The sequence below is a fragment of the Capra hircus genome, chromosome 3 (assembly GCF_001704415.2).
Source record: "Capra hircus breed San Clemente chromosome 3, ASM170441v1, whole genome shotgun sequence".
Taxonomy (NCBI): Eukaryota; Metazoa; Chordata; class Mammalia; order Artiodactyla; family Bovidae; genus Capra; species Capra hircus.
Genome location: NC_030810.1, coordinates 37,765,125 through 38,053,347, shown reverse-complemented (window position 1 = coordinate 38,053,347; position 288,223 = coordinate 37,765,125). Strand labels below are relative to the sequence as shown.

Below are 288,223 nucleotides of genomic sequence, written 5' to 3'. Positions count from 1 at the left end.
ATAATCCACAGTTGTAAATTAGTTTGCAGAGGTCCTTCTTCAGTGGGTACTTCTGAGGGTTCTTTTTCCTTTATTTTTTAAGAAAATCATTTTGGAAATATTTTTTGGCCTAGAATTTTGATTATTTTTTAAATGTCATGATAGATGGATGAACATAATTTATGTCTTAAATTTTTTGTGGAGAATGAATTTCCCATTTTTCTTGATATCTCATTTCTTTATAATATATTTAGATCCGGTTATTTCTAAAGTTAACTCTTCCCTTAGTTTTTCTCTGTATTGTAAAACTAAATAATGATGTTCAAAATTTGTCTTTACTATATCAGTTAGCTACTCGGGACCTTTCTATTTCCATAGCATTTTATCTTTATTTTATTATATTGTCATTTATTGACATTTATTAGTTTTACTATTAGTTCCTGCACAAATGTTTGGAGAATAAAGTTATACTCTATTATCCAACGTATTTATTGCTGTAGCAGATATATCCAGATATTCACTAGTTAAACCTTATAACCTATAGTGTTCATAGCCCTACCCACTGTTTCTGCAAAGTTGTAGAACTTACTTCCTCAGATTATGTCTGTAAACTCACAAATATACCTGTATTCCATCCTATCCTAGGCCAGTCCCAGGAGGATGCCCAGTCTCTTCACTGCTTTCACACACACACACACACACACACACAAACATTTGCACTCAAATACTTGATGGAGATCTGTAAAGTCCTAAAGAGGAGTCAGAGGCAAAGTGCATGGTCTTGTCTTAGCTGAAATAATCTTTGATTTCACTTTGTATTTGCTCCTCTTCTCTTCTCTCCACTACTACCCTATTATCTAGAATTTTACAAAATAAACTCAGTATCTCTTCTTTATAGAACAGATCTGCCAGAAGTCAGATCTCAGTTCCTCAAACTTCTCAGCCTCCCACATGGATAGTTCTAAAGCTTTAATGGGTCTTCAGATATATCTTCAGTAAAGGAAAGAGGCCAGGCTTTGGTGTTTCTCATTGGTCAGTTTTTGGATGCAAGCCACTCCCAGGGAGGAAGCATAGCCCTGGCTCTGAGTGAGGTTCCTCCTTTGTGCAAGGGTAATTCCCAGAGAGAGACAATCAGCCTTAAGCCATCAACACCAACACTCCCCATAGTTGGGGAAAACCAGTACTTCCATCCTAAAAGTGGCTTCTGAATGGTACACCACAGAATCCACTTCAGAATCCATCTTCAGAAGAAGAAGATGAGGGCCAAACAGCAAGAAATGAATCCAGACAGAAATGGCAAGACCCAACCCTAATATTATTTGAGTTCCTCAGTTCAGTTCCAAACCTGGAGTTCTTAGTTACATGAGCCAGTAGATTGCATTTTTCTGCTTAGGCTATTTGAAGTTGGGATTCTGTCACTTCTAACTGAAAGACCTCTGATGAATAACACCTCATGTTTAAAGCAAGTCATAATCACTATTCTCTTCTTTCAGCAATTACAATGTGATATTATAGTTTGTTTACACATCTACCTTTCTAATTAAACTGTAAATTTCTTATGGGACCTTATTTTATTTATCCTCTCTCTAGCATCTATAGCAGGTGTAAGTAGGGGAGATAATGAATACAAGCTTGTTGAATTAGTGAATAAGAAAATTCCAAAACGATGACAACGCACAGGCATAGACACAGATGAGTTCACAGAGCACATTAGATAAGGAATGTATAGTCAAAAGTTGACTTGAAAGGCATGATAAGATTTCACATTTCTTCTCTTAGCCCAATCTAAGTTGGAATTTAAACCAAGATACTCAGATTCATGAATATTAGTTTGACATTTAAGCTAGATTTGGTAGATTGCTCATTCCTTCTTAAAATACATTTTTTACCTTCTGTATAGGTTCTGAGCTCCGTGTTCATTCCTGGTCTGTTGATTTGTTCACTGTGTATATGGTCTCAGGTCTTGTGTTGGACTCTGAGAATATTTCAGTGATAGGAAGATCCGCACCCAGGGAGAGCATATTCTTTAAAAAGAGATAGACTTTAAATAAGTAATTACAAATGTAATATTTATCATAAAAAATAATTATAGGAGTGTACAGCATGGGAGGACAACCTAAATCGTGAGATTAGGGAAATTTTCCTGAGAAAGTGACATTTTCATACAGAAACAAAGGAAAAATAGAAGTTAGCTCCCAGAAGCCCCCAACAAGCATGTCACTGTGTCTCATTTGGCCTAAAATAATCAGTATAGTCAGAGAAATAGGTGAATTAGTGAATTCACTACATCATTAGGAATTCACTGAGTAGCTAAAGTAACCAAAATCCACTTCTAGAACTGAAGGTGAGGTTAATCCCACCCAAATTACATGATTGAGAATGAGATAGGGATTTTTTTTTTCCCCCAAAGGAAATTTTTGAGTCCAGCTACCAAGAAAAACCAGAAATTGATGCTGGGCAGCAAGCGCAAGCCTCCTTTATAAGGAGGCTAGAAGACCTTTCCATGGACTGCAGCCTACCGGGCTCCTCCATCCATGGGATTTTCCAGGCAAGAGTACTGGAGTGGGGTGCCATTGCCTGCAGTCCATGGGGTCGCTAAGAGTTGGACACGACTGAGCGACTTCACTTTCATTTTTCACTTTCATGCATTGGAGAAGGAAATGGCAACCCACTCCAGTGTTCTTGCCTAGAGAATCCCAGGGATAGGGGAGCCTCGTAGGCTGCCGTCTATGGGGTCGCACAGAGTCGGACACGACTGAAGTGACTTAGCAGCAGCGGCAGCAGCAGCAGCAGAACTTTCCAGCATCCAAGTGAGAGATGAGAGTGACTTGGATAAGGAGAGACCCATGAAGGTTGACAGGACTGGATAAATAATTGACTGAAAATGTAAAGAGTGGGGAGACAAATCAAAAATCACTCCAAGATTAAAGTTTTTTCTTGCCCAGACTGCAACACAGCTACCCTTGATATTTTAGAATTTCTTGACCATGGCTCAATGAATGAGAAAACATTTCCCAAACTTATTATTAAGTTCCTTTTTGGTAGTTTCTAATTGTCTCCTTTGCCTTTTAATGTTCTCTCTTGTTCTCTGGATCCTCATATGCTTTTTTAAATAACGTACTTCTAGTCTGAACCAAATTCATTAATTAAATGTTAAGGCTACTTCTACCTTAGGGCTTTCCCAGTGGCTCTCAGCTCCAGGGAATTCGGACCAATGCATGATATGCAAGAGATGGGAGCTGTATGCCTGTGGTTGGGAAGATCCCCTGGAGGAGGCATAGCAGCCCATTCCCGTATTCTTGCTGGGAAAGTCCTACAGACAGAGGAGACTGGTGGGCTACGGTATATGGGGTCACAAAGAGTCAGACAGGACTGAAGCGACCGAGAATGCACTTCTACTTTAGCTTCTTTACACAACATATTAGGCAAGCATCTGAGCCTTAATACTAACCAGTGGCAAATGTCATGAAAACTATTTCAAAGTAGTTCTTTAAGTATCAAAAATAGTATGCCCAGAACTTTAGATGCAAATTGGAGTGGCTGCTCACTTGATTCCTCTGTGATTGTATATGATTCAAAAATTCCAGATCTCTGGGCACAAAGGTAGACACGTGATACAGACTGGGTCAGTTTAAATTACTGATTCCCCAGCCCTGCTGATTCATTCAAGGAATGGGTTCGTCATTCCTTCCTAGAGATTTTTGAAACTGAAGTTGAGAAAAAGATTCATTTTCTTCTAAAATAGACAAGCTTGAAAGAATGAAATTGCAGGTTGCTTTGTCTGTGTACTCTTCATGAATTCACTTCATCTATAGAAGCAAAGATTGACATTACTGTGCAAAAAAATACAGAGACAAAAGAATGGAAAAAGAGACAGAGAAACAGAGATCTTAAAATCTGGTAGCATTTATATGCTTGTGTCTTGAGGTCCCTGGAGCTATCCCAACTTCTGATTTTCCTGTAGTTTGATCACTGCTCTATAAAAGGAAGGATTGCAAATGACTGGCACATGACAGGCATGCCAAAAATCATTGCTGAGACAGATACTTCACTTCAGACCAAGATGAAGTGACAGGGACCACATTTACCTTCCTTCCGAAACTGGAGAAGGAAATGGCAACCCACTCCAGTACTATTGCCTGGAAAATCCCGTGGACAGAGAAGCCTGCTAGGCTACAGTCTATGGGGTTGCAAAGAGTCGGACACGACTGAGCGACTTCACTTTCAGTGAAACAATTTAAAAGACAGAGAAAATACATGAGGAAAAAAACCAGTTTTTAGATATTGGACATCAGTACAGAACGATGTGATTTCTGAGAAAGGTAACAAACAAAATTAGCTCTATGATTACCCCATTTTAACATTGGGAGAGTTTTCATACCACATCGCAAAGAGGGGGAACCCGAGTGGAGCCTCACCATCTCTCTGACTTGAGAAGATGGGGTTAGGGTCCTGGGAGGACAAGGCAGCTAGAGTTCTCAGCACCAACACACTGAAGAGGAGATTGCTGCCCTGAGAGAGTGCACTGCAGATCGGCAGAGTTCCTCTTTATTGCTTAGCTGACTACTCATCAGAGAATAGAAATGAGGAACAGTCTGAAGTGGGAACTGTAAAAACACAAAAGCATTTCCTACAGCTTTCTTTGAGTAGATCTGTTTTCCAACTTGGAAAATAAATAACATATCCTCATAGGTTCCAATGAACAAAAACTCTGCTACTTCAAAAAGATTCTGGAATGAATGTGAGCCAATGCATTATTCCTTTTTCCTTAAGTTAGTTCTATCTGGGTTTCTGTTGCTTGCAACCAAAGAATCTTCACCAATAGAACTTACAATTCCATTTCTGAGGTTATCTTCAGAAACTAACAAGGAATTCCAAAGACTTTGGTTATAAGAATGTCCATCATTTTAATGTTTATATACATCGAAACTCAGATTTTCTGATATTCCCAAATAAAGACCTTTCTATGGAAATTTGATAATTTAATAACACACTATGTAATAACTCCAGAGTAGGCAATGGCAACCCACTCCAGTACTCTTGCCTGGCAAATCCCATGGACGGAGGAGCCCTGATAACTAACAGGACATTTTAGTTTCTCACTTGACATAGAAATATGCTTATGATTTATTGATTAATTTTTTAAAAAATTTAAAATTTCCATTCCAAGTTATAAAACAGAATATATAGTTTTTATTGTACAGATGGATATATACATATAAAGTATGGAAGGATGTTTCTTAAAATTTTAATAATCCTTCTCTCTGATTGGTGGGATTTCAGGTAGCTTTTAATTCTTAAAAAAAAAAGTATCTGTGTTTTCTCATTTTCCACCCTACAACAAATTTGCTTCAATGTCTTTTTTAATGCCTGTCTTCTTAGTTACTGGGCTTTCCCAGTGGCTCAGATGGTAAAGAATCTGCCTGCATGTAGGAGATCCAAGTTTGATCCCTGGGTTGGGAAGATCCCCTGGAGAAGGGAATGGCTACGCACCCTAGTATTCTTGCCTAGAGATCTCTGAGGTTTTGTTCTTGATCTAAGTTTACCCCTGATTTCTAGTTTATTTGCAGAGAAGAGAAGACTGACATACTTTTAGTCAGTTGAATAATTAAGGTTTTTCTATTCAGATTACAAATTCCTCCTCTTTCCCCAAACCCTCTTACAGAGCTCTAATCATTGCAATTTTGCAACAAAACAACCTTATACATGGTACACTTACTAGAAGCAGAATTATTGTTGTTTAGTCTCTGAGTCGTGTCTGACCCTTGAGACCCCTAGACTGTAGCCTGCCAGGCTCCTCTGTCCATGGGATTTCTCAGGCAAGAATGCTGGAGTGGGTTGCCATTTCCTTCTCTAGAGGAATTGACCCTGTGTCTGCTGCATTAGCAAGCAGTTTATTTACCACTGAGCCACCAGGGAAGCCTCTAGATACTTAATAAAAATTGTTAAATAGATGGTTATTCTCTCACAAATATAGTTAGGGAGAAATGTCACATACCAAAGATATATGTTCTATAAAATGGGGCCAGAGACGTTTTAAACTTTTACCAAAAGACATCGAAGCAGCTCGGTTACTAAGCTTAGAAATGTTTTCTAGTGCCTGGCTGATCTAACACTTTGGCAAATATTGAAAGTGACCTATATCCCTAGGGGGGAAGCATATTGCTAATGATTCAGTGTCCCAGATTTTTCGGAAAAGACCTGATTTTTCTTCTGTTTTTCCATAGCAAAGGTCATTCCTTTGTCTGATTTTAACTTTTATGTTTCTTGAAGATTTTTTCCTATAAATAAATTCATGCATTCTAGTAAAACATCTTTTGCTAGATTACAAACCTCGATTTTTAATTCAGAAATAAAACTTACCAAAGTATTAGGGTTGGAACAATTAATCCTCCAGTAGGGTCATGTGGCGTTGGTGACCCCAACAGGTTCAGGTGAGATACGAATGCTGTAGATATTAAAAATCTAATTTGGGGGCTCACCCTTCAGTAACTATAAGAAACTACCACCTTGAATTCCCAGACAATTTTCATCTGACCTTGAATTCTCATCTCAGATATAAAGCTAACTAGCTGTATAAAAGAGGCTCAGTCAGTATCTGGTTTCTTTTATATCTTTATTTCTCAAGTAGCATTTTGAAAAATGATCTGTCAGCCATACTGAGTTGTTTTGAGGATTAAATGAAATATTAAATGTACAGTGATTTGAAAAAAGCACTGTTTGTCTTTGTTGAGTTCTTTGTTAAAACATTACCATGGAAGTTAAAAAAATAAAACACAAAAAGAGCTGAGTTGCTCAGGTTGACTATTGTTTTATAGCCTTAATTACCCTCCTGCATATCTTTAGTCATTCTTCACTGTAGCAAGTTTTTACTGACCTATCTAGACTGGGCTATATCCCCTCCTCTGTGCTCTAAACCCATCTATGTGTGCTTCTATCCTTTCTACTTCTGTCTTGTGTTGAAATTATCTGTTCATAATATGTCTCCTTGGCAGATTATGTAGAAGCTGCCATGTAGCTTCTTCTTTCCATGTAGAAGCTGAACTGTAAGCTTCTACATGGAAACCTTCCACAAACTCCAGATGGGATTGAGTTCCCCTATTATGTGTCCTCAATTCCCTATATTTTTCTTTCTAAAAGTTATGGGTGTGATTATTTTAGGCTTCCCGGGTGGCTCAGTGGTAAAGAATCCACTTTACCACTGAGGAGAATCCAATGCAGGAGCCGCAGGATACACAGGTACAATCCCTGGGTTGGAAAGATACCCTGGAGAAGGAAATAGCAACCCACTCTAGTATTCTTGCAGAGATAATTCCGTGGACATAGGAGCCTGGTGGGCTACAGTCCATGGGTTGACAAAGAGTCAGACACAATTGAGCAACTGAGCATGCACGTGATTATTTTTGATGCTAATTACCACTGTCCAGAACTATATAACCATTAGGGCTGAAGTTTTCCCTCATATACCACTATCACTTTCCTCACTTCATTCACTTTGTTTTTCAAAGGACTATTTGGAAAAAATAAAGTAGGTATTTGTTGTTCTTTTATTTAAAACACTAGTTTATCTTTGAACAGAGTTCTAAAAGTTAAATAATACTGTAAGACTCATAATGGGAAAAAGTGGTATACTGTTCCTCTTTTTCTACCCTGAGTACCACTTCTCAAATACATTTTTTTCCATTATATTAGCTGAACATTCTTCTAGTATTTGCTTCTGTCTTGCTCAGTGACATCCCTGTATTGCTGCTATTTTGAGATTGCTCAGTTTCATATCTTTTAGCTTCCTACTATGGAGGGTGAAGATTAGGCTCTCTTATAACACTGTCTACCCTTGCCCTACTTCACTCCTTCACACGCATTCTTTTCCTCCTTCATTTCTACCTATATGATTATACTATACGTAACTTTTGATTAACTCAACATGACCAAGCAGTGCAAAACAATTACACTTCCTTTCTTGTACAATTTTTTAATTTTTCCTGCAATTAAAAACTACCTTTATTATTGGCTTAGTTTTCTATATTCCTATAACTGACTCATCCTCTAAAAGTCCTCCAGAATTATACATTTCCTTTCATGATGTTCAAGCACATCAGGTTATTTTTATTTTTATTCATTAGACAGCAACATCCCTGGTGGATCCCTCTGCTTTCCTGCTCCCTCCAAATGAACAGTTGTTCTCTAGAAATGCTATGCAGCTATTGCTCTTGGATCTCCCTCATGCTTATTCTGAGGATTCCCTTCTTCTTCCTGTGCTGGATCCTCTGTTTTCTGGATGCCACATTTTTCTTCCTGGTTTTGCTCCCTTGCTTTGTGAACTACATTCTCCAATAATTTCTAACAATAGGCACATACTAAGTACAATCTTTATGAGCACAAATATCTGTAACTTCCCTGGTGGTCCAGTAGTCAAGATTCTGCACTTTCTCTGCAGAGGGTGTGGATTTGATCCCTGATCAGGTAAGTTGGCCGAGATGCGGCCAAAAAAAAGAACACGAACATCTGCAAATGTCTTTATCCTCACACTTGACTTTATCCTCACACTTGGATGAAACTTTGTGAAAGAGTCAATTCCTTCCTAATTCTAGCTCTTTATGGCCTCTCTTTCCCTCTGGAAATGTTTAGGAACTTCTTTTTGTCCCTAGTAGATAAAACTTCTCATGAGATGCCTCAATATGGTCTTCCTAAAGCTATTGTGCTCAGCACTTAGTGAGTTCTCTAACTCTTGAAAGTCATGTCTTTTTAGTTGTGGAAAACCTGCTTGAATTATGACTTTGATAATCTCCTCCCTTCTGTTTTCTCTGTGTTTTTCTTTCTGAAATTCTTGATTTTCATCTATTTTCAATCTTCTATCTTTTTAAACTTTTATTTTTTGATCCTGCTTTCTCAGGGTTTCCTTCCAAGTTTATTTTCCGATTCTTGAGCTTTTTGAGAGTTCACAGCTTGAATCAGCTTGTGAGTACCTTCCCTTCTGCAAGTTTAGATTTGAGCTTTCCCTTGACTAGGATATTAGCTATGAGTTATTCATCTGCTTCTATGCTGCAAATTTTGTTATATTGTCTCCTCCCCCATTCTTTTGGTCCTTCATGGTTTATGCCTTTATGGGGATTTCAGGAGAAATCTGTGGTGAATACATGTGTTCAATCTAACATATACAGCCAAAACCTTTGTCTCCTTTGCACTGTGATTGTCATGCTTCCTCTCAAGGCAGCACGGCTACCTCTGAGTTACAGGGAAATAATCAACTACAAGAAAGTATAGGAAAAAAAGCACAAGTGTTAATATTTCAAGATATTATAACATCTCCAACAGTACTGGAGCTAGTTCATACTGAATCACAAGAATAGATGTTTTATGTTCAGGAATTTGTCAGTCCACTGCTAACCATTACTAAAAATTAAATAAACTTACAATGTTTCTTGTAGTTTACAACTTACAATGAAATAATTTATACTAAAAACATATAATGCTCAAAATTTATCCGTTCCTCATGATTTTAGTGAATTTTTATTATCTGTGTTCTTGACATTATTTACATCTATTTTAATGATGTGCTTCTCATGTGGCTCAGTGGTTAAGAATCTGCCGGCCAATGCAGGAGATTCAGGAGATGTGGGTTCAATCCCTGGGTCAGGAAGATCCCCTAGAGGAGGAAGCGGCAACCCATTCCAGTATCCTTACCTGAAAAATTCCATGGACAGAAGAGCCTGGCAGACTACAGTCCGTGGGGTCGCAAAGAGCCAGACACAACTGTGTACACACACATGCAGTGATGCTTCCCAACTCCATATTCAGTGAAGTTACACTAGCAGCTTTAAAGTGGTCATAGGGGGAGTATTTAGAGCATAGAAATCAGAAAATGATACAAATAAGGAATTTATGTTGCTATTTTCATTGTCTAGACTTAAGTGATAGAGAAAATATTAATAATTAATTCAGTTCAGTTCAGTTCAGTCGCTCAGTCATGTCCGACTCTTTGCGACCCCATGAATCGCAGCACGCCAGGCCTCCCTGTCCATCACCAACTCCCAGAGTTCACTCAAACACACATCCATCGAGTCGGTGATGCCATCCAGCCATCTCATCCTCTGTCGTCCCCTTCTCCTCCTGCCCCCAATCCCTCCCAGCATCAGGGTCTTTTCCAATGAGTCAACTTTTTACATGAGGTGGCTAAAATATTGGAGTTTCAGCTTCAGCATCAGTCCCTCCAGTGAACACCCAGGGCTGATCTTTAGAATGGACTGGTTGGATCTCCTTGCAGTCCAAGGGACTCTCAAGAGTCTTCAACACCACAGTTCAAAAGCATCAATTCTTCAGCGCTCAGCTTTCTTCACAGTCCAACTCTCACATCCATACATGACCACTGGAAAAACCATAGCCTTGACTAGATGGACCTTTGTTGGCAAAGTAATATCTCTGCTTTTCAATATGCTATCTAGGTTGGTCATAACTTTCCTTCCAAGGAGTAAGCATCTTTTAATTTCATGGCTGCAATCGCATAAATAAATTAAAAATGTGCTGTAATAAAATTAAACTTAAAAGTGTGTTGTAGTGGTTAGATTGTCTATAGTGTCTGCAATGCTTAGATTGTGTCTCTAATGTGTCTGTAATGGTTAGATTGTGAATAGTACAAAATAATTGAGGATATAGTTTTCCAAAAATATTCAAAAACTATTATCTCATTGATCAAGGCAATCAGTTTTGACAAATGAAGTTTTGACCTTTCTCTTTCTTGTTTCACTTTTATCTTGTTAACTTAAATGAAAATATTAACCAACATTCAGGTGGAACCACACTCATTTGCCGATTGCAATCATAGGTTGGTCCTGCATAAAAGAATTTTGCAAAAATCTACAAAATCACTCTGTGAGAATCAATTTGCTATAATGACTCTACAAAAAGTATATGTCTTATTTAAACATTGTGTGCCACGCATTCTTTGTCTTAACAAAAGTTAATACACACATGCACATACCTTTTTAAAATATTTATTGATTTGGCTGCACTAGACGTGTGATCTCTTGTTGAGGCATGCATACTCTTAGTTGTGGCATAAGGGATCTAGTTCCCTGACCAGGGATCAAACCTGCACCCCCTGCACAGGGAGCACAAAATCTTAACCACCGGACCACCAGGGAAGGCCCTTTACCTACCTTTTAAATTTCTTTATTATATAGCTAATTCTTAAACAGTTAGTAAGACATCACTCTATAATTGTCCCTATAATTTCCATGAGGGCAGTAACTGGTTTTCTTTGACTTCCCAACCCTTGCAAGGTTTTTATTACCTCCTAGGTACTCCATAAACATTTACTGAATGAGTGAATGAAAGCTCAGGGAGTTAGCCCTGTTTATTATTATATCTGAGAACTCACAGTGCCTGCCACAGACTGCGTGCTAAGAAAAAAAAAATGCTTGCTGACCTGAACTGAACTTGAGTCAGAGTCTCCTAATTCTGAAAACAACCTCATGACAATCAAACACATCAAGGAAAAGAGTTGAGATGGTTTATTTATTCAGGCATAAGGTTTGTTTTCATGGTCTCTTTGTAAGTTAAGTCACTTGCTGCAGTAAGTCCAGGGTGAAAGCCAGATCTCCTGATTCTCTAAACAGTGCCCTATTCATTAGATTCCCTGTTTCTCAAGGGCGCCAGTATTTTCTGACACTAATGTTGAACAGGAATGCTGATTACTTGCTTTGTGGCTACAAGATTTTTACTTAAGATAAACAACAATAAACAGAGTGGAGAGGAACCAGATACAATGTCTACCATTTAATAAGCACACACTCTGCTTATTATAAAAATACACCTAAATCCAGTAGCTTGGTTCCTCTCAACAACTCTGTAAGGTAGAAATCATCCTTACATTACAAAATGAAGACACTGAGGTTCAGCAAAATTGGCAAACTTACCAAGCTCACAGCTACAGAGTAACAGTGCTAGGATTCAAAGCAGTTTTGTCTTAAGACTATTTTGAGTATATTTTAATTGGACGATGTTCTTAAACATCAGCTGTTCATATCCCATTTTTCACGTTCCACCTTCAAGATATGCATGCCGATCATATGATTATTTACTTCATATTTTCACTGAACCTTCTTTCATTATTAGTTAGCCTAATGGGAAATAATAATATCCATGAAATGATGGATTAATGTTGTTATACTTTTCTAACACACCCTAAAAAGAATACATAATTATTAAACTAAAAAATTTGCCTGCTTACCACCTAAAATGACCTTGAGTATTATCAGAGATACATATACTTCCCTTAGGTAAACACTGCTTCTTGCAATGCTGCAGATTTAACTTGTACTGGCGTAGGAGCAAGGGTGATGGTCATACTTTTTGGTTTGTCTTCAGTTCTTAGCCTGAAAAAAAAAGGGGAATCAATTCTATTCTGCTGCGAGGGAGGGAGCGGGGCCTGACTCACACTTCCTGAGCAAATTTCTATTGCACAAAATAAGGAGCTTTACAAAACCTTCTTCCAGGGTCACTGAAAGATTCCAAGTGACAGAATTGGAATTAAGCTTGGCAAAGCTTACTAAATGCCACTAGTGTTAGACAATTGAGGGTTTCTGTAGCAAGAACAGAATTCAAGAAAAAGAAAACTGAATTGTTGGAAAGCACCTACAGTGACAGTCACGAAGGACTAAAAAAAAAAATCTAAGAAAAGCTTTCTGGCATTTGTGTTGCCCCAGCTGGAGTTGATAGAATTGTTTCTATTCTTTCCTGTAAGTATGCTGGAGGAAGAAGTAGTTGGATTGTCTTTCTTGGCTTTTGAGTGGGAAGAATAGTACAGCAATATCAGAGATAGTGGAAAAAGAGAAAGAAAAAAAATATTTTGAACTGCTGAAAAACTAAATTCATATCTCTTTGGAAGAACCCAGATCTGGTTATATAAATAGTTTAGAATGTTGTCCAGTGAATTTCAAAGTAAAAAAATTTAAAAAGCATCAGAAGCCATAGCAGTCAAGACTATGGTGGTAAAATAATATAGCTTTTTTTTTTAAAGCTTGTGTATATTTGATCCAGTTTTAATCTATCTCCTTTATGGTGCCTACATGTCCCTCTGCAACATGGTTTCTTCCACACATTCAATCCTCTCATTACCTCAGATGTAATGGAATTCTATACCCTATACCCTAACTGAGCCCAACCCAGAGTCACTGCATAAGGGTTTCACCAACATCCAGACATTAAGTTGATGAGAATCTGCAAATTTTAGTACTGCTATCCTCTTATTTCTTAAAGGGAAAAGTCCCCTGTAGAACTTGAAGCTTGGAGGGGTACTGTTTTGATTGAGGAAATACACTTATCTACAATATTGAGAACTTAACAATTGAGTGTGTGTTTTTATCTTGCCCAATAGACTGAGTGGTTAACAACTTAAATGACAAATTAGACGACTTCTAGTTTCTGTAGAATCATCACAAAGGAATGAGACATTATTTTCTCTCCTTTCCTGGAAGGACTGTGGGGGTGGGAGAGGGGGGAGTAGCTAGGACTTTGTGTTCTATCTGGTAAGATCTAGGCTTCCTTCACCCAGTTAAGAGAATGATGTTTGTTTTTGAAATCTAGATTCTTGGAGGCTTGTTAGATTGGCATAAAGAGAAAGAGCTTCCAGCGTTCAGAGAAGAGATGAATTATCCAGAGTAGGCAGATGCAGAGTGCTTGGCCCTTTGGCTGGGTGGTTTTGCACTCTGCTTCCTCACAGTGGTCTGGAAGTTGCGGGAATTTTGATGGCACGGCTTTATGCATACCTGGGGACTGAATAGTAAGGTATAAGCATTTCTCTGTAGCGAAGTTCAGTTCAGTTCAGACCATCAGTAGTATCCGACTCTTTGTGACCCTGTGGACTGCAGCATGCCAGGCTTCCCTGTTCAGCACGCCAGGCTTCCCTGTTCAGCACCAGTTCCCAGAGCTTGCTCAAACTCATGTCCATCAAGTTGGTGATGCCATCCAACCATCTCATCCTCTGTCGTCCCCTTCTCCTCCTGTCTTCAATCTTTCCCAGCATCAGGGTCTTTTCAAATGAGTCAGTTCTTCGCATCAGGTGGCCACAGTATTGGAGTTTCAGCTTCAGCATCAGTCCTTCCAACGAATATTCAGGATTGATTTCCCCTAAGATTGACTGGTTAGATCTCCCTGCAGTCCAAGAGACTCTCAAAAGTCTTCTCCAACTCCACAGTTCAAAAGCATCAGTTCTTCGGAGTCAGCTTTCTTTATGGTCCAACTCTCACGTCCATACATGACTACTAGAAAAAAAATAGCTTTGACTAGTCAGACCTTTGTTGGCAAACTAATGTCTCTGCTTTTTAGTATGCTATCTAGGTTTGTCATGACTTTTCTTCCAAGGAGCGAGAGTCTTTTAATTTCATGGCTGCGTTCACCATCTGCAATGATTTTAGAACACAAGAAAATAAAGTCTATCACTGTTTCCATTGTTTCCTCTTTTATTTGCCATGAAGTGATGGGACTGGATACCATGATCTTCGTTTTTTGAATGTTCAGTTTTAAATCAACTTTTGCACTCTCATCTTTCATTTTCATCAAGAGGTTATTTTGTTCCTCTTCACTTTCTGTCATAAGGATGCTGTCATCTGCATATCTGAGGTTATTAATATTTCTCCCGGCAATCTTGATTCCAATTTGTGCTTTATCCAGCCCAGCATTTCGCACAATGTACTCTGCATATAAGTTAAATAAGTGGGGCAACAATATACAGCCTTGATGTACTCCTTTCCCAATTTGGAACCAGTCCGCTGTCCCACGTCCAGTTCTAACTGTTGCTTCTTGAGCTGCATACAGACTTCTCAGGAGGCAGGTCAGATGGTATTCCCATCTCTTTAAGAATTTTCCAGTTTGTTGTGATCCACACAGTCAAAGGCTTTTGTGTACTCAATAAAGCAGAAGTAGATATTTTTCTGTAGTAGTGAAGTTATCAGTTGCCAAATTTGACACAGAGTAGATGTTATTTTCAGCAGAAGTAGCCACCTTAAGATAGATGATAGATAGGTAAATAGATGGATAGATTTAGACAATGTGCATTTCAACATAAAATAAATGGATTGAGAATTCTCTATACACCTCCTCTCCATATCAGTTTCCCTGAATTAGATAAGGCTTAGGGTCCTTGGAAAGAAATGCAAAAGAGCAGCATGGCTGTCTGAGGAGGCCTTACAAAAGCTGTGAAAAGAAGAGAAGTGAAAAGCAAAGGAGAAAAGAAAAAATATAAGCATCTGAATGCAGAGTTCCAAAGAATAGCAAGGAGAGATAAGAAAGCCTTCCTCAGAGATCAGTGCAAAGAAATAGAGGAAAACAATAGAATGGGAAAGACTAGAGATCTCTTCAAGAAAATTAGAGATATCAAGGGAACATTTCATGCAAAGATGAGCTCGATAAAGGACAAAAATTGTATAGACCTAACAGAAGCAGAAGATATTAAGAAGAGGTGGTAAGAATACACAGAACTGTACAAAAAAGATCTTCACGACCCAGATAATCATGATGGTGTGATCATTCATCTAGAGCCAGACATCCTGGAATGTGAAGTCAAGTGGGCCTTAGAAAGCATCCCTATGAACAAAGTTAGTGGAGGTGATGGAATTCCAGTTGAGCTATTTCAAATCCTGAAAGATGATGCTGTGAAAGTGCTGCACTCAATATGCCAGCAAATTTGGAAAACTCAGCAGTGGCCACAAGACTGGAAAAGGTCTGTTTTCATTCCAATCCCAAAGAGAGGCAATGCCAAAGAGTGCTCAAACTACCACACAATTGCACTCATCTCACAAACTAGTAAAGTAATGCTCAAAATTCTCCAAGCCAGGCTTCAGCAATACGTGAACAGTGAACTTCCAGATATTCAAGCTGGTTTTAGAAAAGGCAGAGGAACCAGAGATCAAATTGCCGACATCCGCTGGATCATGGAAAAAGCAAGAGAGTTCCAGAAAAACATCTATTTCTGCTTTATTGACTATGCCAAAGCCTTTGACTGTGTGGATCACAATAAAATGTGTAAAATTCTGAAAGAGATGGGAATACCAGACCACCTGACCTGCCTCTTGAGACACCTATATGCAGGTCAGGAAGCAGCAGTTAGAAGTGGACATGGAACAACAGACTAGTTCCAAATGGAAAAGGAGTACGTCAAGGCTGTATATTGTCACCCTGCTTATTTAACTTCTATGCAGAGTACATCATGAGAAACGCTGGGCTGAAAGAAGCACAAGTTGGAATCAAGATTGCCAGGAGAAATATCAATAACCTCAGATATGCAGATGACAACCACCCTTATGGCAGAAAGTGAAGAGGAACTAAAAAGGCTCTTGATGAAAGTAAAAGTGGAGAGTGAAAAAGTTGGCCTAAAGCTCAACATTCAGAAAACGAAGATCATGGCATCCGGTCCCATCACTTCACGGGAAATAGATGGAGAAACACTGGAAACAGTGTCAGACTTTATTTTGGGGGGCTCCAAAATCACTGCAGATGGTGACTGCAGCCATGAAATTGAAAGACGCTTACTAATTGGAAAGAAATTTATGACCACCCAGATAGTATATTGAAAAGTAGAGACATTACTTTGCCAACTAAGGTCCGTCTAGTCAAGGCTATGGTTTTTCCAGTGGTCATGTATGGATGTGAGAGTTGGACTGTGAAGAAGGCTGAGTGCCAAAGAATTGATGCGTTTGAACTGTGGTGTTGGAGAAGACTCTTGAGAGTCCCTTGGACTGCAAGGAGATCCAATCAGTCCATTCTGAAGGAGATCAGCCCTGGGATTTCTTTGGAAAGAATGATGCTAAAGCTGAAGCTCCAGTACTTTGGCCACCTCATGTGAAGAGCTGACTCATTGGAAAAGACTCTGATGCTGGGAGGGATTGGGGGCAGTAGGAGAAGGGGACGACCCAGGATGAGATGGTTGGATGGCATCACGGACTCGATGGACATGAGTTTGAGTAAACTCCGGGTGTTGGTGATGGACAGGGAGGCCTGGTGTGCTGCGATTGATGGAGTCACAGAGTCGGACACGACTGAGTGACTGAACTGAACTGAACTGAACTGAACTGAACTAGGGTCCTTTTATGAAGAATGAGCCAGCGCCCTCTAAAAGTAACTTTGATTGAACTAGCAACCCTGATAGGTGAGAAATAAAGGACCTAAATGAGAAAAGTTTCAAAATATGATATTCCTAACACCTTAGTTTTATTAGTTATTGCCCAGAGTCAAACACAACTGAAGCGACTTAGCAGCAGCAGCAGCAGCATTACTGTGAAGCAATATTACCACAGACTGAGTGACATAAAATATCACTCATTCATTAAGGGCTTAAAATATTATTTTATGGACTCCCCTAGTGGCTCAGATGGTAGAGCGTCTGCCTACAATGCAGAAGACCCGGGTTCAATCCCTAGGTAGGGAAGATCTGGAGAAGGAAATGGCAACGCATTCCAGTATTCTTGCCTGGAAAATCCTATGGACAGAAGAGCCTGGTAGGCTACAGTCTATGGGGTCACAAAGAGTTGGACACAACTAAGTGACTTCACTTTCACTTTTCTTTTTCTTTAAAATATTATTTATGCATTAGCTCTTATTCTCTCTGCATCATGAACCTGGACACAGTTTAGCTCAGTCCTCTGTTTTGGAGTCTCTGACAAGATAATTCTTCTAACAATTTTCTTTTCTTAGTCTTCATTTTCTCCCTTTTTCTTCCTTTATTTATAATTTACTAAGGTCGGGAAAATCTGCTGGAGAAGGAACTGGCTACTCACTCCAATATTCATGAGCTTCCCTGATGGCTCAGCTGGTAGTCTGCCTATAATGCAGGAGACCTGGCTTCCATCCCCAGGTTGAAAAGATCCTCTGAAGAAGGGAACAGCTACCCACTCCAGTGTTCTGGCCTGGTGAATTCCATGGACTGTGTAATCCATGCAGTCACAAAGGTCAGACACGACAGAGAGACTTTCACTTTTTCACTTTATTATATCGCTTCCCAGGTGGCACTAATGGTAAAGAATTCACTGTCAAAGCAATAAGAGATGCAGATTGGATCCCTGGGTCAGGAAAATCCCCTGCAGGAGGCCTTGGCAATTCATTCCAGTATTCTTGCCTGGAGAATCCTATGGACAGAGGAGCCTGGCGGGCTACAATCTATGAAGTTGCAAAGAGTTAGACACTACTGAGACAACTTGGCAAGCAATGGCACCCCACTCCAGTACTCTTGCCTGGAAAATCCCATGGATGGAGGGTCCTGGAAGGCTGCAGTCCATGGGGTCGCTGAGGGCCCACACGACTGAGTGACTTCACTTTCACTTTTCACTTTGACACATTGGAGAAGGAAATGGCAACCCACTCCAGTGTTCTTGCCTGGAGAATCCCAGGGACGGGGGAGCCTGGTGGGCTGCCATCTATGGGGTCGCACAGGGTCGGACACTTTATTATATGTGCCTTTAAAAACTTTCTCAAATATTTTGTAGAAAATGGTGTGTAAATAAATATACTTCACATACTGTTAAGAACTCAGTCTTTGTCAGAAGCCTGTCTAGTGCTCCTCAATTGTCTCTGCCTACCCAGAAGGCTGGCCTTGTGTGAAACACACACCAGCTTCTCTGCCTGCAAGGGATGGGTCTTTCCGTACCAAGAATATAATAACTATTTTCCTTTGCCTTGCTTCCCACACTAGCTTCTCTCTGGTCTGTATAATTGGCCCTTCCCACCTCTGAATATCCAAACTACAATGTATTTTGAGAAAACTCTGCCCCTCTGGGCAGAGAAACTTCGCTTCTCTGTGGCAGACCTCTGACCGCTAGGTTAACATTTTTCTATAGATAGTTATAACTGTTTGAGGTCTCACAGCTGACTCCATTGACTCAAAACAACACCCTGAAGCCAAGATTCTTGCCTGTAAAATGTTTCCTCAATAGCCTGACAAGAAACAAAGACAATCACACTGAGGCATTTGGCCCAGGCTGCACAAGTCCCTGGAAGTTAATTGTTTGGTGATTTCCTGTACTTGAGGCACAAATGCTTCCTTTTCCAACAATAGACTCACTAAAGCCACAGTCAGTGTAAAGAAACTAGGGACTTGAGGGACAGTCTGCTTTCAGATAACACTCAGAGGTAATTCAGGCCATGAGGTTGGCAGGATTGAAAGGCAGTTCACAAAAAAGCTATAAGTCCTCCCAGTGTGAGGGTTCTTGATTAGGGTTCTGAGTATTTCTGGAGGGGTTGTGGCCCTCCTGTTAATGACTCCTTGATTTTATTGCACCTTATTAAGTTCAGAGCCTCTTTCTTACAAAGAAGTAAAAGGTAGGTGTGGATAATACACAAGCATAAGCTGCCAAGGAAACCAAACTCCTCAGCATGACATAGAATTGGATTTTGATTCTATGCTTTGTCAAACAGCTTTGTCAGCCTCAGCCTGACAAAGACTCTCTCCTTGACCAAACTTCAGTTAGGCTCCTCTAAGCCCTCTTCTAAACTAGGTCTTGACCTTGGGCTTCAGGGTCCAATTTTGTTGGATTCACACCACCTTTTTTATCAAGAATATTGCTACCTCTGGCAATTTCCTGGCAGTCCAGTGGTTAGAACTTGGTGCTTTCACTGCTGGGGCCTGGGTTTGGGGCCTGAGTTTGATGCCTAGTCAGGGAACTGAGATCCCACAAGCCATGTGGCACAGCCAAAAAAAATAAAAAAAAAGGAATCTGCTATATCAGTTTAGAGAGAATCCCCCACCCTTGATAGCTGATCACCCTTAAAATCTAGTCAAATTTGTCATCCTCCACCATCTACCAGGTGATAGCTAATCACTCTGTCCTACTTTCAGCAAGAATACTATTAGGTCAGTTTAGCAAGTTATCCTACCCCCTCAGTAATTTTCTATCCACGGATTGACACCCTCCCCCTCATATCATCAAGCCCATTCTTTAGCTGTAAATCCCCACTTTCCCTCATATTCCAAATGGAGCCCAGTTCTATCCTGAGGTTCCTTTTCCCCTAGTAGTTCCTGAATAAAATCTACTTTTGAAACAGAGCAGGACCCTGCAACGCCCTCACAGTTTACAAAAGTCCTTCTGTTTCCTCTGTTTCTTATTTTTACAAGAAAAAGAAAACTTTATTCTCCTAGGGCTTCCCCAAGTTTCAAAGAGCAAGCTCAACTAGTTCACAGGACAACAGAGTCACAGGACTCCTATTTCCCTGATAGGAAACAGATAACAATCTCATACATATCTTTGAGTTGTTCTAATGAAACTAAGGGCCCCCCAGGTGGAGGATAGTGACTTCATGCTGACCACAAGCACATAGACCCCAGACTGGCTGGAACCAGAAGACTGACATTCCTGCAATGTCAACCTGTTACCTCACCACCAACCAAGCAGAAGAAAGTCACATACCTTGAAGCCCTCACCCCAAATCTTACCTTTGCAGACTTCCCCCCAAGCTATTGGGGAATTTGGGTTTTGGCAGTCTGTAGCAAGCCTTTCTCTGCTCCAGACCCTGGCATTTTTGTTTGGACTCAGCATGTGTTCATCAGGCACATGAACTTGGATTAGACAACAATTTTAACTTTAACTACCATCCAGCACTGTTTTCACTTTGACAGCTCCCTGTAGTGATCCTGTGCTCTAGTCACATTAAATTATTTTCCACTTCTCAGAGCAGTTCTTCCTTCTCCATACCTCCCTGCCTCTACACCTCGCTAAGAATGTTCTTTCACTTCTCTGCCTGGTTGATGCCTAGTCATTCTTTAAGACCAAGTTTACATCATTTTTTAGCCAAGTCCCCTCCTTTCTATTTTTAAAATCACTAGCTCAGGCCCTTGAAATTTCTTGACTAGATGGCTGTCAACAATCTACATTCTCCAGGTTTTCAGTGTTGACCCCTTTCAAATCCATCTTCCATCCAGCAACCAGAGCAATTTATTTAAAACACAAATTTGATCATCTTATCCCTTATTTGAATTATTTATCTAATTAAAACTTTTATTGAGATATAGTTAATAAATATATGACATTGTATTTGTTTAGGGTATTCAACATAATGATTTGATATTGCAAAATAATTTCTGCAATAAGTTTAGTTACCATACATCACCACACATAGTTACAATTTTTCTTTTCTTGTAATGAAAACTTTTAAGATCTACTCTCTTAGCAACTTTCAAATATAATTTTCAATATAACTTTCAATATAATTTTGCTAACTATAGTCATCATGTCATATATCCCCAGTACTTACTATTTAATAACTAAATATTTGTACCTTTGACCACCTTTATCCAATTTGCACCCCCTTACTTGAATTTTCCCATCAATTTCCAGGAAGAGGTTAAGCTTATTCACATAAAATAGGAAGGTGTATCTTCATCTTTCTCCTACCTATGTCTCTGCCATTTCATCTTTCACCTCTTTTTTTCCTGCTAGTTTCTCCTCTAGCAAAGTCAAATTGCAAAAGTCTTCCTCAAATACATATACCCTGCCCATCTTTACTATGAAATTATTTCATTTTTATGTCTGATTAAGTTGCCCTCCAAGGAACTTTCCCAGAATGCCTTAAAATATATGGGAATACTACATAGTATATGCATCTGCACATGCACACAGACATACATATATATACACAATATAGAAATACAATGCGTGTGTATATGTGTGCTCAGTCCCCTCAGTTGCGTCCAACTCTGTGTGACTCTATGGGCTGTAGCCTGCCAGACTCCTCTGTCCATGGGATTTTTCAAGGCAAGAATACTGGATTGGGTTGCCATTTCCTCCTCCAGGGGATCTTCCTGACTCAGGGGTGGAACCCCCAGTGTCTTCTGCATGTTCTGCAGCACTGGTGGATTCTTTACTGCTGAGCCACCCAGAAAGCCCATATGTGTATTTATACATATATGAATACTAACATGTGTATGAAGGAGAAGAGGGTGACAGAGGATGTGATGGTTGGATGGCATCACCGCTTCAATGGACATGAACTTGGGCAAACTCCAGGAAACAGTGAAGGACAGGGAGGCCTGGCATGCCGCAGTCCATGGGGTCGCAAAAAGTCGGACATGACTTAGTGACTGAACAACGCATACACACTTCTACATATACACACTTATAGGGAATATACATTTTATATATATGCATGCTTTATATATGCATATATATGTAATAAAATAGTTATTAAATCATACTTCTTCATTTACTGCATTGTTTTCTATGTATTAGATTTTCTCTATCCCCAATGACATTATCAAATTCTACAGGCATGGACCAGGTCTCCTCAACTTAGCCTACCATATGGTGCATTGTAAGCTCAGTAAAATGTGAATTGAATGAAGAAATAAAAGGAACTCTGGAAGTTTTCTTTTTTTAAAGTATTTTTTCATACAGGTAGTTTAACAACTGAGGGTTTATATGAGTTAGTAAGGTAAGTTTTAAATTGCCAACTCTTAAAGTTGGAAACCAACAGTTATCCATACTTTTGTGTGAATAACTTCAAGCTGCTGAATACTGTACCTGGCTCAGATTGGTAAGGGTTGAGAAGTTAACTGGAGCAGAGTACTGCATGTTTATCATTTTTATTGGAGGCCCAGAACCTCTGAATACTCTTGTATTTGGCGATTTCTCTACCCTATTAAATGGAAGTTAAATCTCACTTCCTCAGCCTTCCTTGAAGTTAGGCTCCTCCAATCAGATACATTTGTGCCAGAGTTCTTTGGGTTTCCCTTTTGGCTCAGATGGTAAAGAATCCTCCTGCAGTGCCAGAGACTGAGGTTCGACCCCTGGGTCGGGAAGATCCCCTAGAGAAGGGAATGGCTACCCACTCCAGTAGTCTTGCCTGGAGAATTCCATAGATAGAGCAGACTGGCTGAGCAACTAACACACTTGAAAGGGAAGCTAGAGAGGTAAGAAAGCAGGTAGTATCCAGTCTAGCAAGAGTGAGGCAGGAGTGATAAGATTCCCATGGAACGGTAGCAGAGATTCTACTAGAAAAGTCCTTGTCCCAGATTAGAGTCAGTGGTAGTGGCTGTCAGGTTTCTCTGGGTAGGGTTCTGCCATATGAGTTGAATGCTATTCTTCCAGGCCTGGTTCTCCCATCTTTCATGAGATTCTGTGAGTTACTTAATGTCCTTTAATAAATTTCTTTTCTGCTGAAACTAGCTAGAATACACTCCTACAATTCTATCTAATGCCATGGAGTAATAGAAGTAGGAAGGAAGATAGATGTATGCTTAACATGGTTCTATAGAGAAGACAAACCAGAAAAAGGATGGGGGGCTTCGGTCAGAGGAATAGCATAGATTCTTGAAGGAGGAGAGATGAAGAAGCAGATATGAAAGTAAATGAGAATCAGCAAACTATACTTACTTTGAGTTTGGCCTGTAGTCTTGATCAGAGACGTTCAGTTCAGTTCAGTCGCTCAGTCGTGTCTGACTCTTTGCGACCCCATGAATCACAGCACGCCAGGCTTTCCTGTCCATCACCAACTCCCAGAGTTTACCCAAACTCATGTCCATTGAGTCCATGATGCCATCCAGCCATCTCATCCTCTGCCGTCCCCTTCTCCTCCTGCCCCCAACCCCTCCCAGCATCAGGGACTTTTCCAATGAGTCAACTCTTCTCGTGAGGTGGCCAAAGTATTGGAGTTTCAGCTTCAACAGCAGTCCTTCCAAAGAACACCCAGGACTGATCTCCTTTAGAATGGACTGGTTGGATCTCCTTGCAGTCCAAGGGACTCTCAAGAGTCTTCTCCAACACCACAGTTCAAAAGCATCAATTCTTCGGCACTCAGCTTTCTTCACAGTCCAACTCTCACATCCATACATGACCACTGGAAAAACCATAGCCTTGACTGGACAGACCTTTGTTGGCAAAGTAATGTCTCTGCTTTTGAATATGCTCTCTAGGTTGGTTATAACTTTCCTTCCAAGGAGTAAGCGTCTTTTAATTTCATGGCTGCAACCACCATCTGCAGTGATTTCAGAGCCCCCAAAATAAAGTCTGACCCTGTTTCCGCTGTTTCTCCATCTATTTCCCATGAAGTGATGGGACCAGGTGCCATGATCTTTGTTTTCTGAATGTTGAGCGTTAAGCCTACTTTTTTACTATCCTCTTTCACTTTCATCAAGAGGCTTTTTAGTTCCTCTTCAGTTTCTGCCTTAAGGGTGGTGTCATCTGCATATCTGAGGTTATTGATATTTCTCCCAGCAATCTTGATTCCAGCTTGTGCTCCTTCCAGCCCAGTGTTTCTCATGATGTACTCTGCATAAAAGTTAAATAAGCCATTATGGACCTAAAAATTCCTTATCTATACTGAGCAAGAGATACTGGTATCATGATTGATTTAGAAAGCTGCAGACTTCAGTCTTCTCCAATTTGCTCAAGTTCCCCATTCCAGAGAAATCCCTGATTCCTCTAAGGCAGATAAGGCTCTCATTGATATGCCTCTTTTCTGCATAAAACCTGCCCCTCTTTTTGTGAAGAAGAGGAAGAGAAAGGTAGGAAGGAGAAGAGTATAAAGAAACGAAACAGCAAGGGAGAGTCAGAGTGAGGAGTGGAAAAAATGCTGGGGAGAGAAGAATATGTGCGAATATCCATTTGGAAAAGGAGCATTGCACTTTTTCTTTTAACTGTCTCTTCTATTCTTGTCTTTCCTCTCTCGCTTATATGTTCATACAGTACTGAGGATTTTCCCATATGAAAAGTCTCCCAGAACATATTTCTTTGCAAATATTAAAGCTCTCCTGTAAATGCATTGGGCCCCCCTGGTGGCTCAGTGGTAAAGAGTCCACTTGCCAAAGCAGGAGACGCGGGCTCGCTCCCTGGGTCAGAAAGATTCCTTGGAGCAGGAAATGCAGATCATTCCAGTATTATTGCCTGGGAAATCCCAAGGACAGAGGAGCCTGGCGGGCTACAGTTTATGAAGTAGCAAAAGTGTCAGACATGACTTCCAGCAACTAAACAACAACAATAAATACTAAGTTGAATATGGATCGTCTAAATAAATGTAGGATTTTTTAGAAAGTATGTTCATATACTCAATAAATATTTATTGAGACCCTTTATGTGCCATGCACTAAGCTTGGGAGCAGTGCTGAGTAAGATAGATAAAGGCCTTTGGGAGCTTTCATTAGCATTGAGCTCATCTATACTCTCATGTTTCATAATCTATTAAAATAAATGTCCTCTGTTGAAATCATAGCAGTGGTAAATTGGCAGATTAAAGTATCTATCCCAAGGTTACATACAGGTAGGTGCTTAGAATAATTGCTTTGTAATGATAAAGTGATGATACTATTAAAACTCTGAGTATAGGCAAGGTAATTTCTTGTACTTTATAAGGCAATGGTAAAAATAAATTTTTATCAAGATTATTAGAAAGAGCTATAAATCAATCAATTGGGACCTTCTAGGTAGACAAATAGATGTATTTAACCTGTGAGTATGCTATTAGTGTTATTGAAGATACATTTCCCTGCTTCTGATGTTTTTATCCATTTGACAGGATCCCATTAGCATGTATATGAGTAGAGCTTGTGATCTTCTGCGAACCCTGCACTCACTCCACCTTGGGGGTGTTATTTGAAAAGAGAAGTGGAGCATGAACAGCTCAGCTTCTTCTTGGGACACAGTTAAAGAGAGAGAGAGAGAGTACCTGTTTATCTCTCTGCTCCTTTTCTGGGAATAGGCACCGCCCATGCTGGGGCTAATGGAGGGGTCTGCCCAGTTTCAGCACTGCCTGCAACTGAGGACATATGTCTGAATAATGCTAGACTCAATATTAGGAGGATGATTTGGTTAAATAGTATCACCGACTCAATGGACATGCATTTGAGCAAACTCCCAGAGATAGTGAAAGACAGAGGAGCCTGGCATGCTGCAGTCCACGGGGTCACAAAGATCAGACATGACTTAGCAATTGGACAGCAACAGTATTAAGAAGCCCACTTGCTCAGACATCAACCCTCCAATGTAACCTTCATTCGTAACGAAGGTGATTTCTTTTGGCTCCCACACGAATTACTCATGACTTATTTTCCCATTGATTCAGAAATCAAGTGAGGAAAAAGGGCCAGTTATTAGCCCTTTAAATTCAATAAAGTTTGTCCCAACAATTAAGTAAAGAAAAACTTAAAACAGTGGAAAGAGCCCAAAGTCTGACATTAGATCTGGGTTTTGAGTCCTGGCTATGGGATCTTGGTTATGCCACCTAGCCTCAGAGAATCACATTTCTTTTTTAGTGCTAAACATGATAATATGGTGATAATGTGGCCTGTAATGTTGCAAAGATGAAAGATAACTTATATAGGGAGTTCCCTGGTGGCCTATTGGTTAAGATTCCCAGTTTTCAGTGCTTTGGCCCAGATTCAAACTCTGGTCAGGGAACTGAGATCCTGCAAGCTTTATGGTGCAGCAAAAATAAAAAATCAGCACAATAAACAGACAAACAAACCTTATGTAAAATACCAAGTACAATCCCTGGGATTTAATAACAGTAACTGATAACAGCAGCAGCAGTAGCTAGTGATTTGGGGTATCAAGCATTGGGAGAGTTAAAAAAGTATTTCTGCTTTCATGAAAATGACTCTCTGTAAAGTGATAACATTAAACTTAATTTTAAAATATTTTAAACTTTTAATTTAAAACATCTTTATCACTTAGATAAAAAATACACTTCTCACATGAAACACTGCATATTTTAAAATAATTTGTTCACTCAATAAGTTCCTTGAAATTCAGGGATATAATAACGAGGACAATTGGTGTGAAAGTGATTACTTTCAGTTTATTAATCTCTTTTGGTTATCATAGAGGAAAACTTGACTTAGCCCTAAGGTCTTCTTTGAAGTCAGGCATGATGAGAGATATGCTGGCAAAAAACAAATAAAAAATCCTACTTTTGTAGACACTTTGTATCCCCTCATTCTTAAAGTTAATGTTCCTTGTATGGGATTGTCTGTGAGTCAACATAAGATATCTGTTTTTTCCCCCTCATAGGCATCTTCCTGAACACAATTTTATCATCTTAGTCCATCTCTGCTGATTTCAATTCATCACTGGCAAAGGTGTGGAATGTTTTGTGGCTGGATAACAGATTTATGAAAAGAACCCAGCTATGTTTCTATTATAGTTCTGATGCATGTTTTCCAAGGTTCACTGGGTTTAGAGATTTTCTTGTTTAGCTCAAATAAATTAAAAACTACATGAATTTGTGACCTATAACTCTACTGGAAAATAATGTAAATTGATTTAATTTAGATTATGCTATTTGTTATGAGGATACTCTTTGTACTTTCTTTGCTGTCTAGAAGTTTATGTCTAGAATATTTTCTCTACAAACATTTTTTTTTATCTGTAAAGCAGGTAAAACTCTTCATTGTGTCTGTTAGTGCTTTTGTAGTTTATATCATTCTAAAACAAAAATCTACCCATCAGCAACAACACAGGTAAAACTAGAAATAAAGAATGAAAACTAAAACAATTCTTTTTTGCTAATGACGTTTTCGTAGATTGTAAGAGCTCCATACATAAGCCTTTGTCTATAGAGGGTTCATATGAAGAACCAACCTAAGCAGAGAGAGAGTTCTTTCGGACTGGAATGCTCACCCACAATGTAAGCCTTAAAAATACATTAAATATAAATGACTAAAAATTTGTATCTGGTCAACCTAAACAACCAGGGATACTTTAATAACTAGATTGATTCTTGGCATAATGAAATTAGGTGATTTTCCCCCCTACTTTTAAGCAATACTGCCTGAACAAAATGCTCTCTTATTGAATTCCCAGGAAATCAGGTTTTTAGACTGCTATGTCTCTAGCATCTTCTCCAGTTTCCCAGTATGGTAAACAACTTATTTGATGAACTTTTTTTTTTTAGAAAATATACTAATTAGAATCATTTAGTGGCAAGGGTCAGAAACTCAACTCAAAACGGCTTAAGCAAAAATAAGTATGTACTGACGTGTTAATCCAGAATTAATGTAATTTATGCATGGCTGGATCGTACTGCTCAAACCAATGCTGTTCAGTACAAACACAGTGAAAGCCACAAATGTGAACCACATATGTAATTTAAAATAAAATATTCTATTAGCTATATAAATAAGAAAAAATAGACACCTGAAATTAATTTTCTTAATATATATTATTTGACGTCTATGCTTGGCTGGCCGCAGAGTCCGCCGAAGCTCTCGCCAGCGGCTGAGGCGACTGAGTGGAAAACTACTTGGATTATTGCGGCTGCGGCGCCTTCAGTTGTGGTGGAGGCAGAGGTTCAGGCAGCGTAAGTATTATAAGATTATTTTATAAGAGCAGCCACCGTGAGACGATACCCCACGTCCAAGGTCAGGAGCAGCTCCCGCGCTTCGCTGGACCGGCTGTGTGGAGATACCCCAAGTCCAAGGTCAGAGAAACCCCAGTAAGATGGTAGGCACTGGAGCGGCTGTGAGGAGATACCCCACTTCCAGGGACAAAGGAGAAGCCCCAGTAAGAAGGTAGGAGGCGTGAATTCACCTTTAGAATCAAACCCCATTCCCGCCAGAGACGCTTAGAGGGCTTAAAGAAACCTTGTGCACACCAGGACCCAGGGACCCCACAGATATTCAGACAGAACTGTGTTTGAGCATCTCCTGTGGAGATACAGGTCCGCAGTGGTCTGCTGCAGGGACAGGGGCTCTGGGTGTGAGTATGGCATAAGTCCTCTTGGAGAAGGTTGCCATTAACCCCACCACAGAGCTGCCAGAACTTACAAAGGACTGGGAAATAGACTCTTGGGGGGCGCAACAGAACCTTGTGCACCAGGACCCAGGAGAAAGGAACCGTGACCCCACAGGAGACTGTCCCGGACTTGCCTGTGGGTGTCCGGGAGTCTCCCGCGAAGGCATGGGTCGGTAGTGGCCTGCTGCAAGGTTGGGGGCACAGACTGTAGTAGTACGTACATGGGATTTTTTTCAACAGACTGGTTCCAAATAGGAAAAGGAGTACGTCAAGGCTGTATATTGTCACCCTGCTTATTTAACTTATATGCAGGGTACATCATGAGAAACGCTGGGCTGGAAGAAGCACAAGCTGGAGTCAAGATTGCTGGGAGAAATATCAATAACCTCAGATATGCAGATGACACCACCCTCATGGCAGAAAGTGAAGAACTAAAGAGCCTCTTGATGAAAGTGAAAGAGGAGAGTGAAAAAGTTGGCTTGAAACTCAACATTCAGAAAACAAAGATCATGGCATCAGGTCCCATCATCTCATGGCAAGTAGGTGGAGAAACAGTGGAAAAAGTGTCAGACTTTATTTCTGGGGGCTCCAAAATCACTGCAGATGATGACTGCAGCCATGAAATAAAAAGACACTTACTCCTTGGAAGAAAAGTTACGACCAACCTAGACAGCATATTAAAAAGTAGAGATGTTACTTTGCCAGCAAAGGTTCATCTAGTCAAAGCTATGCTTTTCCAGTAGTCAAGTATGGATGTGAGAGTTGGACTATAAAGAAAGCTGAGTGCTGAAGAATTGATGCTTTTGAACTGAGGTGTTGGAAAAGACTCTTGAGAGTCCCTTGGACTGCAAGGGAATCCAACCAGTCCATCATGAACAAAATCATTCCTGAATATTCATTGGAAGGACTGATGTTGAAGCCAAAACTCCAATACTTTGGCCATCTGATGTGAAGAGCTGAAAAGACCTGGATGCTGGGAAAGATTGAAGGCAAGGGGAGAAGGGGACAACAGAGGATGAGACGGTTGGATGGCATCACTGACTCAATGGACATGAGTTTGAGTAAACTCTGGGAATTGGTGATGGACAAGGAGGCCTGGTATGCTGCAGTCCATGGGGTCACAAAGAGTCAGACAGGACTGAGCAACTGAACTAGACTGAACCATTATTTTCTTTGCCTCCACCATAGTTTGGGCCCAGGTAAACAAAAGGGAGGGAACACAGCTCCATCCATCAACAGAAAATGGATTAAAGATTTATTGAGCATGGCCCCGCCCATCAGAACAAGACCCAGTTTCCTCCTCAGTCAGTCTATCCCATCAGGAAGCTTTCATAAGCCTCTTATCCTTCTCCATCAGAGGGCAGAGAGACTGAAAACCACCATCACAGAAAACTAGCCAACCTAATCACATGACCACAGCCTTGTCTAACTCAATGAACTATGAGCAATGCCATGTATGGCCACCCAAGACAGACAGGTCATGGTGGAGAATTCTGACAAAATGTGGTCCACTGGGGAAGAGAATGGCAAACCACTTCAGTATGCTTGCCTTGAGAACCCCATGAACAGTATGAAAAGGCAAAGAGATAGGACACTGAAAGATGAACTCCCCAGGTCAGTAGGTGCCCCATATGCTACTGGAGATCAGTGGAGAAATAACTCCAGAAAGAATGAAGAGATGGAGCCAAAGCAAAAACAATACCCAGCTGTGGATGTGACTGGTCCAATGCTGTAAAGAGCAATATTGTATAGGATCCTGGAATGTCAGGTCCATGAATCAAGGCAAATTGGAAGTGATCAAACAGGAAATGGCAAGAGTGAAGGTCGACATTTTAGGAATCAGAGAACTAAAATGGACTCGAATGGGTGAATTTAATGCAGACCATTAGATCTACTACTGTGGGCAAGAATCCCTTAGAAGAAATGGAGTAGCCATCATAGTCAGCAAAAGAGTCTGAAATGCAGTACTTGGATGCAATCTCAAAAACAACAGAATGATCTCAGTTTGTTTCCAAGGCAAACCATCCAATATCACAGTAATCCAAGTCTATGCCCCTACCAGTAATGCTGAAGAAGCTGAAGTTGAATGGTTCTATGAAGACCTACAAGACCTTCTAGAATTAACACCCAAAAAAGATATCCTTTTCATTATAGGGGACTAGAATGCAAAAATAGGAAGTCAAGAAACACCTCGAGTAACAGGCAAATTTGGCCTTGGAGTACAGAATGAAGCAGGGCAAAAGCTAATAGAATTCTGCCAAGAGAACACACTGATCATAGCAAACACCCTCTTCCAACAACACAAGAGAAGATTCTACACATGGACATCACTGGTCAACACCAAAATCAGATTGATTATATTCTTTGCAGCCAAAGATGGAGAAACTCTATACAATCAACAAAAACAAGACCGGGAGCTGACTATGGCTCAGATCATGAACTCCTTATTGGCAAATTCAGACTCAAATAGAAGAAAGTAGGGAAAACCAACTAGACATTTCAGCTATGACCTAAATCAAATCCCTAACAATTATACAGTAGAAGTGAAAAATAGATTTAAGGGATTAGATCTGATAGAGTCCCTGATGAACTATGGATGGAGGTTCGTGACGTTGTACAGGAGACAGGGAGCAAGACTGTCCCCAAGAAAAAGAAATGCAAAAAAGGAAAATGGCTGTCTAAGGAGGGCTTAGAAATAGCTGTGAAAAGAAGAGAAGTGAAAAGCAAAGTAGAAAAGGAAAGATACACCCATCTGAATGCAGAGTTCCAAAGAATAGCAAGGAGAGATAAGAAAGCCTTACTCAGTGATCAGTGCAAAGAAATAGAGGAAAACAACAGAATGGGAAAGACTAGAGATCTCTTCAAGGAAATTAGAGATACCAAGGGAATATTTCATGCAAAGATGGGCTCAATAAAGGGCAGAAATGGTATAGACATAACAGAAGCAGAAGATATTAAGAAGAGGTGGCAAGAATACACAGAACTATACTTAAAAGATCTTCACGGCCCGGATAATCACGATGGCATGATCAGTCACCCAGAGCCAGACTTCCTGGAATGTGAAGTCAAGCGGGCCTTAGGAAGTATCACTACGAACAAAGCTAGTGGACTGTTGGAATTCCAGTTGAGCTATTTCAAATCCTAAAAGATGATGCTGTGAAAGTGCTGCACTCAATATGCCAGCAAATGTGGAAAACTCAGCAGTGGCCACAGGACTGGAAAAGGTCTGTTTTCATTCCGATCCCAAAGAAAGGCAATGCCAAAGAATACTCAAACTACCACACAATTCACTCATCTCACACGCTAGTAAAGTAATTCTCAAAATTCTCCAAACCAGGCTTCAACAGTACATGAACCATGACCTTCCAGATGTTCAAGTTAGATTTAGAAAAAGCAGAATAACCAGAGATCAAATTGCCAACATTCGCTGGATCATGGAAAAAGCAAGAGAGTTCCAGAAAACATCTATTTCTGCTTTATTGACTATGCCAAAGCCTTTGACTCTGTGGATCACAAGAAACTGTGGAAAATTCTGAAAGAGATGGGAATACCAGACCACCTGACCTGCCTCTTGAGAAACCTGTATGCAGGTCAGGAAGCAACAGTGAGAACTGGACATGGAACTACAGACTGGTTCCAAATGTAAAAGGAGTACGTCAAGGCTGTATATTGTCACCCTGCTTATTTAACATATATGCAGAGTACATCATAAGAAATGCTGGGCTGGAAGAAGCACAAGCTGGAATCAAGATTGCCGGGAGAAATGTCAATCACCTCAGATATGCAGATGACACCACCCTTATGGCAGAAAGTGAAGAAAAACTAAAGAGGCTCTTGATGAAAGTGAAAGAGGAAAGTGAAAAAGTTGGCTTAAAGCTCAACAGTCAGAAAACAAAGATTATGGCATCGGGTCCCATACTTAATGGCAAGTAGATGGAGAAACAGTGGGAACAGTGGCAGACTTTATATTTGGGGGCTCCAAAATCACTACAGATGATGACTACAGCCATGAAATAAAAGACGCTTACTCCTTGGAAGAAAAGTTATGACCAACCTAGACAACATATTAAAAAGCAAAGACATTACTTTGACAACAAAGGTCCGTCTAGTTAAGGCTATGGTTTTTCCAGTAGTCGTGTATGGATGTGAGGGTTGGACTGTGAAGAAAGCTGAGTGCCAAGGAATTGATGCTTTTGAACTGTGATGTTGGAGAAAACTCTTGAAAGTCCCTTGGACTGCAAGGAGATCCAACTCCTTTAGGAGTTCATCCTAAAGGAAATCAGTCCTGAATATTCATTGGAAGGACTGCTGTTGAAGCTGAAACTCCAATACTTTGGCCACCTGATGTGAAGAGCTGACTCATTTGAAAAGACCCTGATGCTGGGAAAGATTTAAGGTTAGAGGAGAAGGGGATGACAGAGGATGAGATGGTTGGATAGCATCACCAACTCAATGAACATGAGTTTGAGTAAACTCTGGGAGTGATGGACAGGGAGGCCTGGCATGCTGCAGTCCATGGGGTCGCTAAGAGTCGGACACTACTCAGCAACTGAACTCAATATATATTATTTAGTCCCATATATTGAACATATCATTTCAACATGTAATCTACATAAAAATTACTAATGACAAAATTTAAAATCTTTTATTCATACTAAACCTTTGAAATCCAGTGTAATTTTACATGTATGCTGCCGCTGCTAAGTCACTTCAGTCGTTTCAACTCTGTGCGACCCCATAGATGGCAGCCCACCAGGCTCCCCCATCCCTGGGATTCTCCAGACAAGAACACTGGAGTGGGTTGCCATTTCCTTCTCCAATGCATGAAAGCGAAAAGTGAAAGTAAAGTCAAGAGTACTAGAGTGGGTTGCCATATAGCGCATCTCCATTTAGACTAGTCACATTTCACATGCTCAATGTCATTTAGGACTGGTGGCTACTATACTGGACAATGCAGGTTAAAACAGTGTATCAGGAAGCTATCTCTAGCTATTGCTCTACTCAGCCTCTTTTCTATTAGCCTCATCATCTAATCTCTTTAGGCTGAATTAATGATAGTCACTCAGTCTTGTCTGACTCTTTGCAACCCCATGGACTATACAGGTCATGGAATTCTCCAAGCCAGAATACTGGAGTGGGTAGCCTTTTCCATCTCCAGGGTATTTTCCCAACCCAAGGATCAAACCGAGGTCTCCCACGTTGCCCAGCTAAGCCACAAAGGAATCCCAAGAATACTGGAGTGAGCAGCCTATCCCTTATCCAGCGGGTTTTCCTGACCCAGGAATCGAACCAGGGTCTCCTGCATTGCAGGCAGATTCTTTACCAACTGAGCTATCAGGGAAGCCCATCTCTTCTGGCTAACTCTATTTAGTCTCAGTTTTCAGTTTTACCCATCCCTGCCTATGGTGATCTTCTCTCTAACTCATCCTATTCACTAGAGACATTCTGTTCTTTATCACAAAAGTTCTAACAGAGAAATTGCATTGGTACAAATTATTTTTTTAATAAAGAAAAAACTTGGGTACTGAGCCATTCAGAAGCTAAGATATCACAAGCCCCTCCACCCTGACTCCTATCCATCCCCTTCCAGATATAGAAAGAACATAGAGGATTAGTTGCACCATTTTCACAATGAAATATAACATTACTTATGGAATGTTAAGAGTTATGTCTACATTTGGGAAAAGAGAATTGTTATTCTTTATACTTGTTCTACCTCAAGAGAATTTGTGATTTTTTTTTTCCTTTAGAAGTTTGAAACATTTCAAATGGAACAGTGAATTCCAAAAGGCAAAAACACTCATAAAATGCTTTGATGTTACTATCTCTTGTGTTATCATAATTCCAATTTTACAAATAAGGAAACTGAACTTTAATGAAATTTTTAAAAAATTCTAAGGTGGTAGCATAAGAATGTCTCATCATTACTCATGCCCTTTACTGTGCTATGAAGTCTTCTGGTAAATGTGATGTCTTTTAAAACATGTAAAGAGACACACAATAAGGCTATGTCTAACTGCAGAAAGAACAAAAATACAGCAAAGAAAAGCTCTAAAAATAGGTGGACTCTGCTTAGTCAGTCTTTATAGGTAGTAGTTGATTTCATTATATGTGAATTTTTGTGATCCACTGACTTGACCATACCAAAAGCATTGCTAATAGAGTTCAAGTTTTTCACAGTGTTCTTATCATGCTGGGCATTATTCGCTGTGGTAAGGACAGGGTGAGAAATGGAGAGGGGGAGGAGGAGGAAAGGACATGAAACAGGAGGTAGAAAACCCATAGTTATTAAGTGGATTTCAAAATAATGCTTCTAATAATTATAAAAACAGCAAGGATAGCTAATACTTATTGAATACTTACTATGTGCAAAGTTTCTGAATTAGTTAATTTTATCCTCCCCCAAATCTTTAAAATTGGTGCCATTATTGCTTTTACTTAGATTCCCTGCCTCAAATAAGTAATGGCTCAATCATCTTCTTGGAAATCTCCAGCTTGTTCATTATTTTCCTTGGGAACTCTTCCAATAATGCTCCTGAATAACGTTTATTTTAAAATTTTATTATTTTTTATTGAAATATAGTTGACTTACAATATTATATTAATTGTTGGTGTACAACATTATGATTTAATATTTTCATAGATTATATCTATTTGAAGATAGTATAAAATATTGTCTATATTCCCTGTGCTGCACATTGCAACTATGTAGCTTATTTATTTTATACACAGTAGTTTGTACCTCCTAATCTACCCCTATCTTGTCCCTCCCTGCTTCCTTCTCCCCACTGGTACCCACTAGTTCGGCCTCTATATCTGTGAGTATTTTTCTGTGTTGTTAAACTTAACCATTTATTTTATTTTTAGATCCCACATGGGCTTCCCTTGTGGCTCAGCTGGTAAAGAATCCACCTGCAATGTGGGAGATCTGGGTTCGATCCCTGGGTTGGGAAGATTCCCGGGAGAAGGGAATGACTACTCACTCTGGTATTTTGGCCTGGAGAATTCCATGGACTGTATATAGTCCATGGGGTTGCAAAGAGTCGGACACGACTGAGTGACTTTCACTTTTACTTTTCATAAGTGAAAAAATACAGCGTTTATCTAACTTATTTCACCAAGCACAATGCCCTCTAGGTTGGTTCATCCATGTTGTTGCAAATGGCAAATTTTCGTTCTTTTTTATGGCTGAGTATGAGTAATTTTTATTGTGCCTTTTGAAAAGCTCTCCATATTTGGCTTTTAAGATGCCACATCTCATTTTCCTCTTGTTTTCTTTGTCCTTTCTTCCTATCCTCCTCTTTAGTATCCCTTTACCACTTTTCTCTTTAAAAATTTGGTTACTGCTCTCAGCCTTGTCTTCTTTCCCTTGGGTGATATATTTTTCCTGCTCTCAGATCACAAATAACATCTTCTTTCCTATACCAAATTTCCACATAAATACTTTGATTCCAAAATTGACCACTGAATATTTTTGCCTAAATCCTGTATACACTTCAAACTCCCTTTGTGCAAAACTGGGAGTTTCTTTACTTCTTCCTTAATTTTTTATAGTAAACATCATTCACCCAGGTTCCCAAGTCAGAAACCTGAGTATCATTTCCGGCACTATCGTGTCCCTTTCCTTCTATAGCCAATCTACAGCTGAGTCAACTGTGCCCCCTAATTAGCTCTCAAATTTGTCCACTTCCCTTCACTGTCACTGCTACTGCCTTACTTCAGCTTCTTTTCTAATTTTTTTCTTTTTCTAACTGAAATATATTTGACTTATTACATCATGTGAATTTCAGGTGTGTGTACGTGCTTGCTCAATCGATTCAGTTGCGTCTCTCTCTTTGCAACCCTATGGACTGTAGCCCATCAGGCTGTTCTGTTCATGGGTAAAGCAAGCTAATTTGATACATTTCTGTATTGTAATATGATTGCTATTGTAGTGACATTTAGAGCCTTTATCACATTACATAATTATCTTTTCTTTTTAGTAGTTGGAATACTTAAATTCTAGTATCTTAACAAGTTTGATGATTATAATATTGCTATCTATATTCACTGTACTGGAGTTATAACTCGAGGGCTTATGTACTACTCGTAGTAAGTTAGTACCCTTTAAACAGCATCTATCCTGTCTTCCTGGTCATGGTGGCCACCTTTTTATTCTGTTTTCACAAGTTTAGCTCGTTAAAATTCCATGTATAAGTGATATCACAGAGTACCTGTCTTTCTCTCTCTGAGTTATTTCACTTACATAATGTGCTCGTTTCATTCATGTTGTTGCAAATGGCAGGATGTTCTTCTTATGGTTGAATAATATTCCATTATATTTATGTAGGGCATTTTATTTATCCGTTCACTTACCAATGGCCATTTGGGTTGCTTCAATATCTTTTAGAATCCATTTTTTGGTTTTCTTCAGATAAATATCCAGAAGTGGAATTGTCAGTTATATGGAAGTTCTTTTTCTAATTTTTTTGAGGAACCGCCACAGTTTTTTCCACAGTGGCTGCGCCATATTACATTTCCACTAACTGCATAAAATTCCCTTTTTTCTACAACCTTGCCAGAATTTGTTACCTCTTGTCTTCTTGATAACTATTCAAATGAGTGTGAGGCAATAACTAATTGTGGTTTTAATCTGCACTTTCCTGATGATTAGTGATCTTGAGCAACTTTTCATTTAGCTGTTGACTATTTGGATGACTTGGGGAAAATGTCTAATTAGTTCTTCTGCCCATTTCTTAATTTGACTATCTTTTTGTTATTGAGTTGTATGAGTTCTTTATATATTTTGTATATTAACTTCCTGTCTGATAGTTTGTAAAATTTTTCTCCCATTCTATAGATTTCCTTTTAATCTTAACTGTTTTTTGTTTTTTTGCTGTGATAAAAGCTTTTAAGTTTGATGTAGTCCAACTTGTTGACTTTAGTTTTTGTTTGTACTTTTGGTATCATAACCAAAAGAATTATTTCCAAGACAAGGAACTTCTCTAGGTTTTATTCTAGGAGTTTCATAGCATCAGATCTTATGTTTAAGACTTTGATCCATTTGAAGTTAATTTTTGTAGTGGTGCAAGATATGGGTCCAATTTCCTTGTTCTGCCTGTGTTTATCTAATATCCAATTTTCCCAAACCCATTTATTGAAGAGACTTTTCTTTCCTCATTGGGCGTTAGTGGACCATTAAGCAAGGGTTTAATCCTGGTCTCTTCACTCTTTTCCACTGGCCTATACGTTTATTTTTGTGTCACTGCCATACTGTTTTTATTACAGTAGATTTCCAGTACAGATTAAAGTCAAGAACTGTGATATTTCTACTTTGTTCTTTTTTTCTCATGATTGCTCTGGTTATTTGGGGTCTTCTGTGGTTTCATACAAATTTAGGATTGTTTTTTTCCATTTCTGTGAAGAATACCACTGGTATTTTGACTGGAATTGCATTGGATCTACAGAAGGATTTAGGGATAAGGTCCTTTTGTTCTTATGTTCTATGATAGAAAGCTTCTACTTGTCCCCCAGGAAATTCCTTCTTCCCTTAGTTTATGATAATAAACCTTTGTTTTTTAACGTGCAGATAGGCAGGTGCTATGTGTCTACATTCTGGCTAATGGGATATAAACTGAGGTGATGTGAAAGTTCTAGGTCATAAACTTAAAGGGAAACATAACCTTTTCTCCATTTTACTATGTCTTAGACTATAAGACATATATGGGATTTGTGAATTGTCCTAGAATGTGCAAATAAGGACAGCATCTGACAGTCCATGTCCTGGAACTGTTCTACTAGCCCTGGATTGCTTATGCCCTAAGAGTGGAAAAAAGTTTTATCTTTTAAAATCCTGTATTATTTGGGTTTCTGTTATAGTAATCAGATCTATAGAGTGAAGCCCTTGGATTAAAGCAACAATGCTTTGATTGGTCTACCTGTCTCCACTTTTAACTTCTCTTTAATCTGTTTTCTTCACCAGAGTTGGAGTATTCATTGTAGAATTCAAATTTTCCCAGATTGTTCCCTGTCATTTTTAACTGCCCATGCAATTTCTTTTCATACTATTCATGGGGTTCTCAAGGCAATAATACTAAAGTGGTTTGCCATTGCCTTCTTCAGCGGACCACATTTTGTCAGAACTCATCACCATGACCTGTCCATCTTGGTGGCCCTGCATGGCATGGCTCACAGTTTCACTGAGTTAGACAATGCTGGGATCCACATGATCAGGTTGAACTGACTCATTGGAAAAGACCCTCGTTCTGGGAGATTGAAGGCAGGAGGAAAAGGGGACAACAGAGGGTGAGATGGTTGGATAGCATCACCAGCTCAATGGACATGAGTTTGAGCAAGCTTCGGGAGTTGGTGATGGACAGGGAAGCCTGGCATGCTGCAGTCCATGGGGTGGCAAAGAGTCGCACATGACTGAGGGACTGAACTGAACTGCCATTTCTTTTAGTGTGTGCTTTACATTCCTTAGCCTGGCACACCAAATCCTTCATAATCCAGCCTCTGCTTTATCTCTCCAGTCTTACCTCTTACCATTTCCTACTTTATATACTGAGCTCAGATCACATAGAATCATTTTCAGCTTTACAGAATAGCTAAGCTCTCATACCTCAGTGCACCTCTGCATGCTGTTTTCTCTGCCACAGACACTAGTTTCTCTGCCTGACTAGTTTATATTTGTCCTTTAGAGCTCAGGTCTCTTCCTCTTGGAAGGTTTTTTGTTTTTTGTTTTTTTTTGGCCCACTCAAGAACTGGTCCCCTTTTACATTTTCCCAAAATATTTTGTACATACTTTTTATCAAAGAATTGCTTGTTTATTTATTTCCCCTGCACCTTCCTCCCCTACCAATTTCCTGGAAAGCAAGGATTATTTTCTCATTAATTGTGTATCATCACGGCTTAGGACAAACCCTGTCACATAGCAGCACTCAGAAGATATTTATTCAGTTAGTGAATAAGTCAGTGAATGAATGGATACCATGGAGTCAAGAAAATAGCATTTGAGTTTTATGCCTGGTTCTGTCACTTCCTCAATAGTTTTAGTTGGAAATCATTTCATCCCACTTCACTTAAGCTAGATAAGGTCTCAAGTTTCTTCCAGGTTTATGATTTACAAATACATCTTATAGAAGAATGTAAAAGTACATAAATGTTTAGAGCTGACAACCTTAAAGGGGCTGGCAAGGTGATCCTGAAATTAAATGATGGTTGCTCCTTGGAAAGAAATCTATGACAAACCTAGACAGTTTATTAAAAAGCAGAGACATCACTTTGCCTACAAAGGTCTGGTTTTTCTAGTAGTCATGTATGAATGTGAGAGTTGGACCATAACAAACACTGAGTGCCAAAGAATGGATCCTTTCGAATTGTGGTCCTGGAGAAGACTCTCGAGAGTCCCTTGGACTGCAGGGAGATCAAACCAGTCACTCATAGGGGAAATCAGTCTTGAGTATTCATTGGAAGGACTGGTGCTGAAGCTGAAGCTCCAGTAGTTTGGCCACCTGATGCAAAGAACTGACTTGTTGGAAGACCCTGATACTGGAAAGATTGAAGGCAGGAGGAGAAGGGGACGACAGAGGATGAGATGGTTGGATGGCATCACTGACTCGATGGAAATGAGTTTGAGGAAACTCTGGGAGTTGATGATGGACAGGTTAGGCTGGGGTGCTGCAGGCCATGGGGTCACAAGGAGTCGGACTCAACTGACTGACTAAACAACAACATAGTTTTTCCTGAGAATCCCTTGAACAGCAAGGAGATCAAACCAGTCAATCCTAAAAGAAATCAACCCTGAATATTCAATGGAAGGACTGATGCTGAAGCTGAAGTTCTGATACTTTGGCCACCTGATGTGAAGAGCCAACTTATTGGAAAAGACCCTGATGCTGGGAAAGATTGAAGGCAAAAGGGAGAAGGGGGTTGCAGAGAATGAAATGGTTGGTAGCATCACTGACTTAATAGACATGAATTTGAGCAAACTCTGGGAGATAGTGGAGGACAGAGGAAGCTGGTGTGCTGCAATCCATGTGGTCAGAAAAAATTAGACATAACTTAGCAACTGAAGAGCAACAACAGAGGTAATTCTTGTTTTAAAAAATGTACTTTGAAAAAGCATGCCAAATAAAAGTGAGCTTTTATAGTAATATTTAAGCTTTTTCTACTTACAGCTTTTAAGCTATTTTTGTAGCATCAGTTATTTTCACACAATCTTTCAGAAATATCTGTTATAATCTTTGTTTGAGAAGTAGAGAATGTGAGATTCAGTGATATTAGGTAATGTATTTGAGCCATCAGCAGAGACAGGAGCAGTCAGAATCTAATTCAGAAATATCTTGATATAATATCCCACCTATTATAAAACAATTGTGTAATATTATAGAGCTAAACTAGGAAAGAAAACAATGAACTTTAAAGCAAATTATACATAGATTAAAATAGAAAAAACCAAAATGAAGGTGCTAGATGACATTCTATTTCAGAATCACATAATTATGGGGTTAGGCAGCATTCTTAAGAGGTAATCATCTATCTTTAAGCAAGGCCACACCCAGTAATCCCTAAACAGAAGCTAAGCAATTCTTTGAAATATTTAGAAAAAGAATATTCTACAACTCTTTTTCATACTGGTTCCAGTGCTGTATGATACTGATAACAGAAAATTTGCTACCTTAACAATTATCCAGAACTGATGGTTTTTTCCAGTGGTCATGTATGGATGTGAGAGTTGGACTGTGAATAAAGCTTAGTGCCGAAGAATTGATGCTTTTGAACTGTGTTGTTAGAGAAGACTCTTGAGAGTCCCTTGGACTGCAAGGAGATCTAACCAGCCCATTCTAAAGGAGATCAGCCCTGGGTACTCTTTGGAAGGAATGATGCTAAAGCTGAAACTCCTGTACTTTGGCCACCTCATGCGAAGAGTTGACTCACTGGAAAAGACTCTGATGCTGGGAGGGATTGGGGGCAGAAGGAGAAGGGGACGACAGAGGATGAGATGGCTGGATGGCACCACCGACTCGATGGACATGAGTTTGAGTAAACTCCAGGGCATGGTGATGGACAGGGAGGCCTGGAGTGCTGCAATTCATGGGGTCACAAAGAGTCGGACACGACTGAGCGACTGAACTGAACTGAACCAGTTTTAGCAATGACCCCACATATCCAAGATTCCCTTTCTTTCCTAGTTGTGGTAGGCAGATTTCCAAGACATCTGCCAAAATTCCTGCCCCTGGTGTACATGTTCTGTATAAGCCTTTCCCAAGCTTGTGGGTGGGACCTGTAGATATGAGATAGGTACTCACTTGATAGGTTATATTTTGTGATGACTGTATGGTGGTGGTCACCTTTGGTTATATAGAGATTGAAAATAAACGTACCAGGATTACATGGTTATATTTAGTGAGAAAATGAAATGCTATCTGAAGGCAGCACCTCACTTTCCTTATCTCTACCTCTAAAATGCTATGTCATTTTTCCATCCTTTTCTTCCCTCCTCAGGTACCAGAGGAAAGCTACTTCTTTATCTCAAGGGTATCAAGTATCTCTTTCAGGTGTTCAGTTGTTCATTCTACTCTTAGTCATTTCCCACAACATCCAACACACAGGGTCTTGTACCTGACAGAGCCTTGGCATGACTCTTAACCCTTTTGAACTTTGGAGCTTCTGCTTCCTTTCTATGTCAGATCTGCTTGATATAGATCTGCCCTACTCTTCCTAAGAACATCGGCCTCAGCTGGACCCAGATCCAGAGTGATAATCACAAGCAGATTTCAGATTCTCACCCAGTGATATGAAAAATGAATGGCACATAGGGTACCACTGACAATGGTTTCAAGCTGGCCCTGTGACCCAATGATTCCTCTACTTGCTTTATTTCCTTAACCCCTAGCTACACAGGCCTTTTAGTCTGGCTACATGATAAATTCACTCTCATGAATTTAATCTCATGGCTACATGACAAATAGATTCAAGGAATTAGATCTCATAGACAGAGTGCCTGAAGAAATATGGACAGAGGTTCGTGACATTGTACAGGTGGCAGTGATCAAGACCATCCCCAAGGAAAACAAATGCAAAAAGGCAAAATGGTTGTCTGAGGAGGCCTAACAAATAGCTGAGAAAAGAGGAGAAGCTAAAGCAAAGGAGAAAAGGAAAGATATACCCATCTAAATGCAGAATTCCAAAGAAGCGAGGAGAGATAAGAAAGCCTTCCTCAGTGATCAATGCAAAGAAATAGAGGAAAACAATAGAATGGGAAAGACTAGAGATCTCTTCAAGAAAGTTAGAGATACTAAGGGAACATTTCATGCAAAGATGGGCACAATAAAGGCGAGAAACGGTATGGACCTAACAGAAGCAGAAGATATTAAGAAGAGGAGGTGGCAAGAATACACAGAAGAACTATACAAAAAAGATCTTAATGACCCAGATAACCACGATGGTGTGATCACTCACCTAGAGCCAGACACCCTGGAGTGTGAAGTAAAGTGGGCCTTAGGAAGTATCACTACGAACAAAGGTAGTGGAGGTGATTGAATTCCAGCTGAGCTATTTCAAATCCTAAAAGATGATGCTGTTAAAGTACTGCATTCAATATGCCAGTGAATTTGGAAAACTCAGCAGTGGCCACAGAATGAGAAAATGTCAGTTTTCATTCCAATCCCAAAGAAAGGCAATGCCAAAGAATGTTTAAACTACTGCACAATTGCACTCATCTCACATGCGAGCAAAGTAATGCTTAAAATTCTCCAAGCCAAGCTTCAACAGTACGTGAACTGTGAACTTCCAGATGTTCTAGCTGGTTTTAGGAAAGGCAGAGGAACCAGAGATCAAGTTGCCAACATCCACTGGATCATTGAAAAAGCAAGAGAGTTCCAGAAAACATCTATTTCTGCTTTATTGACTATGCCAAAGACTTTGACTATGTGGATCACAACAAATGGTGGAAAATTCTTCAAGAGATGGAAATACCAGACCACCTGATCTACCTCCTAAGAAATCTGTATGCAGGTCAAGAAGCAACAGTTAGAACCATAAATGGAACAACGGACTGGTTCCAAATTGGGCAAAGAGTACGTCAAGGTGTATATTGTCACCCTGTTCATTTAATTTATATGCAGATTTTGTCATGCGAAATGCCGGGCTTGATGAAGCACAAGCCAGAATCAAGATTACCAGGGGAAATATCAATAACCTCAGATATGCAGATGAACAATATCCTTATGGCAGAAAGCAAAGAGGAACTAAAGAGCCTCTTGATGAAAGTGAAAGAGCTGGCTTAAAACTCAATATTCAAAAAACTAAAATCATGGCATCTAGCCCCATCATAGCAAAAAGATGGGGAAACAATGGAAACAGTGAGAGACTTTATTTTCTTGGGCTCCAAAATCACTGCAGATGGTGACTGCAGCCATGAAATTAAAAGACACTTGCTCCTTGGAAGAAAAGTTATGACAAACTTAGATATCATATTAAAAAGCAGAGCCATTACTTTGCCGACAAAGGTCAGTCTAGTGAAAGGTATCGCTTTTCCAGTAGTCAAGCATGGATGTGAGAGTTGTACCATAAAGAAAGCTGAGCACTAAAGAACTGATGCTTTTGAATTGTGGTGTTGGAGAAGACTCTTGAGAGTCCCTTGGACTGCAAGGAGATCCAACCAGTCCATCCTAAAGGAAATCAGTCCTGAATATTCATTGGAAGGACTGATGCTCAAGCTGAAACTCCAATACTTTGGCCACCTGATGCAAATAACTGACTCCTTAGAAAATACCCTGATGCTGGGAAAGTTTGAAGGCAGGAGGAGAAGTGGACGACAGAGGATAAGATGGTTGGAGGGCATCACCGACTTTATGGACATGAGTTTGAGCAAGCTGTGGGAGTTGGTGATGGACTGGGAAGCCTGGTGTGCTGCAGTCCATGGGGCTGCAAAGAGTCAGACACACCTGAATGGAACTGAACATGATAAATTCATTCTCTGAGCTTTCAAGTCTCTGTCTGTCTTCTCTGATCAGCAGGTCGTCTTCTTCTTTCTGATATCATACTCTTCGGGGCTTTTTTTCTTTTTTTCAACTTGGGAAGAACGAGGTAATGAGTCCCCATGCTTCCATCACTCAGATTCAACAATTATCAACATAAGCCCGTGTTGGATTTTCATTTTTGTGTGTGTGGTAGAAACTATATAACATTACATTTACCATCTTAGTAATTTTTAAGTGTTAAAGTTCAGTAGTATTCATATTGTTGTACAAGTCTCTGCAACTTTTGACTTATTAAATCTGAAACTCTTGTCCTATTAATTCTGAAACACTAATCATGTTGGATTATGTTCAAGGCAAATTTCAGACTTTATATCAGTTCATCAATTAACATATCAGATGGTATCATAAGAGAATACAAGACTCCCCTGCCACACTTTTTTTTTATACAACCACAATACTCTTTTCACACTTAAATCAAGGTTTCCACAGGAAACCGATGACATACTCAAATAAGATAACTTTAGGAATGTTTATTTAAGGGTTGTGGGTACAGAGAAACCACAAGGTATAGTGCACTAACCTAGGGTAAGTGACTATGTTGGCATCACCTCCAGACCCATAAGAATATGGGGAGGGAATGGTTACCAGAACCCAGCAGGAGAAAGAATCTATAGGGTGGAGTACTCCGAAAAAAGCAATGACCTTTGGTGAGGAGACACAACAGTGTCTTTCAGGGAGAAAGACAAGGGAGTGATACCTTGACATTACTCCCTCTCTGTGTTCTCTTGCAGGATTTCTCACTGGCCAAGTCCATCTAATAGATAAAGAGCGTGGGAGCCTACTGATATGTTATGTGTGTGTGTGTGTGTGTGTGTGTGTGCGCGCGCGTGTGTGTGTTCCAGAGGCCAGCCTTCTGGAGAAGAGAGGAAGGTAGAGAGTGACTCTGAAGAAACAAATGGAAGATATCCGGAAAACAATAACTCTTAATATCACTTAATACTCAGTCAGTGATCAAAAACGGCTGAGTGTTTCACAAAAGTGTATTATTTTACAGCCTTCCTCTTTGGACCCCAAAACCATACACATTGTATTTGGGTTAGAATGTGTGATGGATAATGTTACGTGCCAGTTTGACTAAGGTCATCAGGTGCCCAGATATTTGACCAAACATTAATCTGGGTATTCCTGTGGCAGTGTTTTTGGATGAGTTTAATATTTAAATAGACTGAGAGCTTCCCTGGTGACTCAGTGGTTAAGAATCTGCCTGCCAATGTAGGAGGCCCGCGTTTGCTCTCTGGTCTGGGAAGATGCCACATGCTGTGAAATAGCTTGGACCATGCACCACAGCTACTGAGCCTGTGCTCTAGAGCCTGAGTGCCTCAGCCAAAACCGCTGAAGTCCACACACCCTACTGCCCACGCTCCACAGCAAGAGAAGCCACCGCAGTGAGCAGCCTGTGCACGATAACCGAGGAGCAGCTTCTGCTTGACACAACTAGGGGCTGCAACGAAGACTGAGAGCAGCCAAAACCTAAATTATTTAAAAGATAAATAGACTGAGCACACTCTTCTCCTTAATATCCGTAGGCCTCTTTCAAACTGTTGAAGGCCTGAACAGAACGAAAACACAACTTCTGCGGGGTACTAGGGATTATAGCTTTCCAGCTAGGCCTTGTGTTTTTTTCTACCTTAAAATGAAATATCGTTTCTTCCTGAATCTTGAGCCTCCTGGTTTTTGAATGGGAATGACACCAGCCAATTCTTTATAGCAACTCTCTTTCCCTTCTCTTCTTTTTTTCTCTCACTCTTTCTCCAATTTGTTCTATTTCTCTGGAGAAGCCTAATACAGTATTCTACTTACATTTATTTTATTCTGTGTTTTAATGATAGATTTATTGAGATATTTGATGCAATAAGATATACGTATATCTGGTCTTTGTCCTTGGTATCTGACACAGAGCTTCTAAAATCCTTGAAATTTCCTGGGTGATAGAGGTGTTAGGAGCATCTTTTGTTATTCGTAACAATCTCCTTTCAATTGTATCAGCTCAGTTCAGTTCAGTCGCAGTTGAGTCCGACTATTAGCGACCCCATGGACTGCAGCATACCAGGCCTCCCTGTCCATCACCAAGTCACGGAGTTCACTCAAACCCATGTCAATTGAGTCAGTGATGCCATCCAAACCTCTCATCCTCTGTCGCCCCCTTCTCCTCTCACCTTCAATCTTTCCCAGCATCAGGGTCTTTTCAAATGAGTCAGTTCTTTGCATCAGGTGGCCAAAGTATTGGAGTTTCAGCTTGAGCATCAGTCCTTCCAATGAATATTCAGGACTGATTTCCTTTAGGATTGACTGATTGGATCTCCTTGCAGTCCAAGGGACTCTCAAGAGTCTTCTCCAACACCACAGTTCAAAAGCATCAATTCTTTGGTGCTCAGCTTTCTTTATAGTCCAACTCTCACATCCATACATGACTACTGGAAAAACCATAGCTTTGACTAGATGAACCTTTGTTGGCAAAGTAACATCTCTACTTTTTAATATGCTGTCTAGGTTGGTCATAACTTTTCTTCCAAGGAGTAAGCATCTTTTTATTTCATATCTGCAGTTATCATCTGTAGTGATTTTGGAGCCTCAAAAAATAAAGTCTGCCACTGTTTCCACTGTTTCTCCATCTACTTGCCATGAAGTGATGGGACCGGATGCCATGATCTTTGTTTAGTGAATGCTGAGTCTCAAGCCAACTTTTTCACTCTCCTCTTTCACTTTCATCAAGAGGCTCTTTAGTTCTTCACTTTCTGCCATAAGGGTGGTGTCATCTGCATATCTGAGGTTATTGATATTTCTCCCTGCAATCTTGATTCCAGCTTGTGCTTCAGCCCAGCATTTCTCATAATATGCCCTGCATATAAGTTAAATAAGCAGGGTGACAATATACAGCCTTGACGTACTCCTTCCCCCTTTGTAACCAGTCTGTTGTTCCATGTCCAGTTCTAACTGTTGCTTCTTGACCTGCATACAGATTTCTCAAGAGGCAGGTCAAGTGGTCTGGTACTCCCATCTCTTGAAGAATTTTCAACCGTTTGTTTGTGATCAACACAGTCAAAGACTTTGGCATAGTCAATAAAGCAGAACTAGATGGTTTTCTGGAACTCTCTTGCTTTTTCGATGATCCAACGGATGTTGGCAGTTTGATCTCTGGTTCCTCTGCCTTTTCTAAAACCAGCTTGAACATCTGAAAGTTCACGGTTCACGTACTGTCGAAGCCTGGCTTGGAGAATTTTGAGCATTACTTTACTAGCGTGTGAGATGAGTGCAATTGTGCCTTTACTAGCGTGTGAGATGAGTGCAATTGTGTGGTAGTTTGAGCATTCTTTGGCATTGCCTTTCTTTGGGATTGGAAAATTCAATTGTATGGGTTTATGCTAATGAGGTGACTCCTGGTGGGTCTCTCGATTGCATTAGGATGGGAGCTGGTTGCCGGAAAAACCAACTAGATTACAGATTGGGAACTTTCATCTCTATCCATAGACTTCTGTGCAGAGTTGGATCTGGAGATTGAGGTCAGTTACCAGTAGCAGATGATTTAATCAGTTGTATCTACATAATAAAACCTCCATAAAAACCCTAGATGACATTGTTTGGAGAGTTTCTTAGTTGATAGACACTTTACCTGCCAAGTACACCCCAACTTCACAGGGACAGAAGGGCCTGTGCTGGGCCTCTTCTGGATCTTTCCCTAAGTTGCTCTATCTGGACATTCATTTTGTAGTGTTTATGTAAGCTGGTCATAGTAAGTAAAGAATCTACTTGAGTTCTGTGAGCCATTCTAGCAAATTAGTGAAACTGGAAATGGAACTGTAGTAACCTACTGAACTTATAGCTGGTTGGTCTGAAGTCAAGTAGTGACCTCTGACTTGAAACTGTCATCTGAGTTGGGGGTAATCTTACAGGATTGAGCAGGATTAACTTGTGGGGTCAATCAAACCCCAGGTAGGTAGTGTCAGAACTGAAATGAACTACAGGCACCCAATTGATGTTCAGAGAGTTGGAGAATTGGTTTGTGTGGGGAAAAAATAAAACTCCTCATATTTGGTGTTGGAGTGTTGTGAATAAAGTCAGTTCAAGATATAATTCACATTTCATACAATCCATTTAAAGTGTGAAATTTAAGTAGATTTTAGGGGAGTAGTGGGAGGAAATGGAAGGTTGGGACTGACATATGTACACTATTGATGCTATGTATGAAACAGACAAGTAATGAGAATGGGAAGGAAATACAAAAAAAGAGGGGATATGTGTATACATGTAGCTGATTCACTTGGCTGTACAGTAGAAATTAACACAACATTGTAAAGCAACAATGCTCCAATAAAAATTAATTAGAAAATAAACACACACACACATTTATATAGATTTTGGTACATTCACAGAGTTGTACAGCTATCACAATTAATTATAGAACATTTTAACTGCCTCCCAAAGAAACGTTACACCCATAAGGAATCATTGTCCATTCTCCCTTTGTCTCAGCCCCTGGGAAGCACTAATCTACTTTCTGTCTCTGTGGATTTGTCTATTTCACACTTCATATAAATTGTGACCCATTGTGTCTAGTTTCTCTCACTTAGCATGTTTTCAAGATCCATTGTAGCATGTATCAGTACTCTATTTTTATTGTCAAGTAATATTCGATTATATGGATATACAACATTTTATCCATCCATTAGTTGATTGGCATTTGGGCTGTCTCCACTTTTTGGCTATTATGAAGAATGCTGCTATAAACATTTCATGGGCAAATTTTTATGTGGACATATGTCTTCATTTCTTCTGTGTACATACTGAAGAATGGAATTTCTGGGTTACATGGTGACTCTGTATATAAACATGTAGTGGACCTGCCAGACTGTTTTCCAAAAAATGGCAGGACCATTTTACATTTGTATTAGTGATATAAGGGGATTCTATTTCTTCACATCCTCATCAACACTTACTAATATCTGTCCTTTAGATTCTAGTCATCCTAATGGGTGTGAAGTGATATTTCTCGGTGGTTTTGATTTGCATTTCTCTCATGGCTAATGATGTTGAACACATTATTCATACGTGTATTGGCTATTTGCATATCTTCTTTGGAGAAACATCTATTCAAATTGTTTGCCTATTTTAAAATTAGGTTATTTCTCTTTTTACTATTGACATATAAGAATTGTTTATATATATTTGAAACATAAGCCTCTAATGAAATAAAAGATTTGCAAAAGTTTTCTCCCATTCTTTGGTTTGTTTTTACACTTTCTTGATGGTGGTGTCTTTTGAAATACAAACATTGTTAATTTTGATGATGTCCAATTCACTTTTTGTTGCTTGTGCTTTTATTCTGTTTTCAATCTTTTAAAAATTCCTTGCCATTTATTTCTTGAAGGAACCAGGTCATTATGTCCTGTAGTATTTGTCATATCCTCAGTTTTGCTAATTGCAACCCTGCATGCGTATGTGCTGTTGCTTCAGTCAGGTCCAACTGTTTGCAACCCCATGGGCTGTAGTCTGCCAGGCTCCTCTGTCCATGGATTTATCCCGGCAAGAACACTGGAATGGGTTGCCATTTCCTTCTCCAGGTGATCTTCCCCACCCAGGGATCGAACCCATGTCTCCTGCAGGTCCTTCATTGGCAGGTGTATTCTTTACCATTGAGCCACCTAGGAAGCAAATTGCAACCCTAGGATATTACTTAACATGTTCCCCAAGCCCCTATATTTTTATAGGCTCATAATTAGATCCAGAGGCTTGATCAGATTTGGGTTTAAAGTTCTGATAGAAATATTTCATCGGTGGTACTGCATACATTGTAAACATCTTATCTTTATATCATATGAGGAGGAATATAGTCACTGATTAAGTTTTTTGATATTAAGATTAATCAGTGGGTTCTGTTCTTACTGGCCTGACCCAACCATTTAAAATTCCCCAACAGTCTCTTATTTAATGTTTTATCAGCTATAATGTTTGGGTCAGTACTGTCCAATAGAAATTTCTATGATGATGGAAATGTTCTATCTATAAACTGTCCTATGCCTCAAATTACATGTGGTTATTGCATACTTGAAAAATGCCTAATACTACTGAAAAGTGATTTTTAAACTTTAACTAATTAACATGTAAATGGTCACATATGGCAAGTGGTTAATGGATAGTGCAGGTCTTGATTCACTGTTTTACCAGAATCGGTACTATCTCTGCAGCTGTTAGCTCCAATTCTTCTAAAAGAAGAACTTTCCCTCAACAAGTATGACTACCTTTAAATACAGCTCATTCAGAAAAGACATAACATGGGGTTGTTTTAAAAAGGGGCACTGAGCCTACATTTCAGGCCATGTTGATTGGGATAGTCTAGCCTTTTGGCCATTTCCAGCTAAAGAACCATGAAGAGCAAATATATTCTATTCTGGGAGGATTGTTACTGTAGTCTCTGTGTCATTGTCAGGGTTCTGTAATATAAACTACTGGTGCTTCATACTTCTTCCCCACAGCTCATCTCTGATTTTAGTGGCAGCCCTGGTGGACAGTTACTGCTCACAGATGGCTTCCCATCTGAAGCACCTACTGTATCTCTCAACTGTTTGCAGCACAGAGTGTGGGAATGTTAATGTCCCTAGGGTTAGCCTTCAACCAATGGTAGCTAAATACTCAACCTCAGAGGGCCAGTTCTGAAGTGCATACTAAACAATTCTCCTGACAATGGATTGAGCTTTGATGCTCACAGAGCTACAAATGCCCTCTTTACTGACTTTCCTCTGGTCCACTCTCTCTACTCCTTCTTTCCAGCTTCTTAGGATCTCTTCTCTAATAAACTGCCTGCTTCCAAGTTGTGTTTCAAGCTCTGCTTTAGGAAAATGTAAATTAGGGATCTCATAATTATGATCTTGAAATACTGTAGTCCATGGCATCCATTCACTTAGAAATATTTACTGAGTGATTGTAATGGATCAGGTAGTGTTTTAAATACTGACAATATGATAGTGAACAGGAGACTAAGTCTGATGGAATATGTGGATAAATAGGCAACAACTGAGTAATGCATCAAGCATTATAACAGGGTAGACATGAGTGCTACTACCCGTGAAGTGTGGTCAGGTTAGGATCCCTGAATCACATTTGCTAGGTATTAAGAGAGCGAAGGACAGAGGGGCTTGCCAGGTGGCACAGTGGTAAAGAATTCGCCTGCCAATGAAGGAGTCTCAGGAGGTGCAGTTTCGACCCCTGGGTCGGGAAAGTCCCCTGGAGGAAGAAATGGTAACCCACTCCAGTATTCTTACCTGGGAAATACACTGGACTGAGGGGATACAGTCCATGGGGTCGCAGAGAGTTGGACACGATTTAGCAGCTGAGCACACACGCACAAGTGACTGAGGACAAGCCAAAGCATCTCCACCTTGGACTTTGTGTCCAACTCCCAGGCTTCAGTTTGGGACTGAGGCAAGCCCAAGTGGCATGGCACAGTCCTCCCTTCCCCCCAGGCCACACCCTTTAGCCTTCTTAGAGCCTTCAGTAGACAGAACACCATGTCACTCTTACTGCATGAATCCAGTGGTGCTTAATTAAAGCATAAGCCTGAAAAAGAGGAACCAGTCCCCACCCTCCCCCAAATCCCCAAAGAGAACACATTCTACCTGCAAAACAAAACTTCATTTCTTTGTGGGTGCTCAGTCGGTCAGTCGTGTCTGACTCTTTGCGAACCCATGGACTGTAGTCTGCCAGGCTCCTCTGTCCATAGGATTTTCCACGCAAGAATACTGGTGTGGGTTGCCATTTCCTCCTCCAGGGGATCTTCCCAAACTAGGGATCAAACCTGTGTCTTCTTCATCTCTGGCATTGGCAGATGGATTCTTTACCACTCTGCCACTTGGGATTCCCCCTTTATTCCTCATGACACAAAAACTGCCTGTTTGTGCTGTGGCCTTACAACCTTGACCTTGCCACAACTGCTGTCCTCCTTAGTACTTTTTAATAGGGGAAACTTGAGCTTGATAAAAGTTAGAATGTGAAACCAATATGACCTTCCTTTCTTCTCTTTTTTTCCTTCTCTATCCCTAAGCCTTCTGCTTGAAAGACTTTAGAAAGCTGTTTATCTAGTGAGAAAACTGTACCGAGGCTTTCTTACCTAAAATTAATGACTTGGGGGCTATGCTGACACATTGGTCCTGGTCCCCGATAAGTACTTCCTTTGCTAGGATCTTTCTACCAGGGAGGCACTTGGGTTTTGAACTCTAGTCAATGGCTAGGCCATTGATGTTCCCAGAGTTCCAATGAGCCTTTCCACAAAGTTTTAACTGGGTTAAACATGAAGTAAACTCCACCCAGTTTCACCAGCTCATATGAAATGAACATCTTGGGACCTCCCTGATGGTCCTGTGGCTAAGACTCTGTGCTCCCAATACAGGGGCCCAGATGCCATCCCTGTCAGGGAACTAGATCCTACAGGACGCCAACTAAGAGTTTGCATGCCACAACTAAAGACCTAGTACAGCCAAAGTAAATAACTATTAAAAAAAAAAAAGAAATGAATATCTTGTCTTTACTAGATGCTGAGAACTGATACTGTCTAGAACTTATATGTACTATCCTGAATTTTTCCTGTTGTAGTACTAATTTTTCCCATTTGCTAATGACAGAAAACAAAACTCAAATTAGCTTAAGCAAAAACTAAAAAAACAAAACCAACACTTCTCCCCCAGCACATTATTAGTTCATGTAACTGCAAAGTCCAAGGCTCAAGTAATGCATAAGGATCCTCCTTCCATCTTTTGCTTTCTTCTCTGCTGTGACTGAGTTCACTCTTAGGAAGGCCTTCTTTGAGTGGAGGCCAGTGGTATAACACATGCAATTTTTAGTTCTGATTGGGCCCAACCATCTTGGCTTGACTCATTTGGTTATCCCAAAACCAGACACAGAAACCAGGGGAATGGGCTGGTTGGCTTGGCCAGGCCTAGACCAAGGCTTATCTTTGAAACTGGGGTGGGGAATCAGCTGTATAGAAGTATGGCGATTGATACCGGTGTATGTGTCTGCACACACATGCACACGTGTGCATGCTGGGGGTAGTGTGGGGAGCTTGGATGCTTATCAACGAAAAATATTCCCGTCTCAGTTCTTCTGTTGAGCTCCAGACATTTCCCACAGGAGATTGGACTCCTGTGGGACATGAATTCTGACCACACTGGGCTTGTCTGTGATACTAGCTCTTCTCCAGAGGTAGGGACCACCATTCTCACTTGAAGTATTCCCCAGACTCTGTCTAGCCTGCTTACAGCTTGTCCTCTTCCTGCTCTAAATGTTCCCAGCAAGCTGCACAGTGCATGTAATGTCCTTTCAGACACTTTGGCAACTAGCGAGTCATGTACACAAAGAACCATTCAAAGCAGAATGTGGTTAGTTCTCTGAGAGAGTAGTGAAAAGATGTTTGGAGAGCAGAGATAAAGGCATATAACATCTGGCTGGCAGCATGAGAGCAGACAAACGATTCAGTGACTATCAAGCACCCAGGACAAGCTTAAGGGTAGGATGAATAATGATAATAAGAGTGATAATATTAACAGCAGCTAATATAGTACTTAACCATATGCCAGGCCCTGTCCTAAGAATTGTATGTGAATTAACGAATCCTCATGATACTCTTTCAAGTAGGTACAGTTATTACCCAATTTTAGAGCTGAGATCAAATAACTTGCCCAAGGTCACATAGTAAGGAGGTGGCAGCATATGATTAGGTTCCTATCATGGGTGGAGGGTCTTAAAGGCTAAGATACAGTGTTAGTCTTGACTAATGTTTCTTTGAGAGGCTGTTTCATGTTTGCCAACAAACTCAGACTTCCTGAGAGCAGCAGTTTGGACTACACTTGGACTACACTTGGGGAGAGGCTACATATGTACATTTTTGAGTAGACTCTCTTTACAGGAATGAGCATTGTTATACAAATGAATGAAGTCTTTCACAGCGATTAGAACAAGAAGATAAGACGGGAAGTTATGGATCTGACTAACTGAGGCTTTTATCTCTGACTCAGTGTGTGACTCTACAGATGACCTAACTCCATGTTGATAATTTGCCAGCTGTAAAAGAGAGGGAAGGCTTCCCAGGTTGCACAATGGTGAAGAAATCTGTCTGCCAATGCAAGAGACGCAAGAGACATGGGGATGATCCCGGGGTCAGGAAGATCCCCTGGAGTAGGAACTGGCATCCCACTCTGGTATTCTGGAAAGTACCATGGATTGAGGAATCTGTCGGGCTACAATCTGTGGGACTGCAAAGAGACACAACTGAGCACATCATGCCTGTGCATGCACACAAATATACATATTAAAGTCTTGCAACAGTTAAGAGGAAGCTACTAAAATTAAGGTATTTTTTCTTAGTTTCACTGTAACATTAGTAAGCAGCAAATATGCATTAGGAGCCAAATATACTAGACACTATGGGATTACAACAGAATAATGAAACAAGATTTCTACCAGTCCCTATTTTATAGACTTGACAGGCAAGATCAGTTTGATTGGTAAGCATTCAGATTACTTAGCAGAATGTCAAACTGGCAAAGCACATTAGAACTCATCTGGTTCAACACATACAAATGGAAAATGAGATTCAAAAGGGGAAAGAAATAGATTCAGGAAGAGTCTTATTACCGCAGAAACACTTGTCCTCAAAGCAAAGGCTTGGGCTCTGGGTTTGAGTTTGGGTTGAAGAGGTTACCATCTGTGTGACCTTCGGCCACTCGCTTAGTTTCTTTGAACCAAATTCCTTTTCTCTAAAATGGGGATAATAACAACTTATTTCCAAGAGCTGTTGTGAAGATTAAGTAAAATCGTGTGTGTAAAACTCTAACCCGGGGCCTGGCTTAGGACCACAAGCAACTATTATTATCGTGACCTCTGCAGGAGAAAGCTCTTTTCTGGCTTTTTTTCTATAAGAAAACCCATTCTTTCTCCAGTGAGACCCCATTCACAAGGTCGCAGCAGAACAGAAAGTGCTTTCAACTGCTGGGAGATGGGCGCTGCAAGAACATGGACCCAGCCATCCCGGGCGGCAGAGCACAGCCCCCTCGGCCAAGCCTAACTTCCATTTCCTTCCCTTCCTTTTTGGGAGAGCTAGGCTACCCCCACGCGCTCGGTTATCTTATTTTCCTGAGCCTCGCCAGGTCGCTGGCCTCTCTCTGCGTCCTTCTGATCATGTGGCCCCCGCGGCAGCCGTGCAGTCACGGCCGGCGGCTGGATCCCTCCACGCCCCATTCTTTCTCTTGGCTCCCGCGGGCCGGAGCTGCGTTCTGAAGACCCGGCTCCCGCCGGGATTGACGCGCTGGGGGGAGGAGCGGTTTCTAGCTGCGCGCCTCTCAGGAGCATTACGGCTGGGCTCGTTCCCGGCTCCGGCCGCCAGCCCCAGCCTCCCGGGTCCGGAGCGGGGACTGGAGGAGGCGGCGAGGGAGGGAGCGCGAGCGAGGAGGCACGCGCCCGCCTGCCCGTCCGCGCCCAGACCGCTGCCGCCGCCTTAGCAGCCATGGCCGAGCGTCGCGCCTTCGCCCAGAAGATCAGCAGGTAAATCTGGGGCATGTGGCGCGCCGCGGCAGTCGGAGGGAGAGCCGGAGAGTCCTCCCGGGCCCGGCCTAGGAGGCGGGTGGGTGTGGCGACGGGGGCGCCGGGATCCCGCGGCCTGGTCGGCTGCTGGGCTGAGGGGCCATGGGGACTCGCCGGGGCTGCCGAGGCCTCGCGCGGCGCTCCTGCCTCGGCCCTCAGCCCTCGCCTACCCCGGGGGCGCAGAGAGCCCCACGCGCACGCCTCCGCCGGCTCCTCGGCCGCCCGGGCCTGGAGTTTGGCGGTGGCTTATTGAAAGGCAGGCGGGGTAAGCTCGGCGGCTGGCCGCTCCGCGCTTCCCAAATTCTTTGTGTCCCCACCCCCGGGCTGGCCGGGGCCCTTTCCCTCTCTCCGCCCACCCTCGGCTCTCCCCAGGAGGGTGCGGGGGGTCCGCCCTCGTCTCCACCCCAACAAAAGGTTCGGTGCGCGGCGGACTCCCGGTGGAGGAGGGAGGCCGCCCCTCCTTAACGCCCCTTCACCCTTCCCAGAAATCTGACGCGAATCCTCTTTGCACCCGGGGGTCTTGTTCAGAGTGGGCGCGTGCACCCAGAATGGAAAACGTACGGCCAGAATAAAAAGTTGAGAACCTGTGCTTTGCACCTTCGGTGTGCAGCTGCAGGATCTGCCGAATTGTACGCTGGAGCTTGATCCTGCTAGCGTGTGAATGTAAATTACCCTGTGTTTCTCGTAGCTCCGGAGAAAGATGGATGATAGGCAGTGTTCTTTATACGCCGGCCCTTTGACTCGTGTTTTAGGAGTCTAGACGTAAAAAGGAAACGATCAAGGCTGAGTTTTCTTTTACCTACTTGTGGTGAGAATGTTGCCGCTTTTCTCCCCTCTAAAACTAAAAATTGAATTACGGTGGAGGATTCTAGTATTTGTAGACTTTGTGAAATATACGAATGTATACGACACTAGACATTCTGTTAATTATGAAGTCGCAAGAAAAGAAACATTCGAATATATTACTTTTTTGACAATTCTATTTCCTTGACTCTGGGTCTTTTTAGTTTACTGTTATTTCTTAAAGATTTTTTTTTGCCTGCCAAACAGGTCTTTTCTTAACTATCTGAACTTCCATAGTATTACTCTATTTTGGTTACGTTTTTCATTTAAAACTAACATCTCTTTAAGCTTTGTGCTTATTTTTTTTTCTTTCGAACTTTAGAACATATTTCATTTCCTCAGGAGGCAAAATAGCAAATGCTTAAGAGCATGGAGGCTCAGTCTATGACATGGGCTGAAATCCTGATTGTTACTTTCTAAGTTAACACCTTGGCCAAATTGATTAAGTTCTCTTAAGCTTTAGTTTTAAGCTGGTCTGGATAATGGGTAAAAACAAATCAAAAAAGTGTACCCAGCTCATAGACTTGTTGTAAACATTGTGGCATAATTTGTGTAAAGGTTTTAGTATGGTGTATGGCTCCTGCTAGCTATCACTGAACCCTTAAAATAAGTAGTATAATCTAGGGAGCTGTGATAGACTTAATAGGAATTTATTACTTAATAGGAAATTATTACTTTTATTCTTTTTTTGTAAGATAATTTGATCTTGTCTCTGAAGGTAGTGCCACTTAAAAATAGATATATTACTTGACATGCATGCTAAGTATTAATTTCTCTTAGAGCCAAAAGGTTATCTCTGAGAACACTGTGCTGATCAAGAAAGTGCACATTAGGGAGTTAGGTATGAAATGTATACAATGTCTGTTCTCCAATCATGGGATTTGTCCTTAGAGAGACATGACAAAATACAAGAAAAAAAGATAACCAGTTTTGCAAAATAACAAAAAATTCAAATTGACATTACCTTGTAAAGTTATAAAAGTACATGAGGCAATAGAAATGAAGATACATGAATTGATTGGAGAGATATTCAGACGTAGGTGTGCAGTGATTGATGATTGTTTGGATGTGGAAGGTGAGGAAGACTGAAGAGTCTGGGAGGACATCCAAGTTTCTGATTGGAGCATCTGGGTTAGAGGCAATTGTTGAGGTAAGGGAGTGCAGGAGGGGGAAGGGGCCTGGGAGTGGGAAGTGTGGTGTACTGGAGATGTTAATTCAGTTTTGTACTTGTTAGTTTTGAAGTGCTGTGGAGCACTCAAAGAGAAATGTCTATGAGGTTGTCGGTACAGGTTTAAGGTGCAGAAGAGAGATTGAGTTGGAGGTCTAGATTTCAGAGCAATCAGCAAGTAGACCGTAGTTAAAGAGGAGTAGGTGAGATAGTTCAGGAGGAATGCTTGGACTTAATTTGGAGGAAAGACCAAGGACAGAACAGTTTATCTGGTCATTGTGAATGAAAGGTACTTTCCTCCTAGGAAAACACGGCTGAATAAATTCCTGTTCTGCTGCTTAATTTCCTACCATGGGAAGTATAGTACAGTTTGAAAACAAACTGCCTGGTTTGACATCCTAGCGCTGCCCCTCATAGAGTAAACTTGGGCAAGTTATTCCCCTGCAGTTTTACCTCATTTTCCCTATCTGTAGAATGGAGTTGATGGTGTATGGGCTCACCTTATAGGATGGTTGTAAGAGTCGAACAAGTTCGTACCTGTGAAGTGCTTATAAGTGCTTTTTTGATAATGACTGCCCAGTAAGTATCACTTTTTAAAAATTATGGGATTTATGGAATGGCCTAGGACCATTTCTTGGAAGTAATCATCCTTTTTATGATGTACCTGCATGAACTTTGTTGCTCTGTGAAAAGCCTGTTGCTATCTGAAAACTTACTTTTCTTTTTCAAAGGTTTCTGGTTTTTTAAAAACCTTTACTTTAAAAAGAATTATATTGGTCTCTTTCCTGGCTCAGTTATTTCCTGGCCCTTTGCTTTTAGTGCTTTTGTTTTTTGAGGCTGTGATTGGTGATTTCTTGAAGCTCTCTATTCTGTATCACTGATTGCACTGCTAACCTCAGCTCATCATAGAAAAGCAGACTTCATGTCAAGTACTGCCTCTTGTCTGTTCTCCCTGCTTTTGGAGAACAAGACAAACGCTTTGTTAACCTTTGTAATCACTCCCTCATATATAATGGGCTTCCCAGGTGGCTCAGTTGGGAAAAATCCACCTGCCAGTGCATGAGATGTGCATTCAACCCCTGGTCCAGGAAGATTTCATGGAGAAAGAAATGGCGACTCCACTCCAGTACTCGTGCCTGGAGAACCCCTTGGACAGAGGAGCCCGGCGGGCTACAGTTGATAGGGTCGCAAAGGGTCGGGCATGACTTAGTGACTGAACAACAGCAACGTATAATGGGTGCAATTTATGGAATGCTGTTTGTAGATAAATGATCTAGGATTTTGTTTGGATTATTTTGTCCTGTCACTTGATATTCAGCTGTAATGATGAACGTTTGTGTATACTTAAAACACTTTTTACCACGTTCTCATCTTCATAACCCAGAAGGCAGAAGAACACAGAACAGAATGTAGGCTCTAGGTCACATCCTCAGGTTGAAATTCTGCTTTTACGAATAATAGCTGTGTAATTCTGGGCAGTTGATCTAACCTTTGTCTTGGTTTGCTTATCAGTAAAGTGGAGCTAGAAATCTCTATAGGGTTAATTTGAGGATTAATTGAGATAATACATGTGTTTCCTGTGCCTGAAACATAGCGTTCAAAAAATATTAGCTGCTGCTATTATTCCTATATTATTTACCATTCCTATAATCTAGATGCAGAACTGAGGCCTACTAAGATAATGAGATTATTTGTCTTATTTGAGGCTAAAATCCTAGTTCTATGATTTCAGATGTTCAGTTCAGTTCAGTCACTCAGTCATGTCCGACTCCTTGTGACCCCATGAATTGCAGCACTTCAGGCCTCCCTGTCCATCACCAACTCCCGGAGTTCACTCAGACTCACGTCCATTGAGTCAGTGATGCCATCCAGCCATCTCATCCTCTGTCGTCCCCTTCTCCTCCTGCCCCCAATCCCTCCAAACATCAGAGTCTTTTCCAATGAGTCAACTCTTCGCATGAGGTGGCCAAAGTACTGGAGTTTCAGCTTTAGCATCATTCCTTCCAAAGAAATGCCAGGGTTGATCTCCTTTAGAATGGACTGGTTGGATCTCCTTGCAGTCCAAGGGACTCTCAAGAGTCTTCTCCAACACCACAGTTCAAAAGCATCAATTCTTCAGTGCTCAGCTTTCTTCACAGTCCAACTCTCACATCCACACATGACTACTGGAAAAACCATAGCCTTGACTAGATGGACCTTAGTCGACAAAGTAATGTTTCTGCTTTTGAATATGCTATCTAGGTTGGTCATAACTTTTCTTCCAAGGAGTAAGCGTCTTTTAATTTCATGGCTGCAGTCACCATCTGCAGTGATTTTGGAGCCCAGAAAAATAAAGTCGGACACTGTTTCCACTGTTTCCCCATCTATTTCCCATGAAGTGATGGGACCGGATGCCATGATCTTTGTTTTCTGAATGCTGAGCTTTAAGCCAACTTTTTCACTCTCCTCTTTCACTTTCATCAAGAGGCTTTTTAGTTCCTCTTCACTTTCTGCCATAAGGATAGTGTCATCTGCATATCTGAGCTTATTGATATTTCTCCCGGCAGTCTTGATTCCAGCTTGTGTTTCTTCCAGTCCAGCGTTTCTCATGTTGTACTCTGCATATAAGTTAAATAAGGAGGGTGACAATATACAGCCTTGACAGACTCCTTTTCCTATTTGGAACCAGTCTGTTGTTCCGTGTCCAGTTCTTACTGTTGCTTCCTGATCTGCATACAGATTTCTCAAGAGGCAGGTCAGGTGGTCTGGTATTCCCATCTCTCTCAGAATTCTCCACAGTTTATTGTGATCCACACAGTCAAAGGCTTTGGCATAGTCAATAAAGCAGAAATAGATGTTTTTCTGGAACTCTCTTGCTTTTTCGATGATCCAGTGGATGTTGACAATTTGATCTCTGGTTCCTCTGCCTTTTCTAAAACCAGCTTGAACATCAGGGAGTTCACGGGTCACGTATTGCGAAGCTTGGCTTGGAAAATTTTCAACATTACTTTACTAGCATGTGAGATGAGTTCAATTGTGCGATAGTTTGAGCATTCTTTGGCATTGCCTTTCTTTGGGATTGGAATGAAAACGGACCTTTTCCAGTCCTGTGGTTAAACCCTTACAATTTGTGTTTTCTTTCTGCAAGGTATTTTCTGTGGTAGTTCTAGATTTTCTAACAGTGCTGCTATTAGTATCCCCAGAGTTACCCTTGCTTTCTTTTTTTTTTTTTTTTAATTTTTTATTTTTTTTAAATTTTAAAATCTTTAATTCTTACATGCGTTCCCAAACATGAACCCCCCTCCCACCTCCCTCCCCACAACATCTCTCTGGGTCATCCCCATGCACCAGCCCCAAGCAAGCTGCACCCTACGTCAGACATGGACTGGCGATTCAATTCTTACATGACAGTATACATGTTAGAATTCCCATTCTCCCAAATCATCCCACCCTCTCCCTCTGAGTCCAAAAGTCTGGTATACACATCTGTGTCTTTTTTCCTGTCTTGGATACAGGGTCGTCATTGCCATCTTCCTAAATTCCATATATATGTGTTAGTATACTGTATTGGTGTTTTTCTTTCTGGCTTACTTCACTTTGTATAATTGGCTCCAGTTTCACCCATCTCATCAGAACTGATTCATATGAATTCTTTTTAATGGCTGAGTAATACTCCATTGTGTATATGTACCACAGCTTTCTTATCCATTCATCTGCTGATGGACATCTAGGTTGTTTCCATACCCTTGCTTTCTTAATCTTTGTTTATTTGGTATCATTTTGCTGCCCAAGAAACAGAATTTAATGAAAGACTTCATCAGATCTTTATTTCTGAGGAAAATCTTACATGAGTAGGATTTTCTGGATATAGGCTTATTTATAACCTCAGTTTTATTTTAGTCTTGAATCTGTTCATAACCCTGGCTGGATAGCCCCAATCTTTTAATCTACTTGGTTCAATTCATTTTGTCACTCCTGATCAAAGTAGATCATTTCTACATAGTATCACCTATTTCAGTGCTGCCTGTTTCATCACTTTAGACACATATACCACCTCCCTGACCGTCTGTTGTGCTCATCTCCCTAGTACTGAATATGTAACCTGTTTCTTGCTCCTGAGCTGCAGAGTAGTGTTAGAAGGAGACTAGAGTAGTCCAGAGTTGATCTTTTATTAATTAATGTCTTCTCATTTGAAATGAGGTTTATTCCAAATAATTTCTCTTATTTACTATCTTTGTTTACCTACTCCATCTTTTACTGAAAATTTTGGGACCATATCACATGGTGCTGTGCTGTGCTAAGTCGCTTCAGTTGTGTGACCCCATGGACTGTAGCCCTCTAGGCTCCTCTGTCCATGGAATTCTCCAGGCAAGAATACTGGAGTGGGTTGCCATGCCCTCCTCAGGGGAACTTCCTGACCTAGGAATTGAACCTGCGTCTTTTATATCTCCTACGTTGGCAGGCAGATTATTTACCGTTAGCATATGGGAAGCCGCCATACCACGTGAGTCCTTCATTTTAACCTTGACATATGACTGTCCCAGTATGTCATTCAACTGTCCTTCTCTTGAACCCGAAAGGTGTCTTGTCCCTAAAACTTACCTATTTTATTGTATTTTGAACCCTGTATGTTGGCACCTACTCCCAACTTTGATCTCACAATTTTCCCTTTCTTTTGTAGCATCTTCAGTTTGTTCTTTTTCATGGGTGTGTCCCTTAAGCCGTAAGACTTATCATGCCTTTCTCATCATAAAACAAGAACTGTCGCGTCTTCTGGCATTTCTAGCTGCCAACGCATCATTCCTTTTTCTTTTATAGTCACCTTTCTCACACGTGTGTGGTATAGTCACGACTGCTTCCTGCTTGTTCTCCTTCCCATCAATCTTGTAGCAATACGGCAGTGCTCACCATGCTGCCTTATGTGTGCTTGAATTGTAGACCTCTTGAGAATCAGGAATGGTTGACTTCTTTCTTTTGTTCATCGCTGATTTCAAGTGCTGCGGTTTTTTAGTTATTTATGTTTAAATTTCTAATGCTTGCTCTCCTTTTTCCGTTCCCCTTCTTTTCTACTGCTTTCAGAACTCTTTGAGGACTGGTCTAGGTCTTTTTGGGCTTCCCAGGTGGCACAGTGGTAAATAATCTGCCTGGCAGTGCAGGAGACGCCAGTTTGATCCCAGGGTTGGGAAAATCCCCTGGAGTAGGAATTGGCAACCTATTCCAGTATTTTTGCCTGGAAAATCCCATGGATAGAGGAGCCTGGAGGCTCCATGGTGTCTGTACTCCTGTACAGTCCATGGGGTTGCAAAAGCGTTGAGCACAACTTAGCAACCATACATCAATAATCCCTCCTTATCCTCAACTCACCCACACTGATGGATCTTCAATAGTATAAGTGAGGAACTCCTTTCTTACTTCACCATCTAATTTTTTTTTTTTTTAACCATCTAATCTTTATAATTCCATGGACAGAGGAACCTGGCAAGCCACAGTCCAGGGGGTTGCAAAGAGTCAGACACAACTGAGCACACACACACTAGGTCTTTTTATCCCCAGTGCTTAGCACATAATCTTGTGTAAACTGGACATCTAAAGAGTGTATGAGTGAATACCACCTGGCACCTGAATCATCTTTCATAACTTCACTTACAGATAACCACAATAAGTTTGTAGCTTATCTAGTCCCTCCCTCCTCTAATTCAAATGTGTTTCAAATGAATTCTCCTTAAAACACAGCTTTTATCATGGCATGCTGCTGCTGCTGCTAAGTCACTTCAGTCGTGTCCAACTCTGCGCGACCCCATAGACGGCCTCCTACCAGGCTCTTCTGTCCCTGGGTTTCTCCAGGCAAGAACACTGGAGTGGGTTGCCATTTCCTTCTCCAATGCATGAAAATGAAAAGTGAAAGTGAAGTTGCTCAGTCGTATCCGACTCCTAGTGACCCCATGGACTGCAGCCTACCAGGCTCCTCTGTCCATGGGATTTTCCAGGCAATAGTAATGGAGTGGGGTGCCATTGCCTTCTCCTTATCATGGCATACTTATGTTCAAAAATGTATACGTAGTGACTTCTTATGGGGTTAAATCCAAACCCCTGCTTGCATTTTAAAAGTCATCTATAATCTGGTCTTTCTCTTGTTGCTTATTCTTGAGCTTACATTTTGGACTAGTCAATCTGGTTTTTTCACTTTACCCCCACAATGCTCTGCTCATTTCCGTCTCTATAACAGTTCTGTTGTTTTTGATATATGCTGCCTTTTCTCTTTTAAATCTTACCCTTTGGTTCAGAGTACTCCAAGCTGCTGTCCTGACATTTGGGATAACCATTTCCTTGCTTTTCTTCATTTTTACCGCCTACGAATGCATCCATAGGAGAAGGGAATGGCATCCATAAGTAATTTTATTTAGAAAAATTTTTAATTCATTTAAATAGAATCATACTGTATGTTTGTATGCTGTTCTATCTTCTTTTGCTCAAAATTGTATCTGTGAGATTCAGCCATGATGTTACAAGCAGTTGAAGTTCATTCATTTTCATTGCTTAATATTTTTCATTCTATAAACATAACCACAGTTTTCCATTCTACAGTAGATGGACATTTGGGTTCTTTCCCTTTTTTTTTTTAAAATTATTTTATAAATACACCAAAATCATGCAATGCTGCCAGCAGTGGATGCAATTCTGGGCCACAAGTCTGCACATTCCTTTGCAACTGGTCCTGTGATGGCAGAACCTTTCATCTCGCCTTCGTTGTTTCCTGTGACCCCTGCATTATCTTCAAAATAAAGAAACACACCATCTTTTATCCGGTATGAGTTTCATTGTCGAATTACCACTGCTGGATGTTCCTTCTTTCTGAGCTCTGGTTTGCCTTTCTTGACTGTGGCCATCACCATGTCACCCACACCAGCAGTAGGAAGTCTATTCAATCGTCCCTTGATCCCCTTCACAGAGATGATATACAGATTTTGGCTCCAGCACAGTTGATCATGGCTCTAACTGGGAGACCCAAGAAATCGGAATTTTGTACCAGAGGACCCACCACGTCCTTGCTTCAACATCCTCAGGCCCGGGAAGGGACAAAAAGGACTGTTGCCAGTTTTTGACTATTAGAAACAATGCTGCTATGAGCATTCCTACACATATATTCTGGTACATACGTTCCTGAGTTTTTCTAGGGTATACTCAGGTGTGGAGTTGCTGGGTCTTGGTTGCTTGTTGTAGCAATTTTATTTATCGTCAAATTTGTTAGGCAATGCCAAACTTTTCTAAGATAGATGTACAAATTTACACTCCCACATGTTGCTTTACATAGTTACCATCACTTGGTTTTGCTAACTTTCTCATTTTTGCCAGTCTGATGGATGCATGCTGCTATCTTATTGTAAAAGTTTTAACATATTTATTTGATTACTAATGAGATTGAGCCCTGTTTTTGTATGTTTATTGACCATTTGCATTTACTCTTTTGTAAATTACCTAATTAAATAGTTTGCCATTTTCTTTCTTTGTTTCTTCCCTTTGGGTTCTTTTTCTTATTGATTTTTGTGAGTACCTTACTTATATTCAGTAGATTAGTTATTTATTGATTTTACATTTTGCAAATATCTTCATACACTATGGTTTGTTTTTAATCCTTTTACTGGAACGTTTTGAAAACTAAGCTTTAATGCAGTATAACAGGGCTTTTCTTTTAATGTATAGTACTTTTGGGGTCTTATTTAAGAAATATTTTATTACCCTGAGGTCATTCATATATCATATATTTATCATAAACTTTGTAATTACCTCCTTTGTATTTAGGTTTATATTCCACCTGGACTTGATATGTGTATGGAGTGAAATTTTATTTTTTTCAGAATGGATTCTCCTTTTGCTATTTATCTGTCCTGCCATCTCTATAAATATGTGTGTGTCCTTATTTGTGGGTCTTTTTTATGGGCTCTATTTTGTTCCATTGATTTGGTTATACATCTTTTCATTAATTATAAACAGTTTTCATTATAATAAGCTTTGGAATTTGGTAGAATAACTCTTTCCATCTTAAAAAAGGTGTCCTAGCTGCTCTTCAGTTCAGTTCAGTTCAGTCGCTCAGTCGTGTCCGACTCTTTGCAACCCCATGAATCGCAGGACGCCAGGCCTCCCTGTCTATCACCAACTCCCGGAGTTCACTCAGACTCACGTCCATCAAGTCAGTGATGCCATCCAGCAGTCTCATCCTCTGTCGTCCCCTTCTCCTCCTGCCCCCAATCCCTCCCAGCATCAGAGTCTTTTCCAATGAGTCAACTCTTTGCATGAGGTGGCCAAAGTACTGGAGTTTTAGCTTTAGCATCAGTCCTTCCAAAGAACACCCAGGGCTGATCTCCTTCAGAATGGACTGGTTGGATCTCCTTGCAGTCCAAGGGACTCTCAAGAGTCTTCTCTAACACCACAGTTCAAAAGCATCAATTCTTCAGCACTCTGCCTTCTTCACAGTCCAACTCTCACATCCACACATGACCACAGGAAAAACCATAGCCTTGACAAGACGGACATTTGTTGGCAAAGTAATGTCTCTGCTTTTCAATAGCTGCTCTTAGCTTTTTGAATTTCTGTATATATTTTAGAATCTACCAAAAACAAACAAAACCTCCCAAATCTTTGGTGACCTAAATGGGAAGGAAATCCAAGGAAGAAGGGTTATAGGTGTATGTGTGGCTGATTCACTTTGCTATACAACAGAAACTGAGATAAATTGTAAAGCAGCTATACTTTATACCATCTACAAAGTGGCAGCCCACTTTGTATTTTCTTTTTTTAAAAAAATTATTTTTTTACCGATATTTAAAAATGATCCTTGATTCTTTGAAATGGGCATAGGCTTTTCAACTCTGGATGGTCCTCAGGTCCTCCAAAAAACAAAACAAAACACCACCCCCCCAAATGAAAAACTGCCAAGTCCTTTTAGAATTTGATTGGGATTGCTTTGAATTTATGTATCAATTTGTGGAAGAAATCATATTTTTATGTTACTGACTTTCCAATTTATGATCGTGGTGCCTGTCTCCATTTATTTAGCTCTTTATATCACACAATGAGGGCTTCCCTAGTGACTCAGACGGTAAAGCATCTGTTTGCAGTGCAGGAGACCTGGGTTCGATCCCTGGGTTGGGAAGATCCCCTGGAGAAGGAAATGGCAGCCCCCTCCAGTATTCTTGCCTGGAAAATCCCATGGACCATGGAGCCTGGTAGGCTACTGTCCATGGGGTTGCAAACAGTCGGACTGATCGACTTTCACTTTCACTTTTCATCACACAATGAAATTTTGTAGTTCTCTCTGCAAGGCTTTGCATATCTTTTGTTAGATTTATTTTTAGGTATGTATCAGTGATACACCTTGCTGGGCTTCCCAGGTGACTCAGTGGTAAAGAATCCGCCTACCAGTGCAGAAGACATGGGTTCAATCCCTGGGTTGAGAAGATACCCTGGAGAAAGAAATGACAACCCACTCCAATATTCTTGCCTAGAAAATCCCATGGACAGAGGAGCTTAGGGGGCTATAGTCCATGGGGTCACAAAAGAGTCAGGCATGACTCAGTGACTAATAAATGATAATATATCTTGCTAAACTCTTGTTAAATCTAAAAATGTATATTCCTTTGTATTTTCTTTTTCTTTTATGAGACAGGATGCTCAGGGCTGGTGCATTGGGATGACCCTGAGGGATGGGATGGGGAGGGAGGTGGGAGGGAGGGATGGGGAACACATGTACACCCATGGCTGATTCATGTGAATGTATGGCAGAAACCACCACAATATTGAAAAGTAATTAGCCTCCAATTAAAATAAATTAAAAAAGAAGAAAAAATATAGACCTAGGTACAGTGATGGGTAGCCTTGCCCTCCAGATTTGTTATATCAAATTAATTTTGCACAAAGGAATTGGTTTTAAGGGGCAGAATGTACTGACAATTTGTAGTTTTACTTAGTTATAGACATTGGTTGCTATTTTACACTGATAATGTCTGCTCCAGTTTTTTACTTTTAGTCTTTATCTTTTTTTTTGCTTCTTATTTATACTTTTTCTTTACAATTAAAAAATGAAAGCATACCTTGAAGAAAATAATAAAATAATAATGAAAATAATTATACTCTTTACTCAGGAAAAAAATTGTTTTAATAGAAATTTAATAATAATCCTTGATTCTTTAAAATGGGCACAGGCTCTTCAACTCTGGATCGTCCTCAAGCTGTTATACAACAGCATTGTGGGACTGATTCAACCAGAACTGTTATACTTTCTCAGGAAAACACAGGGTCAGTCTTTTTCAGGAGGCTTAATATTCCAACTTCGTACTTGATAAACCTCTGTTACAGGACAGACTAAAGCTGAAGGGGAAGATTAGGCTGCAGTCAACCTACTTACTGCCCTGTGGCCTTGTTTATTCTGTGTACATAGCTGTATCATATGAAAATCAAGGATTTTGTTGTATCTTTTGAAACTTGTAGCTGGTTTATTTTTTTGTGTTGATCTGCATATTATTACCTTGTATTACTGTATAGATTTTTAATATCATTTCTATTCAACATTGTATTAATATTGAGTGTCTTTGCTGACAAACTTTGCCGACAAAGGTCCATATAGTCAAAGCTATGGTTTTTCCAGTTGTCATGTACAGATGTGAGAGTTGGACCATACAGAAAGCTGAGCACTGAAGAATTGATGCTTTTGAATTGTGGTGCTAGAGAAGACTCTTAAGAGTCCCCTGTACTTCAGGGAGATCAAACTAATCAATTGTAAAGGGGATCAGTCCTGAATATTCATTGGAAGGACTGATGCTGAAGCTGAAGCTCCAATACTTTGGCCACCTGATGTGAAGAGCTGACTCATTGGAAAAGACCCTGATGCTGAAGGCAAAAGGAAAAGGGGGCAGCAGAGGATAAGATGGTTAGATAGCATCACCAACTCAATGGAATGAATCTGAACAAACTCTGGAAGATGGTAAAGAACAGGGGAGCCTGGTATGTTGCAGTCTATGGGGTTGCAAAGAATTGGATACAACTTAGCAACTGAACAACAACATCCTCAGTTTGTTTACAATCTCAAAATGTTTTCACTTAGTATTAAGCCTTATGGTTATTGTAGGTTTTTGTAGATCTCTTTCGGTTTGTGTTCCCTAGAAAACAGATACTGAGACAAAGATAAAGAGTTGAGACTTTTTCTGGGAGGCATAATCCTAGAGCATTAGAAGAGAAAAGGGAAGTGAAGCAGAGAAAGATGGGAAACAATGTAAGGTAATATCTTATCTCGTTGGCCACTGCTTCACAAAGAGCTAGGAGGAGATTGTTTGGCACATGTGCTTGCTAGGCCATACAGGATATCATTGGACAGCAGAATAGTTCCTCAGATCTGCAGATGGGACTCTGAAAGAAGAGGAAATTCATCTGCCTGCTTTTCTCCTGAATCTTCCTAACTCAGAGTTAGTTCCCTTTCCTTTCTGGGTTGCATCTTTTGGACCTCTTTGTCAACCACTCGAGATGTCCCACTACTTTTTCAGTGGCCTTTTATAGAAGAGACTTCTTGGTTTCAAGTGACAGAACCTCAAAGCAGATTAATTTGCACATACAAAAAGTTGCTGACTAGTGTAACTGAGTACATTCGGTCCAGTGATGTTCATATAGGCTTCTTATCTTCTTGTCTTGGCTAGATTTTCCCACAGAGTTGTAACAAAAGGGTTACAGTGGGAATTGACAGTCCCAGGCTCTAATCCTGCAAGTTCAGTTGTGGCAGAAAAGGTTTAGGAACTCAGTTATTGGTCTGGCTTGGACCACATTACTATAATCCTTCCTTGAACCAATTATTATATTTAGGGATGCAGGGGACTCTGACCAGTCCTGGGTAGTATGTCCTCAATGGCTTGGGGGAGAGATATGGTGGTGTCAGCAACACTCAACCTCAAAGAATGAGTTACTTATCAAAAAGGGGTTTATAACCAAAAGAAGGAGGATCAGAGAGCTGGTCCCCAAAACAACTGATATTCTTTGAAATTAGTCGTTTGAAGCTGTGTAGCATCACTATAATCATTTAAATATATAGCTGTATAGTCAGCTTGACTACCTGCTAAAATTTAAATGTAACTGGTGAAGTACGAAAACAAAACCAGGGTAACCTGATGCCATCTGTGGATCCCATCTCTAACTTTAAGTGTAGCTCTCACCTTAATGCCAGCTCTGGGCTTTCCTGGTGGCTCAGCTGGTAGAGAATCTTCCTGCAATGCTGAAGACCTGGGTTTGATCCCTGGGTTGGGAAGATCCTCTGGAGAAGGGAACAGCTACCCACTTCAGTATTCTGGCCTGGAGAATTCCATGGATTAGTCCATGGGGTCGCAAAGAGTCAGACACGACTGAATGACTTTCACTTAATGCCAGCTCAGCACCTCCCAAGGAGGTCTGCTTGGTTCTTGTTTTCTGGCTTTCCCATGCTTCTTTCTGCACCTGCGCTCATGCATCATCCTTAGGTGTTCCGTATTTGTCCTGTGACACCAGAAAACTGAACTCCTCTGCGCGTGTCAGCCTATTATTGATTTTCAGAAACTTTGCTGAAGATACAGGGATGGCGGTAAGGGGCCTCAGGGTCCAAACTTTCTTAGTGACTTCACCCCAACTCTTCTCTTTTTCCCATCATCAACATTCTTTTTCTCACTGTAAGCAGTTTCTTCCTCTTATCTACACAGAGTAGTTCCAATCATATCTAAACTCTTAAAAAAACTGTTTTTACATTTATTTTAATTTTTATAGTTATTCTTATATTTTATTTATTTGTTTTTGGCTGCACTGGGTCTTCGTTGCTGCACATGGGCTTTCTCTAGTTGCAGAGAGTGGGGTCCACTCTGTAGTTGTGGTTCACGGGCTTCTCACTGCAGTAGCTCCTCTTGTGGTGGCACACAGATTCTGGAGTGCAGGCACAGCCGTTGTGGCGCACAGGCTTAGCTGTCCCATGGTGTGTGGGATCCTCCTGGATCAAATCTGTGTCCCCTGCATTGGTAGGCGGACTCTTAACCACTGAACCACCAGGGAAGTCCTCTTTTTTAATTTTCTTTAAACAAAACAGGACAGCTTTATTGAGTTATGCTTTACATACCATATACTCAATTCATTTTATCATTCAGTGATTTTTAGTAAATTTGCAAAGTTGTGAAACCATCACTCAGAATCCTGTTTTAGACCTTTTTCATTCCCACCTAGGATCACTTGTGCCAGTTTACAGTCACTCCCTAGTCCCACCCCGAGCTGCGGCAACCCCTAATATGCTTTTAAGTCTGTCACTTTCTCTCTAAATTTGCCTTTTCTGAAAGTATCATATAAGTGGAACCATACAATCCATGGCCTTTTGTGTCTGGCTTCTTTCACTTAATATAACTTTTCAAAGCTTGTCATGTATTGGTACTGACATTGTGGTTTTGATTTGCATTTCCTTAATGATTAGTGATATTTTTCCTGTGCTTATGAACCATTTACATATGTTATTGGTGAAATATCTATTAAAATCTTTTGCTCATTTTTGAATTGGATTATGTATCTTGTTTTTGAGTTGCAAGAGTTCTTTATACATTTTAGATACAGGTCCTTTATTAGATATATGATTTGCACATATTTTTTCCTGTCTGGTTTGTGTTTTCATTTTCTTGCTGGTGAATTTTGAAGCACAAAAATTTTATTTTATTTATTTATTTATTTATTTATTGTTGGCAAAGCAATGTCTCTGCTTTTTAGTTTTTTATTTTTTAAATTTTAAAATCTTTAATTCTTACATGCGTTACCAAACATGAACCCCCCTCCTACCTCCCTCCCCATAACATCTCTCTGGGTCATCCCCATGCACCAGCCCCAAGCATGCTGTATCCTGCGTCAGACATAGACTGGTGATTCAATTCTTACATGATAGTATACATGTTAGAATGCCATTCTCCCAAATCATCCCACCCTCTCCCTCTCCCTCTGAGTCCAAAAGTCCGTTATACACATCTGTGTCTTTTTTCCTGTCTTGCATACAGGGTTGTCATTGCCATCTTCCTAAATTCCATATATATGTGTTAGTATACTGTATTGGTGTTTTTCTTTCTGGCTTACTTCACTCTGTATAATCGGCTCCAGTTTCATCCATCTCATCAGAACTGATTCAAATGAATTCTTTTTAACGGCTGAGTAATACTCCATTGTGTATATGTACCACAGCTTTCTTATCCATTCATCTGCTGATGGACATCTAGGTTGTTTCCATGTCCTGGCTATTATAAACAGTGAAGCACAAAAATTTTAAATTTTGATGAAGTCTAATTCAGTAATTTTCTTTTTGTGGATTATGCTTTTGGTGTTGTTATCTAAGACTGCATAATTCATGCTTAGGGTTTCCTTCTCTGTTTTCTTCTAGAAGTTTTAAATTTTACTTTTGGTTTATGATCCATTTTGCATTAATTTTTGTGCATGGTGTGAGATGAGGGTCTAAATTCATCTTTTGCATGTGAATGTTCAGTTGTTGCAGTAGTCTTTGTTGGAAAGACCATCTTCTCATTGAATTGCCTTCATACCTTGTCAGAAATCATGGATCTGTATATCTGTCCTTGAAATATCAAACTGTTCTGATTGCTGTTACTTTACAGTAAAATTTGATAGCCAGAAGTGCCTTTCAGCTTTTTTTTTTTCTTTTTTAAAATTGTTTTTTACATTTCTGTAAGCATTTTAGGATCAGTATCAACATGAATTTTGCCAATTCTGATAAGGATTTTAGGATTCTGATAAGGATTACATTGAATCAGAAAACTAAGATCATAGCATCTGGTCCTACCACTTCATGGGAAATAGATGGGGAAACAGTGGAAACAGTGTCAGACTTTATTTTTTTGGGCTAAAAATCACTGCAGATGGTGATTGCAGCCATGAAATTAAAAGACGCTCAGTCCTTGGAAGGAAAGTTACAACCAACCTAGACAGCATACTCAAAAGCAGAGACATTACTTTGCCAACAAAGGTCTGTCTAGTCAAGGCTATGGTTTTTCCAGTGGTCATGTATGGATGTGAGAGTTGGACTGTGAAGAAAGCTGAGCACCGGAGAATTGATGCTTTTGAAGTGTGGTGTTGAAGAAGACTCTTGAGAGTCCCTTGGACTGCAAGGAGATCCAACCAGTCCATTCTGAAGGAGATCAGCCCTGGGATTTCTTTGGAAAGACTGATGCTAAATCTGAAACTCTAGTACTTTGGCCACCTCATGTGATGAGTTGACTCATTGGAAAAGACTCTGATGCTGGGAGGGATTGGGGGCAGGAGGAGAAGGGGATGACAGAGGATGAGATGGCTGGATGGCATCACCAACTCGATGGACGTGAGTTTGGGTGGTGGGGTCGCAAAGAGTTGGACACGACTGAGCAACTAGACTGACTGACTGACATTGAATCTGTAGATTAGCTTGGAGAGAGTTGATATCAGCAATATTAAGTCTTTAGATCCATGAAAACAGGCTGTGTCTTCATTTATTGAGAGCTTTATTGATTTCTCTTACTAATATTTTAAAGTTTTCAGTGTGTAAGTCTTACACTTTTGTTAAATCTATCTTTAAGTATTTTATTGTTTTTGATGTTACCATGAATGGAATTAAAGAATTATTTTTGGTGAGGTTGTTGCTAGTATATAGAAATGCAATTGAATCTTGAATGTTAAATTTGTATCTTCTGACCTTGCTGAACTCATTTATTAATTCTAGAAATATTTGGTGGATTCCTTAAACTTTTCTGCTTATAGGATGTATTGTCTGTGAGTGAAGAGTTTATTTCTTCCTTTCCAATCTTAATGCCTTTAATTTCTTCCCTTTCCTTCCCTCTTTCTCTCTCTCCCTCTTTCCCTTTCCTCCTTCTTTCCTTCGTTTCTCCTTTTCTCCTTTCCCGAATTCCACTGCCTGGATCCTTCGGTATAGTGTTGAATAGAAATGGTGAGAATGCACATCCTGGCTTTCATTCCAGTCTTAGGAGGAAAGCATTTCACTATTAAGTTTAACTATTTAAGTTAACTATAAAAGTTTAAGTTAAACATTTAACTATTACCTGCTTACAGATAATGTTATGTAACAGATAATGTTACAGATAATCTTCATGACTCAGGTAATCACGATGGTGTGATCACTCACCTAGAGCCAGACATCCTGGACTGTGAAGTCAAGTGGGCTTTAGGAAGCATCACTACAAACAAAGCTAGTAGAGGTGATGGAATTCCGGTTGAGCTATTTCAAATCCTAAAAGATGATGCTGTGAAAGTGCTGTGCTCAATATGCCAGCAAATTTGGAAAACTCAGCAGTGGCCACAGGGCAGGAAAAGGTCAGTTTTCATTCCAATCCCAAAGAAAGGCAATGCCAAAGAATGCTCAAACTACTGCACAATTGCAGTCATCCCACATGCTAGCAAAGTAATGCTCAAAATTCTCTAAGCCAGGCTTCAACAGTATGTGAACCATGAACTTCCAGATGTTCAAGCTCGATTTAGAAAAGGCAGAGGAACCAGAGATCAAATTGCCAGCATCTATTGGATCATCGAAAAAACAATAGAGTTCTAGAAAAATATCTACTTTTGCTTTATTGACTCCGGCAAAGCCTTTGACTGTGTGGATCACAACAAACTGTGGAAAATTCTTCAAGAGATGGGAATACCAGACCACCTGACCTGCTTCTTGAGAAATCTGTATGCAGGTCAGGAAGCAACAGTTAGACTGGACATGGAACAACAGACTGGTTCCAAATCAGGAAAGGAGTACGTCAAGGCTGTGTATTGTCCCCCTGCTTATTTTACTTATATGTAGAGTACATCATGTGAAATGCCACGCTGGATGAAGCACAAGCTGGAATCAAGATTCCCGGGAGAAATATCAATAACTTCAGATATGCAGATGACACCACCCTTACGGCAGAAAGGGAAGGAGAACTAGAGCCTTTTGATGAAAGTGAAAGGGGAGAGTGAAAAACTTGGCTTAAAACTCAACATTCAGAAAGCTAAGATCATGGTATCCAGTCCCATCACTGCATGGCAAATAGATGGAGAAACAGTGAAAACAGTGAGAGCCTTTATTTTCTTGGGTTCTAAAGTCACTGCACATGGTGACTGCCGCCATGAAATTAAAAGACGCTTGCTCCTTGGAAGAAAAGCTATGACCAATCTAGCCAGCATATTAAAAAGCAGATACATTACTTTGACAACAAATGTCCATCTAGTGAAAGCTGTGGTTTTTCCAGTATTCATGTATGGATGTGAGATTTGAACTATTGAACAAAAGCACTGAAGAATTGATGCTTTTGAACTGTGTATTGGAGAAGACTTTTGAGAGTCCCTTGGACTGTAGGGAGATCCAACCAGTCCATCCTAAGGGAGATCAGTCCTGAATATTCATTGGAAGGACTGATGCTGAAGCTGAATCTCCAATACTTTGGTCACTTGATGTGAAGAACTGACTAATTATAAAAGAGCCTGATGCTGGGAAAGATTGAAGGCAGGAGAAGGAGGGGACGACAGAGAATGAGATGGTTGGATGGCAACACCGACTCTATGGACATGAGCTTGAGTAAGCTCCAGGAGTTGGTAATGGACAGGGAGACCTGGCATGCTGCATTCCATTGGGTTACAAAGAGTTGGACATGACTAAGCAACTGAACTGAAATGAGGCAGGTAGTGTAGGAAAGGGAAGCAGGGGACAAAGATCTGAGAAGTCTGTAAGATGAACAGAGTTTAGCAACTAATTGTATACAGTTTACACCAGAATATAATTTCTGTGTTATCTTATCTTGGTATAAATTGTATACAGTGTTACAGTTTATGGGTAAGGAGATTCTGGCTTTATTTTCCTGAGTAGAATTAAGGTATATTTATCTTCTTTTGGGAGGATTGACTTTTTACAGTACACGTTTTCCCCCTTCAGTTTTCTTTTTAGCTGCTGATTTAAGGTCAGTGATAATTTTTACAAATACTGAGATTTAAAATTTTTTTTCTGTAGTTTATTTAATATGTTCCATGAAGTAGGGAGCATTGTTACCACCATGTTTTAGGTGAGGAAATAGAGATAATAGTGAAATGCTGTAGATCAGAATGATGGAGACCTCTAAGTCTTTTAATACAGTGCTTTCTGAATCTTTAACTTAAATATTATCCCCAGATAGTGTCAGATGGGATACATGAGTCATCTGACATCCTTTTTTTTTTTTTTTCATTCTGCCCCAAAAGGAAGTGAAGTGAAGTGAAGTCGCTAAGTCGTGCCCGACTCTGTGCGACCCCATGGACAGTAGCTTGCACCAAGCTCCTCCATCCATGGGGTTTTCAAGGCAAGAGGACTGGAGTGGGTTGCCATTTCCTTCTCCAGGGAATCTTCCCAACCCAGGGATCGAACCCAGGTCTCTCACATTGTAGACAGACACTTTACCGTCTGAGCCACCAGGGAAGAGTCAAACTCTGTCTTAAATGTCAGGTGTATTATAGAGAAGGATTATTTCTGTTCTTTGGTTTCACAAATCAACCTGTATGTGTTTTTGTTTTCTTGGACTTTTAGTCATTACTGGTCCACTCTGGACCTAGATTCTTAAAGAATTTAATGCAGGATAACTTACAAATGACAGCGCCTCAGGTGGGAGTTTCATTTAACTATTCATGAAAGATAGGAAACAGATCATACCAGTGGTAGTAATTATTATAGTGTTCCTATTAATGTGTTAATATGTATCAGACATTGTCGCTGGGTATCTTTAACTGACCTCATAGGCTAGATTTTGGAGAATAGAGAAATCATTAATATGAAATATTTGTTGTTGTTCAGTCTCTAAGTTGTGTCCAACTCTTTCGTGACCCCAAGGATTGTAGCCAGCCAGGCTCCTCTGTCCATGGGACTGTCCTAGGCAAGAATACTGGAGTGGGCTGCCATTTTTTTTTCCGGGGGATCTTCTTGACCCAGGCATCGAACTTATGTCTCCTGCATTGGCAGGTGGATTCTTTACCACTGAGCCACCAGAGAAGCCCAGTATGAACTATAATTAGAATTATTTACCTTTGGAAACTTTCTTCCATGGAAACAGGCCTTCAGAGTTTTATGGATCTGAATTCGAACCCAGCATCTACCTTTCATAAGCTTGGGAAAGTTGCTCTATTTTTGAAATTTATCTAAAAATGTCTATTTTTTCTTGCTGTAGATTAGTATATAGTACCGCAGGAAATTTGGAAATACAAAAGGCCCCAAAGAGAAAGTAAAAATCACCGTAATTCTTGATTTAGCTTACATTCTTGATGAAGCTTGCATTCTAGTGATGATCTTTGCAGACCAGAAATCGCTTAAATGTCTATCAGTAGAGAGTGGTTAAATAAGTTGCAGCGTATCCATTTCATGGACTCAATGTTAGATAAGAGGAGAACAGTGGTTAAGAGTAAGCGCTCTAAGTTCAGATCTTAGGGCTATTCCTTATTGGTTAATATGACCTGAATTTCTTGAAATTTCAGTATCCTCTTATAGTGCCCACTTCATAGAGTTTTTCTGAAGATTAAATGAGGTATAAGAAATTTAACACTGTAAACAATATCTGGCACATTGTAAGTGCTTGGTAAACATTGATAGAATATTATGATTAATTTTATGTGCTGATACGGAAAGATTCTCAAGATATATTAAGTGTATACCAAGAAAAGGTTGTATTAAAAAGTAAGAATTTCTTATATACACACATCTTTTTCTTGAAGGATCCCTAATAAAACATTAAGTGGTCACGTGGGGAATGGGATTGGGGATTGGAAAGGGTAGAGAAATAGACCTTTTGTTTTTACTTCTTTGTGAAGTTTGAGTTTTATTTAATTAATTTAATTTAGTTTTGGCTGCACCACATGGCATGTGGGATCTTCCCAGACCAGGGAAAATCAAACCCATGCTCCTTGCGTTGGGAGCACAAAGTCTTAACCACCAGACCCCCAGGGGAAGTGCAAGTTTGAGTTTTTAATACCATGTATGTGTGTGCATGCTAAGTCACTCCAGTTGTGTGCAGACTCTCCAGCCCCCATGCACTGCCAGGCTTCTCCTCCAGGGGACCTTCCCCAGCCAGGGATCCAACCTGCATGTCTTACAGCTCATCTCTTAAGTCTCCTGCAGTGGCAGGTGGGTTCTTTACCACTACAGCCACCTGGGATGCCCCAGTACCATATATATTTTCCTTTTTTTTTTTTTTTTAAGATGTCGTCTTCTTTTATCAGGTTGTTTTGTCTTTTCTCCATAGTGGGAAATCTTATTTTCTCTATTTCTCATAGTAACTGTATTCATATAATGGTAAAGAGTTTTCAGTGTAGTTCTGGAACCAGCCCTTTGCAGGTTTGCTAAAGACCTATTAGAGACTACTTTGAGATAAGTAAACATGTTGTCTTATTAAAACATTGTTAAAAAGAAGAGTTTCACATAGAATAGGAGAGCATTACGATTCAGTAGTAGTTTTTAAACTTACCACTTAACAAATGGGATAGTAATGATGTTACCAGGCTCTTAAAGAAAAACTTTAGAACTCTTTTGTTGATTCAGACTTTTTTCCTCCCCAGCAAGTGCTTACCTGATTATTTGACAGTAATAGATAAAAAGGTATACTTCTTGTCTCCTTTCAATCAGTTAGAAACCAACAATATTTACAGGTTAATTTACTCTGATAAGCATTTGGAAAGTTCATGTACTGGGTAGTCTCTAAGTTCATCCTTTTTTCTTACCTCCATTTCTTTCTCTCCACTCTTACACTTTTCTCTCCATTCTACTTTTTCCCGTTGCTATTGTCTCATTATCTTAGACATTGAAGATGTAAAGATTAATAAGATGTAATTCCTGCTGTCAAGAAGTTCATATCAATTGTTCCATTCTAACATTCTTATTGAACTACTTTTTTGGGAGGAGGAATTATGAATTTTTCTCTCAGTTCAGTCACTCAGTCGTGTCTGACTCTTTGTGACCCTGTGGACTGCAGCACACCAGGCTTCCCTGTCCATCACCAACTCCCAGAGCTTGCTCAAACTCATGTCCATCAAGCCGGTGATGCCATCCAGCCGTTTCATCCTCTGTCGTCCCTTTCTCCTCCTGTCTTCAATCTTTCCCAGCATCAGGGTCTTTTCAAATGAGTCAGTTCTTCACATCAAGTGGCCAAAGTGTTGGAGCTTCAGCTTCAGCATCAGTCCTTCCAATGAATATTCAGGACTGATTTCCTTTAGGATGGACTGGTTTGATTTTCTTGCTGTCCAAGGGACTCTCAAAAGTCTTCTCCAACACCACAGTTCAAAAGCTTTGGTGTTTAGCTTTCTTTATGGTTCAACTCTCATATTCATACATGACTACTGGAAAAACCATAGCCTTGACTACATGGATATTTGTTGGCAAAGTGATGTCTCTGCTTTTTAACATGCTGTCTAGGTTGGTCATAGCTATTCTTCCAAGGAGCAAGTGTCTTTTAATTTCATGACTGCAGTCACCATCTGTAGTGATTTTGGAGACCAAGAAAATAAAGTCTGACACTGTTTCCACTCTTTCCCCATCTATTTGCCATGAAGTGATGGGACCAGATGCCATGATCTTTGTTTTCTGAATGTTGAGCTTTACGCCAGCTTTTTCACCCTCCTCTTTCACTTTCTTTAGTTCCTCTTCACTTTCTGCCATAGGGGTGGTGTCATCTGCATAGCTGAGGTTATTGATATTTCTCCTGGCAGTCTTGATTTCTTCTTGTGCTCATCCAGCCCTGGCATTTTGCATCATGTATTCTGCATATAAGTTAAGTAAGTAGGATAACAAAATACAGCCTTGACATACTCCTTTCCCAATTTGGAACTAGTGCATTGTTCCATGTCCAGTTCTAACTGTTGCTTCTTGACCTGCGTATAGACTTCTCAGGAGGCAGGTAAGGTGGTCTGGTATTCCCATCTCTTGAAGAATTTTTCAGTTTGTTGTGATCTACACAGTCAAAGTCTTTGGTGTAGTTAATAAACAGAAGTAGGTTTTTTTTTTTTTTTGAACTCTCTTGCATTCCATGATCCAGCGGATGTTGGCAATTTGATCTCTGGTTCCTCTGCTTTTCTAAATCCAGCTTGGACATCTGAAAGTTCACAGTTCACGTATTGCTGAAGCCTGGCTTGGACACTTTTGAGCATTACATACAATTTGAGCAAATGTTCGCGTGTGAGATAAGTGCAATTATGCAGTAGAACATTCTTTGGCATTGCCTTTCTTTGGGATTGGAATGAAAAGTGACGTTTTCCACTTATGTGGCCACTGTTGAATTTTCTGAATTTCTCTATTTAGTCTCATATTTTTCACTTCAGCTTTTTAAACATTATTAAGCACCCAGAGTGTTCTAGGCACTCTTCTAGAGGGTGCTAAGTTAGGTAAAACTAATTGCTTCGTTCCTTGTAGGGAGACAGGTAAATAGATTTCAGAACAGTTTGATACATGCTATTCATCTGCTCAGTTATCACAATGAGGTAGTTTTTGATAGGAAAGTGCCGCCAGACAGTTAAAAACAATACACATTTTCTTTAATGGCAGAAATTAACCTCTTTTGAGACATTTATACAAAAAAAGAGACATACCCCTGTCAGAATTAAAGGTTTTTGGCTTCAGTCATTCCTCAAGGAGGTTGCAGAGGTACCTCTGAAAAGTGAATGTGCCAGGTCTGAGTAGCCAAATCTTTCATATTTCACCAGACTCTTTTTTCCCCCACCATACTTTTACGTTTGTGGGTTGCATTACTACCATTCTAGAAAAACCTACATTGCAATTTATGTGCTTCTTTCAAAGAGAATGTTCACAAACATTGGGTTTTCCCATTGCTGAAATCAAACTCTGTCTGCAAGGCCAGGTTCTCATTCCAACCAGGGAAAACAGTCTGACTAGTCCGCCCGCCGCCTATCTGAACGAGCCTCCTGGAAATGCCATTACTTTGAATGAATGAGGATAAACACGATGCTTTGAAAGCACAGAGGATGAGTGTCTAACCTGAGTAAAAGAGGCAGAATTAATCAGGAATGTACGGAGGATATGATACATTTCTTGAAGAGTATTTGCCATACCTGTATTCCATATTTGGTTTTCTAGTTTTCTTGTTAAGGCAGAGTAGTAATAACTGAAGAGTTTTAAGCCCTTAAGGTAAATTATAGACCTTATTTGCCTTTCTAAAATATAAGGACGTTTTCCTACATTATTATAGTACTGTTTCCCATATTTAAAAAACACTAATTCTTAATTATGTAATACCTTGTCCATGTTCAAATTTCTCATTATCCTTAGAAATATCTTGTTCAAACCAGGATCCAATTAAGAACTATTCATTGTATTTGGTTATATTTAAGTCTTTCTTTCTCTTTTTGAATAGACTTTAATTTTAGCCTTATGTCTTTTTGGTGCTAAAGCTTAGCCCACTGCGTTTATTTATTCATCACATTGACTTGTTAAAGAGACATGACTTTTCTTTTGGTTTTTGTCTGATGGCCTTTTTTAGTATTGTTAATACTGTTCTCTGTATTTTTTGTGATCTAGATATTAGATATACAGGTTTGTTTTTGCTTGTTTTTAAACTTTTTATTTTATATTGGTGTATAGTTGACTAACAGTATTTTGTTAGTCATTTTAAATATAGCAGTGTAAATGTCAGTTCCAAACTCCCTAACTATCCCTCCCACCCCATCCTGCCCTGATAACCACACACACACACACACACACACACACACACACACACACACACACACACACACACATGAACTTATTACAAAGCAGAAATAGACTCACAGATTTAAAAAGCAAACTAATGGTTATATAGGTCTGATTCAGTTCAGGTTAGATGAATTTGGCACAAATACTTGGAAGGTGATACGTGTTGCATTTGTTTATTTATTTTTGCCTCTTTTTGTCTTTAATACCAACTATACACAGTGGTCCAACTATGATTCAGCCTGTTGGTCATCAGTCTTGGACTTGTACAGTCACAGCATTGGAGCATCATCTCTTCTTACCTTTTTTCTTTTGGGGCTTTTTAGCTAGCCCTTTTTGCCTTGTCTTTGATATGTTCCCTTACCTGGTATATTCCATGGTATATTCCCTTACACTTCTTCCCTGAGTTCTGTCTTCAATATAAACAGTACCAGTTCCAAGAGATATTATTCTTATTTGACATTTTACATTGTGGAATGTTTTTTTTGGTAAACTTTATAGGAGTAGCTCAACTAACTTCTTTTATTTTAGTCTAAACTCTCCTTTGGTTTCCCAGGTGGATCAGTGGTAAAGAATCCACCTGCCGTCTTCACTTGGACGTTTCCTCTGGTCCCATGAAGAATAAGTAGAGATAACAGAGGCCCAGATTAGGCTTGGGACATTTGGAAATCATGGTTGATGGGGCATCTGAAAGTGGGATGAGGTTAGATGAAAGGTTACATGCAACATAATTTTCCCTCAGAATGTGAACCCTTTGTTATTTCTAATGTCTCATGATGAATGGTCTTAGTGAGTGCATTTTTTTTTTGTAAAAACTGTAACACATGTTGACATAGTGAGGGAGTTTGTAGAACAGGTGAGAGTTCATAAGGAGATAAATAGGTCAAATACTGGATCATGTTCTTCAGGGAGGGGAAGAAGATATTCTGCTATTATAATTTAAGAGCATAAGTAACTGTGGGATTTTTGACCTCTTTCCACTTTGCTGTTGATGTTAATAGCTTATTAGAAGTAAAAAGATTTCCTTGTATTGCTTTACTATATGAGCTACATTAGGAATAGGAAAAATTATCAAAAAGCTAATCTGTGATAAAGGCTTTTAACTGATATCAGGAACTATATTTATTATATTACTTGTCATGCATACTTCGGACCATGGTATAGTTAAGAGAGACTTTTCTGTTTGGGAAACTTTCCTCAATTACCGTTGAGGAAATCTTTTCATGTAGAGAGTCTTAATATAAATACATCCTTTGCTGGGTTGCAGATATTTTTATTACCATTATAGCTCAGTTTGGAAATGGTTATTATTTTACAGATTTTTGCTGATTTTCTCTTGTGGAGATTAATGGCTCTGTGGAGATTGCATGTCTCTGTTATTAAGCAAAAGATTGTCTCTTTTGGAAGTAATATTTTAAGTTTTGTTTCATTTTTTACCATTTTGTGAAATCATAGTATGTCTTTCAATTAATTGATGGTGTAATGGTTAATTAGCAAGGCTTTTCTTTCTTAGCTGTACCTGAAGTAACAGCAAGCCTTAACAGTTAGTGAGATCTTGACCTTGATGAAATATAGCAGTTTACAATTCAGATTACTCATGGTTTAGCCGCAGAAACACTGAAAAACAGAAACACTGAGATAGTGTTGCGGTTGGCAGACTTGAGTTAAGTAGCACTGAGGAAGGTAGAGATATAACGTTTGTTCTTTGCCTCTCTCTCTCTCTTTAAAGGCGTTTTCATATTTTCGTCTCAGTCTTGACAACCCATCAGGAGATTGTAAGGCCTTTAAACCAAACCTAATGAACGTTCACAGTGGATAGCTGTCATTAAAAGACCTGAGGGGAGCCATAAACTGAAGTAAATGTTCCTGTCCTCTCACATCCAGGTGCTTTCCAGACTGTGCCCTTTGCCCTCTCCTCAATCTGTATTCTCCTTCAAAGGTTACCTTTTCTCTTTAGCTTTCACCTCTAACCTCTAATGGTTGCTTCATGCTCTTCTCTTCCTCCCTTGTCTGTTGTCAGTCTTTTTTATTCATTTGCTTTAAAAAAAAAAAAAAACTAAGACTTTTTGGGGAGAAGTTTTAGATTTAAAGAAGAGTGGAAAGTAAAGAGATCACCCATGTTTATACCCCAATCAAGTATCCCCTATTATTAACATCTTGGGTTAATGTGAAACCTTTGTTATAATAGATAAGCCAATATTAATACATTATTATTAGTTAAAGTCCAAAGATTACATTCGGTTTGCTCTTTGTGTTGTGCATTCTTTAGGTTTTGACAAACGTACAGTATATGTATCTATTACAATAGTACCATGGAGAATAGTTTCAGTGCCCTAAAACATCCCCTGTGCATTACTTATTCATCTCTTCCTTTTCCTTCCTCCTACAACCCTGGCAACCGCTGTTTTTGTTTTTGTTTCTCCTCTCTATACTTTGTCTTTTCCAGAATGTCATGTAGGTGGAATCATATAGTACCTTGTCTCTTTCGCTTAGCAATATTCTCTTTTCTTTGGCTTGCTAGCACATTTTTTTTTTTTTTGGTTGCTGAATAGTATGCCATTGTGTGAATGTACTACAGTTTGTATATCCTTTTACCTGTTGAATAAACTTCCAACTTTTGGCAATTATAAATAATAAATTAATTTTTTATGGAACACAAATATGATCTAAAGCACTTCAAGTAAAGAGAAAGTTGAGCTAATTCAGTACCTTGAGCCTTAAAAAATAACTCTTTTTACCTTTGTATCAAAAATTTCTAATTGAGTAGTCAGCTCCTAACAGTGCTCAAGAGGTATGTGTGGAGTGGTTGAATATGAAAAGGTAAGGAAGTATGGAAGAGAAGAAAGAGGCTAAAGGCTATATCATATAATATTCAGATAATTTTTGGAAAATGAGATTGTCTAGAAATTCAGTTGGAAATTTGAATGGGCACTAAGATGTTTAGGGCTCTGAATTTAACCGTTAATTTGAGAACACTCCAGAACAAAAGTATCATCAAGCTGGCCCAGAGGTGAATAAACATTTCTCAGTTTTAAGTGCCACATGCCAAGTATTTTAGGGAAAATAGCAGTAAATGAAACCATTGCCTCTGTTTATATGGGGCATACATGAATGTGGAAAAAATAACTAGCAAGGAGAGAAATGCAAGTTAGGTTATGATGAATGCTCTAAGAGTTTTAAAGAAGGATATTATTTTAGCTGTGGTGAGTCAAGAAGCTTTTATGGAAGTCTTGCCGTTTGAGTTTTACCTTTAAAATAGTTGAGTTGAATTTGCGGAGAGAATACAGGAGAGAAACAGTATTCTAGGAAGCAACTTATGTTCGTTGAGAAGAATTTGAGAGAGTATAAAAGCTGAAAAGGTGATTAGGGTCAAAGTATAGAAAGCCATTAATACCAGAGTATGCAAACAGTTTTTATTAAGTAAAAATAGGGAATAATTTTATGGGGCATGAATATTGTTTATAAAGTATTTTAGAATTAATTTTATATCCTTGAATTTTATATACTTTATAATACATCTTTTTTTTTTTAATTTAGACTACTGTTCAGCCAAATTACCTTTTTTTAAAAAAATTTTTATTTTACTTTATTTTGCTTTACAATACTGTATTGGTTTTGCCATACATTGACATGAATCAACCATGGGTGTATATGAGTTCCCAATATTATATACTTTATAATATATACTTCTTATAGCTTTCAGCTCTATCGTAAGCCAGAATATTTCCCTGAAATGTCATATACAAAAAGAAGCTTTATGTAAGTTGACTGTCAGTTTTGTACCCTGCATCAGCATTGTAAAGACAATCTACTATAATTATAAGCAGTATTTACCAAATTAGCTTATGAATTTATAACCTTACTGATATGCTGAGATTTTGTTGTTCTTTAAATGAACTTTTAATATAGTTAGCTTTCTCCCATTTTAAATTAAGCTGATTTCTTTTTGCCAACAATGTGTTTGCTTTTTTTGTTGCAGAACTGTGGCTGCTGAAGTCAGGAAGCAGATCTCTGGACAGTATAGTGGCTCTCCCCAGCTGCTCAAAAACCTCAACATTGTTGGCAATATATCCCATCATACCACAGTAAGTAATGTGTTTAAGATACGGTATGTTACTGTTACATTCTGACTAGGCCATGAAAAACAGTGGAAAGATAAGAGCGAGGACTTTGACTGTGTGGATCACAAGAAACTGTGGAAAATCTGAAAGAGATGGCAATACCAGACCACCTGACCTGCATCCTGAGAAATCTGTATGTAGGTCAAGAAGCAACAGTTAGAACTGAATGTGAAACAACAGACTAGCTCAAAATTGAGAACGGAGTATGTCAAGGGTGTATATTGTCACCCTGCTTATTTAACTTATATGCAAAGTACATCATGTGAAATGCCATGCTGGATGAAGCACAAGCTGGACTCAAGATTGCTGGGAGAAATATCAATAACCTCAGATATCAATAACCTCAATAACATAACCTCAGACACCACCCTTATGGCAGAAAGTGAAGAGGAACTAAAGAGCCTCTTGGTGAAAATGAAAAAGCTGGCTTAAAACTCAGCACTCAGAAAACTAAGATCATGGCATCTGGTCCCATCACTGCATGGCAAATAGATGGAGAAACAATGGAAACAGTGGCAGAGTTTATTTTCTTGGGCTCCAAAGTCATTGCAGATGGTGACTGCCGTCATGAAATTAAAAGATGCTTGCTCCTTGGAAGAAAAGCTATGACCAACCTAGACGGCATATTAAGTAGCAGAGCCATTGCTTTGCCAACAAAGGTCCATCTAGTCAAAAGCTATGGTTTTTCCAGTATTCATGTATGGATACGAGAATTGGACTATAAAGAAAGCTGAGCACTGAAGAATTGATGCTTTTGAGCTGTGGTGTTGGAGAAGACTCTTGAGAGTCCCGTGGACTGCAAGATAAAACCAGTCAGTCCTAAAGGAAATCAGTCCTGAATATTCATTGGAAGGACTGATGCTGAAGCTCCAATACTTTGGCCACCTGATGTGAAGAACTGACTCATTTGAAAAGAGCTTGATGCTGGGAAAGATTGAAGACAGGAGGAGAAGGGGACAACAGAGGAAGAGATGGTTGGATGGCATCACTGACTCAATGGACATGAGTTTGAGCAAGCTCCAGGAGTTGATGATGGACAGGGAAGCCTGGCGTGCTGCAGTCCATGGGGTTGCAAAGAGTTGGACACAACTGAGCGACTAAACTGAACTGAAGTGCCAGGAAATTGGGTTCCATCATTAGTATCACTAACAACCTTATTGGTTGTTACCTCACTTTTTTCTGAAATTTGAGTCAGGGGAGTGTTGGGAGGTGTTACAGAAGTATTGATTTCCTAATCAACTCCAAAACTTTATATTCAGGATTTAATCAACTCTGAAATTGTATAAATAGAACATCTCAGACCCAAGGTGGATTCATACATGAAAATTCAGGAATCTTTTCTAGAAATAATAGGTACTGAAAGTAGTGAAAGTAAGTCGTTTGGTTGTGTCTGACTCTTTGTGACCCCATGGACTGTAGCCTGCAGGCTTCTCTGTCTGTAGAGTTCTTCAGGCAAGAATACTGGAGGGGGTTGCCATTCCCTTCTCCAGGGGATCTTCCCGACTCAGGGATCAAACCTGTGTCTCCCACATTGCGGGCAGATTCTTTACTCTCTGAGCTCTGAGCCACCAGGGAAGCCCCAATAGACACTGAAGTAAATGTTATATAATTGTGTAGATTCATAGTATTATCTATCTCCTTCGATAGAAAGGAATATATAGTTTTGAATTATTGCTTTAAGCCAGGAGCTGTGTCAGAGATATAAATATATGTTTTTTTTTTAATTCAGGAGGCTGGCATGAGGATAATCAGTTTTAATTAAAAAAAAACCTGATACTTAGTTGTAGTAGGAATATGAATTAAAGACATGCTCCATTTGTCAAAAACTGAAAATGTAGTTAAGAGTGAGTTGGGTAAAGTTATATGAACACTTTCTTTTTATCTGTGAAATAGTACCAATTATTGAACAAACATGGTATGCCAGAGCATAGTAGTTTGAATGGCTTATGGTGACATGTTTATAATGTTTGTTATTAAATTTTAAGATACGAAGTTTACTTTTAACAACAGTAACATACTGATTGGAGAAAGTTTATAATATGTAGATTTCTGGATAATTTCAGTGTGCACAGAGATGGTCCTTCTAATAAACACCCTCTTGAGTGTCTTGAACTCCCCTTTTCAACTGATTTCCTGTGCTGTGTGTTACACTTTCACTGTTCATTTCCATAGTCACCCCTGGATTTGGTCATTATGAATAACTGTAAGCCTTATGTAATCTCAGTTCCACAATTCTTACTCTCTGACCACCGCTGCTTCTCTCTCTTGCTCTCTCACTCTGGTGCTCTGACTTCAGCTGATCCTGCTAACGCTTTTAGGCCTCTCACTCCTTGATGTCCTTTTTTCTTCTCCTTACCAAACTTTAATTATTTGCTGAAATTTGTAATTACTCTTTTGCATGTACCGCTGATTTCCTTAACTTCTCATGTCGTTGGCACTACCTCAGCGCTGTTTAAACCCAACCTTCTGCTTACTTCATGTCAGCACTCATGCAGCTGGGTGTGGCTGGAGAAAAATGCACAGGTCTCACTTTATGACCACTAATGCATGAAGACTTCTACATTGCTTACACTGAAAGTATTTTATTTTCCTAGTCTGTTCATTCTCCTGCTGTTTTAGTTGACTCATTTCATGCTTCCTGCTCTTCCCTTAAAATCCTAATCGCTCTTCTCTATTTTCAGTCTTAGGATGACTTGCCTTCCTGTTTCACTGAGAAAATTGAAGCAGTCAGGGATATCCATATACTCCTACTGCCATGTGTATTCACCTTTTATCTTCTGTGCCCATATTGTCTGTCTATTCACCAGTTACTTTAGATAAACCACTAGTGAACTAGAGCCCAACTTATCTGTTACTAAAATACAGTACTTTAGTAATTCTCCCTGCTCTTTTATGCCATTACTTTTATATTCCCATCAGTTTACAAACATGCAGATGTGCTGCTATTTCTCCCATTTAAAAGAATTCTTTTTTTGCCCCACTTTTCCATCAGTCTCCCGTTTTCAGTATTTCTTTGCTCTTCTTTGCAACAGAATTCCTTCAAAGGGTTGTCAGAGCTTGCTGACTTCAATTTCTCTTCTTACATTCTTTCTGAGAACGCTCTTTTCAAGTTATGGGAATGTTCAAACATACGCAGAAGTAGAAGACAAGTAAAAACATTGACATTTTTTCATTTAGCCACAATGCTGTTATCACACTTAACAAAATACAGTCTAATTCTTTGGTGTCATCTATTATCCAGTGAATGTTTAATTTTCTCAATTATTTCACTTGTCTTTTTGTAGTTGGTTTATTCAAAGCAAGATCAAACAAAATCCACAGATGGAATTTGATCTTAGATCACTTGCATTTAAAAAAAGAGGGTAGTTTCTCCTCCCTCTTTTTTTTTTCAAATTGAGATAGGGCTGACTTATAATACTAAATAAGTTTCATGTGTAGAACACAGTGTTTCACTGTCCTTAATGGTTGTACTTTTTATAGCTATTATAAAAATTGTCCCCTTTGCTGTATAGTATGTTCTTACAGCCTATTTATTTCCTTTTGGCCGTGCTGGGTCTTCGGTGCTGTGTGGCTGTTTCCCTAGTTTCTTGGGCAGGGGCTACTCCAGTTGCAGGGCACGGGCTGCTTGTTGCAGAGCGCGGCTGTCAGGTGTGCGGGCCTCAGCAGTCGCGGCGTGCGTGCTCAGTGGCTGTGCCTCCTGTGCTCTGCAGCAGGGGCTCAGTCGTGGGGCACAGGCTTGGCTGCTTCACAGCGTGTGGGATCTTCCAGAGCAGGGCCTGAACACAAGTCTTCTGCATTGGTAGGCAGATTCCTGACCACTGGGCCACCCAGGAAGCCTTACAATAGTAATTTCACTTCGTAATCTCGTACCCCTTTCTTGGTTCTGTTTCCCCACTGATAATCACTGGTTTATTCTCTATATCTGTGAGTCTGGGTGTTTTTTTTTTTTTTTTGCTATTGTTGTTATATTCTTTAGTTTGTTTTATTTTATAGATTCTACATGAGTGATACTGTAAAATATTTGTCTTTTTCTGTCTGATGTATTTCACTAAGCATAATATCTTCCAAATATTAGACCACCACATGTTGCTCATATGGTGATCTAATATTCTGCAAGGGTGCCAAGAGCATCCAGTGAGGAAATGATAGTCTGTTTAATAAATAGTGCTGAGAAAGCTAAATAGACACATGCAGAGCAGTGAAATTGGTCCCCTATCTTACACCACTCACAAAAATTAACTTGAAATGGCTCAAAGTCTTAAACAGAAGAGGTAATAGTATAAAACTTCTAGAAGAAAATGTAGAGAAAAAGCTCCTTGATTTTGGTCTTAGAAATGATTTTTTTTGGATATAATACCAAAAGCACAAACACCAAGAGCAAAAGTGAACAAATTGGGGCTATGTCAAATTTAAACGCTTTTGCGCAGCTAAAGAAACAGTTAACAAAAGGCATCCTATGAGAATTCTAGGAAAATATCTACTTCTGCTTCATTGACTATGCTAAAGCCTTTGACTGTGTGGATCACAACAAATTGGAAAATTCTTCAAGAGATGGGAATACCAGACCACCTTACCTGCCTCCTGTGAAATCAGTATACAGGTCAAGAAGCAACAGTTAGTACTGGACATGGAACAATGGACTGGTTCCATATTGGGAAAGGAATATGTCAAGTCTCTATGTTGTCACTCTGCTTATTGAACTTACATGCAGAGTACATTGTGTGAAATGCCATGCTGGATGAAGCATAAGCTGGAATCAAGATTGCCAGGAAAAATATCAATAACCTCAGATATGCAGATCACACCGCCTTAGTGAAGAGGAACTAAAGAGCTTCTTGATGAAGGTGAAAGAGGGGAGTGAAAAAGCTGGCTTAAAACTCAACATTCAAAAAACGAAGATCATGGTATCTGGTCCCATCACTGCATGGCAAATAGATGGGGAAGCAATGGAAACAGTGAAAGACTTCATTTTCTTGGGCTTCAAAATCACGGCAGATGGTGACTGCAGCCATGAAATTGAAAGACGCTTGCTCCTTGGAAGAAAGGCTATGACCAACCTAGACAGCCTATTAAAAAGCAGAGACATTACTTTGCCAACAAAGGTCTGTATAGTCAAAGCTATGGTTTTTCCAGTAGTCATGTATGGATGTGAGAGTTGGACAGTGAAGAAGGCTGAGTGCCGAAGCATTGATTCTTTTGAACTATGGTATTGGAGAAGACTCTTGAGAGTCCCTTGCTCAGCAAGGAGATCAAACCAGTCCATCCTAAAGCAAATCAACACTGACTGTTCATTGGAAGGACTGATGCTGGAGCTGAAGCTCCAATACTTTGGCCGTGTGATGTGAAGAGCTGACTCATTAGAAAAGACCCTGATGCTGGGAGAGATTGAAGACAGGAGGAGAAGGGGACGACAGAGGACAAGATGATTGGATGACATCACTGACTCAATGGACATGAGTTTGAGCAGGATCTGGGAAATAGTGAAGGACAGGGAAGCCTGGCGTGCTATAGTCCATGGAGTCTCAAGGTGTCGGGCATAACTGAGTGACTGAATAACAACAACAGTGGGAACAAAATTTTGCAAAATTATGTTTCAGATAAGGGGGGTAATAGCCAACATGTATAGAGCTCATGCAACTTAATAGCAAAAAGGCAATCCAATTAAAAATGGGCAGGAGAACTAAATGGACATTTTTTCCAAAGAAATCATCCAGATAACCAACAGATACATGAAAAGGTGCTCAGCATCACTAATCGTCAAGGAAATGGAAATTAAAACCACGATGAGAATATTCCCGCATACCTGTTAGAATGGTTATCATCAAGAAGTGCACGTGATTGAAGCGGCTTAGCAGCAGCATCAAGAAGTGATAAGGTTGATGATAACCAGCCTCGATGTTGTTTATCATCAACAAGTGATAGTAAATGCTGGCAAGGAGATGGAGAAAGGGAGCCTTTGGGCACTGTTGGTGGGCATGTAAAGTGGTATAGCGACTGGGGAAAACAGTATGGAGGTTCCTCAAAAAGCCATATGATCTAGCAGTTCCGCTTTTGGGTGTTTATCTGAAGAAATGAAAATGCTAGTTCAAGAAGGCACACCCCTGTGTTCCTAGCAACATTACTGACAGTAGCCAATGTATAGAAGCTACCTGAATGCCCATGAACAGATGAATGGATGAAGAGATGTATTGTGTCTATACAGAGAATGCTGCTCCCTCCCCCGACTCTTTAGTTTGTTTCTGTGCCATTGACTTGTTGAGGAAATTGGATTACTTGCCTCACAGTTTCCTGCCTTTTGGACTTTATGTATACTTCCTTGTAGACTTGTTTTTCTATTTCCTGTAACTGATTAGATTCTGATTCAACGTTTTTGAAATTTCTTCCTTGTATACTTGTTTTTCCCATCGTCTGTATTTTCTGTGTATGATTAGATTGTTTCAGTTTTTTTTTTAATGGTTTAAAATTGAGATTTATTTCACATAACCATACAGTTCACCCATTCAATTGATGATTCAGTGGATTTAATATATTCACAGACATGTGCAACCATCATAACAGTCAATTTGAAACATTTTCATTACCTCAAAAAGAAATCTTTGGCTATCACCCTTTAATTAACCCCCCTTCCCTGTAGCCCAAAATAACCACTAATCAAATATAAGAATTTTGATGGTATACCTGAAGAGTTTGAAAGAGATCTTAACACTAAACACATCAGTCACAGCTCCAATACAGTGATTGTTGAAGGAAGACAGGGTCTCGCATTGCCTGTAAGAGATTCTAATGATTCACTCTTGCTTCTTCGTGTCACCCTTTAACCCTGCTTACTGTCTAGTCACTTTCTATTATAAAATCATTTTTCAGTCTCCTCCCTTGGATCTGTAAATACAGGATCTTTCTTTGGAGTCTTGCAAAATAATATATAGTTGTAAGCATCTTATTACTACATCCGAAAACTAGCCCAGGCAGTTGTCTCTGATGGGAGGCAGGGAGAGTAGAGACAGTTGTAGCAAACATATACTTATTTCCTGGTTCCAAGTCTAGCTAACAGTACACCTAGAAAACCAGTGACTTTCACTGTGACTTTGGTAAACAAGATCATTTATCTTCTCTGTCATTTAGTGTTGAGAGTCTCTTCAATAAGTAGTGCTAGGAAAATTGGACAGCTACGTGCAAAAGAATGAAATCAGAATACTTCCTAATACCATACACAAAGATAAACTCAGAATGGATCAAAGACCTAAATATAAACCTCTGCCTACTTCTATTTTCTGAAGATATTCTATTTTCTTCTAGCAGCCTTGTAGTTTTAGCATTTATGTTTGTATCTATGATCCATCTCAGTTTAGTTTTTGTACATGTTGTGATGTAAGGATTGAGGTTCATTTCCTCCCCATATAGTTATCCAACTTTTCCAGCAACAGTAATTGAAAAAGATTTCCCTTTCCTTGATGAATTGCTTCTTTGCTTCTACAAAGAATGTCATGATAGTGTATTTATATACTTGATGAAATAGTGAGATAGAATGCTTATGAGAGAGAAAACCATGAATTTTAGACTTTGAAGACTCAGTTTGAAAGTTTGCTGCATCATTTTGTGGCTGTTATTTCCAGAAGTTAACTTCTTTGACCACAATTGCCTTTATTTGTAGAATTGAAATAGTAATTATCTCTAACTTACAGGATTTGGGGGAGGTTTAAATGAGAAAACACATAAAGATAATGACAATAATTGTTACTATCCTTTGAGTATTTATGATATTATAATTATTCAGTATTTTACTTATATCTTTAAAATGTTGTTTTAACAGCTCTGTTTAGTTGTTCAGTCCAGTGAAGTTTAGATTAAAGCACCTTCTCTGTAGTAATGTGAACTTGCATGGTAGCAAGTCGGAGTATTTTTTACCTGATTGCATATCTTGAAAAATAATATATTCTTATTTTCATTGATCTATAGCTGCACATTTTTTATGTTAATATATGAAAAGATAAGATCCTTTATAGTTTTGCCTGAATAATTTTTCTTTCTTGAATTAGACAAGAAGTAGAATACCTCATCAAAAACTATTATTTCAGCTTGGCTAAGGAATGCCACAAATATTCTGTTATTGCTAATAATACTTTTAATATGGTCTGTGTTACTGCAAGCTAGGTGGCTTAAACGGAGAAGGCAATGGCACCCCACTCCAGTACTCTTGCCTGGAAAATCCCATGGACGGAGGAGCCTGGTAGGCTGCAGTCCAGGGGCTTGTGAAGAGACAGACACGACTGAGCGACTTCACTTTCACTTTTCACTTCGATGCATTGGAGAAGGAAATGGCAACCCACTCCAGTGTTCTTGCCTGGAGAATCCCAGGGACGGGGAAGCCTGGTGGGCTGCCGTCTTTGGGGTTGCACAGGGTCAGACACGATTGAAGCAACTTAGCAGCAGCAGCAGCAGGTGGCTTAAAACAACAGAAATGTACTCTATCACAATGCTGGAGTCCAAAAGTTTCGAATCAGTATCAGTGGGTAGAAATCAGAGTATTGGCAAGGTCAGCTTTTCTTCAGAGGCTCCTTTTAGTATCACTTTATTGCTTCTTCCAGATTCTGATGGCTGCTTGTGGTTATATCACTTCTATCAGGAAGGCGAGAATCTCCAAATCTCTCTTTTCTGTTTCTTCATATGGTTTTCCCCTTGGTGTGGCCCATATCTCCCTCTGTCTTCGTAAAAGGATATATATGATTGCCTTTCGGACCCACTCAGATAATCCAGGATAATGTCCCTATTTTAAGATCCTTAATGGTATCTTCAAATAGTGTTTTATTTTGTATTTTGTTTATCTGTTTATTTTGACATTTTAAGGTTCATGGATTGGGATGTGGCGATCTTTTGGAGGGCCATTTTTCAGCCTACCACAGTATGCTATATGTTTTTACTAGGGTAATCGGCAGTAACAATAAAGACACCATTAAGAAACTTAGAAATGAAAATTCTAAATTATAAAAAAGAATTCCTTCAGTGAGCATTTTGTCATTGTTAAGTATTATAAACCTGTTAATTATCTTACTGTTTTTATGTGGGAGTTAAGGGCAAAATTGAAGCAAGACAATCAAAAGAAAGTTTGACTCAAGCACAAAGAACTGTAGGAAGGCCAACACCTGTGATTTCTTTAGCACATCTGGCTGAATATCTGTTGACATTTTAGAGATAACGAGAAAAATACATTTTTAAAAATAATAAATTTCCTTTATAAAGTTTTAAAATTCTTGTATCCATCTGTTCCTTTCTACCCACCTCTCACCCACGCCACTTTATAAAGGTGCCGCTTACTGAAGCAGTAGACCCAGTGGATTTGGAAGATTACCTCCTTACTCATCCTTTAGCTGTGGACTCTGGACCTTTAAGGGATTTGGTTGAATTCCCTCCAGATGATATTGAAGTGGTTTATAGTCCTAGGGACTGCAGAACTCTTGTTTCAGCTGTACCTGAAGAAAGGTAAGGAGACATCTACCTATTTCTGATTTTAGTGTAACTATAAAACAACTGGCTTCCATTGTTTTATTCGGATTCCGCTTCTTGTGGTGGTTGGTATTCAACGAGAATGCAGCAGCAAAATTCATAAACGTCAGTGCTTTCCTGTCTAAATTATAAATATATTTTCTTTTTTAAAACAGTGAAATGGATCCACATGTTAGAGATTGTATTAGAAGTTATACAGAAGACTGGGCAATTGTGATCAGAAAGTAAGTTGTATATTCATTGTGATATTTAAAAATACTGAGCAGGATCTATAAATGGATTAAGGTAGGTTACTGCTAATTATGAGAACTGAAAATTCATTTGAAAAATAGCTGAAAAAGTAATAGGAGAACCTTTGCATATAGATATTTTCTCCTTAGAAGTTCCACACTTAGCTTTCTCTTATTCTCCTTATAAAATAATACTCCATGGAGATGAGTTTGAGTAAGCTCCGGGAGTTGGTGATGGACAGGGAAGCCTGGCGTTTTACGGTCCATGGGGTCTCAAAGAGTTGGACAAGACTGAGCAACTGAACTGAACTGAACTGGGGATAGTATTTCTGTTATTACAGATCATTAATAATTACTAATAATATGTAATAATAATGACTTGTAGTAGTCTTTTGGGAAATCATGGGTAAATATTGATGAATAATTTATATTTGTCAAATGGATCCAATTTATTGAATTGATTAAGTTAAATTTAACAGCTAGTTTTCTAGATCAGGCTGTTTGAAAGGTCTTGGCCGTTTATTAACCAGCTGAATATTTATAGGTCCTTGACCTGTATATCCAGTCAAGTAAGTATTTGTAAAAATAATGTTTTGCCACAACATTTGTTCCTAGTGGATGGTGTTTGAAATATCAAGTCAGATTAAGAAATAAAATTACTTTTCCTTTGCTAACTTGCATAGTGAAGAGAGTCTTTATGCTGAATGTTCTTGGCCTCATTCTGTTTTTCTAAAGGAAGCATAATTACTAAAGTAGTGTAAAATTCTGTTAAGACATTACAGTTTTGAGAAATGAAGCTTCCTGTGCTGAATTGTGCTAGCAACAGTGATGTGTTCATTGCTTACTGTGTTGCCCTTCTGTCTTATTTCACTGCGTTTAATATTGTGCTAAGTATCACTCTTGGGGATACTGCTGACATGCTTTTTAGTTTTAGTGTGACCTAATAAAAGCACAGTCTGCTACCCTTTATAAAGAAGAGCTGTTTTTATGAACTTACAATTTTGATAAGTATTTCAATAGCCAGATTTTACAGATTACTGAAGAATACTGTTCCTCTGTGAGATAACTCAAAAGTCTTTACATCTGCTTGTATGTTGGAAGCTTATAATCAGAAATGTTAACAAAAAGAGATTAGTTGCAAAATATATTAACCTCATGGAATCTGGAATCTGCTACTTAACGGTAATCATGGGGTTGCTCACCTTGATTTAAGCCAAGAGGGTATGGTAGTTAACATTTATGTTTTTTTTTTTTTTTGCTATATGCTGGGCATTTTACTGGGTATTTTATGTTCATTTAAGATTCCAATAGATGAGGTAACTTAGGCTTAGAGTAGTTAAGTAATTTCTTTGAGGTCCCATATTCAAAAAGTGGGATTGTTAGGATTAGAACCTAGGGGCATCAGACTCTAATGCTTATGTTTTTTTCTGTTATACTAGATATTTTTAGTGGTAAATGGAAGATGAAAGGGGTACTTTTGGTAGTCTAGAAGTTTTAAAGTGTCCCTAAAATAGAAAAGATAGGTGTGATTGGAAACAATAGAAAACCACAGTACAAAATAATCCAAGGAGAAGATACATGCCCAGAGTTCAATAGAATGTTAGGCTCAGTGAATACAGGCAGTAGAAGGGGGGTGACATTTACCTGGGGTAAATGTTGGACATGTGGTTATTTTAAAACCTCCTATGCCTTTATGCATAGACATGGGAGTAGAAGTATTCCTATTTTAACAGCACGAATAGTGGTGGCTTGAGAACCTAGTGCTTCCCTGGTGGCTCAAATGGTTAACAATCTGCCTGCAATGCGGGAGACCTAGATTGGGAAGATCCTCTGGAGGGAGGGCATGAAACCCACTCTAGTATTCTTGCCTGGAGAATCCCCATGAACTGAGGAGCCCGGGAGGCTACAGTCCATGGGGTTGCAGAGAGTTGAACACGACTGACTAAGCACACCACAGAGATCATAGTGTAGTGCCCAGGGTGGGCATACCTTGGAATAAAAAGAAGGAGCCTTCATACCCAGAAGACTGGCAGACACTACCTTGAAAGCATGAGGTGCCTCTTCTCCATAATCACTGGATATATGTTTGGCGAAGGAGATACAGTATTTCCCAGACAGATACGCACTTACAAATTAAAAAATGAGTGTTAGAACCTAGAATGGCCAGCTAGTTGATGGGGACCAGTTCACTTGGGCTTCCAAGGTGGTGCAGTTGGTAAAGAAACTGCCTGCCAGTGCAGAAGAGGCAAGGGATGTAGGATCAGTCCCTGGGTTGGACAGATCCCCTGGAGTAAGGAATGGCAACCCACTGCAGTATTCTTGCCTAGGAAACTCCATGGACATAGGAGCCTGGTGGGCCACAGTCTATGGGGTCTCAAAGAGTCAGACGTGATTGAGGACAAACAACCAATCTAAACCAAAGTGCACTTGAAAGAGAATTATCAAACCACAAATAAAGAGCTAATGATTTAGGAAATAGCTAATAGAACACAGATCAAGAACCATATGTATAACTAATATCCTCAAAGAGATATGAGAAGATACTGTAACCATATAAAAACTCAGCTAGTTATCTATGGAAGTGAAAATTTTGTTCAGTGAAAAAAAATTTAAAACTCTGGATGGGTTTAATGGTGGAGTAGATGTGACTGAAAAGTGGAATAGTAAGTTGTGAGATGAAACCAAAAAATCCTTCCATAATTCAGCACAGAAGGGTAAAAGGATAGAAAGTGCTTAATATTCATTCATTTATTCAGAAGATACTTATTGTGAGGCTCATATGTGCCAGGCACTATACTAAGCAGTGATGATACATCAGTCAACAAAACAAACTCCATGCCTTCATGGAGCCTGCATTCTACTTGGGGTTGAAGGCAATAGACAATAAATAAACACAGATAAATATTTAATAGTTGTGGTGGAGGGAAGTCTTGTAGAGAAAGAAAGTAATATGTGGGGGTAGGGCAAGCCAAGCAGAGGTGTTTTTACTTTATATAACTAATCAGAAGAGGCCTTTCTGAGAAGATGACTTTCAGCAAAGACCTAAAGGAAGTTAAGGAGTAAGCCATCCGTTTATCATGGGAAGGAGTGTATTTGACAGAGAAAGAGCAGTACCTGCAATGGTTCCATATTGGAAGCATGCTAGGACTGTTTAAGAAATACCAAATGATCGATGTGGCTGGAACAGAATAATTTGAAGGAGAGAATGCTAAGATGCAAAGTCAAAGAAAAGGCATTGGTGGATGGATGATCATGTAGAGCCTCATAGCGACTAACTAGAGGAACAGAATGATAATACAGAAGAGTATTAATCATAAATCATGTCCTTCATCTCAGTACTCTTGAATTTCATATTATTGGTTTTTTAGAACATAAAATTCAATAGTATTCTGGCTTATTAGAGTAGCTTAGATATAAAACGTCACAAATCAAGGTACTCTTTTCCACTGTATCTCATTTTTATTAAAAATACAAATACTATAAGTATGTATGTGTGTATATAATATATATGCTAGGAAAAGGTCCAGTTAGTTAAATAATAGGAGTGTTCAACACTGATAATCTCTGAGTAGTAGAAATATAATGATTTTACAAGTCTGTATTTTTAAATTTTCAGCAATGAACATGGATTGGTTCTGTAATAATAAAATATTTTTAAAGAAAACTTTTTCATATAGAAAAGCAACAGTGTATTTTGTCCTTTAAAATACAAATATTTCCATTGAGAACAAAAGATGTAAAGACTAGAAAACAGTTCAGTATCTTTCAAAAATTATCTAGTGATGGTTTTGGCTATAAAGTTTTATCTATTTGTCTTTAGTTAACATGATTTTTAGTTAATCAGGCTTGTGTTTGAATTCACACTTTGTCACTTTGGAAACACTTTTACACAAACTAAGGCACTTTAAACTTTCATGAAATATTAGAACATCTGCTTTTGAGTAATACTTTCATGTTACTGTATTGCATATCTTTGTTTTGGTTCTTCCAGAGAAAACTGCTGTTTTTTATTCTATGATTATGCTATGATATGAACATCATGTAGCTGCTGTTTCAGTACCTTTAGCAACAAGACGCAGTGTAAATAATTCATATCGGGTATGTTTATTTACTGTGTCATCAATTGACTGATAAACCATAATATCCTCTGGTAATTATAATTGTTTATACTTCAATTAAAATTTCCCCCAATGTGACTATATGAGGTATGGCACAGTAAATGCTCTTGATTGTAGTGTCTCTGATAATCTTGGATATTGGGGTGTTTGGAAAAAAGCTTGTATTAAGAGTTCTTAGCCTAATATATATATTATATAACAATATATGTGAAGTATATATGTAAATATATATATTTATAAACACACACACAATGGTGTAGATCTTGCTGTTTTTCACTTTAGAAGTCTGAAGCTTTAGGTTGCTTGAGATCTTTTATACATAATGAGGTACAGCAAAATTTTTTTTGGCTGTTTGAAACTTAATGGTTCAATACTTTCTCTGTATTTTGCCTTTTAAAAATTTATACTGTTATGAATGCAGTTTATATTTTCTACTCTTTCATTTTATTTTTAACCTGGCTTCCCATCATTTCTTTTTACTGACCAGTTTTCTTAATTGAAAGTACAACTTAAAATACAGTATATCCCCAGGATTGTCATGAAAAGAAGGACATTATGATTTACTTCTGGAAACTCATAATCTGCTGTCTAGTTGGATTAAAGGAACTTTGGATGGACGTTTTCTTAAACCTTTGGTTAAATGTTTAATGGGACTCCTCTGGTGGCTCAGACGTTAAGGAGTCTGCCTGTAATGTGGGATACCCCAGTTCAGTCCTTGGGTCAGGAAGATCCCCTGGAGAAGGAAATGGCAACCCACTCCAGTATTCTTGCCTGGAAAATCCAGTGGATGGAGGAGCCTGGCAGGCTACAGTCCATGGGGTCGCAAGGAGTTGGACATGATTGGATGACTTCACTTCTTCTTAAATGTTTAATATACTCAAAACTGCCAGAATATATTCTTACTATGTAAAGAAATGGTATGGAGAAGAGTTAGCTTATTATATAATGATGATGAACATGAAAAATTTTCGGAAAATTGATATTTACTTAACTATTTTATTTTGAATAGATATCATAAACTGGGAACAGGATTTAATCCTAATACATTAGATAAACAGAAAGAAAGGCAAAAAGGTTTGCCGAAACAGGTGTTTGAATCTGATGACGCTCCAGATGGCAACAACTACCAGGATGAACAAGTAATACTTTTATTTTTAAATGACTATAAGATGTTCTTTTAAAATAGTTTATTTTTTATTCATTGATTAATATATTTAATGTTTTGCATGGCAGGATGATCTTAAAAGACGTTCAATGTCAATAGACGATACTCCAAGGGGTAGCTGGGCCTGCAGTATTTTTGACTTGAAAAATTCACTTCCTGATGCTTTGCTTCCCAATTTACTTGATCGAACTCCAAACGAAGAAATAGACCGTCAGAATGATGAGCAAAGGAAATCAAACCGTCACAAGGAACTCTTTGCCTTGCATCCATCACCAGATGAGGTATAGAAACTTGGATAAAGAAGCAAAAGATTATAGAGATAGATGTTTTGAGAGTATGAACTGTATATATTAATAGTTTTATGATAAATGTGGGGAATAGAACTTAATGGAAATATAGCTAAGCTTTTTGTAAATGAAATATAATTGAACACACAATCTAATGACTTTAGTTTGATGATAAATAGGCCATTCTTTTCTTTGCTTACTTGTGAAGACTAAAACTAGTAGGTTAATAAAATAAGTTCTTAAAAAATAAATTGTAAAGGGTTGAAACATGGTAAGCATGTTCATTTGGGTGTTGCTTGTTAATTTGCAGGAAGAGCCAATAGAACGACTTAGTGTTCCTGATGTGCCCAAAGAACATTTTGGTCAAAGACTTCTTGTAAAATGTTTATCACTAAAGTGAGTATTTATTTTGTTTACTATATAACTTTTCTTTTCTGGAGTAATGTTTTGAGTACCAGTAAAAAAAAAAAAAATCCTAGTAGATTTGTGTTTGTGTCCTTTCGAAAAGTATTGTTCTATACATAATTTTAAATGCTTCCAAGCATTTAACCTTACCTATGAAGCTGAACTTCAGAGCACTTTTGGCTCACAGGTGAAGATGACTCTTTGCCTCAGTTATATAATTATCTTAAAACTTGAAAAAACATTCACTGAAATCTGTAGTATTTATCAGACACTGTTCTTGGCTTGAGAAATACCAGTAGTATCTTTTTCCTTAGAGTAGATTTTATATTTGTTTCATGGTGTGTATTAAGTCTCTTCAGTCTCGTCCGATTCTTTGTGATGCTGTGGACGGTATCCCGTGGGGCTCCTCTGTCCATGGGATTCTCCAGGCAGGAATCCTGGAGTGGGTTGCCATGCTTTTCTCCAGGGGATCTTCACCACTCAGGGATCAAATCCACATCTCTCATTTCCCCTGTGTAGGCAGGCCGGTTCTTTACCACTAGCGCCACCAGGGGGTGGACTTCTTTTTTAAGCTTTTGAAGTATGTGCTAACAGTTGATTTAGACTGTGGAAGATATACATGGAAAAGTGTGTTCAAGGAAGATGGGTAGTATAGATGGTATAAGACAGGTAGATAAAAGTACAAGGTATAGAGAGAATTTATTTTTGGAATGAGAATTTCTCTCGAACTGTGTATTTTATGTATATATTTAAAACTCATCCTTCTCCTTCCTAAAGGTTTGAGATTGAAATTGAACCCATTTTTGCAAGTTTGGCTTTGTATGATGTGAAAGAAAAGAAAAAGGTAAGGTTATATAATTTGAACGTAGTCTTTTGTCACAATCAGGGGTTCTGAAACCTGTTTCTAATTTGTTTTATAAGATAATGATTTTTTGAGACTATTATTAAACATGGATATTTTTAAAAAGAAAATAGAACTGTGAGACATTATTTTCCTACTGTAAAATAGTTTAGTTGACTTATTTTTTGTTTCATTGAAAGAGTTCCAAAAAGTAGCAGGAGTAACTTTATACAAGAAAAGCATCTTAGGCAAATGATGTATAAAGAGTTCGATTGATGGTGACAGTGACGTTTTGTTGATGTAATTTTTAAATTCTCACTAGCTATTATTAAAAGATCATTTATTTATATTTTAAATATTCTTGTCTAAAATATTGCTCTTGGTTTTGCTGTTATATCTTTGTTACACTTAGGAGTTTTTCAGAGGACTTATCATACAGCATTTTTAGTATTCTAAGCCTCCCAATGCAGTAGAAAGGTGAAATGCCTTTAATGACTTCTGCTGTCAGCATATTGTGGAACTCTACTCCAGCATCTTGTATTTACTAAATCACATCTTCTGAAATGTTATTTAAATTTTCAAAGACTCAGCTTGGGGTAATTCATCTTAATAGTAGTTTCTTTAAATACTTTTATCAGAAGTCAAATTTCTTACTAAAAGAGTATGGGATATGGTTCTTTAGAATATGTTTTTGCATTAATTCTTTTTGTTTTGATTTAGATGTGTAAAGATCTTTGTATATCTTCACTGATAGTGAAATGTATGGTACGTTGTATGTTAGTATAATTGTTTAATAACTGTAATCTTTTAAGACTGACTATTTATGGTTTTTATGAGTGTTTATAAAATGCACAGGTTTTAAATTTAACATATGAATATGTGTTTTAGATTTCAGAAAACTTTTATTTTGACCTTAATTCTGAGCAGATGAAAGGATTATTACGTCCACATGTTCCACCTGCTGCCATTACCACCCTGGCAAGATCAGCTATTTTTTCTATCACTTACCCTTCCCAAGATGTTTTTCTTGTAATAAAGGTGAGAATAATGTTAAATATATTTGTTTATTTGTGTTATGTCTGTGTACTTGTCTGCCTGTCAATATCACAAGCTTTTTAAGGTCAAAGATTTTATCTTTGCCTATTTTTTCATGTTAATATTTTTAACACAATATTGGATGTATACTATAGGTGCTACCTGAATTCTTCTTGAGTGGGAAGCTTTATTAGAATTCTCTAAATAAGCAGATCAATAGGAGGAAGGTACATGTACATATGGAGGATTGCTATGTTGTAGTCTTGAGAATCCATCTTTGAGAAACCTTAGTCTTTGTAGTGTTCTTGCCTGGAGACTCCCAGGGACAGAGAAGCCTGGTGGGCTGCCGTCTATGGGGTCGCACAGAGTCGGACACGACTGAAGCGACTTAGCAGCAGCAGCAGCAGCAGTCTTTGTTCTTGAGGTCTTCAACTAACTGGATAAGGCCGCCCACATTATGAAGGGTAATTGCTTTACTCAGTCTACTGATTTAAAAGTTAATCACCTCTAAAAAAATACCTTCACAGCAACATCTTGACTGGTATTTGATAACTTAGCTGCGTTGGCATATTAAACTAACCATCTATGGTTATTTGGATATGGAGCTATATATACTGTGGTTTTATCATGCAGTTCCTAAATTATATAAATATTAAAATTAAATCATTGAAATCATGGAGCATTATGATTTGACTATCAATCAATTAAGAATAAGGATTACAGATACTAAAATTTGAATACTAAGCTACCTAGCTTAGGATAACTTAATAATTATTTACCTTAACTTGACCTTGACTTGAGAGTTGCCTAAAATATAGTCTTTAATCATTTTACCTTAAAATTATCATAAAAAGGTAATGAATTTTATAATAAGGTTATAAAGTAGATTGTCATGAAATGAATTTTATTTACCCACAGGAATAATGTCCTAATTTGTGGATAGATTCCTATGAATTCAGGTTAAAATAAATCTTAGTTACAATGAACAATTCTCCAAGCAAAGATTTAGCAGCAGTGGTCTTCAGAAAGTCACTTATAAGTAAAGTTCTAGATATTAAAATAATTGACAAATGTGTATACACCATTATTTTACATGGGAAAATAGTAAGTTTTCATAAAATAGAACATATTTGAGGGAATGAACTAGAAAGATAGCGATGATGATTGGAATACTGTCTGCTTGAAAATGAGATGGTTCATACCATATGATGCCAATTGTGTAAAATCATACACATATACCTAAGCACACATAAAAATTTGTATATAAACAGAAAAAGACTTTTGTGTAATTTCAAAAATATGAACAAGTTAAGATGTGTACAAATTTTAAAGAAATTATATTTAAAAGTTTTCTTTTATCATAGTCCAGCAATATAATTTTGTTTTTTGAGAGAAAATTCCCTTGGTCTATATATTCGTTAGTTATTCCTCTACAAGAACAAAAAGACAGAAATCTCCGTGGCACCCAACAGTAAGCATTTGTTTAGTTCACGCGTCTAAGTTGTCTGGTGGTCAGCTGATCTAGGCTGTACTCTGTTAGGTGCTTGTGCTCCTTCCAGGTGCCTGCAGGTTGGTCAGTTGATTTACATACTCCTTTCAGTTAAACCACCAGCATCACAGGGAGGCCCAGTGATACCGCTGAGCCGCCAGGGAAGCTCAGGGATTAGTGAAGGGCTTCTCAGGTGGCTCAGTGATAAAGAATCCATCTGCCAATGCAGGCGATGTCAGTTCAATCCCTGGGTCAGAAAGATTCCCCTGGAGAAGGAATTGGTAATCCATTCTAGTATTCTTGCCTGGGAAATCCCATGGACAGAGGAGCCTGGCAGGCTATAGTCCATGGAGTCACAGAAGAGTCAGGCATGACTTATCAACTAAAGAACAACAGCAAATTGATTAATGATGTTGAGTGTGTTTGTCATATGTTTCTTAGATACTTGTTTGACTTCTTTGGCGAAATGTCTGTTCAAATCCTTTGCTCATTTAAAAATCAGGTTATTTGCTATTCTCTTCAGTTGTAGGAGTTCTTTATCTGTTTTGGATATTAATTCTTTATCAGTTATATGATTTACAAGTATTTTCTCTCTCATTCTGAGAATTGCCTTTTCTCCCTGTAGATTGTGTCCTATCATATAAAAGTTTTACATTTTGATGTAATCCAGTTTAATGATTTTTACTTCTGTTGCCTTTGCTTTTATTGTGTAAAATCCAAGAATCTATTACTAAATTTAATCACATGAAGCTTTTCCTTTATTTTTCTTCTAGGAGTTTTATAGTTTTAGGGTTTTTTTGGGGGGATGGTCTTTGATCTGTTTTGAGTTAATTTTTGTATATAATGTGAGGGTTCAACTTTATTCTTTTGCCTTTAGAAATTTAGGGATTTTTTAAACACCATTTGTTGGAAAAACTATTCTTTCCCCATTGAATAGTCTTGGCATTCTTGTAGAAAATTATTTAACTCTTTACAGTTTTCAGATTACAAATCTTTCAGCTTTTTGGTTTATACTTCAGTACTTTATTCTTTTTGATATTATAAATGGAATTATTTTCTTAATTTCCTTTTTGAATTGCTTGTTAGGGTATAGAAATACAACTTATTTTGTTCATTTTGTATCCTTCAACTTTGCTGAGTTTATTTATTTATTAGTTGTAAAGAGTAAGATCATGGCATCTGGTCCCATCACTTCATGGCAAATAGATGGGGAAACAGTGGAAACAGTGGATGGTTTTATTTTTCTGGGCTCTAAAATCACTGCAGATGGTGATTGCAGCCATGAAATTAAAAGACGCTTACTCCTTGGAAGGAAAGTTATGACCAACCTAGAAAGCATATTAAAAAGCAGAGACGTTACTTTGTCAACAAAGGTCTGTCTAGTCAAGGCTATAGTTTTTCCAGTGGTTATGTATGGATGTGAGAGTTGGACTTATAAAGCAAGCTGAGTGCCGAAGAATTGATGCTTTTGAACTGTGGTTTTGGAGAAGATTCTTGAGAGTCCCTTGGACTGGAAGGAGATCCAACCAGTCCATCCTAAAGGAGATCAGTCCTGGGTGTTCATTGGAAGGACTGATGTTGAAGCTGAACCTCTAATACTTTGGCCACCTGATGCAAAGAGCTGACTCATTGGAAGAGACCCTGATGCTGGGAAAGATTGGGGGCAGGAGGAGAAGGGGACAACAGAGGATGAGATGGCTGGATGGCATCACCGACTCAATGGACATGGGTTTGGGTAGACTCCGGGAGTTGGTGATAGACAGGGAGGCCTGGCATGCTGCGGTTCATGGAGTCGCAAAGAGTCGGACACGACTGAGTGACTGCACTGAACTGAACTGAATTGTTTTTTTGTGGAATATTAGGATTTTCTCTGTAAAAGATCATGTTGGCTGTAAATAGAGATAATTTAAATTCTTCCTTTTTAAATTTGAATGTTTTTGTTTCTTTTTTGGGCGTCCTTTTTCTTGTCACATTGCTCTGGCTCAGACTTCTAGTATTTTGTTCAATAGAATTGGTGAAAGTTAACATTCTTATCCTGTTCCTGATTCTAAAGGAAAAGCTTTCAGTTTTTCAACATTGAATAAGATGTTAGATGTGAACTTTTCATAGATGGGCTCTTATTGGGGTAGTTTTCTTCTTTTCCAAGTTTGTTGATTTTTTTTTTTTTAAATCATGAAAGGGTGTTGAATTGTCCAATTCTTTTTTCTGCAGTAATTAACATGGTCATGTGGTTTTGTTCTGTTATTCTGTTAATGTGATGTATTAAGTTGATTGATTTTTGTATGTTGAACCGTCCTTGCATTCCAGGCTGATTGCTTTTATTTTTAAGCTTAATTAATCTTTCCTTTTTTGCCTTTGACAGCTAGAAAAAGTGCTGCAGCAGGGAGACATTGGAGAGTGTGCAGAACCGTATATGATTTTCAAAGAAGCAGACGCCACCAAGGTAGAGTTTCATGCCTCTTATTCCCCCACTTTCATCGTCATTAGCAGTCACCCTCCATTCCCCTCAGGTCACCAAACCCAGCCTTAAATAGTCTCTGATCTCCAAAGTTACAATCTGAGAGGATACTATACTGAGCATATTAAATAATGTTACTACTGAAATTTTCTTCTCTTTCTCTGGCGGCCTACTTGTTTTCTTTCTTCTTTATTTCCTTCGTCATCTGGTTTGAGTCATGTGCTGTGCTATTCTTTGACATCTCCCCAACCCTAAACTAGTTGACTCTTTAAATTTTTTTTTTCTTGGAGAGAAAGTAATTCAGTTTAATTCCTAAATAATGAAAAATTTTCTGTATTTACAAAATAGTGATTTTTTTTTTTTTGGCTACACTTTGCAGCTTTTGGGATCCCCAGCTAAGAATGGGATCCATGCCCCCTGCAGTGGATTTATGGAATTCAAACCACTGGACCATGATTTTTTTTTTTTTAACCCAACAGTGATGTTGATGAAACTTTTTCTAGCAAAGCAGATGAATTTTGGATATCAGTCTAGTGGCGGATAATTAAGGAATATTGTTAAAATAGAAAATATATTCTCCCCTTTGCCAACAGATAACAGATTTATAGAATTTGGATAAACTTATGAAGCAAAAATAGTTGATGAATAATTGGTACCAAATTCTAGGTACTCTGAGTTAGCTATAAGAGTAAAAGGTGATTTTTGGATCTTTGAACACATGATTTAATGTCAGACAGGCAGCAGAAGTGTGCTTGAGGAGTATTGAACAAATCACCAAAATGTAGAAAATTGTTGCTTTCTGTTTTTCTGAGATTTATAACAAGAATTGAGCCTCTTTTTCTAATATGGGTACATCGGAGCACATGATGTTCTCTGATTCCTAGATCCTAGATATCTGGTTGAAAGTAGGGTTAAAGTATTCTGGCTTTTCCCAGGTCGTCATTTTACAAATTAAATTTTCTCTGTTATATGAAACTCATAGGTGTGTCACTGTGGCTTATTTCACTCTTCCCTTACATATTTACGTAATTTCAATATGGGTCCTTGATTCTCTGTAAGTACTCCTAAAGCAAGGACCTGTTTTGGAGGTATAACAGACATAGTAAAAAACATTCTTATCATTTCGGTATCCCTTCATCTTTTCTCAGTCCTGAGTCCCATGGTAGGACACTGCCATTAGAGTATGACCTCACTGACATCTTATATGGAAAGAGCACATGAGAGATTTTGGTGTAGATTTTCACCCTTGAACTATGGATTGACTATTGTAGGCCACATTAGTGTTTGTTTCAGGAATAGCCTAAAAGTTGAGCCAGCTTCAGGTTGTCTTCCAGATAAGCATGTACTGTTTGGATTATTAGTCTTTTTCAAGGATTTAGTCCCCATGTACTTTTTTTGTTTGCTTCTCTTATCACAATTCTGGACATATTATTGTTGGTCTGTTTGTGCCCTACCTACTTCTACATCATAATGTCATAAGTTATTGATTATTTCAAAGTGGCCCAAATGCTTCCATTTTTTTATAGAATAAAAAAAATTAATAAGTCATAACCTAGAATATTTTGTGATTGACAGCTGATGACTGGAACATGACTGTATTTCTTTCATAAAATAGTACATGTCGTACATTAACATGCTTGACACTTGCTCTCCTTTGTTTTATCCCCAAATAACATCATGACAAACAAATTTTGAAGACTTTTAGATGCATTTGCAGAACTGGTTAAGGTCATTTAGTAGTTAATATACTGTTAATTGGGGCTTCCCCAGTGGCTCAGCAGTAGAGAATCGGTCTGCAATGTAGGAACTGGCAGGAAATGCAAGTTCAATCCCTGGGTGGGGAAGATCCCCTGGAGGAGGGCATGGCAACCCACTCCAGTATTCTTGCCTGGAGAATCCCTTGGACAGAGGAGCCTGGCAGTCCATAGGGTCGCTAAGAGTCAGACATGACTGAAGCAAATTAGCATGTATGCATACACTGTTAATTGATTGCTAAAAGGTATGGATTGTTTTTCCATCTTGCTGAGAATTGAAAATTGTTAACCTTTATATTTTCCTTTATATATTATGATATAGCCTTTAATTCATTTCTTTTGAGCATAATCATATAATGTATAAAGTTTTGTTTTACAGAATAAGGAAAAATTGGAGAAGCTGAAAAGTCAAGCTGATCAGTTTTGTCAAAGACTTGGGAAGTATCGCATGCCTTTTGCTTGGACTGCAATCCATTTAATGAATATTGTTAGCAGTGCTGGGAGTTTGGAAAGAGATTCTACAGAGGTAGAAATAAGCACTGGAGGTAAGAGTGTTTTATATAAAATAGTTCTATAGTTTTTGCTTACATAGGCTTGTTTTATTTGTCAATGTGCAATGTAATGAGGCATTGAAAGGGTTTTCTTTTTCTCCTTAACAGGTTTATTGAGATGTAATTCACATATAATTTGCCCATTTAAGATTTCTAATTCAGTGTTTTTTGTTATACTCATAAGCTTCTGCAGCTGTCACCACAATCTAATTTTGAAACACTTTGATACTCACTGATGGTCACTGTTCATCCTCTTCAAGTCCCCACACTCAGTGCTAACCAACCTGTAATCTGTTTAGTCTGTATGGATTTGCCTGTGCCAGACATTTCATATTGATAGAATTATACAATATGTAATCTTTTGACTACCTTCTTTCACTTAGCATAATGTTTGAAAGGTTTATCCATGTTGTAAATGTATCAATATTTTATTTCTTTTTATTGCTGAATAATAGTCCCTTGTATGGATATACTACATTTATTATCCATTCATCAGTTGATGGACACTTGGATTGTTTCAGCTTTTTGTTTATTATAAAAATGCTGCAAGGAAAATTCATGTACATGCGTTTGTGTGGACATATGCTTTCATTTCTCTTAGACAGATAGCTAGAAATGAAATTTCTGGTAATATAATTCTTTGTTTAACCTTTTGACGAACTGCCAGACTGTTTTCCAGTGTGGCCATACCATTTAAAAATTATGCTAGCAGTGTATGAAGGTTCCAATTTCTCCACATCTTTGCCAGTACTTTTATTATCTGTCCTTTGAATATAGCCATCCTAGTGCAGATCAAGTGGTATCTCATTGTGGTTTGGAATTGCCTTTCCCTGATAGCTAATAATATTGAGTTTCATTTTGTGTGCATTTATTGTTTGTATATCTTCTCTGGAGAAATATATATCTTTTTCCCATTTTTTAAATGACTTTTTTCTTATTATTTACTTGCTCATTTTTTAACTAGCTTTTTTAATATTCTTATCATTAAGTTATAATTGTTATAATTTATAAATGACTATATAAATAGTCATTTATATATTCTAGATTTGTTGTTCAGTCGTTAAGTCGTGTACAACTCTTTGTGACCCTGTGGACTGCAGCACGCCAGGCTTCCCTGTTCTTCACCATCTCCTATGAGATTGCCAAACTCATGTCCATTGAGTCAGTGATGCCATCCAACCATCTCATCCTCTGTCGCCCCTTTCTTCTCCTGCCCTCAGTCTTTCCCAGCATCAGAGTCATTTCCAGTGAGTTTATCTCTTCGCATCTGGTGGCCAAAGTATTGGAGCTTCAGCTTCAGCATCAGTCCTTCCAGTGAATATTCAGGGTTTATTTCCTTATGATTGATGGTTTGGTCTCCTTGTACAAGAGACTTGCTAGAGTCTTCTGCAGTGCCGCAGTTAAAAATTATCAATTCTTCAGCGCTCAGCCTTCTTTATGGTCCTGCTCTCACATCCATACATGACAACTGGAAAACCAAAACTTTGACTATACAAGCCTTTGTCAGCAAATTGATGTCTCTGCTTTTTAATATACTGTCTAGGTTTGTCATAGCTTTTCTTCCAAGGGATAAATGTATTTTAATTTCATGGCTGCAGTCATCATCTGCAGTGATTTTAGAGCCCAAGAAAATAAAATCTGTCACTGTTTCCACTTTCCCCCCATCTATTTGCCATAAAGTGATGGGTCTGGATGCCATGATCTTCATTTTTTGAATGTTGAGTTTTAAGCCAGCTTTTTCACTCTCCTCTTTGACCCTCATCAAGAAGCTCTTTAGTTCCTCTTCAGTTTCTGCCATTAGAGTGGTATCATCTGCATATTAGGGACTGTTGATACTTCTGGAGATCTTGATTCCAACTTGTGATTCATCCAGCCCAGCATTTTGCATGATGTGCTCTGTGTATAATTTAAATAAGCAGGGTGACCATATACAGCTTTGACATACTCCTTTCCCAGTTTTGAACTAGTGCTTTGTTCCATGTCCAGTTCTAACTGTTACTTCTTTTCCTGCATATTCTGGATACAAGTCCCTTATCTAATAAAGGATTTGAAGATATTTTCTTCCATCCTGTGATTGTCCTTTTACTCTCTTGATGGTATTGCTTGAAGCACTGAAGTTTTATATTTTGAAGTTCAATTTCTTTGATATTTTTTCTTTTTTTACTTATACTTTTTCTATTGTACCTAAGATAGCATTACCTAATTCAAGACTGGAAAGGAGCTACTTGTATGTTTTTGTCTAAGAGTTTCACAATTACAACTCTTACATTTGGGTATAGTTCATTTTGAGTTAATTTTTGTACATGATAAGGAGGGGTTAGCTTCATCTTTTCTAAGTAGATATCTAGTTGTTCGTACACCATTTGTTGAAGAGATCATTCTTGCACTATTAAATGGTCTTGGCATAATTGTTGAAAATCAATTGATTGTAGATATGTGGCTTTATTTCTGGACTCTCATTTCTGTTTCATTGATGGATATGTCTAAGCTTATGCTATTTTTATACTGTCTTTTTAATTTCAGCTTTGCAGTAAGTTTTGAAATTGGGAATGTGGGTTCTCCAGTACTTTTTCAAGATTCTTTTGACTATTTTGAGCTCTTGTATTTTCGTAAGAAGTTTAGAATCTGTTATTAATTTCTGCACAAAAACAGCTGGAATTTTGATAGAAATTACATTGATTTAATAGATCAATTTGGGGAGAGTTTCCCTCGTAGCAGTATTAAGTCTTCCAGTCCATGAAATGTTTTTCCATTTATTTAGGTCTTAAGTTTTTTTAAATGGTGTTTTGTAGTTTTCAGTGTACAAGTCTTGCCCTTCTGTTGTTAAATGTATGTTCATGTGTTTTTTTTGTTTTTGATGCTATTTTAAATGGAATTGTTTTCTTAATTTCATTTTTATAATGTTCATTTCTAGAGGTTGAAATACAGCTGGCTTTTTAATATTGATCTTGTACTTTGAAACCTTTTTGAATTTTTTAATTCTATTTTTTTTCTACTCTGGATTCTATATACAAGATCGTGTCATCTGCAAATAAAAATTGGTTTACTTTTTTCTTTTCCATTTCAATGTCTTTATTTTTCGTTTGTAATTGTCTTGACAAGAACCTAGTGTATAAGTTTTAAAAAAGTGGTTTAGTTTTTCCTTTTCCATTTTAATGACTTTATTTTTCTTTTCCAACTGTCTTAATAAGAACCTAGTGTATTAGTCCTCACCTTATTCCTGACTTAGAGGGAATGCATTCAGTCTTTTCACTATCAAGTATGATGTTTGCTGTAGATTTTCCATAGATGTAATACAGTATTTTGAGGAAGTTTCTTTCCAGTCCTAACTTTTTGAGTGTTTTTATCAGGGAACAATATTGGATTTTATATTAATAAAATGCTTTCTCTGCTTTTATTGAGATGACTTGTCTGGTTTTTGTCCTGTAGTCTTTTTGTATGGTGTATTGCATCAATTGATTGGTTTTGGATGTCAGACTAATAAATTTCTGGGAGAAGTCTGACTTGGTCATGATATATGTTAATAATTTTTATAGGTGTTTATTTAGAACCTGTTTCCTAGTATTTTGTATAGTGATTTTGCTTCTATTAATATGTTCCTGAGGGATACTGGTATATAGTTTTTCTTCCTTGTATTCTCTGATTTTGGTATCAGGATAATACTGGTGTCATAGAAATGAATTGTGAATTATTTATTTCCGTTTTTCGAAGAGTTTGTAAACAGCTGGTGTTAATTTTTTATTGCAAGTTTGAAAGTTTTCAGTAGTCAAGCCATTTTGGCTTGGTCATTTCTTTGTGGTAAGTATTTTCTTTACTAACTAAATCTTTTATTTTAGATCTGTTCATATTTTCTCTCCCTTCTTGAGTCAGTTTCAGTAATGCATATCTTTCTAGAAAAATACTCATTTCATTCAGATTATCTTATTGTTGTCTAATCTAACTGTTGACCTACAGGTATTTGTAGTATTTTAATATAATCCTTTTTCTCTCTAAGATTTGTAGTGCTGTTCCCTCTTTCATTCCTGATTTAAGTAATTTGAGTCCTTTTTATGTATTTTTTCTTCATCACTTTAAAGTTTTAAAAATGTTATCTTTTTGAAGAATCCATGTTTGATTTCAATGATTTTTTTTTGCCTGTTGTTTTCTTAGTTTATATTTCATTTATTTCCATTCAACTGTTGTCTTTTTTGATACCCTTTCTAATGTTTGCTTTGGATTTAGCTTTCTCTTCTTTTTCTGGTTTCCTAAGATGTAAATTTAACTTACTGATTAGAGACCTTTCTTTTTTAATATAAACATTTGCAACTATAAATTTCCATATGAGAGCTTCCTTATTGATATATTAAATGGGGATTTTATATTTTCATTTTCCTATATCTTAAGTGTTTTTTAATTTCCCTTGTTATTTTGTCTTTGATTGTCAGTTATTCAGAAGTGTACTGTTTAATTTCTACATGCTTTTGAATTTCCCAGATTTTCTTTTGTGATTGATTTATAGGTTAATTTCTGTTACTCTTGGAAAACATATCTTAGATGATTTCAGTCACTTGGAATTTATTGTATTTTGTTCTATGGCTTAGTGTAAATAGTCTTGTCTTGGAGAATTTCCTGTGTGTGCTTGAGAAGAATCTATATTACGCTTTTGCTTAGTGTAGTATATAGACTGTAGATAACTTTTTGATCTAGTTTGTGTATAGCTTTGTTTGTTTTCTATTTCCTTGTTGATCTTCAACATAGTTGCTCTATTGGTTTTGAATAATAAGTTTATCTTGCCAAGACTTTGAATGCAAGTTATCATAAATTCTGTTTCAAACTCAAGTGCTAAGACTGCGGGACCATTGTAAGGTGACTAAAATTTACATTATGTGAATATTTTCTAGCAAATATGTAGTGCCTCTCTATGTGCTTTTCATAGCTCATCTTTGGTTATTTGCATAATCTTTATGGGGTAGCGGTTTATTTTACACTGGAGAAGTTTTAAGAGAGAACCCAAAGATTTAGGTGAAATGTTTCCTTACAGATCTCTCCAGAAGTTAAATTTTTCTACTGTAATCAGTATGCTGAAGGGACAGTTTTCAACTTTAGTGGATATTTTCCTGTGTTTGTAAAGCTGATACATTTTAAATATCATGGAAATGAATATCTTGCTTTTTTTCCTTGGTAGAACGAAAGGGGTCTTGGTCCGAGAGGAGGAATTCTAGTATTGTTGGAAGAAGATCACTTGAAAGGACAACAAGTGGAGATGATGCTTGTAACTTGACCAGCTTTCGACCTGCTACTCTCACAGTAACAAATTTTTTTAAGCAGGTATTGTTCTGTCATGGAGGAATTCTAGGGGGCTGCTTGCACATAAATTTTTCTTGACTCCAGAAAAATCATAATTGTCCAAGTAGCACATGTATATGTAATAATTGATTGTGCTTTCAAGAAGTTAAAAAAGCATTAAGAATAAAAATAAAAAGTATAAGAAAATACCTGTTGTTTTTATAAGAAAAAATAATTAATTTTATGCCAGTTGTTTTATCATATTTATTTAAATGTTGATGTTGACTAGTAATGCTTCAAAATCGGTCATCTGCATCTGTATCCTATTTCTTAATTTTAATATTTTAACTTTTCTTAAGCATTGATGGTTTATGAATTTTCTTAGTCAATTAAACTTGGTGGGATTATGTCTATCCTCACCACCCAAGTTTTTCTTTAACCTGAAATACCACATCCATGGTATATGGAATAGAAGTTTCAGGCTCTAGTAGTTTGCTAGAATTACTTTTATAGGTGAGTTTAGAAGTCTAAACAGTTCTTGATCAAAGATATTTTGTTCTTTGCAAGTATATTTTCTGTACTTCAACTTGTGAGTCAGATCAGTAGTTTTCAAAGGCTGGTCATGATCCATTAATGGTAATGTAAATTTAGTAAATAACAGCTTAAAAAAGTGAAACAGGTTGAATAAACAATTGATAGTGCATTGCACTTCATGAAGTTAAGTATTGCTTCAACAGGCCTTTTTCCCTCTAAGTTTTACGTGTGTGCATACCTGTCTGTATGTCCTTATGTGATGTGTATGCTACTGGATTTTGATGTAAAATGAATTTTATACTCTGAATTAAGACCAGAAAATTTTGGAAGTCTATCTAAAGTAACCAGATAACCAGAACTATAATAAGAATGGGAGAAAATTTATATTTGTGTGACACACTGTCGAAGGGTACCATGCATATATTTTGGAGCAGATTAAAGGAAAGGGCTAAGTATTGTCTCAAAATTTCTCCTGCTGAGGTGTTACTCTAAATAGCAAGAGAAAATCCTGGCTTAGTGACACCTTGTAACTTTAGAGGGCAGGGTGTTTAGGGCAGGTCGTGTTGTGATTTGGCAGGTAGTAACCTACTTGACGGAGAAGGCAATGGCACCCCACTCCAGTACGCTTACCTGGAAAATCCCATGGACGGAGGAGCCTGGTGGGCTGCAGTCCAAGGGGTCGTGAAGAGTCGGACATGACTGAGTGACTCCACTTTGGCTTTTCACTTTCATGCATTGGAGAAGGAAATGGCAACCCACTCCAGTGTTCTTGCCTGGAGAATCCCTGGGATGGGGGAGCCTGGTGGGCTGCCGTCTGTGGGGTCGCACAGAGTCGGACACAACTGAAGCAACTTAGCAGCAGCAGCAGGACCTACTTGAAGCCCTTTTCACAGTTATGTGTCAGTAGCATTCACAGGCAGCTGCTCTGAGAGACTCAAATGGAGAACAAAGCCAGTGAGAAGTGTCTGAAGTGGTAAGGGTCTTCTTATTGTGGTAATAGTGCAAGAGAGAGTCTAGAAAACTCCATAGTGTTACTTGGATGAGGTAATAGGCCAAACTTAGCTGTGGAAAGAGGGCAATAGATGTACTTGTTACTTGTTTACTTGTAGCTATAACATTTCTCTTTTTCCTTCTTCAACTGGTGTTCCACTTCTGTCACTATTTCCTCAGTTCCTTTTTGGTTTAATTAAGCCTACTTTATTATTGAACTACTATTGTAATCTTAAATCAACAAGTCATCCAACCACCCACCCACCTGTTGATTCAACAGATGCTTTTTGAGCATTCAGCATGTACTGAGCATCAATCTACCCACCTATCTACTTATCCAATACTTATTTTTTGAGCATTCATCATCTACAGAACCCTATTGAAGACTAGTAACTGGAAACTGGAACAAAGTAATTATAAAAAACTTAAAAAATGATGGTTTCTGGATATATGGAGAAATGGAAAGCACTTACATTTAACTTTTGTACAGTTCTGTAATTTTTAGCTTAACATGTATGACTTTTATAAGCATTTTTATAAATAGCTTGAATATTGTGTATCAGGCAAGTGCAAATTAAGTAAAAAAGCAGACATTACAAGTTTAATAAAGTAGAACTGAAGGTACAGTTTCTCCTAAATAAGATACAGAAGGCAACTTTTTTTCTCATTTTGTTTTTCTAATTGATGAGTGATTACTGTCCATGATTTGATACAGTTATCAGGAGTGTTTATGTACAGATTTGAAATTTGTCAGGCCAACATGATTGGAAATGTAGAAAGATTTAAAACCAAAAATTAAATCCATGCATTAGAAGGATATTTGTTCTGTTGTTGACAGGTATAGAAGTTATATGTTGCTTCAGGAGCACATAGCAGTGAACAGGCAGTGTGGAGGAATGAGTGTCAGCCTGGCTTATTCATGTGTTTGGAGATTGATAAGAGTCAGTTGATCTAGAACTTCTGCTGGGAAGACTGAAATGATTCAGACTTTTTACATGTTGCTCACTGTTAACATCTAGCAGGCCAGCTGGGTCGTGTTCTTATGGCAGTGACAAGTTCCAGAGAGGAAGCAAGCTTACTTTTGCAAGCATTTTTCAAGTCTCTATAAAATGTTTGTTTACTGGTTAGAACAAGTCACATGGCCAACTCTAGGGAAGGGAATTATGTCCCATGCAGCAAAAGGCATGGAAATGGAGTAAAAAGAATGGAAGTCATTAATATAATTGGTTTAACAAGTTAAGTAGACAGAAATGACTGAGTCTTGAGATAATCTGAATGTATTCTAAATAAGGGCCGTTTAAATTTAAAGATCTGTATTAATTTCTATACTCAAAAGGAGAGAATATACTGTTTCAGTGACTGATAGAACATTTACAATAGTTTAGTCATATATTAGGTCACTGAAAAAATCTTCATGAAGTCAAATTCTCTAACTATAACTCAGTAAAGCTAAAAACCATTTATACAAGTATTAACAAAAATCTCTAACCACTTAGAAGGTAAAAATCACTATTTAAAATAATGGGATAAAAGAATATCAATTCTATATTCTGCTTAGAATACAATAGTGAACTACTGGGATCTGGCTCAGGTGAACTCACAGTAATAAAGGAGCCTTAAATATATTTATTACCAAATAAGATAAAAAGATACTATATGAACTATGCATTAAAAAAATAAGATGTCAAATGCAGGAGGTTTGGATTAATAAAATCTAAAGACTGACTCTTAAATAAAAGAAAAAAGTCAATCACTGCCCATTTTAACTGTAAGAAAAAAATTACAGTAAATTGGAAATTCTTTGTTAGTTAGACCTGGTCTTGTTTTTTGTGTGTGTCTTCCCATTGACTGAGGTCCTTGTAGAGTTTTCTTTTTAGTCATATTATCAGGATAGTTATGATTTTTTTAAGTGTAGTTTTTTGTTTTCTTTCTTTTCATTTTCAAATTTAGCCAGTGCTCTGTATTTTGCTTTTAAGAAATTTGGCAATGTAAACTTGCAAAGACAAATGAAAATGCAAGTGGAACAAATTTAAAGACTGTCATTTAGATATATATGTGTGTATATATATACACATGTATGTCTTTTCTGTCTATATTCATATTTTTCTTCATCTGCTTCTAACTTGCATTGATTTTTCTGTATTTTGGAATGCCCTGTAGTACCTTATAAACATAGATAATGGGCTGTAAATCTATAAAGTTAAAACATAGATAGCAATATTATAGCTTAATATAACTTAAAAGCATAGAAAGAAAATAATTTAGCATATTTATTTTTAAACATAATTGTGTTAATTTAACTTTTCATTCAGACTAAATTGAAGGAAGAGGGGCAGGGTTAATTAACAGGCAATATAAATTTATTTTCAGTGTACTATATTTTTTTGATCAAATACTTTTTCCTCTATTTTTAATATTAGGAAGGAGATCGCTTAAGTGATGAAGATCTGTACAAGTTCCTTGCTGATATGAGAAGGCCATCTTCTGTTTTACGGCGACTAAGACCTATTACGGGTATTTAAACATTTTTGTGTAGACATGATGACAGCTATTATCATTGAAAACTGTATTTTTTGTAACAATGTGTTCTTTTTTCTCATATCTGACTGTACGTCTTTTGTGCTCAATACCTGTCAGTCTCCTTCATTTTACTGTCCTACTCTCATGTAGTCTAACAGTTTGGATGTAGGATTCAGTACCTTTGATAATTTGAGTACTGAAATGAGAATTATGAATAATATTGTGGCTTAAAATTATTTTCTAGAGGGAAGAAAAATACATGTAATGGTAGATATTCAGAAATAGGTTTATATTGTGATCAGAGCAAAGTATTCCAGAGTAAAACTATTTTGAAGTCTACCAAGTTTGAGCAAATTCCGGGAGATGGTGAAGGACTGGGAAGCCTGGCGTTCTGCGGTCCATGGGGTCGCAAAGGGTCAGACATGACTGAGCGAGAGAACAACCAAGTTTTGTTTAAACTGGCACTTCTCCTGTGGCCCAGTGGTAATGCAGGAGACACAGGAAATGTGGGTTTGATCCCTGGGTCGGGAAGACTCCCTGGAGGCGGGCATGGCAACCCACTCCAGTATTCTTGCTTGGAGAATCCCATGGACAGAGCTGGAGGGCTATAGTCCCTAGGGTCTCTTAAGAGTTGGACATGACTGAGCATGTGCACAAAAGTTTAAGCTGAATCATTTAATCTTTGAAATGTTGGCTTGTTTCCCGATAAGATTCCTGTGTTTTTTTTTCTTCTCCTTTGCCTCTTCCTTCCTTTCCATTCATTCATTCAGTAAGCGTTTATTATTTTATCTTTTTATATCTGTATTAGTAGTTTGAGATTTGATATGATGAAATAATTTAGAGGTCTGAGGTGGTAGCAATTTTGGTTTCTTTCCAGGCTTCTTGAAGAAATAGGATTTAAATCCTTCCAAAAATTCTTCAGCATGAGGTTGTTATTATTTATTTTATTTAAATTTTTTTTGGAGTACAATTGCTATACAGTGTTGTGTTAGCTTCTCCTGTACAACAGTGTGAATCAGCTGTGTGTACATATATCCTTGCCCTTTTGAGCCTCCTTCCCCCTGACCAACACTATCACACAGCACCGGGCTGAGTTCTCTGTGTTATATAGCAGGTTCCCACTATGTGTTTACACATGGTAGTTTATGTCAGTTCAGTTCTCTCAGTTCGTTTCATCCTCTCCTTCCCTACTGCCTCTTCCACGTCACGTGTCTGTTCTCTATGACTGCATGTCTGTTCCTGCCCTGCAAACAGGCTCATCTATTACCATCTTTCTAGATTCCATACACATGCATTAATACTTGTTTTTCTTCTTCTGAATTACTTCACTCTGTATGACATGTTGTTTTTATAATGTATTTTTGTATGCAGCTCAGCTGAAGATAGACATTTCTCCTGCACCTGAAAATCCTCATTACTGCCTGACCCCAGAGCTGCTTCAAGTGAAGCTTTACCCTGACAGTAGAGTTAGACCTACTAGAGAAATTTTGGAGTTTCCTGCAAGGGATGTCTACGTTCCAAACACTACTTACAGGTAATGCATTTTAATTTTGGAGAATTCCTGAAGTAAGGTCCAGTATGTTCTAATATTAATATACAATGAAAGTCTTGCAAAATCCTTTGTAGCTTTGCTACTTATTTCATTTCTTACTTCATGATTTTACTAATAGCTGTAATGCATTTAGCTCTTACTGTGTAATAGGTCTGTTAGTTACCTTACATACTTTATCTTATTTAATCCTCATAGCTTGAGGTAGGTATTACCTTCATTTTAGAAGTGAATAAACTGAGAGAGAGAGTTCATACCTGTGTTGGAGCTAGCATTTGAATTGTGGGTTGCTAGGTTAAAACATTTGAACTTCTAGTTACTGTATTTCCTCAGATGTTCTTATTAGCAGAATCTAACATTACACATGAATTAAATGTATGTACCTGTACTATGTTCTAATAATTAATCAACAGTATTTGATATAATTCTATATTATAAGATCCCCTGGAGAAGGAAATGGCAACCCACTCCAGTACTCTTGCCTGGAAAATACCATGGACTGAGGAGCCTGGTAGGCTACAGTCCATGGGGTTGCAAAGAGTCGGACTTGACTGAGCGACTTCACTTTCACTTTCTGTATTACTCAGAATACTTGACATGAGGTTGTTGGATAGGATTTTAGACTGAACGCTGCATAACTCCAGGGGTACCATTTACATGTTCTGTGTATGAATGAGGCTCCCTTTGTTTGTGAATGCTGAGACCAGTACTTGACATGTCTGTTGTGTTATCCAGCAGGGCACCTCAGACACAAGTTTCTGCCTCAACTTCCTCACGTTAGTATATTTCACCACCTACCCAATTCCTGAGGCAAAATGTTTGGAATCAAAATGATTTCTCTTCTTTTGTATTCCTCACATTTACTCCTCCAGGAAGTTTTGTAGGCTCTGCTTCAATCCCAAATCTAATGCTCCTTACCTCCTCCACCTTTGAAATTCTACTTGTCACCATCCAGATCAGCACTGTCAAACAGAAATATAATGATGGCAATGATGACCCTGTATGCAGGACAGCCAGAAAGACACAGATGTGTATAGTGGACTTTTGGACTCAGAGGGAGAGGGTGGGATGATTTGGGAGAATGGCATTGAAACAAGTATACTATCATGTAAGAATTGAATCACCAGTCTATGTCCGATGCAGGATACAGCATGCTTGGTGCTGGTGCACGGGGATGACCCAGAGGGATGTTGTGGGGAGGGAGGTGGGAGGGGGGTTCATGTTTGGGATTGCATGTACACCCGTGGTGGATTCATGTCAATGTATGGAAAAACCAATACAGTATTGTAAAATAAAGTAAAAATAAAAATTAAAAAAAAAATGCTTTGCTGAAAAAAAAAGAAGAAATATAATGGGAGCCACATTTGTAATTTTCAATTTTATAGTTTCTACACTAAAACAATAAACAAGTGAAATTAATTATAATCATAGGTTATTTAATCCAGTATATCTAAGATAGTATTATTATACCATATAGTAAATGTCAAAAATTCTTTTGCTTTTTGCCACTCCTTTATCTTCAAAATCTGGTGTGTATTTTATACTTAAAGCACGTTTCAATTCAGATACGCTGCATTTCAAATGGTTGATAATCAGTAGAACTAGATACTAGAATACTGGATGGCTGCTGATCTAGAATTTTGTGTACATTTTTATATTTGATCTTCTTACTTCTACCTATGCCTCAGTCAGTTCTCAACATTGTGGTCAGAGAGATTTTTAAAAGATATAAATCAGATCATTTGGTCCTGTGTCTTAAAGTCCTCCAATGTCTTCTATTTTAAGCAGAAAAATAATGAAGACTATAAGACTATATGATCTAGCTCTTGCCTTTCTCTAACTTTGTATCCTACTAATCTCTATCTTGCTCATTTTAGCCTCAATGTTAGGTCATCCTTGAATAAACAAAATTCTGCCCAAGATTTTTTTATTTTTTTCTTCTCTTTGCCTGTTGTGTTTTGCTCCAGATCGTCACATGACTTGATTCCGTATTCAGTCATATATCTATCTATTTAAAGGTCATTCTCATCACCCTACCTAAAAGATCCATTGCTTCTCTCCTCCAGCTTCTACCCTTCCTTATATTTATCATTATCTGGCATTACAATATGTATTGAATTGTTACATGAATGTAATTATTGTAAAGGGCAAGGGCTTGTCTATTTGTTTACCACTTTATCTCCAGCATATAGAATAGTGTGCTAGCACATGGAAAGTACACAGTAATACTTATTAAATGTGTTAAGAAACACGACACCGTATAGTATTATGAATGGGATTTAGAGTCGCACAGATATGGGTACGATATCTGACTCCACTGTTTACTGTTTAGTAGCTTAGAACAAATGACTTAGTTTATTGGCACTCAGTTTTATTCAAATGTGGGGATGATAATACCTATCTTCTTTTGTGAGGGTATAGAGCACAAACTATTGCATGTGCTTGGCATTTAATGTGAGTAAAACTCCTGGAATATAAGGTAAATGATATATATACTGCTTTTAAAAGAAACGTGTAAAAAAAAGAAAACAGGTTTAAAAAAAAAAGAAACAAGTGATACAAATATTCTCCTATAAGTTTTCAGTTCATTTCAGTTCAGTTGCTCAGTTGTGTCTGACTCTTTGTGACCCCATGCACTGCAGCACACCAGGCCTCCCTGTCCATTGCCAACTCCTGGAATTTACGCAAACTCATGTCCGTTGAGTCAGTGATGCCATCCAACCATCTCATCCTCTGTCGTTTCCTTTTCCTCCTGCCTTCACTCTTTCCCAACATCAGGGTCTTTTCAAATGAGTCAGTTCTTCACATCAGGTGGCCAAAGTGTTAGAGTTTCAGCTTCAGCATCAGTCCTTCCAATGAATAGTCAGGACTGATTTCCTTTAGGATGGACTGGTTGGATCTCCTTGCAGTCCAAGGGACTCTCAAGAGTCTTCTCCAATACCACAGTTCAAAAGCATCAATTCTTTGGCACTTAGCCTTCTTTATAGTCCAACTCTCACATCCATACGTGACCACTTGAAAAACCATAGCCTTGACTAGACGGACCTTTGTTGGCAAAGTAATGTCTCTGCTTTTTAATATGCTGTCTTTTCTTCCAAGGAGCAAGTGTCTCTTAATTTCATGGCTGCAGTCACCATCTGCAGTGATTTTGGAGCCCCCCAAAATAAAGTCTGTCACTGTTTCCACTGTTTCCCCATCTATTTGCCATGAAGTGATGGGGCTGGATGCCATGATCTTAGATTTCTGAATGTTGAGTTTTAAGTCAACTTTTTCACTCTCCTCTTTCACTTTCATCAAGAGGCTCTTTAGTAGTTCTTCACTTTCTGCCAGAAGGGTGGTGTCATCTGCGTATCTGAGGTTATTGATATTTCTCCCGGCAATCGTGATTCCAGCTTGTGTTTCATCCAGCCTATAAATTTTATATATATTTTATTATATACAGATATATGTGTGTGTATATATATATATACACACACATATATATATATATATGACTACTTAAAAGAACATGGAGTAAAGAAGTGAGCCATGGTTGGTATTGAACAACTTAGATGTTATCAACCCTATCTCTTATCTAGTATATGACTCTCATGTAAAACATTCCTAACTTGTGTGTATCTATCTTTCTTCTACTTGGATTATTTCAGAGACAGGGGAAATGAAAATTGGGGACTTTGAAGGGTCTTTTCTTTCATTTTCCTATTTATCTTTTAAAATTTATTTACATATATAGATTTTAAACAAGTTATATGAGTGTACTTAGAGTGTATATGAGTGTACTTGTGCCATCAGGCTTAAAGTTAAAAACAGAGGTCCTTCATCTTGTTTGAACCATCCTTTCCCTACCTTGATGTCTAATCTTTATTTTCAGTCACTGCTGTCAATAGTGACTTTATGGTCTGTCAATTTTTGCTCCTCCTTTTGTTGGTTTACTCTTTGTTTTTAAATAACATGGCTATTTCTTGATTCTCTTTCAATTTAAAATACCTACTGGTTGCTATAGAAGGTGAAGATTTAACTCTGATATCCTCTTCCTTAAAAAAATACATACACTTGCATAAAAAAAAAACTCGTCATCTCTGTAAAGCTTCTTGCAATACAGTAAAATCCATCAGATTGTTTCCTCTCTTGTACCTTCCTTAGTCCCTTTGCAACTAAATTATAAGTTAGTATGGCAGGGGAAGTTTTCAAGGCTCACTTGGCTTACTGTAGAGTTGTTGTCTTGGAGCCTGTTGACACCATTTTCCTAGAAATTCTGTTTGCATTTGTTTTGCAATGGAGTTCTTATTTCCGATGTATTTTTTGTTCTTGGTTTACTCATTATACTGAGAACCTTCAGTATCTCCCTGGATTAAAGTGTTGGAAAGTACCTGGCACATATTAAATGCTCGATAAAAGTTAGTCATTAGTGTTAGGCTTAGTTGCTTATTTAAAGATAAACAGAGCCTTAAATCTTTTAGGTTGTAGGTTATTGCTTTGTCAGATAAACGTAATCATGTTGTTAGATGTATGATTGTCCTTGGGATTACACATATGAATTTAGAAAAATAGTTTTTATGTTTGAGATGGAATCCTTGATTTTATATTTTCTAAAATGTCTTTGAAACCTCATTTTATAAAGGCTTACTAGGGAGATTGTTAATCTTATTTTCATGACCTTGAACTGCACATTTCACACCAGTTGAGTAATTTTGCCCTGTTTGATTTGCCATGAAAACACTTTGGACTTTGATAAAAGGGCCAACATTTGGTTACTTTCTTTTCCATTTTCAGAACTGTGTTGGATGATCACTTAGTAGTAAATGCATAAGCACAGTGCTTGTTGTTCTTATGGGGAAAAAAGATATTTGATTATTCTAACAATGTGGAATATGTAACAAAATATTTGGAACAGGCTTTATGAGGAAGTAATTAGATACACAATAAATACTGATTCATGAATGCATTTTTGATTAATGAAAAAGTTAATCGAGTACCATGAGTTGTGCTATTAGGAAGAAAAAGTACAAGCATGAAAACATGCTGATACTAGATTGATAGTGTGTAAATAGATTATACTACAGTAAGTAACCCTGACACAAGAAATGTATATACTTGTTCTCAGTAAAATTTATACTAGTTCAGTGTAATCTCTTGGTATAGACATTTTGCAGTAATTCACTAAAAGCAAGTAAATAAGCTCTCTTTGGTGCTCTTGGGATTTTTGCTACTGTTTTTCACTATTTTAGTTTTATAATTTGCCAGATTATTTTTCTGTCTGTAATTGCTAAGTGCCAGTTGAAGGGGTCCAGACAGTGATGCCGCAAGGTTTCAGAGAAAAGCCTCCAATTACTAGGATATTTGTGGAAGAAGTGAGATTATCTTTGCTTTGTTGTGGTTCAGTTGCTTTGTCATGTCTGATTCTTTGTGACTCCATGGACTGCAACACGCCAGGCTTCCCTCTGCTTCAGTATCTCCTAGAGTTTGCTCAGATTCATGTCTGTTGAGTTGGTGATGCTGTCTAACCACCTCATTCTCTGCTGTCCTCTTCTCCTTTTGCCTTCAATCTTTTCCCAGCAGTGGGGTCTTTTCCAAATGAGTTGTTTCCTTGCATTAGGTGGCCAAAGTATTGGAGCTTCATCTTCAGCATGAGTCCTTCCAATGAATATTCAGGATTGATTTCCTTTAGGATTGACTGGTTTGATCTTCAGTCCAAGGGACTCTCGAGAGAGTCTTCTCCAGCACTGAATTTAGAAGCGTCACAGGAGGCAGTGACCAAAACCATCCCAAAGAAAAAGAAATGCAAGAATGCAAAGAAAAAACAAAAAAAGGTTGTCTGAGGAGGCTTTACAAATAGCTGAGGAATGAAGAGAAGCAAAAGGCCAGGAGAAAGAGAAAGATATTAGAATCTTATTAGGATTTTATCTTAAATCTAAGAATCTCACCTTAAAATTGCACATGAATTCTGTTTTCTACTTCATAAATCCACGTCATATAAAAATAGTTATTTCCTTCCTAAAACAAAAAAGTGATATTCCTGGGAGATATGTCCTGTTAATCCCATGGACTTGCATTTGTCATTTAGCTGTGCCCTCATAAGAATGTGTACCCCAATTAGAGGCGCATAAGCCTACAAAGCAAGATCCAAATCTCTTCCAGGTATTCAGGGTTTCTAAAACCTGACCCCAAAATACTTGTTTAACCATTTCCTGCCCAACACAAACCCTCGGCTCTAATCAAAATGATTTATTTTGAAACCCCACTGTATACTTTCCTAATGCCATTTCATTTTTTCTAGAATGCCTCCCTAAACCTTTCTGCTTGGTAAGGTCCTATATATACTTCAAGGTAGCACAGGAAGACTGTACCTCTTATATTATGACATGAGAGCCGTGTAATTAATTTTTCTTACACTAGGTTATCGTATGATGATAGATCTCCCTTTAGAACTGGGGTTCTTATTACCCTTTGCCAGTCTTGTGAATCCTCTGGAAGTATGGTAGTGCCATTAGGTATATAAAGAAATGAGGAGAATGTGGAAAAGTAAAAGGGAGGACTAGCAGAGGCAGTAAGGTTTTGATGGATTTGTTATTTAATAAGTTGAGTTTGAAGAGGCTATAGGATATCAAAAGGAGAAATGGCAGGTGGCAGTGGAAGAAGGGGAAGAAGGTTAACTGGAAAGAGAGAGATACCTAGAGTTGGGAAATGTATTCATGGAAAATAAATGAATCCATGAGAGTAGATAGAATTTCTGAGGTCCGAATAGAAGAGATGTTTGAATATTGTATGTCGGTCCACAGTGCTAAATGCTAGGAAGAAATAGGGCATTAAAGATGGACTCAGGGACTTGCCTGTCAGTCCAGTGGTTAAGACTCTGCATTTCTACTGCAGAGGAAGTGCAGAATCTGCATGCTGCGCTGGCTCAGCCAGAAACAAAAGCAAACATGGGGAGTAGTAGTACTGTGGAAGCAAACTGACTGAAGGTCGGGTTTGAGAGGAGAATATTGTTGTTAGTAAATAGTAAAGAAATCAAAGGGAGTGTGGACTGAGAGGTCACTGCATTGACAGTTGTGTTGATGGTGCAATTAGAACCCTTTTGGGAAATTAGTGAGGACCGAGGACATAATTTTGTGAAGCATAAAGAAAAAAATCCTTTCTCTAACAGAATTCTCTCTCAATCTGAGCTTTATATGCAGGAAACAACTCAGTATTCCTGAAAGAAACAAAATGCAGCACATTGTATGAGAATTTAAAAAAATTGGAAAACAGAGAAAAAATTGTTATATTAAATAACATTATTTTGCATTTGAAAGCTTCCTACTTTTGGGGGGGGGGAAAGGCCATTTTGGCACTCTTGCTTTCAAAGGTCAATTTTGACAGCTTGAATGTGGTTCTGAAAATGAAAATTAATTCCTGCCTTTATTCCTTTGTATGTTTTAGAACAAAATATTTGTGTAGGATCCACATAGATCATAAATATTTGAATGTGTCATATACTAAAAATATATATTGAACAATTTAAAATACCTAATGGTGAATATTTATTGATTAATGTGAGTCACTACATAACTTGGACACAACAACTGTGGAAAATTTTTAAAGAGATGGGAATATCAGATCACCTTACCTGCTCCTGAGAAACCTGTGTTAAGTCAAGAAGCAACAGTTAGAACCGGACATGGAACAACAGACTGGTTCAGAATGGGAAAGGCGTACGTCAAGGCTGTATATTGTCATCCTGCTTATTTAACTTATATGCAGAGTACATAGTGCAAAATGCCGGCCTGGATGAAGCACAAGCTGGACTCAAGATTGCTGGGAGAAAATATCAATAACATCAGATATGCAGATGATACCACCCTTATGGCAGAAAGTGGAGAGGAATTGAAGAGCCTCTTGATGAAGGTGAAAGAGGAGAGTGAAAAAGTTGGAGTAAAACTCAACATTCAAAAAATGAAGATCATGACAGCCAGTCTCATCACTTTATGGCAAATAGCCAGTCTCATCACTTTATGGCAGATAGGTTGGGAAACAATGGAAACAGTGAAAGACTATTTTCTTGGGCTCCAAAGTCACAGCAGATGGTGACTGCAGCCATGAAACTGAAAGACCCTTGCTCCTTGGAAGAAAAGCTATGACCGACCTAGACGACATATTAAAAAGCAGGGATATTACCTTGTCAGCAAAGGTCTGTCCTGTCAAAAGTTATGTTTTTTCCAGAGTTGGACCATAAAGAATACTGAATGCCGAAGAACTGATGCTTTTGAACTATGGTGTTGGAGAAGACTCTTGAGAGTCCCTTGGACAGCAAGGAGATCCAACCAGTCCATCCTAAAGGAAATCAGTCCTGAACGTTCATTGGAAGGACTAATGCTGATGCTGAGGCTTCAGTCCTTTTGCCACCTAATGGGAAGAGCCCACTCATTAGAAAAGACCCTGATGAGGGGAAGGATTAAAAGCAGGAGGAAAAGGGGACGACAGAGGATGAGATGGTTGGATGGCATCACTGACTCAATGAACATGACATTGAGCAAGCTCCGGCGATGGTGAAGGACAGGAAACCCTGGCATGCTGCAGTCGATGGGGTTGCAAAGAGTTGGACATGACTGGGTGACTGAGTGACAATGATAACAGACTTTGGCAGTACCCTTTTTTCCTTTTTTAAAAAACATTAGTCTTTAAAAATTGAATTTAATTCAAGATTTTATTTCTCTTTGATGATTTCTTTAGAAACTTAAAAAAAAATAAATACTGCCAAAAGATATTATGGTCAGAATATCCTCTAATAATCCTTAAGTATTTACAATTTATGCTATTTAATCATACTCCTATTAGATGTCAATAAAAAACTACAAGAATGTAAATGTCTGTAATGTAGAGGACTGAGTCTTTAATGAATTTGGAAATGTTAATATTCCTCAGACTGTTTGTTTAATCATTTAGTAACTTTTTATGATTCTTAATTCTCTTTGAAAACCTCCAAATTAGTGTTAGACTCACACTGTGTCCAAGGGAAATAAATTATTAAACTTTAATTTGGTGCCACAAACACATTCTTTCTTACTGTATTTTGACAAGATCACCTTAAAATTATTTGTTTTTCACAACATTAGGAGTTAAAATATGTATAGAGTCCAGACAATATGCAATGTGGGAGACCCTGGTTTGATTTCTGAGTTGGGAAGATCTGCTGGAGAAGGGATACCCACTCCAGTATTCTTGGGCTTCCCTGGTGGCTCAGCTGGTAAAGAACCCACCCGCAGTGAGGGAGGCCTGGGTTCCATCCCTGGGTTGTGAAGATACCTTGGAGAAGGGAATGGCTACCCTCTGTACAATTCTGGCCTAGAGAGTTCCATGGACTGTGTAGTCCATGGGATCGCAAAGAGTGGGACATGACTGAGCGACTTTCACTTTCACTTTCAGGAGTTAAAATATGTATAGAGTCCAGACAAGTTAACAAATAAGGTACAGTGAGTGTTGATATTTAAAGTCAGTATGACTTAGCAGTTATGATCTACTATATTTAACAGTGTGAGCCTATTTCAATACAGTATTTCATCCTGCTTCATTTTGCCTCATAAATAAAGCATACCGAACATTTACTCCAAAGTATTTTGTTGCAAAATTAGTATCAATTTTAAAATCCATGTTACTGATTTTCACATGTACTGTCAACTTATTTAATTTTAGTTTTGAAATTAATATTACATCATTTAAAAATTGTACAATTATTGTTTATATTTATTCAAGTTTAGAATTTTAGCAAGAAAAGTATTTTTTTCACTGAGGAATTTGTGCAGTTAGCTAACATGATGACTTTAAACATAAAATTTTTTTTATATTGTTTATTTAGAATGGTTATTTGAAATTTCATCTATTGGTTAAAATTTAGAATCAGATTCTAAAATTTGATTCACACATCAAAAAATATATGAATAAATGATTGTCATAAAATTTTGATTGAGAATAAATGGTGTTCTTTGAAGTGATGTGATATGTTTAATATTAACTTGGTAGTGGCTTTAATATAAAGAATTTATTTCTAAGCCTTCTATTAGAGGTTTAATACTGGATTTCTAAGCCATTGTAATATGTGATGAGTTTAATGTTTAATAATTTATTGGCTTTTACATTTGCCTCAGTTCATTCATAATTTTCTGAATCTGATGGATGTATCAGCATTTTGGTTGCTTTGATGGAGTACAGCCTTCCATCTTGAGACTTCCAGCATATTCCTCCTTTCCTCTCTGGCTTAGCTTTTGCTCTTGGCTTGTTGTATTTACCATTTAGGTTGTTTTCCCCACATACATCATGGCACCACCAGCCTCCTAAAAAGGATAGATACACAGTTTAATAGATACAGACACATATATAGTTGCTGTTATTATATTTACCCGGTGAGTGCATCTTTAGTTATATGCATAGTTTCCAATTTTAAATGATTTATATGTCTCATACATCTGATCAAAAATATCTGAGAAAGGTTAGAGGTGAAATGAATAATTGAACTAGAATCAAATTACCACATATGTTATGAGACATTTACATATAGAGAAAATGTTTGTTTTGGATGTGTATTTTAAAGAGTTGACATTGAAAGATATTAGCTATTACTCTGGAAAGATACTTTGAAGATATGAAAATAGAGTTTTGATATTAGGAAGAGGATACCTGAATTACTTTCTGGACAGTTGAAATGTCCTTTTGCTTTGTGATCCCAAGTAGAAAACATCAAGTCTTTGTGTTCCGGAAATGCCTTGGGGCCATTGCCAGAAATCTCAGCTAGATGTAGTGTATAGTTGGTTTCATGATCTCCCAAGTGAAAAGAGTATTCAGTGTAATACTTGTCTTTCCAGTCTTCTAGCTCGATTCGCAAGATATAGTTAGATTGCTTTACTATGGAGTATATCTTTTCTAAACCCAACCAAAATTCTCCTGAAAAAAAAAAAAGTTGCAGAAATCTGTGGATTGTTAACTGTAGTTGAGGCAGTGACCATTTATTTTGAGAGTTTTTGTTTTAATTTTTTCGCTGTAAGGAGCTTAACTGTTTTCATCTTGATTCCTTTAGAGTTTCTTAAAATATTTGTTTTAAAAACAGTTTTATTGAAGATAGTTATATTACAGCAACTGTGAAAGTATTAATGGGCCTACCTAGAGTATGATTATCCTTTCTAAACTGGATATTATCAGGCATATTTCACAGGTGAAACCTATTAGACTATTATAAGTATTTATAGGGTTGGTCATTGGTAAAATGTAATCTAACTTTTGGGTCCTTATGTATAGTGGCTTTATAATCAGCTGGGGTTTTTTTTTTTTTTAATACCCATATACTGTGCTCTTTCCCCCAGACCTAGGAAAAACATAAATAAAATTCCACGTATGAGATATTAGTATAGTGCTTGGTGTGTACTAGGTTGTCAACAGATTAATGTAGAAAGAGTGATGGTACTATGAAGAGATTTGTTAAGTATTTCTAGAGACTTGGATAATAATGTTATTTTCCTCTCATATAGTCTTGGCCTTTGATATTTTCTTGGTATATATATTTTCCTTGTAGAAAAAGAAGGAAATAAATTTAAAAATTTTAAATAAAAAGCATTATTCTTAATAACTTTTTGCTGCAGTTTAAAAAATTTTATTTGGAATGAAAAACATAACATAAATACAAACAGTTCTCTTTAATTACTACAATTAATCTCTCTTTAATTATCCCTTTTATTAAAGCATTTAAGGGAAAAAAGTCAGAATTTCTTTACTGCTGTTGAATCAGTATATTTCATTTTAAGAGTTGCAAACTACAAATGGCTTACTTCCTTGAAGAAATAAATGAGTATTCTGGACTGTCACTCTTAGGAGAAGACTTGAGCCTACAAAGCATATCAGTGATTATACCTTTTAGTTTGGGATTTAATTGGTAGTTTGAATCTAAAACTGTTTAAGTAGTCAAATAGTCCTGAATATTTAAAAACTTGCCATAATAATGGATGTTACCCATTTTATGAATGAGTACATGGCATAACTCATGGATTTTTATAATGTGCTTTTTGGATTTTAAACCCCTATCTTATTTTTATTTAGCTTATTTTATTTTTTACCTTATTTATTTTGTGATCAAAATATAATTTGCATTGAATTACCTAAATTTGTTTTAAACCACACATTGTATAATATACATTTATAATATTTAAATAATTGAAATCTAAGCATTTTCTTAAGATCTGACAGTTGACAGCTTCTTTGTACCTTCCAACTTCCAAATAGTTGATATCTAAAATGTTAATAAGAAAGCAGAGTGACCACTGATAAGGATGGTTTTCTTTGTAGCTCATTCATAGGATTTACTACTTATTTGAAACATATAGTACTTTTAAATCAAAATTATCTTTTAAAATCATAATTATGATAATCAGAAGCCATCCAATAAAATTGTGCTTAGTATGTACATAGAACAGACATGTAATTATGGAAAGTATAATTCAAAAAAAGACAATTGTAATAAGTTCAGTACTTACAAATGTGCAGCTATTTGCTAATAATTTCTAAGAAGGCTGGGACTGTACCTCATTCATTGTATTTCTAATGCCAAATCCACAATGGGCTTTATTAATAGATTTCTTAATAAATACGTTTTAGTTGACGAGTGAATTAATGTATGACGTCATCTTACCATCAAGTCTCCCAAAACCATACTTGTAGTTTTCCCAGGTTTCATTGAAGTTTTGTGATCCATCTATTCGATGTTGAATTAATGTCCATGAACTACCTGAATATAATGAACAAATTATATTTTCAGTAGACTGATGCTGATAGTTGTAACAAAATACTGTTTTTTTGTTTGGTATTTATTGGTGGCTGTATAAGGTAGTTATTAACATTGTGATGGTAATATTTTATTATTTATTGTGGGCCCAAGAAGTTAAATGAAGGGCAACCAGTTAATTTGTCTTAATAAACTTATTGACAGCAGTCATTTTAGATAATTTTTTAGATAAAAGGATGGAGAACATTGAATGAAGGCATAAGTAAGTATATAAATAAGACAAATGTATGTACTAGATACAGATATATATCTGACTGAGCGACTTCACTGTCACTTTTCACTTTCATGCATTGGAGAAGGAAATGGCAACCCACTCCAGTATTCTTGCCTGGAGAATCCCAGGGACAGAGGAGCCTAGTGGGTTGCCGACTATGGGGTTGCGCAGAGTCGGACACGACTGAAGCTATTTAGCAGCAGCAGCAGCAGCAGTCTTACTAATAGGGAGTCAGTAACCTTAGCTTACTTACTATTGTGTATTTGTCTTAGGCTGGTTTTACCTGATTTAACATCACAGTAGACATTAAAAACTTGCGAGTTGCTAGGTCTAATGGAGTAGATGCCACTTGTATGTTTGCCTTGGTTATAAATGATGGTACAGTCAGCAGGAATGTCTAGAATCAACAAAATGTTATTACATAAGGTGCATTAGTAAAGAATGATATCTTTAGAGCTTGAGATTTTAGTTAAAATTCTATGGAATTGTGACTATCATTTTTAGCCTTTTTTAGTAATGTGTTATTGAAAAACTATTTTATGCTAAAACATTTTTATTAGATGGCATGTTATATGAAGAATATCAAATAGTTATTGCCAAACTGATTTCTTTTTGAGAAAGCGACAAAAGGAGAATTTTAAGTGTGCCCTTTCCCCTAGACCTAGGAAAAACATAAATAAAATTCCACGTATGAGATATTAGTATAGTGCTTGGTGCATACTAGGTTGTCAACAGATTAATGTAGAAAGAGTGAACCTATATAGAAGAAACTAACAAAGACCTTTTGTTCCTCTATGAATTACATTAAAAATAAATGTGTTTTGAAAATATATCATTTTGTTGAAGCTTGGTTGAGAATGGAGACTTTGTCTCCCCATCTTTTTGCTTTTTGTGTGGAAAGTAGAAACCTTGAAGAGAATGCCATAATCTTTCCATGCATATTCAACAATTGTTGACATTTTACCTTATTGCTTTATAAACAAATATGTACAAATGTGAATTTTATTGTGCTATTTGAAAGTCATTTGCAAACATCATGACCCTTAATCCCTTAGATACTTTGGCATGCATCTCTTAAAGGCTCTTAAACATGAGATTATTCTCTTATATAACTGTAATATCATTTTCTATCTAAGAAAATTAATGATTATTACCTAATAGCAAATCTATATTCATATTTCTCTGATTGTCTTAATGTTTTATTGGGTTTAAAAAAAATCACTAAGATCCAGTTTAGGGTGACACATATTTGTTGAATGTATCTCTTTACTCTCTTTTAGTCTAGAACTGGCCCTGAGAATAGGGATTTTTGATGGAAATGTCAAAGATAGAAGAAAACTTTGATAGTAATAGCTTCAAGACAGAAACGCAGCAAATTATCTTACCGTCATGTTCTACATTTTTTGTTTCATTCAAGTGAAAAGAGGGAGTAGTTCTTGGTGCTCTTGGTTTAGAAGAAAGAGAATTTTCTGTGGATTCTTTAATACCAGTTCTTCTCAACTGATAAAAGAATACAAATCTACTTTTAAAAATTTGAATATTTAATTAGGTGAAATCTAAGTTCATAATGTTATTGATTTCAGTGGTAACAGGGATAAATAATGCTGTATGTAGTATACAGACTTCCTGTTCTCAAAATATTTAATCAGGCACATTATTTAATGAGTTTAAAAAATAGAGAAAGATATCAAGACAAAAACCAGAAATTGATCAAAAAACAGCAAAACCAAAGGCAGAGACTTTGGTTAAAGTATTTTAATATGTTCTATTTATTTATATGAATGTAGTATATATTCTGTTAGAACATATATATTCTGTTCAGTGACAGAGGCAGATTTCAAATTTCATAATTCTCAGTTGTAGGTCTTAAGAAATAATAATAGTAATTTGAACAAGGTTGCTTTCTTGATAGTTTTTGACATGTAAATGTATTTGTAGAGGTAGCAAATTGGCAGGTTTATTTGTTTGCTTTTCATATATTCAATATTTCATTGTTGTGCTGGGTTTTCAATTTATTGACTGATAGTGTGGCATTGATGACTTGAAAAAAGCAGAGTATGTAATATCCTGTGTTACTAATGTTAGTTTTTTGATGTCAGCATAAATGGCATTTCTTAGGATATAATTCACTAGGCTCTCTTGTAAAGTTCACTTATTGTGTGTTTGTCTTTTCTACTGAGTGACTGTGGTCTTAGAGTAACTTAACTTGAGAGTTTGGTTTGTAAATTTAAATTTGAGTAAGTTGTGTCAGATGATCTAAGGCTTCTTCCAACTTAGAACTTTATTGTTTTAAATTCTTCATACATTTTATTACTAGACAAGATGTATACCATTTTCTAATAGTGATATTTTGCTTTTGTAAGTAGGTTCATTTACTCATAGTAAAATATGTAGGGAAAAAGAGAAAAATAGCATACAGTAAGAAGGAAATTATGGAAATTAAAACTAGTTCGAAAAAACCTCTTTTTGGACAATTAGCAAAAATACCCTACTAAATAATGATTGATAAATTAGCAAAAGTAAGTTACTAAAATGATGAGTCATAAAATTACTAATGTGTTTGTTTTGTGGAAATTATAATATTTGTTTTATAGTCCTTGGCATCTATTTTTTTAACCAGTTTCTTCAAGTCTATATTATTTTTGAAATTTCTGAATGGCTGTTCAATAGTATTATTACTAATTAATACTTTTGAACTATGGTAGTATATATATATTGGAATGCTTAGATTTTGGCATGGCTTTATTCTAAACAGGTATCTCCCTTCCTCACCTAGCCAGTTATTTATATTGTAGATTATATTATACTGTTGGGTATTAAACTTTAATTATTAGGCATGTAGCTTCTAATAATTATAATCACAGCAAGTTTTTATTGACTTGTTTGTACTAAATGTGACATTACCTTTATTAACTCAGCATGTATTGATTAAGTGTTTACTATGTATCAGACAGTGTTCTATATTTTGGGGTCTACAGCAATTTAAAAAAAATGAGAAACTTGTGTACATATGGATCTTACATTCTAGTGCAGGGACAGACAATAAATAACTAAATATATATATTATATTAAATAAAGGTAAGTGTTAAGAGAAAGAAGAGAGTGATGAAAGAGGTAGCAGGTTTCAAGCATGGGTGTAGGGGATTGTAACTTCTGATTAAATGATCTGGGAAGGATTCTTTGAGAATTTTGTATTTGAGAAAGACCTAAAGGGAATAAGAATGGGCCATGCCAATACCAAGATGAAGAGCATTCCATACAGAGAGCAACATAGGCAAAGGCCCTGAGGTAGCAACTTGTTTGATGTGGTTGAGTAGCAGTAAAAAGGCTAGTATGACTATAGTAGAGGAAATGAAGTCAGTGAGATGATTAAGAATTATCTGAGTCTTCTTGGGCTACTGTGAGTGAGATGTGAAGCCATTGTGGGGTTTCAAAGAGAGACATAGTGTAATTTAAATTTTAAAGGAATCTCTTTGGCTGCTATATTGAGGATATACTATGCATAAATTCTTTCTTTTTTCTCAAAGCCATCCTATAAGACAGGTTCTCTTATTGTCTACCTAGAGTATGTAAGGAAACAGAGAGGGAGGAAACAGAGAGGGGTTAAATAATTTATTCAAGGTCACACAAAAGTTTTAGAACCAGGATTCAAACCCAGGTAGTTTACTAGCTTCAGAGCCTGCAAACTTAACAGTCATGCTGATGTGATCCTTTTATTCATTATCCAGCTATAATTATTGTAAATAATTTTAGGGTCCATATTTTCATAAACCTTATTTTTATGTAAAAGATTGGACATACTATTAAGGTATTGACTTACCTGATTTTCTATTTCTTTTATTTGACTTTGCTGTCGGTTTAACTGTCTGTATTGTTCTTCCACAGTCTGAAGAAGGTCTTTAATGCTATTATCTTGCTGTTCTACCAAAGTCTGTATATAGATTGTAGGTTGGTTAGAGATTTCTTTCTTTCCTGTTAAACTAGACTTGTAAATTTCCTATAGCACTGTCACAGTCTAATTTTTTAAACTAATAGTATATTAGAAAAATGAATACTGGCAAACCTTTTCCCATTTCATGCTTCTTTCACATAGTACATACTTCTGTTTTTGTTTTTTATTTAAACTGTACCATCTCTAAAATCTGATTTCCTGAACTTTAAACTACTTCAATTACATGGAGGAAAAAAAACCCCAGCATTTTAGTGTTTTCCATTTACTGTATTACTTTTATACATTTTAAAGATAAAATCGTTACACAAGTTATATTCCTTTAGCTTTTTACTTGCCTCCAGTAATTCACAATATTGTAATAGTTTAGTGTTCTAAATTTCATTGCTTAACTGACTTATAAGTTTCATCTGATATTCAAAGTTCAGTTATTTTCATAAATTTGTTAGGGAAACAAAGACCAGCTTGAAATTATCATGGGAAAATTTATTTCCTGGAGGCTTTTTTTTTAAAAATGAGAAAAATATAGTGTTTCAGCAGTTCAACTAAGTATTTCAAGTAGCATGTCTTAAAATTATTTTTTTGAAAAGATTCACATTGAAAACTTAATCATGCTCTTTAGTTTTTACTTACTTTAAGTGAAGTTACTTCCCGGTGTTCCTGAATTTGAGGTTGATTTTTAATTAAATTGGTTAATTGGTCCTCCAGGTACCTCACTTTCTGTTGCAGTAGAATTTTCTCTTCAAGGAGACTTTCGAGTTTTGAGTCAAGTTCAAGTGACATGTTCTTCACTTCTTCATTTTTGACTTGCAGTTTGGATGTCGCTCTTCTCAGTTCCTTTTCTTCCTCTTTGATTTCATTGGTTTGCAGTGATAAGTCATAAAAGGACTGATCAAATATGTTGAGTTTTTGAAATATGTCATTAATTTGGCCCTTAGTCTTATGAACAAAGTCTTTAAGGCCATGTCCTAACTGAAGTAGGCCATTGGCTAAAATTTTTACATCATCTAACATAGCAAATCTTGATTTTGGCTCTGGAGATATAGAATCAAGTGATGTATAGTCTTGGTCAGTTCTGGAAGAAATAACTAGAGGAGCAATAAAAAGAAAGAGCTTGATAGTGTACATTTTTATCCTAATTATTCACTTTCAAGCGATTTGGAATTTGTTTTTTTCCTGGGAGCATACGAAGACTTCTGAACTCTCTATATAACACTATTTGCCACAGACACGGTAAGGTTGGCAGGTCAATATAGTTAATCATTAAGCTGTGTAAACTTGTATGAATGTAACCTTCCAGACTGAGTTAGATCAATGTTAAATGAAATCAAAGAAATGAGCAACAACCTTAATTGATTATTTAAAATGGTTATTGTATTTAATGTAAACTGCATTTTTAGTGTTAGGAGATCTACCTATTTTTAAAAGCTCATTTTAATTTATCATGATTTTTAAAGAGATTTACAAGTAAATATCAAACTCTTCTGACAGATAAATTCATCATTAAAGCTGAGGAAAAATTAATGAATCAAGTATGCATTTCCTAAATTGTATTTTAGTTTTTTTTGAAACAGTGATGATCCCCAAAAATGTATTCTCTATGAAGCCTTCCTCCACATGTGCAGGTGATGTTAATGCTGTATTCCTATGCTACTCTGTATGAGCTAATGTATGATTATTTATTCCTTATTATTTGTCACTATAATTATTTGTTTGTACATTTTTTTCTTCAGATGATCTATCTAAACCGTGTTTGTATATAATCACAAAATCCATATCTAAAAGGTATTTCATCCTTTCTCTCTGTTATATTCTGTCTCTGTGTTCTAGCCTCTTTCTCCTGTACCCACTGGAAGACCAATAGATTATGTGGTTCCAGTGTCACGAATTATTTGCCCATTATAAATTTTTCTGTAGTTTGTGAACCTGGGAACAATATTCATGATCTAAATTTAATAAAAACCTTTCTTTTGATCATTTAGCATTAAGGGCTTTTGGATAGAATGGTTATAGTAGATGTAGTAACCCCTCGTTGTTAAGAGTTTCATTCTGGAGAGAGACTGGCTGAATTGGAATCCTGACTCTGCTGTTCTTTAGTTATGTGAAATTACTTAGCTTTTCTGTATTCCTTTTTTCTTGTCTATCAATTAAAGATAATATATACTTTATATAGTTTAAAAATTAATATTTTAAAGCACTTAGAGCAATACCTAGTGTTTAGTAAATACAACATGGTATTATGTACTAGCTATTCTTTTGTAATTAGAAAGTCAATGCATTTATGTAGTAGTACAGTAATATTTTATTGATAAATATTATCTGATCTTATGTTAAGATGACATAAGTTGGGAAATTTTTCTAGAATCTGGGTTTTCTTACTTTGGTCTCTTGAACCTTGCTAAGTACAAGGAATTATTTCTTTTGTTTAGCTTGTGTATACTTTTTCTAAGTGTCCAGTATAGAACAATATAAGTATTTCTATTTGTAAGAGAAATAAAGAATGCAAGTAAATAAAAGTGTACAAATACTTCCAGTAGTGAAGAAGAAAAGCAAAACGTTTTTCCTTCGTTTTCATTTTCACTTTTCCTTCACCACTGGTGCATGTTGTGAAATTATAGAAGTGTATGTTGAACTAGTGAAAAAATTTGAATTTTCTCCCCCTTTTAAAAGGGATATGTTAGTGTTGTGATCATTGGTCATGAAGAGCGTGTTTCGAAGCGAGTCTTAATTGAACTGTCTCCTTTTCTTGCTTGGAACTATTGACCCTGATATTTCATCCACCTTTCAGTTGAGGGGCAGTTGAAATGGGCCAACTTCTTGTCTCTATTGTACTCTAGGCTGTTTATTGGTAAGATCTGTATCTGTTTTTAATTTATATTCCATAGAGCACTTCAGTAAATTCCTTACATGTTGGAGAAACAATAAATTTTTATTGAACGAATAAGATAATGATAAGTCTTAACATGGGAGTTTTTCAAACATAAAATTTGCATGTGATAGATACTCCTTTTTAGTATTGGAGGTTCTTTACAATGAAAAGAATTTGAAAAGTAGTCCCTTCCAGTGCATGAAAGTAACTGGATAATAATACCAAAGAAAGACTATGTGTAGGAATTTCTTTTTATTTTAGTTAATGTGCTGGAATATTAATACTTTCTGTTGAAGTTATGGTTGTAATGCCTCACATATAATGCTAAGACAGATTAGAGGCAGTGGTTGCATATTCTTGGTTTATAATATTGTCTTTGGGTAGAAATATCTGGGTAATTTTTTTCTTATAGTAGTTTGACGTGTTATAAAATAGAATTAAAATAAATAAATTGTCTAATTACAAGCTGTGGAAGAGTGTCAACATGGGAAATGTAATGTGTTTAAACAGAACCCTAACCAGATATAACCAGTAATGTTATAAAAACTTAAAATTTTTATGCCTAAGAAACTAAGCAAAATTAAGACCTAATTTAAGGATTCCCAGTTTCTATGAACTAATACTCAAAACTTCTTAGCTGCATGGAATTATAGGACATTTAGGATCTTTGTTTAAAAAGTGAAGCAAAGTCCTTTATCCTCTCCCAGGTTGTGCAATCTTATGGAGATTTGACTTCCAAATAAAACACAAGGCATTTTGGATCTTGTATCCCTGTTAATTTGAATATAGTATGTCCCTACTAATTTTTTCCTTTTTAAATGTGGTCATTTGTTTTTGAGTTAATATGTTTGGTAGAAAGACTAAAAGTAACTGAGAAAAATATTTATAAATAGAAATATTCATATGAACTAATGAAAAAGTAATATATTAGTTTCGTTTTCTTCTAGAATAGTACTGGCCAATGGAGATACAATGTGAGTTATTTATGTATAAAACTGAAAGGAGATGAGTGAAATTCATTTGAACATATGTTTTATGTATCTGATATATCAAAAATTACCACTCTAACATACCAGTATGAAATCATTAATTAGGTATTTTATGTTCTTTTTTCATACTCTCTTCCAAATCTAGTGTGTATTTTATACTTTCAGGATATGTCAGTTAGAACAGGTACATGTAAAGTACTCTGTAGTCTCCAGGCAAGGATATTGGAGTGGGTAGCCATTCCTTTCTCTAGGGGATCTTCCTGATCCCAGAATCAAACCTGGTCTCCTGCAACACAAACAGAATTCTTTACTATCTGAGTCACCAGGGAAGCCCTGTACTCTCACTAGACTGTATTATTGGACAACAAAGGTCCAGAAGGTGAGTGACCTTTGAAGGAATCATTTTATTTACCTTAGCATTTTTTCCCATGTCCATTAACTGGCATTAATAAATGTTTAATTTTTATACTAAAAGTACTTAACGTGGAAACCCAGGTATTTGAAAATCTTTAAAAAATAAAAATCCTCACTCTTCACTGTTAACATTTTGGGGTCTATCATACCAGTTCCCTTGGATGACTGGCTAAATGTAATTTTTATTTAACACAAATGAGAGTATATTATCTATAACTCTTGTTTTTTATATATGTACATTGATTTAAGACTTTAACATTTTAAAATTCATTTTCATATGAGTGCCTGTGTATTTACCATATCCTTTTAAGTGGCTACACAGTGTTTTATTATATAGATGCACCTTAATTTAATCATCTCCCTATCAATGATACTTTAAGTTGGTTGTAATTTTCTGATTATAAACAATATGCATAGAATATATTTATATTCATATATAAATATTTTCATATGATAAGTTCATAGATGTTAACTTTCAAAGTAGATTTCTCTTTGCAGATTATCCTAAAAGTATTATGCCAGTTTACATCCCTACCAAAAAGATATGAGAGTTTCTTTTTTCTCATTAATTTTTCACAATATTTTGAATGAGCAAGACAAAAAATATTGATAAACCTGGTAGGCAAATATATCCAGTTGATTTTGCTGTCTCTCTGTCTTGCTCTCTTTGTGAATTATCTAAGTATTGTCTAAGTCTCTCTCTCCCCATCAAACTCCCTGTCCCATGTTTGTTTGTCTCTTTCTGACCAATTTTAGGGATTATTTACATGTGATGGATACTAACTCCTTGTTATCTATGTAACATCAGTGTTCTTCCAGTGTTCGTCCTTTGTCTTCCACTTGTGTTTTTGGTATCCCCTGCTCTGTAGAAGCTTTAAAGTTTGTCTTCTATGATTTTTTGTGGCTCATGCTCAGAAATGTCTTCCTTACCTATAGAATATGATCTCTTTAATGCTTTCCTGTTAGTTTTATGGTTTTATTTTTATTATTTAAAACTTGGATTTAATCTAGAATTTATTTTGAGAAAGTGGTGAAATAGGAAATCAGCCTTAAAAAAGGCTAGTCAGGTATCTCAACAACTCAGCACTTTTTATTGATCTACCTTCTCTCTGCTAACTTAAAATTCCTCTGAAGGAATATTGCAAATGTAGGGTAAAGACTTACTGGGTTTATGTGGAACTTTATTAGTGGAGTTAGTAGTCAAAAGAATGAAAAAGAATCTGGTCTAAATGCGTGCATTTCACCTTCAGAGACAAATTGAATTTAAAATTGTATTGCTTATATTAGAAATTAAGCATAGCTTAATGTTTAGTTAATTCCCATTTCACTTGAAAATCCAAACTCCAGAAGAGTTAAGTAACTAAATATTTATGTGAGTTCTGTACTATTCATTCATTCAGTCAATGATTTATTCATAGGAGAAACTATCCTAGGCATTGGAAATAGAGCAACTAACTAGATAGATAAGGTCCTTGCACTCATGGAGTTTGGCCTTAAGTAAAGGAGATATATAAACAAGAAATAATACATAAACAAGATAAGTTAGGATTATTTTAAGCAGATTATTTGAGTTGCGAATGGAATAACAAAGTGATGTGATGTTTGAGAGGGAAACTGAGCCTTTCTAAACCTTGAAAGATAGAAAGGGACTGGTTATGTCCACATCCACAAGCTAAAACAGTTGTAATCTGAATGCAGAAATTGAGGGGTGGGAGGAAAGCATGATTTGTTTTGCTGTGCTATGCGTTTTGCCTGTCTATCTTAAACTTGGAATTTTCTCATTGAAATTTGTGGGCAGATTCTTTAGTCTTTAAGTCCCCTTGTGGGCCCCCAAAGACATTCAGTGTTCATAACATTTATTGTTCTGCATTATAATTATTTGCCTGTTTGATTCTCCCTCCAGACATGAGTTCTGTGAAGTCAAGAACTCCCTTATTTTGAGTATCTGGTACACTGTATACTCAATAAATGTTTGTCACAGTGAGGAATTACAAGCATAATGAAGGCCAGTCTGTTGTCAAGTGCTTTGGATCCTGTTTTCTCCCACCATTTCAGGAATCTTACATTCTTGTTTATGTGTGCAAACTCTGTCTCACCTACATTCTTTCCATTAGGAGTTAATCACACTTCAACCTTTCCAGTCTTAAAAAGCTTCCCAAATCCCCATGTTTTGTCTCCAAATATCTTTCTCCCCTTCCCAGCTCTACTCTTCAGAATTTTACTTGCTTCATTTTTTTAATGCCTACTACTCTTAAATCTTACTTTTGTCTGTTTTCAGCCTAAAATTATCAGTGACTTGTGCTCAGTTGCTCCGTTGTGTTCAGTTTTCTGTGACCTCATGCACTGTAACCCTCCAGGCTCCTCTGTCCATGGAATTTTCCAGGCAAGAATATTGGGGTGGGTTGCCATTTCCTTCTCAGGGGATCTTCCCGACCCAGGAACTGAACCCATGTCTCTTGTGTCTGCTGCATTGCAGGTGAATTCTTTACCACTAGTGCCATCTGGTTTGATTAATAATTTTTCCTGTAGCGCTAAAAGGGTAAGAACTTTAAGAGCATACCTATGGTGCTTTACACTTCTACCAATTATTTCAGGAAAAAGGTAAAGAGTTGGTCTATGAAAGCCTTATTTGCAATAGCCAAGATACGGAAGCGACCTGAGTGTCCATCAACAGATGAATGGGTGGAGAAGCTGTGGTGTGTTTATGTGATGTTGCTGAATTCAGTTGACATTTTAAATTTCTTTCCTCATGTGGTCCCTGAATAGCATTTGATGCTTAACTCTTTAATTCTACTTGTAATTTCTTCCTTTTACTTCCATGTCACTATACTCTCAAGGTTTTCCTTCTGCTTCTTTGTAGGTGACTGATAGTCTTCTTTGTAGGCTCATCCCCTCCTGGATGACCACAAGATCTTGGAGTTCCTTAAGACTCCTTTGTTTGAATAACACGCAATACGTAATTAAATGATACTTTAGTTCTCTCATAGTTACTGTCCTTGGCAGTGATTCTCAGCATAGGAAAAATGGTATAGATGCAAGATAGAAAAGAGGAAATAAAAGCCTTGTAGTCTTGAATGTGAATTATCACTATGAAGTTAGGTATATTTCATGTTAGAAGCATTCTCCCCTAACTCTTCCAAAGAAGAAACAATGAGTAACCCACAATTAGTGGCCTGGAAAAACATTTTCCGCTTTATAAACCTCAGCTCCTTGGAGAACTAGCTGATTCCAGGTTTGGAAAGAAAGTGTATAAGAAGAACCTGAAACAAGAAGAGCCTGGAATTAGCAAGAAGCTGTGGAAGACTCGTATGACTGAATCAAAGGGATTATGGGCCAGTTTGAATTGACCTTTTCACTTGTCAAGGATGATGCAATTTGAACACCAATAAAGATAGTAACTGCAAAATATTTAAACCTGTTAATATGTTTGGTCCATTAATTTATAAGTGATGCTTTAAAAAAATTGATCCCTTTTAGAGAAATGTAATGTACCAACTGATTATTTTGAAAACTGGCAGATAATGGAAAAGAATGAAGCATTTATTCTTGCTTCTCATATAATGAATGGCTCACCAGCAAAGCAAATAGTAGATAAGGAAAAGTGCTTTTCATAGAGATATTTCAGCTTATAAATATAGAACCAGTGATAGAATATTACCTTTTGGCAACCCTTAATGAGTTAATGTATTTAGGCATGGATCATCATTATCTGCTAATTGCGCAGAAAGAGAAACAATCACCAAACATTTTCCTCCTGATAGAAGGATACAGTACCGTTTATGTCTTATCCCTGACATTTGTCCTATCTTATGACTTATGTCCTATCTCTGAAATTTGACCAAAGGTCTAGATTCAACGTTCAGTTTATAGAAAACACAGAGGAACATGTTAAATGTTACTACAGGGTGCAGTCAGTAAAATCTAGCCTCTGGAAAAATCTAGACAAAAATAATTCAGTTTCTTCCACAAATGCCATAGCGGTGGTAGAGGATGAAAAGACGTCATTGTGATCAACTCAGTACCTGTCTCTTTCTCCCATAGCTACTGCATGCTTCTCTCACAACACAGTGTTGTTGTGAAATGTTCTTGTTTATAGGTATTTTCCTGCCATTAAATGTGTGATGATACCTTTTCCTCTTTTGAATCTTGTCATTTTTAACTTTTGACATTTTAAGTATAGTGTGTCTTGATGTGGGTCTCTGAGTTCATCTTTGGAACTCTCTGAATGTCCTAGAACTAGATGTCTGTTTCTTTCCTCAGATTGGAGATATTTTCTGCCATTATTTCTTCACAATTTTCCATAAGTAGGTTAATGCCACTATACATCCTGCTTTGGAACCTGTTTTTTTTTCATTCAACATGCTGGGTATCTCTTTCTGTACTAATAAATACTGCTGTACATTTTCATTTTGGGGATTCTGATATGTATTTGTCGTATTAGTATGTCTTAATTAGCCCAGTACTGATGAACATATTTCTTTATAATTCTTTATAACTATTTCCTAATATAAACAATGTCATGAGTTTTTTGAACACACGTATTTGTACATATGTGTGGTTCTTTCCTTAGACTAGAGATGGGGTTGTTAGGTCAAAGGGTATGTTCATTTAAAATTTCTGTATTACCCTACCACCTTCCAGAAAATTTAGACCTATTTTCATTGCCCCAGTATTTGATTAGGAGGGTTTTATTATACTTGAAGTCCTGTTCATCTGCTGTCAGCAAGCACTAGCCTTCAGGTAAAGTAATTCTCAATCTTTTTTTAAAATTCATTTTTAATTGGAGGATAATTATTTTACAATATTGTGTTGGTTTCTGCCATATAACAACATGAATTAGCCATAATCTATTTTTTCTTTTCTTTTGAAGCCCTCTATTTTGATGCTTTTTCTTGAATTATTTCTCATCTCTGTATTGGCAGCAGGTACTGCTACCAGCAGCTGTGTAACATGCAACTGGGCTTACATCAGTTGATTGTAGAGTAATATGTGATTTTCTCATAGTAGCTATCTAATACTGTTATACCTACCATATTGCCATATTGTTTATTGAACAATAATGTAGAATATTATACCTCTTAAAACCTTGATCACATTTATACAAAAAGCCGTTTTTATAAATGTCATCCTATAAGATAATATTAGAACTGTCTTTTAATTTCTTAATAATGTTTCTATCCTCACTTGTTTATTTCTCAGAAGCCTCTTTTAGAGGAAATAACTTGCATTTTGAAGTCTGACTGAACTGTATTCTGATTTCAGCTTTGCCACTTGGTTGTATGTGAAAATTTCTTAACTTTTCTGGGCCTCAATTCATCTGTAAATTGGGGGTATATTTGCTTGCTGTGTGTTTGAATGATTACTCTAAGGATCAAATCTAACATTGTATGTAAAAATAGCATAGTGTCTATAGAGCAAATGCTGATAATTCAGTATTTGTTCATTTGTTTCTTTTGTAGTGTGTAGTAGTGATCCATAGTGTTTTCAGATACGTTCACTATCATGTGTACTATTGCTTTCACAGAAACCTTCTCTACATATACCCTCAGAGTCTCAATTTTGCCAACCGTCAAGGTTCTGCCAGAAACATAACAGTGAAAGTCCAGTTTATGTATGGGGAGGATCCTAGCAATGCTATGCCGGTAAGAAATGTTCTTTACAATTCCTGTTCTTCATATGTGGTTCAAATAGACTTTTCTTTGTGGGGGGAGGGGTGGTATCACTTGTTTGGCAGGTTTAAAATGGAAATTAATATGATCTTGTAAACTGTATTTCTGACTTCATTACTTCCTGTACAGGTAGTAATGAGTTTACTAGAAGTCTTGTTTATTGAGGACTTGGTATATGCTAGGCACTTCCAGAGATACAAAGATGAATAAGACTTATAATCTAGAGGATATAAGAACAATGCATGAGATTCAAAAATAGTGAACTTCAGAAGAGGGCCAGATCAGAATCACCTAGGGTGCTCTTAACAGAGCACAGGTAGCTCTTCTCTTTGCTTGCATCTGTGATTCTGATTCCCCTCCTTCAGAAAAAAGGGCAGGTAAGGGAGGTGGAAAGTGGTGGGCAGTAAATGGGGGCTGAAAATGCTTTCCCGATAATTCTAATTTGTATGTTTCTTCTCACCTTGGTTGAGAACCTCTGGCAATAGTTCTCAACTTCGGCTGCATTTTACACTCACACAGGAAGCTTTTAAAAGTGCTAGTGCCCAGACTAAATCTCATTCTAATTACACTATAAACTCTGGGGAGGGATACCAGGCAGATACCATTATTTTTTAAATCCCCCCAAGGGATTACAGCTTCCCTGGTAGCTCAGATAGTAAAGAATCTGCCTGCAATCTTGGAGACCTGGGTTTGATCCCTAGGTCGGGAAGATCCACTAGAGAAGGAAAGGCAATCCACTCCAGTATTCTTGCCTGGAGAATTCTGTATACAGAGGAGCCTAGCTGGCTACAGTCAATGGGGTCGCAAAGAGTTAGACACCACTGAGGGACTAGCACTTTTAAGGGATTAAATTTTTCAGCCAATACTGAGAACTCAAGGCATGTGCTAATTATTAGAAGACTGACAATATATAGGGCTTCAAAGGCCTAGATGTTCAGAGGAAGGAGAGGATGCCTCAGAAGTAGTTAAACTGTTATAGCAGTGGGTCTGGACCGTGGGGAAAGGAAGACAGTTCACACTGGAGAATGTTCTTCAGCAGAGGTAGAATGGTGAATTGCCAGTGAGCTCGAACACGCAAGATAAGTCAGAGATAGTAGACTGAGGCCAGACTGGGGAGGGTCTTGACTGCCCACATGTCATTGAGGACTTATGGGACACTAATAAACGCAAGTTCCATGAAAGCAGATTTTTAACTTACGGAGTGGGAGCATACCTATCACCTGTAGATAGATGTTCATCCTCTGAGAGAACTTTTGTGGATTGAAAATGAGCTAAGAACAGGTGCATCATTGCAGTTTTATTTTGGCCTTCTATATGAGTGGTTTGAATCAAGTTCTTTTGATTTTCTACTTACTAAGAAAACTAGTTTCATTTCCACTGTAGCCTCAATTTCATCAGCATTTATAGATCTTGATAACAGCAAGCACAAATTATTCATCTTTGTATTCTTCTATGGCAGCTTTTTCAGGTTTTCGCATATAATGTATCCTGAGCAAATATTTCAATAAATGTAGAATTTACTCTTGAGGTTTGGAATGAGCATTTCATGCTTTTAACTAGCTTTTCATTTCTGCTGAAGGACTGAATATACCATCGTTGATGAAAAGATACTGGACTGTGAAAATAGATGCTTTATTATCCTATATGTGAATGGTCATATGAATTTGAGCTTATGACAGATGTAGTGTATGTAAAATAATCTGTTTTTATTTTTTGCCTAACAAACTCTCCCTTGTCTTAGCATATGTATGGCCTCCTCTGCAGCGCCCCAGCTGCATCCAGCCATATTGGTGGTTAGACCACTCTTTCTTTTGGTGCTGCCATAGTGTCTTCTCACTTCTTTTACAGGTTGCTTCATTGATGATTATATGTTTATTTCTTTACCTTGTCCACTAGACTGTGAGCTCCTTGAGGGCAGGGACCATATCTTACTCATATCTGTATCTTGATGCCTGTCATAGTGCTTGACATAATTGATGCTCAGTTCATGTTGATGAATGGTTACAAATACATGTTAAATGGTCAAAGGAACACTTTCCACTTTATTTCATGCATGTTATGAAAATAAATTACTTTGTGAAAAACAGTAGCTTCTCAGAGGGGAAAAACGTACTGCATTCCATTCACTTGTGTATTATTAATGTTATGAAACTATGATGCTTTTATGTTTATATGAGTGGCTGGTTTGAAAGAATATATAACCAGACATTTGCTTATTTTTGTGTTTGCTTATTTTTTTAAATGACTGTTAAAACGGGTCTTAAGATAAATTTTGGTCAAATAACATTGATATGATAAAATCATAAATTTCATAATTCTGGCACTGAAGCAACATTTTTATTAAAACATAGTAAGATATTCTTAGAAAATTTTTGCAATTAGACGTATCTAGGAGAGTCATAATTACTGTACTTTTACATACTCTTAAAAGGACCTGCAAAAAGAAACATAGATATCTGTTATTATGTTCTTTTTATTTAAGGATGGTGCCAGTTAACCCCTTCTCTTGAGGAGTAAACTTTGAGTCATTTTTACCACTTGTGTGATAGAAATGTGATGACCTGTCCACATACCTATTCATGCATGTGTAGAATGGCCAGACTTAAAGGTTTAATTTGTGACTAGATAACATTGTAAGTGTGCCACATTGGAATCATAGCTGTGACCTTGACATCAATAAGACATTTATCTAATCAGCTGCCCTAAGTAACCATAGCATGGTTGGGTAGAATTCACTAGACGGATATATAAGACTGAATTATTTTACCTCAAAAATGTTGCTAAAACTTTTAGAAACATCCAGTCTCTAAAAGTGGTAATTTTTTGTTTATGTGGTGGATGAAAAAAAGCATAAGTAAGAATAGAAGACTGGAGCTCCTCTTTCATTGTAGAGTAGCTTACAGTAAGGATACAGAGCTTGACCCAAATTAGGATATTTTAATATAAATAATTTATATTTGACATTTAGAATGACTGTTGTTTTAGTAGAGAAGCCACTGATTTGTATAGTAGATATATGTCACCATTCTAGGATTGTACTCTTATATGAATTCCAAATTATGTACTACAGCTAGATTTTAAAATGAATTCTTTACCTTCTTCAAGAAAAAGGAAAGAAATGAATATACCTATTGCCCAATAGATATAATGGATAGAAACTTTCTGAATGTTTGAATGTCAGATGGGTGTGTAGCTGAAAAGAAATTTACAGTTAAGCAATTGAACTTATAGGCACATGTTCTTCATTGGGCTGATTTTGCCCATTGTTCTCAGTTATTAAATCAGACCAATTCTTACATAGATATGAAACATCTAGCATTTATTACAACAAAGTTTCAACATGCTGTTATTTGTTACAGGTAATCTTTGGTAAATCTAGCTGTTCAGAATTTTCAAAGGAAGCCTATACAGCCGTAGTATATCATAACAGGTACTGAATTCAAATATTTCTTTCAAAGTTACTCACTTCTCAGTGGCATTGTTAGCTCTCACATTAGTGTGTTTACTGAATGCTTTGCTGCACTGAATGTGCAAATTCAAGACAGCCAACATCAGAGTTTTAAATTTCAACCTGTAGATATACATTCTCTCCACAGACATCTGAAAGTTAAGACTTTATATACAAAACATCTTTTCTGTCAAATTCTCTGATCCTTTCATTTTTATTATATTATTGATTACCATTGTGGCCTCTGGTCTTTTGGTCTCTTGCTGTTGTTTTCACCTACACTTTGTAGTTTTACTTAAATCTTCACTAAACTTGCACCCAAGTGCAACATCCAGTAAATTCCAATAAATCTTTGCCTTAGTGACTTTCCATTTTAGTTCTTTGGAAAATTGATTGTTAACTCTGGATAACGTAATTTCTGCCTTGTTTCTCCTCCTCCTTTCTGTTCCTCCTCCTCTACCTTCTCCTCCTCCTCTTCTTCTACCATCCCCACCTCTTCCCCTCCCTCACCTTCCCCTGCTCCTACCCTAACCCCTCCTTTTTTCCCTTATTATTGGATGCTGTTGGAGAAAAATCAAAATTGTGCCCATTGCGGCCATCACAGATTATTGTTATTTTATCACATGATGAGGCTACGGTATTTTACCTTCTCTTGGCCCCACTACTCTTTGGTAAATTTTGTTGGCACCTCTTTTTTGCCCTCTCTCCCGTTTGGCAGTGGCTGTTTTAAGCTTTTCTTCCCCCTCCTTTGGCTCCTACCTCTTTTCTGTTGCTACTCTTAGTCTTCCTGCCTTATTAAGTCGATTGAGACCGTCTAACTTGATATCTGTGAACTTCTGTGCTTTTCATCCCAGATTATCTCTGTGTGTGTCTGCCTTTCCTCTGTTATGAAGTTGGTAATGGTCCACTCCCTCCCTCAGTGTGGATCTTTTCATCTCTGCTCTCAAAGGATCTTATCCAGCCTCTTCAGAGTGTGACTCCATCAATGATTCCTTTTCTTAACATCATCGGCCTTCTGCCCCATTGGCTCCGTCTCTTATCGCCACGAAGTTTGCTTCTTATGTCCTTACAAACACAGAAGTCTATTCACTGCTGTTACGTAGCATGGCTTTCCCTTACCCTCCCTAAAGCTTTCTTCTTTCTTACCTTTATTTATGGCCCTCTCTCGGTTTACTTTTTTCCTATAATAATTATTCTAATTTTTCTTTAAAACATACGCCTTCGACACAAAACACTAAAGTTTTTCCCTTTAACCTTCTTTTTCTATAGTATTCTCTGCCTAAGTAATCTTGTATGTATTCCAGAATCACCTTCAATGAAACCGCTACTACTCTACCTTTATGTGGCTTGTTCTCACTCTATTTTCCGTCCTAACCTTCTTTCTGAGGTATAGACGTGCATTTTCAGATCTTTTAGGTGTATTCATTTGAATGCCTGCTTCCTTCTTAATTTCCATGTGTTTATTCTTGACTCTCTTCCTAAACCAATCTCTCCCTGTTTTTATTAATAGTACCACCATTTTTCCAGTTGCTCTGACTCAGAACGTAAACCATTCTTAACTTCCTTCTTAATGTCTCTAATCCAGTCATCTTTTACATCTTAATGTTTATATTTCTGCTCCATTACAAACATATCCTGTGCTGTCCTGTTTCTGGGCCTTTCTCGGATATTTTTTTCTTTTATAATACTAATTCCCTCTATTTATTGAACTACTCATAGTTTAAGGCCCATATCATGTATCTCTTCCTAGAGACAGTTCCTTGATCCAAAACTTGAAATCTGTTCAGCTCTTCTCTTGAAGCACTTAACCTTATATGCTCTATACCAGGGGTCAGCAAACTTTTCTAAAAAGGATCAAATAGTATATATTTTAGGACTTGTGCACCATCTGCTCTTTTGCAACTGCTCAGCCCTGTTGTTATAGTGCAAAAGTAGCCATGCACAGTAAGTTGCAAGTAAACGGGCATGGTTGTCTGCCGATAAAAATTTTTAATGGACTCTGAAATTTAAATTTCATTCAGTATTTTAAGTGAAATATTATTTGTCTGAAATATAAAATATAAAAATCATTTTTTTAGTTTATAGGCTGTAGAAAACCAAGTGATGAACTGGATTTGGCCTGTGGCCATAGTTTGCCAACCCCTGCTTTATAGCATAGCTGTTGATATATGTTTGTCTTACTTATACTTCTGCTAAATATATATTTTTTGAGAGTTTTTAAAAAATATTCATCTTTAAAACCACCGTAAAAGTCACACAGTGCTTATTAGCCTAATGGTGGGTAAATAAAAATACTTATTGATGAATAACTCTTAGATGTTTAATTTTCTGTAAAAACCTTCACATACTGATTTCGGGAAAGAAATGAACTGAAACACTAAATACCAGGAAACATGGAGAAAGAAGGTTTTAATTTCAGTTTGTGGCTGAGTCTTTATTTTCTTGCTCTCAGCATTAGTAGAATTAAAATGATAGAGTCGAACATGACTAGGAAATACAACTCTCTCGTAATTCAGTGGTGATCAGTAAGTAATACGATCTATAGCAGCCTATATTCACTGAAGTCATCAAATTATCAAACGGCAAGCATTAACTATCTCTCTTATGGGTATTAAAAAGTTTATGCCCCTTACCTGTTAGCATTTTGGAAGCTTATTTGAGATGGAAGAATATTTGACGTATTTAGCATCAGAGGAAAATCCCTACTTGGTGGGATGGCTTTCACTTTAAAGATAATTGGAGCCATACAGGTTGGATGTATTTTCATTGTAGATAGCTCTGAGAGCTACTAACCAAATACGGAAGGTTGGGATACTAAGGTTCTCTCTCCTTTAACTCTATATCATAAATAGCAGTCATGATGCTATTTATGATATACCATAGAAATGCATATGCTTATACCATAGAAATGCCCATAGGGCCACTCTCAATAAATATTGAGATGCAAGTTCTATTGGTTTGATCAAATGTGATATTTGTTGTATTCCTATAGTAGCTGTGTGCACTTTCAAGCAGTGGGACACATGCAATTGTGGGTGTTCTCTGATTTTTTTTTTTTTCTGTTCTTTTTTCTCTTTTCCTTTTTTTTAAGCTGTCAGTCAATAACTAGTCCATGTTTTTGGTAACATTATTTCTTTAGCAATGGGATAATAAATACAAGATATTCTGTAGAGAGCCCATCTTGATACCAGATTGTCTAAACATATCTTTTTTCTTTTTTTTAAAAACAGAAGGATAAACAAATTAGTCTTAATATAAAGCTGTACTCCTATAAAAGAAAAATGTTTTTCTATGGTATGGTTATGAGATATACTATAAAAAACTTATTTTTCTATGTAATACATATCTAGATTGGTTATAAATATAGAAAGCCTTGCCCTAGTTCCTCTCCAATACAGTTTCCAATCTAATGAAGATCTCAGCATCAAGGTGGTGATTATTAATGAATTTTCAAGTAGTAGGATTACTCAACCCATTAATGAAAATGGGACGAGAAATTTAGGAAACAGTGACAGCTCCCTCATCTGGAAGTGTAGGAGTTAGTTACTTAGAGTTTGGAAATAAAAATACTTTGGACTAGAAGAAAAATTAAGCACGAATCATGAAATTAATTTAAAAATTACTCAGGTGTACAAATGCAGTAATTATTTATTTTGAACACATTATTGATTATTGATCTGTTTTGTTTTGTTTCTTGTACGAAGGTCTCCTGATTTTCATGAAGAAATCAAGGTTAAACTCCCTGCTACTTTAACTGACCATCATCACTTGCTTTTTACTTTTTATCATGTTAGTTGTCAACAAAAACAAAATACTCCTCTTGAAACTCCTGTTGGATACACAGTAAGTATATTTTTGTTAAATATTTAGCTCTTTGATCATAAAAATAATTACAATATTTAAAATATACTTTGTGTCCATTATTATTTGGGGATATCTTATCTGATTCTCCACATTGGTTAGGAAGGGTAATCATAACAAGAAAATGCTCATTAATATAGTTAACTAATGTCATTAAATAACTAACGTGTTTAAACACTTAGGTGTTGGTCCTAATTATTGTATATTTATCCAACATTACTGTGTAAATATAACAGTTTTAAGGGTTCTTCAGAAGAAAATGGTTTGAATGTAACATAACTAAAAGAGACCTCTGGTAATTAAACCCCTTTCAGTTGCCTTAGTTAAAGCAATTAAAACCCGTGAGTATTTTTTGAAAATCATTGCTTTTGAATTATAAACCTAAGATGAATACATCATGCTTTGCTATGATACATGCTATGCTATGATACATCATGCTATGATACATCAATACACTATGCTAATCACAGTTTTGTCAGAAAGGCATGCCTTCACCCAAAAGAGAAAAACTAACATTTGATTCATATTTTTGTCTTCAGTTTATGACATGAATTTTGCTAAATGTTAGAAAATAAGTTTGTCATACTCTTTAGTTTTATTTTCAACATTTATGTCTAATCAAATCTTTCTTTCCCTATTTACATTGGCACATTACCCCAGTTTAAAATTGATTCACTTTATGGCCTTTTTCTGCTGCCAACTTTCCTTTGCCTAATAAGGACCTACTATAAATTTAAATATTGCATAGTTAGTAATAATGGCTTGGGGATCCTTCTCAAGCCATGGGGAAACTTCTTTAGATGAATTATAAAGGCCTAATTATTATTGTTACCTACATAATTAAATCCCTCGGTATTTAGTGATGTGAGACGAATTTGGCTTTTACCATGTTCTTGAAACAGATTTTTGAAGTAATATTAATAACAAACATTTAAATTAATGTTATTTCTTTTTTATTTAAAAGTGGATACCAATGCTTCAGAATGGACGATTGAAGACTGGGCAGTTTTGCCTACCAGTCTCACTGGAAAAACCTCCACAGGCTTATTCTGTACTGTCTCCTGAGGTCAGTATCTCTCACGTTGAAATTCTCCAGATTCAGTGAAATGAGTTTTTCATTACAAAGGTAGTTTTCTCAAACTTCTGTCTCTAAGCATATATATAGTGAAGTACTATTATTTTCTCCTATAATTAAAATTACTCTATAGAATACTCTGAAGCATTTATATGTTGTTGATTTTTTTCCCTAATCTCATACACCTTTGAAAGGCAGTGGTGTAGTATGGTTTCCAAGACTTCACTGCTCAGTTATGTGACCTCAGGTAAGTTTCTTACTCTGCTAAATTGTTGAAGTCCTAGCCCCCAGTGTGATAGCTTTTGGAGATGGGGGCCTTTGGGAGGTAATTAGGTTAGATGAGGTCATGAGGGTGGGGCCTCATGCTTGGTTAGTACTCTGTAAGAAGAGACACTAGAGAGCTTTCTCTCTCTCAGCTGTGTGAGGAGACAGTGAGAGGTGGTCATCTGCAAGCTAGGAAGGGGTTCTCACCAGAAGCTGACTATGGTAGCACCTTGATCTTGGACTTCTAGTGTTCAGGCTGTGAGGAAATAAATTTCTGTTACTTAAGTCAACCAGTACGTGGTATTTTGTTATGGCAACCTGACTTAAGACGCTCTCTCTCTCCCTGAATTCTCTCATCTGTAAATTGAGGAAAATAAGTAATGCCTACAAAAAGGATTGTGTTGATGACTGAATGATTAGTAGTACATAGAACTTGGAATAATGCCAGGCACATGAAGTGTACTAAGGAAGTGTCTGCTGCTAAGTCACTTCAGTCGTGTCCGACTCTGTGCGACCCCATAGACGGCAGCCCACCAGGCTCCCCCGTTCCTGGGATTCTCCAGGCAAGAGTACTGGAGTGGGGTGCCATTGCCTTCTCCGAGCTCTTACTTTAGCATGCATCAAAATCACCTGGAGTATTTGTAGTATTACCAATTGTTTAAACTTAGCCCTAGAGTTTCTTATTTGTAAGGTCTGGGCTGGGGTTTGATTATTTTCATTTCTTACAAGTGCCCAAATGATATTTATGCTACAAACTGTTTTTAAAGAAGTATGTGTTCACAGGTTACTTGGGTGTCCTATTTTTTAAAGTTGAAAATGAGTATTTGGCATTGTAAGAGCTAGTGCTGTTTCTTGCATTGAGTAGTTACAATATACTCCATCAGCTTAAAAAAAAAAAAAAAGTTTCAAAGCATGTATTATTTACCTCAGTAAAGATACCACATTTCTTACCTACATTAATTACCAACACTAATTCAATTAGTGTTGAATTGTAATAGAAAACTGACTTTATTTGGTTTTGTTTTCTTCATATAGTAAAAATAAGAAACCATGGGAAAGAAAGCCTATCTGCCTATTTTGTTATTGTTGAGACATTCTATTTCCTTTCATTTGTTTCAAGGATGTTTGTAATTGTTTGTGTAGCCTTTTTTTCCCTGATGGCTGCTTTAAACTCCTGTCAGATCTGTCCAGTATCTGTGTCATCTAACTATTGATGTCTGTTGATTGTCTTTTCTCATTTCAGTAGAAATTGTTCTGGTTCTTGATATGATGTGTGATTTTTTGGTTATATCCTAAACATTTTGGGTATTATGCCCTGACTCTAGAGCTTATGTTAGTCTGTATTTTAGCAGTAGTGAGAAGTCCTGTTGCCAGGTGGAGGGAAAGATTCACACTCCCCACTCTGCATGGGGCTTCCCAGGTGGTGCTAGTGGTAAAGAACCCACTTGCCAATACAGGAGACATAAAAGATGTGGGTTCGATCCTTGGGTCAGGAAGATCCCCTGGAAGCGGGCATGGCAACCCGCTCTAGTATTCTTTCCTGGAGACTCCCATGGACAAAGGAGACTGTTGGACTGTAGTCCATAGCATTGCAGAGTCAGACATGGAGGTGGAATGGGGCTGTGGTTTGTTTTCTTGGCTTTTGCCAGATTAGGGCAATTGTTGGGTTTGGCTAGAGGGAGCAGACTTTTTGTCTTTTCCTTTTAGCATTTCTGGGTTACCAGCTTCTCTAGGAAACTAGTCCAGGATACATGAGAGAAAAATAAAACTCAGGAAACACTGCCTTGTAGTTCCTTTGATCCTGAGGTCCCTAGCACATCTGCCGCCTCCTTTCCCCTTTCAGTCTCTATGTTTCTTTTTTCAAGTATCATGTTCAGGGTTTTTAGCTGTACTTACCAGGAAGAATAGAGAGAACTGATGTACTATCTTTTAAAAATAATTTTTTGTGATATGATTTTAATTAATACTCCAAGCAATTTATGTCAGAAAAAAATGTTTCCTAATCCTTAAAACAACAGACTTCCTTTGCTTATGAATATTTTAAAGCCAAATTAAAATATGGGTTTTTAATATAAAGAAAATAGGATATTATACACCAACAAGATATTATAGTTGTGAATTTGTTGACATTAAAAGAGATTCACAATGGGATAGGTGAAAAGCAGGTTTCAAAATATGTTTGATATCACCTATATGAGGGTGTATATAAAAATATATATGTGTAGGGAAGATTTGGAATGATATAAAGGGATGTGTTTCTAGGAAGCTAGAATTTTGAAGGCATATTTTCTGCTTTTTGCTCCTTGAGCCTTTTGCTTCTCTTGTAGGAAACATTGATTTTGTAATAAGAACAAAATATAAGTTTTACATTTGTTTGTAGTGCATAAAATATATTTCCATAGTATTTTTTCTTATTGAGATAGTGTAATTTTTGTTTCATAATTCGTAGTTGTTTCAGCACTCATAATCAACTTAATCATCTGTGATCATTGTATTCAATGTCTTATAGGTTCCCCTGCCTGGCATGAAATGGGTAGATAATCACAAAGGTGTTTTTAATGTTGAAGTTGTTGCTGTTTCATCTATCCATACTCAAGTAAGTGGTTTTTAAATAATTTTTATGATCACATTTCACTTAAATGAATTGAACTTAAATCAGTTTTTTCTGTTACGACATTTGAAACTATATATCAGTTTAAAATGTATAGGTTTAGAAGTAACTTTTTAAAGGAATCAGCAAAATATCATTTAATGTCAACAAAAGCAAATATTTTCCTTTTCAGAATGTTATTGACTTCATTTTGAGCAATTAAGTGATTTTTTTTTCCCCTAAGTTTCTAGAACATAGCAGGATAATTAGAGTTGAAAAATGATTTTCCAGTTTATTTTATTTCTCATAGACTTAGATACTTCAAATGGAAAAGGTCCTTGGGGATCTCCATATTTTTCTCTATATCTCTGGAATGTGCAAAGGTCTTCTGAAAGACTTTGTATTTACTCATTCTGTAACTGGAATGCTTTTCCTCTGACATTCATTTGACTTCTCTTTATAAAGAGAAGCCTTTGCACGTGACTCTTAAGCATAGCAGCTCCATCACTCTGGATCGTCTTACACTGCACTCATTACTGCCTGTTATTTTCACTTGCATGCTCTTGTACTTTTGCTTTGTCTCACTCTTTCTTTCTCTCCATGTGCATATATATTCATTCATATCCTTTGTTCATGTTCTTTCTCCCATTATATTGTAAGCTCCATGTGGTCAGGGATGTTGTCACCTGTGAAAGAGTGAGCCTTCCTTTCAAGGACTTTACAGTGAAATAGAAGGAAATGCGAAAATAATCATAATACAATAAAGCTAGTATTATGTTAGATATATGAACTAAATTTTTTCAAGTACAGAAAGTAGTCAGTTTTACTGGGAACTGAGTTACTGCGTTGGTGGGTAGGTGTTTATCATGTATAGAAGAGAAGGTAGACAGTGCAGTTGATGTAAAGCAAGTGCAGGACTTCCCTGGTGGCACAGGAGATAAGAGTCTTCCTGCCAGTGCAGGGGACGCAGTCTTCCCTGGCAGGAAGATGCCACATGCCAGCTAAGCTGGTGAAGCTTGCGCACCTAGAGCCTGGCTGTGCAGCAAGAGAGGCCACTGCAGTGAGAAGCCCGTGCCCCCGAACAAAGAGCAGCCCCCTCTTGCCAAAACTAGCGAAGGTGTGTCCACAGCAATGAAGACCCAGTGCAGCCAAAAATAAACAGATAAAGCAAGGGCAGGTAATCTGTTGTGAATGCAATTTAAAGTGCATGGAAAATCATGATACATGAACATAGAAGACCAGGCTGATAAAAGATTATGAACAACCTTAAATGCCACAGAATTTAGGGTGGATGGTGATTTCTAACTTAAAAGTAAACATGAGAGAAGTAAATTTGGGAGCGTACCAAGGGAGTGAAATTATGCGACCCTAAGGAGTTTAATTTTGAGTTTGAAGTGCCTGTGCACTTCAGATGAAGATGTCCCGTAGGCACTTGTGATGAATGAGTTTAGGATTGGGGGGTAACAAAATAAATGTGATAGCTGAAACTGTGCTAGTGAATATGATTTTCCAGGGAGAAAATGTAGAGTGAGAAGAGGTGGATGTTTAAAATAGAATACGTGGGTTGTCCAACTTGAAAGGGAATGCAGAGGTTTCCAAGGCTACCTTCAACTTCTGTGATTTTCTCGCAGAACTCACAGGACTCAGTGGAGAGTATATTCACAGCTATGATTTATTTTAGTGAAAGACATAAAGCAAAATCAGATAAGGGGAAAGAGGTTCAGTCTGGAGGAAATAGGACATAGGCTTTTAAGAGTTTTCTCCTAGTGGAGTCATGCAGGGCAAGTTGAAACAGCATATGTGAAATGTCTACCAGGGAAGCTCAGTTCCCAGAGTTTTTACCATAGGCTTGTCTCATAGACACTGCCTAACACAACCAAAATGCTGGATTCATAGAACGAAAGCAGGTGTAAAGCATAAACTGTATTGCTTGCACAAACAATTTAGGTGTAGTGAGCATTTGCCTGTCAGTGTAAACCCTCCTAATATCCAAGTTCCTGATGCCAGCCAAAGGCCAACCTTGAAATCAGGCCTTTGAAATGATAGCAGTCTTAAGCTTGCTATGTTACTTCTTCTCTGCACAGTGAGATAGAGAAAAGTAAGAAGACAGAGTGTCTCTATATTATATTTTAAAACAACAGCAAAAAAGGTAGTGTATATATCTTATTTAGCTTTCCACAGGTAGATCCTAGTAAAATAATGCTCCAGTGGAGCTTTTACTTTTCTGTTACTAGATATGTCCTGTGTTTGCTATAGGACTTACTCTTCTGATAATGAGAAGGTTGGCATTATAGTACACTTTGAAACACAGTCCTTCCCGTAATATTACTTTTAGTATCACATGGTATCTTCTTAAGTGTACAAACACATTTTGCATTTTTGCTTTGAATCCTATAATCATTGTTAGTTTTCTCTTTTTTTTAGTGTTGGTAATGTATCTTTTACTTCCAACTTTGTTTTTAGGGAGGCAGATACATGTATTGTCTTCAATGTAACAAAGAAGGATTTCAGGCAAAATATTTCATATAGATGATTTTGAATCTATAGAAGTAGAGGAAGAATAGACTGGAAGGGTGTAATGTGTAGCATCCTGACAGTCTCAGCTATGACTGAAGCTCAAAAGTTTATAAATTTTACAGCTATGTAATATATGCATCATGTACTATAATCTTTTTTAAAAGGCTCAGTTGAAGACAGTAAGTGTTTTTTATGATGTTTCATAACTTCATTTGTATCTCTTTGAAATTGACCAAAATTTATAGAGTTCAATATAATTATTTTTATTCATTTAAAACATATCAAATTAAAACAATATTAAGATTTTAAATGTAAAGCTGCTTAGCATTACTGCTTTTTCTTAAAGTTTGTTTTCACTGTTAACTAACTAAAAGTCTCCCCGGAGTTTTAGTAGACTTTTTCTCACATCTCATTGGTCATAATGATAGCATGTGGTCATCTAATAGATATGAAGAAAGCTCAAAGAGCAGGCACATTACTGCTTTAAATAAAGATTGTGGTTCTGTCAGTGCCGAAGGAGGTTAGAAAATAGCAGTTAGGATTTCGTCAGGAGATGGAAACTGCCAATAATGGAATGGAGAAAATCTGTAAATAAATAATTGTTAACTAGGTTAAAGGTGACTCACTCTGTAAATGGGTTAAAAGAGAATCTGTAACAGAGAGCAGTTACAGAGTGATAAGGGAGGAAGGAACTTGGAAACCTAGAGGAAGATTTGAAGGGTGAGAGTCAGACCCCCGGAGAGGGACACCGCTGCCACAGTCACATTGCGCCTGCGGTGCTGTGGTTGGAGGATACTGGATAGAGGGACCTGCAATGGAACCGGAGAGCCACGCTGCTGCCCACGACCCTCGCCTCTGAGCCGTAGCTTGCGCATCCACTCGCCACCACCAGGAAAGCAAACAGGGAGAAGACTCCCTTCCAACTCCTCAAGCCTGGCAAGACGGTTTTCCATACCCTCTGTTGTCAGAGCCTAACACAAGCCATCTGACAAAGGACAAATGTAGTTTGAAGAGGCTAGGTCCAGGATTGCAAAATGTGGAAAAGGTGGGCTGAGGGGTTGGATGGAGCTAAGAGGTAATAAATTAATAATGGGCACAGGTAGGTTACTAACACACCCGTCATAATAATTGAGCTCTATAACAATAAGGCAGGCTCACAACTGGAAAAAAAGTGCTGATATCAATAGGTTTTTTTTTTTTTTTGAGTAATCAATAGTATTTGAAGTAGCTACGTTATAATAACAGATAAGAATAGAATACTGTAATTGGAAACAATGTGTATACTAATGTGTACTCTTTTGTGTTATCAATTAATATGAGATACCAGAGGTCCATAGTTAGGAGTGTTTACAAAGCTAAGATTGTTTAGTGCCTCTGTTCCTTCTTTGTTTTAGGATCCTTATCTTGATAAGTTCTTTGCTCTGGTAAATGCTCTGGATGAACACATGTTCCCAGTCCGAATTGGAGACATGCGGATCATGGAAAATAATTTAGAAAATGAATTGAAGAGCAGTATTTCAGCATTGAATTCATCTCAGTTGGAACCAGTGGTCCGATTTCTTCATCTCCTGCTTGATAAACTGATACTTTTAGTTGTTAGACCTCCTGTCATTGCTGGCCAAATAGGTAATTTACCTATGTTTACGGAATCATGAAATTTATCATTTGACATTTCTAACTTTTACAGACATAGAACCATGATTCCTATTTGCTGTCTCTGTAAGGACTGTGTTTGATTTGGGCGGGGGCTGAGGGGACGTTGTTACTTACTTGTTTCTAATGCTGGAAAATAATAACTTTCTTTGTTTCTTTAAAGTGTGCCATATAGACCTCTATTCAAATTATGAAAACAAATATTCACTCACCAAATATTTATTAGGCACTTAATATGTACTGTACACTGATGGGCACTGACCAAGGCATGGTTCTTGATTTTATGGATCTCATAGACTAGTTAAGAAAGCATGCAACAGATAAATCATTTGTGTTTGTGTACAGGACTTATATAATCTATATTTTCACTCATTTGCAGTCCTCTATGTACTATTAGCTGATATTTTCTTCAGGAACTCAAAATCTCTATCTTCTTTTTCTTGTGACTTGTTCTGGAAGGAAAAATATTCTTGTTTCCTGCCTTTTCCCCAAGATTCATTCCTTTACTTTTGCTTACTGTGTCCACCCAAATCCTGCAAAGTAAGAAGCTTGTAAGAAATTTCAGGTAACTTGTTATAGAAATTTTGAATTAAGAGGTGGCACCAAGGAGAGGAGTATTCAACTCCTTGAGATGTTTTTATGATGACTTGTAAGTAGAGGTAAATTTTAGGTTGAGCATTTAAAGGTGAGTAAGAGTCTGACAGGTAATAATTAGCCCCGAGAGATGAAACAGTATGTGTATAGTGTACAAGGGCTTCCCTGATAGCTCAGCTGGTAAAGAATCCGCCTGCAATGCGGGAGGCCTGGGTTCGATCCCTGGGTTGGGAAGATCCTCTGGAGAAGGGAATGGCAACCCACTCCAGTATTCTGGCCTGGAGAATTTCATGGATAGTGTACAAAGGCTTCCCTTGTGGCTCAGCTGGTAAAAGAACTGCCTGCAATGTGGGAAACCTGGGTTCGATCCCTAGGTTGGGAAAATTCCCCTGGAGTAGGGAAAGGCTACCCACTCCAGTGTTTGGACCTGGAGAATCCCCATGGACAGAGGTGCCTGGCAGGCTACAGTCCATGGGGTCACAAAGAGTCGGACATGACTGAGTGACTAAGCACAGCATACTTTATTTATATTAGTGTATGAAATCTTTACAACTCTAGATATAGGTATAAATTTCATGATTTCATGAATAAAATGGTGAGCATATGCTTAAAAATTTGCCTAAGGATTCACACCCAAGCAACTGACTCCAAGTCCCACTCTTTCTTACTATTCTGAAGAAATGTTCACTGGTGAAATTAGCAAGAATAACTTTGGTCAAAGAGTCATATGCTTTGAGAATCTGTATAGAGGTGCAGAAGGGTTCAATTAGTGAAGCATGCTTGTAAGTAAAAAAATGAAGGTGAATAGATCATTCTTACTTAGGAGACAATCACTGCTTCCTTTGGAAGGGAACTAAACATTGTTTCAGATTCTAATACATTTATAGTAAAAAGTTCAGGACTTTCATGCTTTATAAATTTCTAGTATGACATAAAAACAAGGTTTGCTGAGAAGGGAGTAAAGTGGACCTAATTTTGAGAAGGATGGTTTGTAGCAGCTATGGTGTGCTGTGCTTAGTTGCTTAGTCATGTCTGACTCTTTGTGACACTATGGACTGTAGCCCGCCAGGCTCCTCTGTCCATGAGGATTCTCCAGGCAAGAAAACTGGAGTTGGGTTGCCATCCCCTCCTCCAAAATAGCTACAATAAAGAAAAGGAAAAGAATTCATCCGGGAACACAGGTGGGATTTCTAAAGCCTGCTGGGTTTCCCTGTCTCTCTAGTCTTTGTTCCTCTAGTCTCTCTTCTGGTACAGTATGTATAGATTAATCTTCCCAATGACCACTCCGTCTGAGTATTCCACTTTTAGGAAAACTTGATTGGCCTCATTATCTGTTCATAAACTCCTGTCTTGGTGAAATAAATCATAAAATGTGACGCTTTCAGAATAGCTGTTTAGGTCATCCATTTATTCCCTGTGCTATCAGAATTTTCCAGCTTTTGCAAATTTCTTGTTATATACTGACTTGCATGGCTGAGTAGGTATTACTTAGCTTGGCATTTAATGTGTAGTGAACTTAACTCATCCTGGTTTTCTACTCTTTTGTCCTTCTAATCCTTTTACAGATTCTGTTTTCAGTTAAGTAGCTTATCAGCTCTATTCATGTTAATATTTTAATAATCTACTTTTGTTGTTAATTTTTATTTTTTAAGCAAAAGTAATGTGCTTAATGTATGATATTTAGTTTCTCAGCATCATCTTTAAAATGAGAAGTTACTTCTCAAAGGTTCTAACAAGATAGATTTTTTTCCTTATCATATACTTTGTATTATTTTACAAAATGGTGGGTACCTGTTTGATGATTTTTTTTTTTTTTTGTAGTAAGCAAGACCAGGTAATTTTAGATCTGTAAAATTAGATTTTTCTCATTTTGTTGAGAAAAATATTTTTGACCCAGTTAATATAATATCATAAATAGATACCATGAAATTAATGTCAAATATCATCTTAAACACTTACTGTGTGTAGTCATACTTAATGTATACAGTGGAGGTAAAACTTTGATGTTTTTATAACTTACAGTCAAAAAATGTTAGTGCAAAAAATATTTTCTTCCTTCTTAAAAGTTAATTTAGGTCAAGCATCATTTGAAGCTATGGCATCAATTATAAATCGGCTTCACAAAAACTTGGAAGGAAATCATGACCAGCATGGCAGAAACAGCCTTCTTGCATCATATATCTATTATGTTTTTCGGTTGCCAAATACTTACCCTAATTCACCATCACCAGGTATTTTATTCTTTTTTACTTTGAAACTATCTTGCATAGATTATGTATTTATTGTTTATAAACAGGATTAAAATAATCTTAAAGTGCATAGTGTGATGTGTTTATTCAACAGCAAACATTTGTTGAATGCCTGCTGAGTGCCATGGACTATTCTAGCTACAGGAGTTAAAGGGATAAATAGGTTACATTTTAAAGCATCGTTATTTGTACAGCTTCCTTTAATTTGAATTACAGAGATCTTAGTTGAATTAAGTTTTGGAAATGAACTTTGAAAATAACTTATGTTTCTGGAAGCATTTCTCATTTCCTGTTAAGATAAATAGAATATTATATTTGTCATATAGAGTGTTATTGGACATTAAAGAAGAAATATGGTGGCTCAGTAGTTTCCTGATAACCTTGTGAAACCTGCAGTGATATAAAGGATGATCCTCTAGAAAAGTTCTGATCTCTTCATGGTCAATAAAATAATACAGCCTTTCTGGATACTAGAGCCCAAAGTAGTCACTTACTTGTGTTTTATATGACATTGGTGGTAGTGGTGGTAGGGGGGATATCTGAGTGTTTGAATCACCCTTTAATCATTTAGTTAGTTGGTTAATGATTATGTTGTGCATACTTTTCAATCTGTTTACATATTTGTCTGTAAGAGTCATCATTCATCACTAGTGAAAATGGTAAGTGCCCTTTTTCAGCTATTGTCAGTGTTAACATAAATAATGATGACAAGAAATTCTGACATTCACTCGGAAAACTAGGTATAATAATAATCTAAGTTATAGTGCATTTTATTAATTGCAAAAAGAGAACTGATTGACTCTTGTAATCTTATCTTAATTTCTAAATTTGTCTCTGAGTATAGGTGATTATGGACTGTATGTAATGCTGCTCCATTTACTGTTTCAATTAGTACACTATGAGAATTTCACAGATTTTGCAAAATGTCTTTTTCACATGCTGACCTGAAGACTATAAATTACTCAGTTGACAAGTGTATGTCATTTGCAAATATGACACTTAGAAAAATTTCATTAAATAAGAAATGGAGTTACAGTTGTTGGGTACTTTATATTTATAGATCCTGGTTGAATAATGGTATCAGGCTTGATTTCAGACAGAAAAGGGATTCTTTGCTTTTTTCGTATAACCTGGGCTCTTAGGAGAATTATCTTTATTTGTGTATGTATGTTATAAAGATGCTATTCTGTTATAGTTAAAAATTATCACTGATGAAGATAGAGATATAGCTATAGCTTCATTTAAGAGATACTGACGGTAAATTGGATCTCCCTCTTAGAGACTGTGTGTCAAGGGGCAGAGCAGGAGTGGGTGGGAAAAAAGGAAAAGATGTTAGCTGGAGCACTTTGGGTCCTAGATACCCTCATATATAAGCGAAATGACATTTGTATATGTTTCTTATTACTTTGTTTTTTATTCCTTGTGTAATACAGAATGTAGAAACATTGAAGAGATAATGGTTGTATTTATAATTCACAGGGCTTTGTCAGCTGCTGTAAAAAATTATCTTTGTATAGCTCTCATGAGGTCTGGAGTGGTTTTCTTGTTTCTATTATTTTCATTTAGAAATAAAAGCAATTTATGACCTTTATGGAATTTTGTAAAGTGGAAGAGACTTTTTCAGGTCCTTTCCCAATTAACTGTTTAATTATGTGCTATTTTATATACAACTCTAGGTCCTGGGGGTTTGGGAGGATCAGTGCATTATGCCACAATGGCTAGATCCGCTGTGAGACCTGCAAGCCTTAATTTAAATCGTTCTCGGAGCCTTAGTAATAGTAATCCAGATATATCTGGAACTCCCACGTCCCCAGATGATGAAGTACGGTCAATCATCAGCAGTAAGGTAAACTGAAGATATACATTTATAAATTAGTTTTCAGTTCATGAACAAATGAGAAATATCCAGTTGTTTTACTTTATTCTTAAAATGTATCTGAGTTAGTAATAAGAATTTTAAAATATATTTGAATTAGTAATAAATTTTATGTTTCTCTTCTATCAGTGAACACATAAGTGATGTTTCTATTAATGTGCTTGCTATTACCAATGCGTTTGTGCACTATGCTTAAGAAAATCTGCCAAATTCAAAATTTGTCCAGAACGACTAGTCACATACAACTCACTGTCTGTCTGATCATCATGTGAAAAATGGTTATATTGGTGTTCTACAGGGTTAAGAGACCTGTGACTGCTGTCCAGTGGGACCATATTATTGACTTGAAATATGAGTCTCACTTCTCTAAAAATAGAAATAATAATGATTAACAATTAATTGGTAATAGAGCTATATTTCACGTGGAAAACTCTATGTAAGGTGCTCCAGGATTAGAAAAATGTGATTTAGTTAATCATGGTTAATGATTATTCCAGACAACAAGGGAGAGGTTGGCCAGTATAAGATCCAGCCATATTTTATTTAAGCATCCATCCTTATTACCTCCCCATCACATATACTTAAGGAACAAGTAGTCATTGCCTTACTATAATTAAAGTACAAAAATAACTCGGTTTGAAAATTAAAGTGGAAAAAAAGAGCAGTAAGATTGAGGCCAAGTAATCATATTATGTTGTGTTTTGACCAAACCATCTTAAGTAGATTTTTTGCTATTGGAAAGGAGGAAGACACCATTGTTAATAGAATCATAGCCAACTTTTCTTTTGCATTTAGTCTCTTGATTAGGGTATGAGAAAGAATTAGTAAATGTTCTGTAGTCTGTGTTTAACTCTTAGTCTGAGCTATAATAGACTTTTTGAAAAAAATGATCTGAGTTTGTTTGTTATGTGAAAACTTGGATATTGACCAAACACATCAGAATTACTAAAATCTATTCATACAGTTATAGAAATTTGCATTCAGAAATTTCTAATAAACTTTATTAGTGCTCATTTTAAAATGCCTTTTAAGTAACTTTAAAGTACTTTCTCACAGACCAAAAATATATTTTTAAAGTAATTTCTGGTCTGTGAGAAAGTGAAAAGAATATTTTGTAGCTTTTTAATTTAAAAAATGTGAATTTCAATATTTTTGTTTGAATTTCAATAATTTAAAGATCCAAATAGATGTTACTCTAATTAAACAAACTTCACTTTTTGTGTTATACAGATGTTTTTACATGAATCCTGCAGTGTAACAATTCCTAATTACCAAAGAGAAAGCTTTTCTCCCCCCACATATCTTTCCATGTCTAGGAAAAGGTTTTTTATCTTTGTCTTCATTCTTGATCTTTTCTCACTGTAATAGAAGTGACACTTAGCATAATTTACTGTAACTGCAGTTCTTCAGTAGAATGAATTTCTTTTGTGAATTAAAAGAGGTTTTCCTGTTAAAGCGCTATAGACGCCATTTTCCTCAAGGTTCTACTTTTGAAACACCTTTTAATTTCTGTAAGATTTAGCATAGTTCTAGTGTTTTCCTTTAATATGATGTGTTTGATAGATTATCACATCACGATTTAGAACAAAGATGTACATATATTGGAATGATTATTTGTCTTTTTTCAAGTGGTTCATAAAATGGGGCTTAATAATGATGCAAACTTGCTTCTGATATTATGATATATGGAAACGTCTGAGAAAGCCGCTATAAGACTTTGTCTTATGACAGTATAGTGTTGTCCTAATCAAATTTTATTTAAATGTTTTTTCTATGTTCTTTTTTTTTATTGCAAAATTTTTGATAGCTACCTCCATTTTGGCCTACCCTTTAGTCATAATCCCTAATAATAATGGTGTATAACTTTTATCTCATTGGAAAATTATAAGGAATCTGAAGTTTATTTATACCTACTCTTCATTTATTCTGATTCTGTTGACTTGGAAATTTGAGAAATTCTTTAATGACTTTTGTCTTTCGTGCTGCCTTAGCCATGGTCGTACCCTTGGTCTTGTCATGACGGATAACTTTAATCCTCATAATCTCAATTTCATGCCTCTTGTTCTCTAATCATTAGCTCATATTTTTCTGTCTAGTACCCCAACTCCAACAATTACTCTGCAACCTCCAGTCACTTGATGGTAAGATATTTTTACTGTACCTCACCCTGTTAATGTTCTTTCATCCAGTTTAGCCAGCTTAAATTCCAGGAGCAGTCATTATAATTATTACCTTTATAAACAGACCTCAGTTCCCTTATCTTCCTCTCACTTCGTTTTAGTTGCTTAATCCAAACCTCAAACTGTAGTTGAATTTCGTTGACTGCTTATACTGCTAAACATGATTTGAGAAATGCCATGACTGGTCTCATTTGAAATTAAAGGCTCTCTTGAGGTTAAGAGAACCCTTAATGCTGTCAAACAATTGTAGTATATTTCTTTATTCCATCTACTTTCCCATTGTCCCAGAAAAAGGTTACATGCATTCTTTTGTACCTCAGATCCTCTAACAGCTCCCCACCAATCCTTCTCACTTTATTTCTTATTTCATTAACAAAATTGAGGTCATTAGAGGAAAAATTTTTAACCTTTGACCATCACATCTCCTTAACTACTACCATCTCCTACTACCTACTACTAATATGTCTGTCATAGATGACCTGCCCATTCCCTCTGTTTGTATACAACCTTCCATCCCCTTTCACCTACTCGGGATCCCCACTCCAACAGTGTTTATCTCTCTCCTACATCTTCAGTTTCTCCCCGTCTACTAAATCATCCCATCCACGTACAGGCATGCTATTATTTCTCCCGTTAAAATGGTTTTTTTCCTCTAATATTTCTTCTAGTAGCTTCTTTACTATTTCTCTTCTACCTTTTATAGTAGAATTCCTTAAAAGCATTTTCTACACTTGCTGTCTTCAATGCTTTTACTCTTGTTCTTTAACTCCCATTTGTTGGCCGTTGTTTAGTTGTTGAGTCATATCCAACTCTTCTGTGACCCCATGTACAGCAGCCCACCAGCTTCCTCTCCCCGTGAGACTTCCCCAGCAAGAATCCTGGAGTGGGTTGCCATTTCCTTTCCTCAGGGGATCTTCCCCACCCAGAGATAGAACCCATGTCAAGGGCATTGGCAAGTGGGTTCCTTACTACTGAGTCTCCAAGGAAGCCCTTAACTCTCATTACCCTACTTCAAACATATTTCTTTGATCTTCCACGCATCAGTTCAGTTCAGTCGCTCAGTCATGTCCGATTCTTTGTGACCCCATGAATTGCAGCACGCCAGGCCTCCCTGTCCATCACCAACTCCCGGAGTTCACTCAAACTCACGTCCATCAAGTCGGTGATGCCATCCAGCCATCTCATCCTCTGTCATCCCCTTCTCCTCCTGCCCCCAATCCCTCCCAGCATCAGGGTCTTTTCCAGTGAGTCAGCTCTTTGCATGAAGTGGCCAAAGTACAGGAGTTTCAGCTTCAACATCAGTCCTTCCAATAAACATCCAGGACTGATTTCCTTTAGAAGGGACTGGTTGGATCTCCTTGCAGTCCAAGGGACTCTCAAGAGTCTTCTCCAACACCACAGTTCAAAAGCACCAATTCTTCGGCGCTCAGCCTTCTTCACAGTCCAGCTCTCACATCCATACATGGCCACTGGAAAAGCCCTTTGAATGCTCTCAGGGCTCTCTAGGCACTCCATATTCTTAAACCTGATGGTTGAGCCTCAACACTTGACTTACTTTACCTTATGTGTATGTATGCTCAGTTCCTCACATGTGTCTGACTCTGTGATCCCATGGTTGTAGCCTTCTAGGCTCTTCTGTCCATGGGATTTTCCAGGCAAGAATACTGGAGTGGATTGCCATTTTCTCCTGCAGGGGATCGAACCCACATCTCCTGCATTGGCTGTGCTGTGTGCTGAGTCCCTCAGTTGTGTCTGACTCTTTGTGACCCCATGGACTGTAGTCCATCAGGCTGTTCTGTCCATGGGGATTCTCCAGGCAAGAATACTGGAGTGGGTTGCCATGCCCGCCTCCAGGGGATCTTCCCAACCCAGGTCTTCTGGGTTGCATTGCAGATGGTTTCTTGACCGTCTGAGCCACCAGGGAAACCTGTGAGTACTGGAGTGGTAGTCTATCCTTTCTCCAGGGGATCTTCCCAGCCCAGGAATCGAATTTGGGTCTCCTGCATTGCAGGCAGATTCTTTACCAGCTGAGCTACTAGGGAAGCCACTGAGCCATTATCTTACGGCAGTTTTGACACAGTAATTCTCCTTCCTCGTTGATTTATTCTATTTAATTGGTTTGTAGGGCACTACACTCTCTTGATTTTCCTCTTTACTTATTATACCTACCTAATCTCCTTCGTAGATTTTTTTTTTCTGATCTCTTAATTTGGAAGTGCCCCAGGTTTCTGTCCTTTTTTCTAGTCCTCTTGTCTTGCTTTCCTTTCTCTCTTTACTCCCCGACTTGGTGATCTTATGAAGTCCAGTTGTTTTAAGTATCATTATATTGTGATAGTTAACAAAAATTACATTTCAAATCTCTCTCTGGAATTCTAAATCTCTCTCTGGAATTCTAAACTCAGCTGCATTTTTAAAACCCTTTTGTTCAGATTTGCATATGTTAAAAGTAGAGCCGCTTCCTACCACCTCTAATACTACCATTTGGTCTGAATTACCATCATCTCTTCCTGAATTAATGTAATAGCCTTAAAGATGGTTTCTGTGCTTTCAGCCTGTACTCACTTCACACAGTAGCAACCAGAATGCTGCTTTAAAAGCTTAAATCACAAACAAACAAAACTTAAGTTGGATTAATGTCATTTCTCTGAGCGAGATCCTTTGACTAACTCCTCTGCTTCCCTAAGTCTTTACACAAAGGACTGCCTTCCCCATAGGGTCTTCTCTGACCAGCTTATTTTAGTGTCTGAATGTGCCTTTCTCCTCAGCCTTGTGCCAGGGATTTCTCACCCCTTACTCTGTTTCTTTGATTGATAACATTGACTACCTTTAATGTAGCAAATATAAATTAGTTACCTATTATGTTTATTTTCAGTGTTTGTCTCCTTTGATTAGAGTATAAGCTCCATGAAGGCAGAGATATTTCTTCACTGATGTATCTAAAGTAGCTATAATGTCCAGCATATGGAAGGTGCTCAAAAGATCTCTATCCAATGAAAGAATGTTAAGTAAGCATTGAGTACCTCTACCAAGAGTAAACAATTAAAAAAAAAATGAATTATGCTTTTGTTTGCCCCCTTGCTAGCAAGATTAATTAAATACTTAAAGATTTTAAGAAATTTAGTTTTATGAACATTTCAGTTAGACTTCATTTCCTAATATAAAATGTGAAACTACTAAAATTAAGAAATACTATAAACAGGCGTTTGTTACTCTAGTGTCTATAAAACCATACTTGTGAGACTTTTCATAATTATTTTGCCACAACTGATCTTTCTTTATCCTAGCAATGTTCTTTTAACAATCTGTTATGTAAATACTAATATATGGTTACATCAGGTTTGAACTTCATTGCTTTTAGTCAGTCAAATTCCAGAGCAATTTTACATTGATAATTAGTTTCTTTCTAATGTATTGTCTCCTTTTTCATTTATTTTTCAAACATTGAGAGCTTACTGTGTGCATAGCTTACTAAACCCACTATGCTGAGGGTTTGTGGGTATAAAGCCAAATCTTTGTATTAAAACATGAGTTTTGATGGCAAGTGAAATTGACTTTTTCAGGGAAGGAGCCTGTCTGCATCTAAGGGACAAAACAATAAGATTACAGAGATTTGGCAAAAACAGAGCAAAAACACTTTCATGCACGTGCACACACATATGGTTAATCTCTTCTGCTACTGGAGATCCATAAATATAGTTGCTATATTTGTAAATATCAGTGATGAGTTTGCTTAACTGAGGGCTATTTGATATAATTCTTAATGTTATGACATTTAAATTATGGAAATAATTTGCTTTAGAAATAAATTGGCTGCCAGTTTTCTTTAAATAGTTAGCTTTGACTGGATGTGATTATAACTTCAGTCTCAATATGATGAATATAATAAATAATTAATGGTACAAACAGGGTTATTGTTTATTCTCACATTACTTATTAGCACGTGTCTTAAAGGAAATTGTTAAGCAAGAGGTTAAAAAGTAAACTTGTGTTACACCAAAGTTACTGTTTTTCTTTTTGTAGAATTTGTGGTAGGGAGAGCACAATTGTTTTTCTGTTATTAAAATAATATTAAAAACTTTTTGTTATTAAATAATATTAAAAATAGTATTTTGTTATTTTTGTAGCATAGGTAGTGACATAATTTGAGAGACTGAAAGTTTTTGTTTTAATTTATCTGAAAAGCATACTGTGTGCTGATTTGCTTTTATTTGAAATAATATAATGAAGTTCTGAGAAGTCTGTATAGGGGTATTTTATTAAACAAACTTACTGATTAAATAATTCTATAGTATTTGAATATTGCCCAATTTACTTTGCTAGGAAGCATTAAAAACATTAGGGCAAGTTTTTATTAAAACTTTTTAAAGAATTTTGATTGTTTGAGGCATTACATTCAGTGATTTACTTCCATTATTTAATTTGATCTTTACAATATGAAGGAGACACGTCATTATTCCTATTTTGTAGCTAAGGAACTGAGAAAGAGATTAGGTAATTTACCTTAGATTTTGCAATTAGTAAGCAGTAGAACCTGCATTTCAACTTTAACTCTCATCTTACACATTCAGTGTCAAAAATGAGGGGAAATAGGTAGTTACCATATCATCATGTCAATTTCTCTGTATTTTTGGAAAAAAAGTACAGAAAAAAGGAGGGGAAATAGTCTCCCTATAAACATAAGCCTTTGAGAGCTCGTAGTGTGTCTTTCTTCCTCCCCCGTCCCCTTCCTTCCTCCCCTCCCCCTTTCCCTCCCTCTTCCTTCACTCTCCTCCTTCCTGCAATATCCGTGCATAGGCCTCACTTTCAGAGATTCTTATTTGACTGCTTGGAGGTAGGGCCCTGCACATGTGTGGTGGTGGTTGTCCTTAGCCTTCCCAAGTGATACTGATGTCTACACGGACTTGATTACCATTGTTTACTCTTTGTTTTCTTTTACCTGTCCTCTTTGGTGCTTCCTGTCTGGGCTCATACTCAGCCCTGATATTTCTACTTGGCTTGTCTTGTGTTATCTTCAGCAGTCCTCTAAAAATCTCTTATAACTTGTTCAGTTCTATCAGCGGATTTCCAGGGCCCAGCCCAGATTACTGAATAAGGATTTCTTAGGGGGAGGGCCTGGAATCTGAATTTTATAATTCAAATGGATTGATGAGGTTTAAGAAACTGAATTAAAGCCCCAGTTCCCTTTTTGTTGTTCGGTCGCTTAGTCATGTCCAATTCTTTGCGACCCCATGGACTGCAGCAATCCAGGCTTCCCTGTCCTAACCATTTCCCAGAGTTTGCTCAAACTCATGTCCATTGAATTGATGATGCCATCCAGTTCCCTTTACCTAAAGTCATAATAACCTCTTTCAGAGAAGATAGACATAATTCACTTGTGAAAGTGAATATGAAGTCTCTCAGTCGTATCTAACTCTTTGCAACCCCACGGATTGAGTGTAGCCTACCAGGCTTCTCCATCCATGGGATTTTCCAGGCAAGAATACTGGAGTGGGTTGCCATTTCCTTCTTCAGGGGATCTTCCCGACCCAGGGATTGAACCCAGGTCTCCCGCATTGTAGGCAGACGCTTTACTGTCTGAGCCACCAGGGAAGTCACTTGTAGTCATACATATTGAAATTAACTTCAGATTGATGATAGTGATGATGAAGATACAAATCTTACAGACAGCCCCAGCATAAGGTTTTTTCTTACAGTTTTTGTATAAAATACTAACTGATTATGTTTACTTTCAACAAGCACAATAAGACTGAAGACAACTCCAAATCTACTATCATTTTTAGGAAGGAGCATATATTGGGCATCTTTTTTTCTTTCTTAATTTTTGCCTAATTTTTCTTATTGGTCCCTAAAAGAGAGTGAAAGAGGAGGCAAGTTCAAATACAATTACGGAGTATTGCTGCACAGACATTTTCAGTTGATGACGGAGTAAAATTTAAAGTCTTTTAGACAAGAATGGAATGTTTTTCTTCTTTCATTTCTTTTTTCTTTTAAACCTCAGTTAGATTCAGAGGAAATTGTTTGTTGCTAGCTTGTACCATCTTTAAAGAGAGTTGGGGGGGGGATGGTTGCTGTGGGAAGTTTGTTGATAGTTGAAATTGATCCTTTTATATAAAGAGAAATTACCATTAAATACTATGCTTAATTTTCTTTGTGATTTTAAAAAAGTTACTATGTAATAAGATGATTTTGATGAACTAATATTCTATAGATGCCTAAAAATTTTGGTTGCTTTAACAGTACTAATTAAAAACATGTTTGCATTGGAAAGTCTGGATTTCTTTAAGAATATAGCATGCCACATGTAATATTTCTTTCCTTTCCAACTGCTTTCTATTATATGCTTAGGGTTTAGATCGCTCCAATTCCTGGGTTAACACTGGTGGTCCAAAAGCTGCCCCATGGGGATCCAACCCCAGTCCAAGTGCAGAATCAACACAGGTGGTGTTTATGTTAGAGGTTTCCTTTTTGGCTGCTGATGTTTCCATTTAGAACGTTACTTCTTAGTATATACTATGATTTCGGTGGCTTGCTTTTTAATCATTAAAAAGCGTGTTTTTTGTTTACTTAGCACATTTTCCGACTGCTATGCATGAATACCACCAACTGCACCAGTAATACTCTCCCTTCCTATTTCCTGTCTCCTCCTCCATTCGTTGTGCACCCCATTGATGTTTCAGTGCCTGCTGCTTATGTAATTGATGGCTTTGATAACAGTTTCTACCCTCGGGGTACCACATCTTCAGGAAGAATTTTTTAAACAAAAAATTTTGTGTGGAAAAAACCTGACAGTTTTTCATTTGCTTTTGGTGTAAAGTGTGGCTATTGTGTCATTCTCCTTTAGCATTTATTGTCTTGTCATTTTCTTCATAGTCACTGACTAGAAATGTTGTTAATAAGCTGAAAGTAAATGTGAATAGTGTATGATCCCCATGCTGTAAGATTAAGTACCAGAAACAAAAATCTGTTTTAATTTGTACTGTGTTGCAAAGTATGAAATTTGTTGTAACCTCTTTGTACTAGGTTTTGCTTACTTTAGTCTAGTTGCTTGATAGCTAATACTGCATGATTCCTCAAAATATACTTCTCACCTGTGTGCTGGCTTTAGAGGAAGATGCTCTCTCTCATTCTTGAGGGAAAAATTTAATTGCAAATTTATTATTATAAATGACTTATATTTAATATCATATATGGCAGATCTGAATAATAATTTTTGATGATAGTGAAACATAAAAGAAACCATTCTAAACTTTTAATTTTTTAAATTACATATAAAATTCTTGATTTCTCTTTTTGGTCTGAGACCAGTGAGAAGTATGTTTTTACTTTTTGCATTTTCTTACTTGATACATGCATGTGTATATATCACAGAGATAAAAGTTTCATTCTTTGCAGCACTCTCAATTTATATTATCATTATAATATTTACCTTTTAAGGATAAAATATATAGAAGCCGTTTTGATACTTCTAATACATTGTCATTAAAGCAACTTAAATGGTGAAAATGGGATGAGCAATAAAATAGATGGTTGTTGAAACCACAGTAAAGCTCTATTTAAAAAATTGTATGTAATCCTTGAAGTGCACAGTCATTCACAGCAGACTTTAATGTTATCTCGTCATTCATTCATCTTCACTCCATAGGCTATGGATCGAAGTTGTAATCGTATGTCTTCGCACACAGAGACGTCAAGTTTCTTACAAACATTAACGGGACGCTTACCAACTAAAAAGGTAGATTCATATGAAGACAGTTCGTATAGGGGGAAAATAATTCAAACAATTAAGTAGATGAAAGGTTTCTTTACATAACCGGAACAAGATGTTAAAATAATTGGATTGTTTTTAAAGATACATTTGAGCAAGCATTGCTTGTCTGATGCCTTTTTGGGCATGCCTCTCCATTGCAGGTCCTTTTACATTATTATAATGCTTATATCTTTGTGGATGAATATTTTTAGTTTAGTGATTTAAATTTGATCATCAAATTTTAGTACCAAAAATTGGATAAACTATTAATTCTGTTTCTGTAACTTGCTTCTGTTTTGTGTTTTAAATCTCCAGGGAAAGGAAGATGAGTTAGGAAAATTATCACTCTTAGTAAGATATGTTGATTTGCTTCCCTTATGCACAGTTTTGTTAGTCCTTTTTCATAATATACACTATTTTGCAAATGCTTTGTATGCATATCCATTATAAGGCAGGAAATTTCTGCTATTTTAATAAAATGACTTTAAATACCTGAGACCTTGAAAATTGATGGCTGATATCAAAGTTTAAATTTTTAAAGGTATTTCCTGAATTGTACCAGCAAAGTTCGTGAATGTATTTGCATTTGTTGAAATATATATGTAAGACAAAAGCCAGATTTTATTGTAGCTGTGAGCTTTTGATCTAGTTTCTGTTTGCGGGTACAATTTAGGAGGCTCTTTCCCACCTGTCCTTTTAAAATTACATTTTACTGCAAGATAACATGTAATTTTTTCAGCTGTTCAACATGCCACTGTCTTACATGTATAAATAGCCGTTTCGTTAATGGGTGTCCTCACTGCATTGTTGAATGGTTCACATGCCTTATTTTGCTTATCCTCATTAAATCTTCATTTGTATTTGCATTATTATTTGATTTGTGTTATCAGCAGACCTGGCATTGATAATAACTTTGGATTTACTTCTGGATAGCTTTTTCATGAGGAGCTGGCTTTGCAGTGGGTTGTTTGCAGTGGCAGCGTTCGGGAATCAGCTTTGCAACAAGCCTGGTTCTTTTTTGAGTTAATGGTGAGCAAACTAAATGCATTTTGTAATACTGTTTTCCTTATTGAATAATTTTGAGTTGGCTCATTATTATCGTCCTAGAAATCTTTCTCTGTTGTCCATGTTACAGTTTTACATGTGCCTCCAAAGAAAAATTATGTTTGCTATATCTCTAAATAACACTGTGGATAATCAGCACTATTTAGATGGAGTTATAAAGCTAATTTTAAGTTTGTTTTTAGGAATAGTTGGAGAAGCTACCTATCTTTTTAACCTGTGATATGTTCTGTCTTAGTCCAAACATACTAGTGTATGATGGCAATACCAGATAAAAAGAGCTTTATAGATACCTACTGCTTTTATGGCTAGAAAGCTCTTAAAATGGTGAAAGCTCTTAAAAGGGAGACGGTGGTTATAACCAATAAAAAACAACAATAAGTTTTTCTTAATTCAGTAAATGATATTAAAAGCAAGTAAATGAATTAATATTTTTGTAAATATTTATACACACAACATAAATACATATATACATAAAAGCAATGTACATACACACACCATGTGGTCAGACCTATGGCCTAGGGATTATCAAGGCACAGAGAGATTAAGATCTTGTTTAAGTGTACATAGCTTGTGGACAGCAGACCTCTGATTCAGACTCAGGTATTCTGGCACTCAGGCCTTTCCTCTCTTTTTCTGAAAGAAAAAGTGAAATTTTTTCTTCCCCAAAATTATGTAAAATAATAAGAACAAGAGCAAAACAACAACAAAAGAGAGAAAAGAAACAATGGAGGTTCTAGAGTATGCCACCCACAGTCATTCTCATTATTGAATGTTACTTATATTGAGGATAAGAAGACATTGCTTCTGCAAATTAAAACTAGACAAGGTATTATCTCACACCAGTCAGAATGGCCATCATTAAAAAGCCTACAAGTGATAAATGCCAGAGAGAGTGTGGAGGAAAGGAACCCCTCCTACACTGTTGGTGGGAATGCAATTTGGTGTGGCCACTATGAAAAAGAGTATGAAGTTTCCTTAAAAAACTAAAACTAGAGTTGCCCTGTGATCTAGCAATCTTACTCCTGGACATGTTATCTGGAGAAAACTCTTATTTGAAAAGATACATGCGCCCAAATGTTCATAGCAGCACTATTTGCAATAGCCAACACATGGAAGCAACTTAAGTGTCCATCAACAGATGAATGGATAAAAAAGATGTGGTATAGATACACAATAGAATATATTCAGCCATAAATAAGATTCAAATAATGCCATTTGCAGCAACATGGATGCACCTAGAGATTACCATACTAAATAAAGTCAGAAGGTTAAATATCATATGGTATCACTTCTTTGTGGAATCTAAAATATGCTGCCAATCAGCTTATTTACAAAACCGAAATAGACTCAGAGGTAGAAAACAAACTTACAGTTACCAAAAAGGAAAAGGGATGGGAGAGGGATAAATTAGGAGTTTCTGATCAGCAGATACAAACTACTGTTTATAAAGTAGATGAATAACACAGTCCGACTGTATGGCACAGGGAACTATATTCAGTATCCTGAAGTAAACCATAATGGAAAAAAATATGGAAAAGAATGTATACAAAATGAAATCATTTGGCTGTAACCAGAAACTAACACAGCATTGTAAATCAACTATACTTCAGTAAAAGTTTTTGTTTTTTATTTCTTAAAAAGAAATTTCTTCTTGAGATTTTCTAATCAGCAGAAAAATAAGTCAGGGATCATATGTAAGTGATAGGCAACACATTTTTCCCCCCGGAGACTCAACATCAGATTATAATTCATGTGCTTTTAATATAAGATCAAAATAGTAATTTGCCTGTTTTTTTTAATAGCCTTACATATATGGTCAGATTTCTTAAAACAGTCAAAATGGTACAGTTTGACTTGTTTCTACTATTTACCAACTGTAAAATCTTGTCATTAATTTCCCTGAATTTAAAATTCTTTATTGTACATACTGTGATAAGAATTTACATCTTATTTTGTAAATTGAAATTACTTTGATTTTTATCTAACATTTTATTCTTAATATGTATTCATCAATATTTAATGTACACCCACCATATGCCACGGGATGCTAAGTGCTAAAGATACTACATGCTGTCAAGATTTCTGATCCCTCAAAGCTACCAGTTGCAGGGGACATGGAATGGCACAGTTGCTGAGTCTTAGAAAGATGTAACTTAAAGTAATTTTAAAGGATGAAAATTTTTTTCTGTTGACATACCCAGAATTTTTTTCCCATTGATAGCCAGAATAGTTTTATGAAGGTGTTACAGAGATTGAGTTGTATGTTGTTTGATATTTCTTTAGAGCATACAAAATACTGTAGGGAACTTTTTCATAATATTTGAGAAGTTAAGAGTATTTTAGCCTTCTGTTAAATCATGTGGTATATTGACAGAAATGACCCTAAAGTTTAGAGTTCTGTAACTGCTAATTACACCCATAAGAACTGCTCTGTGGCGCAGGGAGCTCAGCTTGGTGCTCTGTGATGACCTAGATGGGTGGGATGGAGTGAGGTGAGGGGACGTCCAAGACAGGGAATATATGTATACATATAGCTGATTCATTTCCTTGTACAGCAGAAACTAACACAACATTGTAAAACAATTATATTTCAATTTTTTAAAAAAAGAAATTGAATGAATGGCTTATTTCTTTTTTTAGGTAAAGAGCATGGTGCATCACTTATACTTTAATGATAAACTTGATGCACCGAGGAAGACTCGTTTTCCAGAACGTTTCATGGACGACATTGCTGCTCTTGTCAGTACAATTGCTAGTGATATAGTTTCACGATTTCAGAAGGTAATGATAACTTATTTTTAAAAACTAAGTCAGTCTTTCAGGCACACATTAAACTATCGTACTTTTGTTTTTCTTATTAAATTTTGTTTCCCAGGACACAGAAATGGTTGAGAGACTCAACACAAGCCTTGCATTTTTTCTCAATGATCTGTTGTCTGTTATGGACAGAGGATTTGTCTTTAGCCTTATAAAGACCTGCTATAAACAGGTAAAATATAATTAGTAATGAAATAATTTAAATTCTGTGTTTGCTCTTTAAGGGCTAGAGCTAAGAAACTTTCATGAACACATTTATATAGTTATGTTTTTTAAAAGTCGTATATTTATTAGTAAGGCAAAAATAAATTACACTTATCAGTTCATAGAACTATGGCAAGCTGCTATCAGTAGAGCCATCTTTTCCTTGAGTTATCCTGGCCCACTCATGACTCTTTAATTCCCATTAGAAGTATACCATCAAGTCAGTAGTCTAAATGTAAAACAGCTCCAGGTTGCCATGCCAGAGTAGCATTTTTACTGAATGGACAGCTAACCCAACCTTTTCTGTCTTAAGTGATTTTTAAAGCAGTTGCATTTTGCTGTGTGTTCCTCATGATGAAGCCTTAGACGTTGTAGAGTTCAGAATCATGGGCAGATGTTTACCCAAGTCTCAAATACCATCGTCTGCCTTTTCTAAACTAAAAGTATCCTGGAACTTTTCTACAAACAGCTGGTTTTGTGTTAAAATTTTCAGCTGATTAATGAAACCTGGCTTTTAGAAGACATTAGTTATTTGTCCTGATAGACCATTTGGGTATTAAGTTATATAATCATCCTAAAATTGCCTTTTAAGGCAGCTTAAAAAAATATACAGGTCTCTTGTGTCCCATCCCAGCATTATTGAGGAGTTTGAATCCTGGTGGTAGGGTAGGGAGTGGGGAAACAGTGCTTGTAAAGTACTTCCCTGCTGGTCCACAGATTAATTTAGGGGAACTACTGGTTTAAAATGGTATTTGGCAGTCTAATACTTAAGAGTTTTGAAAATCTGTTCAGTTGGATGCCATTATTGTATGTATCTTTCTTTTTTGTCTGATCCATGCATCATGTGGGATCTTCCCTGACTGGGGATTGAATCCGTGCCCTCTATACTGGGAGTTGGGAGTCTTAACCTCTGGACCACCAGGGAAATCCCTGTTTTGTTTTTTAAGAGAGAAGTTGAAACTATGCATGGGCACTGATCTGTTGGCAAGTATTTGCCACGCTATGTATTATTCTTACCTTTTCCCCTGAAATTTCATGTATTATTGCTCTCAAACCCTGTCCTGTCTTTATTCTTCAGGCATTAACCTCCTACATTTGTCACACATTAAGCTAGACTCTAGGGATGCTAGAACTCTTAAAATAAGTCAGTTTATAAATATCTCCTCGAGTAAGTAATGGTGTAGTTGGGAAAACAGATAGTTATAAATATATCTTAGCACAAAGTGCTGAAGAAAGAATGGATAATGTATTTTATAAAGTTATTTTGATAGCATAATTTTTCTTCAGAAAGAATATATCCTTGAGAGGTAGAAATATTAATGCTGTATTGGAAATATGAGAATGTGGCTTTAAGAATGCACCTCATCAGTGGATTTATACAGTAAATCTTGTAGTTCTAAGTTTTTTATTTTAGCAGTAACTCTGGAAAAAGCTGACACTGTTACTTAAACCACAAAACCCAAAGCTGTTCACTGAGTACTGTTTTCTAATTCTTTAATTCATCATTCTGGTGTTGGTATTAGAGAAATGATATGTTCAATTGGTATTCTTTTTTAATTTCTGCAATACTTACAAGGTATCTTCAAAGCTTTATTCATTACCAAGTCCAAGTGTCCTGGTGTCCTTGAGGCTTGATTTTTTGCGAATCATCTGCAGCCATGAGCACTATGTTACCTTAAACTTACCCTGCAGCCTGCTCACTCCACCTGCATCACCATCACCTTCTGTTTCTTCTGCAACGTCTCAGGTATGCAAAATGTATGAAAAAAACTTGTTTTAAAAAGCCTGCATTTTAAATGCTGGGAAAAGTAAAAAGTAATACTATTGAATAATAACTGTGATAGGCTCCATACTCAGGGCTTTTGTAAGTAGTAAATGATTAAGTGCTTTATAAATATTAATCATTTACTATTCTTCATTGCAACCCTAAGAGGTACATTCTATTATTATTTTTTTTTACAGGTGAACTGAAACAGAAAGATCAGTAACTTACCCAGGGTCACATAGTAAAAACTGGCAAAACTAGGCTTTGATCCGTGGAACATGTTGGCTTTATTTTAGATCTAAGTTCTAACCACGTGTTGTATCCCTCTGACTGATTTGCGCACAAGGGAGTGAATTTACCTACATAATAAAATCACTTTACATTTTCACAAGTTGGGTTTTCTTGATGCAGACACAGACTGAATTTGGGGAGCAAGATGTTTATTAGCTGTCAGTACCTATGAAAGGAAAGGGAATGAAGTGTAATTAGCAGAGAAAGAAGTAAAACAGCAATGTAGTCCTTGTAAAGCCCTGCCTGCCTCTCGTATCCAGAGAACCCAAAGGAAACTTGGTGGTGTTCATGGATTTTCACAGGGTACCTAATAATTGCTCTAAAGACGACAAAGGATTATCATAGCAATAATTATATGTCCTGTCATACAGATTAAAATGAAGGGATTTTGTGGTTTAGTATCAGAGGAGCCTATATGTTCCCTCCTAGGGAAATGTTTTGCTATATAATTCTTAAGACAAACAAGCTACTTCCTTAAGCTCTTGTTTTTTTGAAAAAATTTATTTATTTGGCTGTGCTGGGTCTTAGTCGAGGCATATGAACTCTTACTTGTGACATGTGAGATCTAGTTCCCTGACCAGGGATTGAATCCAGGCCCCCTGCATTGGGAACGCAGAGTCTTAGCCACTGGACCACCAGGGAAGTCCCTTCCTTATATTCTTAATGTCTAAAGTCAAAGGTGATCTGAACTCTTTTTAAGTTTGCTTTTGAGATTTTTAATTCCTGAAAGTAATTTACTACACTAGATCAATCTCAGATGTTTGATAAAGAAAATTTAAATCTTTACTTAGAAAGATTGAAAAACACAGAGATCACCCATAACTTCTCATTTTTCACCTTTGCAAAAATTCTTAAGGATCAGCCTATTTCCACATACCTAGCTAAGACATGTTTCTTCTAATAACTAATGAGGCTAGTCTTTTGTTCTCTTCCCCCATCCTCTGTCAAAGATGTGGCTACACAATCAAGGACAAATTAATCATGGGTAGAGTTCCTTAAACTTTTAATGAAACACAGCTGTTTATACTTGACTCCCTGCTGAACATCTTGTCCAGCCAAGAAATTAATAGAATTTCTTCCAGTGTCCTGTCCCCTACTTTCTCATCTAGCTGCATAATTTTCAGATTCTAGTAGATGACAGAGACATCACTCTTTGGAAGGTAGGGACCTGAATAGTTTTATATACTTACTAAGAAGGTGATTTCTCCATAGAGAAATCTGGAGTCTGTTATAAGAAACCTCGCATTTTTGGTCTTGAATATGGATTAAAGGGTGATAAGGATGAGGACATTCTTGCCTTGAGAAAACTTGTAAAAACTCTGAATGAACCAAAAAATAATAGTAATTTTCTAGAGATTGTATTTTCCCTGAAAAAAAAAAAAAACCCCAGCTTCATAAGTATTTGAAATTTCTCTGGAAACCAGTAGCATTTGACTATGAATATTTCTCTTGTACTCAACAGTGAGTACATAATGCATCATAGAGATTCAGTCCTTTTTTCCATTCAGAATATGATAATGAAATATTTAGTGGCTAAAAGTATAAAAGAAAAATCAGATGAAAAAAATTTAATATGAGAAAAAGGAAATTGAAAATAATTTAAAATGTTATTTCATCATAGTTTCCTATACCAAAAGTAAGAGCAGGTGCTTTCTCCAGTGTTTTGTAAAAATAAACTTAAAATGTTTGTCTCACTTTCAGATGATGCTCACATCTCGTTTGTTGTAATGCTCTGTCTATAGAATGTTTTGTTGCTTAGCTATTATAGTTTTGTTCTACCTCACTCCCAAACAGAGTTCTGGATTTTCCACCAATGTCCAAGACCAGAAGATTGCAAATATGTTTGAATTGTCTGTGCCTTTCCGCCAACAGCATTATTTGGCAGGACTTGTGTTAACAGAGCTGGCTGTCATTTTGGACCCTGACGCTGAAGGGTGAGTAGACCAGTTTTGCTGTGTACAGTATCAGTTTGATTTTGGACAGCAGAACTGAAGTATCCCACTTACCTTTCTGGGACTCAAAAGGATATTCTTTTTTTTTTTTTTTTTAAAGGATATTCTTTACCATTCTTCTACTTCTGTGTTCACTAAGTTCCATACTCATGTTTTTTCTGTATTTCATCAGTTTTGAGAAAGACATTTTTTGTCATCTCTGAATTTGATGTTTATCTTGAAGTTAGCATGTATCATGTTGTATCATGGTTTAGTTGGTAGTGTTTTTTTCCTTCTTAGTAGTACCTGAAATATTTGTGCATGTTAGTAGATGGACTTTCAGATTTGTTGATATGCAACAAGCACAATTCAGTTAAGGAAAATAGACTAATCTGTTTGATTTTTTGGGAGTAAAATTTGTCATTTGCCATCATATTAATAATATATAGCATGTACTTCAAAATTTGCCCTGTAAACAAGTAAACTTGTTTTAAAAACTTCCACACTTTTAAAGAATTATTGGAAACTGATATAGTAAGAAGAGTTCATTGTCTGATGATTTGAATTTGCAGAAATAGCTTTTTTATAAATGTGTTGTGATCTAAGATCCTTGTAGGGTATTTCTATCTTAATAGCTGTTTTCAAAAGTTTTTATGACCATAACTCATTTGGGTAATAATTGCTCTTTTTTTCAACTTTCCTCATAGTAGGATCATTAAGGAGTTTGTAATGCAGTTTAACCTGAAGTAAGAGCTCCAGAGAACAAAAGGAGATATTTTGAGCAGGTTTTATAAGAATCCTATGATGTATTTATTGAGCAAATGAAATGAGGTTTGTGAAGTTCTTAGCGATAGGTATATAGTTAATGCTTAATAAATTGTGAAAAGCTAAATCTTCTGCAAATGAAAGTCATGAGTTTTTTTCATAACAGCAGCTTCTCATGTTAGGGATATATTATTAAGAAGCAGGTTTTCACACTGTGCTCTGCAGAACTGTAGGGTTCTGAAAAGGTTCTTAGTGTGTTTCCATGTAGGATGGGGTTGTGGTGCAGACATTGGAGTAGGGGAGGGCAGGCTTAGTGGGTGAGGCTCTGGGTCTTGCACCCCTGCTTGCCACCACTCTCTTATTTTGCCATTGATAAATGAATATAATGTCATTTGGGGGAAAAAAGGATCCATTGTTTGAAAAATATCACTCTGAAGGCAACTTCTAAACATACTACCTTTCTTTAATAACTTAAATCTCAATCATTTGAATTTATATTTCCAGTATTTTTACTTGTTGTACCAGAAATAGGAAACTTTTCTTCTTGCCTGTTTTATTAAAGGAAGGATAGTTATCATTTCATATTTGGAAGAAAGGTAAGGTTTTAGCACAGTATAACCAGCAGCTCAGTGATGTTATCAGGGTTCTGTTTCTTTTATATCTAATTTCTGCTAGGAGCCTAAGCTTCATCCTGAGGCTAGTATGCCTTTCATGACTGTAAGATAGTTGCTCTGGCAATTTGGATTAAATTCTTACTTGTTCATGTCCAGCAGAGCAGAGAGGGAAAAAACCCCTCTTCCCAAGCGTGCAATGCGCATCTTTCTTTGGACTGGTCTGGCTCACTTGCGTGTCCTGCACTGTTAGACACCTGAGCAGTGCCAGGTTCTTAGGTGAGTTAGATCACTTTTACTCACATGTGGTGCTTAAACAGGTTTTGGTTCATGGGTGGTTTGTTACAAAGCAGAAGATAAGGAGCTCATGCCTAAATAATAATCAGCTGTCACTAAAAAGTGTTTAGTTCATGTGATATTTTTTGTTAGACCTTCTCAATTAAGGAAACAGTTGAGTAACATTAATCTCTTCTCATCTTAGTAATGAAACAGCTTGTTGACTGGCTACTGTAAATGGCAGGGCTAGTCTGATTGGATCGACTTCAGGAACTAGGGGAATAGAGTCAGCTTCTTCTGAATCTCAGGGACATGAAGGTATACCTGAACATTTTTGCATTCCATTAGGGAGGAAGACAGGTGAAGGAGATGTTGTATAGGTGTTCAGTGGTGTCTGATAAAGAATAAAGAATAGAGAATTCTAACAGTCAACCTTCTTTAAAAATTTTATTTATTTTTTAATTGAAGGGTAATTGCTTTACAGAATTTTGTTATTTTCTGTCAAACCTCAACATGAATCAGCCATAGGTATACATATATCCCCTTTGAACTTCTCTCCCCATCCCACCCCTCTAGGTTGATACAGAACCCCTGTTTGAGTTTCCTGAGCCATACAGCAAATTCCTGTTGGCTATCTCTTTTACATATGGTAATATGTTTCCATGTTACTCTCTCCATACATCTCACCCTCCCCTCCCCTCTTCCTATGTCCATAAGTCTATTCTCTATGTCTGTTCTGAGATGTTGTGTAGGTATTCAGTGGTGTCTGATAAAGAATAGAGAATTCTAACAGTCAACCATTTTTGTGATGAGGTTTCCTTCTCAAAGTCAAGGATCAGTTCTGTTAAAACAGATATATTTCTGTGGGACAGTGTAGGGCTCATGAAAGACTTCTTTTTTAAAAAAAATTTTGTATGCTGTATTCAGAGTTCTTTTTTAAAAAATTTATTTTTAATTGGAGGGTAATTGCTTTAAAACGTTGTGTTAGTTTCTGCCATACGTCAACGTGAATGAACCGTAGGTATACATATGTCCCCTCCCTCTTGACCTCTTTACTGCTGTTCTTCAAGGTGGCTCTTTAGATACTTTCTGACCCTGTAAAGTCTGAAAGCAATGATAACTGTGTTCACCACTACTTTTTCTTTATTTATTGAGTTTTAAAAGGTAACTGGAATGGCTTTAAATAGTAATATACAGGATTATAAGCTGTTACTGCTGTTTGTTCTCTTGTCTTCTCACTCTTTCCTACACCCAGCCCATTAGCGAGTGCTTTAGGACCACCTCTAAAATATACCCCAAGTCCAGCTGCTTCCCTTCCTCTTTACTGCTACTCCCCTAATCATGCTTCCACTCTTCCCTCCCTAAAATCCCTTTTCTACACAGCAACCTAAATGGTCTTTTAGAAATGAAAATTAAATTATATTGCTTCCTTAGTTAAAACTCTCCAATGTATTTAAAAGGGCACACTTCTTACTTTAAAAATACTTAAAAGTGTATGCTTTTAAAGTAACATTTAAAATAAAGTCCAGACTTATTAATGAACCTCAAAACCCTGTGGATGTAACTCTTATCTACACTGTCACTTCCCTTCTTCATCATATACTACAATCTAGCCATCCTGGACTTGTTTCTGTTTCCCTTATAGGCCTACCCAGTCCCACCTTGGGGTCTTTGCACTTAGATTTTCCTCTGCCTGAATCAGTGCTTATATTGCCCTGAGATTTCCACACAGAGGCATTTCTTCCTTGTGATTCTTCAGGTCTCCAGCCAAACAGTATCTTCTCAGTGAGACGTCATTGGGCCACCCAGTCTGAATTATAGCTGTGTTACCCTTGCCACAATTATTCTTAACCATATAAGCCTGTTTAATTTTCTACAAAGCATTTCCCTGAAATTTGCTCGTCTGTTCATTATCTGTCTCCTCCCATTAGAATATGAGCTCATGAGAGCAGCACTTTTCTTTCTTGTTCACTGCTGTATTCCCACTGCCTTAGAATTGTGTCTGGTACAGAGTGGACACTTGGTAAGTATATGTTAATTCAGTGAATGAATGATTGACTATTTGAGACTCACATCTCATCTCTATATTTTACATTTTTTTCACATTTGCGTAGATAAAAACAGCATACATTATCTTAGATAGACCCTTAAGAGGAATGTTTTTACTCTTTTTGCTTGCTAAGTAATCATAAATAATTCCTTGAGTAGCAGCAATATGTTCTAATATTGACCAAAGATTTGCTCTCTAGAAATTTTCATTGTAGTTAGAAAGTTACAACTTTGAAACAATATACTATGGTTAAATGCAAATTTTGTAGTACAGAATCTAGTTCTGAAGAAGATTAGCACCTTTGTTACAAGCATTTGTAACACTGAATTATTATTTTTGTGTCTGTGTTTCCCTCTTGCTGAAGCAAGCTCTTTAAGAACAAGGACAAGGATAGGATAAGATAGGAAGTCTTGTCTCCAACATCCAGCGTAAGATATGGCAGGTCTTGCGCGCATGTGTCCTGCGCAGTCATGTGTTTGTGTTCATGTGTTTGTGTGTGTGTGTAAAGGCTGAGTGTGTCTGAGTATTGTAGACATATGAAAAGGCTTAATGAAGATGAGTGGATAGAGTTTAGATAGGTTGAAGTCTGGGGCCCATAGCTGCTGAGAGATGCTAAATATTAATATACCCAGGTTTGGGAATCATCACTGGTGATACAAGTTGAAAGAGAGAACATAAAAGGCAAATGACCAGAATCTGAAACTTGGGAAGAATGATAGAGAATATGAAGTGTGGTGGGAGCTATTTAGAGAAAATACTGAGAAGAAAATATAAAAAGTGACAAAGTGTCAAGTAGAGAGCTAGAAAATGAAATCTGAGATATGTCCATTAGATGGAGTTCTCAACAGTATTTAAAAATATACTTTCTGAATAAAAATCTGGGAGGAAGAAGAATCTCCAGCTAGATTTCATATATAGCTATGTAAAATGGTAGGTAAGATCAAAAGCCCCAGAGAAAGAATACCTGGTTTTAAATCTGCTATGTGATTTTAAGAAGAAAAGCTAATATTTAGTGAAGGATGCAGTGTGCAGAGCATTGTGGTAAGCGTGTTACATAAATGATGTAACTTAATTCTCACGCCACTGTAGGAGGTAGATTATTTATACATAGGGAAACAGAGGTTCAATATCTTTGAAAATCTAGCTATTAAATGATGAAACTGTTACAGTACCACATCATAAGCATTCAAACAACTTGTAGTTTCAGAGAAAGAGAGTAGATGTTAGGAAGTAAATGGAAGAAAATGCTTGATATAGACTGTACATTCAGGAAATTTATTACTAGATAAATCATAAGAGGAATACTATATACAAGCCAGAGTAAACTAGTTTCAAGTGAAAGTGTATTTACAAGGGAAGAACTTAGTGAAAGGGTTCATTGAAGCTATTGAAGAAAGGGTAGATTGACTGAGCATAAGGGGAAACTGCTTTCTGAAAGAAGGTACAACTTTCTCCGAGATAAAAGGAAAGTTGATTTGTTAGCTATAAAGATGGAGATGCATTGACAGGTCTGGCCAGAGCATATTTAGAATGGCTTTTCTTTCCTTGAAGAAAAAAGTTAGAGGTAAGGTCTTCTGTTGAGATTGATGGTGAGAGGCTTAAGGAGAAACAGTGAGATCTGAAACACCTGCCAGGTACAGCATTAAGGGCAGTTGAAGTTGGAGACATTTTACATTAGAATGGTTTGCATCATCAAGCAGCTTCAGTCTAAGAAGAGAAGCCAAAAGAGTGTGGAGAGTGGTCCTTGCTATTGCAGTAGCCCAGCTGAAACTTGGGCTTAGAAGTGTAGAAAGTAGTAAGGGCCCAAGTGAGCATGGAGGGTCAGTTTAAACAGAGATATCAAAGACAACCCTTGTTGTGACTACATAATCCATAGGTAGAGGATATTTCCTCTTTGTAAAAGGAAATGAAAGTTTATTTTGGATAAATGTGAAAATATTTCACTTGATGAAATAAAATTTACAGCTACTTAAAACTCTTTTGCTTTAAAATATAACTAACTGATCTAAAGTTATTAATATTAAGTGCATTAATTTCTAAGGAATTAATGAAAATATATTCAGATTTACTTCTAAGTGAATTTATATAGTATTTCCTTTTCCCTCCTTTCTTATTTAATACAGTGAGACATTCACTGGTTTTATTTTATTTATTTTTTGAACATTCGTTAATTTTAAAATGAAAAATGTTTTATAGGAATACATGCAGATATGTGGCAAAGTTAAGTTGAACAAGTTGATTCAGTACCATGACTTACTGTTTGCTCTAAAGATGTTAACCAATCTCTGTGACCTTACTGCAACTCCTTCTCCATCTTCTTTTTAAATAGACTGTTTGGATTGCATAAGAAAGTCATCAATATGGTACACAATTTATTATCCAGTCACGACTCAGATCCACGGTACTCTGACCCCCAGACAAAGGCTCGAGTGGCTATGTTGTATCTACCTCTGATTGGTATTATCATGGAAACTGTTCCTCAGCTATATGATTTTACAGGTACTTAGTATATTTAAGACAAACTCTAAAGGCAAATCTCAATGTTTAAAAGTATTAGAAAAATTTGCAAATAATCTTACTTTAGGAAAAGAAATATAAGAAAACTCACAATGATGTAGGTTCACTGTAAATACTTAACAGAGTTTGAAAAAAAACTTTTGCCTTTGTGAGAGAAGTCACTGCAAGGATTCTGTAAGTATTTCTTATGATGCATTAAAAAAAATGGTTTTACAGCATTTCTATACCTACCTGTAGGGCTTCCGAGGTGACCCAGTGGTAAAGAATCTACCTGCCAGTTCAGGAGACCAGGAGACATGGGTTCAATCCCTGGGTTGGAAGGATCCCTTGGAGGAGGAAATGGCAACCCACTCCAGTGTTCTTGCCTGGAAAATCCTGTGGACAGAAGGGCCTGGCAGGTTACAATCCATGGGGTTGGGAAGAGTTGGACAGGACTGAGCATGCACGCACATGTCTACCTATTAGGAAAGAGAATTGTGTGTGTGTGTGAGTGTATACTGTTTATCTGGAAAAAATAAATATGAGGAAACTTGTCAGATATCTACCACTCTCAGTCCCAATTTTATTCATATACATAAAATTGAAATTACTATTCATCTTAATAGCGAGAATGATATCACTAATAGCTGGTTAATAAGTTTAAGTTATATTGCTTTTTAAAAACTGTAATCCACAAAATTTTATTCTTGCTTTCCACTTTAAGAATTTATTTAAATTCCTTCATTTCTCTTAAAGAAAATAGTGTAGGTTGCATTTGAACTAGCAGTTAGCCTGATAAAGTACTTCCAGTTCAATTAAAACATTTTTACTGTTATCTACTATGTACCATGAGTAGATGCTGCTGATACACAGATAACCAACTCCTTGCCTTTGATAGACTTATAATTGAGTAGTTTTCCTAGTATTTGATCATTAAAGTGGGTTTCCTTATCTGAAGGGAGAAATTTATATTATTGTTACTATATATTTTCTTTTACTAGCAAGTGCTGCAGTCCATGGGGTTGCAAAGAGTCACACATGACTGAGCGACTGAACCGAACTGAATGTTCCTTACAAAACTCTAAGTAGTACTATAGGAATGAGTTAGTGTTTAAAATATTTAAAGTGAAGTCGCTCAGTCATGTCCGACTCTTTGCGAGCCCATGGACTGTAGCCTACCAGGCTCCTCAGTCCATGGAATTTTCCCAGCAAGAGTGCTGGAGTGGGTTGCCATTTAGGTAAAATATAATAATATTCAGTATATGTTAATAGGTTTTCCTTTGAAGAGTAAAGGAGAATAGAAAGGGAATGGCATGCCCAATAGCTGTTACTTAAAGAGAAGTTTATTTATTTCTGGGTTGTTTTTTCCAGAAACTCACAATCAACGAGGAAGACCAATCTGTATAGCTGCTGATGACTACGAGAGTGAGAGTGGAAGCATGATAAGCCAGACAGTCGCCATGGCAATTGCAGGAACATCAGTCCCTCAGCTAACAAGGCCCGGCAGCTTCCTCCTCACGTCAACGGTAAAAACAACCCTCCTACAGAAGTTTTATCTGGAAAGATAGATATTTATAAGGATATACTCTTCAATAACAGATTATTATATTAACTGATGCAAAAGTACTCTGAGTTTTATTTTGTGAAAATATTTTTTTTCTGAAAATATTTTCTATACTATACTAAGTTGTTTGAAAAACTCTTAATTACCTCGATCTTTTTGGTATAAAAGCACTATTTTATCATTCAGAATTTTTTAAAGTTGCCTCATTTTCAATTTATAGCCTCTACTCTTCGTTTTTAAAATCCATTTTATTCTTTATCAGTTCCTAAGAGATATAATCTCAGTTGTTTAGCCATTGAGAATATTTATTTTTAATCTGTGAAAGTTCATACTTTTTCATATTTAAATAAATTGATAGTCATTTTGCTCTGTAATTTTCCCTCTTAAAGAGGGAAGAACATGGTGGCAGGGAGGAAACAAATTGCTAGTAGAGCAAGATCAACTTCTGAAAGTTTTAAATGACTTTCTTTCAAAAAGCTGCAATCATATTTATGGAAGCTGGCCTGCTTGACAACTTTTAAAAAGGTTTTATTGAGATAATTTACACATCAAAAGATTCATCCATTTTAAGTGTATAATTTCATGGTTTTTAGTATCTGTACAGAGTTAGGCATCTATCACCACAATTTGATTTTAGAACATTTCCATTATTCCCAAAAGAACCCTGAACCCCATTAGCCTTCACTCTCTGGTGCCCCACAGCCATAGTCCTAGGCAGCAACTAACTTTCTTTCTGCCTGCATAGATTTGCCTATTCTGGACATTTCATATAGATGGAATTATGCACTGTGATCTTTATATCTGGCTTTTTTCACTAAGCAATAATGTTGTTGAGGTTCATTCATGATGTGGCGTGTATCAGTACTTTTTTTTAATTGCCAAATAATATTCCTTTATATTGATAGACCAGCTTTTTTTTTTATCCATTTATCTTTTGATGAATATTTGAATCGTTTCCAGTTTGGGGCTCTTAGGGATAATGCTGCTAGGCACACTTGTGTCCGTGTCTTTGTGTCCACACATGTTTTCATTTCTCTTAGGTAGATACCTCGGAATGGATTTGCTGGATCGTGTGTATTAATAACTTTAATATTTTGAGAAAACTTTTAAACTCTTTCAGAGTAGCTGCTCCATTTTAAATTCTCACCAGCAGTTAATAAAGGTTCCTATTTCTCTAAATCCTCACCAACACTTTTTATTATCTCTTTTTTATTATATATTCTTCACACCTTAGTATGTATGATGTGGTGTCTCATTGTGGTTTTGCTTTGTGTTTACCTAATGTCTGCTGATACTGAGAGTATCATTTCATTTGTATATAATACACATCTTTTCATATATCTTACATAGAGAAACGTCCATTCAAATCCTTTAATATTTTAAGATTGTGTTATTCATCTTCTTGTTATTGAGTTGTTATTGAAAGAGTTTTTGTTTATTCTGGACATAAATTCCTTATCAGATATGTGATTTTCAGGTATTTTCTTATGTGCATTATCTTTTCATTTTCTTGATAGTGTCACTTGTATTGGCAAAAGTTTTAATTTTGATGAATTCTAATTTATCAGTTTTTTCTTTTGCATTTGCTATTGTATATATGTATATAAAGTGCATGTACAGTTAAAATATAATAGGAGAAACAGCAGCGTACCTGCCACTCAGCTTCAGAAGTAGAACTTTTCAATTTCCTTAAAAGTTCCCAGTTTGCTCTCAATTCAATCCCTTTCTCCCCTCAAAATGACCACTATTCTCAATTTTATTGGCCTTGCTTTTTGTTTTTTAAAACCTCGCTTATATGAAATATACTGTACATGAAACATAAATGTAGATGTTTACAAAAGATTTTAAAATAATACTTTTGTAACCACCATTCGGGGCGAAATATAGAACACTGACTCCTCATTTTCCATTGGATTGTCTGCCTTTGTTTATAATTTATAGTAGTTCATATGTCAGGATTAAGTCCATTGCCAGTTATAAGTGGTTCAAAGGTTTCTTTCTTTTTGTAACTTGCTTTTTCCACACACTTAATTGTGAATTTAGTGAATAGAGTGTCTTATTTTAAAATAAGATCGTATTGAATCTATGGATCAGTTTTTGGAAAAATTAATATTTTTACACCAGTGAATCCCCAAATCCTTGAATATGTTAGGATTCCCCACTATTAGGACCTTCTTTGATGTGTTTATATACATAAACTTCTATAGCTTTTTACCAAAGAGGCCCAGAACATCTTTTGTAGGTGTATTGTTGGTCCTTGATATTTTAAAAGTATTTTACTAATATTATAAAGTTATGCAGTGTGATAATATATAATACACATATAAGTATATGTATAACATCATGTTCTCATTGAAGAAGGCAATGGCATCCCACTACAGTACTCTTGCCTGGAAAATCCCATGGACGGAGGAGCCTGGAAGGCTGCATGGGGTTGCTGAGGGTCAGACACGACTGAGCGACTTCACTTTCACTTTTCACTTTGATGCATTGGAGAAGGAAATGGCAACCCACACCAGTGTTCTTGCCTGGAGAATCCCAGGGACGGGGAAGCCTGGCGGGCTGCCGTCTCTGGGATCACACAGAGTTGGACACGACTGAAGCGACTTAGCAGCAGCAGCAGTAGCAGCATGTTCTCATAGTCTCATAAATGTCATCTTTTTCATAAACTGTTTTCTAATTGCTGATTATCTTTTTTTGCTTTTTGGCCATGCCCCATGGCTTGGGGGAATCTCAGTTCTCTGATCAGAAATTGAATCTGGGCTATGGCAGTGAAAGCATCAAATCTAAACACTAAACTATCAGACAACTCCCTAATTGTTGATTGCTTTTGTGTGGACATAGAATTGATTTTGAACAATAATATTTATTTCCAGAAGAATTGCTAAATTAATAACATAGGTATAGTTTTTATTTCCTATGTATACAATCATATCATCTGTGAACAATGGCCGTTCTTTTCTTCCTTCCAGTGTTTCTTCATAGCTTGTTTATGAGCTAGAATCTTGAGTACAGTGTTAAATAGAAGTAGTGATAGTTGGCATCATAAAAGGAGAAGCTTGCAACATTTCATTCTTAAATACAGGTGCTAAAGATTTTGGTTTTGGGGGTTGGTTTTTTTTTATACCCTCTTATATTATGAAAGTCCCCTTCTTGTTCTTAGTTTGCTAAGAGTTTTACTTTTGTAATTATGAATAGTTGTTGAGTTTTAGCATGCTTTTTTGCACCATTGAGTCTGTCATGTTATTTTGCTTTTATATCTTTTACTTTTAAATCTTTCAATTGATTTTCTAGTGTTAAACCTACCTTGAATTCATGAATTAAACTTAACTTTTTTGTGATTGTGTATTAATAGATTGGATTTGCTGTATTTTAAGATTGTGTATCTGTGTTAGTAAGATCATAATGTTCTATTCAGATTTTGGAATCAGGTAGTTTAGATGATGAAAATGAGCTAGGGGATTTCCCATTTAATCTGTTCCCTGCAACTACTTGTTTAAAATTGAAATTATTTCTTCCTAGAATATTTGGAGAACTTGTGAGTGAAGCCATCTGTACCTGCAGTAATCTTTTTTGAAAGTGTTAAAATTATCTATATATTTAATGATTGTAGGACTGTTCAAGTTTTCTATTTCTTTTTACACTGGTTTTTGTAAATTTTATTCTGGTAGAAATTTACTCAAATTTCTTGGCATACAAAACTGTTTCAAATATCTTCCATGATTTTTTAAAAGTCTGTAACATTTATAGTAGATGTAAACATTTTCATTTCTGTGACTAGCTTTTCATATCTTTTGTCTTAAGTCAGTCTCAGTAGAAATTTGTATATTCCTTTACTTTGTATAAAGAACACATTTGGGGTCAATGCTGAGCCCCACTTTTGAATGTTTATTATTTACTTTTACTTTCTTTTGGTTTATATTGATGTTCTTTTTTCTAACTTCTTTAGATAGATGCTTATTAACTCGCTAATTTTCACCCTTCCTTCTTTGATACTTACTTTAATTGTAAATATTTTCCATTAATTATTCTTCTAACTACATACTATGATTTATAGCTAACATTTTCATTATTTAATTCATGTAGTTGTATTTTGTCTTATATTTTAAAAATCTGGTCTGTTCATTTTTGTCTTTCACTAGAATTTTAAAATTTATTTACATTTATGTAAAATCATGGCATCTGGTCCCATCACTTCATGGGAAATAGATGGGACAACAGTAGAAACAGTGTCAGACTTTATTTTTGGGGGCTCCAAAATCACTGCAGATGGTGACTGCAGCCATGAAATTAAAAGATGCTTACTCCTTGGAAGAAAAGTTATGACCAACCTAAATAGCATATTGAAGAGCAGAGACATTACTTTGCCAACAAAGGTCCATTTAGTCAAAGCTATGGTTTTTCCAGTAGTCATGTATGAATGTGAGAGTTGGACTGTAAAGAAAGCTGAGCACCGAAGAATTGATGCTTTTGAAGTGTGGTGTTGGAGAAGACTCTTGAGAGTCCCTTGGATTGCAAGGAGATCCAACCAGTCCATCCTATAGGAGATCAGTCCTGGGTGTTCTTTGGAAGGACTGATGTTAAAACTGAAGCTCCAGTACTTTGGCCACCTCATGCGAAGAGTTGACTCATTGGAAAAGACTCTGATGGTGGGAGGGATTGGGGGCAGGAGGAGAAGGGGACGACAGAGGATGAGATGGCTGGATGGCATCACCAACTCGATGGATGTTAGTTTGAGTGAACTCCGGGAGATGGTGATGGACAGGGAGGCCTGGCGTCTTTTTTAAAATTTACTTATTTTTTATTGAAGGGTAATTGTTTTATAGAATTTTGCTGTTTTCTGTCAAACCTCAACATGAATCAGCTGTAGGTATACATATAACCCCTCCCTTTTGATTGTCTTCTTTAGATATCATAGTTTTTAATGTAGGACCTACTTTTTAATAATAGAGCCTTTTAGTTTTTCCCTTCATGTTTCCTGTTAACTTCTATTTGCAGTCTTCTGTAAGCCCTAGAAACAATTTTCTGTTGCTAGGAAAGGTTCATTAAGTTTTAGTATCTTAAGTTTAAGGTTATGTATGAGTTACACAAATATTGCCTAAGTCAAATGGCTCTTTCAAAATATTTGATTTTAAAGTAATTACTTTCACATTGCTTTTATTTATTTATTTATTTTTACTTTATTTTACTTTACAATACTGTATTGGTTTTGCCATACATTAACATGAATCTGCCACAGGTGTACATGAGTTCCCAATCCTGAACCCCCCTCCCACCTCCCTCCCTATACCATCTCTCTGGGTCATCCCGGTGCACCAGCTCCAAGCATCCTGTATCCTGTATCGAACCTAGACTGGCGATTTGTTTCTTACATGATATTAGACATGCTTTTAGAAGAAAACAACTGACAACTGAAAAAAAACAAGTGGTCTTTGATCATTCTGTCTCATTTTACTGCTTTTTATTTTCAGAGTGGCAGGCAACACACTACCTTCTCAGCAGAATCAAGTCGGAGTCTTTTGATCTGTCTGCTTTGGGTTCTCAAGAATGCAGATGAGACAGTTCTACAAAAGTGGTTTACAGATCTCTCAGTCCTGCAGCTAAACCGGCTATTAGATCTGCTTTATCTTTGTGTATCTTGCTTTGAGTACAAAGTAAGTGATCATTGTGCCATTGCCAAGAAGAGCAAGAGGGAACATAATGTGGAAAAGAAGAAAATTTCCTTACTGTGTCTTCTTTTCTGACGTTTAAATTTTAGGGAAAGAAAGTATTTGAAAGAATGAATAGTTTGACCTTTAAGAAATCAAAAGACATGAGAGCAAAGCTTGAGGAAGCTATTCTTGGAAGCATAGGTGCTAGGCAAGAAATGGTGCGCCGAAGCCGAGGACAGCTTGGTACGTACAGAATGTCTTCTCCTTCTGGTGACAGTTCTTTCAGATTCCCTGAACACTATTACAGTGATCATTTTTGCAAGTCTTCAGTGACAGTTCTGCACTTTTAAAACAGTGTTTTAATGTAGCTGTGAATTAACTTGAATAGCCATGTCTTTGCAAGTTAGAATTCCTATTTAATTAGAGTGAACATACTTCCAGTTTGCTCTGGATAATCTCAGTTTGTTCTTGTAACCTTTGTGTGATTATTAATTGTTTCCCTTATTTTAAAAATAGGTGTTTTTTTTTTTAACTTTTCAATACATTTATTTATTTATTAAAACAATTTTTTTAATTTTTATTTTACTTTACAATACTGTATAGGTTTTAAGAGCAGTTTTAGGTTCATAGAAAAATTGAGCTAAAAATACAGACATTTCCTGTTTATCCTGTCTTCACACATGTATGACACCCCTCATTATCAGCTTTTCATATAGGAGTTGCCATCTCTTATCACAGTTGATCAGCCTACACTGATGCCTTATCATCATACATAATCTGTAGCTTACATTGTTGTTCTCGCTTGGCTTGTACATCCTCTGTAACACGACTTTGTACTCTTAAAAGTGTCCTACTTTTGCAGTGAATTAATATATCCCATAGATTAGGCAAAAATATTGCCTATCCCAAGTATCAGGAAGAGAAAATAATTTAGTTGCATCTGAAGCCTGTTTCTAATCCCTGGTCTGCTACCCATTAGCCATATAATCTTGGCCAACCATTTAATCTTCCCACTTCCCTTTCCTCATCCACTTGTGGTTGTTTGAGATTTTAAAAGGTAGTGTAACTAATTGATCTTATCATCTTTGTGGTGACCGTGTGTGTGTGTGTGTGTGTGTGTGTGTGTATGAATATTTTGTAAATTGTGAAGCAGTATTACTGCTGAAAGATGATGGTTTAGTCATCTGTGTACATGACATATGCTAACAGCTCAATATATGTTGTTGGCTTAAAATGTGAGTGTATGTTTACATGAATATTTTATATGTGTTGTTTTTTGATTGGCCATTTAACTTAATGATCCTTTATTTAGGTAAACTTAAGTATCTTTTATTTCCCATGAAGTGATGGGACCGGATGCCATGGTCTTCGTTTTCTGAATATTGAGCTTGACTTTGGCCACCTCATGCGAAGAGTTGACTCATTGGAAAAGACTTTGATGCTGGGAGGGATTGGGGGAAGGAGAAGAAGGGGACGACAGAGGATGAGATGGCTGGATGGCATCACTGACTCGATGGAGGCGAGTCTGAGTGAACTCCGGGAGTTGGTGATGGACAGGGAGGCCTGGCTTGCCGCGATTCATGGGGTTGCAAAGAGTCGGACACAACTGAGCAACTGAACTGGACTGAACTGAACTGAACTGAAGTATCTTTTATATGCTGTGTGTGTTTGGAATTTAATAATGAATAAGACAGTCTTTGCCTTTGAAATTGATAGTGTTGTTTTTTCGCTTTAGTTGTATAGAGTTTCAGTTCAGTTAAGTTGCTCAGCTGTGTCCAGCTCTTTGTGACCCCATGGACTACAGCACGCCTGGCTCATATCATGTACCTATTGATTTTCTTTTAACTCATTTAATATGTGCAACAACTCTATAAAGTATGAATATTAACTTTCTAGGTCATTTAATTATATCAAACCTAACAAATAATTATTTTCATCTTTAAAATAAAACTCTCAGAGGTAAATAACTTGCCTAAGGTCATAAACTAAGTGACAGAACCAGAATCTTTTGACTTCTAATTTAGTGTTCTTTATATTATACCATAGCTCTTTCTAGATTTACTGTTGAAAGGAATAGAGCTTTTAACAATATGTTTGTTACATTTTTAAATGTATAGTCTTTGTACAGCTACCACTGTTTAAATGTAAGAAATGAAGTTCTGGATGCGGAAGCTAAAAAAAGAAAAACCACAAGTAAACCCCACTTTCCCCAAACTCATATGTACAGGGAACAGTTAGGTGCAGGGTAGGGGTGGACAAAATGAGTGAAGGGAGTCAAAAGGTACAAACTCACAGTTTTAGAATTCTTAAGTACTAGAGAAGTAGCTTATAGCATGTTAACAAATGTATACTTGAAAGTTGCGAAGCGAGTACATCTTAAGAGTTCTTATCATAAGAGAAAAGCATTTGAAGCTACTCATGGTCATGGATGTTAACTAGACTTGTTGTGATGATCATTTTGTAATATATACATGTATTGCATCATTATTTTATACACAAGAAACCAATATAATATTATACGTGAATTGTGTCTCACTTAAAAAAATAATTGAAGTTCTCATCTTCTTAAAATTAAAATAATTCCGTTTGCAATTCTTATTTATATTTGGACACTTAATAAGCTAGGTCACCTAATGATAGACGTTCTTAACTGAGGAGATGAGAGAAAGTTTCCTGAAAAAAAAAAATAAAGTTAATGATAATAATGAAGGTAGATCACAGATACTTATTTTGTTAACTGTCTTAAGATAGACAAATCTTTTTGCTTTCTTTCACAAAATTCCTTAAAGACAGAGGTTTCAAAATTGAAGAAGTAAAGAGGGACAGAAAGAGAAAGAAAAGGAGAGAAAGCAGAAGGAATATCCAGATTAATCCTTTATTGTGTGTCAAATTATATTTGTTTCTCAGTATTTTTAAAATTTCTGTTTGAACTCTGCATTTTTACTTTCATTTTATTTCCATCCCCCCCAGCCAAAGTCTCGTTGTTTTCAAAGAGGAGGAGTAGTCTTCTAGTTGAAAGCCTGAAGTCATGACTTGATTCTGTTGTTTAAGTATACGTATTTCTCCACAATTCTCAATGACTTCTCCACTTGTGCTCGATTAGTCTGAACCACTTCTGTTGCTGCTGCCCCTTAAAGGAGCCCATACCATTCACTCTGCCTTCCGTTTCTCTTGGGGGAGAGCCTCTCTGTTCTCCTCTCCTGCCTTCTGTAGACCAAAAGAAATAATTACTTTCAGAACCTTCCGTAATTTGTAGCTTTTATTCTTGTGGTCTTAAGTGCTGTGGAGAGAAATAAAGTAAATTAAGAGGAAAGGAAGTGGTGGAAAGTTGAGGAAGGCCTTTCAGCAGAGGTGATGAATAACTGGCCAGTGAAAATTTGTGTGAAAAACAATCAGGTAAAAGGAACAATCACTATTGTGTACATCCTAAATCAAGAGCATATGTATTGAAACTACACACACACACACACACACACACACACACACGATAATGGCAGTATAAACAAAGGTGGAGAAAATAAAATCATATCATGCATAGTCTTATAAACCATGGTTAAGATTTTCAGGAAGTCAGAATTTAAAAGTTTGCTTATTTACAAAAGTGTTGGGTTTTCTATATTATATTTAGCAAATATATCCTATAACTGTTGTGAAAATTTTTAATAGAAAGCACCATTGTCAGGTTTTTCCACTTGTGTGGAGGATAAAATGGCTGTGTTAATAAAATTACTAACATTATGTAGTATCCCTTTTTTAAAATTTTATTTACTTATTTATGGCTGTTTTGGGCCTTCGACGCTGCATGGGCTTTTGTCTAGTTGTGGTGAGCAGGGGATGCTCTCCAGTTGCGGTTTGTGAGCGTCTCGTTCTGCTGGCTTTTCTTGTTGTGGGGTGCGGGCTCTGGGGCGAGTAGTCCTCAGCAGTTGGAGCACCTGGGCTCAGTTGCTACGGCTCCTGGGCTCTAGGGCGCAGGCTCAGTAGTTGTGGCGGGCTTAGTTGCTCTGCAGCATGTGGGATCTTCCTTGATCAGGAACCAAACCCATGTCTCCTGCACTGATAGGTGGATTCTGTACCACTGAGCCACCAGGGAAGCCCTGTAGTATTTCTTATATGTTTGCAAATATACATGGATGTGGTCTGAAATAACATTTTTAAAGAAGGTTTTGAAATTTGTTTGACAGAGAGAAGCCCATCTGGAAGTGCCTTTGGAAGTCAAGAAAATCTGAGGTGGAGAAAGGATATGACTCACTGGCGTCAAAACACTGAGAAGCTTGACAAGTAATAAACCTTCTATTTTATCTTATTGATGGGCTTGTTGAATTTCAAGTGCAAGAAGAAAATGATTACTTTTAGTGTTATTTTATATAATTAAGCGTTCAAATTTTAGAAGTCAGAACAGTTATATTTAATTTTTCCATTTTGGATTAAAAACAATTTGGGGGAAGAATTTTTCATATGGTATAGTAAAGCTAAAGGTTACCTATTTAAATGTCGCTTTGTTTCCCCCAACAATACCCCTGGAAAATGGATTGAGCAACTATTTTTGAAATGTCACTATTGTGGGTGTCACACTGAAAGTAAATATTTCAAGGATTATAAAAAATTAGAAAATCTTTGCTCTCTTAGAGCTTAAAATATAGTTAAAGAAAGACAAAACACTATAAGTCTTCTGTTTCTAGTATGGAGACAAACTAGGTACACCAACTGGCCACTCTATTGCCAAAAACAACTAAAAATACACTTTCATGAGTCCAGGATTCTAAAGGACTGCATCTTCATAAGGGGAACTGGAAATAAACCCTTCTCACTGCCCAGGTAACCACAGATAACATTGCTTGGCTTGAAAATTGCTTGGCATTGTGTCAGAGGACTGCAATCTTTTCCTGATAATTCCTAATTTCAGGTAACTTGATAGGCCCCTAAAACTTTGAGAATATAGTGACCAATTCATTTGGGTTTGCCTAGTACTCTTAAATTTAGCAGTGAATGTCCCAGGGACCCCCCTGCCCACCCAGTCCTGTCCTAAATTGGTCACCCTGAGAGCCATCTTCTGTCCAAACTTTAGAGGATTCTCACAGAGAAGCTTTCAGAATATTAGCTCTCCTACATGCTCAGTAGCTCAGTCATGTCTGACTCTTTAGGACCCTGTGGGCTGCATCTTGTGACGCTCCTCTGTCCATGGGATTCCCTAGGCAAGAATACAAGGTTGCTGTTTCCTTCTCCAGGAGATCTTCCTGACGCAGGGATCGAACTCACATCTCCTGCTTGGCAGGCAGATTCCTTACCAGGGAAACCAGCTCTCCCACAGTAAAATCATAAAACATAGGAAGCAAGGCCCTGTGGGAGCCAGCAGAGACAGAAGCAGCAGGATCAGTCCCACATAGATAAGTTTAAGATTGTCAGAAACTCTTAGTCTCTTTATGCTGCTATGACAAAATGACATGCACTGGGTCACTTTTAAATAACAGAAATTTATTTCTTACAGTTCTGAAGGCTGGGGAGTTCAAGATCATTGCACCAACAGATTCAGTATCTGGTGAAGGCCCTTTTCTGGGTTTATAGGCTTCTTGCTGTGTTCCCTTATGGTTTAAGGACAAGGAAATTCCTAGGTGCTTCTTTTGTAGAGGCATTAATCTCATTCATGAGGACTCTGCCCTGATTCTCCGATCACCTTCCGAAAGCTGTACCTCCTAACACCATTACCTTAGGCATTAGATTTTCATTGTATGAATTTGGCAGGAAAGACACATACTTGGACCAGAGCAGATGCTGTATGTAACTGTGTTAAAAATTCTTAAAGTTTGGGGGTCTGCTTTCCTGTCTTTTCTTGTCCATTTCTTTAATTATTTTTCCGTATGTATTGTGTTTTTTAAAAATCACAAAGCACTGAGATACTGTGTTATTAGTATGTGGCTTTACTTCTGCACTTGCGTTATGTGTTCTCTTCGCTTATCTTACTTTGCTTTAAGGAAGCCATTTTCTTTTTCTTTTTGGTATTTTCCTGATTCTTTTGGGTTAAACATCTTGTTTTTCATGTGTCTTCACAAAATCTCACTGGAATTTTAAGTTTGAATATTATATTTCTTTTCCAATTTAATTCTAATATTGTATTTTCTCCTTAAATTTATAAAATGTAAATTCATAAACTGTTCTCTTTAGTGGTAGTAATAAAGATTCAGACTTTAATTAATAGCTAACTTTGAACGATAGCATTTAATATGCCCTTGTATTTTTGCTTTGATTTATATATATATTTTTTGGTCTATTTGGTTGTAGTTTCCGTATATACATTGTGATTGAAATGTTAGCTTTACTCATAAATTGCATATATTCATTAAATTTTAATTAAATAATACTTTTATAAGTATTAGTATTCAAGTAAACCACTTTATTACATCAAGTTTTATTTCTAATCAGTGAGATTCCATTCAGAATCTCACTGAAGAGTTACTCATTTTCTGTATTAAAATTTTTGTATCAGAAATTTGGGAAAATTAGACAAAACTTTATTTTTAAGAAAGTTCTTTTATCCTAAATAAATATGTTGAAAATCCTTGAAATGGTAACATGAATACTAAACATTTTGGGTACTGCTTTAAAGTAGCCCTAAATACAAGCCTATATAGCACCACCTAGTGTCTGTGCCGTTTAGAACAAAACAGTGTTTTCCTGTGTTTGCTGTAACTCTCTCTGAAAGCCTTTAGTGGCACTGTCGTACTGTAATGGGGTGAGAAAGTCTTGGCATGTTTGACAAATGTAGATTAAAACAAAACATTTTTAAACATGCAGAATATTCTTCCTTATCCAATTAATAACTTCACACTCGGGCAACTATTGGAAAAACTCTTCCCCTGAAAAAATGACTCCAAGATTTTAAAATTTCTGTACATCTTTAAGTCTTTTGTGAATTTCAGATCTATTGGATTTTCTAAAAGATAACATATAATTTCTTCTAATCTTTTGTTTTAGGTCAAGAGCAGAGATTGAACACGAAGCACTGATTGACGGCAATCTGGCTACTGAAGCAAATCTAATCATTCTGGATACATTAGAGATTGTTGTTCAGGTAAAAACACTAATTAGAGGAATTTAAACTAGTATAGATTTGGTAAATTAGGGTTGGGGAAAAAGGTATTTATTGAACCATACAATTATATTTAAATGTCAGTAGATCCCAAAAGTTATGTCCTCGCTTCTCTTTTTTTCTCATTTAAATTCTGTCCATTCTTTTTTTCCCCTTTTCTTATCAAAATCCCTCTGAGCTTCTTTTCTTTGAGGAGCTTCTAGATCTTACATTATCTTTTTCCTATTAAAATTTTTATTTGTTAATTTTTACATATTCTGTCTCTAACCAGATTACAGTTAACATATCTGTTTTAAAATTGCAGACAGTTTCTGTAACAGAATCCAAAGAGAGCATCCTTGGTGGGGTGCTGAAAGTGTTACTACACAGCATGGCTTGTAACCAAAGTGCAGTTTATCTACAGCACTGTTTTGCTACCCAGAGAGCCCTGGTTTCAAAGGTGGGTTATTTTTGTGCCTGCTGTCTTGTCAGACTTTGTTTTCTTTACTAACATTGTCTAAGATCACTTGATACATTCATTGATTATAGCTTAAATATATTTATAGATAAAATTTTAGTAATAACCTAAGACTTGATTCTTCTTTGCCTTTCCTCTACTGCCTATTTCTTTCTTATTTGGACTACCTTTAACCTGTTTTCTGGATTGGGAAAAAAAAAAAAAGAGTAGTTTTGATGTGGAGAAGGGCTTAAAATTAATAGCCTGTTTTAAATATTGGGCTTTTTGTGTTTTCATCTTATTTTATCTATTTCTTATTGATGTGAATTATCAAGAATTAGTGTGCCAGTTGTTCAGTCCATTGAAATTAGCTTATCCTAGGTCAATGGAAAGAAAAGTACTTGTTTTGTTTGTTTAACTACTTCAAATATTTATTTCCTCTGAAAATCTATATTCTTAATCTTGAAGGTATCTGTTTTGTCTTTTAGTCATCTTATAAGATGAAACTTAGCCAGTGAAGATAAAATATACCATTTTGTAATAGTAAGAACATTTCATGCTGTGCAGCAAAAAACTAACATAATATTGTAAAGCAACTATATTTCAATAAAAATTAATAAATTTTATCATAGACTTATTATGTGTTACTATAGTAAGTGTTTTATTCACATTATCTAATCTAAGGTAGTCATACAGTCCCACATAGGTAATATTATTAGGCTCATTTTATGGAAGAGAAAACCTGTCCAAGGTCACAGTACTAACATAGTCCATATTCAAACCCAGTCTGTCTAGTTCTCTGGTCCATTTTATTAACCAGTAGCAAATATCGTCTCTTAAACATGCTTTCAATTTCTGGGCTACACTAACAAATCTCTCCATCAGGCTATATTAACACATATGTGAAGCTCCTGCTACATAAATTCAGTGGTGGGATTGTTTCTTTACAGTTCCCGGAGCTCTTGTTTGAAGAAGAAACAGAGCAGTGTGCTGACCTATGCCTCCGGCTTCTGCGGCACTGTAGCAGTAGCATCAGTACCATACGGTCACATGCTAGTGCCTCCCTTTACCTGCTTATGAGACAGAACTTTGAGATTGGGAATGTAAGTGTTTCATTGTAGGACTGTATCTTTGGATTCATAATGAACTATAACTTCTGTAGGTATCTATTAAGTGGGTTTGGGGAGAGCATGGCATTTTGGGGTGTATTTTGAGTCTAATCTTAAGACTATTTCTTTTTCTCATTCTGTGGATAACATAAAAATCCAAATCTCCAGTTTTATTTTGTATACTAACAATAACGTATAGTAGTACAGATTTAAACTACAAATGTATGTTGAGCGACTATAAATTATAATTATTATCATTAAGTGAAGTAAAGTAATAAGGAAAATTAAAAGTTTAAACATCTTTGCTCGATATTTTATGATTCTATGCCAGTCTTAGAAGAATTCCATGTCTTCATTTATGGTTTTTTATTTGATTATAGATTTATGTGTTGTATTTTTCCTAGCTTTTTGAGTCCAATGTTTAGTTCATTTATTCTTACTCATGTAATTATTTAAGGTCTAGAATATTGCATTGTGCTCTTTTGAGGTCTCATTGGTTCTAGTACCTAGTATTTTTAGTATTCTTGGTTTCTATTCAATACATAATTTGTAATTTCAGTTTGTATTTTCGTTTCAACCTGAAGTTTTAAAGTTGTGATGATGATGATGTTCCATTGCTCAGTCATGTCCTACTCCTTGGGACCCCATGGACTGTAGCACACCAGGCTTCCCCGTCCTTCACCATCTCCCGGAGCTTGCTCAAACTCATGTTCATTGAGTCGGTGATGCCATCAAGCCACCTCTTCCTCTGTCGTCCAGTTCTCCTCCTGCCTTCAATTTTTCCCAGCATCAGGGTCTTTTCTAATAAGTCAGCTCTTTGCATCAGGTGGTCAGAGTATTGGAGCTTTAGCTTCAGCATCAGCCCTTCCAATGAATATTCAGGATTGTTTTCCTTCAGGATTTACTGGTTTGATCTCCTTGCAGAGTTTTAAAGTTTTGATGATAATTTTTGGGTTTTGTTTGTTTTCCGGCTATCCTGTGGCTTGCAGGATCTTAGTTCCCAACCAGAGATTGAACCCAGGCCCTCAGTAGTGAAAGCGTGGAGCCCTAACCATTGGACTGCCAGGGAATTCCCAGTAATTTTTAGTTTTACTGCAGAGTGATCATAGTATAATTAATATGTCTCCATTTTGGTATTATGGATGTGTGTGTTTGTGTATTCAAACATAAAATGTTTTCATTAATGTGTTACACAAGCATTTACAAAGAAGCGGTGCTTTATTTTCATCTCTTTGGTTGACTAAAGGAGATGATTTAAAGCCTGCATATTGTCTATTTCTCCTTTTGGTCTTATTTGGTAAAGTGATATTCATAACTTTGGTATATTGATAACTACTATTTGTAACTATTATATCTTACTATGAATTATTCCCTTTAGAATTGAAGAAGACTCTGAGATGGCTTAATTTAAAATTTTTATATTTTTGACCTGACTGCCTTGTGTACTATTGACCTCGACTTTCTTTCTAATTTGGATGTGGCTTAGGTTATCTTTTTGCCTGTCCTTTTGTTTTCACTGTTTTGAATCACTTTATTTTAAATGTGTGTCTCATCTACAACATAGAGTTGGGTTTTTGCTTTGTAATTCAGTTTCTAAGTTGAATTAAACCTTTCATCCTTGTTATTATATCAGCTACATCCTGGATTTGTGTTGTATTATTCTGTTATGCTTCCCCACTCCTCTCCTTAAAAAAATGTGTTGGTTGTTTTCATCTTGTAGGTAGTAAGTTCCCCTTAAAGTTTATATTGCTTTAGTGGTTACCTTTATAATTACGTAGTACCTTCAGTCCTCTGTTTCTTTAATCATACATTCTCAGTGGAGGCAGTATTGTCACCAGCCTAGTGGGTATTGGTTCTTAGCTATCACAGTGGCTTCCCTTGAGTTCTTATATTTCTATGATTTTTTTTTCCTTCCTAAAGTTAATGGCTTCATAAATTTTTTATAATTCAAAGTAAAATATTTTAATTAGAATTTTCATGTTTCATGGCCACATTTTCCTATTAAGTATTCTTCATCTGGTATTTCACTGATCTTCTTTACCTTTTTGTTATTCAACATAGAATGAGGCAGTTTCTATTGGCCCAGGTATTTGTAGGACATTCTATTTCTCTCCAGCCCTTTGGGATTTTTTTGGTTGTTTTTTCCTCAAGACAGATAGTTTTATCACTTCAAAGTGAGTTTCTTATTTAAATTTAAAAGAAGTGTTTTTCCCATTATTTCTTAAATCAGCACCCTAGGATTCCTCACTATTTGCTATCCCCTCTCCATTGACGTTGCTTCCTATTTAGCTTGTCTTGGCAGTCCTTATGCATTTTTCTAATGTATAGATTATATCAGTCTCCTCATTTTGCTGAAATAGAGTTTATGGACTTTTTTTTGTATTCATCTTTTATTTTTATATGAAATGCAGGACAATAGGAACTTGCTACCTCACACTGTCCTATTTTTACTGGAAGCCAAGTCTTCTCTCCTAATTCAGAACAAAGAATCTAGTTACTTTATAGATCTTATTTAGTTTTTGAAATAAGAGTCCCTAAAATTTGACTACACTGGAGTTTTCCTCTGTTATTTTACGAAAGCTTTATATTAATACAGGAGAATTAAAAATGGGTAATTTATCATGTTAATGTCATGTAGTACCTCTAAAAAGGAATAGGTGATTTATACTTGGCACAATTTTATATAGATTGTATATTCAAGAGATATTAGAACTAAGTATTAAATTGTGTTCTAGGTACTGTGGTAGGCATTGGGCAAACATAGATAAAAGGAAACTTATTTTAAAATAGCTTAGCATCTACTAGGGTAGGAGATGAACAGGTAATGTTCAGCTAGTAATAGTAAGCACCTACTTTAGATGGTTTTGTGAGGATTATATAAATTAATATTAAATAACACACTTATTATATCAGCAACTGGCTCTGAGCAAATGTTCAGTATGTGTTTGCTGTTGATATACTGAGAGGCAAGCACAGGGAACTGTATACGCACAGAGAAAAAGAGCATATTCTCTCAAGGAGGGTTTCAGAGAAAGGAGATGCCTGAACTAAGGATGAAGAATTGCCCATGCAGATGGAGAAGTAGTGGGTAGACTTTTTAGGTAACAAAAATGGCACATACGTAATTAGAAAGGCATTGAGGTAAGAGAAGGAAACAGGCAGAGAAGGAAACTTTTTTTAGCACTTCTTAATTATTGTGGCTCAAAGAGAGAGTAATAGATAAAATTGTAATTGAAATGTTTAGATTAAGCTGTCATAGGACAGATACTTGTTTATCACTGTACTTTCAGTTCCCACCATGTAGTTTGGCAGGTTTATTTGGTCAAATACATGAATTTTGTCTGCAAAGCTGTGAGCAGCCAGTGAAGTATTTTAAGAAGACTGATATGTACATTCAGATTTACATTTTACAAAAATTTCCCTGATGCTACTTAGCAGGTAAGGAAAAAGAAAGATTGGTTAGGAAGTTATTGCAGTAATCCAGGTGAGAAATGATAAGGGCATAAAGTAAAGCAATGGCATTGAGAATGGAGAAGGAACAGATTGGAACAGATTAGAAGATGATGTAGATTGAGTTTATAGTATGAATAATGAATGGGCAGAATGACTATGGAATGACTCCTGGTTTGGGGCCTGTGTAACTGACTACAATAGTACCACCGTTTATTTAATCAATAGGACAGACTTTATTTTCTTGGGCTCCAAAACCACTGTGGGTGGTGAGTGCAGCCTCAAAATTAAAAGATACTTGCTCTTTGGAAGAAAAGTAATGTCAAACCTAGCCAGGGTCTTAAAAAGCAGAGCCATTACTTTGCCTGCAAAGGTCCATATAGTCAAAGCTATGGTTTTTCCAGTAGTCACATACAGATGTGAGAGGTGGACAATAAAGAAGGCTGAATGCTGAGGAACTGATGTCTTTGAGCTGTGGTGCTGGAGATATTGAACCTGAAGCTCCAGTAGTTTGGCCACCTGATGCGAAGAGCCAACTCATTGAAAGAGACCCTGATTCTGGGAAAGATTTTAGGCAGGGGGAGAAAGGGATGACAGAGGATGAGATGGTTGGATGGCATCACTGCCTCACTCAATTGACAAGAGTTTGAGCAAGCCCCAGGAGATAATGAAGGACAGGAAAGCCTGTCGTGCTGCAGTTCTTGGGCTTGCAAAGAGTTGGACACCACTTAGGGACTGAACAACAACAAAGGTTGTCACTGAAAACCTCTTAAAAGTGTTTTCATAGTGGGGAATGGTGAAACAGAAATGAATTTAAAACAAAAAAGGAAGAATGTAAACTCTTACAGTCATCATTCCAAAGAATATACCTTTAAGTTACTTTGTATAGGATATGAGTTAAGTTATACTTTTATCATAGCAGTGGACATAATTAAATCACGTAGAGTGTAGTGACCACATCTGACACTTAAGAATTTTGTGATGTTGGTCAAGTTCTTTAATGTCATCTGTAAAAATGGTGCTGTTGTTAATAACATATACCTCATAGAAGGTCAGAGAAGGCAATGGCTCCCCACTCCAGTACTCTTGCCTGGAAAATCCCATGGACGGAGGAGCCTGGTAGGCTGCAGTCCATGGGGTCGTGAAGAGTCGGACACGACTGAGCGACTTCACTTTTCACTTTGATGCATTGGAGAAGGAAATGGCAACCCACTCCAGTGTTCTTGCCTGGAGAATCCCAGGGATGGGGGAGCCTGGTGGGCTGCCGTCTATGGGGTTAGACAGAGTTGGACATGACTGAAGTGACTTAGCAGCAGCAGCAGCAGCAGCATAGGTCAATGTAAAGTCTAGGCACAACTTCTAATTCAAGTCTAACCCACAATTTTTTTTCAACTTTGTTTTTTAGGCGGTTATCACAGGAAGATTCTAAGCTTTATGTCCATTTAAAAACAGGATTTCAATACTACACATTTCATTACTTTTTCAAAAATATTTTTTCTAGAATGATGTTTTATACTAACTTTTTCTTTATAGGAAGTGAAAAAAATAGACACTTCGCCTTTAAGCTTTCCTTTATTAAATATTTGCCTGGCAATTTCTCTGTTACAGAACTTCGCCAGGGTTAAAATGCAGGTAACCATGTCACTGTCTTCCTTGGTGGGCACATCTCAGAATTTTAATGAAGAATTTTTAAGACGTTCTTTAAAGACTATACTGACATATGCGGAAGAAGATTTGGAATTGAGGGAAACAACATTTCCTGATCAGGTCAGAAATGCTACTTTTTAGAGCATGAACTGAAATAGGAATTGTAAATAGGCATTTCCCAAATTGTTAAATCAAACTTCAGTTTTTCCTGGCAGAACCTGTATTTTTCTTTCAATCCATATGTGTCATAGATAGGACTGAATCTCTGTTTTAATAAGCCACTCTTCTTTCTCATAATGGTTAATATTTTTGGTGTTTAATTCTGTGAATTTGTGCCGAAAAGAACACTAGACTTAGTCAGTATGGATAAACAAAAAACTTTATGATGAAAGTGTTCCCACTGATTTGTAAAACAGTAGTTTGCCTCAAAAACTAAGTTTATACAAACTACCTTTTGAGAAAATCTGAAAATCAGAAAGAACTTCGTTTTGTATTCCTTATATCCATATATGTTTCTTATTTCTACTAGTAATTCTACTTGTTTCTGGGTGAGAGAAGTGAAAAAATAATGGGCTGATGAATTTGTATAAAATTTACTCTTCACCCATCTTACCCCAGCATACCCACACTCTTTAGAACTGTATCAAAATTGTTTGTTTTGAAAGCTTTAGATTTCAAATCTGAAATATCTTCCAAACTAATCTAATGGTTGTGAATAAATGACAACTGAAGAATGTTTTTCATATCATTCTCTGCTACAGGTTCAAGATTTGGTTTTTAATCTCCATATGATCCTTTCTGATACTGTTAAAATGAAGGAACACCAGGAGGATCCTGAAATGTTAATTGATCTAATGTACAGGTAGCGTTTGTTTAATTCACTTATACCTTGTATTGTTGTTGGCTGCTTAGTTTTGTCGACCTCTTTTGTGACCCCATGGACGGTAGCCCACCAGGCTCCTCTGTCCATGGGCTTTCCCAGGCAAGAATGCTGGAGTGGGCTGCCATTTACCTCTCCAAGTTAACTTCCTGACCCAGGGATCAAACCCACATCTCCCGCAATAGCAGATGGACTTTTTACCACTGAGCCACCTGGGAAGCCCTATGTCTTGTATAATGGGGCTTAAGTTAATATGATACACAGAAACATGAGTTTACAAGAATGCAAAAATTATTTGTCATTTTCTAATGGTAATTAAAGCCCACTCCAGTATTCTTGCCTGGAGAATCCCATGGACAGAGGAGCCTGGGGTACAAAGAGTCAGACATGACTGAAGCGACTTAGCAAGGCATGGCAATGGTAATTAAAAAATCAAAATGTGCTTTATCAGATCCCCTATGACACTTCTTCTCTTAAGAATTATGAATAATTGTTCAGTGTATTTATTGATTATCAAAAACAAGATTTTTAAAATAATGATATAGTTAAGACCTTGGCATCCTGGGCCCTAGAGTTCCTAGGAAGGCTGAAGACCCACATTTTAAATGTAAAAATTAGCTCTTTAAGAAGAAAACATAGTGTATTCATACTTTATTACAACATTAATTTTACTAATGTTAGACATGGTTTTTGCCTATAGGCTGATATATTTATTGGGTATATTTAGAATTTTATTAATTCCTATTGTATCTTCAAAGATGTAAGTAAAGGTTGACTTTTTCTTTGCCATTTGACCTTCATTTTTTACAGTTTTGGAGTTTCTTAAAGACAAGAATAAAATATTTCCTTTAAAATTAAGGTGATACAATGAAAGAATCTTTTATAAATTTTTTTCCTTGAATATAAAACTTATTTAGAGCCCCATAATAAACATGTAAACTCCCAGATCTTCCGTTACTGTTTCCTTAAAGGGCAGATTTTCATATAAAATGTCTCTTTTTTTTAAGCCCCCCCCACCCCCACACAAAAAAAAAAAAACCTGATACTAACCATTCCATGGGCCCACAATTATTTCTCTAAGCACACTCAAAAGCATGTTCATACAACCCAAAAACTTGTCTTAATAGGTTGTGTTCGGTAATAGAAGCCTATACACTAAACAGGCAATTTGAACTCCCTTCCAGATTAGGAAGCAAATGCTAATTGAGAATTTCTGTCCTAACTAGAATTGCCAAGGGCTACCAGACCTCTCCAGATCTGCGGCTGACCTGGTTGCAGAACATGGCTGGCAAACACTCAGAGCGCAGCAATCATGCTGAAGCTGCCCAGTGCCTCGTTCACTCAGCAGCACTTGTCGCTGAATATCTGAGCATGTTGGAGGACCGGAAGTATCTTCCAGTGGGATGTGTAACCTTTCAGGTAGGAATCTGCCTTAATCAAGGTATGTCCTTTTTTGTCTAACTTTTCTCACTGCTGTTTATATTCATCCAGCTGATAATGAAAGCACAGACTGAAAGTGATGCTTCACAAGATGAATTAACATTTCACTATCATTTTCATTAATATGTTTTTAAAGAGTATTTCTTGTTAATTCTCTTATTTCTTGTTAATTCTCTTCCATGTTTTCTTACCTGTACATTATCAGTGCTGTGTAAACTACATTTATTTTCTTTGCCTATACTGCTGTGGACTTCATAGCATCTATGAAATACATTCAAAATATTGAAAATCAGGATAGTGGACACTCTTAATTGGCTTTTAATTAAAATACCAGGTAAACCAGCATTCTCCGTTATTTATGCTTATATAAAATATGCTAAGATATGACTCAGAGGTGATAGTTTATGCTCTAGTAGGGCTACATACCTCTGACGCACTGGCTGAATTCTTTGCCTACCAAGAGTCAATTCTGCTTTGCTTTTCTTCAAAGCCTCTTAATTCCAGGTTTAGGAAGTTATAAAAATTACTTAAATATTATGTTCTCTGATAAATCAAAATACAAAAAGAAAGTGAGTCATTGTTTCTGTGAAAATTATTAATAAGCTGAATATTTTGCAAAGAGATCAAGACAAGTAGAAAAAGATTGAGGGAAAATCTCCAAGTAATCTAGGATAATTTAATAATCTTTTAAGTTCAAGTTTTTACTCTAAAGAAACCAAACCTGAAAATCTTAAATGGAGGTTACATTGTGGGTATTTAGTCAAGAGAGATTACATGGAACTCTGATCTTGAGACCCATACACAAAGAAACGGCCTTAGATCTACTTCAAGAAATTGACAAATGTGTGACTCAGTTCACTTCAGTTCAGTCTCTCAGTCATGTCCGACTCTTTGCGACCGCATGAATCACAGCACGCCAGGCCTCCCAGTCCATCACCAACTCCCAGAGTTCACTCAGACTCACGTCCATTAAGTCAGTGATGCCATCCAGCCATCTCATCCTCTGTCGTCCCCTTCTCCTCCTGCCCCCAACCCCTCCCAGCATCAGTCTTTTCCAGTGAGTCAACTCTTCACATGAGTTGGCCAAAGTACTGGAGTTTCAGCTTTAGCATCATTCCTTCCAAAGAGTGTCCAGGGCTGATCTCCTTCAGAAAGGACTGGTTGGATCTCCTTGCAGTCCAAGGGACTCTCAAGAGTCTTCTCTAGCACCACACTTCAAAAGCATCAATTCTTTGGCGCTCAGCTTTCTTCACAGTCCAACACTCACATCCATACGTGACCAGGGGAAAAACCATAGCCTTGACTAGACGGACCTTTGTTGGCAAAGTAATGTCTCTGCTTTTGAATATGCTGTCTAGGTTGGTCATAACTTTCCTTCCAAGGAGTAAGCAAAGCTAACAGAAAAATCATGGCTGCAGTCACCATCTGCAGTGATTTTGGAGCCCCCCAAAATAAAGTCAGATACTGTTTCCACTGTTTCCCTATCTATTTTCCATGAAGTGATGGGACCAGATGCCATGATCTTAGTTTTCTGAATGTTGAGCTTTAAGCCAACTTTTTCACTCTCCACTTCCACTTTCATCAAGAGGCTTTTTAGTTCCTCTTCACTTTCTGCCATAAGGGTGGTGTCTTCAGCATATCTGAGGTGATTGATATTTCTCCTGGCAGTCTTGATTCCAGCTTGTGCTGCTTCCAGCCCAGCGTTTCTCAGGATGTACTCTGCATATAAATTAAATATCTAGGTTCAAATAAAATATTTAAGGTATGTATGTATCATTTTTTCAGAAGTAATAATGGATCCCAATCTCATTGGGTAAGAGGGCTTTTTAATATACTTGAGTGTTTTCATTAATTTGATGTATGTTAGGCAAGCCTTGAGACCATTTTTGTATCTCAGTTTCCCTGATAGGGAGTTTTAACAACATCAATTAAATTAAAAGTAAACACTGTTTAAGTCACCTTAGGTGTTCTGTGTCATATTACAATTTTCCTTAGCCCATGATTTTTTAAAATTTTCTTTTTCACAACTTTTTATTAATGAAAAAGTTAGCAGTGGTGTTACATTTTATTGTCATCTTCACAATACAAGAAGTTTTTGGAGATTTGTCTGTTAGCTTTGCATTGACTACCCCCTCTTTTTTTTTTAATAAGCTGATAGCTGTATTTCATCTTCAGTTATTTCATATATATCATTCATGTTAAGAAATTAATTCCATTTCACAAACCTAAACTTTTTTTTTCCTCCTAGAATATTTCCTCTAATGTTTTAGAAGAATCTGCAGTCTCAGATGACGTGGTATCTCCAGATGAAGAAGGTATCTGCTCTGGAAAGTACTTTACTGAGTCAGGACTTGTGGGATTACTGGAGCAAGCAGCTGCTTCTTTCTCTATGGTAGATGACTCTTGTTCATTTCTTCCCACAATTATGTACTTCTTAGTTATTAGCGACATGTATATTTATGCTTTCTGCTTATGACCGTGCTTTTCATTTATGACAATTTTCTCTAAATATCTCAAGAAGTCTCTAGTAATGGATTTTCTTTTCACATTCATCATTGCTTATTCCTTTTTATTTTAACAGTCTGTCACTTCCTCCAGTGTTTTTCATCTGCTTGTTTGTGAACCAGCACTTAGTCTAGAAGAGGTTTTTTTTTTTTTTTTTTTTAAGAAAACTTTTACCACAATACATTTTCTAAAACCTTAAAAAAGCCTCTGGTGCTCAGGAAAGTTACAGCCTCTCACCCAACTGGTGGCATAATGAGCTCTGTTAGGTAGACATTGAAGTGGTGTTAGGAACTTTATGAACTACATCCTAGATCCCTTGTCTGACTTCCTTACCATGCTAGAAGTCCAGTCCTTGTCCCTCCCCATCTGTATATGAAGAACTGAAGTAGTCATGTGGATCAGAGATGCGATATTTATTGGTGAAGGGAAAAAAATAGTGCGCTGAATCCTTGCTTACTTTCTTGAACCATGTTGATAGCATCACCTGCTTTCTGTGAGTTTTCTGATGAGTGTTTAGTGTCCCAGCACCAAGGTTTGCAAGACAGTGAGGTCCATGTTAGGGTAAAAGGGAAGCTTGATGTAATGTACTATTACCTGATATAGTTAAGTAATAGTACATCACTTCCCCATTGTACTGTTATTGGGAATCTGTTGTTGCTTCTTCTGGCCTTAACCCTACCCAGCAATATGTTGGTTATGCATATAGATTTAGGAGGCATCTAGCCCCTTTCTCTGCCATCTTAGTAGTTAAAGCACTTCAGGCACAAATTACTCAACCTACCAGTGCCTTACTTTTCTTATCCATTAAATACATCTAATAATAGTACGTACTTCAAGGACTGCTGTCAGGATTAAATGAATTAACCTATGTAAAGTGCTAATCACAGTGCCTGGCTCCAAGTAAGTTTTAGTACATTTGCTGTTATCCTCTCATCATTATAGTTACTTAGAAGTAACTCATGTAAAAATGATTCTGAGACTCAAAGAACATTAGGTGTTTGTCCTCTTTAAAATTTCTTGTTTTTGAAGACCTTGGTTGTCCTGATTCCATTCCCAGATCTCTGTTCCTTGAGCTTCAGTTTAAGGGACCTGAACTAGTAGGGAAAAAGTTTTAGCTATTAATGGAATATTTTAATAAATATACATTCTCTGTATATGTGTGTAATTTTAATAATTCACAGGAGTGAATTTAGATTGGGTTAGAGTGGCTTATGTTACAGAAGCCTCTATTTTGCAATAGCGTTTAATTATGAATGTCATTCTTCTTCAGTTAATCTATTTAATATTAAAATACTTACTGGGATATTTTAGTTACACTGAATATATTTTACTATTGCAGCTACATGATTGCTTAAATATACTCCTGTGAGCTGACTAGAAAATAAAAGAACCATATGTTTATTTTCTTGGGAATATGCTGATTTGTGAAGCAATGGGAACTTACTGACTCTTGGAAAATATCTCTTTTCCTTCATCATAGCCACCAATCTATTACAAGAAAAGGGGATAGCAGTATAAACATGTTTTGTCCCTTACTCTGATTATAATCAGAGCAACACTTGGCCAACCACTAGTAAACCAAAACCCCTACTTGAGTAAAATCTGGTGGCTCAGAATCTTCTTATGTTTTGTTAAAGATCAATGGTTTTTCCATAGGAGAGTTCCCTTAAGATTTTCTGTGCCAATTTAATATTTTGGGAAAGTTAATAATTTTAGTGTCCTAGGAAGCAATAGATTTATGTGATATTTGTGTATCTGTGACTTGTAATAATTGGGTTTCTATGTCTCTGCTCTGAATTTGTTTCATTCAAAAGTTTATATGCATATAAAAATACACATACACACATTTATCTTAGTTAAGTAATTACTGAGTTGGAGAAGGAAATGGCAACCCACTCTAGTACTCTTGCCTGGAGAATCCCATGGACTGAGGAGCCTGGTAGGCTATAGTCCATGGGGTCGCAAAGAGTCAGACACGACTGAGCGACTTCACTTCACTTCACTTCAGTTACTGAGTAGTAAAAGCAGAATGTCCAGTTCAAATTATATGGAAGTATAAATATACATATATGTACATGTGTGTATTTCAGATACAAAAACACCGATACACACACATACGTTTTCACTCAATAGAAGAGATAATATATTGTGCAAAATTATTTTATTAGGTCTTAAAAATCAGTAACGTTTGTTTTTATGTCCTATTGGGAAATAGTAGTATTGCCTTGGAAGTATTGTGAGTTCATAAATTGCAGTTCACTCTCTTATCGATGTAAAAGAAAGCAATCTTTTATTATTCTTATAGGCTGGCATGTATGAAGCAGTTAACGAAGTTTACAAAGTACTTATTCCTATTCATGAAGCTAATCGGGATGCCAAGAAACTGTCCACGATTCATGGTAAACTTCAGGAAGCCTTCAGCAAAATTGTTCATCAGGTAACAATCGTACTTTCTAACTTCAGTGTAAGTAGAGAAAATTGTCTACGAGCTTTAGTGTTGCTTTGTACTAATGTCAAACTAGATCCCGTGAAATGACCATTTTAATCAAGTTACAAATGAACAGTGTCAAAATGATGGTTCATGGCCAAAGCAAGACTCATTAACAAAAATGAATTTAACCTAAAGTAGATTTTGATCATCATAACCTTCCCACATAGCTTCTCTTTTTTCTTCACTTTTTTGAATGATTACTAGTAGCTAATTTTTTTAAAATTGTGAGTTACTTTCTGTTTCACAGTGTGGGTAATAGTTATGAATTTGATTTTTAAAATTGATTTCTATTCACTTTTTCCCCCAAAATGTTTTTATATTTAACTTTTTATCAAATGATACGAAAGCTTAATAAACTCCTAATATTTTTAATGATTTCAACTGAACTTTTAACTTTTTTCCAGATATTTTTATTCAGTCATGCTCTGACATATTTCTAATGTAAAAGTAATATTTAGTGAAAATAATAAATGGTTGTATTTATTTATTTATTCAATTATAATAGCATGATTTCAGTACTTATTTTTACTTCATGGGATCCACATATTATCTTTAAAATTAAAGTAAGCTTGGTTTGAAAATGAAGTAGACTACTAGCAGTTGATTTCCCTGAAGCTGAGTCGCTGGCTCCATTGAAATACTCTGAAACGTTAAGTTAAGGGTCCTCCTCCTCCGCTTTTCTGTTCCCGCCCCTGTGCTCCCTGTGCTGTTGTCTGCTGTTGCCATCACCTAAGAATCGAAGTATAGCATTGTTTTCCACTTGCGCGTGCAGTGTTAGTCCCACTTTATTGTCTTATCAGCTTGACTTCCTCTCTCTTGCCATGGACTAAGCTGTTGTAGATGAATTGATATAATCTGAAAAACTTAGTCTTAAATAGGGCTGCTATCCTGTTAAGCGAGGATTTTATTGTCATTGAATAAAATATTGGAGTTGCGAAAGAGTATTAGAATTCTGGATCATAGCAGGTGGGTCTTTTTATAATCCAGTTATACTGTTAAATCTCATCGCAGCTTCCCATATGTTGCACAAATTGCAAATTACACAGGTCAGGCCTGGAACATCTAGAGCGCGCAGCTTCCAAGAAACTTTCATCCATTTGTATCAAAGACATTTGGGCAAAATTTCAATTTCTATCCCAGCTTACCCTGGGAACTTCAGTGAAGTACAGCTCCCATTAGTTAGTGAATCTAATTTAGACACAAATGAAACAAGCACTTAGCTTTCTTTCCCCTAAATTTGTACTTTTTACTTATTAAAGTTTTAAATGGTGAAATTTTAGCTTCTAGGTTTTGAAGAAGCAATTTATAAAATTATCATAGGTCTTAAGTGAAGGAATATGGTGTTTAAAATACCCTAGTGTTTTCTGTATGGAGAAGAATTTATGGTATATGGTTTCTTACACTACTGAACTTCCTTTGGCTTTTTTTGTTCTTTTTAAACAGTTTTTTTTTTTTTTATGACTTGCCCTTTTTTACTTTTTTATTATACAGAGTACTGGCTGGGAGGTAGGTAATGTTTTAGTTAGTTAAAGACACTAATAGATTGATTTGATCAGATTTCTTATGCCAATGCTTTGCCCACATGTGCTAGCTGTGGGCATTCTGTTGCTGTCTGCTGTCAACTGAATTCATTAACCAAAGAAACTTTGTTAAAATACTGTAAGTTATGTTAAGAAATTTGTTATTAAGAGGTTGTAGGCAGTGCATGGAAATCCATATGTTACTAATGATATTCTTTGGTAAATGAGCCACTTTGTCATCACTTTCGTTTGTTTTTATCCTTTGAAGCATTTTGTTTCATCAACATTTACACACAAGATTTCCTTTTTTTTAACCATATTGTTTCACCTCATTCTACAGAGGTCGATTTATGTGTTATTGCTCAGAGGTGTAAATATAAAATATTTCATCTGATCTAAGATGTTATCAATTGTAAGATATCCCATTATTGCACATTCCTTTAAGAAAGATTAGAAAAACAAACAATCCCTGTATATTAAACTCCAGCATCCCATCAATTGAAAAACTGATGCCATCTACAGAGATACTAAAATAAGGGGAAAAAAATGTGCATCTTGGAATTGATAAAAAGAGTATGTTAATTTGATCTTGAGTCACTTCACCTGGAGTATAAGTACTACTGAGGAATGAAATTCACTTTTGTCATTTGAATTTTGTTGGGGGGAGGGAAAAACAGATTGAGAGAACTTGAAATTTAATTTGACCTCATTTTCTGACAATGTTTGATAATTGTGTTCAATGAAGACTGTGTGCTTCCTTTTAGGGAGTAAGTATAATAGTTAGGCTCATGAAGTTATATATAAATCAAATCATACCTGAAAAATGCCAGAAAGAATTGATTACCTTTTTAAAAAATCTTTCTGAAAAGAATTCTATAAAATAAAAAATTCTACAAAATAATTCATTTTGATGAGGTAAATCAAGGTATTAATAAGACAGTTTATTTAAAGCTGAGTATTAATATTTGTTAATTTTTCTGCTTTGCCTTTCACTTTGTAGTCAGGTTTATGTTGATTAAACAGTTTAGGCTTTCTCTGTTTGGTTTTGCAGTTGTTTTGAGACCCAGCTAGAAAACCTTCAGAATGAATGTTACTGTTGCATTCTGTTCCATTTCTGAATTAGTTGCCACCTTTTGTTTTTCTTTAGATGAAACCAGTACTTTTAATCTACCTTAGTTCCCCAGATTAAATGTGTATGACTTTTTTAATACCCAGTAGAGAACGTCTCATTTTTGTGTCTTCAGTTAAGGCCTATATAGAGACTTTCCATGGTTATCTTTGAGTCATAAAGTTACTTATGGATTTCCTAACACAAAATGGAAGTAGGTGAAAAGTAAGCATGAAAGAAGAGACATTGAACCTCTGAGCAGTTTATTGCTAGTCTGCTTGATGCTAAATCGACCCCTGAAAGGTATAATTTTCACTGGTTATGATTAATATTTTGTCATCATGTTTATTGCATGGTAAAAGTCACACAGACTTTGTTTTCTTGTTTATTTCTTGCCACTACCTTTCACTGGACCTTTAGCTTTGTAGCTTCTAAAATTGTTGCACGTTTGTTTTTTGCTTTTCCCTTGTAAAACTTAAGTGGATGCTTGCATTTTAAAAGTATGTTTGCTACCATTTGCTGCTTATTTGTTTTGAAATTTCCCTAATTAAAATGCTTTCTGTTTTCTCTTCTCTCTTGCCCCTGGTTGCTGACCCTACTCCCTACTTTTACTATTGTCTATTGTGGTAAGTTCCTATCTTGTGAATATTTTTCTTTTTGACTCTGGGAAAACTTCAGTAATTTCATTTTTTTCTAAAAACTATGGTTCCTAGCTAATTTCCTAGTATTCTTAAGGAACTCTCACTGGATTGAGATCTAGTAAGGATATCTGATATACGATAGAAAGGGTCTTTGAATTGATAGCTCCCTCCTTGATCTGGGCTTATATATTAGCACTGTATTTCATTTTTCACTGTGCTCCTTGATTTGGTACAAATCATTTGAGTTGGCGAAGCTTTTTAGGGCGGTGTGTGTGTTTGTGTATGTGTGTGTAAAAGATAACTCTAAAACCTGGTAGCAAATTTGGTAAAATATTTATCATATAAAATAACAAGTCATGAACCTTTCTTAAATCATGGTAACTGTTACTTGCTCTGCCAATTTCAATATCTGAATGACTGTTTACTATTTATTTTCTCTTTCCCAAGTACATTTATTTTTCTTGAAATAATAGGAAATAAAGTATGTTTTAAAATGTCTTACTTATAATTGCATTTTAAAATTATTTTTGGAGAAAAGAAATATTGAATTTCTATATGGAAAATTATAGCCATTTTATATTTTGTGTGCATGTGTTTTATTTTAAAAGATACATTTATCCATTTATCAAACAGTGAACAGTTCATTCCCCAACTATTGATAACATAGTCACATAAGCCTGTCTCCGTTTTTTTCTACAAAAAATTACAACATATTTCACCATCTGAGGGGAAATATCACCACCCTAGTAGGTATATATTATAGTCTCCAGCAAGGCTTGAAAAGATGGGCTCAGCTTGTTTAAGTTGAAGTCTCTCTACTAAGTCACTAAAGAAAAATGAGGTATTCTAACTTTTGAGATTCAAGCATGCAAGATAACTATATATTAACTCTTTTCATTGTACTGGATGGACATGAAGATGAGCTAATATTTTGGTTTTTATATGCTGAGAAATACTAGCCATAGTCTGGTGCAGTGTCTTCTGTTGAATTTTTATATGCTCTAATCTATGCTCTGGAGAAGGGCATGGCGACCCACTCCAGTATTCTTTCCTGGAGAATTCCATGGACAGAGGAGCCTGGCATGCTACAGTCCATGGGGTTGCAAAGAGTCGGACACGACTAAGCAACTAAGCACAATTCATGCACACCGAGGCTGCATGAGATAAATAAACTCATCCAAATGAGTAAAAGAGCAGAATGGGAAACAGCAAGTTTTAATAGGTGATGGGGGGCAGGAAGCTGAAAGAAGAGTATGAAAAAAAAAAAAAGGCAAAAACTTTTACAACAAGTAGTTAAGTATGAAAATGTGACACTCTAAAGAAGTGTAGGTAGACCTGTGTAGGTATAAAACATCCATGAGTATTTATCTCAGGAAAGGCAAAGAGGTGAAGTCAGATATGAAGAAAGTAAGGAAAATGTGATGAGAAGAACTCTGTGAAGAGGTACTTTCTGATAGTTGATGACTCCCTAATATTTGGTATAGACCCATGACTTAGCACCTGATGATGTGGTACTACTGGCTGGGTTCTGCCCTTTATATTATTTCTGATGAGAAAAAGATAGGGACAGCAAACATTTATTAGATGATATTGGACATGATTATTTTTTCCTGGACTGGGACATACAAAGGTTAAAATTGAACATCTGATAAGAAATGTGATAGGATATATCTTAGAAGAATATATCTGGTAGGTTTATGAAAATCATCAACCTGATTTTCATACTGGAGTGTGCGGAAAGGAGATGCAAACATGTAATTACGACTTCAGTAGAGACAGTGCTGTAATATAGAGGAAGGCAAAACTTAGGGAGGAAGGTACCCAGTAAATCTCAGTTACTCACGGAAATTCTCAAAACTCTCAAGGAAAACTTCAGAGAAGTGAAAAACGGTTCAGGGATCATACGTATGTCCTAGTATTTGTACATGAGTATATAGAATACAGGGATTAAATAGTGTAATTAAGAGCTTGGACTCAGGTGTCAAATATGCTAGGATTTAACTCTGAGTGCCACTGTTGGCTAGCAGTGTGACCTTGGGCAAATTACTTTTCCTCATTTATAAAAAGAGGTGAAAATAATGATATCTGAGAGTTGTGATAAGAATGGGCATAACCCATGTAAAGTGGATAACCATATTTCATGTGAAGTGAAAGTGAAAGTCACTCAATTGTGTCCAGCTGTTTGCGACCCCATGAACTATACAGTTCATGGAATTCTCCAGGCCTGAATACTGGAGTGGGTAGCCGTTCCCTTCTCCAGGAGATCTTCTCAACCCAGGGATCGAACCCAGGTCTCTTACATTACAGGCGGATTCTTTACCAGCTGACCAGGGAAGCCCTAGCACATAGTAAATACTTTAAAAATGTTGGAGATTATTATTTTTATTGTTATTGTCATCATCATTACTATCACTATAATTAGTTGAAATCTTAACACAGTTTAGCTGTGAAATCTAAGAGGTGTTAGGTTCCTAGGTCAAACTCTATGACTAAATAAACTGATAAAAGTGTGTGTTCTTTAAGGGGAATAGATCTAATAGAAGAGGAAGAGATTACGCCTGTGGGAAACACTGGTCTGCCTATCTGAAAAATCAGTTAACTTGAGAGAAATGTAGTGGAGAACTATAGGTGAAGATGAAAGTAGTTTTGGAAGTGATGTCAGCGCGGAAATATACAGTAGCCCAACTGAATGTTTCCTGCTAAGTAAAGACAACAAAACTAGAAGAAACTTATTTGTCATAAGAGATTTCAACCACTGGAGACATGGATAGATGAGTAGATGGATTTCCTTGTTGGGAATGTAGTTTCATTATACACAGGATGGTGGAATCAATAAGTACTGCTGAGGAAGAATAATTGGAGTATGGGAATGATGGGAAATTCAGAACGAATTCGTGACATTAAAAGAAGATACTGCTAGAAAAATATAGGCTAGATTGTAGGAAAATGTATTTTTTTTTTAATTCAGAAGAAAAATGGGTATCATCCGGTAGTCCAAACCTCTGAAGAGGAAGAAAGATAAAGTGATATCTTTCTTGAAGATAAAGCCATATGACTAAACTTCTATGAACATGTTAGAGTCAATGGTTTTACATTAGGAAGCTCTTTGTAGGTTGAAAATAAATCTACTTACTCTACTGCACACACTCGTTTTCAGTCCTGGTAACTCCTCTCTGATCTTGTTTCCTCTGATCTTCTCCCTGCTGCATGTTTCTGCCTTACCACTCTAGCCTGTTCTTCAAACGCAGGAGGGGGGCTCCTGTCCTTTGCGCTGGCTCTTTCCTCTGCCTGGAATGCACCTCCCCTGGAGAGCCACATGAATAACTCTTCCACCTCCTTCACATCTTTGTTCACATGTCACCTCTTGGTGAGACCTGCCCTGACCACTCTGTTTTGTTTGCAGATTTATCACCAGTGTCTAAACAGTTTGTTGACACATAGTAAACCTTCAATAAATATGTGAATGGATGCATGGTTCCCTCATATACGTTGGTTAATGACTTCTACCTTCATTTTTATTCTTCTTCTGTTCCTGCCACTCACCTCCTCCTCTCTGCCCTCCTTCCTTCCCCTTCACTTCCCCTAGAATGTGCTGCCACATCCGCTTAGCCATTCTTCTAGGTTGTAGAATCCTGTCTGTGTGTCACCTCTTTTGTGACCTGGCTCCAACAGGATTTGTCTTTCCTTACTCAGGACACTTTTTATTAGAGCTTATGACCTTTTGTATTGTAATTATTTGAATACATTTTTTTACTCTCTTGAGGAGCCAAGTCTTAACTTATTTTTATTTTCCTATTCCTGAGGATGAGTTTGAGTAAACTCCGGGAGTTGGTGATGGACAGGGAGGCCTGGCGTGCTGCAGTCCATGGGGTCGCAATGAGTCGGACATGACTGAGCAACTGAACTGAACTGAGGATGAACAGTGGCTAACACGTTATAAGCACTCAATATTTTTTTTTCCTTGAACTGAATGTCAGTATGAGAAAGTGAATAAAAAGTTTAAAATGGCTGCTCAGGAACTAGTTCAGTTTTAAGCTGCATTAATTGAATTTAAGTCCACATCCTGGGAGGCAGTGAGCCCACTGATCTCTACACTGATCAGATCAGTGTATGTTGTGTCTGTTTCTGGGATACCACACTTTACAAGGTGCCATCAAAAGATTAATAATAAAGTGAAGACAGCATATGACGGTCATTGAGGACTGGAAAGTTTAAGGGAAACAAGTTCTAATAGCAGTTTTCAAATATTTAAAAGGTCATAATACTGAAGATTTGGAATAGAAATCTTAAACTGGAAAGCTCTGAGAGGAGTACAGCCAGGATAACAATATTTTAATATTTGTGCTTCCAAAGAGTAAATAAGTATATTCATGTATGGTATTTTTTTGGAAAAAACAATCACAAATTGTTAATTTTCTCAAATGCCTTTTTTATTTTCCAGGCAGTGGGGCCTTCTTTTCTTGATTATATTAAATATTGCTCCATTGGCTTGTTGATGGTTTTAACAGAATTTTGATTGAATATATTTAACCTATCTAGAGAAATTTCATTTGCTATAGATGTCAGTTAATCTTGTCTGTTAAAGTTTGAAATAATTGAAACAAAATTTTTTTTATTAGAAGCCTCCTTTAACTCTAGAGACATTTTTCTTTAAAACTATATTTCTTCTGGACAAATTGTGGAGATATTTTTAGTCAACTGTGTTTTGTTTTGTTTTTATTATCAGAAGGCTGGTAAATTGAGTATCATAATTTTCCATTTTGCTTTATTATCTGTTTCATTTGTAACTTATTTTATATACCCCTTTGCCTTTGCAGTAAGAAGTAAATAAAGGAAAAATAAGTATGAAACTTACTAGGGTTAAAGAGAATTGAGGTATATAAACAGTCGTGTGTGGCTGTGTAAAAGGCACTACCACAAAATCCTTTGAACCATCTTTGTATCTAACATGTAAGAATAACACAAAAAGCTTCCAAGTATTTTATCTTTATCAAGAGAATTTGTTTTCAAATCTTCTGTGTAAGAGTTAAGATGACCTTAGCATACTTTGTACTTGGGATGAATGTGTGTGGTTAATGTATGCAGTGGGTGGTTTGGGTACTTTAGAAAAACCAACTCTTCTCAAATTTTTTTTCTTCTTTCATTTATGCATTTTTTTCCTTCCTAACTCCATTTCTAGTTACTCTTTAACATTATAGTATTTTTTATTAGCAGAGGATTACTAATTGTAAATGTTTTGCTTCAGTGCTTCAGGATGGTCTTGACATTTACTGATCATCCACTCTGTGCCAGATGCTACACTTGGCTTCTAACTTTTATGATCTCATTTAAAATATGAAAAGAGATATGATATAAAGGCTAATAATGGTAACTAAATATGTTAGTGTTGTCTTTAAAGTTAACTTTATGCTCTAATTTTAGGATAATTAAAACACAGTTTATTTTATACCAAGCAACTTTTCTTGCAATAAAGAAAATAAGTTAATTTATCTCAATTGTATGAACTTAGAAAAACATAGACTTATATGGGATGTCACTTGGTACAGTCCCTGAAAAACATATTCCATATGTAATTCGGTAAAAGCCCTAATTGCACAATGTTATTTGTTAGAAATAATGAAGAAAAGATTATTTTGTTTTTACTTTCATTTGAGAAATAATAAAATATTGTAGTTTTGAATTAAAACTTTTGACATTGTTTTGAGAATTTTATACTCGTAGCAATCTAAGCAGAATGTGTGCGACAGAAAGTCTTTGTATTAAAGTTTCTCTGTTTTCCTACACCTAGGATGGTAAGCGGATGTTTGGCACCTATTTTCGTGTCGGTTTTTATGGAACTAAGTTTGGGGATTTGGATGAACAAGAATTTGTTTACAAGGAACCTGCAATAACCAAACTCGCAGAGATATCTCACAGATTGGAGGTGAATACTGTGGTGGTTCAAAATGTCATCCTTAATTTGTATTTTCTATGATGAATAGACATTTCAGATCCAGATCTAATCCTTTAATAAGCCAGATCCTGCCAAATAATCTACTCCTTTAGGGTATAAGGATTTTTGATAGGTACAATAATATTCTCTTGAATTTTTAAAATCTTTGACAGCAACAGTAAAATATTATTATTAACTTGATCTTTTGAGGGTCTATTTTCACACGTATTTTAGAAATCCTGTATCTTTCAGAATTACCGTGATTTGTGGAGAAATGTATATAGTATTATCCACATTTTGTAGAAAAAGTTATAAGGAATTAATAATCATGGAATTAGAACTAGAACCCCAAGATATTTCTGACCCAAGTGCATTCTCTTTTTGGCTTAACTGGTTCCCAGTGAAGTAATCTTTAGAACTTAAAAGCTTGAAATTATGCTTTAAAAACACTTCTTAGAATCCTTAACCTTTATACAGCTACTTAATTTTCAAAATAAATGATAACTTTAATGTTTATGAAACTAACCTGTCTTTTCTGCTATAGTTGTTCTTTCCAATCTTTCTCTGTCCTTGTTACTCCAAGTGTGGTCCATGGACAGAATCTGCATTGACATTACCTGGGAGTTTTGTTTGAAATGCAGAATCTCAGACTCCACTTCAGACCTTCCAAATTAAAATCTGTATTTTAACAAATCCCCAGGTGATTTGTCTGGACAGAAGAGTTTAGGCTGGTTTTTATTCTCAGCTGATGTTAATTTCTTCAGCATTCTGTTCTTATTGGTGACTTCACAGGGCTCAACTTCCACAAACTGGTTTTAGCTGTGACTTCTTGTTTTTTCAAAAGCCTATTAAGTCTCGGGAAATTTTGAGACAGTATTTTTCAAACTTACTGAGTCATAAAAGTTATCTTTGAGGTAGGAGTGACTGTTCTCCTTTGAGGATTCAGACTTAATTTTTCCTTTTGAATAGCTCCATGTTTTGCCCATCTGCCACTCAGGGTCATATGGAAAAGTCACTACATTCTTGACCCAGGGTTACCTTTTCAAAATCTGAACTTACACAGAGCTTCAACAAGTTAATGTTTTTATTTGGAAATTCTGGAACATTACATTAATCATTCAGAAAAATGAATGCTTGCTCATTGACTCATGTCTGTAAGAAGTCAGGTTACATCAAACTCTGAAGTTGCTCAGTCGTGTCCGACTCTTTGCGACCCCATGGACTGTAGCCTATCAGGCTCCTCAGTTCATGGAATTTTCCAGGCAAGAGTACTGGAGTGGGTTGCCATTTCCTTCTCCATGGGATCTTCCCGACCCAGGGATCAAATCCAGGTCTCCCACATTGCGGGCAGACACTTTACCGTCTGAGCCACCAGAGAAGTCCAATATCCTATACACATCAAATATAACGAATTTCTTTTGTCTCTTCTTTCTGTTCCCTTTTTGATTTTCTTGAGGATCTCTTGTGGAATCCTATATTTTCATTGGTGAAAATTATTATTTTTTTTTTTTGAAAATTATTTTTTTAAATTTTGTGTTAATTTAAAGTGAGTAAATGGGAATAATATCAAATAAATATGGAGTGAGACCCTGTTAATTTGATAGACTAAGTATAAATTCTATAAATGTAAATAATTATTATTTTGTAATCATTGACACCATTTTATAAGAACTTCCTAAATGTCTTCATTTTGTTCAGAAGTTTCCCTCAGAGGCCTTCTCTGTTTTCTACTGTTTTCTACTATTTCTCTGTTTTCTACTACTTTCTGTTAACTTCATGTGAAAGATTTCTTTTTCTTTATTTTAGGGATTTTATGGAGAAAGATTTGGAGAGGATGTAGTTGAAGTCATCAAAGATTCTAATCCTGTGGACAAGTGTAAATTAGATCCTAACAAGGTATGATTGATAGACTGTGATGCCCCATAGATACATCTTTGAGATTCTGATTTTGTTGGAGGAAGACTAAATAATAATTTAACAGTGAATAAATGAATGACTTTTTCATTTCTCAGGCCTATATTCAGATTACCTACGTGGAACCATACTTTGACACATATGAGATGAAGGACAGAATCACATATTTTGACAAAAATTATAATCTTCGTCGTTTCATGTACTGTACACCCTTCACTTTAGATGGTCGTGCCCATGGGGAACTTCATGAGCAATTCAAACGGAAGACCATTCTGACTACTTCTCATGCCTTTCCTTACATTAAGACAAGAGTCAACGTCACCCACAAAGAGGAGGTAAGACTCCAAAGAGGGAAATAGAAGTAGTGGAACAAATACACTGAAGCCATGTGAGAACAACGTGGATATAGCATTGTGTATGGTAACATACTAGAACTTCTTGACTCTTTTTTTTTTTTTTTTCTTGACTCTTTTTTTAAGTCATTAACTTTCAGCTTCTTTTCTAAGTCCCTCATTCACCCTTAGCTTATGCTTTAAAAGGTTGATTTTTTTTTTTCATTTAATGATCCAAAGTTTCAGGATATGTTATTAGGTAATACTTTATAGTTGCCACTTTTTTCTTATTTTAATTGATTGTGTATAAAGCTCACTAAATATTTTTCAATCAGTCCACTGGCCTAATTAGATGTTATTTCACCCAGATCATCTTAACACCAATTGAAGTTGCTATTGAAGACATGCAGAAAAAAACTCAGGAGTTGGCATTTGCAACACATCAAGATCCAGCAGACCCCAAAATGCTTCAGATGGTTCTCCAGGGGTCTGTAGGCACAACAGTGAATCAGGTGGGAGTGTCTGCTAATACTGTGTGATTTTAGTTATAAATGGAATTTGGAATGATTACAGTATTATATTTTCCAGAAATCACAAATGTGTTACATCAAGTGAAAATATGTTAGAAGTAGTTGCACAGACACTGAAAATATAAGAGGTTAAACTAAAATAAAGATTTTAAGGCCTTTACCTCCTAAAAGTGTATGTGATTTGGAGTTTTTACTTCCAAATGATATAACTTACTCACAAAAGATTACCTTTAATTCCAAATATCCTGCTAATATTCTGAATGCTTGGGGGAAACTGTTTTCGCAAAATAAAGTATCTAATAATCAGTGGACTGACAGCTGATTGTCCGTAGCCTGATAACTGTTATATCTAAGGCAAAGAATATAAAAAATACAAGGCAAAAGGCATTAACAAATACAATAGTTAGTGCTTTGTCTCCTACTCATTTTCTTTGAAATATGTAATAATAAGTTAATTGCTGTGGGCAAAACTGTAGATTTGGCATCAGGGAAAACTATAAACATATTGTCAGAATTGGTCTCTGAAAAGTTTTAATATAGGTATAGTCATATATATATTAAGCTTAAATGCAGCCCATCTTGGTGCTAAGAAAAATGGATTTGGTAAATTCTATTTCTGTGAATATTTAAAAAACAAAAACATACTTTTTGTTTTATTTTCTTATTTTACAGGGGCCTTTGGAAGTTGCCCAGGTTTTCCTATCTGAAATACCTAGTGACCCAAAGCTCTTCAGACATCATAATAAACTGCGACTTTGCTTCAAAGATTTTACTAAAAGGTATTCAAAGTTTTCTACATAAAGATACTCAAATTGAGAACATCTAACCCACAGTTTGATATGAGTCTTAAGGGATTATTGAAAGGAGAAACTATAGAAAAATGGTTCACAATGAGACATAGTCTGAGTATAACTTACTACTCCATATGTATTTTATATATATATACACACACACACATACACACACACACATATATATATATATATATATCCCTGCCCCCCAATTCTCTATGTAATGCCATGTTTTAAATTTTGAAAATGAGAGAAACCGCGACTCAGGAAATCTTTAACTTGAAACTGTTATTAGTTTGACATTTAACTAGTTAACTTTGAAAGCTGTTATTTATTTTGAACATTTCAATGTGAGAGTTTCTGTCTCTCTTCCCTCAGAAAACATACAAGCAGCAATCTTAGAAGCAAAAAATTTCTCTTCAGATCTTATCCTTATATGTCTCTTTTCCAGGCCACTTAATCTTTATGATCCTCTGTTTTTAATGTATGAAGTAAGGATATAATATCTACCTCACACAGGGAGATTGTGCCCATTAGATGAAATAATACTTGGATGAATTGGGGCCTCCCAAAACACCCCCAGATGGGATGTTTACTAGGAGGGCTCAGTGGACAGCATATAGTCATATACGTGGCTATGGTTTGTTAACAGTGAAAGAGTAGAAAGTAAAATTAGCAAAGGGAAGGGGCATTGGGTGAAGTCTGGAGGAAACCAGGCATAGGCTTCCATGGGTCCTCTCCGAGGTTGGTCACATAGAGATGCTGATTGTTCAGCAAAAATCATGGCAGCATGTGGGAAATCATGTCCACCTGGGAGCTCAGTAGAGACTGAGGTGCCAACCAGACTTTTTGTTGAGGGCTAGTCCAAAATCACTGCAGATGGTGATTGCAGCCATGAAATTAAAAGATGCTTATTCCTTGGAAGGAAAGTTACGACCAACCTAGATAGCATATTCAAAAGCAGAGACATTAATTTGCCAACAAAGGTCCGTCTAGGCAAGGCTACGGTTTTTCCAGTGGTCATGTATGGATGTGAGAGTTGGACTGTGAAGAAAGCTGAGTGCCCAAGAATTGATGCTTTTGAACTGTGGTGTTGGAGAAGACTCTTGAGAGTCCCTTGGACTGCAGGGAGATCCAACCAGTCCATCGTAAAGGAGATCAGTCCTGGGTGTTCATTGGAAGGACTGATGCTGAAGCTGAAACTCCAGTACTTTGGCCACCTCATGGGAAGAGTTGACTCATTGGAAAAGACCCTGATGCTGGGAGGGATTGGGGGCAGGAGGAGAAGGGGACGACAGAGGATGAGACGGCTGGATGGCATCACCGACTCAATAGACATGAGTTTGGGTAAACTCCAGGATTTGGTGATGGACAGGGAGGCCTGGCATGCTGCAATTCATGGGGTCGCAAAGAGTCAGACACGACTGAGCGACTGAACTGAACTGAACTGAGTCATGTAGGTACCTTCTCCCTGACAGTTACCAAAATACCAGACTCCCAAAAGGAAAGCTGGTATTTAACAGAAACTATAGTGTTTTTATAAGATGTTGAGGCAGAGTGAGCCACTCTTTCTGCATATGATAGGAACCCTTCCAAATCCAGATTCCCAGACTGTAACCCAGGGCCAGCCTTACAAACAGGCCTTCTTAGGAGAGCAACCTCAGGCCTGCCGTTACCTCTTTTCTTCACAAATAACATTTGGTACATAATAAATAGGTGTTCAGTAACTGCAAAATTTTGAAACAGTAGGGAAAAAGAATCAACAGCTTGATACTGATTGCTGCTTCACTCACACTATGAGCACAAAAGAGGGAATGATCATTTTACATGGTGATGTCAGGGAATATTTCACATAGGAATTAACATCATAAACAGAAGTACAGAGTACAAAGTATTAAATGTTGCTGTTGTATCTAACTCTTCGCGACCCCATGGACTGTAGCCTGATGGGCTCCTCTGTCCATGCAGTTGTCCAGGCAAGAATACTGGAGTGGATTGCCATGCCCTTCTCCTAACATCATATATGGACCTTGAAAATTAGAGATACCAAGGAAGCATTTCATGCAAAGATGGGCACAATAAAGGACAGAAACAGTATGGACCTAACAGAAGCAGAAATATTAAGAAGACGTGGCAAAATGCACAGAAGAACAATACAAAAAAAGATCTCAATGACTGGGATAACCACAATGGTGTGATCACTCACCTAGAACCAGACATCTTGGAGTGTGAAGTCAAGTGGGTCTTAGGAAGCATCACTATGAACAAAGCTAGAGGAGGTGATGGAATTCCACTTGAGCTATTTTGAATCCTGAAAGATGACACTGTGAAAGTGCTGCACTCAATATGCCAGCAAATTTGGAAAATTCAGAGTGCCCACAAGACTGGGAAAGGTCAGTTTTCATTCCAATCTCACAGAAGGGCAATGCCAAAAAATGTTCAAACTACCATACCATTGTCTTTTTTTAGCATGGTGGTAAGGTAATGCTCAAAATCCTCCAAGCTAGGCTTCAACAGTACATGAACCAAGAACTTCCAGATGTTCAGGCTGGATTTAGAAAAGGCAGAGAAACCAGAGATCAAATTGCCAACATCTGTTGGATCATAGAAAAAGCAAGAGATTCCAGAAAAACATCTACTTCTGCTTCATTGACTACATTGAAGCCTTTGACTGTGAGGATCACAAACTGTAGAAAATTCTTAAAGAGATGGGAATACTAGGCTGCCTTACCTGCCTCCTAAGAAACCTGTATGCAGGTCAAGACAACAGTTAGAACTGAACATGGAACAACAGGCTGGTTCCAAATTGGGAAAGGAGTATGTCAAAGCTGTGTATAGTCACTATTCTTATTTAACTTTTATGCAGAGTTCAGTTCAGTTCAGTTGCTCAGTCATGTCCGACTCTTTGCGACCCCATGAATCACAGCACGCCAGGCCTCCCTGTCCATCACAAACTCCCGGAGTTCACTCAGATTCACGTCCATTGAGTCCGTGATGCCATCCAGCCATCTTATCCTCTGTTGTCCCCTTCTCCTCCTGCCCCCAATCCCTCCCAGCATCAGAGTCTTTTCCAATGAGTCAACTCTTCGCATGAGGTGGCCAAAGTACTGGAGTTTCAGCTTTAGCATCATTCCTTCCAAAGAAATCCCAGGGTTGATCTCCTTCAGAATGGACTGGTTGGATCTCCTTGCAGTCCAAGGGACTCTCAAGAGTCTTCTCCAACACCACAGTTCAAAAGCATCAATTCTTGGGCGCTCAGCCTTCTTCACAGTCCAACTCTCACATCCATACATGACCACTGGAAAAACCATAGCCTTGACTAGATGAACCTTACTTGGCAAAGTAATGTCTCTGCTTTTGAATATGCCAACTAGGTTGGTCATGCTGGGCTGGATGAATCACAGTCTGGAATCAAGATTGCTGAGAGAAATATCAATAACCTCAGATATGCAGATGACACCACCCTTATGGCAGGAAGTGAAGAGGAACTAAAGAGCCTCTTGATGACAGTGAAAGAGGAGAGTGAAAAAGCTGACTTAAAACTCAACATTCAAAACACAAAGATCATGGTATCCATTCCCATCACTTCATGGCAAATGGGTGGGGAAACAATGAAAATAGTGACATACTTGATTTTCTTGGGCTCCAAAATCACTGTAGATGATGACTGCAGCCATGAAATTAAAAGATGCTTGCTCCTTGGAAGAATATGACCAACCTAGACAGCCTATTAAGAAGCAGAGACATTACTTTGCCAATAAACGTCCATATAGTCAAAGCTGTGGTTTTTCCAGTAGTCATGTATGGATGTGGGAGTTGGACCATAAAGAAGGCTGAGTGCCAAAAAATTGATGCCTTTGAATGGTGGTATTGGGGAAGACTCTGGAGAGTCCCTTAGACTGCAAGGAGATCAAACCAGTCCACCGTAAAGGACATCAACCCTGATTATTCATTGGAAGGACTGACACTGAAGATTCCATAGTTTGACCACTTAATGCAAAGAACCAACTCATTGGAAAAGACCCTGATGCTGGGAAGGATAGAAGGCAGGAGGAGATGGGGGCGGCAGAGGATGAGATGGTTGGATGGCATCACCAACTCAATGGACATGAGTTTGAGCAAGCTCCGGGAGATGGTGAAGGAGAGGGAAGCCTGGCGTGCTGTAGTCCATGGGGTCGCAAAGAGTCAGACACAACTGAGCAACTGAACAGCAAAAACAATGGACCTTGAAAAATGAATATTAGTTTTTCAGTCAGAAAAGAGGGGAGGGATATACTAAAAAACAAAAAACTCAGCATGAGCGAAGTTTAGAATCTGTTCTGAGAAAGATGCATAGTGAAGCTGGAACTGTAGAGTCTCTGAAGACAAATAGTCAAACACTGGTGGAAATAGACTAAGTACCATTAAGTAGATGACTTGTTAACTAACAAAGCAGCATCAGAACCATAGTCAGAAGCCAGTCTTTGATTTCCTATTCTGGTTTCTCTTATCATATTATGAACTGTGGTTTCTCTTATCAAATCATTCACTGAAAGGGTTTATTTGGTTAGCAGTAATTTCACATTACAGCACCTTTGTCATCAGGAAAGTATGAGGAATGCTAGTCTCTCAAGACAGTATTTTATTCTCACTGCAATAGCTGTCATTAATTGTTATCAGCTTCTCCTGCATAAACATGGTAAACATCTTTTTAAAAACTTCAGATAGCTTCATTGGAAGTCTGGGGTTTTATGATCTGATTATTGAGCTAGATGACCTTATGGGTTTGGTTATAGAAAACATGGTTCCTAATGTATGTTGAAGATGAACGACCAGAGTAAAGAAAGCAAGCTTCTTTTTGACTGACTTCTGTTGTGACTGACATATACACACTGTTACATATAAAATATCTTCCCTTGTAGCTTAGTCGGTAAAGAATCTGCCTGCAGTGCAGGAGACCTGGGTTTGATCCCCGTGTCGGGAAGATCCCCTGGAGAAGGAAATGTCAACCCACTCCCGTATTCTTGCCTGGGGAATCCCATGGACAGAGGAGCCTGGCAGGCTACAGGCCGTGGGGTCGCAAGAGTCAGACACAACTTAGTGACTAAACTACCACCACCACCAAGGACCTAATGTATAGCACAGAAACTCAGTATTCAGTACTCTGTAATGACCTATATGGGAAGAGAATCTAAAAGAGTGGATATATGTATATGTACAACTGATTCACTTTGCTGTATACCTGAAACTAACACAACATTGTAAATCAAGTATACTCTGACAAAAATTTTTAAAACATTGATTTTATTATTTGGGATGTTTCAAATACGAACCAAAAAAACCCTACTGTGATTGTGAGCTGGATGATCTTGGAACAATACATACTTCTTTAGGTCATAGACACTAATAATGCTTATTTTCTTTCTATTTTGGGGGGGATTTTTTACTATTACTACAATTCTAAAACAGATGTCCTCTTCTTTGTGTTTATTTACGATAAGGTAATGAATTCCTATAGTTTGCAGGTCTCCTTAAGGGTTAATATAAAGAAGGTTTTCTCTTTAAAATTACAAAAAGGCAGAAAGCCAAACTACATGGTTTATACCTTACAAGTCATAGCGAATACTCTTTTTTATTTTTGTGTGTATATATTTTGTATTAATATGCATATTTGTTCTACCACAACTGTTATATATATAATCTTAAATTCTTATTTTTTCAATTAAGCTTAAAACTATTATTCTAATAGTTGTATTATCAAATATCTGAATATAAGTTGAATTTAAGTGTGGTATAGTAATGAAGTGTATTTTTTTTTCTTTTGCCAAATTAAAGTATTAAGCTCAAGATTACTGAGCCAAAGTACATGAGCATTTTTGTTGGCTCCTAATATGTAATCTGTTCCAAAAAGTTCTAAGTAGCAACAATGCCAAGAATGCAAATGAACTGCTAGTTGCAGTACACCTTACTTTATGTAATGCTATTTAAATACGGTGTCTCTTGTTAACCAATTTAAATGGTACTTCAGTTTGCATTATTTTATTCCTAAAAACAATAAACATTTTTTTGTGTAGTTACTCTTTACATACTCTTAGGTATATAAGCCCTAGAAATATCTCTTGTACATCCAGAAGTAGTTAAAGAAATAGTTGACTAGTATTCTTTATAGCTAAAAAATGACAACAGAACATAAAACCAGGAGACAACCAAGATATCCATCAACAGAAGAGTAAATAAATCACGGCATATCCATAGGTTCAACTTCAACCAGATAATACCACATCTTTTTCCAAAGTGCGTAAGCCAGATTTAAATTCTCACCACTAATGTTTGGGAGAGTTCCTACTGTAGTGTAACCTCCCCAGTATTTGATATTATCTGACAACCTAATTTTTGCCAATCTAGTGGATATGAAATAATATGTAATTATAGTTTAACTTTGCTTTTCTTTGATTACCAGTGAGGTTGAATGTCTTGTCATGTGTTTATTAGCTATTTCTCTTTCCTCTCTGTAATGTTCAAAGTTCTGTTTCTTATTTGCCATTTTCCTATTGAGTTCTTTTCCTTACTGATTTCTAAGGGTATTTACATACTGGAAAAGTAATCCTTTATCATTTGTATCACAGACATCTTTTCTGAACTTGGGGCTTAGCACTTTTTTTTTTTTAATAAACAGAAGTTGTTAAATTTAATATTGCAAAATAATTCAATCTTTCTTGTTAGGACTGTTGCTTTTTGTGTCTTAAGAAATTTTTTACCCAAGGTCAGAGTATGTTGACTTCCTAAACATCTATATAATAGTATCTCTCAAATTGAGTATAGCCCAAACAAAAGGGGAAGAAGGCAAAAAAGGCCTTTTTACTTTTAAAAACAATTCTTTCCATTGATTTTTGCATATGATTCAAGGTGGGGGCCAGTTTGATTTTTGCCCCTACTGATAACTGAATATGATGTGAGATAGCAGTCAGATTTCTGTTCCCATGTGGTTGTGCAGTTGACCTGGCACCACTTATTTCAAAGATTACCCTTTCTCCACTGCTTTGCACTGTTAATACATCAAGTGATCACTTTGTGTGCATCAGTTTCTAGGATTTTTTTCTTCCATTGTTTTATTTATCTCTTTGACTAATATGCTGTCTTAATTACTGCAGCTTTATTATAAACTTTTATATATGAGAGACCAACTCCTCTCACATTTTATTCAAGGAAAGAGAATTAACTCTTCCGGTCTATGAATATGGTATATTTCTCCATTTACTTATATCCTCTAAATGTTTTTCTAAAATTTTTCTGTAGACACTTTATCTTTTCACTTATTCTTTGGTACTTGATATTTTTATACTTTTGTTAATGGTATTTTTTAAAATTACATTTTGGGGGACGTCCCTGGAGGCCCAGTAGTAAAGAATCTGCCTTGCAAAGCAGGGGCTATGGGTTTGATCCCTGGTCTGGGAAAATTCCAGTTGCTGCCGGGCAACCTAGCCCATGTGCCACAATTAAGACCCAACACAGCCAAATAAATATATTTTTTAAAATTTATTTTCTATTTGCTCGCATACAGAAATACAATTTATTTTTACATGCTTTACATGACAATATTGCCAAATTCACTTGTTAATTCTAATAATTTATATGTAGAATCTTTTTCTTACTGTACTGTTTAGGATCTCTAATAAACTATGCTGATTAGGAATAATGATAGAGGGCATCATTTTCTTATTTCTGATCTAAAAGAAATTTTTTCATCATTAAGTATAATATTTTCTTCATGTATTTTGTAGATATTTTTAATTAGATGAAATAAGTTCCCACTAGTTTGTAGTTATGCTACAACTTTGTCATGACAGTATTTTAAAATTTTATCAAGTGGGTTGTGTGTAGGGAGTAGGGATGTAATATAGTATTAGGACAGTTATTATTTTGTTTGGGAGTTTTGCAACTGTTTTCATGGATGGGATTGAATTACAAGTTGTTTCTTATAGCCCCCATTAAGTTTTGATATCCCAACCTTGAAAAGTAAGTTTGAAACTCTTCTCAGGAATAGTTCTTTATTCCTCCTATACTCTAGAATAGTTTTTTATATATTCAGAATTGTCATGCTACAGTGGGATTATCTATCCTTAGACTGTTAAGTAGAATTTGCCTGTTTGTGTTTTCTCTGTGGGTAAATTTGTGATTTGACTGATTTGATGTATTTAATGGTTTTTGGATTATTCATATTTTTACTTGAGTGTTTTGGTAAATCTAGAAAAATAGAATTTCATATTTACTTACATTAAATTGTACCTAATATCCTCTGTGCCTTTATAAACTTCTGCTATATTTGATGTCTCATTTTTCATTTCTAGAAGAGGATACCTGGCCTTCTCTCATTTATTCTTGCCAGAGTTTAGTCTATTCTTTTAGATTTTTCAAACAACCAACTTCTGCATTTTTTAAAATATAGAGTTATCATACTTTAAAATTTTATTTTCTTCCTTAGAGTTTATTCTTTTCAAATTGCTGGTTAGCTCTTCAGTTTTAGCCTTCTTTCCTTAGTATAAGCATTTAAGGCTATACATTTTCCTCTAAGTATCACTTTAGCTTCATTCTACAAACATTGATATGTATACTTTTTAAAACATACTTTTTCCATTTATCTGTTGGAGTCCAGATAGTTTTTCTTAAATATCTGAATTGAATAAGCAATCTCAGTCTATTCAATTTTTGTTTGTTTCATTAATAAGTCATGGCCTACTCTTTTGTGACCCCATGGACTATATAGCATGCCTGGCTCCTGTGTACCTTGGATTTCACAGTCAAGAATATTGTAGTGAGTTGCCATTTCCTTCTCCAGGGAATCTTCCCAACCTAGGTGTTGAACTCACATCTCCTGCATTGGCAGGCGGACTCTTTACCACTGAACCACCAAGGAAGCCCATCTATTAATTTAAGAAACTTCTATTTGAGTACAGGCAAACCACTGTGCCAGATGCCACTGAATAAATGAGTATGGTTATATACCTCAAAGAACTTATAGTCTAGTGGTGATATGTGTGGGGGGGAAAGGGGGTATCAGATTTAATATTAAAAAATACATAATTTTCAACTGTGAAAATTGGAAGTGGAAGTTAGATTTTAAAGAAACTCTGTTGAGCCTCGCTTCCCTACCTTAAACCTAATTGCAGGAGAGGATGTTTAACATACAACAGAAAAACTGACTGCCCTCATCATGGTGGCTACATATATATATATAATATATATAGCAGTAAGCCTTCTAACTATGTCAAAAGAAATCTTTTGATGACACACTGTTTCCCCTAGGTGTGAAGATGCCTTAAGGAAAAATAAGAGCTTAATTGGGCCAGATCAAAAGGAGTATCAAAGGGAACTGGAGAGAAATTATCATCGCCTTAAAGAGGCCCTACAGCCTCTGATAAACCGAAAGATCCCTCAGTTATACAAGGCAGTATTACCTGTTACCTGCCATAGGTATGCATGTTTTTTTCTATTATTTGGTATCTTCAGAAAAATGAAATCCACTTGAATTATTTAATAGCGAATTTGTTTACCTTGTATTAAATGGCTTCAAATATGATGTCTTCTGAAACCTAACAAGTTTTGTAAGCCTTCTATCAGCTATACCTAAAGCAGCCTACCAGATAAAAAGTCTGTGATAAAGAGAATAATAAAGTCAAGTTCTCATACTAACCAGGACACCACACGTTTTATCTCCTAAAGCTGTTTCTTTTAATGTCCTTTCAAAGTTTCTGGTATTTCTGTTGAGAGAATTTGCTAGAATATGCTGAAGCCAGGTATTCATTTCCATTATCCCTGACAGTAAATAGTATATAATATGTCCTTCTAGATTTGGATCAAAACAGCTAACTGCACTGAGTATCAAGAAAGCTTCACTATTTTCCTTTATTTTCTCAGTGTGGCAAAATTAGAAGTGGAAGTAACTTGGAATTTTCTACAACTGATCCTAATTTGAGTAGATAATTTAATCTAATTTTAGAATCCTCCTCTGTAAAATACTTGCCTTGAAGAGGTTGTTGTGGAAATTAAATGGCATGTAAAGTTCCAAAGACAGCTCTTAATATTTTTACTTTTAAACCCTGAATTCTGGACAGGGCATGATAACTGCTAAAAGTAAACTGCATTCTTTGCATTTTTAAATCAAAATGTACGTACATCTCTTGAATTATTGTGGCACCAATATCTTACCACCTCCTTTTTAAAAAATTATAACAGTGAAGCTGTTAAATTATACTTATTTGACCAAATATTTGGAAGGCATTTGAAGTTGCTTATATAAACAGCATGTATACTATTGATACATAAGAAAATTAAGCTGGCTATTTGATTATCTGGTAATATTCCCTGTTCTTCAGTGATAGGATGTTTGTGTACTTCCAGACCTTTGAAAATGTATACCAAATGCATGCTGTATGTCATGTGCCCTGCAGGGAACATGTAGACAGATCATGTACAGGAACAGGAGACCAAAAGGCCTGTTTTAGAAAATTCCATGGATGGAGGAGCCTGGTGGGCTACAGTCCATGGAGTCGCAGAGTCGGACACGACTGAGCGACTTCACTTCACTTTATTCTTACAATGATGCAAGACACCCTAGGTGGTTTCCTCTTGAAACTCTTGTTGAGAAGCAACACTAGTCCCCTCCACTTTTGGCTTCCTCTGTAGTCTTTTTGGAATGTTTGACTACTTCTTGCCTCTACCTACCTTCACCAGTCTTATATTCATTGGTCAAAGGTCCTGGGATAGAGTGCTGGGTCCCTGAAATAGTGAGGTGTCCTAATGCTAGTCTCTCTTCCATCAAATTTCTCAAACTCCTTTTAGGGGAAAGACTGTATTGTTTCTGTCTGAAGGAAGCTTCCCTTACACCAGTATCCTGAATTGTGCCTTCTTCTATGATGGTTATTCCTCCAAGCTCTAGTTTTTAGTATTTGCAGGCAGTTTTTTGGAGTTTAGAAAATACTTTTTCTTGATTAACTATCTTCCAAGACTGCTATTCCCCACCCCCCCCCCCCAAAAAAAACCACCCCACCAAAACCAAGTTTGGAGATTGAAAGCTGAATACAGTCTCTTTGTATCTGTTCTCTCCTTTCCTAGAGATTGTAAATCTTAAGACATTAACATTAATGTCAGGAAAGATAAGCAAAATTATCTTCCAAATTTACTTAAAAATTTTTTTAAATTATTTTCAAATATTTAAATTTAAAAATTTAAAAAGTAATTTTCTAAATTTAAACTCTTCTAAAATTTATTGCAAATTTTAATAGAAAATCCTATTTATAGTAATGTACTAATGGTTTATTTTATGAATTTAAAATAATCTTAGTTTTAATTTCTATTATTATAAATATCAGTAAATAATCCATATAAACAAAAGCTTCCTTGGGGTCCTCAATTTTAAGTGTATAAAGGACCTAAATGCCCAAAACTTGAGAACCACTGATTTAAGGCTTAGAGTTTATTATTTTAAATAAAATACCTGTTTTGCCTTTTAACCTCAAGAAAATCTCCTGAAATCTCTCCCATTACCCCTTAGTACCTGTTTAATCAGTTATCTAATACATTTATTGGACAAATGAATAAATGATCAACGGACCTGGACAGTGACACTTCAAATCTATCGAGAAGTCTACAAGTTAGAATATATAGAGCAATAGTGTGTAGGATGAGCATGTAACTTGAAAGTGAAGAGCTTTGCTTGCAAGTTTTAAAGTTAATAAGCTTTTGGTGGCAAAACTTTGAGATATCTGGCCGAAAGCATGTGAACATTTTAGACGATTATATAAAAATTATTTACTCATATTCTTTCATTTTCTCTCCAGAGATTCCTTCAGTCGAATGAGTCTGCGCAAAATGGATCTCTAATTTAAATGCACTTGTTTTATTCATTTGAAAAAAGCCATGTATTCAACACTGAGTGTGAAAAGAATTTAAGAGCTATTGAAAAAGACTTGGGACTTAATTCTGGAAATTATAGCATTAATTTACTCATGGAAGAATGCAGTGGCCAAAATAATATCAAATGGCAATTGGTGAAGTTTGAGAATCATGGCTGTGGTTTCTAATGTTCCGGTAATATGCTGTCCTTTTTTAAAAAGACATTTTAATAACTCAAAGGTACACTTACATTTACCATTATTTATACCATAGCTAACGTTAAATTTATTTACTTTAAGTCTGTATTTTTTAATTTATATTACCATTTATAGATTTGTTTGGAACCATTTTAAATGTAGTAATGCTTATTTTAAAGGTACTATTAAATATGTGAACATTTACACTAATTAAAAGACTTAAAAATTTTTTTATTGATAAAAGCAGAGAATGAGTTAAGAGTTGATTCAAGAAATAGTTGCAAAAATAGCAAAATGAAAATCATAATTGACAGTCACTTTATGGGCCCACATAATAGCTCCAGATTAAATAAATAGGTGGAAATAAGTTGATAACTGGCTTAAGTCTTCAGACTGGTTTCTAAAGTATTTTCCAGACACCCCAAAATGGTATTTAGAACCGCCGAAGTAACTACCTGATAACTTCTCTCTATAAATGATTATATACTAGGATAGCTAATACCCAGTTTGATCTCTGACTCAACCTTATAGTAATGATAGTATGAGCTGACTCTTACCAACTAAAATGAACGACTCCTGTTTCAAATTAAATAAGCCCATCATCTCATCAGTTTTTACTCTTATGCAACTAAAATGAGTCCTGTTTCAGATTACATCAGTCATTTCATCAGTTTTTAGTGATCTAAACTGATAAATTAGAAATCTGCTTTAAACTTATTTACATCACCATAAAAATAAGAGTGTTTGATTTTAATCTGTCAGGTGAATAAGAAGTTATATTTTTTGATACTTGTATAGATTTTACAAAGTACATGTATAAAAGGTAAAATTACCTGTCAATTAAAATTGAGAGCTAATTTAAAATTATAACTTTTATGATATGAAAAACTAATTCAGGTTTTTTTCAACATATATTTGGCAAGCTTTTCCAAGGCAGAGTGTATTAAGGATTTCTGAAAATGTCTGGTTTTTTCTTTGTGCAGTTTTAGGAAAGATCACTTGTAATCTGTCCCTTTGATCTACTGACCACTTACATGAATCACTGAAGAACTGATCAAACACGGTACTTTCATTCTTCTAAGAGCATAGATATGATGGCTAATATTCCCTGCTCCAGCCTATCTTTTTAACAGGCAATATTATCTAAAATTCCTCTTACCTATATCAATTCAAAGACAATCTCAGAAAGGTTTTTCAGGTGAGTTACAGGTGAACCAAAATGGGTCAACTAGGAAGTCAGAAAAGCATAACCTCAAAAATGTATGAGAACAGAGGATCCAGATGGACAATAAAAAAAGGCAGAGTCAAGGAGAGAAACTCTTTAAAGCAAGCAAAAAAAGGTAACTTATTTACATAGTCTCCTTTTAAGGGGGGGGGGGAAGAATATTAAGTAATTCCTAGGACATTTCTCTTAAGGTTACACATATATGAGAATTTGGATTGCCATCCATCTCAGTCACTATCAAGAACTTTAAGATTTGTATGACTTAATGATTATGCAACAATCATTGTCTGACTTGAGTCACAAGAGGCTTCCTCTCAAAACACTGGTATAACGGAACACTTCCTAACTTACCTTACTGTGTTCTTCAGTTTTTTAAAAGATAAAATTTTTGTGTCAGCAGTCTATACTAGTTCTTAGCCATAGCTGTCTCTTGAGTGTTACAGAAGCCCAAGTTCTGTCCTAGAACTACTCCATCGGAGCTCATAAAGTAATGTTAAGGATGTTTTATTTTTAAAGGTCTATTAGTGACTCCTACTCCCTCAACTGCTTATGGGTGGTGTTCTGAACTCTTTAAAAGGTCCCATTGATTCTGAATGTAGACAGAGGTGTGAACTGTGACTTTTTATATTGTACCATCTTGTAAAAGAATTTGTAAAACTAACTGTATAGATTATTAGTTGACTGGTACTCTTATTTGTTGAAGTGGGGTATAGCAGTGTTATTCCAAGAATTACATATTCTTTGGATTTTTAATTTCTTAATATCAGGAATGTCCTTTAACAAGTCATAATTGATTTACCAATTTAATGTTTAAAGTGAAAATTTAACCCAGTTTTTCTGTGCCTAAAGCCTTAAGTTCTCCAGTTTTGGATTCCTTAAAGTTATACATCTACTTTAAAGGAAAACTAGGTACGACAATTAAGATGGACCAATAAGCACAATTTCTATTTGAAAATTTCTTCACCTCCAACTGTCAGAAAGTATTGAGTATTATTAAAGGTAATTATGCATGTTTATTCTCTTCTATGTATATATGTTTATAGTATGTTTGTGTGTATATATACATACACATTTTTTTTAAAGAGAATCCAGCTATATATATGGTAAAAAATATGCAAGTAAAAAATTCTTCAAGCATTTGTATACATTGTTGTTAAGCAGTTTACATTTTATTGTCCTGGTTTTTAAAAAAGTTAAATTTAAGGTCACACCTCTAAGTTTGATGTACTGTATACAGATCGTGCAGAGTATGACTATGAAGGAATACAAATTAGTCCATGCCCCAAAAGATTTACTAGGATACAGAATCATTTTCATAAATACACATAAAATCCAGGTGAAGATAGAAGAGGACTGACTCTATAGGTTTTCTGAGATATTTTTCAAAGTGATTCAGGGCACGAAATGTACACTGTTGTGAATACATACATATTCCAGAGTTTGTGCCTGTAATATAGCCCATCTAAGGTTTGGTTTATGATTTACAAAACTGTATGTACTGAAATGAGATTCTGCTTCTTAGCTGAAAAACCACAAGACCTATAAACATCGTGTAGATAATTACTCCAAAATATGGAGATACAAATACAAGCACTTTATTTTAAAAAGCAAACACAAAAGATAGATGTAAATTCAAAAGTGTTTAAATGCTTCCATTTTGAATAATTCAATTAAGAACCTATACAAGTTTGTTCCCAGAAGCTAATGTATCACTAGTCTCTACTAAGGAAAATGAATTCTAAAAATTAACATGGTTTTCAATAATTCAATTTCACTATTTATATAAAAACCTAGAGACCAATAATATCCAATAGCTTCAAAAGATAAGCGATGTAATCAATTTACCAATGTTTATCCATGTCTATTTAATATATACACAAGGAAAATACAATCACTCTATAATTTCTTATAAAATAGCAAGTAAGGAGTAGATGTAGGAGATGTAGAAGGGGAAAGAGAATTCAAAAAGTCCTTCTCTTCAGTAACTTTCACTTCAGAATCATCAAAAAGTAACCATTTCCCCTCATACTCCTTTAAGCTTTGCACTACATACGAAATTTTGTTCTCAAAACCACTAATGTTAATGCCTGTTTGGTCACTGGATTCCTTGTTACTATCAGATTCATGGGTCCCATTAGAATTGTTAGTCTCAGAATTTCTATTTTCAGGAAGTGCTGTACTGGCAACTTTATCAGGATTAGAGGCTTTGTTGTATAACTCATAATCTGCCTTGCTCTTTTGTCCTCCAAGAAGTCCAACAGCTTCTACATTTTTTTTGTTCAAAACTTTACTTGGCTGGTTATTTCCACTGACTCTAATAGACACTTCTTCATTGTCATAATTTTCAACCACACCCCTTACTTCCTCCTCATTCAATGGTTCTGGCTTACCTATTTCACACATTTGGTCGATCACAAAATTTTCCTTATCTAGTTCTAAACTGTTAAGGTCAGTGACTTTAACAGAAGCAGTATAGTGCCCACTACTAATTGTAATGCCACTATGCATCACAACTGCAAATAATCCATAGCTGTCGTTGGTTGGCTTTGTGCTCCATTCTTCTAGTGACAATTTAAGAGGTGTCAGTAAAGGAGTGTTGATCTTGGAAAGTCCACCACCATAACAGTCAAACCTTTGGAAGGAAAAAAAAAGGTTTTCTGGGATTCCACTTTATATATTCAGTTTTATACCCAATGTGAAACCAAGTAAAAAGGCTGAACAAACCCTTAATATTTATTGCTCATAAAATGAAAACACCACCCAAATTTTGTATGACATTTACACAAATACTGAAATCAGTACTAATATAGGTGCTTCTGTGTAGGATATATGGCACTTCCCCCTTTTATTTTCCTAATTTTGTCCAGTAAGAAAATGACATTTAAAAAAACCACTGATCTTCAAATCTCTTTTCCTGTAAATCTAATAAATCATTTTAGTGTGAAGTCTGTCTCTACAACCAAGATTTGGGGAAAAGAAAAAGCTATACTGTAGCAAAGAAAAAGTCCACTGAAAGAAAGGACTATGTCATCTTCTGGCAAAATAAAATGTGTGGAGAGCTCCTGGGAAGTTCTCATGGTAATTTCAAACAGTTCATTAATATAGAAAGGACTAAAAGCTATAATGACATTATATCTACATGTCAGAAAAGGCTATCTAAAATTAACTGGAATTTTGATGTTTATTACTTTTAAATCTTTCAAATACTTAAATGTTCAACTATAGAAAAATCTCTTCATACTTGTTTTATTTCCTGGCTTACTTACCTTAAAACTAAAACAATTTTGCTTGTTTCTCTCCCCTCAAAAAAAATGCTGATGTATAAACTAAATTTGTTCCTTGCTTTAGTCCCATTAAAAAGGAATGAAAATGAACAAATCACATGTAGCTGGATGCTGACAGCAGGAAGAGATGAAAGAGGTGTTAAGGACAATCCCTATGAGTGGTGAAGCTGAGTAAGGTCTATATTCCAATAATGTTTTTTTGTCATCAGAATTGTGTCTGAGCAGCAACCCTCTGATTGGTTATGTATTAGTTAATTCATTACCTACTAATAATTATTAATACAACCTCTGTGTACTTGTAAAATCCATATAAGAGGTTTCCCAAGGTGGCACTACTGGTAAAGAACCCACCTGCCAACGTAGGAGATATGGGTTTGATCCCTGGTTTGGGAAGATCCCTTGGAGGGCATGGCAACCCACTACAGTATTCTTGCCTGGAAAATACCATGAACAGAGGAGCCTGGCCGGCTGCAGTCCATGGGGTTTGCAAAGAGTCAAACATGACTAAAGCAACTTAGCACACTTAGCACACACACACATGTATAAGACATATTTCATGTTATTTATTGAATAAAATGATTTTGATAGTCTAAGAAATATTAGCAAGAGTTAAAATGATCTTTTCTTTATAGTAAATATCATAGTATTTTGAATAAAACTTTAGAATACTCACTCCAAGCCACTAGCAGCAAAGCACTTCAAATGAATAGTTATAACTTCAGGCATTTTGTCAAACAAAAGACTTCGTTCCGCTTCAGTATAATGATGGCAGTTTTCACAGAAATATTTATCTTCTCCTACAATCCTTTCCACTGAAGCAAATTGTGAAATTGCCCATCTCAGGGTCTTCATTTCTGTTTTTGGCTCTGGAGAAACTACACAAGAGAATCCTGTCACTCACAAGTAAAAAATCTCTGAAAAGCTAAGCTATAACTTTTTATATTCAAAATTAGCATGCATTTTTAACTGACTAATCCTTCCTAAATAATAACTGAAGAGATTTCTTTTTAGTTTCAGAAACTAGTAACTTTCTTCAACAGCGCATATACCTCTAAATATTTCATATCTGGTAAAAAAAAAAGATCGAGGAAAAAGAGACAGCAAAATCAAGATAAGCCTACTATGACTCCATGTGAGACAGATTTTAGTTTATATTTAAGTCGATTTACAATATCTAAACAGGTAAACCAGTCTCAATCATTTCCCATAACATTACTTTTTTTTTGTGGTTTACACAAGATAGAACATTAGGTTCAAATATGTTGTCAACAAAAATATCCTCAACAGCTCAGATATTTGGGTAGCCAAAAATTAACTTATTAAAGCATTTCATTTTCTCATTGTAACATACTCTATACATCAAAATAAAGATGCCACAATTTTCAAATATAGTTAACTATTAACAAATGAAGTTATACAAGAGAATGATTTTATTACACTAAAGACAGATTTTTTCCTCAATAATTATATAAGGTACTTATTAGACTGTTTTGTTGAGGAAAAACTGAAATTATCCCATGATCCGTGCAAGACTCAGATTTCGCTTACTTTCAGAATTCTCCTCTACTTTGGAAAGCTCATCTTCTTGCACTGGTACACTGATATCTTGAAAATCTTCTCTTCTTTCTGTTAAACTTTCACATTCTAAGCAACGAGTCCGTAATACCAGCTGACCTTGAAATAATTTCTCCACTAGCTCAAAACCAATTTGCTCTGCACCTAAAACAAAAAAAGGAAAACACAAATCTATACAGATGAATTTTTCAGTACAGCCCCGATAACCATTATTCCATTTAAAGTAGACCATGAATAAAAGGCTGATTTTCACATTTCAGCTTGCTTATTAGCATTAAGAGGTGACAATCATGTAATACAAACTCACTGTAAAGAAAATTTTGAATATATGAATTACTGTTACCTCAATGAAGAGTTTCAACACAACTGTGTCCTTAAAACTCCCTTCCCAAAGATAATCCCAAAGTGTGTCAGTTCTACAAATTTTTCCTGAGATCTATGTGAACCTAAGTAGAAATCCAGTTCAGGTATGATGTAACTACTTAGTAAATGCAATTTCTTTCATGAGTTTACGTCAAATACTGCATATATAAAGGGATAAAATATTCCCTTGTCATTAAGATGTATTAAACCCCCCTAATTTATAAACATAAATTACTATTACCTTAAGACACACACACAAAATACACATAGTGCAGTGCTTAAAAAGCTAGTTCACATTGTGTTAAACTTCTCTTAAAACTTATACCAGATGTATATGCATCTAAGAAAATTCCAATTCTGCAGCTGTTAATCTTCCTACCTATCAATGTTCAAGAATAAATTATACTGACCTTTGTTTATGGGCTTAACTTCATTAATGGGCATATCATTATTCTCTGGAGACTCAAGTTCACAATCATTAGTTGTATTATCATTTTCATACTTCCCCAAGTCCTCTTCAAGATCATATTCATTTTCTTTACAGTGTCCTTTGGATCCTTGGTTTGTTGCTATTTTACCCATACTACAGAACTTGGAAAGAATGCTGGGTTGCTTAGCTGCAGACTTTAACCAATTTATTTTAACTTTTGATTTCCTTTGGGAGGGTCTTGCATTCTCATTTTCAGAAATGTGCTTGGGGATTATCTTAGGAGGAATCTCTAATGTATCACCTGCAGCTTTTCTTTTTGATCTGGTTTGTCTCTGGTTTTCTTCCAAAGATTGGTGTTCCTTGGAGATTTTAACTTTTTTTTTCATGTTACCAAATTCAGCATCACTTTTTCTTTTCCCATTTCCTTTTGGGAGTTTTTCTTTATAGTCTTCAGAATGCTTCATATTGTCCATCTCCATGCTGTTATTATCACTCATTTCCTCTTTCTGATATTCTTCTTCTACCTTAGTAGGTAAGTCTTCCACATTTTTCACTTCTTCTTTTTTTAGGAGTTGGCATGTTTCTTGAATGTTTCCCAAAATACACTGTAATACTTCCTGTGCATCATGCTGTAGATATCCTTCATACATAGGGTTCAGTTCCCTATAAACAAAAATTTTCATTTCATCTATTCTAGTTTCGAAGATACAATACCAAAACAAAAAACCACCTTGCCATTACAGAACTATTGAAGTCCAGAAAACATTTATTCAGCTACTAATCTGAAACTCCTTACCTAAACTTTTAACTGAAAAACAAATTTAATCTCATTTTCATCATCACAAATACTTTCATCTCCTAAATACTGTTAATAATAGCTAATATGTTCACAATGTTTACTATGCACATTTTATTCAAAATGGTTTATATATGGATAGATATATATATTATGGCCTTGCAGCACAGCTTGTGTGATCTTAATTCCCTGACTAGTGATCAAATCTGTGCCCCCAGCAGTGGAAGTGCAGTCTTAAGACTGCCGGGAAAGTCTCAAACTTTTCATTTTGGAGGAGGTGGTGCACGGGGCAAGCTGCAGTGCTTGTGGGATCTTCATTCCCTGACCAGGGATTAAATGCAGGTCCCTGGGAATGAAAGCATGGAGTCTTAACCACTGGACCACCAGGGAATTCCTTCTAAATGCTTTTTATATTATATGTGTAATCCTCACAATAACCCTATGAGGTAACTATTATATCATCACTATTTACAGATAACTTCTCCAGGTCAGTCACAGAGATGCATAAGTCAGGCTTCAACCTACTCCTGGCCACCAGGCTACACTGCCTTTTAACAAATGTGTGGCAATATGTTACATCTAGGTTTGTTCCTAAATGATGAAATAATTTTTACAGACTTAGACCCCTGTAATATTTTGGATAAAGCCTTTTTATATATAGGATAAAGTTTCATTTTTTAGGACAATACTACAAAGAAATCTAATTCAGTTAATAGTTTTCTTCTGAGTACACACAACAAAAATAGGCGGCTTAGAATTTGTTGTTCTTGTATATAACATATTTTGGATACAGACCAAAGGATTTCTATCTGAAATCCTTGGGACCAAGTGTATTTGGTAATTCAGAAATTTTCAGATTAAAAAAACCCGGCACATAAGTAAAATACATATCACTGACAAAATAGGGATGGTATTCCCTAATTATACACATTACTACTTCTATAGAAATGTATGAATATTCACATTATAGGTAAATATGAATATAAACTCATACAAATTCAGATTTAATGAAGTTACTACCAATCTTAGGAAAAATTTCCAGTCTTTTGAGCCTCCGGGATATCAGGACTATAGACCTGTAGTTTCTGTTTTCCTTGCCATTTATTCCTCCCATTGTTCACATATCACTCTCCTCCAAAGAGAGTAGTAAGTAGCTAAATTGGAATCCTAAAATCATATAATAGGCTATACCTGAGTGTGTTAAGTAGTCGCCTTGGCTGAGTAGCAAGTTCATCAGTGTATTTCTCTGGATTTAATAGAAAACTAGCCTGAAGCTGTTCAACGGAAATGATCAAGGACTGTAAGCTGCATATTAGTTCATAACTTGCCAAAGAATCTTCTTTGCAGTTTCCCTGTCAAGAAACACACAAATATTTTTATTTATGAACAAATTAAGTAACTTACCCCTTTTTCTCACTAGACAATACTAGCTTTTCTAACTCTAATTTCATAAGACTAATTTTATGGAAGTATACAAAATAAACTTCAAAAAAAATTAAGCATATTTTTGGTTACTTTCTATTATGTGGGTGATAATGGTTTTTTAATTATGTAAGTCAAAGGTTTCTTCAAATTTACATAAATAGTAAAAATGAGTCAATCTGAAAATACAATAGGGTAAAAGGGCACAATATATTGTTATGGTGGTATGTGTAAAAGTGTTTACTGATAATCAATAAAGGGGATATAATTAAGCAAACTGTCAACCTCCCAAGAATGAAAAATAATTGCCAATAAGAAATTTAATTTTCCTCTCATGTTTGGGAACGCATGTAAGAATTAAAGATTTTAAAATTTAAAAAATAAATTAATTAATTAATTAAAAAAAAAGAAATTTAATTTTCAAGTGTAAATTTAAGAGAAATAATATCGGTCATTCTCCCAAATCCTCCGTGTATTTATTACTTTTTCATTTCTAAGCAAGTGAGTTTTGTTAATTTTATATTTTACCTTATCTTTTTGATTGGCTTCATCTTTTAGGGCTTCTTTCTTCCTTGAAATAATATTAAATAAGTGCTTCACTCCAGATTTAAAACCAGGACAAAAATATAATACCTATAAAATGAGACTGTTTAGAGTATTTACAAAGACAATATACCTAAAAAAATCATTAAAATGCTATCATGCTTTTTGAAGAGCATGTTCAAATAAGTATTACTTAAAATTTTGAGATTAAGGTGTGTGTCAAAAACTGTTCTTTCATTATAGTAGCCTACTATCTTTCCTCTGTAGCAAAGCACTGAACCTGAAGTGTATAACATGAAACATAGTTTCAAGGAGTAACACATGTATCAGTTCAGTTCAGTTGTTCAACCATGTCCGACTCTTAGCGACCCCATGGACTGTAGCACCCCAGGCTTCCCTGTCCATCACCAATTCCTAGAGCTTATTCAAACTCACGTCCATTGAGTCAGTGATGCTATCCAACCATCTCATCCTCTGTCGTCCCCTTCTCATATCACACAGAATCAACTGGACAGAAAACTGAAAGTTTGGTATCTTCAATTTAACCAACATCTACTCAACTTTGCTATCCCAATGTTAATATATCATTTTCTCTTACCTCAAAGGACATTTATAACATACAATTTAGAATTATGATTATTTTACCCCATTATGTTTCATTTACAATCAATGGCAAAGACACTAGGGACAATTGAAATCCTCCAGTAACCGAGATTCTCAGGAAACACTGTTACATTATTCTTTGCATACTAAAATTTTATGATATAGCACAACTGTCAACTTACCTGAAGTATACTATTAAGATAACAAGTATTGCCGAGATTATTCAGTCCCACAAACGGTAGCAAGTTTTCTCTCTTCTCACAGTTTATAGGCGAGGACTGTGCTGCAGGAACAACTTGATCACTATTAAGTACAGAGAAGAGAAATGGATAACCAAGTAAAATCTTTAAGTGGAAATACTACTTCCCTAGACTTAGTCTTTTCCCAAAAGTTGTGGATAAGTACATAGATTTTATTCAGATGGCATTTCAACAGAATTAATCTTTACAGGTGTAAAAACTGCTGTACATCCAGAATAAAAGTATTACAAGCACTTTAACAATATTACAGCCAACAAGCTTCAAACAATTCCACTAAAGGACTGCTAATCCCACTTTACAAAGTAGAAAACTGCAGAAGTGGTACTATGATTTGTTCAGCCAACATGACATTTTAATCAAGTAGTTTAACTCTGAACAGAATCCTGGGACTATGATGATATTTGGGAGAGGCTGCACTAAGTCAGATTCTGTTAATAAAAGATTAAGAGGAAACCAAGTCTATGAAGATACTTATACAGCTGTCCCCCACTTAAAAATGAATTGTTCAAGTTTATAATTCTTTAACCTCATTTTAACAAACAGTCTTCACAGCATTTTTATTTATTTTACAGCTGCTGGCTATTATTCTTAATACCTTAAGGTGTTTATAGGCATGAATCCGGTAAACAAGAGGTTTACACATAATCTCCTAAACTGATTATTGGTAAATACCAATACTAGGAAATTACACAGAGAACTAAATATACATTAGTCATATAGCAGAGTGACTGTGTGTTGAATTTAGAGCAAGTGTAGACTCCAACTAGAACACTATTGGTGAAACAATCATTCTGTTCTGATTTCTTTTCAATCACTGAAGGATTTATTCCATCAAAAGCATATCTTATAGGTTTGAGAATTCATGTACTAGGTAGGACTACAAAGTGCACCTCCGGTAACTGTCAGGTCTTCCGAACCAAAAGACCATCACAGATTTCTTTACCCTTACTTAAAACATGTTGCACTACAATCAGGTTTAAACTGAAAAATAATTTTAATCAACAAATACTTCTCTAAGTTAGTCTAACTGGACAAACACAATTTCAGTGAGTTATAATATTAACTGTGATGTGATCTCTGTGGGGAACCAGCAGTTTTATCTAGTTTCTACTATACACTGCTAGACTTGTCTCACTAATGTGTGTTTTTTTATGTCCCTCTATGGACTATCAGGTCAGAATGATTGTAGAAATCAAACCAAGTTCCTGCTTTTTTACTGATACAGAATTTTTAAAAGTACAGAAAAATGCTAAAAATAACATACATACATTTCAGACCCTTTATATTCAGAATTCTTTTCTTCATTTTCTTGAGAATCTGTGAAATCCAAGGCTCTCTTGGTTTCCTTTTTCTGAAAAAACTTCAAGGAAAGTCTGTTTTTTTTGGATGGACTACCTCTTGAAAGCCCATTACTTTCACTAGGTATGACACCAGGCATTTTCTCCTCAAATCCCGAGCAGTTGACAGGAATTAACTTATACAGGGATCTTGTAATCACCAGTCATACCTGTTAATCAGAGAAAAGGTTATTAGTTTTCAGTTACCAACTGTAGGCAATAAAATCATTTCTGAAAACAAATTTACCAAGAAATGGTACTAATTAGAACTTCGTATTGGAAAATCTAATGCCCACCAATAAGAGGCAGTCAATGTTTACTGCTTAAATGAACAAGCTGCCATTTGTCCTTAACTCTTAAACAACAAAAAGTCATGATACTGAACTTTTATTAGCCTGCTATTAGATTTAAGGGGAGCATCACAAAATACTCCACTTTAGTAAGAGATGTGTGGTAAAGTATTATCATTAAAGGGTAAAAAACTTTATCATCTATTAGTTCATCCAGAAAACACTGAGCTTTTTTACCAAGGTGGGAAAAAGGATGAATGGGAAATCAAAGGAGTGCTAGAAGTGACTTGAGTTCTTCTTCCAAAGTCTCTTCTAGTTATATGAAATAATCTACTTAAAGTATAATCTACATACAAGAAAAGGCCTACACCTAGTGTTTACACCTAAAAACTTGTGTAATAAACTATTCGAAGTTGAGATAATGGTGTAAAAAACTGCTATATTTCGTGTATATCAAATTCTTATGCACTAGAAACCAAAATATACTGACTTTACAAACTTTTTCTAACTACAGAATTAAAATACTGCTTTGAGTAGGAAAAAAGAAAACCTTCCCTTGTGCAAACTTTCTTCCCTGTTTTATAATAAAACTTGGATTTTAAAAAAAAGGTTGTATTTGTGGTAGTCATTTTACACTTCAGTCCTGTTTTTCATTAGGAAGATATTAGGAATAATTATCTATTACCAGAAAATCAGTTAAGAGTCCAAAAGCTCAGCAATGACTTTCAAATATAGGTAAAGGATGAACTAAACTCACACCCTTAGGCATTTCACTTGGCTGCCTGTGAGGTGGGAATTTACAACAATAAACTCAGCAGTGAAACATGCCCCTTTTCTTGAGACATCTCAGGAATACCTAGAAAGCAAACCAATTTCCACACTCCAACTCAATTTATTCGTATGAAATGCTATCACTAATGGTAAACTAGCCTGCACTACAGTGTCAGGGATCCCTAAGCATAACTTGTGATTCTTGTAAAAGGTTGTTCTTAGGAGCCAATTCTAATAAACGATGGAAACTGCATTCTCTGAGACAGTAATCGGAATTAACAAAAAACGACCCAACAGCTAAAATAACTATCAATCCTAATCAATAAACCAATCCTCAGGGCTCCTCAAAGCAATGATTAAACATTAGCCCTACCTAGACTATGTCACAGTTTACCAGGTGCCATATCTTAAGCTATACCACTTATTGCTCCTGGCTGTCCTATCACTGGGAGTTACGTCAAAAATGTTTCTCTAAATCAACTTTCGCAGAAAACACAATATATCGAACATTAAATGTTCTTGGCCAAATGACAGTGTGAACACGAAGTCCCATTAGTTTCAGGTTCTTTCCTCTAATATGGCACAACTCAATTCTTAACTTTTCACGAAAAATGTAAAACTAGGATAACATCCTCGACAAAGGTTTAAGACACGTGGCGTTCTAAAAACTTGTAGAACATCTAAAAGTTAAACTGCGCGGTAAAATTTAGCAATTACCGACACAGAACAACGTGAGTGCAAACATTTCTTGTCCCCACCCCGCATACTGTAGGAACGGAAAAGAAACTGAGGCGATGACGGTCGGTGTTGCTGTCCGTGCCCGTCAGACGCGGCGGGCACCGGGCGGGAGGCGTCTGAGAGCAAAACCATAACGCCCGGCCCCTCGCCCGCGGAGCTGGCCTATTTACGCCCGGCCCGCACCTGCCGGAGTCCCCAGCGCCGGCTGGAAGAGGCACGGCCCGTTGAGTGGAGGGCTCGGCTGGCAGCTGGGCGGGGACGCGGCAACCCAAGGAGCCGGGGGTCCTCCCCGCGGCCCCCTTGGGCGACGGCCGAACTTGACGCGGCGCCCGGGAACCGGCCCCTCCTCCACGGGCCCTCCTTACCTGGTCATGGCCCAGAGCGAGGTCCGCGGCGGTGACGCCGGCGAGTCCAACCCCGCTGAGTGCGGGTGCGACAGGTGAACCCCTGCCCCGGGCCCCCGACCCTCAGAAAAGCTGACCCGATCGCCCTCCCCGGGGGAAGTGACCATTCGCTCTCAAGAGCGGGAACCCGGGCTGCAGCTCGGTCCAGCCTGGCGCGGGCACCAACTACATCCCCGGAGCGGCGCCCTCCCGCGCCCGCCCCCGCCCCGGGACGGCAAGGAGCGCCAGAAGCGGCTCCGCTAGCCGGGCGCCCGAACCGCTAGGGTCTTCCTCACTCCACCACCGACGGGAACTTGGCGCGTTTTCCTCTGTCTCAGGACCCCCGTGTTTTAGCCTCCGCCCGCGCCAGCGCCGCGATTGGAGGCGGCGTCCTTCGAAAGTGCCGGTTCTAGTCTCCACGCTGCAGAGACGCGAAAGGCCAGAGCCGCCTCGCGACCGCCACTCGCCCCTCTGGCACGCCCGGACTCCTGAACCAGCTGGAACGGTAGTTGCCCCAAGATCGTAACGGGTTCTGCAGTTTCAAACAGCGCAGGCAGCGTCACGGGCAGCTCGCGCGGGTCCTCGCTGAGGGCGCGCGCTGGGAGCTAGAGGCCTGGCTGGCGCGCTCGAGCCTCACACACATACCCCGCCCCCCCTCACCCCCCCTCGCCCTTTTTTTTTTTTTAACCATTCGTGCGCGAGAGCTTGGGGGAAAGCGTACGGGTCGGGAGACGGGACAGAGAGAAGATGGGACGGGCTCCTTGCTCTGGGAGGAACCGCCAGGTGCTCAAATCCACCAATCCGTGATGACAATCCCCAACCCTGCCCACCCGCTGCCCAGGAGGAGCCAATCAGAAGTACCTAGGCAAAAAAGCGGACTGGGTGGGTGGGGAAAAGCAGTTCAGCCAATACCAAAAAGAAGAGAGGAGGACTCCAGCCAATCATTTTTTGATATACAGAGTGTTCCTCAGGCGCTGTTCCCTTCCTTGGACTCTCATTGGCTCTCGAGTGCGCGCTTTCGCTGCCGACTGTTAAATTTCGCTCTGAGTTTTGTGAATCCTCGAAGGTGGGACGCCCGCGAGGGTGTGGTTTCCGGAGCTAGGCCCACAATAAATTCCGCCCCCGTTTCCTGTGTACACTGCTGGGCGGAGTTACCCGGAGATTAGTTTCTGAAAATGGCCGACTTCCTTGCTTAGTCTGTTGCGCTTGGGTTTTCTGTATCAAATCGCAGCCCCAGGTCCTAGGCCATCCAGTAAAAACAAGCGCCGCAGGAAATAATAGTAGATTCTCTCTCAACTGAATGCTACAAAGTTGAGACTCCCTTTTCAGCCCCTCTGCGCCTTTTCCTCTTGCTTACCCGTTCCCCTTCCTGACTGGACAAGAAAACGAAAGAGCGTTCTTAAGACCCAGCTCTGGCTGACGGAGCTGCAAGGGGATCCTGCGCCAGTCCTTACTAACGCGCTCAAAAACGGCAAGGCAGGCCTTACCGGGTTTCTGCTGCTGTCTGTTGTACGCCTACCTCGGTGAGATACCTCACAAAGCAAGTGTAGTGAATGAGTACAATCCAAATTCATTTAACCAAGCGTGTTTTTAGGTGCCCAGTATGTGCAGGCATTCTTTACCTGACGTGAGTTACAAGGAAATAAGGAGTGTTCTCTTTTGGGTAATAATATTACAGTCTTGACATTTGAGTAGAGAGCTAACTGAAAGCGCAGCCAGCCTTGGAAGAACCTGAGGGTGAATGGTCCAGGCAGGGAGAAGAGCAAGTTTCAAAAGTCTTCAGGGTTCATGTGCTTGGTGTTTTGGGAGGAAGCAAGGAGGCCAGGGTGCTTAGAGCACAGTTAGCCTGGTTTTAATGACTGTGGGAAATGAGATGAGTGACATGGTCAGGACTCTTATTAAGCAGGGTAGGGAGATGGGAGCCGTTTGATGTTTTTGAGCTTGGAGGTGGATAATCTAAAAATGGCTGCTTGTGGTGGTAGACTGTTAACTTTCTAAAGTGCAAGGTAGAAGATCACCCAGGGAATAAATTAGATTCGCACCGTCTAATAAATTAGAAAGTGGTAGCAGTGGAAATGTTGAGAATGAGTAGGATTTAGAATATATTTTGAGGTAAAGCCAATGGGATCTGCTGATAAGAAAAAGACAAAGTGGCTTTTTGTTTGTTTTAAACCAAAGTGATAGGATAGTGGTTGTCCTGGCTAAAATGGAAAGCATTGAGGTAATAGTGGGTGTGGTGGGAGGGGTGGTTTTTCTTAGACATAAAGATTGAAATGTCTGTTTCACATACAAATAGGGATACTGAGCCAACAGATTTCAAGTTTGGGGGTCCATAGAGCATTGTGATTAGGAGATACAAATTTGAGAGTCACCAAATAGTGTTTAAATCCACAGGACTTTAAGAAATCTAGAATGTTGGTGGTGGTTGTTCAGTTGCGAAGTTCTGTCCGACTCTTTGTAATATTAGCCTTGTTTGTAGTTCAGTTCAGTTCAGTTCAGTTGGTCAGTCGTGTCCAACTCTTTGCGACCCCATGAATCGCAGCTCGCCAGGCCTCCCTGTCCATCACCAACTCCCAGAGTTCACTCAGACTCACATCCATCGAGTCCGTGATGCCATCCAGCCATCTCATCCTCTGTCATCCCCTTCTCCTCCTGCCCCCAATCCCTCCCAGCATCAGAGTCTTTTCCAGTGAGTCAACTCTTCGCATGAGGTGGCCAAAGTACTGGAGTTTCAGCTTTAGTATTCCTTCCAAAGAAATCCCAGGGCTGATCTCCTTCAGAATGGACTGGTTGGATCTCCTTGCAGTCCAAGAGACTCTCAAGAGTCTTCTCGAACACCACAGTTCAAAACCGTCAATTCTTGGGTGCTCAGCCTTCTTCACAGTCCAACTCTCACATCCATACATGACTACTAGAAAAACCATAGCCTTGACTAGACAGACCTTAGTCGGCAAAGTAATGTCTCTGCTTTGGAATATGCTATCTAGGTTGGTCATAACTTTTCTTCCAAGGAGTAAGCCTCTTTTAATTTCATGGCTGCAATCACCATCTGGAGTGATTTTGGAGCCCCCCAAAATAGTCTGACATTGTTTCCACTGTTTCCCCATCTATTTCCCATGAAAGTGATGGGACCGGACGCCATGATCTTCGTTTTCTGAATGTTGAGCTTTAAACCAACTTTTTCACTCTCCTCTTTCACTTTCGTCAAGAGGCTTTTTAGTTCCTCTTCACTTTCTGCCATAAGGGTAGTGTCATCTGCATATCTGAAGTTATTGATATTTCTCCCAGCAGTCTTGATTCCAGCTTGTGTTTCTTCCAGTCTAACGTTTCTCAAGATGTTCTCTGCATATAAGTTAAATAAGCAGGGTGACAATATACAGCTAAAACCCATTTGACTTCAGACTCCAGTTTTCATTCCAATTCCAAAGAAAGGCAATGCAAAAGAATGCTCAAACTACCGCACAATTGAACTCATCTCACATGCTAGTAAAGTAATGCTCAAAATTCTCCAAGCCAGGCTTCAGCAATACGTGAACCCCCTGATGTTCAAGCTGGATTTAGAAAAGGCAGAGGAACCAGAGATCAAATAGCCAACATCCGCTGGATCATGGAAAGAGCAAGAGAGTTCCAGAAAAACATCTATTTCTGCTTTATTGACTATGCCAAAGCCTTTGACTGTGTGGATCACAATAAACTGGAAAATTCTGAGAGAGATGGGAATATCAGACCACCTGACCTGCCTCTTGAGAAATCTGTATGCAGGTCAGGAAGCAACAGTTAGAACTGGACATGGAACAGACTGGTTCCAAATAGGAAAAGGAGTACGTCAAGGCTGTATATTGTCACCCTACTTGTTTAACTTCTAGGCAGAGTATATCATGAGAAACGCTGGACTGAAAGAAACACAAGCTGGAATCAAGATTGTTGGGAGAAATATCAATCACCTCAGATATGCAGATGACACCACCCTTATGGCAGAAAGTGAAGAGGAACTATAAAGTCTCTTGATGAAAGTCAAAGTGGAGAGTGAAAAAGTTGGCTTAAAGCTCAACATTCCAGAAAACGAAGATCATGGCATCTGGTCCCATCACTTCATGGGAAATAGATGGGGAAACAGTAGAAACAGTGTCAGACTTAATTTTTTTGGGCTCCAAAATCACTGCAGATGGTGACTGCAGCCATGAAATTAAAAGAGGCTTACTCCTTGGAAGAAAAGTTATGACCAACCTAGACAGTATATTCAAAAGCAGAGACATTACTTTGCTGACTAAGGTCTGTCTAGTCAAGGCTATGGTTTTTCCTGTGGTCATGTATGGATGTGAGAGTTGGACTGTGAAGAAGGCTGAGTGCCGAAGAATTGATGCGTTTGATCTGTGGTGTTGGAGAAGGCTCTTGAGAGTCTCTTGGACTGCAAGGAGATCCAACCAGTCCGTTCTGAAGGAGATCAGCCCTGGGATTTCTTTGGAAGGAACGATGCTAAAGCTGAAGCTCCAGTACTTTGGCCACCTCATGCGAAGAGTTGACTCATTGGAAAAGACTCTGATGCTGGGAGGGATTGAGTGCAGGAGGAGAAGGGGACGACAGAGGATGAGATGGCTGGATGGCATCACGGACTCAATGGACATGAGTCTGAGTGAACTCCGGGAGTTGGTGGTGGACAGGGAGGCCTGGCATGCTGCGATTCATGGGGTCGCAAAGAGTCGGACATGACTGAGTGACTGAACTGAACTGAACTGAGGTGAGTGACCACACCATCGTGATTATCTGGGTCATTAAGACCTTTTTTGTATAGTTCTGTGTATTCTTGCCACCTCTTCTCAATCTCTTCTTCTGCTTCAGACTCTGGGATGATGAATACCAATTGTAGTTTTCTATTCTAATTTTTCTAATTCTAGTTTCCAGTTTCATTTAAGATCCTAGTGTAAGATCCTACACAATTTACAATATCAGTCGTCAACATTCAGTTGCATAGAATAGGATCCTTCCCCTGGTATGAGCAGGAAAAGCATTGAATACGTGGGTGACATCTGTGTGTGCTCAGTCATGTCTGACTCTTTGTGACCCCTTGGACTGTAGCCCTCCAGGCTCCTCTGTCCGTGGAATTCTCCAGGCAAGAATACTGGAGTGGGTTGTCATTTCCTCCTCCAGGGGATATTCCCGACACAGGAATTGAACTCATATCTCCTGGGTCTCTTGCATTTGCAGGCAGATTCTTAACCACTGAGCCACCAAGGAAGCCCCTTGAATACTAGGGAGTGTTGATTAAAGAGACTCTAAAATAATTTTTCAGGAATAGTACCAAAGTCTTCGCACAACCAGGCCACCAAAGGGTAGTGACTCTTCTATGATTTCAAGAAAGGATGATGTCCAAACCACACTGGCAGTAATCATGTATGGATGTGAGCGTTGGGCTATAAAGAAAGCTGAGTGCTGAAGAATTGATGCTTTTGAACTATGGTGTTGGAGAAGACTCTTGAGAGTCTCTCGGACTGCAAGGAGATCCAACCAGTCAATCCTAAAGGAAATCAGTTCTGAATATTTCAGCTGAAACTGAAACTCCAATATTTTGGCCACCTGATGCAAAGAACTGACTCATTGGAAAAGACCCTGATGCTGGGAAAGACTGAGGGCAGGAGAAGAAGGGGATGACAGAAGGTGAGATGGTTGGATGGCACCAGCAACTCAATGGACATGAGTTTGGGTAGACTCCGGGAGTTGGTGATAGACAGGGAGGCCTGGCATGCTGCGGTTCATGGGGTCACAAAGAGTTGGACATGACTGAGCAACTGAACTGAACCGAACTGACCCTGCATTGTGTGGGAAATTACAAGCATCAGAAAGCTGCTTGTGTTGCCAACTCAAGACCACACTGTACCCAATACCAACAGAATACATCTTAAGTCTTGCCTCTTAAGGCCCACAGAACTAGTGGTTGAATACCGAGACTTCTGCTAATGCTGCTTCAGAAATGCCAAACACCTCCACAACTATGCTTGTCAGTAGCAATGACAGACATCCATATCAGGCTTGGAGTATCTCTGGCAATAAAATTCGTGCAAAAATTAAAGTGTTTCTGATCCTTGTGCTTTCAGTTGGTTCTTTGTGGGAGAAGTTAAAGCCACTGTTCTTTCCTAGGTATAGTTTTCAAGCCCAAAGATTCTTTTGTTTCACTGTTTCTGTGTGCTATGCTGTACATCACTCTCAATGACAGTTAACTAGGAGGCATCTGAAACAATGGGATTCAACAGGTTGACAGCATTCTTAATCCAATATTTGTCAATTTTGTATAACCGAGTGGCAAGCAGAGTTCATTCAAAAGCTTTTATTCACAGGTACTGTTTCTATGTGCTTTGATGGGGAGGTGTATAACAAGTTGCTGGGTTTTTCTTTTCTTTTCTTTTCTTTTTTTTTAGGCCTTTAATGCTCCAAATCCACTCTTAATCCACTTAGGTAATAGATAGAGTTTCATCTTAGCAAAGCAATGTACCTTTCTTTCCATCTGTACTTGCAAAATTGGTTAGCTCAGGTCTGAGTTCATTGCTCACAGAACTTTGCTAAAAGTGACAAGAAAAAGCCAGTAAATACCAAGTTCATAAATTTTCCCAATTTTCCATCATGCCACAAATAATCTTGCAGCTGGGCAACAAGGGTCACCAGTTTTCCATCTTGTGATATCTGAGTCTTTACTACCCATTGCCCAAAGTCTTCAACTAAGCCAAGACTATATATCTTTTAAGGTTACATGCAACATAAATTTATAGGGATCAAATTTTGCATCAGAAATAGATTAACCTATGAGAAGCAGAATATTTCAAGTGTCCTTAGCCAACATGAATATTTATCTCTTTATCACATAAACAGTGCAGGGGAGGCAGTTTATATTCATATGGTGATTCCATGACCATCGGGGACCTAATTTCCTCCATTCTCAATGAGTGGTTTCTACCTATGGTCCAGTATAGCTGTTTTAAGTTCCAGCCATAATGTCTATATCCTAAAAAGCAGAAATGGGCTTTCTCTCAAAATATGCTACTATGATGGCTCCTAGGAACATGGGAAAATTGATAATCCCCACTGAATGAAATGCCAGAAGTGCTAAGGCAGGCAGATTGGACAAGAAGGGATTAAAAGACTCTGGCAAGTGGGTGTGCTAAAATGTGCTATACCACAGTGCAGTGGAAGTTTATGATAATTATGTTCTGAAGGATGGCCCAAAGGACACAGTATTCACCAAGACTATAATGCATACTTTGACGCAAAGGGCAGAAGCACACTAAGAAGTTCAGTGGTGACTCTCTGCAAGTCATGGTTGAAGGTAGCAGAGGTTCCTCAAAACTTGGCTCACTGATAGCAGTGGGGATGACTGTTCAGTTCAGTTGCTCAGTCATGTCCAGTTCTTTGCGACCCCATGAATTGCAGCATGCCAGGCCTCCCTGTCCATCACCAACCCCAGGAGTTCACCCAAACTCATGTCCATAGAGTCGGTCATGCCATCCAGCCATCTCATCCTCTGTCGTCCCCTTCTTCTCCTGCCCCCACTCCCTTCTAGCATCAGAGTCTTTTCCAATGAGTCAACTCTTCGCATAAGGTGGCCAAAGTACTGGAGTTTCAGCTTTAGCATCAGTCCTTCCAAAGAACACCCAGGGCTGATCTCCTTTAGAATGGACTGTTTGGATCTCCTTGCAGTCCAAGGGACTCTCAAGAGTCTTCTCCAACACCACAGTTCAAAAGCATCAATTCTTCAGCACTCAGCTTTCTTCACAGTCCAACTCTCACATCCATACATGACTCCTGGAAAAACCATAGCCTTGACTAGATGGACCTTTGTTGGTAAAGTAATGTCTCTGCTTTTGAATATGCTATCTAGGTTGGCCATAACTTTCCTTCCAAGGAATAAGCGTCTTTTAATTTCATGCAATCACCATCTGCAGTGATTTTGGAGCCCCCAAAAATAAAGTCTGACACTGTTTCCACTGTTTCCCCATCTATTTCCCATGAAGTGATGGGACCAGATGCCATGATCTTAGTTTTCTGAATGTTGATAAGATGCCCCCAAACGGAGGCTAAGCAGCAGGACTCAACTTCCAGAAGCCAGGGGGTTGCAATTATTATAATGTGGACATGACGCACACAGTTATGGAAATAGTTAATAAAACATGGTGTTCTTAGAGGCAAAATAGATAAGACAGCTAACATAGGTCCTATTAGCTTGTATCAGCAGAAAAATCAAGGGTAGAATGACTAGGAGATTAAGGTCTGTAACCCAGTATAGTTACGATTCCTTAATTAGTTTCCACAGCTGAGCCAGTTTATAGATCTAGAACCCACTGACTGAAGAGGACCTTGGGTGGAAGGACACTGATGTGCTTCAACAAGTATAAACAGTAATTATTTCACCAGTCCACCCCTGAAGTATCTTTGGTCATTTACTTGGGTAATTGTACCTTGAGGAAATAGGAATACCCAGATATTTCAAGGACTGTTAGACACAGGGTCTAAACTGGCATTGATATTTAGAGACCAGAAGCATCATATGGCCCTCAGACTGAGGACATAAAGAGGCCAGTTAATAAATGGGGTCATGTCAAGATCCCACTTAGAATTGGCCCATTGGATATGTGGCCCCACCCAGTGGTCATTTTTCCCAGTCCTTGCATATGTAAGGGGATTGGCCTATTTGGCAATTGGTACAAACACCTGTGGAGTAAAAGCTATCCTAGTTCAGAAGTTCAAAAGGAAGCTTCTGATAACACCTCCCCTCTCCAGCCAAACATGGTATGGGAAATCAATATTGTCTCTGACTAGGGAGGTGGCAGAAATTAATGAATTTAAAAAATTTAGAGGTACTGATTCCCATCATATCTCTGTTTAACTTACCAGGGCCCTGAAAAAAATAGACGGACCCTGAACAATAACAGTAGATTACTAGAAGCTCAAACAATTGGTAGCCCTGATGACAGCTGCTATACCCAGATGTGGCATATTTGCTAGGGTAGATTAATACAGCCTCAGGTATTTGGTATACGTCATTGATTTAGTGCATGCATTCTTTTCTGTTCCAATCATAAGCAAAGATCAGAAACAACTGGCATTCCCATGAAATAGATAAAAGTATACATCTACACAGTGGCCCAGGGCTATGTTAACGTTCCTACTCTCTATCATAAAATATCTTTGGAGCAATCTGGACCTTCTGAACATCCTGCAGAATATCACATTAATCTATTACATCAGTAACATCCTGCCAATTGGGCAGATTGAGCAAAATATAACTATCAGTAGGATAAAAGGACTAAAAGTGTATATGTGCTGTGGAAGTGCAGAGGAGTGTGTTAAATCCTTTCCTTCCTATTGGGAAGTCAATAGATGATGACTAAAAAGGCATTAAGAAGTAGAAATACAAACATGTCATTTAGACAGGTGGAGGTAAATACCAAAGATTGAGCTAAAAATTGGAAGGGACTGTCTTGAGGGAGTGTCTTGTTGAACCCATTTAACCCTTTAAATCATGTACTACTTTGAAAACAACTTAAAAAAAAAAACTGGTAAATGAACTGTTTTCTGATTTCATTCCCTGGGAAAGGTCAGAGCAGACAGGCTCAACAGGAGTGTGTTATTTGGCACTGGCACAACAGTTCTTCCAGCCCCCACCTGGGTACAAGGTAAAGAAAGACTCAGTATGAGAACCCCTTGACCTTCATTCAGCATTTTTAGTAATCACAAATAGCAAGCAACCTCACCACAGCTGATAAGACCACCATCCAGTAGTTAAATTAAAAAAAAAATCATTTCCACAAATTAAAGTCTGTTTAAAAGATAAAATCCACTTGGCTTCAAGATTTTCAATTCTCTTTCACAATCTAAAGACCCAGCGTCAAGTGGGAGGACCTTCCATGAAGGAAGGAATGCCTTGCTCTACTTCCTTAATGTTTGGTAACAATACACGAGAAATTTGGATCCCACCACAAAAGGATACCCCACATCCAAGGGCAAAGGAGAAGCCCCAGCAAGACAGTAGGAGGGGTGAAATCACATTTAGAATCAAACACCATATCTGCCAGAGAAACTCAGAGGACTCAAACAAACCTTGTGTACACCAGGAACCAGAGACCCCACGGACTGAGCCAGAACTATGTTTGAGTGTCTCCTGCACAGGTACGGGTCAGCAGTGGCCTGCTGCAGGGGTAGGGGCTCTGGGTGCAGCAGACCTGGGTATGGCATAAGCGCTGTTGGAGGAGGTCGCCATTAACCCCCTCATAGTGCCACCAGAACTTACACAGTACTGGGGAAACAGACTCTTGAAGGGCACAAACAAAACCTTGTGCTCACCAGGACCCAGGAGAAAAGAGCAGTGATCAAAAAGAGACTGACCCAGACTTGCCCGTGAGTGTCCAGGAGTCTCTGGCAGACACGTGGATCCATGGTGGCCTGCTGCAGGATTGGGGGCACTCAGTGGAGCAGTCTGCATGCATGGGACCTTTTGAAGGAGGTCACCATTATCTTCATTACCTCCACCATAGTTTGGCCTCAGGTCAAACAACAGGGAGGGAACACAGCTCCACCCATCAACAGAAAATTGGACTAAAGATTTACTGAGCATGGACCCACCATCAGAACAAGACTCAGTTTCCCCTTCAGCCAGCCTCTCCCATCAGGAAGCTTCCATAAGCTTCTTATCTTTATCCATCAGATGGCCAACAGAATAAAAAGCACAATCACAGAAAACTAATCAAACTGATCACATGGACCACAGCCTTGTCTAACTCAATGAAACTATGAGCCATTTCGTGTAGGGCCACCCAAGATAGACGAGTCATGATGGAGAGTTCTGACAAAATGTGGTCCACTGGAGAAGGGAATGGCAAACCACTTCAGTATTCTTGCCTTGAGAACCCTATGAACAGTATGAAAAGGCAAAAAGATAAGACACTGAAAGATGAACTCCTCAGGCCAGTAGGTGCCCAATATGCTTCCGGAGATTAGTGGAGAAACAACTCCAGAAAGAATGAAGAGATGGAGCCAAAGTGACACCCAGTTGTGATGTGAATGGTTATGGAAGTAGAGTCTGATGCTGTAAAGAATAATATTGCATAGGAACCTGGAATGTCAGGTCCATGAATCAAGACAAATTAGAAGTGGTCAAACAGGAGATGGCAAGAATGAACATTGACATTTTTGGAATCAGTGAACTAAAATGGACTGAAATGGGTGAATTTAACTCGGATGACCATTATATCTACTACTGTGGCAAGAATCCCTTAGAAGAAATGGAGCAGCCATGATAGTCAACAAGAGTCCAAAATGCAGTACTTGGGTGCAATCTCAAAAACGACAGAATGATCTCTGTTCGTTTCCAAGGCAAACTATTCAATATCACAGTAATCCAAGTCTATGCCCTGACAAGTAATGCTGAAGAAACTGAAGTTGAACAGTTTTATGAAGACATACAAGACCTTCCAGAATTAACACCCCAAAAGGATGTCCTTTTCATTACAGGAATGCAAAAGTAGGAAGTCAAGAAACACCTGGAGTAACAGGCAAATTTGGCCTTGGAGTACAAAATGAAGCAGATCAAAGGCTAACAGAATTTTCCAAGAGAATGCACTGGTCACAGCAAACACCCTTTTCCATAACACAAGAGAAGACGCTACACATGGACATCACCAGATGGTCAGTACTGAAATCAGATTGATTATATTCTTTGCAGCCAAAGATGGAGAAGCTCCCTACAGTCAGCAAAAGCAAGACTGGGAGCTGACTGTGGCTCAGATCATGAACTCCTCATTTCCAAATTCAGACTTAAATTGAAAAAGGTAGGGAAAACCACTGAACCATTCAGGTATGATCTAAATCAAATCCCTTATGATTATACAGTGGAAGTGAGAAATAGATTCAGGGGATTATCTGGTAGACAGAGTGCCTGAAGAACCGTGGATGGAGGTTCATGGCATTGAACAGGAGACAGGGATCAAGGCCATCCTCAAGAAAAAAAAATGCAGAAAGGCTAAGTGGTTGTCTGAGGAGGCCTTTCAAACAGCTGTGAAAAGAAGAGAGGCGAAAGGCAAAGGAGTAAGGGAAAGATATGCCCATTTGAATGCAGAGCTCCAAACAATAGCAAGGAGAGATAAGAAAGCTTTCCTCAGTGATCAATGTAAAGAAATAGAGGAAAGCAATAGAAAGACTAGAGATCTCTTCAAGAAAATTAGAGACACCAAGCGGACGTTTCATGCAAAGGTGGGCACAATAAAGGACAGAAATGGTATGGACCTAATAGAAGCAGAAGATATTAAGAACAAGTGGCAAGAATACACAGAAGAACTATATAAAAAAAGATCTTCATGACCCAGATAATCATGATGGTGTGATCACTCACCTAGAGCCAGACATCCTGGAATGTGAAATCAAGTGGGCCTTAGAAAACATCACTACAAACATAGCTAGTGGAGGTGATGGAATCCAGTTGAGCTATTTCAAATTTTAAAAGATGATGCTATGAAAGTGCTGCCCTCAGTATGCCAGCCAGCAAATTTGGAAAACTCAGCAGTGGCCACAGGACTGGAAAAGGTCAGTTTTCATTCCAATCCCAAAGAAAGGCAATGCCAAAGAATGCTCAAACTACCGCACAATTACACTCATCTTACACGCTAGCAAAGTAATTTTCGAAGCCAGGAAAATTTTCCAAGCCAGGCTTCAACAGTATGTGGACCATGAACTTCCAGATGTTCAAGCTGGTTTTAAAAAAGGCAGAGGAAACGGAGATCAAATTGCCAACATCTGCTGAATCATAGAAAAAGCAAGAGAGTTCCAGAAAAACATCTACTTTTGCTTTATTGACTACGCCAAAGCCTTTGACTGTATAGATCACAACAAACTGTGGAAAATTCTTAATGAGATGGGGATATCAGACCACCGGACCTGCCTCCTGAGAAGTCTGTGTGCAGGTCAAGAAGCAACAGTTAGAACTGGACATGGAACAACAGACTAGTTCCAAATCAGGAAAGGAGTATGTTAAGGCTGTATATTGTCACCCTGCTTATTTAACTTATATGCAGACTACATCATGAGAAATGCTGGGCTGAATGAAACACAAGCTGGGAAAAATATCAATAACATCAGATATTGCAGATGACACCACCCTTATGGCAGAAAGTGAAGAGGAACTAAAAAGCCTCTTGATGAAAGTGAAAGAGGAGAGTTGAGAAAGTTGGCTTAAAACTCCACATTCAGAAAACGATCATGGCACCCAGTCCCATCACTTCATGGCAAATAGATGGGAAAACAATGGAAATAGTGACAGACTTTATTTTGGGGGGCTCCAAAATCACTGCAGATGGTGACTGCAGCCATGAAATTAAAAGACGCTTACTCCTTGGAAGAAAAGTTATGACCAACCTAGACAGCATATTAAAAAACAGACATTCCTTTGCCAACAAAAGTCCATCTAGTCAAAGCTATGTTTTTTCCAGTATTTATGTTATATAGGGATGTGAGAGTTGGGCTATAAAGCAAGCTGAGCACCGAAGAATTGATGCTTTTGAACTGTGGTGTTGGAGAAGACTCTTGAGAGTCCCTTGGACTGCAAGGAGATCCAACCAGTCCATGCTAAAGGAAATCAGTCCTGAATATTCATTGGAAGGACTGATGCTAAAGCTGAAACTCCAATACTTTGGCCACCTGATGCAAAGAACTGACTCATTGGAAAAGACTCTGATGCTGGGAAAGATTGAAGGTGAGGGTAGAAGGGGACAACAGAGGATGAGATGATTGGATGGCATTGCCGACTCGATGGACATGAGTTTGAGTAAGCTTTGGGAATTGGTGATGGACAGGGAAGCCTGGCATGCTGCAGTCCATGGGGTCTCAAAGAGTAGGACATGACTGAGCGGCTGAACTGTCTAACTGAACTGAAGTAGATGAATGTCCGGTAAGTGGGTGGGTGCTGAGGGGGTGACAGGAAGACTCATGAACCTATTTATGTTTCAGGGGAAGTGAGTCTTGTTTGTCTCATGCCACTAAGATTCTCTTATCCTGTGTATGTTTATCCTATCCTGAAAAGAGACCTACATTTAAACTTCAACAACAATATTTTTCCTTCTCTGAATAAGATTTACTTGAATAAAGAATCAAGTATTTGAAAGGAAAATAAATTCTGTTTTCTTTTGAGTATCATTATGGATTCATGACTTTTTACAGTCTTTTTAAAAATTAAGTGTAATCCTGATTTCCTTTTTGAAGCAAAACCTGTCACATTTTTCACCTGTGTGGACTCTTTTAAACTGGCTTCCATGTCCTCTCAATGTTTTGAAAAGCACCCTTGCCTCCTGGAAAATTCCAGGTTCATCTTTAAAAATATTTTCTAACTTACTTGAATATACGATGTAATATGTTGTTTTACCACAATATTATGAAAAGTTTTTAAGCTTTAATTTTTTAAAAAAGTCTTATTTAAGTGTGTCCTAATTTTCTATTCACCTTACATTATTTTACCCTTCCGTTTTGGGTTTTGAAAAGAACCCATGTAATACTCGTGGCCACTTCTCCTCAAAGAGGCTGCATGGGGCTTCCCGGTTAGGCGGCTACAGCAGCATTCCAAGAGGTCAGGACTCAGTACACAAGTATGTAACAAACCCCTTCCAGTTTTATACTGCATTATACTTTCTTTCACCAAATCAAATCCCAAGGCCAAGACCAAAGTCAACGTGGGAGGGTCTTCACAAGGGCATGGATATGGGTGGGGAAACTTGGTCTTCAGGGTCATTAATTGTGTGAATATTATCTTGAAGTATAAATCTTACTACTCATGGATGTATCAGACAGATGAACTAATATTGATACAAAATTTTATATTAGATTTGGTCTAAAAAGCATCAGTTGCTTGGTTGTTTCTGACTCTTTGTGAGCCGCTGGACTGTAGCCTGCCAGGCTCCTCTGTCCATGGAATTCCTAGGCAAGAATACTGAAGTGGGTAGCCATTCCCTTCTCTAGGGGATCTTCCCAACCCAGGGATTGATCCCGCGTCTCTTGCATTACAGGCAGATTCTTTGCTGTCTGAGCTACCAGGGAAGCCCGAAATAACTCCTTAACCATAGATATTTTTTATATACAAATATATATTTCCTAGTGTCATTTTAAATCTTTCATCTAAAGCAGTTCAGTGTTACCTTTAAAAAGTCTTTGAATATGTATATATGTGTGTGTGTGTATACATACATGTGTGTATATATATATATATTTCATCTACAGCCCCAAAAGCCAGTTAAGAATTTTAAAAGCAATTTAATATTAAAATATAATAAAATTAATATTGTAATTAAAAATTATCACAAATGTCACAATTTAAAACAATTTAAAGAAATGCTTTCTGTGGATTTGTATTTTATATTTTTCATTTAGGACTTATAAGAACTAATTTAATATTGTTAAAATGACCATGCTGCCCACAGTAATCTGCAGCTTCGGTACAATCCCTATGGTAATGCCCAATGGCATGTTTCACAAAAGTAGATGAAATAATTCTAAAATTTGTATGAAAACACAAAAGACCTGAATAGCCAAAACATTCTTGAGAAAGAAGAACAAAGTTGGAGGTATCACATACCTTCATTTTAAACTATTACAAAGCTTCAGTAATCAAAAACAGTATGGTCCAGGCACAAAAACAGACACATAGATCAATGGAACAGAATAGAGAGCCTGGAAATGAACCCACAATTATATGGTCAACTAATCTATGACAATGAGGCAAAAATATACAAAAAGAAAAAGACAGCTTCTTCAAGAAATAGTGTTGGGAAAACAGGACAGATACATGCTAAAGAATCAAACTAGGCTACTTTACCACACCATATACACAAATAAACTAAAAATGGATTAAAGACCTGAATATAAGATCTGAAACCATCAAACTCCTAGAGGAAAACATAGGCAGTTTGATCTTTGAAATGGATCTTAGCAATTTTATTTTTTGATATGTTTTCTCAGACAGGAGAAACAAAAGAAAAACAAATGGGACTACATCAAATTAGAAAACCTTTTGCACAGTGAAGGAAACTATCAACAAAACAAAAAAGCAGCTTACTGAATGGGAGAAGACATTTGCAAGTGATATATCTGAAAAGAGGTTATACAGAGAGGTTATAAAAAATATACAAAGAACTCATACAACTCAACTTCAAGAACACAATCTTATTAAAGAATGGACATGCATCCATGCTAAATCACGTCATTTGTGTCAAACTGTTTGTGACCCTATGGACTGTAACCTGCTATGTTTCTCTGTCTATGGGGATTCTCCAGGCAAGAATATTGGAGTTGGCTGTCATGCCCTCCTCCAGGGGATCTTCCTAACCCAAGGATCAAATCGATGTCTCTTAAGTCTTCTGCACTGGTAGGCAGGTTCTTTACCACTAGCTCCACCTGGGAAGCCCTGAATAGACATTTTTCAAAGAAGACATACAGGTGGTCAACATGAGAAGATGCTCAACATCACCATTCATCAGGGAAATGCAAGTCAAAACCAGAATGAGATGTCATGTCACACTTGTCAGAATGGTTATTATCTAAAAGACAACAAACAAGTATTGCTGAGGATGTGAAAACAGAATCCTCATGCACTGTTGATGGGAATGTAAATTGGTGCAGCCACTCTGGAAATCAGTATGGAATTTTCCCCAAAAAATAAAAAAGTAGAACTATCATACAATCTAGTAATTCTACTTCTGGGTATTTTTCCAAAGAAAACCTCCCCAAAAAACCACTCCACTAATTTGAAAAGATGTATGCATCCCTATATTCATTGCAGCATTATTCACAATAGCCAAGATATGAAAGCAACTTAAATGTCTATTGACAGATATATCCTTATCTGTTTATATGCATGTATATCTATTTTATATCATGTTGCTTGTTATTGTTTGGTCACTAAGTTGACCCCATGGATTGCAGCATAACAGGTCTCCCTATCCTTCACTATCTCCCAGAGTTTGCTCAAATTCATGTCCATAGAGTTGATGATAGCTGACCATCTCATCCTCTACCACCCTCTTCTCCATTTGCCTTCAATGTTTTCCAGCATCAGAGTCTTTTCCAATGAGCTGGCTCTTTGCATCAGGTGGCCAAAGTATTGAAGCTTCAATTTCAACATCAGTCCTTTCAATGAGTATTCAGGGTTGATTTCCTTTAGGATTGACTGATTTGATCTCCTTGTAGTCCAAGGGACTCTCAAGAGTCTTCTCCAGCACCCAATTCAAAAGCATCAATTCTTCAGCACATTTTTAGGTGCAGCTCTCTCATCCATACATGACTACTGGGGAAATTATTGCTTTGACCATACAGACCTTGGTCAGCAAAGTGATGTCTCTGCTTTTTAATAGGCTGTCTAGTTTGGTCATAGCTTTTCTTCCGAGGAGTAAGCATCTTTTAATTTCATGGCTGCAGTAACCATCAGCAGTGATTTTGGAGCCAAAGAAAATAAAGTCTGCCACTGTTTCCTCTTTTCCCCATCTATTTGCCATAAAATGATGGGACCAGATGCCATGATCTTTGTTATTTAAATATTGGGTTTTAAGCTTTTCACTCTTCTTTCACTGTCATCAAGAGGCTCTTAAGTTCCTCTTCACTTCCTGCCATTAGAGTGGTATCATCTGAAAATCTGAGGCTGTTGATGTTTCTCCAAGCAGTCTTGATTTCAGACTGTGATTCATCAAGCCCGGCATTTTGCATAATGTACTCTGCATAGAAGTTAAATAAGCAGGGTGACAATATACAGCCTTGTTGTACTCCTTTCTCAATTTTGAACCAATCCATTGTTCCATGTTGGAGAAGGCAATGGCACCCCACTCCAGTACTCTTGCCTGGAAAATCCCATGGACGGAGGAGCCTGGAAGGCTGCAGTCCATGGGGTCGCTGAAGGTTGGACACGACTGAGCGACTTCACTTTCACTTTTCACTTTCAAGCATTGGAGAAGGAAATGGCAACCCACTGCAGTGTTCTTGCCTAGAGAATCCCAGGGACAGGGAAGCCTGGTAGGCTGCCGCCTATGGGGTCGCAGAGTCAGACACAACTGAAGTGACTTAGTAGCAGTAGCAATTGTTCCATGTAGGGCACTAAAGTTTCTCAGGAGACATGTAAGGTGGTCTGGTATTCCCACCTTTTTAAGAATTTTCTACACGTTTGTTGTGATCCACACAAAGGCTTTAGCATAGTCAATGAAGCAGAAATAGATGTTTTTCTGGAATTCCCTTGCTTTCCCTGTGATCCAACAAAAGTTGACAATTTGATCTCTGATTTCTCTGTCTTTTCAAAATCCAGCTTATACAATTGGAAGTTCTGGGTTCATGTACTATTGAAGCCTAGCTTGGGGGATTTTGAGCATTACCGTACTATCATATGAAATGAGCCTAATGATATGGTAGGCTGAGCATGTTTTGGCATTGCCCTTGTTTGGGATTGGAATGAAAACTGACCTTTTCCAGTCCTGTGGCCACTGTTGAGGTTTCCAAAATTGCTGACATACTGAGTGCAGCACTTTAACAGTATCATCTTTTAGGATTTTAAATAGCTCAGCAGAAATTCCATCACTTTCACTAGCTTTGTTCACAGTAATGCTTCCTAAGCCCCACTTGACTTTCCACTCTAGGATATCAGGTTCTAGGTAAGTGATACCTTCATGGTTATCCAGGTATTCCCAATTTTTTATTTTGTGAGATCTACGGTTTCCCTTCAGATATGAGCCATGAAGTCACTTAAAAAAAAAAAAGTTCATTAAAAATTTTACCAATAAATTTTCTTTATTATTTCACTTATTAAGTAAGAACATTTCCACAGTAAGAAATATTTGTGCTCCTAGATTCATTATGTCATATATTTTATTACCTTTGAACTTAAACATTTAATATGAAAGTTCTAAAACTTAAAATTTACATCAAAACAAAACCCCCAAAACTCTGAGTTTTCCTCTCTACCAAAAAAGATAAAGGAGGAGTAGCTTTACTCCTTATTATCAGCCCAGAAACCAAGGTCTTTGGAATAAAGATGCAAAAAAGTGAAAGTGTTAGTCACTCAGTCGTGTCCAACTCTTTGTGACCCTATGGACTTTAGCCTGCCAGGCTCCTCTGTCCATGGGATTTCCCAGGCAAGAATACTAGGGCGGGTTGCCATTTTCTTCTCCAGGGGATCTTCCCAGTCCAGGGATTGAACCTGGGTTTCCTGCATGGAGGGCAGATTCTTTACCATCTGAGCCACCAGGCCCATAAAGATGCAAAGTGACACTTTTTTTTCTCACTTAAGAGTGAGGTATGGAGAACCTGTGTGTTTGTTACCAGATGTGTAGCTATGAGTGTGCACCTGTAGGTACACAAGCATTTTTTTTAAGTTAATTTATTTATTTTAATTAGAGTATATGTGCTTTACAACATTGTGATGGTTTTTGTCATACATCAACATGAATCGCCATAGGTATACATGTTTTCCACCACTCCCATCCTGAATCCCTCCCACTCCCTCCCCACCCAATCTCTTTACATTGTTCCAGAGCATCGGCTTTGGGTGCCCGGCTTCATGCATCGAACTCCCGTTGGTCATCTATTTTACATAAGGTAATGTATATTTTCCGATGCTATTCTCTCAAATCATACCACCCTCACCTTCTTCCAATGGGTCCAAAAGTCTGTTCTTTAAGTCTAAGTCTCCTTTGCTGCCCTGACAAGCATTTTATAATTATTTAATCACAACAATTTTTTGTCTGGTTGCTGCCTTGTTTCGGAACTTTAAAGTTCACTCTTTAGCTCCTGTGGGTTTATGCTAAAATACAAAATTAGTAGTTAAAACAACTTAATTTGTACTACTTTAGGATTATTGGGTTTTTACAACTTAATCACAGTATCAATAAAAGTTATCTTTAGATTTGTGCACAAAACACAAAATATGCTTATGCATATTCATTCTTGCAAACAGACATTTAAAAAATAATTTGTTTTTACACCTTTTAACCAAAGAAGATTTAAGTTTTCAATTAAGGGTTTTTATTTGGCTGCTTGTGAGAAACCTTTTCTAAACAATCATTTTTGAGATCTTGCAACACCTTAAAAACCTCTTAAACACTCAATTAGCTTGCAGAAAATTTGCATGAATAACATGGCTTTTAGGTCATGCTCTTTCAATTCCTTGTCTTTAAAAGCAAACAACTTATTAACCTATATTAAAAGTTCCTCATAAATAAAATTTTTAAAGAATCTCTCCTTATTTTGAATTATAAAATCTGTAATAATTTCTTCCATCTCTTTGTCACTCTCTTGTCTTTTTGTCAGTGGGATATAAGAAGCAGATTGGGCCAACTTACCCAGTTTTCCTGAAGAAATTTGACCTGGCCATTTTAGTCTTGAAGTCTCCCCAGCTGAGATTTCTATGAGTACTTCACTGTTTTCCCATACATTAAAAAGTCCAGCCAAATGGGCTTTAGTGGAGTGTCCAGCTCCCCTGAATTTCAAGTACATCCCAAAGACAGCAACATCTTATCTCAAATTACCTACAGTATACCATTTCCAACATTCATAAATCAAGAACATTTATGTGTACATTTAATATGTTAATGAGCATGTCCTTGGAATTGCCCTTTGTCTCAGTTCTTATAAGAAAAAAACATACCCTTGGACCATTCAGCCTTGGTTTACCCAGGGTATTTCCTTGATTCACACAAAGGAGCAGCACGCTAAAACTGAGTCTGTGATCTGTTGGCAAAAGGCATGATCCCAGACCACAGTTAGTTCTCAGGCTGCTCTCCATGAAAGGATCCCAAGAATGATTTCAGAGGCTTTTGATGCCAGCGTGGGATATGCATCCAACTATCCATCTATTACTCAAAGTAACTCCAATCAAGGGACCATAAATTATTGAACTGTACCAGAGTTCACAAATTTGTTAAGATCTGCTTCTGGGTAGTAATTTAATTTGGCCAACACTTCAACAATTGCTGGGGAAGGAATGGAAAAGATTAGAGTTGAGAAATCTGTGTAATCAAGATTGTCTCTTACTCCTAGAGGCAAGACGGTCATATTTGTACAGTGAAAAAGTCACATAAAAGGAATAGTTATGACATTTTTCCACTTCGGTCTTTTAAGTAAGCATGAGATAATCTGAAGCTTACAAGAAGCACAGGCATTGTCATCAAGCAGCTACATTTACCAGAAATCCCTCATGTTCCTTGCACAAGCCTTTAAAAGACCTATAGTAGACCTAGCACAAGTTCAGCTAACACAAATTTAGCTACAGTCTGTTTGAAAGAGAAAGATTCCACACAAATACAAAATATATGTGGTAGAGCAAGAAAAGTTTTGGGGAGTTAAAAAAAAACACTCCCTATAATAGACTTGCTATAGTGTATTCTGTTACTATCTTAGATTTCTTTCTTACACATTGAGCCAACTTTCCAAATATCTTTTATTCACTAAGTACCATTTGAGAGATTGGAAGAATATACAAGGCATATATGTAAGTTGTGAGGCACAATAATAGAATGAGTGCCCGTGGAACCACCAACCAACCTAAAAAGTGAGCATCACTGAGATCTCCCATTGGACTCCTTTTGTCCATCATGCTTCTGTCTCCCTCCTCTAGGTAATTACTGTTTTAGGCAGATTTTTTTTTTCATTCTCTTATCTTTATAATTCTGTCAAATATATGTGTGTGTGTTTGTGTGTATGTGTGTGTGTGTTGGGGTAAACTACCCCATTATATTTGATTTTAAAGTTTATGTACATTTCCTGACTTGGTTTTTATACTATTAGTAGACTTACTTTTGAGGAGTTCAACTATGCTATTGCATATAACTGTAATGAATTTATTTTTCACTGTTGTGCAGTATTTTATTGTGTGACCATGCTGTGATTTATTTACCTATTTTCCTGTCAATGAACATTTGAATTATTTTTTTTCCTTATTATCACATTTAGCCATATACAATCTCTGATAGACCTGTGCATTTCTTTGTGGTGTATGTAGACTTTACCAGGTTATGGCAAATTGTTTTTGTTTTGTGTACTTTGTCTTTGTTTGTTTGTTTTTAGGCTGTACTGTGTGGCTCAGGGAATCCTAGCTCCCAGATCAGGGACTGAACCCAGGCCCTGGGCAGTGAGAGCATGGAGTCCTAACCATTAGATCACCAAGGAGTTCCCTTTTCCAAAGTGTTTATACCAGTTTACACTAACACAAGCAATATATAAGAATTCCTGGCTCTTTTCATCCTCACCAACACTTGATATTGTCAAATTTCTTTATTTAATTTCCCCCAAACTAGAAGATATAAAACAACAACTTACTGTGATTTTAATTTGTATTTTCCTGATGACTAATGATTCTGAGCATCCTTTCATGTGCTACTGTATATTTTCTTTACCGACATTTCTGTCCACACCTTGTACCTATTTTTTTAGCTGGGCTGTTTTTCCTCTTATTGTTGTGTTATAAGACTTCTTTTTATATTTTGGATACAATTCTTCATTAGATATGTTTTGCAAATATTTGCTCAATCTTGTGGCTTCCTTTTTTATTTCCTTAACAATGTTTTTTGAAAAACAAAAATTTTTAATACTGATGAATTCTGATTTACCATTTTTTTTTCCTGTATGGGTTAAACTTTCAGTGTTGTATCTGAAACATCTTTGTTTAACCTAAGGTCAGAATTATTTTTGCCCTATATTTTCTTCTAGAAATTTTATAATTTTAGCTCTTATATTTAGTTCTTTTCTGTTTTAAGTTAATCTCTGTATGTAGTATAAGGGTCAAGGTTTTTCAATTTTGCATATATAGATATTCTAGCACCATGTTTTCAAAAGGCCAACTTTTCTCTTTTGAATTACCCTGGTATCTTGATTAAAAATCAATTAATCATATAGAATCATCCCTTGGTATTTACAGGGAATTTGTTCCAGGACCCCAGTGGATATCTAAATCCTCAGATGCTCAAGTCCCTTATATAAAATCATATAGTATTTCGTATAATCTAACACACATCCTTCCATACACTTTAAATCTAGTATAAATAAATCTATATACTTTTTATCTCTAGATTACTTATATATACCTAGTACAATGTAAATACTATGTAAGCAGTTGCTGGTACACAACAAATTCAAGTCTGTTATGTCTTGAAACTTTCTAGTAATTAAAAAAAAATATTTTCCTTCCAAGTTGGTTGGATTCTCAGATGCAGAACCTGCAGATACAGAAGGCTAACTGTAGGGGTAGGTCTATATCTGGACTCTATTAAGCCATATGTGTGTCCTTACACCAATACCACACTATCTTGACTATTGTAGCTTTATATTAAATATTGAAATCAAGTAGAGTCAATCCTCTGACCTTGTTTCTCTTCAAAATTATTTTAACTATTCTAGAGTTGGACATGAGTTTGAGCATGCTCTGGGAGATGGTAAAGGCCAGCGAAGCTGGTGTGCTGAAGTCCATAGGGTTGCAGAGTCGGACACGACTGAACGACTGAACAACAACAAAGAGTTGTTTTGCATTTCCATGTAAATTTGGAATCAACTAATCAATTTATAAAGACACAAAAATATCTATAAGACTTACCCTTTCACTCTTCTTATTTTTATTTTTTAACAAAATATGTCTAAGTCCTTAAGGATGGACCTAGAGGGTGCTATGCTAAGTCAGATAAAGACAAGTACTGTATGGTTTCACTTGTATGTGGACTCTAAGAAACAAAACAAATGAACAAGCATAGCAAAATGGAAACAGAGTTACAGGTGCAGAGAACGGATGGGTGGTTGCCAGAAGGGAGGTAAGTAGGAGAAGGAAAGAAATAAGTGAAGAGGATTAATAGATACAAACCTCCAATTGCAAAATAAATGAGTCATGGATATGCAATGTATAGTGTGGGGAGTATCAGCAATAACTGTGTAATATCTTTGTATGGTAACTAGATTTATGGTGACATTTTGAAAAGCATAGAAATATTGAATCACTATGCTGTGTAACCAGAGAAAGCAATAGCACCCCACTCCAGTACTCTTGCCTGGCAAATCCCATGGACGGAGGAGCCTGGTGGGCTTCAGTCCATGGGGTTGCTAGGAGTCAGACACGACTGAGCGACTTGACTTTCACTTTTCACTTTCATGCATTGGAGAAGGAAATGGCAACCCACTCCGGTGTTCTTGCCTGGAGAATCCCAGGGACGGGGGAGCCTCGTGGGCTGCCGTCTGTGGGGTCACACAGAGTCGGACACAACTGAAGCGACTTAGCAGCAGCAGCAGCAGCATGCTGTGTAACAGGAACTAACATAGTGTTGTAGGTTCAATTATACTTCAAAAACAAGCAAACAAACAAATGCATAGGGAAAGAGATTAGATTTGTGATTACCAGAGCAGAGGGTAGGGAGAGGAGGAGTTGGATAAAAGTGGTCAGGAGATACAAACTTTCAGTTATAAGATAAATTAGTTCTACGAATGTAATGTACAACATTGATAAATATAATTAACCCTGCTCTATGTTATATAAGAACTTCCCTCGTGGCTCAGATGGTAAAGAATTTGCCCACAATGCAGGTGACCCGGCTTCAATCCCTGGGTTGAGAAGAATCCCTGGAGAAAGGAATGGTTACTCACTCCAGTATTCTTGCCTGGGAAACCCTATGGACAGAAGAACCTGGTGGGCTACAGTCCATGGGGCTGCAAGAGTCATTCACGAGTTAGCAACTAAAGAATAACAATGATGTTTTATATGAAAGTTGTTAAGAGAATAAATCCAAGGAGTTATCACAAGGAAATTTTTTTCTATTTTTAAATTTTGTATCTATATGAGATTATGATATTCACTAGACTTATTATGATGTCCATGGGGTTTTCCAGGCAAGAATTAGTCCATTGTGTCTAATGATTTTTGAGAGGAGGAGGGATTAGCCGTTTTTAAGGCCATTAGAATAAATGGAGATTCTGGCCATAAAGTGGTGAGAGCTGGTCAATCACTAAAATTCTCAGGGGAGATTTTCTTTTTTTAAACTTCTCTGCGAGCCAAGGCCAAATCTGTTTTCTTTGTTCCCTACCTTTGTGAGAACGATTTCTTCCCCTTAAGAATGTGAAAGGGTTAGTCACTCAGTCGTACCCGACTCTTTGCGACCCCATGGACTGTACAGGGACTCACGGAGGAATGTGATTAATCACGCCCTTGCATGATTATTATACTGATAATACTTAATACTATTATAGTGCTTTATACTGGATGTGGATTTCTTTGTATACATGGGTATCTGATGTTTTTATTTCCATTCCAAATTACCAAATTTTATTCTGGTTTTATATAAAAGAGGGGAAAGAAATGCTTATAAATCTGTCTCACCTACTAGTCTATGGGCTCTTTTAGAAAATGAATCCTATATAATTTGTCTGTGTGCAAAGAGTAGGCACTTAATAAGTGAATGGACAAATGAATGAATTCCTACCTGTTCTGACATTCTGTAGTTCAAAGGTTACATCTGTAGACTCTCACTCAGAACTAACTGCTTTCTCATCTTTTTTCTGATTTTCCTTCATCCTTGCCTTTTAGCACTTAACATTTGATTATATGTACTTTGGCCACCCCATGCGAGAGTTGACTCATTGGAAAAGACTCTAATGCTGGGAGGGATTGGGGGCAGGAGGAGAAGGGGACAACAGAGGATGAGATGGCTGGATGGCATCACTGACTCGATGGACGTGAATCTGAGTGAACTCCGGGAGTTGGTGATGGACAGGGAGGCCTGGCGTGCTGCGATTCATGGGGTCGCAAGGAGTCGGGCACGACTGAGCAACTGAACTGAACTGAGCTGATTTATATATTGAGGTTTCCCTGGTAGCTCAGCAGTAAAGAATCTGCCTGCCAGTTCAGGAGATACAGGTTTGATCCCTGAGTTGGGAAGTTACCCTCTACAAGGAAATGGCAACCCAGTATTTGCCTGGAATATGCCTTGGACAAAGAGACTGGAAGGCTAAGGTCCATGGGGTCACAAAAGAGTTGGACATAATATAGTGACTAAACAACAACAACAAATTTTTATATTGTTGCTCTCTATTGAGATAATTTTTTAAAACTCGTTTCCTCCATGTCTAGTGCCTTCCTTAAAGTGCTCAATGAAAGTGGAATTGAAGTTTTATGTTATAGATCATAAAGACAGGCCCTTTGAGCTAGTTTTAGAAATACTTAAATCACTTAGACTTAAAATAACTTAAAATTTAAAACTTAAGTAGTTAAAAGAGTTTTCCAGTTAAAAGGGGGCCTGTGCATGAATAGTTGGCTAGTTAACTAGTTAACTAAAAGTTAAAGAGAACTTTTTGAGTTCGAACTTTTTAACTAACTGAAGTTTCATCCATCTGAAGGAACAAGTCATGTCATGAACCAAATAGAGACATTAAGACTATCTGAGAGTGCCTTTAAGTTTCTCAGCAGTAGGTGGCACTCACATCATAGTGTTGAATGGTCTTTAACCTGCTGGTTTCCCAAGATACTGACTTGATTGAAAAAGTAGTTCCTTGGCATTCATTATGTAAGCTGAGGGCCCAGTATATAATTGTTATAAAGATAAAAAATAAACATTGTCTTAAAAATAAGTATTATTAATATTTTACCCAGCTTCTGTTGGTTGGTCCTCTAGACACTCCAGGAAGTTTCTTTGCCTGAATGGTTTAACAACAAAAAAAGTCTGCTTAGAAGAGACAGAGGTATTAAAAATGGCAGCTGAGCATGATGTGAAGTTACTTAATGAGTGTTTGAAAATTTGGAATTAGGCAGATCTACAGTTATATAGAATGAGGGTATTAATACTACTTCACACTATTTTTAAAGATAATGTTTATTGAGTGTATACTATGTACCAGGTACTAGGCTTCACTCTTTGTATGGATTATGTAATTTAATCATCACAACAATCCTGTGAGGTAGGGGCTTTGCCAGTTTAAAAACTAATTCTTCCTGACCCTGGTCCAAGATAGTGGAGTAGGTAGATCCTGAGTTGCCCTCTTCTCACAGGCACACCAGAGCAGCTAGTGATCAGAAAGACCAGAATCTATAGAAAAGATCTTCTATAAAAATCTTCTACTAAAAATATGAAGAAGGAACTGGAACGAGATGGGTTGGGGTGGGGCAGAGCTGCAGGACAGTCAAGACCCATGTCTCCAGGTGGGCAACTCACAAAGTGGGAGAACAGCTACAACTGCAGAAATTCTCCCCAAGGAGTGAGGGGTCTGGGTATCACGCCGGGCTCCCTAGCCTGGGGTCCTACACAGGAAGATGAGTCCCCAGGATGTTTGGCTTTGTAGGCCAGCAGGACTTACTTTAAGAAGACTTAGAGGACTAGTGGAGATAGAGACTATACTCCTAAAGAGTGCACACAAAATCTCACGCTTCTGGGGCTCAAGGCAGTAGTAATTCTTCAGGGAAAGAAGCTGATCTTAAAGAGTTTCCTGGAGAGGCTGGAGACAACTAGAACGCACCGTGGGGACACAGCCTAGTGCAAAATGAAAAGACTGCCTACTGAATGGCGGCTTCTCTGGTAGCTCAGCTGGTAAAGAAAACCTGCAATTCGGGAGACCTGGGTTCGATCCCTGGGTTGGGAAGATCCCCTGGAGAAAGGAATGGGTACCCACTCCAGTATTCTGGCCTGGAGAATTCCATGGACAGAGGAGCCTGGCAGGCTACATACAGTCCATGGGGTTGCAAAGAGTCAGACATGACTGAGCAACTTTCACTTTCACTGAATGGGAGAAAATATTTGCAAACAATGTGACTGATAGGGCTTAGTTTCCAAAATATACTGCAGCTCATATAGCTCAATATCAGAAAGCAAACAACTTAGTCAAAAAATGGGCAGAAAACTTAATAGACTTTTTTTTAAAGAAGACATGGGCTTCTCAGGTGTTGCTTGTGGTAAAAGATCCACCTGCCAATGCAGGAGATGCAGGTTTGGTCCCTGGGTTGGGAAGATCCTCTGGAGAAGGGAATGGCAACCCGCTCCAGTATGCTTGCCTGGAAAACTCCCTGGACAGAGGAGCCTGGCAGGCTATAGTCCATGAGACTGTAAGAGTCGGACATGACTAAGTCACACACACACACACACACACACACACACACACCCCACACGACATTCAGGTGGCCCACAGGCACATGAAAAAAAATGCTCAACATCTCTAATTATTAGAGAAATGCAAATCAAAACTACAGTGAGGTATCACCTCACACTGATCAGAATCGCCATCATCAAAAAGTCTACAAACAATAGATGCTGGAGAGGGTATGGAGAAAAGAGAACCCTTCTACACTGTTGGTGGAAAGGTAAATTGCTACAGCCACTATGGAATACAGTATTTTAGTTTCTTTAAAAAACTAAAAATAGGATTACCGTATGATCCAGCAATCCCACTCCAGGGATTATATTTCGAAAAGATGAAAACCCTAATTTGAAGAGATACATGCACCCCAATGTTCATAGCAGCACTATTTATAATAGCTTAGAGATGGATGCAAACTAAATGTCCATTGACAGATGGATAGATAGAATATGGATAGACATGAAAAATTACTTAGCCATAAAAAGATAGAATATGATATATATATATATGGTGTGTACATATATATATCATAAAATATTACTCAGCCATAAAAAAGAATAAAATATTGCCATTTGCAACAACATGAATGGACCTATGGATTATCATAGTGAAGTAAACCAAAGACAAATGTCATTTGATATCACTTATATGTGAAATCCAAAAAAAGATAGAAATGAACTTAATTACAAAACAGAAATAGACTCACAGACATAGAAAACAAATTCATGGGGACCTGACGTGAAAAACGGACTCATTTGAAAAGACCCTGATGCCACGAAAGATTGAAGGCTGGAGGAGAAGGGGACGACAGAGGATGAGATGTACGGATGGCATCACCGACTCAATGGACATAACTTTGAGTAAACTCTGGGAGCTGGCAATGGACAGGGAGGCCTGGCATGCTGCAGTCCATGGGGTTGCAAAGAACTGGATATGACTGAGCAACTGAACTGAACTGAACTGAAAGGGGAAAGGCAGAAAGAGATAAATTAAGAGTTT

At 37.2% G+C, this 288,223-nt stretch overlaps 3 protein-coding genes and 1 pseudogene across 7 annotated transcripts; 1 reads left to right on the top strand and 3 right to left on the bottom strand.

Annotated features, from left to right (window-relative positions):
• On the top strand, positions 55,929-247,353 carry DOCK7 (dedicator of cytokinesis 7). 5 transcript variants are annotated; one of them, XM_018044971.1, is made up of 50 exons: positions 55,940-56,239; positions 85,955-86,060; positions 95,398-95,573; positions 95,753-95,821; positions 100,955-101,084; positions 101,179-101,391; positions 101,708-101,793; positions 102,580-102,646; positions 103,532-103,681; positions 107,530-107,610; positions 109,759-109,924; positions 115,095-115,237; positions 119,140-119,233; positions 120,611-120,773; positions 147,550-147,667; positions 151,054-151,124; positions 154,847-154,985; positions 155,968-156,069; positions 158,852-158,938; positions 162,844-163,075; positions 165,763-165,927; positions 167,622-167,791; positions 176,347-176,439; positions 177,644-177,733; positions 178,682-178,777; positions 181,454-181,594; positions 181,689-181,802; positions 183,411-183,581; positions 185,685-185,824; positions 191,853-192,022; positions 193,391-193,545; positions 199,055-199,237; positions 199,342-199,477; positions 203,416-203,512; positions 206,204-206,300; positions 206,623-206,757; positions 207,705-207,857; positions 212,922-213,080; positions 213,722-213,822; positions 215,067-215,259; positions 217,529-217,672; positions 220,091-220,222; positions 221,768-221,782; positions 229,343-229,468; positions 231,284-231,373; positions 231,490-231,726; positions 232,092-232,235; positions 232,926-233,032; positions 242,327-242,494; positions 244,861-247,353. In XM_018044971.1, the coding sequence occupies exons 1-50, from the start codon at positions 56,202-56,204 to the stop codon at positions 244,901-244,903; spliced, it is 6,396 nt and encodes a 2,131-aa protein (XP_017900460.1). In that variant the 5' UTR covers positions 55,940-56,201; the 3' UTR covers positions 244,904-247,353. The 5 variants fall into 5 exon arrangements, with proteins under 5 accessions (XP_017900491.1, XP_017900460.1, XP_017900479.1 ...); XM_018044990.1 differs by lacking the exon at positions 176,347-176,439 and having other exon boundaries at positions 56,118-56,239; positions 244,861-245,353; XM_018044981.1 differs by lacking the exon at positions 221,768-221,782 and having other exon boundaries at positions 56,118-56,239; positions 229,334-229,468; positions 244,861-245,353.
• On the bottom strand, positions 64,916-65,326 carry LOC102186452 (annotated as a pseudogene).
• Positions 130,855-138,935, bottom strand: ANGPTL3 (angiopoietin like 3). Its single transcript, NM_001285709.1, is given in 7 exon segments — positions 130,855-131,095; positions 131,439-131,702; positions 133,438-133,533; positions 134,088-134,201; positions 135,190-135,304; positions 137,625-137,735; positions 138,387-138,935. Coding segments are annotated over 7 exon segments (1,380 nt in total). The 5' UTR covers positions 138,882-138,935; the 3' UTR covers positions 130,855-130,910.
• USP1 (ubiquitin specific peptidase 1) lies at positions 247,464-259,766 on the bottom strand. The gene is made up of 9 exons (XM_018045006.1): positions 259,115-259,766; positions 256,882-257,120; positions 255,536-255,656; positions 254,736-254,840; positions 253,977-254,137; positions 251,970-252,652; positions 251,170-251,340; positions 250,295-250,496; positions 247,464-248,969 (listed from the first exon to the last, which is right to left on the bottom strand). The coding sequence occupies exons 2-9, from the start codon at positions 257,049-257,051 to the stop codon at positions 248,234-248,236; spliced, it is 2,349 nt and encodes a 782-aa protein (XP_017900495.1). The 5' UTR covers positions 257,052-257,120; positions 259,115-259,766; the 3' UTR covers positions 247,464-248,233.

Excerpts from the sequence above, each read along its gene's own strand:
- DOCK7 (XM_018044971.1), top strand. The coding sequence starts at position 56,202 with ATGGCCGAGCGTCGCGCCTTCGCCCAGAAGATCAGCAG. Across the intron at positions 119,234-120,610 it reads GCGACTAAGACCTATTACGG|CTCAGCTGAAGATAGACATT; the intron begins GTATTTAAACAT and ends TTTTGTATGCAG. Across the intron at positions 176,440-177,643 it reads CAAGTGCAGAATCAACACAG|GCTATGGATCGAAGTTGTAA; the intron begins GTGGTGTTTATG and ends TTCACTCCATAG.
- USP1 (XM_018045006.1), bottom strand. The coding sequence starts at position 257,051 with ATGCCTGGTGTCATACCTAGTGAAAGTAATGGGCTTTCAAGAGGTAGT. Across the intron at positions 254,841-255,535 it reads ATCTTAATAGTATACTTCAG|GTATTATATTTTTGTCCTGG; the intron begins GTAAGTTGACAG and ends CTCATTTTATAG. Across the intron at positions 250,497-251,169 it reads AGTAGAGGAGAATTCTGAAA|TTTCTCCAGAGCCAAAAACA; the intron begins GTAAGCGAAATC and ends TCTCTTGTGTAG.